Source organism: Pelecanus crispus, chromosome 4 (assembly GCF_030463565.1).
Source record: "Pelecanus crispus isolate bPelCri1 chromosome 4, bPelCri1.pri, whole genome shotgun sequence".
NCBI classification, from domain to species: domain Eukaryota; kingdom Metazoa; phylum Chordata; class Aves; order Pelecaniformes; family Pelecanidae; genus Pelecanus; species Pelecanus crispus.
Window position 1 is genome coordinate 53451092 of NC_134646.1, and position 288358 is coordinate 53739449.

Here is a 288358-nt window from a genome sequence, read left to right on the forward strand (position 1 = left end):
ACATACTCCATACATATTTGAAGCTTTTTCCCCCCTATGAATTTGGTGATGACCTATAACCTCTGACATCCAAGAACTTCCTTTAATTATGTCTGGCTGGTTACTCCAGGCTCAAGAATGGTTCATTCCCTCATGCAGGAAACCAAACGAAAGTAGCAGGAAGTCTTCATTGATGAATAAGGAACTTCTGACTAAACTTAAACATAGAAAGGAAGTGTACGAAAGGTGGAAGCAGGGACAGGTGACACTGTCTTAGGTGTGCAGGCGTTGGGTTAAGAAAGCCAAAGTCCATCTGGAGCTGAATCTGGTGAGGGACAAGAAAAGCTTCTACAGGGACATCAGGAGCAAAGAAAGATTAGAGAAAATGTGAGACCATTGCTGAATGGGGGCAGGAGACCTAGTAACAAAGGACGTGGAAAAGGCCAAGGTAGTCAATGTCGCCTTTGCTTTGGTTTTTCCTCTTGAGCTTGCCTTCAGGAATCTCAGGTCCCAAAGATGCCTAGGAAAGTCTGGAACAAGGAGGACTTATCCTTGGTGGAGGAGGATCAGGTTAGGAACACATAAACAAGTTAGACATAAAGAAGTTCAGAGGACCTGATAGGATGCACCCACAAACGCTGAGAGAGCTGACATGTCATTGCGAGGCTGTTTGCGTTGCCTTTGAAAGGTCATGGTCATAAGGGTAGTTTCCTGAGGAGTAGAAGAGAACAGATGTCACCCCTACCTTCAAGAAGGGCAAGGAGGATGTGGGGAACTGCAGGCTGGTCAGCCTCACCTTCATCCCTGGGAAGGTGATGGAGCAGATGATCTTAGAAACTATTTCCAAACCTAGAATGGATAAGAAGGTGATTGGAAGTAGTCAGCCTGGATTTATGAAGGGGAAATAATTTCTGACCAGCTTGTTGTATTTTACCCTCCTTTGAGCAGGTATATTGGACTAAATGATCACCACATGTCCCTCCAGTGCTAACTCTTCCGTGATACTAGCGCATGCTTACGTAGACTGCGCTGGATCCTTGTGTCTGAAATAGCTGAGGCATGAGCATGGGTGTTCTGCACCCACAAGGTGCTTACTGGTGACCCAGAGGACAGGCCACACAGTGATGACCGAGTGGTTACTTCATGTTGTATAGCATGGACTGGAAGACATAACTTGTGCAGATGGCCTGTTTTAAGGTCCATGCTTTGCCTCCTCATGTAGGCTTTTGCTCTTGCAATGTTGTGTTTTGCTGGAAGAAGAGAGATGCAGTTGGTTCTGCTTTCAGGTAATGGGACATGTTAAGCTCTTGAAGCATAAGGAGACAGTGTGCCTTAGAGAATCAGTTATTGTTCATCTGGTTTTCTTTAGTTTAAAATGACTGTATCAAAGATAATTCCACTAGTAGTGCTTGAAATGTGGGAGCCTAAACAATTGCAGAGAGCGAGCAGTGGGTCCAAGTAATGTCTTAAGAGGATGAGTAGTCGCAGTGGGAGACTGGTTGATAACAAGTATGTTTAGCTGTACATAAATCCAGTTGAGAATTATTTCTGCTGGGTTACAAATTGTGTTTCTGTTAATTGCACAGCACTGGTGGTATGAATTTTCATGCTGGGGGAGTAACCTTAAACACTGCCTTAAGTAACAGGGTGTGCCACAGAACCAAAGTTACAGAATCAAACCTGTCTTCTGAGGCGTCCTTTTCACAGAAACCTACATGGCAGATAGTGTAATTTTATAGTATTTTCATTTAATGGTTCCAAGGAAAAATTCCTAGTTTGTAAGTAGTAGTGCTTAAGAAATCTTGCACTTAATCGTGTGGCTGAATGTTCTTGAGTTGGTAGTACTTGTTCAGCTCTATAAAACTCTTTTGTGTAATTCTTCTTTTGCAGTCGCTTAGAAAAATAGGTGAAGGGCTCACTAAATCAGCTGGCCAAGTAAGCGTGTTAGTCCAATACTCTCTGACAAGGTTCTGCTAGATATTCCACATGAGGAGGGCTTAATGCTTTAGTGTACCGAACTTAGTTGAAGATACTTGTTATGTGGGATTTTGATTTAGAAAAGCAATACAGCAATATACTGAAATCACAACGGAAACCCACTATAGCAATTGTATACACAGTTGAATCACAGTGCAAACATCATTCCCTGTACTGGTCTCTATAGCGTGCTCACTGTCACGGTGCTGGGTGATCCCAGCTGCTGGGAGAGAACACATGGGTTGAAGCCAGCTCAAGCCCATTGCTCTCCCCAAAGCTGATTTTGCTGGATTCAATTTTTATACTCTATGTTGGGCTGAGCCACATACGCACATCCCCAGGTTGGTGTGGCTGGCTCAGGAAGACAATACTTCCTATTGATTATTTTAGGGAAGGCCATTTACATAACCAGTTGACGCACTCAACTGATACAGCTGTTTGTTCACAGCAAAGGCCATCTCCGGTCCCCTTGGTGTTGACATCAGTTCAGCTGCTTTGATGAGAACTCCGGGCACTTCCGACATTCTTTTTGGAGCTTCATGAGCACACCATCCTTGCCTAGCTTCTCTGAGCCTTCTTCCCTTGAAGGGGTTCATTGCCCAGTCACAGAATGAAAGTGTGGCTTTATAAGGCCAAATGTTGCTGGGTTTATGTATTTTAACTGCTACATGTTAATGAATATGCCATTCAAAGAAAGGAAAAACCCACAAACTTAAGCCCCTGCATTTTCACTTAGGGGTGGTATATCTGGTTTTGTTTTGCTGACACGTTTTTTGGTGTGTGTTTTTCCCCCCATTTTCTCAAGTGTCATTTTTACTTGAGAACATGCGTTTGTGTCCTCTGTTTTAAACTCCCAACTGGTTTCTCAACCTTCAATTAACTAATAACTCACCTAAACTAGTTGAGTGCACTGAAAGGAAGAAATTGCTTCTGTAGTAAATCAGTTTTTAGAACTTTCCTGGAAGTTTAATATTCACATGATGTGAATGGATTTAGGATGGTGTGGGTTCATTGCAGTTTATTAACTTGTAAAATAATTCTTCGAAGAAGTGAATTTTTAAATAAAATAAGGCTTCTCGGGGTTTTTATTTAACACCGCCAAGTCAGTGATGGCAAAGAAAGCCAAAAGCCTCCAGTAGATTGTTGGTATTTGTTTGACTACCACAAATTGCAGAGTTTGAACAAAATTCACAAAAAATAAACCACAATTTTTACATAGAGTAAAACACATAGGTTGTCTCAGTGTACTTTCCCATTCATACCATGAAGTTCTTTTTCTGCTATGTCTGAACTTTAGTGTACTTTGGTTGGTTTATAGGAGATTGTTTTGGTGTTTTCTTCCCTCTTGCCTGACTAGGTATGGTAGAGAAATTAGGAGGATTCTCCTGCATTATTTTAGCAGTCTTTGGCTGGGAATGAAATGTGCTCATTGATGCAAACTGTGAGGATCTGGTTTCTGCAGAGGCTTATCTTGTCCTTTTTCTGCCAGCACAGATGTGATTTCTTTTTTTTTTTTTTTCTGCCTCTGCTGAAGTGGGAGAATTGCCTTGCCCAGTTGTGCTCTTTTCCTGTGCTCATGAGGTGCTTGCCTCAATTAACTGCGGTGGATAATGTGAGGGAAAGAGATGGAGGGAGGGGAAGCCTCCCCTTCTCTGTACATCGGGTAGAAATTGGCAACAGCTGAACTTTTTGAGCTGCATTACACAGAACATGCTTTATCTTTTATTGGGTAGACAAACCAGCCATGGTTGCAGTTGGCAGTATCTTTTATTTACCTTTCCTCATATAATAGCTGAGCTTTGCAAGCTCCCCGTTTTCCTTCATTGTTGTCCCTCTGCATGCTCTGGAGTAGATCTGTAATAGCTGTGGTGATGTTTTATAGGAAGATTAATTTCTAGTGTGCTTATATCACTACTAAGCTGCTGATTTTCTCTGTTGTATTTTTGTTTGAACTACTGGCTGGTTTAATCTCTGCTATGATAGAGAAAATACCTGGAAATAGGTTCCTGTTGTTCAGGCTGTAACGCACATGTATAACATTGTGTATTTTGTCTTTATCACTGGGGCTCATTCTTAGGTGAACTGTGAATTATTCTGTTTTCAGAATTAAAAAAGGGAAAATGACTTCATAAAATGGTGACTGTCAGGAAGGGTTGGGTCTGTTCCAGTTATGCCAGTCAGTTGAAGTGTGAGCGTGCGGGAGGTGGGAAAGGGGACATGGCTCACAGCACGCTCTTCCAACTGCTGCAATCAAACTGTCGGGCCCATCTGCTTGAGAAGATGACAGAGATGTAGGCTAAGCGTCTAAGCGCTGCCCCAAATACTGGAAATTACACAGATTTCAGGATGACTGAGTTACTGTATTTTGGTGATGGGCACTGTTAGGAAAACCTGGGGAAATGAAGGAATTACCTATCTAGAATAAATCTTGGGAGGGAGAGGGATAAAGAGGATGTAGATCTTGACAGTACATTTCAAATGAAGGACTTCTCAATCTGGGCTTCTGTGGGAGGGGAGGAGAGAGGGAAGAATGACGATCGAAAATTTAAAAAGGGAACAACTGAAAAACTGCAAAGGGGAAGCAGGCAAGGCTTTTCTTAGGTTATGTCAGATGCCACTTGCTCAAAATTTCACCCCAGAAGGCTCCTGCTTTTCCTGACCTCTTACCAGGTCACTGATGAGCAAGTGATAGCTGCAAGTGAAGTGGCAATGAAGACACCCCACAACCCATACAGCATAGCAGCATGTTCTTTTTTTAATCTTCCTCTTTTGGATGAGAACATTTGTATATGGTTCAATACAAATATTTATGGAAGGGTTTTAAATAAAAAATGGGAAAAGCTTGGGGTATATACTGTAGGTCATGGCTGAACTGGAACAGGTGACAGCTGCTTTTATCTCTACATGACTGTTCCTGTGTTTTTAGAGGCCCCTGAGTAGAGACAGTCCCCTTCCTCTCTGTACCAGAGATGGAGCTAACACTCTCCTAGGGGAGGCTGTTGACCAAGTGCAAAGAGGGGAAAGGCAGGCAGATGGGAAGAAGGGACCGGCGAGCCCTCATGAAGCAAAGCTGCTGTGGCTGACAACCCCGGTCAGCAACAGACTTCCGCATCCTTGCACCTCCACAGTTCTATAAAGAAATGAGGGTTTAAGAACCCCCTCTTCTTAAGGGCAGAATTCCACCTTTTTGACCTTCAACAGTCTTCGAAGGAGCGCAGCTTTGTCTGCCCTGCCAGTATGAAGACACGGAGTGTTTCACCCATGAAAGACCAAAAAGGATTTGGTTCCCTCTTAACCTGTTTCAATGTAGGTGCTTTGTGAGCTGCCATGGATCTAGCAATTAAACTGGGGAGGGAAACTGTACCTGAAAAAGTCAAAGATCCCCAGTGAAGGGGGACATTTACAGCAACTCTATTGTTAATGAAGCCACATGTTAATGATGGCTGTTCTGCTGTTCAGGCACACCGTCAGTAAAACTGAAGGTAGCATGTCAATGACTACGACATAACATGACTTGCTGCACATGAAGCATTTATTTATGTGAACAATACATTAACAAGCGGCAAAGTTACACACTAACTTTATGTAGAAATATATTCCCCCTATGCTCCAGCACACCAGTCAACTGAATCAGGGCAAGAACTCTCAGTCCAAATGATGATGTACAGCACACCCTGCACTAGAACAAACTTGCTTCCTGAAACCTTTCTGAAGTCTTGCTTGAAGACCCTGATTTTAAGTACACAGTTAAAAATAATTACCAGTGCTTTGTTAATTACCTGCCCGCAGTTGTAGGCTACTAAAGAGCTTTCAGTCTGCAACTGAAACTGGAGAGTGTTTTCTCTCAAGTTAAAGAATTAAAGTGCATAGCAGCAGCTGTGCCTGATTGCTCAGTGGGAGGAGCTCACCAACATCTAGGTGGTCCATTTTCTTAACAAAAATAGGTTTTTTTGTGAAGACTTTGAGCGCTCATCACCAGGACATCAACTGACATAGAGAATGTGTGGACTGCTTCTGGTGCAGACATGTATTGGATTTGTTCTACCCTACAAATTAAGGAAGCTTCTTAAGCATGGGGGGGGGGCGGGGCTATGATTCATGTGACTGGTTACATATATACAAAATAAATTTAACTCTATTGTCATTAGGGACTCAGGCCCATCTGAGGAGTCTAGAACTCATCTAACTTCCACTGAAGCTTGAAATGCAGTCATACTGCTACACAAATATCAGGGCTATTGTTTTCTTTTTTAGCAAAAAAGTAGATTAGTAACTGTACAGTAGGTAAAAAGCAGTCTTTAAAAAAAATACAGAAATTACACAAAAGGCTGTAGTAAAGTGCCTAGCAAGAATAGAAAGAACAGGAGAATCGGTGTTAAGTGGACAAACATTGCATCCTTGCTCCCCTTACCTCTTCACAGCTTCTCCCACGTGCATTGTAGCAGCATCAATGCTCAATGATACTATGATGTCAAAAAGACCATTTTCACTTCACTATATAAAGTATTAGAGAGCTTAAAGCCAGTAACATAGTCATATCAGAAATTATACTTTGGCGCACGATTAGCTCACTTTTCTCCATACTTTACACAGTGAGAACTGCCAGGAACTCTCAAGAGCCTGCTGCCAGCGCTCTGCACAGCGGCACAGCTCCTGCCCAGCCAGAGAGCAGGTGGAGCTGGAGCCCTCTGCCTCAGAGCTGCTCAACATTTACCTCCCAGCTACTGGCATTTCTCTTCTCCCTTCATCAGCATGTGTTTCCCACGCCTCCATCAGTTTTCTGCTAGAGGGACAGCCTCTGGCTACATCAAAGCTGCAGATTATTTAGGGCTATTGTGGTTTTTAAGTGGGACTTCCAAGACATGGAGAAGCCAGGCATTTCTCGATCCCTTATCCCTGTCCTTTCTCTACATTGATCCCCAGCCTTACTGAGAGCTCTCAGAGCCCTGGACACAGTCAGGGAGGCTGGCGTCTGTATTAGAGAGATCGATTTCCATTATGAGTTTTGCTAGGGAAGAAATCTGTACTTTGTCTTTACATAAAAATATGGAGCAAGTTACACTGAAGCTGAATCTCAACTTTTTACTCAGTATTTTCAAATGCATGCTCCATGACAAATCACCCTGTGACTAACTGCATAAAAAACAAGACTATACAGATAGAGAACCTGAAGTGTTAAAAAATATATTTTCCCTCTCCCCCGTATCCCTTGACAAGTTAGCCTTTAAACAAACACTAATTTGAGGTAAGCTGACAGAACAACACTGAATAAATAGCTGCAAAAAACTTTTGGTTGCTAGATGTCTGCAGGCATCATGTAAACTGTATGCTACCTTCATGCTAGTTTAAAAAAAGGTGTTCTACATCAAGGGCTCCATACTCTGGCACTTCTGGCAAGAAACAGATGTTTTCAGGCTGGTAAAATTTTGAGATTAAAACCAAAAAAAGTAGTAAAATAAATACATTTTCCCTCACTAGAAAAAAGCCACATTTGTGCTCCAACAGCTATCACTTAAGTTGTAAACCCAGGAAAGACAAATTTTAAAGTTACCTGCCTGTAGAAGAGTTAATGATAAGATTTTTTTGCTTTCAGAAATCTGTCACGTAGTCGTGCTCCCAGTTTTCTAAACAAACTGGCATATTTACGCTGTGAACCAACCTGCTAAGTGACTCAGGTTTGGTAACAGAAGTACTTTTCTGCTTCAACTGAACTGAGCTAGACTGAGATGTTTTCACTTTTTTTTTTTTTTTTTGGACTAGTCTTTTTTATATAGCCACCTAGAAAGCATAACTAAGTTCCTCCTAAAGCTGTCTTCAGAATAACAATTTGCATTTAAATGTAAACACTGATACTGTAAATGTAGTGTATACAAAAGGCACAAGACAATTACATTTGTGTTGCTGAAACTTCCTTGACTTTGAAAGTTGATAATGCATCTTTTATTATCTGGCCGGTAACCTCTGATCCTAAGCAAGCTGCTAGCTCCTAACTTAACTGAAGGGGGTTCTTCTACATGCAGCAGCTTGGCTTTTTGGTATTGCAATCAAACATCCGTTGCCCTGTAAATGCAAATATCACAAGTTATAACAGTAAGTCTCGTTGATTGTACGTGATATTCATTAAGTGATGCAGTAAGAAAGGCAGTGTCTTAAAGAACAAGTGAAAAAAGAAATCTGAGACAACTCTTGATTAATAAAAAACTAGGATTTTGAAAGATGGTGGCCCTCAGAAACACAGGTTGGTGACAAGCCTTTTGGATCAAAGTTAAGCGCTAACATTCATTTCCTGAAGGGGATAACAGCTCCAAATAGGACAATAAAATCCCCCTTTTATAGCACTGTCCTGTGCAGCTCCCATCAAAATCCCCAGCTGGCCAGCTTCATTTAGGTATTACCCATCTGAACGCAGGCTTTTTATCGCTCCACTTACCAGTGACCCACTGTAGCATTCAATTAACAAAGGAGGTTTTTTCCCCCTCCAAAACTTTTTAAACTATTGGCAATGGACATCTGAGGGAAAACGGAGCCTTTGCCATAATGTTTTCCAAAAATGTTCGAAAAATAGTCAGACACTTCACTTGGGTTTTCTTCTCTTCAAAAATTGCTTATCAAGTGCTTGAAAGAAAATGCAGTCCACCGAGCCACTATTACTTGTACTCAACACTGGTTGTTCTCCCAATTTGTAAAGCCAGTAGTGCAAAAATTTGATTTTAAAGTCAACTACTTACAGCAATTTGAATTAACGTGTGAATTTTCAAAACCAAGGCAAGAACATGGACTACTGATATGTAAGGAGGTTACATTTTTCTTGTGCTGAATATCAAAGTAAAACCAGCCATTGAATTTTTACAATTGTAAACTCAGATTCCCTTTTTTTTTTTTTTTCATTTCCTAATACTCGGAATCATCCTTCACCATTCAAAACCAGTAATTTTAAGTTGAAACATTCTTTATATGGTTCAGAAGTAGTATGTTTAGTTTCATGTTTCAAGCAGTGACATGGAGACAGCTAATCATCTGTCAGTTTGTTTTCTGAGCACATCCACACAGGAGCAGACAGGAGCAGCTGGCCAACAGGGCTGATATTTGGAAGAATGCATCTTCCTTCCAACGACAGCTTTTTCTTGAACTGGAACACAACATTAATCACAAAATACATTATTAGAATTGAAGAATACTTAAAGTTATGGCAACAGGTCTCATCAACTCAAAGGGGAAAGTGAACAACAGCTAAATGAAAATACCACCCTGAAGAGGAACGCAGTAAGGCTGTTCACAGTTACGTTATTAATCCACTTCAGGATGACAGTGATTAAGAACTGACTACATAGCAAGCAGGCCACCAGTTTATAAAATGAAGTGAGCTATTTTTAGAGTATTTCCAGGTACCAACATCATTAAAAAACCCCTCTCTATTACACTAGTGTAAACCACATCTGGCACGCTCACTAGTTAGTCCTCTGATTAACTATAAAGGATTACAGGATATTGAACATAACCTTAGTTGGGACAGAAATTCAAATTATTAACACACCGGCAGGGGCTGTGGGCTGTATTTTTTGTGTCAAAGATGAAATTAGTTGGTTTTGTAGTTGTGACTTCAGCATCTTTAATAAGGTATTCTATTCACTCCCTAGAGCAAATATAACTCAAATACTGATGATAAAGGAATGAAATTAAACGCAAAGTGGTTCCAGAAAATAATATAAAAACCTTTCTATATAAGGGCTCTTATTCCAGCAACTGTATGTCAGCTATATACACACATATATACACACAGTAATCTGGCTTTTTTGTTACAACTCCAAAAGTCTCTTAAGTGCTACACAGCAGTATCTCAGACAGAGCTAAGGTTACAGCCACACTGGCACGCTCATGCTAGAGAAATTCTCAGTCCTTAGCTACTGCCCTTTTGAGATGTGCATACATCGCTCTGAGGCAAAACTGACTTCCAGGAGACCCTTTACATGCCTTCACGCTAACTCTTTGGAACATAACCCCCTCTGAAGGTTGTCTCTTTTTAAAAATCTGCACTTCAAAAATGGACGCTCACAAAAAGAAGAAACAAAAAATCCCAAACAAACAAACCCCCAAAAGCCCAGGGGGTGGGGTAATCAGACCGCAAACACAAATCTAATTGTTACCTTCTCAGACTGGACTAAAAGAAAAAAAAAACCAACCAAAAAAGAGCACAAGATGTTTATCAAGCTACACAGCTTGAAAAAAAACCCAAACAACCCACTGTCAGCATCTTGAGAACAACAACAGACCATGTCTGACATTCAGAATAATCTGAATGACAGAGTTCCAATAAAATGTACACACTGTTCAAAGAAAGATTAAAGTTTAAAAGTTATTACTTAAGTAAATAAAGCATTAGGACTTTTGAAAGAAGAACTCCAACCTGACAAAACTAGTTGCAATTAATGATATTTCTGTAACATAATCCAAAAATCTGTTTCTTTAAAGCCTGTCTCCAGTGTTTGACTCTTGAGTAGTGATGACATGTAAGACATTAAACTAACTGAAGTTGAATAATTTATTCTTTTCCAGAAGCTGGGTTTTTGTTGAAACAACTGATGGATTAGACAGGGCAGAAGCATGTCATTTTACATTTTGAATGAAGGGCTAGAAATGAGATTTTTAGATTCCATTAAAAAAAAAAAAAAAAACCAACACCCCTACACAGAGCAGTCAAAATTGCAGACGCTGCCTGAGTTTCATTCGCTCATCTCCAACTCTGACACCCACATTTTCAACACTTTAACACTTCACACCATCATCAAGTTTGTAGATGTACCTATATCTGGAACCATCTGCGTCTTCGTTCACCACTTAACACAAAACCAGAATGTAATGGTCAACAATTTTCTAGTTTCTCTGATGAATCCAACCAAACTTCTGGGACCTTTTTGGTACATGCTACAGGCTACCTGTTGTATCTACACACCTACCATTTTTATAATATGCCTTGACAGTGCAATACCATGCCCCATGGGTCTAGTAACAATCACTGCAGTTCTCTGACGGCTTTCCATGCCTTCCCTCTGGGAGTAACTAAGAGCAGCCTGACAGCCGTGACAGCATGTCCAGGCATCATGTCACACACAAATGAAGGACAACCACTTGAGACACTTTTTCAGGATGACTGAAAGGGTGCTTCCAATAGCAGAGATGGAAATTGACCTTGCTGGAATGACTCCTCCAATGTTGTTGGAAAATCATAAATTATTTGGTATGCTGAAATTCTTAGGGTTGGAGTAAATTTTTTTATCCAGCTTTGAATATGAAATAGTTGATTTCCATAAGCTTTGGTGGGGTTAGAAATCTTCAAATAGTAAAGTGAATATGATGATCGATTGTGTTCATTTCCCCAACACAATTATTAAGGTCTCCTCTCATGTACGTAACAGAATTTACTAGTTGCTTCTCAAACCTGCATTCTGAGAAGTCTATGTTGCAAGATATCAATGCAAGAAATAAAAAAAAAAAAAATCTCAGCTGTTTTTGACAATAGGTAACTAAATGCTCAGGAATTCCTATGGACACCTATTGTCTTCAGTAGGCAACACTTAAAATTATTGAACAGAATGCTCAGGATCTGGCATAGAAGAACAAGCTGCTAATAGTTTCACGTATTAGAATAAATGTATTTTTCTTTCATTATCTGGTAGACCTTTACCTGCTTTAGTAGACCAAGCTATGATCTTTGCATTCAGTGTTAAGAATTAACTTCATTTTCAAACTTAGCTTTACAAAGATCTGCTGGACAGCTTGAATAGTCACAATTTCATTATCTTTCTAGTGAAAGGGAATAATAATAATATTTTGGAATACTACCTAGAAGCAATGGGTATAAAGGTTAAACAATATTTTGCAAACACATCAAGAAATCAGAGGTCGAGTTTAAAACTATGAATTCATGTGCTACTACCTCATGGTAAAAAAACATAAGAGAGATAGGAATTGCTTTAGTAGTTTTCTTTTGTGCATTCTTCAAGTGGTAAGGAATCATGGAATAGCATATTAAGTACACAGAATATTAACATACCTTTCCTTATATATTCAGATGTTTCTTTAAAGGGAAACTAGGTTTCATTTTCCATGGTTAATGCAGGATTGGTCATACCTTTAAAGACAAAAAATTGTATTTCCACAGGAAAAGGTCTCATGTCTCTTTCAGCAAATAATACAGCCTTTAATTATCAATCATCTTAATGTCATTCCATTATTACCAAGTCTAATCCTGTCCTGTGTCCATTACATGGGTTTTCACTAGGTGCAACAAGGTGTCATATTGTGATAAAAGCAATTTGTTCCCAAAAGAATTATCAGGCTCAGCCTAAAAGATAAGTAGCATCTACTGGTATTGGAGTTCTCAGAATCTCTTGGTCGGGTTTAATTGGGAAGGACACGGCAGCTCGATACATGGAACTTCCATGCATGCATTTAAAATAAGCTTCATGAATTTTGGTTCATGAATACAAAAGCCAAGTGACCTTGGTCATTTTTACCCTGTCTCCTTCAAAACTAGTTTATTACAAAACAAATATTTGAAGCATAAATCAATTCTTTACCAACTTTGCCCTTTTCAGCCTTTCCACTAGTTTCTGACCAAGACGGTGTATCCGTAAGAAGGTGGCTCTGGGAATCACGCAACGGCTTTGCAGGAAACAGGTGGTTCTCACTGAAATGCCAAGAGAAAGAACATGGTAGTAAACTGCAGTAATTTTTCATTATCTTACCATACATTACAAACAGTTCGTCATGCACGGTATTTTCCCTACCTTACCTTGCTTCTTTTCTGATGAATCACTATGCCTTTATCATTACATACATTACACTGTAGTTGTCACAGATGCAAGCACAATCTAAAAGGCAACTCTCTAGCACGGAACAAGGAAACGTTCCGATTTTTTATTTGACAGATATTATATATTAATACATGTACTTCAGTTCCAAATGCACTCTATCCATATTCAGTCCCACTACAACTAACCTGACATGACAAACACTGGAGAGAACATCTCCAAAATCTCTTGCCTAATATAAGCTATGGATCACTGGGGTAAGATTTAAAAAAAATCAATAAACAGCTAGCTGAAACATCATGTATTTCCTTTATGAATAAAAGATTGTCAATACGATTCCATTATCATTTCTTAGTCACATATTCAAGTCTACTATACTTATCACACACTTCATTACATGAATATTGCTAAAGAGTTACAATATGAAATACTAAGCTATTATATTTATTTAGTTTAAGGAACATTTGCATACTTTTCATGCTTTAAGGATGCCATGGCCTTGAAGGATAAGGATTAAGAAAATGTATCCTATTATCAGCAGAAATAAAACACGTGCATTTAATATGCAGCTTCTTGTGCTTCAGCGCAAGTGCTGAGATCTGGGATTCCCGTATGCAAAGCATCTTTTCCCCAGATACAAAGAAGCAGACCTCCCCCACAAGCCTTGCAAGGTAATGCATCTGTATCCCAGGCAGACCGACTAACTGTCTCATACGTATGCAGAACAGAATGTTACGGATACTGTTTAGGCAGGCATGGAAAATTCAGGTCCTGGGATGCCACTGAACTGAGACAAATTTATTTCCATAAATTTAATTATAAGTCTGAGGATTAGCTGCATTACAATTTAGCTGTTTAAAATCTGACTTGTATTTATTTATTTGCTTACCACTTTTAAGTATCTTATACATGGTTCTATTCACATGTGCACAGGAAAAAACAGAATATCAATTATTTGAAATGAGTAACAAAAAGCAGATTACTTTTTGGATGTTGAATTAAGACCACCAGGTGTGGAAGCTTGCTCAGGATCCTGATTAACAAGGCAAGTTGGGAAGGAGCAACCATCCCCTAGACTGAAAAATTCAGAATTAGTGTCATACATAGAAAAAAGACCTTCGAAGAACTGTTTTTTCTAAAGGGAGTATTACTTCACCTTATTTCAAAAAGCTAACCACCCCCCCAAACCCTGTGGATCCTGATTATTCAAGTTTCAACAAATGAAGCATTAAAAATTGAGTATACCTTGAAAACACAGGCAGCAACCAGTATTTCTTCTCATCACCAAACACCTGCCTTAGGTTTTTGCTGAAGCCCAAGCTAAAGCCATTCTTGTCTGTTCTGTGACGAAATATGGGAGCTCTGAATACCTCTGAAAAGAAAAAAAAAAATTATTAGATTTCTTCGCAAGACGGCACGTTTAAGTTTCACACAGCAGTATTTAGGCAATTGCACTGATACCATCACCCAAGAGGACAAGCTGTACTGCCCAAGTGACTGAGAAAGCTCGTCCACTCACGAAAGCCAGAGTCAGTCCTACACAGCCACTGTGCGTGCAGAGGAAGTCCTATGGCTGAGGAAGGGTGGAAGTCTCCCCCGCCCTTCTCCCTAATCAAGGCAAGGAAGAGCGAGGAACTCCCTTTTTATGTTATATGAAGATTTCGGCATGTGACTATACCACAGAGAGTGTTGAAGAAAGAAAAACCGAAACAAAGGGTTTACTACAGAAAGAGTAACGGAAAAGAGGAAAAGCTGAACCCACTTTAGTAGTAAAACTAGCTTTTCATACCTTGGGGTATGAAAATATTGTGTGTTTTTACAGCTGCATAAAGAAAGCACTGTACTCGTAGACCCAGATTATTCCCCATGGACGTCCAACCTAAATTTCTGGAGAAGAGAGCTACATACAGTTACAAGTGTTGCAAAGTGCCTGAAGCAGAAAACTCATTCCCTTTCCACCAAGTGAGTGATAGCTATTTAATTCCCTTAATTGGCTATGTATAGTAGGCAAACTATGTCCTTGATGCCCTGACAGTACAGCTCACACAAACCAGGCTGGAACCATGCAAAGACCGTCCTTCTGCAGTAAATCCTTAGCTATGAACTGCTGAAAATGACCTTCAACGTGTAGTATGCATTAGTTACAAGGTGTTTTAAAGAAGGGGGAAAGGAAAATAGAGATACCCTTTTAGATGCCCACGTTAGGCTAGGAAAACAGCTCCCAGGATGATTTAAGTACAATCACACTTAAAGCTGTCATGGCTTCATTACCAAACTACTGCATGTTCAGGGTTTTACATATCAAGCAGTTTCCCCAAAGTAAAATGGGAAGAAGAGACAAACTGATCTTTTTGAGTAGCTTAAGTGCACAGAAAACAGTGTATTACCTGCACGGAATTAAGTTTGTTTTAAAAACATGAAATATTGAATTAGAAGTGTACTGCATTATGGTTTACCTTTGAACATTCTTTTTTCCCACTAAAATGGTAAGAACAGTTTGTAAACAGAATACTTCATTATTTCTGTTCATTTAAGCATCATTAATAAAACTTTTCTCCGCTTATAACTAGATTGACCAATTTTTTTCCGATACTAATTTCTAAGTAGATGATTTTTCAGAATACTGAAGAAACCGACAAACCCTAGAGAAATCTTGAAGTAAACAAGCTTTCTTCCAATGATATATATTCAAAAGTTTTCCATTAATCACCTACATATTAGTAAATCTGGAGAGAACTGGAAAAAACAGATCAATTCATTGGCTTACTCTAATTCAGCTCATATCAACAGAAAAGCATTTAGAGATTTAGAAACTCTAATGAATACATTGCAAATTGGTATTACTACAGTCCAGGATATAGCATAGAACTGGCACTCAAATCTTCTGCACCTCTTTTTATTTGTTTATTTTTTTAAGATTTGTAACCAGACAAACATGCATCCAGGCAGTGGGAAACCCTGGTTTAACAGTGATATTCAGTGCAGTTCTATATACACTCCCATAGTAGAGGCACAGGCCATCTTCTCTGAGGTTTTTAAAATTAACACAGAATCCTTTCTCTGCATCTATGATTATGTGGTAGACAGGACGCACAACTGTGGAACTGCCCTTCAGATCTCTGTGTTCATTTACTACTACATACAGAAGCGCTGCCTTGAAGCCTGTTCTTCTGTATCAGATCATTCTCTGACATTCGCTTTTTGCGCTCATTCACGTTGATCAAAACTAACACCACTGGGGCCACAGGCAGCCTGCCCTGCGGATTTTTTTTTTCTCTCCTTGCCTCCAGTACAGGCTAAGTTTTGGAATGAATAACTATGCCTTTCAGGGCTTTTAAACAAAATTGTAGCCGAACTGAACAGAGGAACTTTGGTTCTGCAGGGGGCACGGGTGGGCACAAAGCACTGCAGCCAGGGCCCTGACTGAGACACCACACCAGAGGACTCCGACCTGGGCGCTGGGAACGCCAAACAAGAAGCACTTGTGCGAGCACGCGCTAGTGCATCTAACATTTATTCCAATGTGATCTCATTTTTGTTTTTTCTAATTCATTTGGTTTCTGTTAACAAGTTGTGGATGGGAGGAAGAGGAAAAGTTCATCAACAGCTTGGCCCCTGGCCCCTGGGGGCAGGAGGAAAAGACTCAGAATTTCCCGGGAGCAGCAGAACTGAGGAGTCGCTGCTGGACACTGCCAGACCCAGGCACTTCTAACCAGGATCCAAGGACCCTGTATAGGATTGCCCACTTTTTCCATTACCCCCATACATATAGTATACATCTAGTATTTATTTTTCGCTGTCAATCACAGAAGCATTAAATCCACTTACCTAATGTAGACTTATTCTTGCTGACAAGCCAACAATGATACCCAAAGAGAGAAGACAGACTGACAGAAAACATAGCTGCAGCAAAGAATAAAAACATGATATGGAACTTTGCTTGAGTATCAGGAAGGCCATTCTGGAAAAAAAAGAAAAAAAAAAAGCTCTTAGAAATGAGGAAATAGCTGTTTAATTTGATTATTAATAATCCTCTACTCAGCCAAATCAAATTCAGTGGAGACACAAACGTACCATGCAACAAGAGTCTGAATAAATGAATTATACACCTTCTATGTATGGACGGCCACGTAATTAGGTTGTTGACAGCATCTAAATTAAAGAAATGGGCCCTTTCTTGAGAAAGTATAAATACTGACAACAAGAACCTGCAATTTGGATCTGAACTTTGAAGTGTCTTTTAGAGAAGAATAATTTATCTTTATAAAAATTGTCTTAATTAGCCTTTTCAGAATAGTTATATTACAGCATAAATATTGTAAATCTAAGAGGGTAATATCCTAAGCTGTGAATCCAGATAATCATAATTAAAATACTAGAAAATGTCCCTGAAGCCTTTTCATAGTATAGCATTAAAAGAAGTTAACAAAACCTATATATAATATAAATTCCCTTGTAAACTATTTTCTAAATAATTAGTAACTGCATACTTGTTCTACGCAGCTTCAAAATAATGTAGAAATAAGTGAAACTTCATAAACTATGATAAACAGAAAAAAAATAGACGACTGATTATTTGATAAACTTCTGTACCTCATATTAGGAGATACTAGATTACAATGTAAAGCCTCGAATATTAGACTTCTCGCACAGTGGTAACTTCATACGCTTAAAGACAGTATCTATATGAGAGTACTTACTGTCCAAAACTTGATAAAATACTGTAAATCTGTTGCAGCAATGAAAAGGCAATACAGTAGAGAGTAAGCCAAGAAGAGAAGAAAAAATTTGTAATTGGAGAATCCTACACAGTTGTTCACCCTGATAAAAAAAAGTAAAAAAAATTGGAATGTAAAGAAAGTTATATTCTTTGCTTTCATCCAATTTAGAATTAGACTAATTTACTCTAAAAAGTTAGTATCAGTATGTAAACCAAGTTTTCCTTCCTATCTGTGATGCCTCAGGCTACTGAAATGTATTTAGCTTCAACTCCCAAACTACTGTAGCAATTCTAATCATAACAACAACCCCAAAGAACTTTACCAGGAAATACCACTTTCAACAGTTTACCAAAATTCAGTTTTGACTTATGGTATGAAATCTGTTCCCAGCACAACCAATGTAAATGTGATTGCAGTTACAGTTACTTTTCTAGTTCGTAGGTAAGTTTAAGTATCCATGTTTTACCATTTGGCATACTGAACATAACAACTGGGACAGTTACAAGCCAAGATTTTGAATCTCGATTGAATTTTGTGAGAATAAAAGCAGTCTCGTTTAATCCACATCCTCCTTCACTAATCATACTACGTATTAGCGTAAACTTTATTAGTAAGATTCTCAAACTCAAGACTATTCACAGGACATCCTTAAAAATATTTACATTTATATAAAATAATGCGGGAAATACTACTGTTCAGTTAACAGAAAATGTTCCATATCAGTGACAACATGACAGCAAATAAAAAATATTAGGAACATTTAGGTACACATCTAAATGTTAAAATAAATCTAATTTTAAGATTTTAACTTATTGGCTTCAAGTTCACCCGTTTCCCATTTCTAACGAATTTCTACATGAGAATGAGCAACTAGTATACGCTATCATCAGAGAGACATGATGAGGGTACATTTAGTACCACAGCAGCTTCCCATTAGAGGCAATATATTAAGTATTATGAATTTTAGAGCTGTATTAAACATGGAATGATGTTACACCCACCAAATGAAAAAGCTTGGAGTGCTGCCCATGGACAGTTTGTTGGTAAGCAGCTTCCTTTTTCTTTTATGTGGTTGCATTAAAAAACTAACCAAAGTTATCATTGCACTGCTAACTTCGACACAACTCTCCATATGAGTTAAAAAAAACCCCAATTCCCTATACCTTCTTTAACTAATTGATACTGCTGTCAGAAAGAGCAGCTAATTAAGAGAAGACTACATCCATGAAAGCATTTGTATGTTGAAAAATAATTCTCAAAAAATAAGAAGTTGTGGCAAGTCTCAACTTCAGCTTCTTCCAGAAGTACAGGACAAGTTAGTGCAACTATTCTCTTCTTTAGGGAGACACTGATGCTAATGGCAGGATACACAGTAATCAGAATAGGGTAAAAATCTTAAAATACCAAACAAGCTTTCACTGTACGCTACTGTTCTCCATCCTCAGGGTGGACAGGGGGTTCTTGTTTCTTTGTTTTGTTACTGGTTTTATTTTTACAAAACATACCACCTTGGCTAAACATTAAATTTAGCATCACTATTTAAACAGGCAGCAATAGCTAAGCATCTCTATTAACTACAATTAAAAAGGACTCGCAATAGATAGTTCTAGTAAAAAAAAAAAAACCCAGAAGATATGTTTCTAAGCTTATCATGATTCTTACTGGAAAGTAAATTTACAATTCTCCATAATGAAGTGTCTTCTTCATTAAATATGTCAAAGTTAGCAATTCCATGATAAACTGCAAGCAATTCAGGCAAGTTTTCTATGATAACCCTGCTTTACTTTCATGGTATTTCCTCCTTTATGACAATTTTTACTTTATGACACTGTTCAGCGAGAAAAGAAATATCATGTGAAATGTTATTCACCAGAAATGAAATTTCTTGAATCAAAGACAGATTTATTTCTTGTTGTTCTTTTGCACTACTGCATATGGTATACACATTAAAAAAAAAAACTTTCATAAATTATCCCACTCCCCACAGTTTTGACAAAGCCCCAGACTGAGGAGTCCTTACTGGAAGAGGATAGTGCATCAAAAGATCAAAGAGAAAGTAAATACCAAGGTTTTGTAATTATGTTATTTCAACATGTAGCATCAAATCATAAGACCCAAGAATGGTGGTTAGATTTAAAGTCTAACATTTTGAGGAAGAGTAAAACTGATAAACGTACAGTCAACTCGCTAAATAATGGTGTGCTATTGCAGTGAAACATTCATACAAAAGAGCATTCCAGGTTAAAGTTTGGATTACAGATAACATTTAAAACAATTAATTCTGAAGTACAAAAAAAAAAAAAGAGAGATACCCTTTCTGTCTCAGGAGTTAGTGTACTGAAAATGCCAGGCAAAAATATAACTTAGGAGGTACTGAAGGTGATGCAGCTTGGTTAACAAAAAGCATCACAGGACTAAGGAGATGCTAAATTCTTTTCAGATGACTCAAAAGACAAAGGAGAGATGTTTCAAATGCTTCCTAAGGTGTTGCTAATGCACCTTGTTAATACTAGAGTTGTTACATACAGATTGTATTTTTGGTGCCCCAAGCCATCACATTCCTGCCTGCAGCTCCATCTATAGTATGAGTAGCAGGAGCACTAGCATAGAAATCACTAATGCTTTTATTTCTGCATCACTTAAACCTTTTAGAGTAGTTAGAGGGCAATTACCATTAAATATTTCCGTTTATCACAGCACTTCCATTAGCGCAGGAGTAATGGCCAAAATAAAGCCTCCCAAAAAGCAGAAAACAGCTGACCTGGAGCTAGGACATGACTACCATCTTACTACCTCTGCCTTCCAAATGCTTCATCTTATTTTCCCTAGGTTATTTTTACCTGTCCTCTCTCCAGAAATCCTTCTCCGAGCAGAGTATGAAAACAGTAATTCCCATTACTGTTTCCCTGCTCTCCCTAAGCATCACATAAGTTCTTTCATACGTCCTTCCCACCAAAAAATCCCAACACGAAAAGCAAAGCAGGACCTAATGATGTTTTCAGGGGGGCAAAATCCACCCATTATACTGATTTGCACCCTTACTTTTGCTGGTAGAACAGCCATGCGATACTTCCCAAAGACTGCTCGAACATGGATCTCTAAAGGAAACTGTGAAGTTTGATCAGCATCTGTGCAATACTTCAAAACTCTCTTGTCACTTCCACATAGTTAATTTTTTCAGGGTGAGCGAGGAACTGTGGACATCCACTCAACTTAGGAAAAATAAAACAAGCCAATACCTCTTTTTCTAGTGCATTTCTGTTACTTGGAGTACAAAAGGAACAATTCTCCATCAAGAAGCGTTACATATCTTTCAAATACCTTCTCCATTTCTATTTTTTCTTTTTGCACCCATTGCTTATTAGATTAAAAACAATGAGCAATGTAAATACTCTCTCAAACTGGGTATGTTTATGTTGTTTGGATACGAAGAGTCTGCAAACCCATAAAATAAGCAAACGCTACTGAGAGGAAAATAGAGTTTATTTTTTTAGAAGTCTATGCCCTAGTAAAATACCACTTCACTGCCCCTTTACGCAATGCTTAAGTGCTCAGTTTACGATTTGTTATTTGATGCAATGGATTTTTATTCTGAAATTGAAGTTCACATGAAGGACATTTTCATGTACTATCCTAAGGCAGGGCAACTCAAAAACATCCCAAACAGACCATAAAGCTTATGAGAAGTGTGTATAATACTGAATAATAATAGTAATATTGAGACTTTTCACTGATATTTTGTCAGGAATAGCCTGACAGCTATTTTTCTTATAGCTTTCTACAAGACAGCTATAAGAAGGCTGAAAAAAGTAAACAGCCTTTTTTCTTATAAGAAATTTGTTCCGCATTCAATGTTTTTATCTGTGGGTTTTTTTTTTTTTTTTAAGCAGCGCACTACTAACACTAACCATCATCAAGTTTCACATGCTGATATCCCTACAGGAAAAAAAAAAAAAAAAAAAAAAAGGTAGGAGATAACTCTGCCCTATATTGCTAAATATTTCTTTCAATTGTATCTACCATGCAGCTGCAAAATAAGGGGAGATTCTTAAATCATGCTGCATTATGTCAGAGGCTGTAGTCAGGACCAAGACAGACAGGAGTAGCCCAGCACCCCTTCCTCCCCCAGGACTTTGATTTAAGAAGGTCAAACCAGCTGCTTAAAACCATCTACCATCCAGTCTGTCCAACACAGGAGATTCTTCTTTTCTGATCAGTTTCATGTGGTGAAGAACTGCCATCTACCACTCAATCCTCTTAACTTGGACCTTACTAAACAACTATGTTTAATTATTTCTGTGAGATACCTCCCAAACTGACATGAAATTAATGACACATCCTGTCTACTCACTGGTTCCAAGGGCTGCTGAGAAAAGACAGGAAAACAAAACCACTGTGCAGGCTGACACGGCAGCAAAGGGAAGGAGGGTAGGAGGGAGAGGGGAGAAAAAATGAAAGAAAACAAAGAACCCATAAAACTACAAAAGCGTACTTGCTGTTTTCAGCAAGCCCACTCAAGCTGTCCTGAGTGCTTCAGTAATGGGAATAAGGCACAGCCCTTCTCTTTGGTTTTTAACCTAGGGTAGTATTTCATCATTCAATGCAACTAAGTCACAGTAACTGTCAAACCCAAAGTCCATGAAGAAAAGATGCAATTCTTAAAAGTCGTCTTACTGACCAGAAGTCTACCTCATCCTAAGTGTAAAAATATGCAGTTACCTAACTCAAAGGTCTAAGAAAAATGATATATGAACTTCTTTCCACATCTCACAACTAGGAAAAGAGGACATACAGTAAATAACTCCAATGGTCCTGCAAGACCAGTAACTTCACATAAGCATCTAACTCTAGGAACAGTGAAGCATCACCTTCCTAACAGGCCCTTCAAGAGTTTATTTTACCAAATTAGAAAGTAAGAAAAGAAAGCCAACAGTACACTCACCAAGGGCAATGATGATCCATTTTCAAAATGCATCTTAAAAAAACCCAACAGAATTCCAAGCATCGCAAAAGGCAAAAGAAAAACAAAAGTCAGAAGCACAGTTACGTGTCAGATAAATTATTCACATACAGATTAAGAATTACCCATATGTACTAAGGGTTACCTAATCTATTTAACAAAGATGTCTGTCTAAATTCACATAATACAGCTTACCTACAAGTAAACTGTAGGTAACCCAAACTCAAAACACTTGTTCTGTCAAGAGCTTAGTGGTTTAAGAAAATGCAATCTATAACTTCAGCTTTAGGATTTGGTTGTCATTCTGAATAGGTTCTTCAACTATCGTTTATTCTCTGACAGAGACTTAGAAACTGGGCTAATTCAGTTATTATATACTTAGTGATGCAACTACACGTATTTCCAAGTACATGATTTGCTTTTACAGAAATATATGCAGATGCACAGGAGGTTTTTAAGAACTTACCCTGTATGAAAAATCCCAAACATTTTTGCAATTGATCACTCTCCATAATAAAACATGCACAAGAAAATCAAGATACAATTGGAGGAAGTGAATTTTGACAAGGTAAGGACAAAATTAAGGTATTCTGCAAACTATATTAACTAATGGCATTCTGCAAATTTCACTCGCATTTCATATGATAACACAGGTCACCCTTTTTCTCTACCCTGCTCAGACATGAGAACGTTCTTATCTTACATTGCAACCACCATCCCATACAACACAACCAAGATCCTCTTTCTGCCTCAACTCAGTTACTCTTTTAGTGCCTCTGCTGTTTTGCTGGACAAAATGGAAAGTCTTCTCTGCCTCACAATCATGTTGGAAGGTTTGATGTATTATCAGCTGAAGAGTATTTGGAACCGCCTTAAAGCTACGAGTAAGTCAACCTTTGAGGAAGCCCCTTCTCTTAAAGTTAGAAAGTTAAATCACTGGGGCCAAGAGCGGAGAAACACACAGACATCCAAGCTAACTGGAGAAAGGTCAGAGAGAAGAACAGCCAAAAGAAAGATAAAATTAGAAAGCAATTAGACTTCGGGGGAATATGGAGATGAACTTCATTTTGTGTTAGACATACACAAACTTTATTTTATGGCTTCAGTCTAGAAATGGGGGATGCTTGGTTGTTTCTTTCTTCAAATAAAAATAACCTGCAAGTTATCCAGTGAAAAATAGGATATTAAGTTCATTACCTCGGATAAGATGTAAGTGACATCATGATTAGATTGAGATGGGTAGTGATCTTTATTCAGATTCTAACAAAAGAAGCAAATTTTTGTTTATCAGCTATTTTTGGTTAAATTCTTAAGGAAAGTTCTTTATTAATATTATTAATTTTTAACCATTCTGTAAAGAATGTGTAAGACCACGTATTCCATGTCAGCATCAAGAAAGGCATCAAATGAATTTAAGTAAGTTACAGACTTCCTTAGAAATAAATAAATAAATAAAACCTGGGGAAAAATCTAAGGAATAAAAAAGCTTCTCTGCCGAAACATTAAACCTGAAAAATCTATGCATAAAAAAATAAAAGCTTCAATGTCAAGAAAAAAGATCCGCTTATTCAGAAAACCACTTATTTAAAATATTTTCTTACTTGTCGCATACAGAACAGTGATGGCAACGATCTGGTTTTACAAGATGGCATCTGTCACAGTATCTGATTGCTAAAGAAAAAAAATTCCAAGATTAGATATCAATGCACAGTTACACATTTTGATTCCTGAAGTCTGTGCAAAAGTAAATACTAGCAGCTCAGCCCAACAGATCCTCCAGGAAAGCATTTCAGCAAGACAAGAAGCAGCTGCAAATATTGAAGCATTCTTTAAGTATTTGCAATGCTGAATCTAGCACAGTGAACCCAAAAAGCTCAGTTTTTGCAATCTCTGCTAATCATACTAATCAGGGTTTTTTCTTCCAAACCCCTCAGCTCTGCAAAACAACCAATGAATCCACAAAACCCACAAAGACCTCACTAGACTGGAAAACCTTTAAAGACTGTTCAACAATATAGCTATTCTAAGCTATTATTCTAACAGCTTTAATTTACTATATGAGATTATCTCTTGGATTTGCTTAGCTAAGCCAGCATTCACAAACTTACAACATCAGTAGGTTAAGATTAACTCTTAGTTTGGAAGAACTTCTGTTCTTGCAACTGAAAAACCAGCAAGTAAAACAGTGAAAGTTTCTTACTGTGATCTACCTAGCCATACATGACATGCAGATAGTGATTATTTTTTTCTTTTTTTACCTATGAAAAAAGAAATCCATGCAGTTGAAGACTGCTACAGCCTCTTCCGCAGTTTGTTAGTATTACAAACTATTTGTTAATGTCAGTTTGCAAACATTTAGCAAGGCATTCTCAATCCACTTTAAAATCCTAAACTGTATGCAGCAATTTACTGTCCAACAATCCTTCAACTGAATAAATGCAGCTGCAGAAAGCTACATTAAATTTAAGTTCTTGGGTCACTCTTGTTTTATGAAGTATGAAAAGCAGTTCTTCCCTACAATCCAAACCCTTGAATTTTTTTTTTTTTTTTTTTTAATTAGTTTAGGTACATCAAGTACATCAAGACACCTGCCTTTGGTGGTCTCCTGAACACCTATTTACCTCCAGACATTGTCCGTGTATAGATAGGAAGATCCTTGGCTGCCCGTCTTAAGACTTCTTGCTGGGATTCACCTCTAGGCTCCCTCTCTAGGGATTCCTTGTCTGAATATGATAGATGAAACTGCAGTAATTTTTAAAATCAAAGATACGTTAGCAAATTTCAAGTTAAATAAGTATCTGCAGAGACGTAAAGAGAAATAAATATTCATTATATAAAGATGGATTAGCAGCATGTACAAGATATTACAGCAAATAACACAGTGTTCCTAAGACCACTAATTTAGTTTATGGCAACTGAAGACAAAATTAAAATTATTTCTGATTTGGTATTGGAATGCTTCCAGAAGTAATAAGCGACATTCTTCCAGAAGAGGATCAAGAAGGTTATTCCCTTGAAAGGTCAGTTAATTTACTTCTGTAATACTAAATATTAGCTAGTGAATATACGCTAGGGATGTCAGTCTTTAACTGAAAGAAAATACGCTACTAGTAATAGCAGAAAAGATAGCTTTATTTCTCTTCTGGTGTCTGGCATTTTCTCTTTTATTCCTTGCCCCGGAGAGTTGGTGTTCTCTTCATGCAGATGTTAGGATGTGGTTTTACTTTGGAGATTGGCTGAAAGAAGGAAGAGATGGGTGTCCTGTACGACAGAATAACCATGTCTTAACATCTTCCTGCATAAAAGGACAACTTCTGTCACTGCCCAAAATGGCAATAACAACCTTTGCTCTAGTAAGAGCTGAGAGAGTAAAAATTACTGAGACACACGCAGAGTATACATTTAGTAGTCCAAATTTCTTATACTCTAAAGTCCTCTGCAACACAGCAACATAGTCAGCTTTGTCGCTGTAGCTTCTAGAAATGGGCAGATGCCAAAGTCTTCGATGTCTCTATCAGAGAAATAGGACAAAATCACCTCTGAAAAGAAGTCTGTATTTGGCAGGAAGAGTGGCTGTCTCAAACCTGTGCTAGGAACAGAAGCCTTCTGCATAGCATTTATGTCTACAGAAAGGCTAGTCATTACAACAATATTAATTTTTTTCCTAAATGAAAGCGATGCATGTAAAACTCAGAAAGCAGACAGAAACATGTAGTTAGGAGTCTATTTCTCACCTCCATAGAGAAGGCACCACTCTACCTTCCTGACAAAGCTCAATCTTCCAGCAGAAGCTGGAGGTTCGATGTTTAGCATGAGTTTCTCAGGTCACCTTTCATTTTTTCCCTAGCAAGAATACACTTGCCAACACCGGAACTCATTTGTATTGGGATACATAGGATTTCTCACTGCAGAAACTTGGTTCAGAATACTTTTTTTTTTTTTAAATGCTTCTTGTTTGATGTACACAGAGCTATTGCTCCATCATTTTGCATTGGTTCTCAGAGTAGTCCTAAGTCTACGAAACCTTCCTGCCTGGGAAACCATCTTCTCTCCCACCTTCATGCAATGCTTGTATATAGCTGGGACACACAGGTACAGAATGGCGCACACTAAAGTGAAGTCCCTCAAAGTCTCTTAAAGAGAAACTGCACCTGGACCTTCAGTGCTTTTCATACATGTAAACAGTTGCAATAAGTTTAAAAACAAATATACAGGCTGTGTGGTGTGCACCAGCTGCAGTATTGATGAAAACAAAATGCAAAAGCTTTATCTGTTTTTCAGTCTTCAAACGAGTATTTGCTTTAGCTGCTAAGTCAGTTAAGTTGAAAATACATCCTTTTACATTTACAGACTTCATACTAGAAACTGGAAGCCAAGCAACAACTTAACATTATGGAATACCCTAATTAAATTTTTAAAATAATGCTTGAGTAGATTAGGAAAAAGACATGGAACAACAAAGATGTCGCTTACTGCCTGCAACATTGTGTAAATTCAAAGAACACAGAAACACCACACATTGCTTTCTATTACACAACTTCAATACTTTTAATATCCCATTTGAAGTTCTCCAGTAGCATTGTATGATGGCTTTGGAATCCCACTGTAATTACTAAGGATTTGTCAAAATGTTTTGGAAGTCTTTTATTGGCATCAGCCCAGTGATTTGAAAACCCTTCTAATTATCACTACAGTCACCATATACATGCATATATTTTGCTATGTAATTGCCAAATGAAATAGGTTCTTAATTTATTTTGCTCCTCTCCACCCCAAGCTGTAGTAAAGACTGCAGTGTGAAATCAAGGAAGATGCCAATTACTTTAAATTATCTACTTGTTTCCACAATTATGTATCTTATTAGTGCATGAAAACTATTCAGAAAAGAACCTCCACACAACAGACAGCAGAAATCACAAGTTATTTATTTTGTGTTGGCATGGTAGTTACAGGAGCTAGAGTTATGAGTCCATGCCAAAATAAGTAATGGTTTTGTGGATATTTCAAACTCCAGAGCAGCCATAGCATGATTCCTCTTGACCTCAGAGGTTGTGTGACACGGCACCTACTGAGGATTGTGGGGTTTCTGTACACAGACAGGATGAAAGAGGCCAAAAAGTTGCACTGGTTGTACCAAGCTGCATGGGGAGGACTTTCATCAAGGCTACTGACAGTTTACTCACTCTCTCTTTTTTTTTTTTTTAAGATGTTAGAACGAATGTGAAATTAAAATAATAAAAGACCCAATACTGTACTAAAAGCAATTATCTTGAGGCTATATCATGTTGAACATGGTTTTGTATCTTAATATTCTCCAAGACAAATGGATCCTTCTTTAACACTTCTGTACTAGCTGGATTTAGACTTGGGGTATATATTTACTCCGACCTCTTTTCCATGCCACTGTTCTATACTAGCTCCCTTCCTGCTCAGCCAGTTTTGGCTTCCCAGCATCAGCTTACCTGTTGTGCACTCATGCCACAACCCCCAAGTTCCTTCATACCAAAACAGATGGGGAAGAAGCTTTAAGTCAGAGGACAACAGGCAGATGCTGACAAGCCATATAAGTCTTAAACACAGGGAAATAAATTTTTTGCCCACAGAAATATTATATTCCCATGCAAAGATTTAAGCTGCTAGTTCAAATAACTCATATTTTTCCAAGTGGAGAGGTTTTTTTCTTCTTAATATCACAAATATTATCTAATTTTTAAAAAATTATTTAAAAACCCTTTAAAACTTAGAGAAGGTGTAATTTCTTTTGTCTTGGTCATTACACTGTTTGCAATCTGACTTACTCTTGTTAAGAAGCTGTAACTACCATCTGTATTTTTCTACACAGCGTAAAACTACATGAGATCAGAGTCTAAGTTATTCAAATACTACAAAATCAGGCATTTAACTAGGCTATTTCAGAACAAAAGTTAAGTTTATCTTACTTCTTTTGAAGGATTCATTGGTAGTGTAAAGATTGTTTTCCAATATGACCAGACGAACAGCATGAAAAATATGTGGTAAGCAACCAGGCACACAACTAAAATCAAAAAGGAACAGAATTAATACAAACAGACCAGTGATATTATAGTACTTACAAACGGATGCTGTATGTATCACAGATAGTTACTCTAACAGATGTAAATACATAGGCTCTGCAAAAGCTTTGCAACAAAAATATTGCACTGTAGCTTTACATGAGACAAATACAGACTGTGTGGGGAAAGTCATGATACAGGCTACATGTCTTACAAAAGTTTGAGGGGACCTGTTAATAGCCTATTAGAGCCCCACAATTATTGAGCAAGCACTCTCCCTTTATACATTTGTTAAATCCTATTTAACTGATGCATCTCTGCTTTTTAGCTTTATAAGCCACGTAGGGAGACTGCTAGCCATGCAAAAAAAAAAAAAAAAACACCCAACAAAAAAAACAAAAACCCCCAACCCACCCAAAGGAAGTATAGCTACCTAAACAATGACTAGAGTGAGGGGAGTCTTTGAGTGGATATGCATATGATACCTGAGCAGTAACCATAACCAGTTCATTTGTTTTGCTAGATTTTTAGGAGGGAGGACAGTAGGGTGGGTTTTAAAAACCTGCAGGTTCTTCAAATTCAAACATTCATTCACTACTTTATATTCTTCACAGCCAGTGATTTATTCTTCGATTTTTTTTTTTAACAGATGCCAGGCAACATTTACCATGCTCAGTTGTTTTACTGGAATACAGATGGTAACATTAACTCTTCCAAAGAGCCTGCCGTAGATGGATAGATGTTTCCATTTAAAAGCTTTCACTGTACTAAGCAATTCACTACAGTAAGTAGTAAATCCAAAACTTGTATCCCCTGATTAACTTGCTTTAATGCACAAGAAAGAGTATTTCCTTGCATTTTCCTTCCTCAGGCAGAGAAGCAGCATATAGAGGACAGCTAGGACAGCAACAGTGAAAACTATTATTTCCCTGCTGTACAGATGAACTCAGATCATAAAGAGCTCAAGGTTATATGGAAGCTACACGGTCAAATAGTTTTTATACAACTTCTGTAAATTTGTAAGATTGTCAGAAGACATCATAAAGGGAAACGTGTACTTTCACTACACAATCTGAAATATTGCCCTTGTATGGTTAGCCCATGCTCTTATATATGTAATGCTATTCAATGCTAGAGAATTTTCCATAACACATGCATGATGGTGTGTATAAATGCAGGAACAGTATGTTCTTGTTTTTTGTAATTTTGCCTCAAAAGTAACGCTGAATAAATGTTTCTGGTGTTGAAGTATGTCTACTCAAAAAAGCATCAACACAGTAAATATTTATTCTTATTCACTGGGCAGTTAAAAAGTCATAAAGAAAAGCTAACAGAATCTGAGAAGCAATACTGTACAAAGCTTTGGGGACGACAGGGGAAAAGAGCCATATGTCATGTCTATAAACTGAAAAAAATCTCATCAGTGTAAGTAAGGGATAGAACTGGACTCCACATCAAGCACAATACACTAAATGACCATCTTGTTATTGCACAAGCATCTGGCAGGAACAGTCCACATTTTTATCAGAACATTTCTATCAACTCTAAAAAAAACCCCACACCTGATTTACTCAAACAAAATCAGTATTTTTTTTTTTCAACAACAGTGTATTCATGGTACAAAGTAAGCACAAGGTAGGGCAAGTTAGGTCAGTTCTGTAGACTATGCGTTTACTAATGTGCATCTATATTTTACTGTTGTGAGAATAATGATAATTGTAATTGATAAGAAAATTGCTTTTTCATACACTAAAAAAAAAAAAAAAAAAAAAAGATTACTGGAGGAAGACAAAATTTTAGCCTAAAGACATTATCCCATGTTTCCCTTTTAAAGTCTGCACAAGACTTAAGCTCTTCTTGTTTGCTCTTGCACCTCAGCTCTCCAAGCCGGCCCAGGTCCCAACCAGTCACCCTCCCACGTTACCTACCCACCAGTTTCCCTGCACCGCAATGGAGATGCTGCTGGGTAGCGTCCACTGAGTCTGTGGGTGTTGAGAGTCCAACATAAGAACCTCAATTCCCTTGAGACAGAAAAAGAAGAGCTGTCTGCAGCTCCCTGGGCAGAAATTCTTCTATTTTACACTTTTTCTGAAAGACGCCCAAATGGTGTATCCCTTGCTTGAAGGCAACCCATTTACGAACAGCTAGCATAGCCAGAGTTGCCTGGAAATCTGCCGGAACCTGTAACAGGGCTGAGCCCCATTTGCCCAGTTTTCACCCCTGAAATCACTTAGGGCAGAAGTACAGCCAGGGTAAATTTCTCCGGAGTGGCTGAAGTTCATCAAGGCGTTGAGCAGCTAAAAATAAGGAAATTTAGTGTTCCCTAATGCATTTTGCTAGTAATTCTAGTGTGCTTTGTGAGCAATGCCTAACACCACACTTGTCTCACACACACACGACGGAGCAGCAGGAAACTGCCATTATTTCAAAGTCTGCAGAAGTTTGCAGAGGTGCTTATGGGGGGAGAGATCACTGAACTGAAAAAAGCTTTTCAAGCAAATGTTTCTTAATTGGCAAACACTTTTTCTAAGCCAGGGAATCCCCAATGACTTAATAAAACCTGCTGGAATTACACAAACAAAAAGCATACAGTTTGCCTCCTAACCCCAAACGCCTTCCTCCAAAAGCTCCGCAGCCCCACACTTGACACTTCCATGTTGTGCTGTAGTATTAAAATAGCATCTGCAAAGCAATTTAAACATGCTACAACCTTGTGGTAGGAACTCTAATGACAGCTAATCAGGCAGTTTTATTATCTCCCGCAAAGGTTACGTATCTGAAGGGTTCTGTTTCTTCAAAGACAGTGGCCAAAAAGGAACTGCAGAAAAATTCACCTCCCATTTAAGTATGTTGCACTCTGCACAAACACCTTGCTCATCTTTAGAAGTCCTGGTTTTACAAGAGCTTTCCTTGTTATGAATATCTTTTTTTTTAAACAGAATGTAAGGATTATTTTAGTTGACAGTTCAGAAAGCCAGTAAGAAGAGCAAAAAGTTATAATTTTTCTCATTTCTATTTGGAATGGCTAAAGCAATATTCAGGAAGAGCAGGATAATAAAAGGAGCTGAGGAACACAAAAAAACATACTTATTTAAAACAGGTTAGATCTGTTAGATCTCAATTCTACTCATAAACTACTATACTACCCTGATACATGCATTCCACTTATAAACAGCTAATAAAACTTACCTTTTTCTCCAATATTTGTCATTGTCACTGAAAAATGAGAAAAAAAGGAAAGAGTAAAAATGATGTTTAAATAGCAAATTATGTAACTGACCATTTTAAATGTTAGTTTTTCAACCAATGAGGGAAGAGTAATCATCAAACAATACAAGCTTAAGGCCAGATACTATCAAGCTCTTATGCTGTGTACATTCATCACAAGAATAGGCAGACAATGCCAATTGCTTATAAGGTTTTTTGGCTCCCATTCCCAGGCTCAGTTCTTGAGAACTAGTACCTCCATCTATCTGAAGTTGCTCAAGTTTAACCCAAGAAAAGCCACCTCTGAAGAACAGTTGTTTCTTCAACTGTGGTTGTACAGGTTTTACTGTTTATATATGTTCTGTTCTTGAGGCAGAGGTGTCAGACTCCAGAACTGGTTTTGTCAGCAATACTTAGTGATACCTTAGATCTCCAAGGCATAAAAATTGAAAGTAGACAAAAGCTGCATTTCCTTTAAGAAACTGCCCACGGATTACAGTATCTGAGGATAGTAAGAGAGTGAGAAAGGCGCAGTATGTCAGGCATGGAGTGGAATACACAGGTATCATGTATCAGTCACCGCATTTCTGAAGGAGAGTACATCTTTTTCTTACACCTATATTCCACTCTCAGTCACATTATTTAAAAAAAAAATAACCACCCCACAAGAGATATCTCAGAGAGATCAGAAACACCTAAGTGATCCAAACCTCACAGTTTTGATCTTCCCTTTCCACCCAAACCACTCCACCATACATTTATCCATCCCAATTAAGCAGTCTACAAACTGCAACATAATAGCACCTACAATTGCAAGCAAGAGGACAGTAGCTATACAGACCTTTCATCCACTCTTGTTTTCCTAACAGAAATGGCTGCACAAGGCCAGTCTTCAAACAGCAGGCACAAGGCAACTCCTACTGAAAGGCCAAGCAGCCATGCCATCCTACTTTGATGATTAAACTTGGGCTTGTTGATAGAGTGAAAGTCACTATTTAAATATATGTTGCATAATACAAGGATGTACCATGGGATCAGTGCTGCTCAACACCTTAACTAATGCTCTGGAAGAGTGAACACTCATCAAGTTTACAGACGACACCACCCTGGGGACACCAGCTGGTATGCTCGTGTGCGGGACTGCCATCCCGAGGGACTCAGACAGGCCGGAGGAATGGGCCAACAGGACCCTTACCAAATTCAGCAAGGGCAAAGGCCATGTCCTGCACCTGTAAAGAAACAGCGCCTTGCAACGATACAGCCTGGGGATGCTGGGCTGGAGCAGCTCTGTGGAAGAGGCCATGGGGGTGCTGGTGGGCAGCGAGCTGAACATGAGCCAGCAGCAGCCGAGCAGCAGAGAGGGCCACCAGCTTCCTGGGCTGCATTAGCAGGGGCACGGCCAGTCGGTCAAGGGAAGGGATTCTCCCCCTCCACGCAACACTCATTAGACCACATCCAGCACACCGTGGGACTTCGGGCTCCCCCCCAGTACAACAAAGACACAAGTCCAGAGGACAGCAACCAAGCTGGTAGGGACCGGATCACTCATCTGAGCAGATGCTGCATGACCAGGGCTCGTTCAGCCTGGAGAAGACATGGCTTTGGGAGGACGTAACAGGACCTCCAGGGAGGCACTGAGGAGGTGGAGCTGGGCTCTTCATAATGGCACAGGGTGGAGGGACGAGACCTAGGAGGTGTAAGTTGAAATGAGAGGATCAGATTTGATACAAGGAAAAAGTCTTCCACTATGAGTACAGTCCACCAGTGGAAAAAGTTGCCCAGACATGCTGTACAGTCTCCATCTCTGGAGCTTTTCAAGACTCAACTGAATAAAACCCTGAAGAACCTGGCCTGACCTCAGACCTAACCCTGCTTTGATTAGGAGGATAGACTAGATGAGCTGAGGTTCTCTCAAACATGAATTATTCCATTATTCTGTAGTTATAAAACAGGTTTATCAAAATGGGAGATTTGACTACAACTCCACCAAAATGAGCAGCTGAGGGAAAACGGTAAATAAGCATGTTTATAAAGTTCTTCACAAAAATCAGAAAGACACTACAGAAGTTGCATAAGCCACTATAAAGAAAACTCTGTTCTGTCCTCAGTTTTCTAGTTTGGCTAAGAGAAATCTTTAGAGCTTCATAGGCTAAATATCCATCCAGACAAATGCGATGAAGCTGAGGGAACATGTATACACATTTGACTCTGAGGAGCAGAGATTGTGCAGTACAATAATGCACAAGAACTGTAAAATTGTAAGTAAACGGTCATCCACCAGAAAAAACCAAAATACGTGTTTAGAGCTGATGTGTAATTTAAAAGTGCTGGCGCTCTCAGATTAGGACAAAGTAGCCACTACTCAAATCCTGATTCTCTTTCTCCAGTTGGTATGGCCAGCAAGGTGTGCAGAAATTTTGCCAGTCTTCCTGGAATAACTACTCTCTGCTAACTAAAAAGCCATAGCCAAGCATACATTGCAGAATCACCAGTTTCAAACTAAAATCTACTTAACCAACCTTTCACAATGATTTGTGGTATTCTTCTCTCCTAACAAGGGAATGGCACAGAACATTGCTGTGAAAGCAGTTGTGATCTTTTTTCCACCCTTAACCTTGGATAAAATGTATTAATTAATGTGTTTGAGACCTTTAACTATTCCACATGTCTATAACTAAAGGATCCATACAATCAATAAATCCAAATTTAATAATTTCTACCTGACTGTAAGCCTACAGCTTTTCAAAATTTCTGTCCATCTCCAGGATGAAATGCACTCTTCACAACCTGCACCTCCTTGGTGGACAATCTTTTCAGCTTTTGCAGTATCTAGCTTGGAAGCCAAATGTTCCTGACAGTCAGAAGCTGCAGGCCATGAAGGCTAAAACATAAGTGCCCCAAAATGTCCAGTTAATTCCAGCAGAGTGAGAACCAGGTTTTTTTGCTACATCTTGTCTTTTTAATCTTTTTTACCACCCGAGTATAACTCAAGAGTTATTTCATACGCTCCTGAGTTGCAACCACTGTAACAGACCGAAGTAGAAGAGGCAAGGCTGAAGAGAGATGCCAGTATCTTCAATCTTGCAATCTTTTTTTCTCCACACTTAATGCAACTGATGTTTATGAGGAGACTGGCTGTGCTGCTTAACAAACATCCCCTCAGACGGTGACACAGAGAAATATGCAAAATATCCAATAACCTGCAGTTTTTCACAAAGTGAAGTACTACTCCTTCTGCTTATGCCTTTTTAAATCACCCTTGACGAAGGCTCCCTGAAGGAGGTATAACATGTGGGAAAGTAATGGACAGGCATCTGCAATACCACAGGACTAGGGAGGAAAATAGAGGCGTTTTTTTGGTTTGGTTTGGTCAGGGATTTTTTTGCACAAATGTGGCAGAATTGACCGGGGGGAACACAACAGGAGGACAACAAACCAAAAAAAGCCCTTATAAATCAAACTCTCTCTTAAATTTCTCTTAAAAATTAAACTTTCTCTATTTGTAGAATAACCAAGATACAAAGACTTCTTAGAGTAACAACAAGATGCTTATAATTCTAAAATCACACTACTTAAGGCCATAGAAAATCATTTTCCAACACAAAACACCCCTCAACTTTTGGATTTGATCAAAGAAACATTTGCTATTTTCCCCACCTTCTGAACAGGACATGTGATACATTTATTTAAACCAAGTTTTATATTTTTCAGTAGATTCAGTGATATAGCTTTGCTATATTATTCAACAGTATTTGATCATATAGTCTTCTGTGAATCATTTATACCAGTCTTTCTGGCAATTTTCTCATTTCTCTTCCAAGGGCTTATATTCACTGCTGGCAGTGCACAGAAAAGTAGGTCAGACTGTGCTGCTGTCATTAATAAATATCAGCTTAAATGCTGCAAATTCACTTAGTGGTAGTTAAACAGCATACAAATAATATGGGTAAAAACCATTTATGTCTACAATGACTAAAATAAATACCAAGGGCGCACCAATCCCAACTGTTAAGCAGTTCCTACAATCTGTGAGAAAACAGGGTAAAACCCTTTGAGAGAGGAATGGAATGATACTCCCGCCTATTGAGAGACAGAGATAATTCCAAAACCTGTCTTCAAGAAGTCATTAAAAAGTTACAGCTCTGTTTGCCTGAGATACTGCAGGGGCCAATTTCATTAAGAATCAGCCTTCCACCGCTAAAGCGTCAGGATGCCATTTACAGTTCAGTACTAGCAGACTATCACATAATTAGAGCCTCTCTGTTTCATCAGGCAGCTTGCAGACGGTGCTCATCAGAGTTAGAGATCAGGCTGGGACATACGGAGGACTTCGGCCAACGTAGATGCCAATTTCCTGAGCCGGAAACATCGTCCCCTGCCTGCCCTGAGCCACAGGCAGCCAGAAACAGGAACAGCACATTCAGTAGTCAATGCTGCTAAACAGCCTGTGCTTGCAAAAACCAACAGCAACTGAGGACAGAAAGTTGTGTTACGAAAGGTAGGAAAAAAGTCCAGGATGGAAAGGACACCCAGAGAAGCCTGGGGAATTCATCCCACCCTTGCTGGTAGTCTTCCCCACTGGGAGAAAGCCATGCGGCATGAGGAACGCTGCCTTGGCAAGCAAAGAGGCACCACAGTATCTCTAAACTGCCTGCTACAACTCCATCCCCAAGTTAGTTTGCTGAGAAGAGAAGCCACATTGCTAGGCACCTTGCACTGGGTCAGACCTTAATTCAGTGATAGAAATGGATTTCCCATTTCTTGAACTACAGCTCATTTTCTCTAGAAATCTTTATTCTCACTCACCCGTGGAAAAATTAAGTAGGTATCTGTCTTGATGTAGCTAGAGACATGGCAAGACACATTGCTACCACAAAACCCAAAAGATTTTGGAAGTTAAATTTACTGTAAAAAATTTGCACTGGTTTTCTAACATTAAATTTTGCTTGACTTCTAAACCCAAAATCAAAGTTCCTGAACTAAACGTAATGGTTAGATTTAAAGAAAAGAGACTGGAAAAAGCAATTAATTCTCTAAAGCTTTGATGGAAGTGGATATACAAAATCTTGCTTGAATATTTTATGTACATTTTTTAAACATTTAAAACCTTGGAATGGGAAAATAACATACATCTGATTCAGAGACTCTGCAGCCACATCTGCGAATAGCCATTTCTCTCAAACTTTCATACAGTGTAACATCTTGGATCTGACTCACAAAACTAAGTACATATTTTATCTTTATAGCATATCTGAAGCTGTAAACCAATGATCTATAGATGCAGTTTAACTCAGCTCTCTGTACACATAAAAGTGTTTTATAGTTGTGACAAGTGTTCTATCCTTGTCTGCAATAGTCCTTTAGAAAAAAAAATCATTGCTTTCAATAAAGACTACCTCTTTGCTAGAGAGAGCAGTGATTTGCATTGAGTCAGAGTGACAAGGCGGAGACTTTGCCACCAGTGCTTCACTTCAGGACAAAAGTAACAGAAATATTTCTGGGCGATTTAAGGTTGGCGTAAGTAGTCATCAATAACCCATACATCTGGATTTGACGGTGTCTGTGAATGTTTCGGTAAATTCCTTTTGACCCTGTGCCCATCAAACTACATCACCGCCCACCTACCCAGCAGCAAGCTGCTATTTGGTACCTTTTTAGGTAAGGTCGCAAAACCACTGCTTTTGAATTGAGTATGCGTAAGAATTGATCTAATCTTCCTTCTTTACAAACTTGCCATTTACTTTGCAAGTCACAAGGACTAACTGAAGAGTGAAGACTACTTCTGGAGAAGCTGTATGACCGGATCCTCTTTAGCAAACAAAGAGTACACCCTGACAAGAACGTCTATTCAAGCTGTTATATACCAAGCAGTGTTAAAACTTTAACTGAAAACACAATCTTATCTACTAATTATATCTTCACCATTGACCTTATGTTTTCAACTTAAAGCTATGGTTTAGATTTCAAGGCACAAAACCTATAGGTAGTACACCAGGCACTACACGGAAAGATAAGCAGTCATTCTTAAACACAAACTCCAGTTCAGTTTCAGAAGTGGAGAATGGCAGCTGTCTTTGAAAGACTGAGAAAGAAATCAAATGAAATTTGAGAAACGCCCAGGAGTTCTGCTGGCTGAAATTCAGAAGCCAATTTTACTTCAGCTGCCAGTCTGGAAACTTTTCTGAAAGTAACCAGGGATTTCAGAAGAGGAAAAAATGTGGTGTTTGCAAAACACACTGTAACAATACAAATTTGCTTTGACCAAAATCCTTTGCTACCTTAGCAGCCAATGTACAGACAGGTATTTAACTGGTATTGACAATAGCCAACTGCAACGTTACAATGGAACAGTATTTCTACAGCCAAATGTAAGCTGTAGATGATTACAAGACATGAGCAGCAAGTACCACAAATCCTTTGATTCATTTGGAGAACATACTGAGCAAAGAGCTCAAATCCAGCTCACCAAATCTTGGGCCTCCCTTTTTTTTTTTTTCTTCTTCCCCTCCCTATTGGCTTCTATCTCCGTATTTTCTGCAGCTTCTGATCCCCTGATGACACTGTGCCATGCCTACAGGGCACGTATTAATTCTGCCTCTAAACTGTGATGAATTAAGCAGCTGCTTATCCTGCTATAATTCCATTCCACTGATGTTACGGAGTCAAAAACTTCAATTCAGCACTAATCAGTCTGATCCTCCAGCAAAAATCTTTCACCATCTTTAACATCTTTAGCAACTGGATGTCATTCCACGTTTTTCCGTTCCGTACTGCAGCTAGCAGCGGACAGATCCCAGTCACATATTCTACTCAAATAACAAAGATGTGGCCTGTGAGCTCTCCTGACTGTGTTGCGAATGTTGCCTTGTCCCCGTCTGCAACTGTGCTCAAGTCACTTTTCTTTTCCAAATCAGGCAAATCACTCACCAGGTGGGAGTATTTCCTCCCTTTCCCCTCACTCAAGTAGTCAGGAAATGCTTATTGCTCATTTCTATGTTTCACAGCAAATCTACTTTCCTTTTTCAAATTACAAATTCAAGCTGCATTTTCAGACAGGATTCCCTGAGCAAGTGCATTATCCTTAGAATTAAAATCAGTGACATGTAAAAATGGATCAAAACTGAACATACACAACCAGTCTGTATTTACTGGATAATCCTTTCATCAGCACAGTTGGTATTTTCACCAAAAACGTCTCTCACAGCACTGTCAAATTTTCACATTTTCCTCCTTACATGCAACTCCAAATCATAAACTGGCAGGAAAACAAACAAAACAAAACCCAAAACTGATCTCAACATGCAAGTTTGCCAAGAACATATCCAACAAACAACTGTCAGAAACAGTGCAAATAACTACTAGTTCTGCCTTACCCAAAGCATGAAGTAGATAACTACTAAAAGTCCCTTATATTTCTGCTAACCTGGATTAGAGATACATATAAGAAGGAAGACATAAGAAAAATTATTTTCTTTCATATGCAGAGTTTACTGAATCTAATATGTATTTTCAGAGTACAAGACACAAGGATGCAGGGGCCAGGAGAAAGAATTCCTTTTGCACTTCATGCTGCTGATGTTCCATATATCCTAGGTTGAAATTTCAGTAGCTTCAGCTATCCAAGTTCCATGCACTCATTGTACATTGCCTGTATTTCCTCGCCTTTTTTAGAGGAAGAACAATCAATCTGTAACCCTCGGGTTTTCATAAACATACTCAATTTTTTTTAAGGAAAGGAATACTTAAAGGCCTGTTAATTTTAAACACAAAGGAAGTTATTCTGGGGGAAAAGGAAACTACTACTGCCAGTTGTGAGATGACAATACTGGCAAAATCAAGAGAATGGAACTGGATTAGAGAGAAGTAATTTTTAGTCAGCTGTTTTAAAACCAATTCACTTACACATTTAATTCCAGTATTCTATAACCAGCAGGAAGAAGATAACCATTTGCTAGTGTTCAATACCTTTCTCCTTTCCCTTAAAGGTTAAAGCAGCACATGCACTTAACTGAATCCATTAATAAACCAGATAGAACTCTAGATGTGGTAATACTACAGCTAAAAGTTGTGGATTCCTTGTTCTGTTTCCAAACCCCCCCCTTTTTTTTTTTTTTTTCTAAAATGCTACTCAATACTGTAACTATTCAGCTTTAGGGATGAAAGGGATCACCTTAGTAGACTTTTTCTTTCTTTTTTTAAAAAAAAAGTAACGTCCCTCCTACAACACTCAGTTGAAATTACAAAAAACATTCAAAATACTACATGTGAAACACTTTCTCATTACTAAAAGCTCAAATAAACCACTTAGAAATGTACCAAGACCTTGCTAAGTCCTACTGCACAATGGTTAACATTGTTCCCTGTACGTTGTCGTCAGCATCAATGACAGTAAGCTGCAATAAAATAAGCAGCTATATATGTCCTCTTTAGCAGTCAGTGCTGCAGGAATAGAAGATGCACTGAGCAGACAGTCTGGCTTCAAAGCGCTGAAATGCTTACAGCCTATTCCTGCCGTTGGCTTTCGTTCTGAGTTGTTAGCTATTCCTTCTGTTGTTTACACTAAATACTCATTAGTAAGACAAGACGCGAGTTTATTTTATCTTAATATGCCAAAAACTAGAGAAAACATCCAGATCTAGATAAAAGATGGAATTAGTGGAAGTCGTGGACAACTACTATGCCGAATTAAAAAACTGATGAGCCAGGCAGAATGGGGAAAGGGGAGTGGTGGTAGGGGAAACAAACGAACAACAAAAAAAAAAACCCAAAACCCCCTTTGTCCATAGAAATGAATTCAGTAAAAGATGTTTTAGCAGAGCCCCAGGATTCCCTCTTTCTCCCCTCCCATCACAGGCCTTTTGCCTTGAGTGGTTCTCAAGAAATTATGGTACCATAGTTTATAGTTCAAAGCAAGTTTCAAGCCTGCCGTTTCCTTAAGAGGTAGCCGCTTTCAGGTAAGCTAAAACCCAGTCCTCCTCTGTTATGTAGCGTTACACAGAAGAAGAAAATACAGTAGATCACTCAAACATTAGTGCCCGACTCAAGCCTGCTGTACTGTGTAAGCATCACGGGGCTGTGGACATTAGGACAGATGTTAACTACAGGGTCACTTCCCCCGAAACATCCTTGCCCTCCTCACGACAGCTTACGGCTCCCCTTTGCAGGCTCGCTCAGTCAACTTCTCTGACAACCTTCCAGACAATTCGCTTCCTTGCACTAGAGGCAGACACTTGAGTCCTCCTCTTGTGAGGGCACGGCAACTCAAGTCCCAATTTCTAGTTGAAGAGCAGCATTTAAAACTAACAGATTTGAAGGCTGTTAGTGAAAAAAAGATGTAAAAAGTCCACCTCCAATACAGGAAGCACATCCAGCCTTGACACCTCCCTCCAAAACAGAGGTGCTAGGCCTGGCAATCATTTTTTGCTCAATGTCTCAACTGCTCAGCCAAGCATCTGTAGGACACAAATTTTAGCAGTCTTCTGTTAAAAAAAAAAAAAAAAAAAAAAAAAAATCCAAAATTAGGTACCAGACTGCTGAGATTTTCAACATGAACAGCTGAAGTCTGGCAAAGTTATACAGCCATATAAATGCACTCAGCTTGAGTCGGGTATTTTCCCCTCACCACTGTTCCTTAAACAGAGGCTAAATGACCAATGGTCACTATGAACGTCACCTACAGTAGAGGGGAAAGAGGGGCCAACAGCTAATTTGTATTCCTTTGTGCCGTTATTATAATACTGTTCACAAAACATCAGTACGCCGTGCATTAGCCTCTAAAATTCAAAGATTAAGTTGTTTTCTACAAGATACACCGCAACAGAACCCAAAATTAATTCAAGGGAGCCTAGCGAGCTGGCCATTTAATAGATCCTTCTGGCTCCACCGCTCAAATTCACGCAGATACTCAGATGACAGCCAGTCGCCAGTAAGTGATTAATTCTTTGCCTGACGCTAAGGAAGAGCCAAGGTGCACAGTCAGGATGACTTCTCAATGAATTGCAAGGCTGCCGATGCCAGGGGCGGACCAAGAACTTGCGACAGCCCGGCATTTTCTAGATAACTGAAGAGTGGCACGGGGAGATGTTTCTGCTACCTGCTCCTGCTATCACGTTAGCTGACAGAAAACCCTGGTTTTATATATATATATATATATATGTACGTAGACACATATGTGTGTGGGCCACCACGCAATGGGAGGGAAACAAAGGGAGCGCTAACTTTGCTGACGCCGTCCGCGCAGGGAGCCTCCAGGTGCCACGTCCAGGCGTGGGGTGCCGCACGCTATGCCCGCCACGGAGGAAAACTCGCACCCGTGAAACGCCCCGAGCGACCGGCTCCCTCCTGGCGTGGAAGCGGGCTCGACGCGGGACCAAGCCCGCCGGGGCGGGGGGCCACAAGGCAGCGCGGAGGCCCAGCGCGACCCCGGCCGTCTGGGGGGAACGCGGCTGCGGGGGGGTCGGGTGGCTCCGCCAGTCTCCAGCCCGCCCAGCCCAGCCCGTCGCCGGCCGCATGCCCCGGCCCCGGCCCCCGCCTGAGCCCCCGCCCGGCCCGCGGGCGTGGCGGCGGCGGCCAGGGGCGGCCCCGGCGCCGGCAAACAACAGCCAAGGCCGCCGCCCCCCGCCCCGTCCCGGCTGCGCTCCCCGCCGCCGCCCACCCCCGTCCCGCGGGAGCCGGTGGGCGCCCGCCGCCCGCCGCGGCGGCACTCACGCAGGCAGAGCTGGGCGACATAGGCGTAGTAGGACCAGCAGAGGATGCTGGAGATGAAGAGCACCGGCACCCAGTAGAGCAGCCGCTGGCAGCGCCGCCGCACGCCGCCCCAAGCGCCCGCCGCCCCGGCTGGCGGCGGCGGCGCTGCCGCCATCTTCCCGCACCGCATCCCGGCCGCTCGCTCCGGGGGCCCGGGCCCCGGCCACGCACCCCGCCGGAGCCCGCCCCGGTCCCTCCCTCCCGCGCTGACAGGGCTCTCCGGCAGGGCCGCTCCTCCCACCGCCCGCCCGCCGCTCCCCCCGGGCAGGGCAGGGCAGGGCAGGGCAGGGCAGGGCAGGGGCAGGGCGGCGGCGGGGAGAGCCGCCCCCGAGGCCGCGGCCTCCCCGCGGGGCCCAGCTGGTTCCGGCCGCCCCGGGCTTGGTGGGGAAGGGGCGCTTACGGGAAGCTCGCCCTTAAAGTTTGGGGCCGGGCCCCGGGGCAGCTCAGCTCCTCACGAAATGAGTTACGTTTCTCGGGCACCCGGCACGTGCAGGAGCCTGTGGGTGTTACGTGGCTGAGGGCGCTGATGACGCCTCCCGCCGCCGGACGCCCGGTGCGCGGCCCAGCTTCCCCCGGCTTTCCCACCCCTGAAACGGGTGGCGACACTCAGCCGCCCTTGGAAAGAGTTCAAAACACTCTGTGAGGAAAAGGGCTGCCTCATTTGCGAACAATGGTTCAGAGGAACTTAGAACGCACAAGCGGCGTAGGCTGCGGCGTCGCAGCGAGCAAGAGGCTGTGGGTGGCCGCGGTGGCCGCGGTGGCCACGGTGGCCGGCGCTGCTCTTGGTGGATGCTCGGCCAAGGGAAGGTGGCGTAGGGGTGTGCTGACTCACTCCTTCCCGAAAAGGCTTTACCTTACGGCCGTCGTCATCAAACCCTTGTGAAACGTCATAGTAAGCCCAGACCGCGTTGCGGTATGTGCACCCAAATTGGTGCTGAGTTATCATTCCACAATTAGAAATGCCGAGCACGGCCCGTAGGATTTCTGCAATCTGCCGGAGTCCCTCAGAGCACCGGCGGTGCGGTAGGTAGGAAAGAGCTGTTTGATGAAAATGTGTTTGGACTTGGGGGGAAAAAAGGCTTGTGTAATGTCTCACACGGGAGACCACGCATGAAGCTAAGTGATCACAACCTGGAAGGCATACAACTGCCATTGATTAGGAAACGGGCTGCGAGAGAGGAAAAAAATAGAGAAAATACGACACAAGCAGTAGTAGGTGTGCTGCCAGGTTCCAGTGTATGAGACGGAGTTGCTAGCATGTTTATTGAAGAGGCAGAAAAAGAAGTTGACTGTATGGCTGCAGGGTTTTTATGTAATGCAAAATCATGCGCCCCTCATTATTGTAAGATTAGGCTGGGGAATTTCAGTTAGCCACGGTGAACCGGCTGAATGAGCAATACAGAATGATGTATCAAGAGGAATATTACGTATCCCATGGCGGTAAATTATCTTTGCCTGTTCAGGAAAAAGACTCGTATATCATTGTGAATAGCTCAGTGAAACCATCTCCGCAATGTTATAGTTATTATAGAAGAGAAATGAACATGATGCCATTGAAAGATTGGAATATAATAACTTAAGAAAAGATTCTGCATAATGGGGAATCATGTATTGTACATTAAAAAGGCAGAGATACAGTGAACGGTACTGAAAAATTAGAGTTGGTATTCCTACGTACTGTATTTCACAAAACGAGAGGAAAGGGACCAAAAGCAACATGACATAGACAATAAAACTGCTTTATTTTATCTGTAATTAATTATGCAAGTCATCACTGAGGCCATCATTTTAATAGAACATTTAAAGGATTTGACTTTAGTATGTTTAATGCAAAGCATCCATTGTTATTCAAAACAGATTTTAAAAGTATAAAGAACAACACTGCCGCCGCTTGAAGGCATACCCCATGCTTTACTGGCAAAAGTTAAAAGAAATGAAGGCAGTTTAATTAACTTGATGGCTTTTCGCACTTATTTGGAAATACCTGATGGTGACCTCTCTCAGGAACAAAGGATCACGCGCCTACTGCGTTGTGTGTTTCCAGGGACACATGGCTGCACCATGAGAAGTCAGCAGCTGGGACCTGTATGTGTAAGGGTGGATTTGTTTTTGCGTCGCACTTGGGGGCTATGAAAAGCTTTCTCCGGTAAACCATTTTAAAATCTTGCATGTGATACGGGGCTTGTTAACAACAACACATGCCAGGGAAACATGGTAAACAGTAGAGAAGACTTTTTAACATAGTAATTGACTCTTTGAAATAATAGTTATTATACAAAATTATGTATATAGAGAGGTGGCAGTTTGCCAGAGATGTGGGAATAAAAAGATGATGTGTTACAAAGACCTTAAATTATATCATACAGTTTCTGGTCAGAGGCTTTTTATTACCCCTTCATGGAAATGGGCTTCTGTAGTCCAGCTTTCTAACTTTTCCATGGCCACTACAACCCTCTTCTCACTGCTCAGATTTCACAATAATCACAATTTTCTTATTTAGTTTGCTAATAATTACATTAATTACAGCATACTCTTTACCGGAGCTCCAAAATCATGGTCATTCTGGTTCAAAATTAGCCCATTTCGTGAAATAAACAGGCAAACTTCACTTTAATTTAGTTGGGACAAAAAAGCTTGCCTTTACTGATACTCCCACTTACCTTGGAGCATCCTTTGGTCAGAGAGCTGTAGAGAATCCATCTCTCCTGCCCTCACGCTCGTGGCTTCTCCCCATGGATGTGGGCTCTCTAGCTCTCCTTCGTGCCCACAGTTCCTTTCTCTTCCCTCCATGACTCTCATCACTCTCCAGATGGGTTGTGAGAGACCTTTTTTCCTGTGCCTTTCCTCCTCCTCCTCCTCCTCCCCCCCTCTGCAGTACAACCTGCAAAAAATTTAGCCAGCAGCAGAACAACTCAAGAGCGAGTGTATTCAAAGGAGCATTGCGTTATGGCAAAAGTAAATCCTGGGATAATCTAAAACATTAGGTGGTATTCATGGACAGATTTCCCAAATGACTGTTCTTGGGCAGCCTCTCTCTACAATGAGAGAGGTTGTTTAGGGCACAGTTTATTGATGCTTATATGAAGTGTTCACAAGGATGAAGAGAGAGGAAACGAAGGTAATTTACTGGCTTTTCTTCCTGTCAGGAGCTGGGCTGAGGGTAGCTGGGGTTTGAGGAGGAGGCTTGAGTGTTCGGCAAATCGAAACAAAATGTTCTTGTCCTAAGTGGTACCCCTCAGCTTTTCCCCTCAGGCAAGGTATATGCAAAGTATTGCTGGTGGATTTTTTTAAAAAGTGTCTCTTCTGGAATAAATTTCTAACATTACCATGTCTGACTATTCTATGTATCAGGTTGTGCGACCTAGGTAGCGTGACGGGATGTTACGAGAAGGGGCTGCACCCGCAGCTCTGGGGCCGGGCATCCTCCCGCCTGGCCGCTGGAGCCCAGCCCAGGGACCCGGCGTCTCCAGCCCAGGCCGGTGGACGTGGCTGCTGCTTTCCTGCTCAACCAGCGGCAGCTTCAGCAGCACCTACGTACCGGACAAACACAAGTACCAACAGCAAAGTCCCCTTCTCCCCTTCGGCTGCCAGGGCTGAGGTTCGCTAGAGAAAGCACGCACACCCCCCGCGCTCCACGTTCACAAGCACACGCGCAGTTGCAGATCCCCGAGTACTGGCACAGCCTCCCTGGCTGTCTGACACCCCTGCCCGCAATCCCAGCTCCTCTGACCTGCTCCACGGTCCCTGACTTGCTGCCTGGTCCAGCTTGGTGCTCACTGCATTTTGACAAGGTCCTCATCCAGCTGATCTGGCTGAAACAAGCATCCTCCCGCTGCACATACCCTTACCAATTGGTCTGGTTCACCAAGGCTGCTCCCTGCTGTTGTCTCTGTGAGTCTCGTTCGGCTGGGTTTGTGCCTCCATATAGATGTTTGGCTTCCCCCCTTCTCCTTGTCATCCCACTTGACAAGGTCCTCGATCAGACGACATTAACAAAGCGGGCGCTCTCTCCTTCCACATGTGCTGACAGGTAGATTCCAGCTGCGTTTAGATACAGAAGCGGAGAGTGGAAATAGTGCCTCTTTCTGAAGGAAGTCACCTTGGTACCCGAGCATGCAGTCCTAATTAAACACTACTCCAGTGCAAGTCGTCCATCTAGAGCAAACAGTAGTAGAAGGTTTGTACATGGCTAGTGAAGTTACACAGACATCTTGAATGTATTTTATTAAGATGTGGTGAACAATTCCTGATAATCAATCTCATAAAGTAATGGTGGCAAAATAGAAGGAAATTTCAAGTGAGGGAAGATGTTTAATATATGGCAGAGAAAAATTATCTGTTGTTGATAATTTAGCATAGGGTGTCTTCAGAGCTCAGTTTTGTACCAGTTTGAAAGGTCATAAAATTTCAAGCCAAGAATAAAAAACTAAAATGAGCCACAAAAGAAACAAAAGCGATTATGTAAATTAAGTGTTCTCCTTAACATATACGTGATTTGAATACCACAGCACTACAGTAAGAGAGCATTTGTCAAGGAATTACTTTAGCATTCATTTAGGCTCCTGAGGATTTAATATCCAAGGCTGGCCACAGATGTTCACATTTACTGTCCATTCACAGGTTATGGTGAGTAGCTGGAAATACCATATATGTATCTAGCTCATTACATTTCAGCTATAAAATTGCACTGAACTCTTAAGACTACCATTACAACAACCGAGTGTGGAAAAATAAGACCTCGTATTATTAGATCATTTTAAGATGTCACAGATTTACTGTCCTAGAACTGTTTGAAAATTATAAAGCATGATTAATTTTATGACCCCATAATAAGTTCCTGATGATTTTAAGCACAGTATTTGGTCAATTAAAAACTACCAGACTAAGTATATGCAGAATACAGTGAATGATAAATAAACACACAAGCAAAATGCTCTCGATTTAAGAAGTATTTTTCAGAGAATCTGACGAGGAACTTACAGCTTATAGACTCTGAACATCTCCTCCTCTATGTGAGCAATCTGATACGGTGGAATACTTTCTCCCCCACCACGTGTCCCACATATTCAGTGGAGCAGCAAAAGGAGGAGGGACAATAGCACAGGAGTATAAATTTTTGCCTTCACACAAGTGCAATACAGAGACCAGCAGCTAGAAGCAGGAATACACAGACACGTGTCACTAATTAGGGGAACCCGTGGTTCTACAGGGATGCTCTCTGCCCTTCACGGCAGCGACTGTGCCGCTTCCTTCTTGCCAGAATGTTTGGGTGTTGGACCACACTTGCCACACTTAGAAAAAGAAATCTCTCTGCAACATCTCTGGCGTAAGATATCACTTAGAAAATGTATGTTGCATCCCAGCTGGAGTTAAGTACCATCTGTGTACCATACTGTGTAGTTTGTGGCTCCCAGCTACATGAAAACAAGCAGCTTAGTAGCCTCTCCAGGCTCAGTCTAGCTGTCAGGTGTATTTGAATTGAAGGGCTGGCCCAGATGTATTCATCCTCCTGCTCTCCCTTCATCCTAGCTAGGTACTTAATTGTTTGCAACTGTTTGGATACCCAAACCTTACTGTTGTCATATGATTTTTTTATTTTTTTTTTTTTACTTTTCCAGAATGTGGAAATTTGCCTGGCTCTCCACAGGGGAGGTTCATTTAGTTCCTTTTCAAGTAATGAAGTCCTTCCTGGAATTTCTTGATTGCTACCCCTGAATTGATACAATACTGTATTTGTCAGAGTCTGTCTTCAGGGAAGTTGTTTAAAGTTGTGTTTGGGCTTATTATCCACCCACTGTTCCATCACTCTCAGCAGTAATTTTTTCATTGCATTATTTTTCCCCAGATGTATTCATCTGGAGCTTTCATTCCACTCCTGCTTCCCCTTTTGCCACTTAAGGTGGGAGAAACACAAAAAATTTAAACCAGTTCTACTGTACGTGTCTCTCTACTTGGGCAAAAATCACAACCCCTACAGTAGAAAGCCCCTAAAGAGCTGTGTGTAAGAAACCTTATCCCATCTACTGACATCCCACGCTGTCTGTGTGCACTGATCCAGTGGTTTTTGGAGCACAAGTTATGTGGCTTAATGGTTGACTCCAAAAGCAGGCATCTAAACGTAAAACTATCAGTCTGACAGCCTCTTTTTTTTTTAGATCAGGCAATTTAAACCCACTTTTACACAGCTAACGCCCTGAAATGCCTTGACAGGGCTGAGCCACTCAGTATCTTAGCCACACATCTAGGTTTGATCGTTGTCCCGGGATGAGATACCTGCCCGTGTTCATGTTTTCTATTGCCGGGGATCTTCAGAATATGCCTCTGCACAAAATGCAGTGACAGCCACAATTTCTTTCTTTCCACTTCCTACGGAAGTGTTTTAATTGCCAGTCTGTAAGCCAGTTTTGGCAATTTGTCCACTGTCATTATGAAATGATATAGAAAAGGATGCAAGATTCACAGGACCAGAGAAAGTAAATGCTTTGGCAGCCTCTCAGTGCATTTGCCTAACACAGGGACTTCTGGATTCCAGTCCCTGCTCCTTGTACTGGGTTTTGTCATACGGTTTCCAAGTGCAATGGCATATTATTCTCTTTATGAGCTACGTTATCTCTGGCAAGAAGCATAATTTGATAGCAACTACCGCAGGAGCTCAAGTCTCTCTGAATCCAGACTGCCATTATCCTGCTCTTCATCTCTGCTTCAGGCAATGTATTTCCATTCCCTCTCATATGCTGTCCCCAGCACTTTTGTAACGGGGAGGTGTTTCAGTTGAACCACATATATACATACATGTGCGGTGATTTTTTTTTCCTGTGTTAATTCCTAACTGAGCCATCTCATGCCCCTGTCACACACGTGCTGCTGGCCACGAAAGACGTGCATGAGAATGCAACAGCTCCTAGGAGCAACATCTTACGACACCCCTGTACTCAGTACTGCCTGGTTAACTAGTTTAGCTAGTTTGCCGATTTAAAACAGATCTCATGCAATTCTCTGCATGGATCCATTAAGAGACCCTAAGTGACTAACTTCAGGCTCAGTATTTTAGTGCAGAGATTTGAATACTTGAAAGTTTATTTTTACAGCACCACACTCTTTTGAATCTAGGTGGTAGCTTCTGAATCAGTGTTGGAGTGAGTTAGAGTTCATTGTTTCAAACCAGAACTTACAACCTCAGGCAAATCACCTAAACCCGTTTGACAGTAGAAACAGTTATTAAAACATCATGGCTTATGGGTATGGCTGCTTAAAAAGGAGAAAGATTATAAACTTGTTGTCAGAAGAAAACTGTAAATGAAAAGTTACTTGCAATGGATAGCTATGAAACAGGAACTGGAAAAGTTCCTGTGCAATGATATTAATTTCATTTAATTCCATTTCATTTCATATTTCATTTCATTTTCAATTAAGGTGGACATATAAATAGGTAACTCAACTCTGTGTACTTTTTAAAAAAAATGAAGAGTAATAGTTTATTTGCTTACATTGAATAAACATATAAATAAACATTGAATAAACAAAAAATACTAAAACTTAAATACATTTAATACATTGCTGTTTCTATGAATGTTTATATATATATAAAATCAGATATTTTACATTAAAATTTTCAAGTGGGTACTAGTATTTTTATGGAACGCTCCTAGCTAATAATAATGTTCCTCTGTGGGAGGAATTTGTAAGTCAAACTAGTGGTAAAAATTAACATTACCCATTCAAGTTTGAAAGCACACCCCCATGTATTTAATTGTATGTGTAAAAAAAGAGTATAATATATCTAAGGGCACCATCTGCTGACAGGTTCCAGGTGCCAAATGCTTTAATGGATTTTCAGATACAGGGAAAATACTCTTAAGTTCAAAGCTCACGTATATTAGAAAATATTTGTATTACTACTGGCTTGATTTTAAGGGGATTTCAGACTTTGTGTTGCGACAAATTAGTTTTGTTTCAGATTCATTTTTGAATAGTGAGCTTTTGTTCTGATTCTTTTCCTTCTGCAAGTATTAGTCTGGAGTTCTTTTGCTAGAAACTGTCTTGAAAGTGTCCTCAGTGGGACAAGAGAGCAAGATACATCATTATGTAAAGAACATTATGCAATGTCAAATCAAAGTGAAAAATTGCTTTGTCATCTTTTTTCCCATTTTATTTCAATGCATCTTTATCCAGATACTTAGGTAGAAAAGATCAAGTAACTATAGAAACCAGGCAGTATGACCAACAATCTGCTGCACTGTTAAATAGTGTTTCTTTTTCTTCAGGCTGGTAACTTTCTGTGTCATACACCACAAGAATCTGCAGTGGAAGTAATTTATATTGACTTACTGCCAAAATGTGCAAGGAGGGAAACTGCCGGTGTGATCTTAAACGTCAGAAGAAGAATACCACGGAGCAGCTTGCAGTACAGGATAATCTGCTGGGAACTAGGAATTTGTGAGAGCTCAGATAAAAGTTAATATCACAAAGCTACCCAAAGCTGCAGGTTTAACACTTAGCATTTTATCACAATTTACAGCTGGTCTGGGCATCAGCGGGAGGTTCCTAAGCATCCACTGAATGATCTTACATTATTACAGGTTTCTTAGCTTAGAGAAGAGAACAAGAGCTGTTTTTACAAGAAGCCTTCATTTATGCAACTTTTCACATAATTTAGTTGCACCACACAACTTCTCTCTGCTGCCAGGAATTTGGCAGATTTTGAATAAGGTTTTATTGTGCACAGTGACTGCTGCCTGTCCGAGGGGTGCCTCTATAGCAGATGGCATGTCCCATTATCCTGCTTTGTTTTCACCTGTCTGTCCTTGCACTTCCAGCTCTTTTATACAGAATTCTGTGGCAGAAAAGTAAAGCTATCTATGAAATGACCAAAAGAAGAAAAAAAGTCTACATTTTGGTGATGGTGATGCTCTAATTCAAAGCACTTGTACATTGATGTTACGCAAAAAAAGAATTTTTTATGACAAGAGAATTTGAATGATATACACCACAAAGGAAATTAGTTTCAAGTGCATTTATTTTGAAATAAACAAGACTATTATATGCATATATTCATATTAAATAACTTATTATTAAACATGAGAAAAAAATACTCTTAAAAACTAATCTGACACTTTCACATTCTATTTTATATTAAGTGACTATAGTTAGGAAATATATAGAAAAGTGATAAAATTGTCTCAAGCCAGCCATAAAAGCAAAGTGCCTAGGGCAGTGGAGGAGCAAAATGATGATGGTGCTGCTGCTTCCTCCAAGGGGAGGATCACTGTGAGTGGACTTGTAGTGAATGAAGACGAAGGACGGGAACCCCTTCAATAACTCCCTATCCTTTCTTCCCATATTTTGTCCTTCATCACTGAAGTAGCAAATTGGGTTTTGCATATGCTGACAAGAAGCAGTGAGACAGTTCTCCGTACCAAGACGATACATTGAATACAATTAATTCCCTAAATGATCACACAGGGATTGCAGCTTATCCATGTTCTGTTGTGTCTTTATCCCAATTTATTTGATTTTTCTTGCTGTCGGTAGTTTAAGGACACCAAGATGGAAATTTGGTAAGTATTTATTATGAAATATTGACTAAAGCAGCATTCTTCAGAAGCTTTCTGAACTGGCTTTTTCTCAGATAAAAGCCACAGCTAGCACATTTTTTTTTCTAAGATTCCCAGAGTGGAATTTCTCAAAAAACATCTTCCTTTTCATTTTTTTTTTATTTTTAGCAGAGATAAACCTTATTATAAATTAAACATTTCTAAACTTAGGTGTACTTACACAGATGCTATACATCTTTTCCATTCATGTGTGAGGTAAGATGGTATTTGAGCAACATGTGCATTAAATACAATTTTGAGAAGTTTGCTTACAGGTATTTGGAATAATAAAAGATTTAAAACCACTCCTTTGGTTCTATTTTAATTGTCAGACTCCACCAAATATTTGCCTTTCCGATAACAATTTATTGACCTTAGTTTTAGTGTGTGTGTATTCAGCTAGAAATATTTCAAGGCACAGATTGGTCCTAAGTAGATACAGACTTATTTAATGTCCCGTGAACCTTTTCAAGAAGGATGTAAGAAATATGTTCGTGTTTGTTTGGGTTTAATTCATACCGCCTAACAATCATCTTAAAAGGGAGTAAGGAAAAATGCTGCTGCTGAATAGCAAAGAAAAAATTTAGAGAATATGAAAGCCAAATATAAGTGTCCTTACCACCGATCAGGCAACATCTAAACCTATAGGGCATGAAAGGTCATGGTGGCTACTGATTGCCTGTAGTCTCCATAAACTTTGTAAGGCCTAATTTATGTCTAATATTTGATGCGTAATATTCAAGTAACATTACTTAGTGAGTGTTGCTCTGTACTGCTGCATGCATTCATGTTTTGTTTTGCTTTTTTGTTTGACACAAACACAAGTTAGTTACCTATTTTTCAGATACTGCATTCCAGAGTAGCAAATTAAACAACTATAACTTCTACTCAGTGCCACATCTTACTTCATATAAAAGTGCACTATTCACAAGAAACACATGAAGATTTACTCTACCAGAAATGTATCAGTGAATTTATATGTATGGCAATAAAATTTCTAATAAATATTACAAACTGTGTGTTACTTAACGTGAATTTGAACATTTTGACTTTTCTTCAACATACTGCTCATAAGACATCCTAAAATCTGTACTACTTTTTTTTAAAGGATAAATTAATAAACATAATAGTAAGACTCAGAGAATCTGAACATTATAGTCCATACAGTACCCTTCTGAGGTAAATACCTACAATTCACATTATAACCCGTAACAGCTTTACTCTTTCTAAAGTAACAGCTTTGTTAGCTTCTATGAATTTAATTTGTACATTCAACTCGTATATAATTGTTATGCTACTTAATGTATTCTCATTCCCAATTTAGCACAAACTTTTCATAGTGCTCTTCTGAAAGCAAATTCACAGTCTAAGCTGATGCGGGGCAGTCTCTCTTCATTGCCAAAATGTTTGCCTACCCAGGTGTAAAACTTATTTTTGTTTTCTTTTAAATGACAAACATATCTCAAAATAATAAAAAATAATATTAAAAATGTACTCGTAAAAAAAAGACCTCCGCCAATCAGGTGATAGTTTGTTGTTTAAATAAAATACGTACTTAAAAGCGGTTGTAAGAGTTGATGATCACTACATTAAGTCAAAAGAAGTCCTGCGTTTTCTACTGCAGCTGGGCAATTCACGATTCACCTGGGTTAGTTTGTTCTTCATTAAGAATTCATAGGAATAAATAGTTCTAGCCAGTGCAGATAATCCTTCTTTCTTCCTTTATCTCAGCATATCTCGTCTCCGAAATTGCTTCCATAGATCTCTGAGATGTTCACTGGTTACAGTCATCACACAAGAGTAATATTCCTTCCAACCATGCTTTGGAGTCTCCTGTGAAAAGTGAAAAATAGACAAATGGAAAAAGGTATCGTTCACTAAATTCCTTCCTATTACATTAAAATTGACTCACACTCATACAAACTAGATATATGTTTTAATATTAAAATCATGAAAGATCAAGCACTTATATGGCTCAGAAGTATTTCTGTAAAATGATGGTTATAAATCTATACATAGGTTAAGTATTCAGAATGCATCCTCGCCTCACAGCACACAGTTAGCATTCAACAAATAGCCTATGTATATTAAAAGCTGTAAGAAAGGATTTCCTTTTTATTCAGATATGTCTTGCTTTCTCTCTAGTTTTGTTTCTTGCTTAACACTGGATTTCATTATTTCTTCTGCTATTCCTAACTTCACAAGCCTATTTTGACAGTAAGTACAGAAAGATGGAGAGGGGCTAAATATTACATCAACTGAGGAAAGAGGCCAATTAAGGAACATAAATTGTAACTGTAGATAAGTCAGAAGCATTTACAAGTAATTTTAAATTGTAATCCATCTTAGAAATTAAGTCCAGTATCTGGAGGTGAACAGTTACAGTGTCAAGGTGAGAGATTGTCTGATAGCTTGTTTTGGTTGAACTGAGTGAAGAAGTTAAAAATATTGCGGCATTGCAGTATTTTATAACCAACCATTAGAGAGTGAAGCCTATGCTTTATTTATTCTTATTACTCATCTTGTAAAATTAAAAAGCGTAGAACATTATGCAGGAGTTGTAAATATTCAGAAAACAATCTAATCCACAGCAGTATATAATCCAGACTTTAAGTGAAATATTAGAAACGATATTTACATTAATGCATAATTTAGCTGAGATGTATGGTCAGTCTTATTAAAAAAATGCATTACTTGCAAAATGCATTGCATTATTTAAGAAAAGCACATTCAGTTGATTAACCAGTGCTTTGAGATATGCATTTATTTTTTATTTTATGAAACAGGTTCAGAGAAATGTTCATGAAAATCAGTAAAAGAAACACGGAAGTACATTAACTGTTCATCTACTTATTTCTAATGTATGCATTATTGTTGTATCTACTCTCAGTGTAGCAAAACCATAGAAAGAACATTTTGTCCACACACTCTGCAATGCTTTCACATTTCACTGGCACATTTTCCTCCCACTGTATCCAGGTATGTTTTTAAGGTTCTAGCCAGTTTTAGGATCAAAAGTCTGGGTTCTGTAATTTCCAGTTACTTTTGTAAGATGAGTCAGTAAGGCGTGCCTATCACACACTTCCCACTTTATTTGCTTTAAAGAGGTAAGCAACAGTCTCTTCAACTAGTAAGTAACAGCCTCTTCAGTTTTTTTTAATAAAGCTATCTCTTATGATAGATGTATTCAACTACTGCATAGTAGGAAAGCATGGAAGTTAAAAGCTTTCAAAATATTAACTACATGACACATCTTAATGTTGCTTGACTGAATGAAGTATTTATAGAAGACAGCAATTTATTGTTGAAACATGACTAGCAGTGAGGTTCTGAATCCATGCTTGAGTCTTTCATGTCTTTCGCAAAATGAAATTTCCTTCCCCAATCAGTCCCAAGACTCTGTTTGTAGCTATTAACTATTACTTCCTAAAAACCTTTCACTGGAAATCTAGAAGCCCCACAAAATTCAGAACATCTAGAAAACAGTTCTTTTAATGCAAAATTTGTAAGATTTTCAAGAAATGACTGGACTTTACAACTTATTTTCTAGATTTACAATTGTGACATACAATATTTATTTTCAATACTTTAGAAGTGAACAAAATTGGAATTATAGGTTAAGTATCTATTACAGTTACGGAGCACACAAATAATTTAGCGAACAGTACTTTCAACAGGACTTGAATCTTTCCTGAAGTTGGCCTCTAGCATCCTTCTTCAGAAACTAACTTTGAAAGGGCTTTGTTAGAAACTTCCTAGATAACCCTTCCATAAGGCATTCGAAGTAGAGTTCTCCCCTCAGCTCTATTAGGCAGTTCTCTACTAAAGTGTTTTTTTTCTGTTCTCCCTGCAGTGTATGCAAAGGAGTACCTGCCGATGCAGAGTCAGGCTGTGTGCCCTGCAGGGCAAGCAATGCAGGAAGACAAGCGCTCCAAGAACGTTGCCAGCTGCTTGGACCACACAGAGCTTGTACAGTTATTCCCCAAGGACAGATTTTCATTATTTATTATAAGGGTATGACATTCTTTACGCTGTTAAGTAAATTGCATTAGTGCAATTTAGAGATACGTAACGTACAGCACAATGTGCTGTTTATCCCTTTTCAGGGTGCAGATTCAAAGTATGGTATAATCTATGGTACATATGCCAAGTATCTTAATCTCTTCCATCAGAGCTCTACGTTTACCACAGAAAGTATATCAAAGCACAGGCAATGATCTGTACATTTATATTTGGAACAAAGTAAAATTAAGAGTTATTGTACTGCACCTAACTTCGGGATGTAATTGCAGCACATTTTTGTATTTCCCACACATTTATGTGTTTTTTGGACATCAGACTGAAATTTAATTACCCAATTGAAACTGTTCAATTTCAAATCTCCAATGAGTCCGTTTTTACTATCTTTCCGATTTATAAACTAAATAGAAAATAATTATTTTTAGAATTATGTAAATTCACTTTCACTCCACACTGTATGACAATGACAGAATTAGTTCCGTTCTCCTCCACAGTAACTAACTCCAAATCACTTCACATGTATTTTGGCTACAGTTTCCATTTCCATTAACTGACATTTGCAACAAACTTTAATAAATATTTACAACAAATTTAAAGAAATACTGTAAGTTAAGATTTGCACAAAAAGGAACTCAGAATAGCTAACAAATTGATATGTTACTGTAATTCATCACAAGAGACAAGGAGAAGTTGCTCAAGTGAAGAGCAGTAGCTGACTAATGTGTCTGCAGGGATGAGGGAATTTTATATATTTGAGGTTTTGTCCTGGTTTCGGCTGGGATAGAGTTAATTTTCTTCCTAGCAGCGGGCATAGTGCTGTGTTTTAGATTTAGTATGAGCATAATGTTGATAACACACTGATGTTTTAGTTGTTGCTAAGTACTGCTTATGTTAGTCAAGGACTTTGCAGCTTCCCATGCTCTGCCAGGTGTGCAAGAAGCTGGGAGGGGGCACAGCCAGGACAGCTGACCCAAACTGGCCAAAGGGCTATTCCATACCATATGACGTCATGCTCAGTATAGAAACTGAGGGGGGAATTGGCTGGGAGGCAGCGATCGCTGCTCAGGGACAGGCTGGGCATCAATCGGTGGGTGGCGAGTGGTCGCATCACTTGTTTTTCCTGGGTTTTGTTCCCCGCTCTATTTTTTGTTGTTTTCCTTTTCACTACAATTTATTATTATTACTATTATTATTTTATTTTATTTCAATTATCAAACTGTTCTTACCTCAAGCTGTGAGTTTTCGTACTTTTGCCCTTCCAGTTCTCTCACCCATCCCACTGGGGGGGGGGGGGGGGCGAGGGGAGGGTGAGCGAGCAGCTGTGTTCCATATCTTGAAAAATTTACAGTTTAAACAATACTTGATATGCAACTACAATGTAGATTGTGGCAGAATTAGTGGGGACAAAAAGATAAAGTACTCCTAAAATGATTTTTAAAAAGACATGGCAAAAGAAGAAAGGAAGTTTTGAGAGTCAAAAGTTTCAAAGGGATGAAGTTACATAAAATTAATCTACAGCCATGAATTTCCTCCTACAGTACTGGTGAGCTGGATTACTAAAATGTTGGTTTAGCTATTTCATATAGTCATTTATACTTCCCAGTACACATTCCCACTTCCCAGAAACCAGATGCTTTGTTAAGATCAAATTTCCTTTTCTGTTCCTCACATATTAGTACAATGCTTCAGTATTTGGGTTATACTCATAAAGAGGAAGTATAATTTAAAAAAATGTTAATAGTTAATCAAAATAATAAAGAAATAATCCTATGGATGCTAAATGATATATGTACGAGAAGAGTGTTTGCTGATCAAATGGAACTTGTCTTGCGTAAGCCTGGACGTGCCCCAAGCCATCTTTACTGCTGAATTTCAAAGAACCAGCCTGTTTAAAAGATGTGACACTTCACTGAGGAGAAAAAAAAAAAAAAAAAAAGGCATGAAGAGTCCCAAAGAACACAGTTTGGGGTATGTGACATGCTGTGCCATGGGAATAGGTCAATAGTTTAGATATATTCCATCTCCCTTACCTATCTTGCACAGGGGTCTACAAAAAGAAAACATCAGTGGGACTGGTGAGCTGGTGGGCTACCAGTCTGGGTAAATGGACCCCACCTCTCATCCTTACAGACTTACATTTTCCACTGTGCTGGAAGCCAGCCATCACCCCAGATAACCAGAATCCAAGAAACTTCTGCTTAGTGTGCCTACATTCCTCGCTTTCCTGCCATGCTGTTTCAGAGTTAGGGAAGAAAGATTTAAACCAGATGCCCAGCATGCTCAGTGGCACACAAGTGCTCGGAGAGGCATATGATAGGAAAGGGGAGGATTCAGAAGGTCAGATGCCAGTATGCTGATGTATGGAGTCATCTGAAAATAGTTATTCAACAAGAAATCTCAGCTTAATATTGTGTCACAGAATTAAAACCAGCAGGCGAACGACAGTGAAACCCTCCTGGCTCAGGAGCACGAGGTGTGCTGGCAGCTCCACAAGGTCCACTCACACCAGAGCACTGGCCATCGGGCCTTGTTTGTCACGGCGTGCATCTCTGTTCCTGCCCTCTGCAAAATAATACATCTGGGACCTACATGAGCTGTTAACAGCCTTCATAGCCACTACGGGAAAGTCTATAAATATAAACAGGAAAAATGGGCTGGCGCCAAAATCTTAAAACTGCAAAGGAGCAAACTCTTGCTTTATGTAAGAAGAGGAATCTCTGCTAACACATTTCTGCTGTGTCCACCGTGTGACAGTTTCACAGTATGGCTACAGAATATGCACACCCTAGTTTTTACACTGGAACCCACAGTACAATCTAATTGTAAGAATGAATATTCATGTAGTGGATATGCAGAAACAGCCATGGTGATCATGTGTTGGGCACAGTGCCGATTTTTGAAAATTGCTGGTGTAACATTAATCGATCCAAAAACACATTATTGTTTTCAAAAGTGTAACTGTATAAATTGAAGTACAATCAAGTTACTAACAGTCTCTCAGGAAGAAAAATCTGCCTCTACAGTCTTCATTGGTAAATACTTATTAGCTATAGGTACCTGAGAAATTATTTGAAAAGTGGTCACAGGACAAACAGAAAACAGCAACAGAAACTATGGAAGAATACTTTTCCTTATTTCAAACATAGTACAAAATCGCAGCTGGCTTACAAAACAGTGACAGTGCAAGTCAGTCATTGCCAACTCCAGAATAAAATTCTATTACTTCAGTCAAAAACACAACGTGACGCTTTGAGCTACTACGTTGCTTACAGTCAGGTAACCTATTCCTGAATTTTGGAACGGGAAACAAAGCAGTGACAGTTTAACATTCAGCCATTCCTGCAAGCATGCCAGCACACTCAGACTGGGCGGCTAACACATACCGTCATTTATCTGCTATAGAGTTCCTTCCTCACGCAGGATTTGAAAGTAGTATACCTCTGTATAGGTTTGTAGCCCTGTGGAGCAGAAGATGGAGAAGTGCGCAGATGCAGACAACACGTGAAGGCAGCCAGAGGTAAGCGTAAGACAACAGTATCATGAAAATACAAAAAAATGGCTTTAAGTGACGAATAGCTAGAAGATACAGTATACTATGTGCTAGATACAATGTTTATAATTTAGTCATTAAGTTCCAAATCTTTCAGTTTAAAAATGGAACTTATAAAGGAAAGGGAATCTTCTTAAATATTTTTAAATTAAAATAAAAGAAAGGAAATAACTATTTTAAACCAAACAGCAAGCAAAAATAAAGCTTTTCATGTCTGCACGTTTTAGTAAGTTTATGGCAATACTCTGACTGACCACTTGATGGCAGCTTAATATACTAGTTTGTTTCAAACTACTAAAACCAAAAAAGGTTTCTGATTTTAATACTGTATTCCAGAAAGAGAGAAATTTCATTTGATGACCTCTTTAAGACATTTAATTTTCCAAAAACATATCTAAAATATATGTTAAAATGAGTATTTATTATGTTCCTATAAAGGGAGTACCTGACCTTCCTCAAGTTTATATGTTTATGGTTAATGTTAAGCTTTTAAATAGGACAAAGCTGGTAGGTACTGACTGACCTTGCAGAACTCCAGTTTCGTTGGACTTATGTAACTCTTTGCTCTTAAATACGTTTGCTTTAGTTACACTATGTAACTACAAAATGCTCTTTTCTAAAATACACGGTCCTAGTACCAAGCTCTGTATGCCCTCAAGATTCTTCTGGGCAAACATTTTAGTAAAATAACTTTTAAAAAAGTTGAATTACTAAGTAGAGGCTAAAAATTGTACTTCAAATCACAGGCCTATTTTAAACTGTTATTTTTAAATGTTTTTAGAGTGATAATCAGAGATGGCATTGATTTGGGCAGACATTAATTGTAGGATACTTAACATTAAAAACCAGCATTTACACTTCATAAATAGGCTCAAATTTCTCACGAAAAAAAATTCCATGTTGCTACAAAATACTGCATAAGCAGAAGCTATAATGTTTTTTTTATCTGTATAATGGAACTGACCAAATCTTAACATAGATTTGAAACACAGTTATTAACAAAGAAAAAGTTAGTGATTTGTTAGTTTTGATTTAGCACAAGACAACATTTCAGCCCTCCACATTGTAGGAGCAAGAGGGTAAACTTTTACTTGTTCTGGCCACACTAAATACTGTGTAACTTTTAATGTACAAACTACAGGAAGCAATTAATGACACTTTCTGCCAATTTGTTCTGAGCAAAAGGTTCTTAATGTGTTTTCTTGTTTTCATTCTAAACAAAGATTGGGGTGAGTGGGGGGTGTTTATTAAACAGATAAGGCTAATTTTTGCAGAGTTTTTACTACTACTTGCTCTTGGAAAAATCAGATTGTGTGACACTTAGGAAAACTTACTGGAAATTGTAATTCCTAAATTTGGTACTGCAATTGTCTTGGAATACTACTGGTTAGTGAAGAGGATGCATTTTTCTGAATAATCTAAGAAGTCTGCATGTAGGCATGTCTGAATATAACTGAATTGTAGGACCAAATCATGATGACCTCCTATGCAATCCAGGAGATTAGACATATTAGACAATTAAAATTAGACACATCATTTATGAAAGACCGTGCTATTCTTCTCAACACCCTTGGCTATTCTTTATAGCTCTTTTACAGTCCACTGGAGTATTTTGTAGTGGCCTAGGCAAAAGAAAGATACATGCATAAGACTGAATAGTGCTGGATGATATAGACTCTTAAGGATTATATGTGATTTCTGTCATGCATTTTGTGAAATAGAAACATGTAATACATTTACAAGAATTACTTAGTAAGCAGACTGTTTTCTGGTTAAATTAACATACACTGCACACTTACAATTAGTAAACAATTAAAACATATAGCTGAACATCTTGAAACAGTTATGAAACAATCATCATTCCCACACCATACTAAAAGGAATTGAGGACCAACAAGGAAGTAAGTTTGTTACGAATGAAGTGGTTGTTATCCACATTTTACATTTGATCATAATATTACAAAAGTAACAAGTAAACTATTAGACTCAACACCACTTCACAGAAAGTTCTAAAATTCTATTTAGGAAGCTAACGAAAAATGGCTAAAATTACATTACTGAAATAACACTAAAATGTGAATTTAGGAACCATAATACAGTTTAAGATTTATGTCTAAGGGATTAGGTTGTCAGTAAGAACACCATTTTATATTTAGTTAAAAATGTTAACACCTGAAGAAAAAAAAGTGACTTTTATTGATCATACTCTACTTAAAAATTTTTCTGCTACTATAAAATTCCCCTGTACTACACAGAACCTGAAGAGGGCAGCAAGGCCTATCTATTCACCTAAAAGGCAAAGCACGATTTACAAGCTTGTTCCCTATGAAAGTTTTCTGCCAGTAATTTCCTGCCCTCTAGCTCCTTGTAATTTAATATATTAGATACAGGGTTAAATTATCAAAAGCAACTTTGAACTAGAATACAGCACGGTTCAGCACCGCTTCACTAATTCTTTATTTGAAAATTAAAACCGTGTTCTGCTGCAACTCTTTCCAACAGTCATTGTCAACGCCTGGTATTTTAAATAATGTTTTAGAAGAGTCAATGGTTGACCTTTAACTAAACTGCCTCAGTTTGAGGGAGACAAATTCTCTTATCCCTGCAAACAACCCAGACATAATTGCCACCCTTGTTAAAATTCTTAATGCCAATCTATCAATCACACAATACAGAAGAAATTATAGCATGCAGAGGATTTCTCATCTCCACTTTGGTTTGTGTACGATAAAGATATATTATGTCCTCTATTTATTGCTTTCTAATAAAAAAATCATGAATTTAAGAAAGAATTTATCTTAGAGACTGCTTCAGAATTTCTACAGAACATATGTCTTTAAACATACGCACTGCACTGTTGGTTTGCAGCCTACTGGTGCTACAGGTGCTAAAGTAAGTACTGGTAAGTAGTAAAGTCAACTAAGATAACTATAGAAATTAGAATCCTTACCCTAAACCCTCGATTGAGCCTGTCTTTCATAATGCCAATAAATTCTTTATAACTCAACTGGTCATCTCTGTCGACATCAAAAATCTTGAACACTGTGTTCACCAAATGTGGTGAAAGCTTGACACCTGTGGCTACATACACAGCACGTTTGAATTCATCTGCAGAAAGAGAACATCAGAAGAAAAAATAGAATACATTAATCCTACTTTGTAGACAACATATTATGAAACATTAGTAAACTTTTAACTTAATGTGAAAATTAGCGTTGAATTTCAGAGTTCTAAATCAAGTAGTTCTCAACTGATATAAAATGATACTACTTAATTGGTATCAATTATTTTACACAAAAGATCACAGTCCATATACTATGCGTAAGAACAAAATTAGAAAATCATATTATAATTAAATCTATGTTACATATATACTAATGGGGTCTACTTAATTGACACAGAACCTAAGAAATAGAGCACAGAGAAAACAGTGTACTCCTTTGGTAAGGCCACATGAGGTAAGACTATGCTGGTGTTACTGTGTCAGACCCATGAAGATGCTGCTTGAGGAGAGCACACAAGTCTGACCACTTCACATATTCTTCACCTTGCACTTCCCAAGCATCTCAACTGTTATATTAAGGATTTTAGTCAGTACATACCTGCCTAGTTCTTTCAGCACCCTCTTACTGATTTGTTAAAAAAATCTGCCTAAGCCCTCTTCGGACCGTCTGACATTGTTTCTTTCTACAACCTTCATAGAAGCCCAGACGCCCACTGTGTAAAGAAATGCTTTTGTTTGCTTTAAACCGATCTATTATTGGTGTCGTCAAGTGCCTCTTAACTCTTGTATTGTAGGATTTGATGACTCCTGCATTCAGCTTATCCACCACTTCTATGACTTCATAAATCTTTATCATATCTCTTATGATATGACTGCGCCTTCTCCTCTCAAAGCTGGAGTCCTAGCCTTTTTAGCCTTTTACCTGAGACATTAAAACTACAAACTAGGAATTACAAAACATTTTTGTATTTGTGTCAACAGTTCTGTATCTTAATCAGCAGATTTTTATAAAAATATAAATACTTACCTTGACCTATGGAACGACTTGCAAAATTATACATTTGCATTGCAATTGTAAAGTCTTCTAGGTTGTTCAAGAATTGGAAAAATGATCTAAACTCATCAAATGTGATACCCTAAAAAATAAAAGAACAATATGCACCGTAAGAATTATCAGTAGTGATGACACTGAATAAATAAACCTTGCAGTTACATATACCTATTTCATTTAAGAATAGATACTACACCCATTGAAAAATAATAGATTTTAGTCAATAAAGTCAATAAAGCAAAGAATTGGAGTCTCCTGATGAATGAAAGATGTCTCTCCTCTTTGTCACTGCAACAGATAGCAATTCACACCCAAAAAGCAGTCAAAAATATTGTTCCGTTGCTGAAGGCAATCTTTAAGAATTCCAGGATTATTACAATACAGCAGTTAATATTGAGAATAAGAGTCTAGGTTTGTGTGAATATTGGAATATGTTAACTACTGAAAACCTGCAAACCACTATTATATATAAGTGAGCGTGTGTGCTCCCATGAATACATTGAATGAATTCATAAATACATGTTATGATCTAACTTAAGCTCTGTACTTTAAGGTGAAGTTTTTACATGTCCAGATTTAGACACCTAGGTCTATTCAGCTGATACTCCAAGTATCAAGTATTGCAGGGTTTGTCCAGCTTTTTAAAAGATCTTTTGCATTTTGACCAGACTTCAGAATATCTTCTGTGAAAGTTCCTCTGAAAATGCTATTGTTAAAGGAGCTTATTTTTGATTCTTTCCTTATATTTGTTCTGCTTTTCTCTCATCTTAGCTACAAATCCAAATACCGATAAACTATCCCTAAATCAATTTTGAAAGACACCTTAAACAGAGACTTTGAATTAAGCCAGGACCATTGCCTATATCTCATTCTTCATGGTCTGTCAGCAATTCTGAACACAGGATGGCATTCTTCGTCAAACCTTGATCTCCCTGGCCTTCTTTAACTATCATTCCTGGCTACTCTTCTGTCTGCTTTTATCCTTTTATCTGATTTAATGGCTTCTCTCTGAAAATAAACCTGAAGACAACAGAAAGACCTGTGCACCTTTCTGTTCAAACTAACATCTTGACCTACATCTCTCCTCAAAGATATACATAGTCATTATGGTATGGTGGAACACAGAAAACATACTCAAGTAGGTTTGTGGCAGAGGAGAAAACGGCAGATGGTGGGTGTAAACCCATATGAGACAGCAAGTACTGTGGTAAACATGGAGAGCAACACAATATTGTTAAAATAAAAGACTTTAATAGGCCTCCACCCACTTGAGATGTAAACCACTGCTTAAGTGATCCTACTTAAGCTCTAGCTAAGATTTATAAACTATTTGATTGGAGAGCTTGACCCTTATCCACCATGAATTGCTTTTCTCAACAAGCATATTTGTTCTCTGTTTCATCCTTTGCAATTGGGAGGAAACACTCATAGACACAAGCAGAACCACCTCCTTATTCTCCTTTGGATTTTTATCTTAAAAGCTTAATTTACTAATACTAACCAATACCATTTTCTTGTTTCATTGCATTTGACACCTAACAGTTTATGTCCAAGTTCTGTTTCTTGCACTCTGTTTAGACTGAAAACTCTCTGGGACTGGAATAATTTTGTCTCATATTTGTGAAATACCTACATCAGTGAAACTTCAATCCCCAACTAGGACCCACAGGTACTATGGCAAAATAGCGATAATAGAAAATGGCCATCAAAGTCTTGAGCTGAGATTTGTAGGTTCACAATGATTTTTAAAAATCCTTAATTTGCAGCAATTTGTCTGTAAAGATTCTGAATGTGGAAGATACTATAAGAGGTCAGGCTACTGCAAAAATCTTGGCTCTTTCCATGTAGCTAGAGAGAAGATGATCAGTCTAGATGGGAAGTAGCCCTTGCATAGGTAAGGCTGAGAACCACTGGTCTACAAACAAGCCTTTCTGCAGCTTCTGTGTTTCCAGCAGTGATGAAAACTGCTGCCATGAGTTGACATTGGAGATGAAGCAGGGAGATAAAGGAGCCACACCTGCAGTCCATGGCTGAACTGTACATACTCCACAACATTTTAGGAATGAGAAAAATATCTGGCTTCATTTTAGAGTTCTACAATTTCTGCTGAAATCATCTGCAATCATACATGTTTATTTCCCCTCAAGAAAAAACAGCAAAGGACACAAAAGAGGCAGAAGGGTAGGCAAAATGACACTCAGTTGGGCATAGAGCATTCTACTCTCTCTCTCTCCTTTCCTAGGACCATATTTTGTTCAACTGGTAACTGTAATAACATTTTGCATTTGCCATATGCTTTGCATTTTGACATACAAAGTTATCTACGTGTAGCTATCCCAGAAGTTTCCTACTGGAAACTATTTATTTTCTGTGTTAAAGGAAACTAACTTTTTTATTTATTTCGACAGATTATATTTTACTACAGCAAAGAAATGTGTTACATTAATGCACCAATGCTGTTAAAAATGCATAGACTTTCCTTAGAAGCTGATATTTGTAGTAATTCAAGATGTCAGCTTAAATGAATCACTGCTTGGCATCTAGTTAGTAAAAGGAGGAAAATATCCTGTGAGCAGGCAGCATGCCAGCTGAACATTTTAACATGACTACAGTATGCCAAATGATCATCGCGTTGCTTTTGAGGCTTCTACATACAGCGCCATGGAAGATTAACATTGCCAACTGTGAGAGTAGCTGCCCATTACTTTAGAGGCTAGACTGATTTTTCTTCTAAATGGAATCCTCTGGTTTGTATTAGTACTGCAGCATACCACTGTAATAAAATAGAGAGTACATTTTATACTTTTTGAAGTATAATGTTATTACAAGTGCAAAACAGTGCAAACATATGAACAACACCTCTATGGCAATAAAAGGTCAAGTCCCATTCTCAAAAGCCTGTGGCCAGCACAAGAGATGTCACAGGGATTTACTTTTTCCACAGTACTGATAGCACATTTACCAAAACAGTGATATGGAGCTATGGAAAATGGCAATGTCTTGTTTTACTTAATGGAGGTATAGCATATGACATACAGATATATGGCACTGGTCAAGTGCCAGGATATTCCCAGAATACAGCATAAGCAAACCCGTAACTGAGTGACACAGCTTTCTATGTGGAAGTTTTCCTTAGCTGATGGTCCCATCAGAGATGAGAAGAGGAAACTATTGTGCAAGACTTGCTATCAGAACAGTGGCACTTCGAAAACTTAGAGATGAACTTCAAAGAATACTTCCTTGTGTTTAAAAGAAAGAGTCAGTATTTATATTTACTTAACTTCACCTTTGCCATTCAAAGAAGTATATCTCTATACCTATCACTGTCATTATTTTTCAGTTACCCAAGTGATACTTACATCATTGTTGTTATACAAGCCCCAAAGTGATTTTTTTTTTCAGATTTCCATGTATATGGAAATCTTGATTTCATCCTAAGTAAAAAACATCTGGGAACCAAGCAAAAAATGCTTTATACCATTGCTGTTGCATTGTCTTAGTTTTCAATATTGAAAGCTGCGCAGACCTTTTAGAGTAGTTAGAACTGGGCGCCTCAGCAGCTAGACTGGGAACTCCCAAAGGGTCAGCGAGCAGGAACTCTGATCCCAATCTTCCCGCTTCATCTTACACCTTATTTGGTGCAAAAGAGACAGCCCTGCTTTCCCTTTCCACTCCACAGCTATATTTACCTCTCAGTGGACGTGACTGCTGTACAACCACAGAAAGAATCAGATAATTCAGAAATTTGAACAGAAAACTGTTGATTTTTGGAGTGTGTTTCTATCAGGTCAGCTGACTGATCTTACTTAATTACTCTGTGAACTGAAATTACAATGCAATTTCTCAAATAAAAAAACAAAAAAACCTGTCCAAAACAATTTATTACTCTTCTTCACAAGCTCTGCTGTCAATGCTATCAAAATACTAGCTATTGAAAGAATTAGATTTCTAGGACAGATTAATCTGATCTCCCTCTGTAAACACAAACAGAAGTATATCCAAAACATCCCTTATCTGAAAGGCTACTTTTAATGTTATCCTATCAATTGCCATCGATGCATAGTTGCCACTACATTTCTCTCAGATATACTTCTGACAACACAGTTGTTGTTAAACAAATGAAGGACTATCTACCTCATGACCTTTACTGTTTTTATTATCTTTTCTATCTCTTCAGTCATTAATAAGAACCACATACCCATCAATAATTATATAGAAGTAATCCATTATTAAGACTATAAAACAACTATATAAAGGGTGTCAATGTTATTTCTGAAGAGGTGCTATTCCAGTGGCAGTGCAAAAGAGAAGTAAGAAAAAAAAAGGTTTTTTAATGCCTCATTGCTAGAAAATTGTTCTTTTTCAAGTCTTATGGTTTTTGCTGTTTAAACTGAATTTTCATGTAATATAAAGCTTTGTTATCTAAACTGCAAAAATATTACTAGCTAAATCCTATGGAACATAATTCTATGCTATTTACTCTTCTATTTTGTATTCAGCAAAGAATCTGAAAAACATGAGACACACAGCTTATCATCAGAATAAATTCCTGGTGCTAATTAATTCAGTGACAGAATCTCATTCAGTCCAACAGTGCTATGTTTTCATCTTGATGACACTGGGACTGGATGCTGTGGCCCACTGCTGTCCTAGCTAAACAATTACCTTTTCTTCAGGAATCCTGCAGCGCATGTTTTCCAGGTAACTTGATGTATTTTCCACGTTTGTATACCTCAAAAGAATATGGGCAAAGTCTTCCTCACTGATGGTGTTCATCCCATTAGAGTAGGAAAGGAATTCTATCTCTAGAACCTCAGTTTGTAGGTTATCCATAAATCTAAAGCACAAACATAAAGAAATAGTAATACTTTATATTTCACTATTCATGTCCTTAGAAGACTCATAGAATATAAAGCCAAATAGCATTATACCAATTAGTTCCCTTTTCATAGCACTGATGGTAAATTTGGTAAATCCCTCACCTATGTTGACCTATTTTCTAATCAATACAACAATCTTAATTCAAAGATGAAGTGTTTTAGTAAGGATTAAAATGACTTAATACTTACATTTCTGATTTACTTCTAGTTTGTGTTTGCTTAATTTTCTTCTTCAGTGGGTCACCGATCTTTATTTTTATATGCTAGACTGAAAATTCCATCATGGTACTCAATGAATTCCTGAAATTTACTCCCCACATAGTTACTTACAGATTGCGATTAAACCTTACCTTTCTCTTTTTAACAAGCTAAGTATGATGAGCTCTTGCAGCCTTTCAATCTAAACTTTTTTTTTTTAATACTTCACTATTCTTATGATATTTCTATAAACTCTTCCCAATTTAACAATATACTTAGTATATTCTGGACACCAAAACTGGATAAAGTATAAATCCATCTATATATAAAAAGGAAATATAACTACTCTGATTCTGCTTGATGTCCTAGTTATACAGCCAAGGATGAAATTAGCTCTCTGGTGGCAGTACTGCACTGGGAGCTCATGTTCATCTGATTGTCATCCAGAACCTGTAACACTTCCCTGTTACAGGTTCCCAAGAGCTCCCATCCTATAGATGCCTGCAACACTCCTTCCTAATATGTAACTTGACTTCTAAGAACTATGAGGGGCTCAAATCAAAAGGATGTCTAGGCAAAAGTGTAAGTGCAAGGTAAACATACAGTAGTATTTCCCTCACCAATCCATAGTATAATGAATTTTTTGAGCTCGTAAAGTAGCGTTGAATAAAACTTGATGGATTTCTCTTTCATGAATATGTCTGCTAGGTTTTGACCTCTTTAGCATTCACAACATCTTACAGCAATAGACATTTTAACTAGATGCCTTTTGCAAAACTACCTTCTTTTCTGGTTCTTGTTCTGAACTCACATCATGATTTCACTTGATGACACAGTTTTTATGTTATGTGAAATACTGAACACTTTTCATGACGTACATAATTTTAAGGCAAAATATTTTGCAAGCATCTGTTTGATTAGAATGCACAGTTAAGTGGTAACTATAAAGACAACAGGTATTGGGAGTATTTACTGAGGAAACAATAACCACACACTGTATCTCTCTCAATCACACAGAAACATACAGTTTTATGGCTCTGTTTTTATGGCACTCTCCCTATATTTTTAAATTCTACTTTAACTGGTGTAATAATTAAGCCAATAGTTTCCATTGTGTTTTGACTTTTGCCCAGAAGCTTGTTCTAAGGTGCCTACATGATATCTTCATAAAAATCTTTACATTTAAATATATCCCTAAAAGCAGAGATGCACACAAAGTTTTTTTTAAAGCACTGACAAACGGGGTGGGGGAGAGGAGGAATTCAAAACCAAGAAAAAAATTCCTACATACCAGTAAGGACAGGGTTGGGGTATAACCTCCCCGCCCCAAACCAACTACGCACAAAAGTGCTAACAAAATTTGCAGGTGCAGCAGCACTAGTACAGGACTTTTTATTGTTGGTCCATTTGTTGTTTTATTTTGCTCTTTGTATATATAACGCACACAAAGCGAACATAAACTTTATATACATGTCTGCATAAACTATGTGTATAGTAATATGATACACATTAATTAGAACAAGCATGCAAGTATTTTTTTACAAGGAATTAATAAAGTTGAGACTCACCTATAAAAGTCTTCAAAGTTCAGTTCAGCTTTTCCTTTCTTGCCGAAAAAGTGTACAAGCAGTGTAGTATCTGACAGTGAACTTGAAATATCATCAGCACGCTTAAATATTAGAATAAAAAAAATTGAAGGCCATCATTGGATCAGTTACAGAAGTATAATCTGAGAATGCCTATCATCACAATAGACCTTTCTATTAAAAGAGTTTGTGTTTTATGTTCACAGTCTTAAAAAAGACTTTAGTATTAAAATCCATTAAATTAATTTAGTCATGCAATTTTCACACAAAATAGCATTAGGCTGTTAATTGCATTTAGTACAAAACACTTAAAACAACAGTATAATATAATGGAAGGTGCAATGAAGGGGGAAAAAGCATGAAAAATAAAACCAGAAACTCTTGAGAAAAAAAAACGTACTAGTCAGTTGAAATAAACCGTAAAAATAACTCCCTTTGTACACAATCTCCTTCCCTTCTACTATGCAACGACAAAGAAGTTAAAGAAAGTTACTTCATATACTCTTACTTGATATTTCAAAATTATGAGATTGTATTCCAAAACCACTCACATCAGTCAGGTGTACTTTATATGACTCTCTTCTGTAAGTAGCAGATGACTACAGTTTACATTTTATTGCCCAAATATATTTAAAACAACAGAATCGTAAGAAATTTTGAAATAATGACATAATACTTTGATTCATTCTCTTAAGAACGTTCCTCATCTACTGAGTATGTGGTCTCTGCATCAGACAGGAAACTGTGAACATGTACTAATACTTTTTCCTTAAATAAATATCAACTTTGAAGGCACAGACTTATAATAGTAAAACGAACTAACTTTGACCATTTGTAACAGCAAGAGTTGCAAATAGGAAGACATGCATATAAACAGAAGTAACTATCATCAGTGTATAAACAGAAGTAACTATCATCTGTGTATAGTGATTGTGCAACATTCCACTTTTTTACTACATATTCGTTACCCTTAATTGTTGTGTATGGGCATTGATTTTATCTCTTTTACAAAGAAACTCTTGATACACTGAAGAGCTAGAAAAATAATTCAGTAATATAAGGCTCTTAAATAAGCCATAGTATTCCACCATGGCTATGTCCTTCTGGCATTAACATACATCTGCCAACATCTGAAATTCAAGAAGTAATATATTTAGTCTCCTTGCTGCACCTGCCTAGGGAGAACCTTCTGTCTGAGCTCTCGTTTTTCTTACAAAAATCTTATGATGGCAAGCTACCACCCATCAGCAACACCATATTTTTGTGGAAGTGTGCCTGCTGACTCTACTGTTTAAAAGTACAAAACAGAGTACACAGTACAGAAACCTAGCAAGTATCTGGGAGATGTAACAGTACTAATTTATCACCATAATGATAGATTATAAACCTATGGGTTTTACTGTAAGTATAAAAAACTGTTTATACAGATCTATAAAGATCTGCATATACAAACCTTAAAGCTACACTCAAGAGTCCTTTAAGTCTGACTTTATTTCATAACTGAAGAGTCTATAAATTTATAACAGATGGAGAAACTCTAAATGAAGAAACCAGGAAGAAATTTTGAACAGTATGCAGTAGTTCAACGTCATGTACCATAGAAAACCATTTCATATCTACATTCTCTGAAACAGACTATATTAATTTCAAATTTACATACTGATTTGTAAAAAAAACATAAAATGCAATATGCATTAAGAGTATTTATGTATCAACAACAAGGAAAAACATGAGGCAGTAACAACACAAATCCTTTCCTTTCAACACCCATGAACTAAAGAAATGGGAGAGACTTTTCTGTACTTTGGTATAATCAGTTTAGGATTCTCAAGATTGTATTTCATGTACTCTAGCTTCCTCTTTATTCTCATATTCTTCTCCAGGGAGAAATAAGATGACATGGTGTATATATAGGTAGAAAGATATTTCATGTCCTTCAATTAAGACAGCTCTGCTCTTCAAGTGAGCAAACTAATTCAGAAAAGTAATCACTATTTGTCTTTTAATATTGTTATCCTCCACTACAGGACACAATATACTGAAATGCAGATACCCTGATTTCTTGTGTCTTTTAAGCAATTAAATCCCTAAGCACATTCAAACAATTTCCCTCAAGTACACTGAAAAGATATCAAATGTTAAATTACAGCCTTTCATCTTGCAAAAACATTTCAAAACCTTAGACTTAGGTTGCATTCATCCATATCTAAAGAACCATTTAAAAAAAATACAATCTGTAAGTCTTTTCACAATTCCCATTTGGTCAGCCTCACTATATGAAAAAACCCCAAACAAAAACCTCGCCCCAGAAACTCAACCCAGTGTGCTTCTCTGTAGAATTGCAGGCAACTGAAAACTATTCCTGTGCTCCTTCTGCTTTGAAAGCATTATATAAATTCTCTCTCTTAAGGGGTAAGGGTAAAAACAAAAGCCTTAATCATTTAAAACTATTACTTACTGTTCATAATAAAATGAATTTTGTACTTTACATCAGTGAAAATGCAATGACCGCACCTGTTTCCATATATACAAATATGAGACTCTATTTTGATCTAATATATTTTGAAGTCTTTTACATGAGAATAAAAACCTGCCTCGCTTCTCCTTACCTTCATACTAACTGCAATGCAAGTACAGGTAAAGAGACAAACAGGAGAGACAAGTGTTTCAGTCACATTATTGGCTTGCTGCATAATGGCAACACCTTTTCCTCTCAATTCCCTAACCTGAAGAGCAGTAAATCTACTTTGTTTACATTCTGAAAAATTCATTTCAAGCTTTTGATTAAAGAGAGTCAACTAAAGGTAAATTAAACTCATGAGTGATGGTCCACTTGTTGCAACATACTCTGAGAATGAAGTATGCACATTATGCTTGGAGTTAGGAAGAGATTTCTTACTGCAAGTCGTTGATTTTTCAATAGTGATAATAACCCTACTGATTTCCAGTCTCAGTAGTTTAAGAATAAACCCACAAACTAAACTCAGTGGTAAATGGCATATTCCAACAGGATAGTGTAGCTGCTTTAAATTAGGAATAGCAGAAACAATACTGTAAACTGCCCTAGAAAGAAACTGGGTGTGATGAATAATGTCTTTTTTCCCCCAAAGAGACCTTATAAGTTCATTCTCATAACAATGAACTGTATTTACTCTCCTTTTCAACTTACACAAGGCCTTTTCAAAAGGCTACGAAACAACATAGACTCCAGTGTCACCTAGCTTTATGCCACTTTCTTAGTACAGAGGACTATAATATCATTCAGATGTGAGAGTACCTGGGAGAGAGAAGCACATGGATGAAAGCCATCCGGCTCAAACTTAAACCAAGCAAGATAAAGATTATGGTGAGAAGTGGGAAATTCTCAGCAGAGGAAATGAAGGATATACAATTTTTTTCATAAAATGAATTAAAAATTAGCAGAGAGACTTTTTATACATTTTACAGACAATTTAAATCAATGTTTAATATAGCTGCTGTTAAGCTTCAATTACATTGTAGGTTACAGATACTAGCCTGAGGTATCAGATGCAAAAAATCTCTCTCTCCTCAAATAAAAGGCATGTAGCGATTACTAAACTTAAGTCCATCTATTTTTGGGACTGAATTCATGCCAACTAACTGTAGATTACAACAATAGTTAATTCAGAAAACTGAGGGCCCCAAGTTCCTTAAATAGTCAATGAAAAGAGCAGCCCTCTCTCCCTCCTGTGTCTCCCTTAGCTGACTAGACAGGAACACTAATGTTCTGGGCTTTAAAATTTGGTGGAATAAATAAGGACTAATAACTGGACTAACAGCTCAGGAGCTCATCAATTTAAAAGCGAGGAAAGAAAGGCTGGGTATACTGCTTTATTGCAGGATTACTATGGATGTATGAATATTGCTATAAATGTTGGTCTAAAACTCAGTTCCATAATACTACATTTTGTTTTGTTCAAAGGCAAATGAACTCAAGCTGACAGAGGTACAGAGAAAGCCTATTTGATACCTGGGAAATCTAGGTTCTACCTTAAAGAGAAAAATCAAAGACCCTGTTTTGTTTAGCCTATGATAATTAAAACTGTGGGCTATGATGGGCATTTATAAACACAACCATGAGTAAGAAGGTCAACACTAAAGAAGAAAAAGCCCTATGAAAATTAAGGGACAACAGACTGGTATAAAGGGATTATGAGTAAATTTAGCCTGGAAATTACAAAAAGTCCATCCAAGTCCTCAGGTTATTCAATAGCTTCTGCAGAGGAACAGCAGGGACAAAACACTAATTACTTTTAATATGGAGCACACATTGCTTACGAAGCAAAGAAAAAGATTGTTTTACCCTGGAGGTCCATTTCAGTTCCATGTTCTTTTCTCATTATGATCCTGCTTATGAAGCATGGGACTTGAGACCAGAAAGTCAGTGGGGAGTTAATGCCACAACGAGCAGAGCAATCACCCTCACTGTATGGGGCACAGAAAAGCCTAAATGATCTAGTTTTCTAACCTGCTTAGATGATGAGTACAAATAAATGTCTTACTCAATTGTTTGAAAGCATATCATGAAACAAGAATCTGATTAGATTTTCAAGAACTATGGAAATTAATTTGACAGCACAGTGATATTGCTAGTCTTCCATAATGATTGTGTAATATTCAAAAAGACTGTTTTGGTTACCTTAAAACATTTCTGGTTCAATTGAACAATTAAAGCAATCTTTGCGCGATACTGTTTTTGTGAAGATAAGTTTTGATAACATACAGAAAAAGCATGTTAAGGACCTAAACATTAAAAGCTTAAAGGGCTGCAACTCTCATTAAAGTTGGCACATCACTGGACCAAGTCTAAATGCCAAAGGTTTCCTGAATTATTGCTCTAACTGTGAAATGCTGTCACTATTAGTGTCAGAAAATGTTTTTTACAATTAGGACTGAAGAGGACTCAATCTTCCAACTCTTTCAAAAGGTAACTTTGCTTTTACTTGGATATGAGAACTCTGAATTATTGCACTGCATAGAACCAAATCAATTTCATCTGAGAACCTTCAGGTTTAAAAAAAATAATTAAAAGGAAGAAAAGAAACAAAGTGCATAAAATAGGAAAACAAACAGAACAGAAACAAATAAAATAGCCGTCTGTTTATGGACCAGAGACAGAGGTTGTCTTATACCTCTGCAAGGTCCGAAAAGAGTGCTTGGCTTGTGCTACGTCTCAAAGTATCCCAATAGCTTCTGGGGACAAGGTCCTCTCCTTCTGTTTTAAGAACCTGCAGAAGTTTCAAGAAGCACAATCATTTGAAAACCAAAGAACAATGAAACAACTGCTTGCAGACTTTAAAATATTTTCCAACTGATGTTCAAAAGCATGGCTTGACTCTTTTGCTTCTACAAAGAGAAATTTCTACCCAGTTACATGACACTTAGTAAATCAGAGGAACACTAGTATATTACAGCTATTTGCTGATTACTCGTAACTTGGCTGTGCCAAAAGTATCACCAGACTCCACTTTTCCAAACAAAATAATTTAGAGAAAATATTTATCAAAAGTAATATGCGAAAACATCCTCTAAACTCAGTATTTTGCAGTTGTTTTTCCCAACAATTCTATTTTGCCAAAAAATATTAATTTATATTCTTATGATATGAAATTTGTTTTCCCATTGGTCAAAATATAAATGCTACCATCTGATTAGTTATATAAAATTAATTTCATCCAGTAATCAGGGTGACATCCTTGCAACAATAAAGAAAAGCAAAAAGCAAAAAGCAAGCCTAGTTAGTCCAACTTCAACTGTAACATACTTAGCAAGAGAACACTAATGATCAAACTTACCTTGTTTAAATAGAAAGTAAGTGTTTAATCTCTCCAAGGAAAATACGCTTACCTTTTTGCTCTGAAATGTTTCGTATTTGGAAACCTGAAAAATCCTCCCTTATCAAAACAGGCCTTCCTCTACCTTGCAATTAGTCTTCGAAGATCTACCTAATACACTTTTCTTTGTTTCCCCAAAGAGTCTAGGGGAGGTGATCCTAAAGACAGCAGAAGGCTATCTGAACTTGATTAGGGTTATTGCAACTGAATGCATTTTCCCCTTTCTCTCCAGAAGTCAATGTAAACTAGGTCTTCTACTTTCAGGGCTTCCCACTCCTGTCCATCTGGGCACGCAAGACAAAGACAGAATGAATTTAGTCTTCTAACTGCAAACAAAAACTTTTTTTTTTTTTTGAGTCAGCACATACTATTCTCTTAGAAGATTTACACTGATGCGAGTGCTGTATGATGTGTAAAACCACATCGTTATCAAGGCTACGTTACAGAGCTGAAGGTTTATTGACTCTATGTATTCCACATTATGTCAATCATGGAAATATAAATTTAATTCTTTAAACAGTTGAAATATAGTATGATTTCTATTTTTCTACTCTCCCTTAACGTTCTTTAGCACAGTATCTCCTCAGGTAACAGGTCTTCAATATGCTTGCAGTACATCCCGCAGTGATACAGAGTTACATGAGTGAAGACATTATTTAAGGGCTCTTACCACACTAATGGGGCTCAGTGCTTATGGGACCACCTTGTATTAATTTGCTTCAGCTATATTTTACATGTTTATAAAAATGCATCTGTATATGAATCATTATGTAAATTTACACTGCATACAAGTAACACTCTTAGTCCTAAAGAAACATTTCAGCAGTAAGTCAGTATGCAATTTAAAAAAAAAAGATTAAAAGGTATTAAGATATTTAATATGAAGTGTGTCTGGCTGCAGAACACCGCAACATGTTTGCTAGAAGGAAATACGCTAAATAATCCAATTTTTTTTTCAATTTGTGTAACTCTTCTGCAAGTTCTATTCTTTCTCCACTAACAATTCAACTCAGCTCCTTCTGTCATCAAAGAAACATGACAAACTACCAGGAATTATATCCATGCTTAACGTATATTATACTTTTTTTTCCTTTTTGAAAAATTCTGGTTTTATCTTTCTCTTATTTTGGAGTACCAGTTCCTACATTGTGGCCACAGTATTCTCATAACTCTGTTCAGTCCTGAACTGCTAAACTCAAAGAAATTGGTTTATTTCAGTGCATACAGGATTAGATCCTTAGGGCCTCAGTTTCTCTCTTACACTTATTTATCCCTTTGGTATTTACTGGGTTATGTGTATGAACAACACCCCAGTCCTTTAACCATAAAATAATGTAATATAGCTCTTTTAAGTATTCACTGAATTTCTTCTCTTACTGGAGACTTACTTTAGCCAATGGAATTAGTATTTCCGGGCATGCACATTTGATTCTCCTTACATGCATCTCATCATAACTATCATATTCCGCTTGGCATTAGGCTAGTAAGAGCACTCATGCAATACATGCTGAAGTAGTCTTAAAACACAACTGCGGTATGCGACAGAACATGACTTGAAGGAATTAACCTATGCAAATAAAAAGACAAAAATATTTAACCTATTTAAAACTTCACTGTATGCACCCTATGGCTTATAGACCTTGACATTTCTCAAAAAATCAGAGCTGTTTTGAAGGATGAAGTGAGGAAAAGGGCCCAACACAGCACTTTGGACTATCCTGGACTTTTCAGGGCTGCATCTCCTAGGTCATGAGTATCTTCAATTCCCCAGGACATCAAAGGAAACTGAAAAGGCTGCTACAATTTTTGTTTCAGTAGGAGAAATAGAAATAAAAAATATCAATATTCTGGGATGGGGGATTTGTTGGCTGCTGTGAATTCCTACACGTCTGAGTTTCCTTTGCGTGGAGATCTCCATTCAGGTCGTAGGAGGGCAGGAAAAGATGGCGCACACCCAGGCAACATCTTGATACAGAGTTAGGATGTGGCTGGAGTGGACCACATCTAGAAGGAGATTTTTTTTACTAAAGCTGAAAACTATTATATGAGTAGGAAAGCCTAACTAGTTTGGTTTCAGTTTAAAATAGGAGGCAGCACAGGAATATGGCAACCACTGTACAGCGCCCTTCACTGCAGTAAAGCCTGATCTAAAAATCTGTTGAATCATAAGCCCTCACATTTCCTACTACGTTATTCTCGCAACACTGCAGCATCAACATCATGTCACTGCACCTTTTTATTCAACAGACTTCCTTCCTGCATCCTGCTCAAATTGTACGTGCTAACTTCACAGGAAATAAAGCTGTGCATCCCTGTGAATGATTTTATAAAGAAACAGACTTTAAAACTGTAATTTCACTAGTTATCTAATTCTCGTAGGGTCCCTCCCCTCACTTTGGATATCATAATAATCATATCAAACCAAGCTTAATTCTGTTTTAACATCACAACAAACTTCTTTTACAACAGTTTTACTTCTGCTGTGATCCAAAAATTAATCAGGTCGGGGTGAAGCCATTCAAAACCCAGAAGATCTCTCTCCTGCCGATTCTCTCTCCCACTCCTCAAAAATGACTGAAAATAAGTTTATCGTCACCTACATAATACAGCGATTGTTTTCTGTAAAATCCTATTCTAGTTCAGCACTGAAAATTCTTATTTATTTGTTCTGTAAGTGAAGCACAAAAATATAAAAGCTCTCTTCTGGTTTCTTTTTATTTGACTATTAATTCACATTATACACAAGGAGACAAGACAGACCTGGATCAAAGGACTCATGCAGGATGACTTAACTTACATATGTTAATTAAAACCAAGTCTATAATTTCTTAAGATATACTTTGTCCTTTCCCTTAAAAATATTGTTTCCTTCATTTTATATAAATAGAGAGAGCAACCTTTCCTCCTGGTAGGCTTGCCTGTTCAGAATGCATGCAACAAGCATGCACAACCTTTTATGCAAGTGAAGATCCATCACATTTTTACTGATTAGCAGAATTAAGTTACTTAATGAAAAAGATAACTATAGTAAATTTTCTTATAGCATATTATTTCACCTCACTGGTGAAGACTGCGTAAATGGAAAATAATTAGAGTACATACACTGTTAGTAGAAGTATGATATCCATAAAGTTGAAGACGCTGACAAAAACGGGCCAAGCCAAGTATCACATGTCAGAATGAAGCCAAAAGAAGGAAAAAAAAATAAACACAACAGAATAGGTTAAGACAAGTAAATCTTTATTTTATATATTATTAACTTTTTTTTTTTGTTTTTAAAATGATAGTGAAGAAAAAATGGTTTATTTTCAATCTCATTCTTTAAATTTTCAAAAGAGAAGTACAGAGTTGCAGAGATTACTATCAGGAGGAATGTTCCATTTCGTAATCTTTACTTTTTCCAAAAGCTCTTCTTTTGGGTGTAAGTTTCCTTTGTTCAGAATAAACAGTGTGCGAGAGATTCAACAATTGACCTACAGTTTTGAAAAGCTGAGAAGGATAGGCCTCTCTGGGTTGGAAGAAAAGATCCCTTTTTATGCTCAGGGAAGGTTTAAAAAGTATTAATTCTTGAAATTCAAACTTCCTATGGTTTCAGGGACAAAGATGTGAGATCAAGCATCTATGGTCCCAAAAGGATAATGGGCACTATGAGAAGCTTTGCATACATGTCAAAACGTTTCTTATAATAAGGAATTTTTGCCATAGATATGCAAATCACAAATTAACATGTTGTTTTCTGCTGCGGGCTTGACAGAGACTTGTCCCTAACTGTTGCTTGTCCAACAGTAAAATAAGTTCCTGCTACCTCTGCCATCCTCCACACAGACCACCACAGACTTGTCTACTTCTGACTTAACCTTTCTTATGCACATAAGAAATGCAAATTTGACATTAAATGAGTATTCAATATTCCACAAAAATCTATTCATATAATATAAACAACTAAAACCATCTTGCATTGGTCAAAAGCAGGATTTAATAAAAAATTAAATTTGAATATAAAATCTAAGTTCACTTACAACATCAGCTATTTTAAAACTGTTTTTTAAAAATTTTTTATTTTATTTATTTTTTTATTTTATTTTTAGTTTTTATTTTTATTTATTTATATTTTTATTTTTATACATTTATTTATTTATTTATTAAAAATAAATATTTTTTATTTAAAACAAAATAACTATTATGCTAATAACAAGCATCAGGATCTATATGTCTACATGAACAGTTTCTGTTAGTTATGAGAGCAGGAGTATAGTTTGGTCTTGCCACTGAGATCTCTCACTCTTACAGACAATAACACCAGGTCATTGCTATTCACTTTTCCTACATTTATATATTCCAAATGGAATCAATGCTACTGTCATAATATGTAATACAATATTTGAACACTAATTTTCCCTTTCTATAGACCAATTAAATATTTTTTCAATAACTACCATTTAGGCTAAATATGGCTTTTTTCTTTATATAGTTATACATATTCTTTTAATTATATGAATTTATTATTTAAATAAAATTCAAAAGTGATTACTGAAATATATACACACGCACAATTTTGTCCTACATAGAAGAAAACCAACCAACTACCAGCTGCAACTATTCCAATTTTACTTACCAGCATTGCACGTTTTTCTTCATCTCCTTTTCTTTCTCTCTTCTCATTTTTTTTCCTGAAAATCTCTTGTAGCTAAAAAACAAACCATTTTGTTCTTATTTAGTTTTTGGGCTATTTCACATGCATAACAATCATTCATCACGAGGAACGCTGCAAACAGTATTAAAATGTAGTTCTTTACTAAAATATCAGTGTTTCAATGATGCTTTACTGTTCATATTCAGGTCTTCATGTTCCTTCTGTCACCCTAACCATCACACAGAAAGGAAAACGGAAGTATTTTTTCCACAAAGTAACGCTAATAATTCTATTTGGGACCACAATACTAAGAACATCTTATTTAGCCTTATATTTTAGCCAACCCAGCCTATACAAAAAGGGGGAGTTCCAGCCTTTTTCACCACCTCCTTTCTTGTTGGGTACTAATTAGTATCTGTGTAGCTATGTAAGCAGCTGGATCAATCTTTTTTTTTTCATATTTTAGTTTCCAACCAGATCAGTTCTTACTCCTGCTGGCACAAGGGAAGGGTGAAAACACCTGGTGGGGGTGAAACATTCCTCTTCAGCAGCAACAAACTATTACTCAAGAGCAATTTATCAAGGACTGTTTTTTTTCAAGTCTGTTCAAAGAATACCTTCAGGTCTTGTAAAATACCCCTTTCACAACTTTCTCTACATTAAGAGCTTTAAACACGACTTCTGAGAAAACCTCAAATACAAGATTTAAAAACATACAGAGATTATTAAACATATTTATTTTTGGGAACCGCAGTCTTCAGACTAAGAAATGGTCTGTACTTATCTTTCTTTGTAAGAATCTGTAGTCTTTAAATGATTATATATATTGTAATACTTACTAATATTCCCAAACTATTAGAAAAAAGTGACACCTTGTTTCCTCTTCACAGGTGACAGAGCAGTATTAACAATGATGCCATCTATATCTCTACCAGTGAACTTCAGCTTTTCAAAAATGGCACCTGAAAATATTGTACTGCCACTCAGAGCATTTGCTAATCTCAAAATGGCTGAAAAAAGAAAAAACACTGTGGCTGACAAATTTGTCCTATGTAGAATATGGTATTTTCAGAACCAAACATCATTGCACATGGTGGTACCATAAATACACAATTGTAGCAGTTGTTTCAAAGACCCAATTTTACCTACCAGAAGCCTAATAAAAACCTCATACTGTAATGACACACACACAGAGCTCCCCAGGGATGGGAATGTGAAACAAAGTGTGATAAATTTTGCAAGCAAATTTTCCAAATTTAATTTCAGAATACCGTATTTCAGAGAAGGCAGATGACTAAGACAAAGGATCAACAAATTCTACTGTAGGGGTATAACACCACTGAAATAAATGAATATAGTTTAGCAATTAAATAGCAAACACATTTATAAATAACGTTTTACGAATTTCCAAAACTGTCGACTGTTTTCTGGAATTGCCTGTAAGGCAAATACAAACCAGAATATTGTGTGTATCACTATATGTATTTTTGAGTATGGGATCAATTACAGACCTTGGTATGTTTTTTCTGATTTTTTGAAAACCTACAGGCACAAATTACTGTAACCTATGCTGACAAGGAAGGAGTCATGATAGGACATTTAGCTGGATGGCCTAGAGTATTACATAGTTTGCAACCCAAAACTGTGGAAAGAAGAAAGGCAAACGAAGAAAGAGAAGTAGAAAGAAAATACCTTGTCAAAAGTAAAGTGACAAGCCATCAAGTAGGAGAGAATAGTGGCAGTAATTGAAAAATCAAAAAAGATTGGTAAAAAGCAATGCATCCTTGGATGCATTTCCTCTGCCACAGAGGCAAAGGGAGTGGGATTCTGTTGCATTCATCATTAAAGCACTTGCTAAACTTCTGGAAATGGATCTTTTGTTCAGAAGGAGTGCTATAGGACACCAGCGAGTAGAAAAGTGAATGCAAAAAAGATCTAGGACTACTTTCATAGGAACATTGTTTGAAATGGGATAATGAGATTGACTGCTGAAAGCAGCAAAAACAAGGTCTCCTGTAACAAGGGAACACAATCCTTCTGTTCCCTGACCTCACCCCTATGACATAAGCAAAGAGGAAAGCACAAACATCATGGAATTAGTTTACAAAAACACTAAAGCTGTTATTGGAAAAATTAAGTATTTTTCAACTCTTCACTACATGTACTCTTCCCTTCAAGAATCACATAACGTGATCCCTACACCAGTCTCTTCAAAGTCTCTTCATTTGCAAAACTGAATAGTATTAACTATACTTCCAATTTTATGTTAGCTGACTGTAGTCAGTGGAGAAGTATTTTACAAATGCTAGATAATAGTTCAAATGGCAACACTTACAGTCTCCTGCTTCCAGGCACACAGGAGATGATACATACCCAAGCAAGGTGAGTACAGATACCAAATGTATGTTCTGGGGCCAGGTCTATCACAGCTGCAGCATCACTGAATCAACTTTTATTCTCCTATTTACTTTTATTTACACAGACATTGTCTATCTACCTACCTAGCTATCGATTTTAGTCTTTCTCATTTCAGATCTAACATTCTGACTTATGGGTTTTGATCTAACTTTTGAAGGGTCACTGACATAGAAAACAAGCAGAGTTCGGGTCAGGTTTAATCTATACAAATTCATTAAATACAGGAATAGGTGGAGAACAGTATATTTACTGTCTGAAAATTTTCCATTCTTTCTTCTATCTACCAAGTCTGGTAACACGAAAAGAATAAGAAAGAGACATTTTTATCAGGGACCACGACAGAGAACAAATAAAAAGTAGGATGTGAAGAGAACTATAAAAGTATAATTAGAAAGATGCAATATCCATAGTTAAATGTTGTCCTTGCTTCCTGCCTTATATACTTATTTGATTTCATTTTCAGCATCAGTTTCTGAAAGACAAAGCCTCCTGCTTCAGTTGCCTCCTACTTAAGCATTGCAATGGAAGCCTTTTTTTTTTGAAGTTGTCAGTCTATTCCACCACATTCTGTTTTATGGAATCATGAAACACTTTTTTTCTTTTTTTTTTCTTCTTCTTCTATTTTTCCTTTAGCCAATTAATCCAATGTTTGCTAGCTCTTTTCCCCAACCAGAGGAGATGGTTATTAGGAACTGGCAAATATAAGGATGTGTACATTTAATATTAGAGTACAAAAAATGATCAGCATGCCACATTGTGAGTGGTGACAGCTTCCAAAATAAATGAGACCTGTTCTGCTTAAGCTATGCCACCAGAAAATAAGTCCCCGAGATCTCAGATCTCACTCACTTGGTTGTGTATCACTTCCTTGAAAAGAACTGAGGGAAGTTCAGTGTGTTGAGGACAGTTTCTTTCATGTTTCCATTTTCTTTAGGTTAGCATAGCTTATCTGAATTGACCCTATAACTTGACTTGAAAACAATTAAGAAATAGCACACAGAAAATTAGGGTGTCTTTGTTTTAAATAAATACCAGTCTGACACGTAAATCCATTCCATGTGTCTGTTTCATTCTTTGTATTTTATTCCTTCTTCTTCTTCAGTAAGGCAGTGGGCTTTTTCTCAGATGTACTTACTGTACTTATTTATGAACTCAACTACATAAAAATGTATGAAGATAAGAACTGAGGTCTTCTGCAAATATCTTTTTTACAAATACCTGATTCAATTCTTATATTTTTTATTCTGTTAATCACCTGTACCTGTTCAGTAGAAAATAAAGGCCTTGTGCAGTCTTCAGGAAGCTTGTCTAAACCACTAACCACAAACCTTTAAATGCTAATTTCTAAAGAAATGTCAAAACCTGTTTGCCATAGCTGAGTGTTTCAGTGTAATCCCAGACATCTGCTGCGTATGGACATTACCAATTTACAAAACTCTGATTTCTACTGTATTATGCAGTTTGTTAATTTAAAGCCACGTAGTCATTGTAAAATCAGAAGCCCTGATGATGAGCAGGCAATCTTCGGCATTTCATGGTTTTTTTTAAATGATAAGTTTTTCACTTCATCGCTGACATTCATTTAGAATAGCATTAATTATTCGTCCCATTTCTTTTAAAATCAGAAAATAAATGAAATGAACATAAATCCGAAATAGCCCTCTTGTTCCAAGGCTTCTTAATGTTATATTTGTGTCCTGGTTCTGGCTGGGACAGAGTTAATTTTCCTCCTAGTAGCTAGTACAGTGCTGTGTTTTGGATTTAGCATGAGAATAATGTGATAACACACTGATGTTTTAGTTGTTGCTAAGTAGTGTTTATACTAGTCAAGGACTTTTCAGCTTCCCATGCTCTGCCAGGTGCACAGGAAGCTGGGAGGGGGCACAGCCAGGACAGCTGACCCAAACTGGCCAAAAGGATATTCCATACCATACGACGTGATGCTCAGTTTATAAACTGGGGAGCGTTGGCTGGGGGGCAGCGATTGTTGCTCAGGGACTGGCTGGATGTTGGTCTGCAGGCGGTGAGTGGTTGATCACTTGTTTTTCCTGGGTTTTGTTGTTCTCTCTCTCTGTCTTTTTTTTTTAAATTACAATTTTTTATTATTATGATTATTTTTTAAATTCAATTATTAAACTGTTCTTATCTCAACCCAAGAGTTTTCTCACTTTTACTTCTGATTCTCTCCCCCATCCCACTGAGGGGGAGGGTGAGCAAGCGGCTGTGTGATGGTTGGTTGCCAGCTGGGGTTAAACCATGACAGTCTTTTTTGGTGCCCAACTTGGGGCTCGGAGGGTTGAGATAACGACAGATCTGACCAGAGTGTGTTAAAATAAATTTGTTCTAAGCATTCATTATATTAGTTTAATAGTCACCTGTCACAATGTTGTTTTATTTGTTTGCGTGGTTGTATTATGTAAATCCTCACTTGCAGTATGTGTTCTGTTTATCACTTCTGGAAGACGGGTCAGGATTATCATTTTGCTGTACCATGTAACATCGGCTTATGACATGATAATATTACTGGTCAAAAGACTAATTTGGTATTTGTACTCGGCATTACCGTCATCTCCATACCTCGTGTGCCATGTCTTGGAAATTATTAAAAATGACACTTCACCTTTTCTCCTCAGAGAACCAATCTACGGGGAAGACAAGGGGGGATGCTTTCCCCCGTTCTTTCACCTTCCCTTTCTCCCTCAGGCTAGTTACACCAGCTCTTGAGAATTTTGAATATCCTCGGGGCGTTCAAGCCAGTATGCTCCTATTGCTATGTCTCCTGAATGTGTTTCAGATCTTGTTCAGGGTTAAACAACTATTTAAAAAAATCACCCAGAGATGTGCCCCGAGGCTGGATGGTCATGGGTGGCATGGCATGGGGGAGAATAGGGGCAGGTACTTGGAGAACTTCTCACCTCCAATGGTCTGGAACTTCACTCCCAAACAACTACAGGATCCTGATGAAGTGATAGAATGTTTGGAAAAAAAAAAAAAAAAAAAAAAAGCCATGGTTATTCCGAAGAGGCACAACTTCCTGCACTGTGCTGGGCCCTGGCTAGCATCTACCAAACACTGCTCAGTATTATGCAGCACCCTCAGGAAGAAAAGAGGGAAAACAAGCCAACAAGCACTGCAGCTACTCCAGTCCCCGTGACAGGCACCGCAGCTAAACCAAAGAACCAACCCATGCTGTTATCAGTCGCCCCCATACACAAGAAGAAATATTGGAAGCGGAAGTCAGCTTGTTTAGAAAGGGATGAAGAAGCTCCTTCTAAGAGGGAGCAGGAGGAAGAAGCACACTCTCCCAACAGCGAGGAGGCAGACTACTCTAAAGCAGGGCCATCACGAGAACAGGAAGAATTCCTCATTTTCCCTCAAGGAAGAACTTGGTGGGAGAGTTCCTCCTCTTCATTGGAGAGGAAGAACTCATAAATGAGACAGTAACCACCTGATCTCTATCCCTGAGTGAGCTGTGAGATATGTGAAAGGATTTCAAGCTGTCGTCCACACAAGCACATTGTCATCTGGCTGCTCCAATGCTGTGATAATGGGGCCAGTAGCCTGGAATTAGAGGGTAGGGAAGCCAAGCAGCTGGGATCCCTTTCTAGGGAAGGGGGCACTGACAAAGCAATTGGAATAGGGGCACAAACCCTCAGCCTCTGGAGGCTGTCAGGTGTGAAGGAAAGGTATCCCTTCAAGGAAGATGCTACATGTCACCCAGGCAAGTCAATCCACCATGGAGATAAGTGTCCAGTACCTGAGGGAATTAGATGTGCTGGAGATGATTTATGATGTCCTGGACAACAATCAGTTATCCAAAGATCTTGATGAAGTCAAGTGCACGCGAGCCATGTGGTGGCAGTTTGTACGGAGTGCACCATCATTGCATGCCAACTCACTGGCAGTAATGACACGGGAAGACAGAGAGGGACAAACAGTGGATGAATTGGCTGGCCAGCTCTGGCAATACGAAGAAAATCTCTCTTCCTCTCTCGTCTCGGCTGTGGAGAAACTGGTCCAGCAACACAAAGAGGACAGATTCCACTCCCCACCTGTACGGACCCATACCTCAGCTATTAGAAGTGTGTGCGCCTCTGCTCAAGAGGGAGGATATAGGGGGTACACACCATGGGCCACACTGTTGTTTTACCTGCATGACCACAGAGAGGACATGAGGAACTGGGATGGAAAATCTGCCTTGATCCTAGAGGCACAGGTACGTAAGTTGCAAGGAAAAACAATCACAGAAGGCAGTTCTTCCAGGAAAATTGCGGCTCGAGTTTCCAGTGAGCAGTTCCCTAGACAGAGTAGGAGGGCTGATCTTACTCCTGATCTTAATGAAGAGACTTCTGATTCATACTTACAAGAAGTGAGTAGCGAATACTACAACCAGAACTAGAGGGGCCCTGCCTCCAGCCAAGTGGAGGAAAGCAACAACTGGGTTTACTGCATTGTGTGGATTCGATGGCCTGGAACATCAGACCCACAGGAGTATAAGGCTCTAGTGGACACCGGTGCACAGTGTACCCTAATGCCATCAAGCTATACAGGGGCAGAACCCATCTGTATTTCTGGAGTGACAGGGGGATCCCAACAGCTAACTGTACTGGAAGCTGAAGTGAGCCTAACTGGGAATGAGTGGCAAAAGCACCCCATTGTGACTGGCCCAGGGGCTCCGTGCATCCTTGGCATAGACTACCTCAGGAGAGGGTATTTCAAGGACCCAAAAGGGTACTGGTGGGCTTTTGGTATAGCTGCCTTGGAGACAGAGGAAATTAAACAATTGCCTACCCTGCCCAGTCTCTCAGAGGACCCTCCTATTGTGGGGTTCCTGAGGGTCAAAGAACAATGGGTGCCAACTGCTACCACAGTGGTGCACCGGTGGCAATATTGCACCAGCCAAGACACCCTGATTCCCATCCATAAGCTGATTCGTCAACTGGAGAGCCAAGAAGTGATCAGCAAGACTTGCTCACCCTTTAACAGTCCCATATGGTCAGTGCAAAAGTCTAATGGAGAGTGGAGATTAACAGTAGACTATCGTGGCTTGAATGAAGTTATCCCACCGCTGAGTGCTGCTGCGCCAGATACTCTAGAACTTCAATGTGAACTGGAGTCAAAGGCAGCCAAGTGTGGTAGGCCACAATTGCTAATTGCTAATGCTTTTTTCTTAATCCCTTTGGCAGCAGAGTGCAGGCCACAGTTTGCTTTCACTTGGAGGGGCGTCCAGTACACCTGGAATTGACTGCCCCAGGGGTGGAAACACAGTCCTACCATTTGCTGTGGACTGATCCAGATTACACTGGAACAGGGTGAAGCTCTGGAACACCTGCAATGCATTGATGACATCATCGTGTGGGGCAACACAGCAGAGAAAGTTTTTGAGAAAGGGAAGAAAATGGTCCCAATCCTTCTGAAGGCTGTTTTTGCCATAAAACAAAGTAAGGTCAAGGGACCTGCACAAGGAGATCCAGTTCTTCAGAATAAAATGTCATCAGATCCCAATGGATGTGATCAACAAAATAACAGCTAGGTCTCCACCAACTAGCAAAAAGGAAGCACAAAGCTTTTTCAGGTGTTGTGGGTTTCTGGGGAATGCACATTCCAAATTAGTCTGATTGTATGCCCTCTCTGTCAAGTAACCAAAGAAGAACAATTTCAACTGGGGCCCTGAGCAACGACAAGCCTTTGAACAAATTAAAAGGGAGACAGTTCATGCAGTAGCCCTTGGGCCAGTCTGGGAAGGACGAGATATAAAAAAATGTGCTCTACACCGCAGCTGGGGAGAATGGCCCTACCTGGAGCCTCTGGCAGAAAGCACCAGGGGAGACTCGAGGTCGACCCCTAGGGTTTTGGAGTCAGGGATACAGAAGATCCGAGGCCCGCTATACTCCAACTGAGAAAGAGATATTGGCAGCATATGAAGGGGTTCAAGCTGCTTTGGAAGTGGTTGGTGCTGAAGCACAGCTCCTGCTGGCACCCCGACTGCCAGTGCTGGGCTGGATGTTGAAAGGGAGGATCCCCTGTACACATCATGCAACTGGTGCTACGTGGAGTAAGTGGGTTGCACGAATCACACAACGGGCTCGAATAGGAAACCCCAGTTGCCCAGGAATCTTGGAAGTAATCATGGACTGGCCAGAAAGCAAAGATTTTGGAATGTCACCAGAGGAGGAGGTGACACATGCTGAAGAGGCCCCACTGTGTAATCCACTATCAGAAAATGAGAAATAATATTCCCTGTTCACTGATGGATCCTGTCGTATTGTGGGAAAGCATAGGAGATGGGAAGCTGCTGTATAGAGTCCTACAAGACAAGCTGTAGAAAATGCTGAAGGAGAAGGTGAATTGAGGCAATTTGCAGAAGTGAAGGTCATCCAGCTAGCTTTAGACATTGCTGAATGAGAAAAATGGCCAGTACTTTATACTGACTCATGAATGGTGGCAAATGCCCTGTGGGGGTGGTTACAGCAATGCAAGCAGAGCAACTGGCAGCACAGAGGCAAAACCATTTGGGCTGCCGCATTGTGGCAAGATATTGCTGCCCAGATAGAGAACCTGGTTATAAAAGTACGTCACATAGATGCTCACGTACCCAGAGTCGGGCTACTGAAGAACATCAAAACAACCAACAGGTGGATCAGGCTGCTAAAATTGAAGTGGCTCAGGTGGGTCTGGACTGACAACATAAGGGTGAATTATTTATAGCTTGGTGGGCCCATGACACTTGAGGCCATCAAGGAACAGATGCAACATACAATGGGCTCATCATCGAGGGGTGGACTGGACCATGGACAGTATCGTGCAGGTTATCCATGAATGTTAAGTATGTGCTGCAATCAAGCAAGCCAAGCAGTTAAAGCCTCTCTGGTATGGAGGACTGTCCTGGTTTCAGCTGGGATAGAGTTAATTTTCTTCCTAGTAGCAGGCACAGTGCTGTGTTTTGGATTTAGTAGGAGAAGGATGTTGATAACACACTGGTGTGTTAGTTGTTGCTAAGTACTGCTTATGCTAGTCAAGGACTTTTCAGCTTCCCATGCTCTGCCAGGTACACAAGAAACTGGGAAGGGGGCACAGCCAGAATAGTTGATCCAAACTGACCAAAGGGCTATTCCATACCATATGATGTCATGCTCAGTATAGAAACTGGGGGGAGTTGGCCGGGGGCAGCGATCACTGCTTGGGAACTGTCTGGGTATCGGTCGGCAGGTGGTGAGCAATTGCATTGTGCATCACTTGCTTTGAATATTATTATCAATATTGTTATTATTATCATTACCATTTTACTTTATTTCAATTATTAAACTGTTCTTATCTCAACCCAGGAGTGTTTCTCACTCTTACTCCTCCGATTCTCTCCCCCATCCCATCGGGGTAGGGGGAGTGAGCAAGCGGCTGAGTGGTGCTTAGTTGCTGGCTGGAGCTAAACCATGACAAGGACGATGACTGAAATACAAATATGGGGAGGCCTGGCAGATTGATTATATCACACTCCCACAAACCTGCCAAGGTAAGCGCTATGTGCCTACAATGTTGGAAGCAACCACCGGATGGCTGGAAACATATCCTCTGCCCCATGCCACCACATGGAACACTATCCTGGGCCTTGAAAAGCAAGTTCTATGGCGACATGGCACCCCAGAAAGAACTGAGTCAGACAATGGGACTCATTTCCGAAACAACTTCAACGACACCTGGGCCAAAGAGCATGGCATTGAGTGGGTCTATCATATCCCGTATCATGCACCAGCCTTCAGGAAAATCGAATGATACAATGAACTGTTAAAGACTACCCTGAGAGCAATGGGTGCTGGGACGTTCAATCATTGGGATACACATTTAGCAAAGACCACCTGGTTAGTCAACACTAGGGGATCTGCCAATCAAACTGGCCCTGCCCAATCACAACTTTTTTGTACTGCAGAGGGGACAAAGTCCCTGTAGTGCACATAAAAAGCAGTTAAAAAGATCCAGAATAAAAACTGGGATTAAGCTTCAAAAATCATTATATACAACACACCCATGCACTGTAATAAGGAGATACTATTTACATTACATTTACTATTGACATTAAATAAGACAAATAAACAACTACGTTCAGTGAAGAGTAGTTCATGTTCTCATGATTATTGACATCATCATGAGTCTTAATCCAGACAAAAAAATGAATTTCAGATTCATTCAAGATTACATCAAAATATTCAAAGACTGAAAACAGACGTACCACTAAGAATTCCTTTTTGTCCACCATCTCATTGCCATCGGTATCGAACATGTTGAAAGCGATTCTAAAACCTGCATGCGGCTCTGCCAAAAAAAACCCCATTCAATTATTTATTTCCTTGGAAAGAAAGCAACTATAAAATTCTAAGAAATTATTTGGTGCCTGTTTATAAAAGACATATCCTTCGCTAATTTAAATTAGTACATTTGTGTACATAGTAAATGTAAATCATAACATCTGTAAAATAACATTATCCATATTATGAAAACAGAAGGCATGCTCACAAATTCATAGATTAGGGGAAATACACAGTAGAAATAGAACATGAAACATCCAAGAAAAGTATCTCACAGTAATGGCTGGTTGGGTAGTTAAGAGTATTAGTTCATAAATAGAGTCCATTTTACAAAACACAAATTTGTAGAAAATAAATTTTGTATGAAAACACAGTGTTCCAAAACACACTTTAAAAAGTTTTGCAAAAAAGGTACAGGATACCACTTCTGGTCAAAACAAATGGTGTGTTGAAAGAGACCCAGAATTTTCTTGCTTACATGCTCAGAGCCATTAAAATTTGAAATCAGGTTAGAATTTTAAATTATTTCTGAAATGTGGGGACTGTAAGTGAAGCCTTTAGGCAACATTGTGATGATACTCAATAATTTGCAATATGGATGAATTATGGCCAGAACTTAGTCCAGATAACAAAGAAATGATGGAAGAATATCCATTGATCCAGCAGTTAGGGACCGTAAGGTTTTAGGGTCAAGTTGCTGCTCTGATTCACAACAAGAATCCAAATCATGTCTGAAGAAAAACCTAATGAATCCAACAGAAATTTTTTATTACATATTATTTTTTATTACATACAAAGGAAAGACAAGTAAAACACTTCACCCCTTCCCAAAAAACACCTCTTAAAATATCAAAACAAAGTCTGTATCAGGCTTAGTTTAACTATAAGTTCTTCTACTTTGTTGTTATGGGTGGTAGAAGAATAAGTATTCAATTTTGTTAGTGTTTCCTAACATAAATAAAACATTTACTTTAGTTTGACAGATGTTATATTTCATACTCTATCATTGTCTCATTGATGTCACCCATTATGCACTAACAGGTGAAACAAACCATTAATAACATATATCTTTCTCTTCTTCAGTGTCCTTTATGAACTTCAGTAAACTCAGCTAGAAATTTTGTAGGAATTTCAAAGAAGAAAATAAATTTAAGCTTTTAACTGGGGTTTAGCTGAAGTGTATGACTCAACTTTCTCAACAGTCAGTAAAAGGTGTTCTAGATAATAAAGCACTTAAATAAAATATAACACAAGATTCCAGTATGAAAGGAAAGGCTCAAATGGACGTAGAGATGCACGATACATTTTTTTCCATATTGGGATGCGTGGGGGGAAAAAAAGGAGTATTGTAACATACAGCAATATTTTCAGAGCTTAGAAATTTGTAAGGAAGTTTTGGGGTTTTTTTTCTCCAAAAATACTTACTTGTTAAAATACATAAGAGGAATAAATATTCTGTGTAAGATATCACACCTGAAGACAAAAAAAAAAAAAGTTATGCCATATTAGTTTCACCTTGTCCTCACATCCTAAACTTGAAAATATTAAATTTATATATAAGAAGGAGCATTTTTGTACATGTGCATATGCATATTCATACTTCTGTGCATGTGACTGTATTCAACCTGGTCAATGAGCTATTTGTCTAAAATATTGATCTATGGGGTGGGGGGTTTTTTGTTTGGGTTTTGGCTTTTTTGGGGGGCGGGGTGAGTATTTTAGGGGAGGTATACATTAAATATGGCAAATAAACAACTACAGTCAGTGGAGAATGTCTCATTGAACAGAAGCTGGATAGATTCTTAGAAGCTAATAGAAATGATTTTTTCAATTTTCTTTCCAAAAACCCCACCAATAATTCATGACAACACTCTCTAACATTATGAGAACATTTGCTCTGAGAACATTAATTGTGCTCCCTCCTGATACACACCATTTGAATACAGTTGTTCAATATGTGCTTTCTAAGTGCAAGTCCTACATTAATTGAAAACTTAGCCTCATGTTACTTACGAAAGCATAAATGTGGGCTTTTGAGTTGTCTTTATGGGCACATTTTCATAATCATCACCTGAAATTTATATTAAAACTCTTACTAAATGAATGTGTAAATTTCATTAAATATTTTTAAAGCCTGTTACAGATGTTTGTACTATCTCTTCTTCTACATTCAGAAGATCTGTAAGGAATACATTCTAAGCTTTTCATCTTTTGTTAGATGTCAAAAGGCAATCACAGTGTGGAATGGCACTTCCTTTTCTCTTCAGAAGTGATTAAGGCAAAATTTAAATTTGAGCTGAAGTCAATATCCAAATGGTATGTCTGGTACCATAAGCTGTACTTCTGCTTTTCTAGCTCTTGGGTAAAGAGATAACCCTGCAGAGTGCCCATAGTACCAATAAAGAGAAGCATCTTACAGTTCAGTATGAACTGAAAACAATGACTTGCAGCTCTTCCAAAAGCCCTTAGCTCTAATGATCATCGAGGCTGAACTAGCAAAACTGGTTCTTGATTTCTAATCAATTGATTTTGTCTGTTCTCCCAAACCAAAAGTGTTAAGTCAGTCCACAATATTAGACTCTTCAAAAGAGTAAAAAAAAAAAAGTATTTAGATGCCTGAGAGTAAAGATGTCTATCAGCTGGGATTTTCAAAAGTTGCTGGCTGTCTCCTTGATTTCAATCCAAGTCAGGTGCAAAAGTTTTTAGAAAAACAACCACATCCTTGGATGTTTAACTATCTTTTAAAATCTGACTTAACTGAGTATGTGACAAACTATGTAAACAGTCATCTGAATTTTTTTCACGGAAAAACCTGTAAAATTAAAACTCAAAATATTGTATTATTCATGTGGATTTTACAATTATTTGAACACATTTAACATCAACACTTCCAACACTGCCAAAGTAAGAAACTTCGGCATTTTCTACTAATATTTACAGCACAAAAAGTTCGAAATTAATTCTGCCCTGAAATAATACTCAGGAGGGACTGATACTCAGGGTATGAAAATCTCAGCTATATTTCTCTTGGATCTGTCCAAACGCCTCTGCAAACCTTTGATCATACAATACTCCTCCCTAAAAGCCAACTGTCCTGAAAGAGGAGTGCCTTCAAGAGAATCATGTCTACTATCCTCAATCATAAAAGAAAAATAACCAACCACAGAGATCTCCACAGATACCAGAGAGACTGGAATATAAAGACAATACAAAAGAAAGACCGTTAACTAAATTCTATTTGGAACCAAATCACATACTAGACAGAATCACTAAAACCTTCAACCTTCACCAGCTGAAACACTGCCCTCCCAAGTTCCATTCCATTCATGGAAAAAAAAGATATTTTCCCACCTTTTGATCCAAGAGCAAATTTAAATCTTCAGAACCAAGATTTGACTGGTGCTAGTAGATCTAGTTAGGAAGGCTACTAAGTATTTTTAATACCTACTCTTTTCCTCCATTTACACATAGCTCCACACTGAAGACTAGCAAAGACTGAATGCAAGCATTTAAGTAACACATGCTCTATGCTTTATCTTCTTGATTTTACACAGCAGCTTGCAGAAATTAGTTTCCAAAGGCCTGCTTGAATGTGTTTGGACAAGCAGCTATCAAGAAATCAGATACCTCAAAGGTTCTCATTCAGTGATGTAAAACATTCTTTAATAGCCAGTCAATAAATGTAAATATGTATTTTTGTTTGTTTGATGACACCTTCTTTGTTGTAAAACAGAGGAAGAAAGTGCAATTGTCAAGTAGTCCATCAGAGGTATGAAGAGAGCAATACAAAAGGCCTTGAAAGCATTCCCTCCTTTTGTTGTACTGCTATATTGTAGCTGTAGACAGACAGTTCTGGTTGACTGCTCTGAGTGTTAATGGGAGAGAGGCTCTGAAATGACTACTGAACAGAAAGAAAAGCTTACACTAAGATCAGAAAGAAGAGAGGGAGGTCACTCAACGGTAAAACATAAAAATAAAACTTAAGGACAAGTGGCATAAATCTATGTGGCTCATCTGATTTACATGAATCTATGGCAAAATAAATGGACATAGGCTTTTGCTACTTGCTTCATATTAAAATGTGCATGTCTTAAAAGAAAATTAGTAAATTCATCTTGGAGTTTTGATGTCATGTACCAAATAAACACTAAGTTAGAATTAAGGAGACCTGAATTCCATTCCCATTCTGGTCACTGGCTTACTGAATGACCTTATCAGTCATAAGACCCATCATCTTTTCTTAAATTATCTATAAAATGGGATAACAGAACCTGCTTTTTCATAAAGCATGCTGAAAAGCTATGTAAGTGCTAAAGTTTATTACTAACTTTACCAGCTTATTACACCAGTTTTGAGTTCTACAGAAGTTGATGGAATTAAGAGAATTTCACTGGCAGAAAACTGGAGTAAGATATTGTTGAATCAAGACTGCACACGCTGCAGACATTTTATTACAGATTTAATAAGCAACATCCAGATACATCTTTTTAAAACTGATAAGGTATTGATTTAACAGATGCTAAAGCCGAATTTTTATGTAATTAATATTTCAAAAGTCAGCTGTTCTGACTATATAGAAAGCAGCCCAATGCAAAGCAATACAAAGAAATACAGTGCAAAGCTGTGCCAGTTTCTGCCTCTCTGGAGCTCTGGCTGCAGACTCAGGGAAAAAAGTGAGTGCCTACATGCACTAGATATTCGAGCCCAAGACCCTCGTCTGAGACTAGGTGCATACTTACTCCTTTAATAAATTTGAGCGGCATTTGAATTAGATTCATCAATTACATGCACACATTTGATTGGAATTTTGTCGTTGGCATGCATATTTCAAACATTCATTAAGTGTCCTTATTTTATAGCAAGTACTTATGGCTGCTTTTAAAAATATTTAAAATGCTCCACCAGAACTTTGCCATTCTGAATATAAGCAAAGGAATATGTGGATTATTTATCATAAATAGCTTTTAAATGTATGTGTACAAGCCATCATAGGCTTTTTTCTGTTTTTTGTTTTTGAAGTGATAGAGCTTATTAAGGAAAAAAAAAAAAAAAAAAAGGAGACCAGGAGTGTGGCTCATGGCTCTTCCTTTACCAATAGTGTGAGTTTTAAAAGCTATCAAAGCCCTCATCTGCAGTATTTAAAGGGATATATAGCATTTCTGAAACTGTCTCGTGTTGTGAAGAAAATGATTATTCAGCGATAACAGATACCATTACTGTCTTAGTAATCACATCGTTGAACCTACTAAAAAATGTAAAGAGATACTGTGTCTTTATTAGAATACTGTATCTATGGTCTACAGATCACTCTTCATTACAACAAATTGAACTTGAAACATTCAAACTCTAAGATACCAATTCACTTAAAAAGGCTAGCTGTAAGATGGCATGATTAAAACACTGTAGAGACTAAGGGGAATTTTTCCATGCTGTAAAATTCGGAAAGCAACGAACCCTTTTTACCTCTTTGAAGATGTGACTCAGATTAAAGTACAACATCACTTCAGCCACAATAACTTAATACAAGTCATAATTTGGTTTGGGAAAATAAATTCTTATCCCCCACCTTTCTCATTAAGATTACGGAAAAGTTTGGATGATCCTTTCCAAACTGGTGGTGTCTCCATAAGGATCTGACTCAGTTCCTAAAAAACAACATTTAAAAAAGATAAAGTATAATTTAAATATTTAATGAAGTAGTGAACAGATTATGAGTAAATGCTAGGAAATCAGTATAAAAGACAAGGAACTGCATACAAATCTACCAGTTAATTTAACTTCAGTTCAGCCCAATGACTTTGGAAGTACTCAAGCACATATATAAATTTTGCACACGGTTATTCCAAGAATTGCTCATCTGCATGAATACTAAGTGTTTGCAGAGTTGGAGAGAGACATATAAAGTATTTGTTGCTGAAGTTACTCACCACTGCCCATATTCACTGAAGCCAAGGATAAGTCCCCCTGGATTTCAGTAAGGTTTTTATACAAGCTCCAAGCAACTGTTCTTTTAAAACACTCAACCTGAACTAAAGCAAACTTCACCCATCAATATGAATGTACTTTACTTAAAATACAGGGATACAGACAGAGCCTTTTTGCAGTTGTACAAATGTTAAAAAAAAAAGTAAGAGGCACTTAGACATCACAAAAGGTACGGAGTGGCCGGAGTATTTCAGGCAGCTTTGGATACACCTGTTAGACACTAAAGAAACTCAGTCAGATATGGGCTGAGGAAGGAACTGACAGAGGCTTGAGAAAGTCAGTAAATCCAACATAGCAAGCACAGCTGCTCAAGTATCTTTGAGATTCTAGATTCAGCTGAATCTGAAGTGACAAAAATGAAGCAATCAAAGTCTCTCTCCTTTTCTTTTACTGAAGATTTAAAAACTCCCTTCTTTCTCCTGTGACTCTAAGTTTACATCACGAAAGAAAGTAACTGTATCAAAATCTGTGGTTATAAGACAGCACAGGAATTATTGCCCACCTGCTTTGAAAGGGATCGCCACTTTTTAGCACCTGCAACAAAAGACAAAGTAATGAATGCACAGAATTTAGTTATGCCAATGTGGTGTCATAAAAATTAGACTGCATCTATACTCTGTGTTTTCTAGCCAAAGAGGAGGTATTTTCCCTATTTCATGAGGCTAATCTTCAACCTGGTTCCAAAAAATTCTCTTTGTTATTAAAAAAAAAAAAAAAAAAAAGCTTAATACATACCTAAACTCCTAACTTTAAAGAACCAATTCAGATGTATAGTTTTTCATCCAACTCTGCTTCAGTGAGAGGTGACTTTCTACCTCCAAAATACACCACTAAAACATTAAACAGGAAATAGAGGGCATTCATGTTAACTGGTGGTATCGATATTCTGAAATGATTATTTAGTAGCAGCAGTATTACAGTGCAGACTGTAGGGAGACCTGGATTCTGGCCCTTTCTTCTGGGACTACTCATACCTTTTAAAGCAAATACAGAAAAAAAAAAAATCTTTGAAACTACACCAGGTGCTAAGACTCCCTTCAGCCATTCCTAGTAACTCAGATTCATGCTCCCTTTTACAGTCTCTGTCAGGCTCAATTTTTTGCAAGTAGTTTTAACAGAGAAGTTGAAGAGGGCCTCTGGATCAGAACTGGAACTGCTCATCAGCACTGAAAACTGACAATGAGTAAGACTGAGCAGATGCTTTCTTCCTAATGCCTGATATGAAAGACTCCAGGAGCACAAAAAGATACTCGCGTTTGACAACAGTTGTCCACAACCATCCAAGAATTCAAAACTTGAGGTTCATTGCCACCCTCTCAAAACAAACATTTGCACAGATTCAATATTAAGATAAAGCACTGTGAATATCAGAATTCACAAAGGTACAAAAAGTAGCATAGAATCTGGTCAAATCCGTTAACTTTTTGGTTGGTAAAGGCTCATTTTTATAGAGAAAAACACAGTGGTATTAGAAATCCCTTCCTCATGATGAACTCCATGCTCTATTAAATAATTATCACAATATAGAAGTTACTCACTATGGTCTTTCACCAGTTCATGGTTAGAAACTCACTGAAATTTTAGTTCTACATGCTGGTAAAGGTTAGCACAAAGATTGTCTGCAAATCCCACTCCAACCACGGTGGAGTTATATCAAGTAACATCATAACATGAGCTAACAGATTTTCATATACTTTTCAGTTTAGTTTTTTAATGTCAATTAAAGTCTTGTCTCAAAATGCTAAATAAAACCCAACAAAACATCCTCATTTGCCATACAAATTGATACATGTTTATGCCTACCAAAAGAAACTTGGGAAATAAATATATCTAACTTTCCAATCAGATAATTTCCCAGTCTCATACATTATATATAGATTTCTTTCTAGAAAAGCAAGTGAAAATTTATGTGTTTATATATACTTCCTACAGCTCAGTATTAGGCTAAAATTACTATAGTTAGAGCTAAAGGGAAGCTAAACTTCTCTTAATTGGCTTTCTAAATACAGAAACATATATTCAGATGATAAAAATGTATGAAGCGTGACTGTTAAAAATATATTTTCCCAAAGAAACCCTGCACCATACAGGCAGCAGCAGCAAGTTAATTATAGCATTTATTTTACATTTTTTATAACAACTGCCTGGAGTAAAAAGTTATGTTTTATAAAAGAAAATATGCTCTTACCATATTAGTTAGTGTTTAATCAAAAAAGGAAGTGAACACCCTCTTGACTTTTGTAGGGTTTACAAGATTTCCAAAGTAAATCAATCACAATAGACGCATTCACTCCATCACAAATCTCATTCAGGTCTAGTATTATTAGCTTTTCTATAAAGCAGACATAAAGAGCTACTATTATTACTCTTCAAAGGGCATTTTTGCTTTTTGACAAAACTCAAGACCTTTCTAGTCTTCATCCATTAAAAAAACAGGTGTATTTTTTTTTTTCCTGCAAAATAAAGATGATCTACTCTATCAGCCTGGATGGACTCAATTATATACAACTTGTAACTTATTTACAAAATGATCCAAAATTACAAACTATGATGTTTAGAATGTATTATTTTATAGAAAAACACCTTCCTTAAACTTACTACCTTCCATAGAGCAAGAGAGAAAATTAAGACTTGCCCAAAGAGACAAACCAGTACTTTGACAAAGCTGCAGTACAAAGGTTAAAATTAACACAGATCAGAAGCTGGAAGTGGTAATACCTGCAGGTCATCTACTTCATCTATTACTTCCTACTTGTCAGCCTTCTGTCCAAATGTCCTTGACAATATGACTTACACTATAATGAAGTCATCCACTTCTACTTAGTTACAGCCTCTTACACTATCCTTTAAAATCATTATCTCAGTCATGTAATCTCTGATACTAGTCTATAAAACTAAAGGATATCCAGGTTAGTTTTGCTTTCAGTCTCAGAGATGAACTGGATGGACAGGAAGGATTTTGATACAAACAAGGTTTGCTACAAATTGAGAACTCAGAAGGGTGCCTGACTGTTCAACTCCAGATCTCTTCTTCTTTGGCATGAGATGAACAGAATGTTCTTGTGAGCTTAACAATTTTTGGTTTGATTCGGTTATTAAAAACTGAATACTTGCTGTGAGAGAGGAGGAAGCATAAATTTCATTAGCATAGAAAAATCTTAATAGCAAACCATACATAAAGTGTAGTCAAACCAGTCAAACTGTCATTAAATGGAGTTAAACTGAAATGTGTAACCGATGTCCAGCACATGGCACAAATGCTTCATGACCATACATGGTAAAACCCAATTCCACAGTAAGAAAAAAAGGAAGACTTGGAAATCTGGGCAGAGGAAGTAAAGTGCCGATGTATATTTGTATTAACTTCTGTGATAAGGAATCTGTTTCCCCTCTTTTAACTGCAGAGCAAAAAAAGAGAACGAAGATTTGCTTTCTGGTAAGAGTTTCAAAGTTTTGAAAGTTTTCACCATCTAAGCTCTATCTTCTGTCTTCACTGTTACAATGAGATTATATCTGTATTCAAAAGTTATAGAAGTTTTGATCACTGATGTGCCATGGCTGAATTCTTTCCTCTTGTTTCATTACGGTTAAGAGAACAAAGGGGAAAAACCTAACATCTGCACAGAGCTTTGAGCTCTCCTCTCACTGTTTTACCTGCTTTTGACTGTTCTCTATACTAGCTTTGTGGTGTAGACTTTAGGAAGAAAGACCTAAGGTGAGTTATTATACATGTCACACCTGAGCAAAGATATTCACTTTCCCCAGAAGTTGTGTGCTGCTACCAATGCACTGCAAGCCTGAGGGCCAGGAAATCAAACTAGATCAGAAATGGATCACCTTACTATTTAGTCACTCTTTGATATTTAAAGCAAAAATTTTACAATAAGTGAACTAAAGTTGATAGTTTATTTTTCATTAATTTAATTAACACTTAGTGCTAACTCCGGCAACCTTTAAGTGTAGAAAGTGGATCCCCTGGGGGACTGAAACTCTTACTCAAAGCATGTTGTTTAGAAAGCCGTGATACAGTTATAAAATCTCTGTAGGGCAAAAAAACCCCAACACGATAGCAGATGACAATTTAAGATGGCAAAAATTGCAAAACAACGTTATCCTAAGTTATTTAGAGAACTCATACCTTGCCTGCCTATTTACACAGAAACTATACAGATGAGGAGGCAAGAGTTTTACAGCAATACTGGCCTGCTCAGAAAGAAACCTTAACTGTAACTATGTCAATGCAAATGCTACAAATGAACTTCTTGTCTTTCATGCCCATTGAGCTGCCTGTGACCTCTAAGACAAGATCGTTTAACTAATGACTAGTATACAGATGTTTACAATCTAATAACAATCAGGATACTGATTGTATGCACTTGGTCACCATTAAAAATAAAATTCTGGAAGATGCAGTACCTTTTTACCACAATCAGAAACAGAAGTAGACATCAAAAGCAAATGGAAAAACAACATACACCACTGGCATTTTCCCTAGCAATTTTATCAATACAAAACTCCTGCTTACGTTTGGGTTCATCATTTGTGACAGCCTGAATGAAGTCATATGGAGTCATATAGAGCTGTCCTTCAAATTCTAAACTGGCAAACCTACGAAACCGTTGCTCCCGAGGAGTTGCATAAAGGTGTAAATCTTCAAGGTCTGATCTGTTTTCTGTAACCTTCAAAGACAGAAGGAAACAACTTTAATGTATGAAAAAAATTTTGGTTTACAATTGCCACTGCCATTCACCATAAAGAAACTGTAAATGTAAAGGTGATAATTGGTAAAGTCAAATGCATCCAAATATTTTTATATGGTAAGAGCTGAAACTACAATCAGGATTTCACCGCTATCATTTTCAGTATTCTACAATTTTAGCAATAAATCTTTATGCATTGAAATTGTTGACACTACCCAAGCTCAGGGAAAAAAAAAAAAAGAAGATAACTTAGGCTCTTGAAGCATAGAAAAAGGGACAGCATTAACTCAAGGAAGTCCATGTAACTTCAGCAGTCAGACTTTAAACAACTCTGCTAAAATTATTTCAGTTGCCTGACATTTCCAGAAGAGAATGGAATAACATTTTTTTATATTGCCTCTTAGTGTAGAGTGCAGCTGTTGACAGTAATAGGCAAGACACCTCCATAATATACTCCAGTGCAAATCTTCTACAAACACTGCTATTTCAAGTATCCAATGCAATTAAACCTACCATACTTGGGGGAACAGAAGAAGAGCATAATTATTCCTCCAGAGTTACAGAGTACTATATTTCATTAAGTTCACACCTCATCTGAGTTTATAGATATCAGGGGTTTCTGGTATATTTACCATCCAGCTGATTTATGTGTAAACTTAGTAATACAAAACTGTAAGTGTCCTAAATGATTACATCTTTGTGTTATACTGTCAAACCTTTTAACAGAAAATACACTACTGCTATCTGAAAACATTTTTTAGCCCTAATGAGGCAACCTCCTCTGTGGAATCAGTATCTTGAAGAAAATGTCAGTATCTTGAACTTTTTTTCAGAAATTAAACAAACAAACCCAAACCGTTTCATAAAAGGCAGAGCAGTGATATAGCTAACTCCTCCCAGTATGTTAAAATAGGAATGCAGCATCTTATCAATGAAGTATCCCAAGCTGCCACTGTCCTCACTATTCTTGTCATTTCATACAGTATCCCTAAAATACTTCAGGTGTCAAACTAAGGAAAGGCAACAAGTAGCACACAGTTTAACTAATGTCTACGTTTTCTTTTAACAACTAAGAAAACAGCCAAATACATTTGGGTTTTCAGAGAGGCATCTAAACACAAAGAGGAGTTGGGAGATGTCTGCGGTTGCTGTCTGCTAAGAGACAACGGTCCTCAACTACAAATGGAAATTGGTTTTCCAAAACCTTTCTAAGAATAGGTTTCAGATTTCAGCAATTAGAAGTAAAGGCACATTTATACTGGGCAGTCAAAAATCTGGGCTCACTTTCCTTCTGCTTTCCAAACCACATCCGTAAAACATAAAACGTTAGTAAGACTACCGCAGTGAAACAAAATTTTATGGCCTCAGTTGTAATTAAGAGATTAAGTTATGTTTGTAAAATAGACACACCAAAAATGAATGTGCCTAGAAGAGGTCAAACACTTTTTATTTGGAAAAAACAAAACAAAAAATAACTTGTATATATTCGCAGTGTAACAGAAGACTTGCAATTTCTTGATTTTATATATGGCAGTCTTAGTACTTCAATACTTTATCTAGGACATTTTAACCAGCCTTCTAAAAGGAAAAAAGACTATTGACTGTGTAGTTCTCTTTCTGGGTTGTCTCTAGTCTTTTTTAAATTATTACTTCGTGTGTTAGAGAAAGAGAAAAAATGTTTTGTTTCAATGGAAAAGACTTTCATAGAAAGTAAGAGTAATAGAAATGCTTATACAATCATTTACTTTTCAGTAGACTGCTCTACATACCAACATTCTGCACTTCTGCCCAAGAAGCAGCTTTAAACCTGGTCTTTGTGTTTTTTATCATTTTCAAATGATTACCAAATTAAATATGGGGAGAAAAAAAAAAAAAAGAAATGGCACAGCCAGACCTACAAACTCACCTCAGAATGGCAGAAAAAAAGCTGAATTCTCTTCTGACATACCCACATGCAAACCACAATATTTCTGTCCTATATCACTGTTTGAATATTATGGTCTTACTGATCCTTCAGGAGTCCAGTGGCATTCAAGCTATGCCTTCATGTGGGATTTACAGGACTCAATTGTTTTGGTAGAGCTTGTAGTGACATAACTGATTATCCCTGTATTTGAAGTTTAATAATCTATCTTATTTTTGATACATGTTATTTTATCACTATTACAAACATGCTTTTGAATACATGCAGGTTGTAAGCAAGAGTAATAAAGTAATATTTCTGCAAAGTCTATTTTCAGAAAAGAAACTGCTTCAAGGCCGCATTATACATGCGGTATGTATAATCGATTGTAATCAGTCAGAATTAATCATACATACTGAGGAGAATCTGTAGATAATGTATCACTCAAGAAATATCATCTTAGTTTTGATCACTGTTAGTATTTGGAGAGCATGTTGAGATTCTTTGCTCTCAAGAAATTCACACTATCTCAGGTACTACTGCTTAATATTTTGCTTGAGACACTTAGAAAAGCATTTGCTAAATTCTCAGACACATATTTCAACATTATCTTAAGTACTCTATGCTACTGTAAGTATAAAATAACATACTGCAAACATGGAATTTGTGAGACATGCTTAAACTTAACTCATGCCAGTACTCAGGTCTGCAAAACCTTAATTTCTGCTTCATTTTAGCCAATGTACAGTTTCCCTCTGACTCTACAGCAATGCCAGTATTTCCCGCTCTGGCTCAAAGTCATTGTAACCTGATATGAATATAGCCTGCCACCAAAAAGAGCAGTACCCCCTAAAGGCTCAATACCCTGCATGCCCTTGCTCTGGCACTTTATGTTCATTTTTCCAAGTGTCAAACTGGATAAGGGAACTGGTCTGACTGAGAACTTTTTTTTTGGTGGTGTTATTTTTTAGCCAGATAAATGCCTGGATCTACCCCACAAGAACCGTCATTTTTTTCAAAACCTAGGCCACAGGAACTTGCAGCTTATGGAAAAGAAAATATCACCCCTTCCAGCAGCAAGCTCCACCTATTTCAAGTTAAAGTGATGGGAAAACTGCAGGCTTAAGCGTAATTTTATTCCAAGGAATAAAAATACCACTTTATTTTGAACTTTGTGGTTTTTATCTGAAAGAATCAAAACAAGTTGTTTCTGCTATTGATCCAACATGACTCCAAACAAACGTATACAGGGTTTAACATGTATTAGATCACTGGTCCCTACACTAAATACCCAAATAAAAGCAAGGTTTGGCTGCAGAAGACTCCAGGCACACACCTTAGCAAACTGACAAATAAAGCCATCTTTGGGAGGAATACTATTTTTTGTCCAAATCTCTTGTTCAGAGCTTTCCTTCTATTACTGCTTATCAATTTATGGAACATGCACAACTTTAAGTCTCTTGCACAAAAGCCGTAATTATTAGGAATTAATCAACATGCTAATCAAAAGCCAAGCCATTCTAAAGCATGACCCCAATTTGTACCTCTTCAGGCATTCATTTAAGAAATTCATCTCAACACATAACTATGAAACGTCTCTGGTTTTCCCCAACATTAGCAGATCATAATCCAGTGAGGCAAGTATGAGACTCCAGTGACACCAATTGCTCTCAATTGATTTATTTCATATTTATGCCCAGGTTAGGCAATCTTATTGTAGCAGCATTAGCATCAAATCCAATGGACACATGAACAAGACACAGAAAGTACATGTTGAATACCTCAGGGAAGGTACTGTTGGTGAAGGAGTGAACAAGATTCACTAAGATTCCAATTTCTATTTGAAGTTTCAAGAGCTTATCCAGACTAAATCTCTCTGTAATTATCAGCAATCTTCAAAAACTTTCATGAAAGTACATCTCTTTGACAAATAAAAGAGGGGAGATTTTTTTTATGCTTCTGTTTACTAATCCTCTTGGCAATCCTGCCTACTAATTACTATGATCTTGTATCATGTTATGGTTCTCTGCCTTTTAAAAACTGGACACGGCCACCTCCTTCAAACAGAATGTCACGACTCTCCCAATAGCAGTATTATCTTAATTTCAGGCATAGCAGGTTAGCTCTGGTTTACCTGCACATGTACACCAACCTACTTTGTTATTACAACTTCTAGGGGAAAAAAGAGCATCACAGCTGAAACCAAGAATCTAGCTGGTAGCCAGAGTTTCCATCCTTCCAACTTCACAACTCATGAAGTAAGTAAAAAGAAGCAAGACTGAAGCCCATCAGCACTCACGAACAATACATTATCTTTTCCCTGTTCTCAAAAAAAAAATATCTAAGCGTGAGTAGTTGTATTCAAACAGCTCATGGTTGCCATCCTTCTGCCCTTCCTCTCTCAAACTCTGGTACCTTGTTGCTCCGTATTTCACCTCCCACCCCCTGTCCTCCTGTGCCATACCCTTACAGAAGGACCGCAGAGGGAACACAGCACCTTTCTGGGGTGCTGCTATGCATGGCCTTGGCTTCCATCCGCCCTCTGCAAAACCAAGAATAGAGACTGTGTGGCTCTTCTAAGCTTAGTTTAAATCAGCGGAGGAGAAAAAAATGAAATTACCTTGGCCTGTTTTCTTGCTGTTCCCTAACGCAGAAATGGATATACACATACCTAATTCTCACACAGAGGAGACATTTCAAAGCACTTTCTAAAATGGATTAAATGGATTCAGCATTTATATGCAAACCACTACCAGGCAAAGTAAACAGAGGGAAACATTTCTGATAAGAAAGTCCATTTTAACATCAGCTTATCAAAACAAGGTAAGTAAAAATTAACTTGAGACCAAATAGTAATTTGGCAGGGTTCTTCTCTGAATGGAGAGCATCACTCTGCAATTATGTGTGCTTCCACTGTAAATCTATGCCACAAACATATCACAAACAGCCTAAAAAAATCTCGAAAAGGCCTCAAAAGTTTCAAACTTCTTATGCAAATGAAAATATGATGATAATGCTCTCTCATTAACATATTTCAGGGATTTAATATAATTCCTAAAAACTATTTTGTAGAAATACTGCATTTAGAGAGGGCCATCTAAAGCTACAATAACACCACCACATGCCTCACAGAGTAGTAGCCCTTTAGATGAAGGTCTTTGTTATGGACACTCAACATTTTTTAAGTCAATCAACCTTGAAAGCATTCCTTGCAGAACCTCTTTTAGAGTGATACCCCTCTGTATTTTCTCCCTCTATTCACAGCAAAAACTTGAGTGAGGAAAATCTAGGCTTTCTATCAAGCAAAGTTAGTGTCCAAAACCCACCCCCATTCTGGGTTCATCTTTCATCGATGGATGTGTCCATCAATGGAGGTGAGTAACAATGCCCTGAAAAGTCTGGTGCTCTCACCAAAGGTTTCCACATATTACTTGAACTTCCTTGAAGCATGGGCTAATCTCCATTTCTGGTCCTATGTTTGTCTTACTGGCTCTCTTACCTCAGAGATATGGTCTGTCTGAATTTGGTATAACATGAATTCACCTGTATGGCCTTCCAGTGAAATCCATGCAATAACTCTACATTGTTGTAAGGTGGCCTAACACAGGACATGAGCTCACAGAGTGACATTAAAATAACTAAAATTTTGCAGTAGTTATGACCCCAAACTATCTGAAAATATCAATAAATGGTAATGATATAGCTCAGGTTCAGTGGAAGTACAGTGCAGAACATAAAACACGACATCATTACCCTTTCTGTTAAAAAACACAAAAGAAATGTTCTTTGCCAAGTGTTAAGTCTTGTATTGCATTGTCAGTAATTCAGAAGTTTTATTCTGTGGCAAAAGATCTAGTTTTCCCATAGAGACAAGCTTAAATGCCAGATACAGGATTTTTCACTTGAAAATTACAAAAACTGATGTCTACAAGCTCATAAAGCTCTGCAGAAGTAATCCACAAGAATCCATTACCAAAACCCACAACAACACTCCAACTCCCAGATTCTGAGAATATCTACAAATAATGCAAAATATTTTACAAAACAAATAGGTAAAAATATACATGCTCTGTGTGCATGCATATGAGGTAAAAAGCTCCAACAGTATCACATAAAAACCCCACAACTCTGCTGTGTTCCAAGTCAAATCAGTGTTCTCCTGCTTTTTCCAACTGAGATAAAGGTAAGACTATTTTAGCTAAAGCCAACATTTACTACTGAAAGTACCTTTTGCTTGCAGTCAAAAATATGTTCTGTTACAGCAGTTTAATCTTTAACTAATTTATTTCAAGTGAGTGAGTTTCTTTGAATTTTTGCTTGCAAAGTAATCTGTCTTCCATCAATGAGAATCTGTGCAAATTATTAAAATAAAAAGGTTTTCAAAGCAATGCTGTTCCTTACTTCCTTCGTTTATATTTGACTTCAGGCTTATTTAATATGCTCCCATGTAGATAAAAGTAGCACAATTTTGTTTTCATGCTGGGTGGCCAAAAGGTTAAACGTCAAGTTCCCAGTGTGGGAAAATCCCAAAGTAGTCAAAACTGTTTTGATGCTTACTGAAGTTATATTTCTAGCAGACTATTTAGAGGTAGTACAGCCAACAATTCTGTTAGTTGATCCTGCTTCACTGAGATAAGGACATTATTATATTAAAATATTTACAAGCATAGGAAGCTGGAATGTGTTTAAAATGCTGTAAAAAGGGCCCTGTTCAAATACAATTCTGTTCCAGGAAATCGTTGGGGTAACAATGTTTACCCATAAGCACAGCTATTCCAGAAATCCTCCAAAATAAGCATGATGCTAAAATATTCTCCAAAAGTCCTTCTTACATTTAGTTCTTCTTACATTAGTTTCACATGGAAGTTACTTAACCTCTAGTTCTTCAAGATGCTTCAGTTGGTGTGTACATCCTGCTATACATGTCCATATGCTTTACTGAATGAAAGACTAAAACATACTAGTAGCTGGATCTGTCTGTCCCAGACATGTATCATCGTTAATTTTTAACGTTTTGAGGAGCACAGAATTAACACAGGGAGGTAACTTCCTTTTCCTTCAGCATGGCTCTCACTACAGCCGACTGGCAAGCAGTACCCTTTGCAGCATGGTAACAGTGAGGAGCTTCAGATGTCATCAGCCAAAGAGCAAACCATCTTCCTACACTTGTCAATTGACCTATGGCATGAAATTGCACAATGCATATGAAAAGTGGTTAGCTACAAATGCTTCTTGTAAAAATGATGCTTTATGCATCTCTTGGAATGGCATCCTCTTTGAGCAGGCAGAAGACACTCCTCTCGAGGGGGGTTTGCCTTACTTTTTGGAGTTAAAGTCTTGTTCTTCATTTCAGAGAGATGGAAATACATGATGTAATCCACTTAGAAATGTGCTGCTACAAATAAACTTGACCTTTTGAGTATTTTCACAAAGAGAGACTTTGACAGTACTGCTGAGGTACTAGGAAAAAAACCTCTGGATATATCCGAAGTATGCAGCTTCCTTCTCCTGGAAATGAGCGAGCCTTCAAGAAGAAACGTGATAAAGTACATACATATTCTGTGTCTGCCTCTCCCTGCCCCTCTTTTAATTTCTAAATCACCTCTGAAGGAAGTGATTCTCAGAGGATATTGTGTAAAAACAGAGACCTGGAGTTCGCTACCTTTACACAATGACATCACGATTATAGAAGAGATCTCTTTGGAGTGTAAAGAGGCATCATTGGTATTTCCAAGACCATTTTAATAAGCTTTACAAATGACACTGGAATTTTGGAAGTAAGGAACATGGAAGCAAGGAACTAGAGGACAAATATTAATTCCTCTGAGGAATTCTGACACTGGATTATGTTTTTCTAAAATTGTTGTATTTCCCTGAAAAAACATGATATACAATTGCTCCGACAAGGTAAATACTTCGTAAGCAGTATGTTGGATGAGGGCTCTTCTTGGGTCAATACTGTTCTCAGCTGTCAGTACAGAGAATCTGTATAAATGTAACAGTTCTTTCAAAGAGCTTCCTGCTCTGCATAAGCATCTCCTAGACTTTAAAGAAGCTGTCTGTTAGTAGAGCTCTCCCAGCCTTCACCAAAACCTTCAGACACAAAACTAGCCGTTCTGAGTACAGACTTCTACTTTGGTTCTGCGGCAGCAACCCTGGAGTTAAAATTGTGGCTTTATTATAGCATCCAAGATTTTGCTCCAGGTAATCACATATAAACTCCTCGTCCTCAGGACTGGAATTTTCTCAGAAAGCCTCTGGGAAAAGGAATCCTGTAGGAAGCATAGCTTCATGTTGCTTCTATAACAAATCTTACTCTCTACCAGAACACCTCCAATGATATGCTTGGTCAAGCAAGTATTTTTGTACTGACCACATGAGATTTGTCTGTTCAAAAAGTTTGCCACACCGCTGACCCCATGTTGGTGACACATATCATAGCCTACCTGACTTCTAGCAAACAGCATCTTCTTATTCACCTGTACATAAATTGACAAATCTATTGCTCACCAGGTTTCCTACTGTCAGAGTTTCATAGAACAGGGAGAAAAATCCGCAGACCATTCTGACACTGTTTCTCTGAGAGACTCAAACACAGTTTTTTCCAGTTGCTCTCAAACGATGCACCTCATTTCTAAACTGGCCAAGAATGGGAAAGTGTCCCATCAACATCTGTGTAATCATCAGTGTTAGTCCTGGAATCTAAAAGCCCTTTTAAAATTCATTCATTCCATAAATACTAGAGCATCAGTACATACTAGATGACAGCAGCAGGACAAAGCAACTAATTGTCAAGGTATATATGATAACCCTATATTCTTAAATATTTCATCACTACTGCCAAGCATTATTTGGGCTAGGTGATAGAATCTGAAGTAGCCTGTAGGGATACTAAATGGGCTCAGCACAACTCTCAAGATACTTTCACAGGCCATATGAACATTATCTGGAAGCAGGTGACCTGCAAGAAGAAAGTTGTTCTTCGAAAGTCAAGACATAAACTAGGTTAACCCCCACCTTTTTATTATTTAGGGGGATCAGAAACCTGTTCTGCTGTCTGCTGGAGCTGCCTAGATAAAACAAGAAGGCCATTCCACTTACTACACTTTTACAAAAATTCATCTCAAGAAATAAGACACACACGTGCGAATTCAAGACTAGATATGCGTACCAGTTTTGGCTGGGATAGTTAACTTTCTTCACAGTAGTAAGGTGCTAAGTTTTAGATTTGTGACCAAAACAGTGTTGATAACACAGCGTCAAGGCCTTTTCTGCTTCTCACCCCACCCCACCAGCGAGTAGGCTGGGGGTGCACAAGAAGTTGGGAGGGAACACAGCTGGGACAGCTGACCCCAACTCACCAAAGGCATATTCCATCATACCATATGATGTCATGCTCAGCATATAAAGCTGGGGGAAGAAGAAGGAAGAGGGGGATGTTCGGAGTGACGGCGTTTGTCTTGCCAAGTAACCATTACGCGTGATGGAGCCCTGCTTTCCTGGAGATGGCTGAACACCTGCCTGCCGATGGGAAGTAGTGAATGAATTCCTTGTTTTGCTTTGCTTGCATGTGTGGCTTTTGCTTTACCTATTAAACTGTCTTTATCTCAGCCCACAAGTTTTCTTACTTTTACCCTTCTGATTCTCTCCCCCATCCCACTGCAGAGGGGTGAGCAAGCAGCTGTGTGGGGCTGTGTGGTGGCTGCCAGCCAGGGCTAAACCCCAACAAGACAGATGAGACAGCCTTGTCTATCTTGAATATTCTTGAACACTTTGAATATCTGAATACTTCACATTGTGATACTGTTTTCATTTATAAACTTACTATGTGTTTATCATTAAAATGAAATTATCCATCATCAGTTAATCTTTCAGAATGGATTTTTTTTAATGGAACCAAAAACTATGGGAGGAGACAGATTTTGTTTTGTCCACATTAGAACATTTTTTAAGAATCTCCAATAATCCCACATTTTAAAGGAAAGGATTTCAGGTTTTGCAAGGGGTGGTCACTTTAGTGTCGGGGATGGGTTTTTTTAGTGGTTGTTCTGTTAAGAAGTAAATAAGTTATGAGACTATGCAAACCCTCACCCAAAAATATGCATTTTGTTAGCTAAGCCCCCCAAACTTTCAACCTGCTATATGGTCATTCCAGGTCAGAGCCCCAGGGGCAACACAAGAAACATTCAGTGTAACTGCCGCTACCAGCTGCTGTAGATCTCTATAGAAAGACATTGAGAACAGAGATGCCACCTGCTTCTTGCTTCCAATGATCCAAGTAAAAAGCACCTGGGAAAAGAATCCTGCTGGAGGGAAGATTAGGAAGAAGCATGCAAATGGAAATATTAGGATGAAGTAGAAAAGTCTGGGTTGCATGGAAGGAAAATAAAAAGATGACGTTGGATAATTTGCCTTGGTGGAATGAAAAGCGAACTGAGACTGGAAATTAAATGGGGAGCTAGGGAAATACGAAAAGGGTGGGGGAAGGACAAACCTAGAAAGCCCCAGAAAATGGTGTCAGACCTTGTGCATCAGAAGTAAAGGAGAAACATCTTTGACTCCTCCCTGACCTTCCAACAGCAGCTGGAAAGGATCCCAAAATACTTGAGCTTCATTATTCTCTGCTGGTTAGTACATGATATAATCATAAAAACCTCCTAGCAAAATGTGCATCACATTTCCATCAAACTCATCTGTACAGAAACTGCAGGTTATCATTCTCCAGCCATTAGTCCGAACACACTCTGCAGTAGATCCAAGACTCCAACCTTGATCCTAATAACACTGACACTAGTATGACTTTTGATGACAGAATTTTCTACTTCAAACGTTATTATGGTTTATTTAAACTGTCAGACACTATTAAGGTTGTTAAGATCAGCACTTAAAATTAGGAAGTAAAAAAGTTATGGTCACTTGGGCAACATGAATTCAGCCTTCTAATAAAAGACGTTACAATACAACACCATTGCACAATACCACAAATACCATTCAATGCAATTTGAACACAGTATTTGCATCCTTTTTTATCCCTGGAAGACACCTCTGGAGGTGTTTTAGAAAACTGTAATGAAAAAGTTGGTGCTCATCACAGGTCTAGAGAGCAATCATAAATGGATTAGAGATAGCAGATGGAGCTCGTGGTCAAACTACTCTTGGTAGTTCACCAGCTTGATCTGGTCTCAAACTGTGGTCTTTCCCCAAAGACCACAAAAGCCCTTCTGCAGCACAACAGTCAATAACAAAAAAACGCACAGCAACCCACTACCTCATAGCAAAAATTCCACAGCTATTTGATCCTCATTTTGGGGGGCTTGCATTAAAAGGATGTTTTTTCAGGAATGCTGAGCGCTCAGATCTGCAATATGAAATCAATGAGACCACTCATTCAAAACCAAAACATTGCAACATAAAGGTAAGTATTCTGAGATGTCAGTCTGTGCATTTAGTCTGGCCACACAAACTGAGTGGACATATTTCAACTTATTCTTTCAAACTTTCTGCCATCCAAACAGAAAACAGAATTAATTAGAGCCTCTTTCCACACAGCAGCATGAAATCAAACGTGTTGATTTTTTTCTTTCCCTTTTTTTCCTCCTGCTGTTTGTCTTTGAAAAACAGTCTATGTGTATGCACATAGAAGATACATTTTATACTTTTTTTTTTATTTTGCATTGATTCAAATATAACCTTAAGTCTGACTTTGCAACCTCAATCCTTTTATAGTGATGTGTGTGAAAATTCATAATTACACACCACACTAAATTTATTGACTTTTCAAGGGTGCAGCGGCTGCGTTTCCTTCGAAAGAAGACTGAGAATTAAGACCAGATAAGTAAAACAATGTAAGGTTCTGTCACATCAAAACACTATGAAAGGTTGAAAGTTTGTCTTTGGCCCTCTGTGCCACAGCAACACACTCAAGACAACAAGTACATGAATAATCAAAACTACCTGGCTCAACTTCCCTTCCTAAAGGATGCTGGCAACAGAATCTGCCTTTTGGCTAACAACTCAGGGCAAAAGGACTAACAACATTCCTACTTAAGCACAAGACCTCCACTGCAAAAATGTGAATCCTCTTCCCAAACATACTATAAGATAAACTTGACCTACAGAAAGCAGGCCATTTGCACTGCTGATTTCCAGTCTTAGCAGATACCACACTGACAAACCACGTAATCACAGCTCTTGACATTTTTAGAAATACCTGATTTTTTAATGAAAAAACCCCTATCATTACCATGCGTTACACATGGCACTGCGCAGGAGTTTCTCCCTGTCACAGGAAACTTCATTTTCCAGGTTCACGTCAACTAGACTTTGCTACCCATGGTTAGCCAACCGATGTTTTTGCTGAGTTAGCCCAAGTGAAGCGTTACCTATTTGCACCAAGCGCTACGCTATCACTTCTTATGAAGCTCTGCACAAACCTTTCTTATGAAGCTCTGCACAAACCTCTCGCTCCACAGAAAGTTTGGCATTAGAAAGATAATTGTCCTAGGTATAAAAAAGACGGACACAGGTTTTGCACTGTCAGTAGTAGTTCCATTTGCAAAACAGTATTTTCTATTGACGAAAAAGAAAGCTTTCATTAGGACAGCTCCCGAGACGGAACGCAGAGCGGGACGCACACGGTTTACATTCCGAGGCGCAGCGAAGGCGTGCCGAGACCCGCTGCCTGCCACGGCGCTTCAGTGACAGCTCCCCTCTGCCGATGGCGGGCGGGAGAGAAGCTCTGGCCCCTGCCCGCGTCTCCCGGGGGCCCTGCCGGCGCAGGCCGCCTCGCCTGCCAGGCCAGGGGCCGGCTCCACGCAGGGTCACCTCTGCGCCACGGCCCCGGGGAGCGGCTCCGCCGCCGCCTCGCACAGAGGTTTCCACAGCGGCAAGGCGGGGAGCGCCGTTCCTCCATCCCCGGCGGCTCCGGCCGGCTCCCCCGGCAGCCGGCGGCGCCCGGCTGGCCCCCGGCTGGCCCCCGGCAGGCCGAGCCGAGCCGCCCCGCCGAGCGCGGCAGGGAGCGAGGCCGCGGGGAGGCGGCGAGGCCGCCGGGCCGTTAGGCGGGAGGGGCGCGGCGCGCGCACACCTACCGTCTCCTTGGCAGCGGCCGCCACGGGGATGGGGAGCAGCGCCCGGGCCCCGCCCGGCTCGGCGGCTGCCGGCTCCCGGGGGGGCTCCCGCCGCCGCTCGCACAGCCGGTACCCCACGTACCCGGCGAGAGCTACCCCCGCCGCCCAGCCCAGCTCCCGCCGCCACCGCCTCAGCCCCGCCGCCCCGGCCCCGCCGCCGGCCCACAGCCGCCGCGCCGGCTGCGCGCCGGGCGCGGGGCCCAAGCGGCGGCGCCACCGCAGGAGGGTGCGCAGGGCGGCCATCGCCGCCGCTCCGCCCCAGCGACAGGCGGACGGAGCCCCCGGGGGTGCCGGCAGAAGCCTCGCGAGAAGCGGGGAAGGGGTGGGGAAGCGAGAGGCCCCCTCCAGTCCCCGCCCCGCGCCACCGGCCCCGCCGCGCCGCTACCGGCGGCCTGCCCGCGGCCGGGGCCGGGCAGCTTGGCCGGCGGCCTCCGCCGCCTCCCCGCACGGCCCAGCGGCGAGGCTGGAGGCACCGGCTCCCGCCGTGCTTGCGGCAGGCGGCGGCCCCGCGGCGCTGCCCGAGGGGCAGGCAGCAGCCGGCTCAGCAGGCAGCGGGAGGTTCTCTGCCTGCGGCGGGCTGCAGCCAAGTTGGTGGAGATGCCGGGTGGCTCGACCGCATAGGGAGAACGGGCGTGGACCCGAACCCGGGCGGTTTCAGCCAAAGAGCCTGGGAAGGGTGATGCGTGGAAACTGCCACGGCTGGGGAGCGAGCCAGGGCCTCCCTGCAGTTTGGCGCGCGGAGCGCGTGCCGTGGGGGCTCAGCAGCGTGCCCCAGAGCCTAACCCCGTGTTTTCGTAGCCTTACTCCCAAGGGCGTGTGTCCGCACGACCCAGCAATATGTCTTTGCGGAAACCTGGAAGCGCTACCTTAGGGGAAGGAAGAGCTCCCAGCCATACCTCGTTTGCCTGGTAACCCTGAAGGCTGGAGATGGCTACAGCATCAAGATTGCTCCCTGTTTTACTGCCAAGGCTTTATTAAAAGCATCCGGTGATCATAGAATGGAATAATAGAATCGTTTAAGTTGGAAAAGACCTTTAAGATCATCCAGTCCAACCATTAACCTACACTACCAAGTCCACACTAAGCCAATCAAGGGCAGACTAGACTAAACCGTGTCCCAAAGTGCCACATCTACCTGTTTTTTGAACACCTCCAGGGATGGTGACTCCACCACCTCTCTGGGCAGCCTGTTCCAATGCTTGACTACCCCTTCCGCGAAGAAATTTTTCCTAATATCCAACCTAAACCTCCCCCTAGTTATCCTTATTAGAATGATTATTGCTGTGACTCCATCAGTCCTGTAAAACCTGGTTATGTCCCAGCCCATTTCCAAAGCCTTGGAAACTCAGTGGATACCCGATACACAGCTGAAACTAAAAGCATGAGGATTGTTTCAGATAAGCTGAAATTAAAGTGTTGCCTGTGATGTTAACATTTGGCATATTAAATATTTGATTTTAAAATTTATTGAAAGCTGACACATAGTCTGGCAGACTTCCATAACTGTTGGAACTGTGCTGTAAAGCGTCCATAGGTGGCACTTAGTCCCACAAGGAACAGTTTTTAGAAATTAAATCTGAAACAGGGAGCTAAACAACTTACCAACAGAGAGTAATACTGTCCTTTACCATTCTTAGATTGATCTAGGTAATGTTGCTTACTGCATTGTTGCATTGGGATCCAATTTAAATACTTGATTCCCTAAATACCAGTAGGCTGGAAACTTCTGTCTTCCCCAGGTCCATCTGACCTCTCCCTCCAATACCTCTCTCTGCACCTCAGGTGCTCAGAAAGAGGGGTTCTCCTGGCCCCTATTTCGAGCATTTTTACTGTTCCTTTCATAGAATCATTTAGGTTGGAAAAGACCTTTAAGATCATCCAGTCCAACCATTAACCTAACATTACCAAGTCCACCACTAAACCTATTAAGGGTAGAGTAGCAATTTCATGTTTCCTGGCTTGGTGGCTGGATTATTTTTTAATGAAAGTAAAAACTAGGAATCATTAAGGTTGGAAAGGATGTCTTAAGATCATCAGTCCAACCATCAACCCAACACCACCCTGCCTACTTCATTTCAAAGTGACCGCAGACTACAGTATCTTCTACCCTTTTATACTCTTGTGTTATGAGACCTTCTCACCAGGAAACCACAGATGCTTGCCATGTCAGCAGCCTCTCCTCTGATAAATATTCTTGGCTGCAGGCAGGCTCCTCAGTGTAACCAAGCACTCGTTAAAGACCAGTTGTTAAAGATGGGCATGTTCTTTTGTCCCTACCTGGTGCTGACGGGCGATAGGCCTTGTCAGGAATTTCATGTTATGGCATTCTCCATGGTACAACCTGTGTTGCCACCTACGTTACCTTGAAACTTCATAAGCTGCACACAAATATTTCAAGAGACAGCACACCTTATGGCATTTTTTGCAACGGTCAGGTGCAGCCTCAGTCTTTTTCTTCTTTATATAAATATGTTCTTCCCAAGTTTCAGCCAGTTCTACTTTTTCCCCCCCCTAAATCTTTGATGGCTTTGTATATTATTATGAACAAGATTTCAGAAAATACATAAACTATAACTCATTTTAATAGGTTTAAGACACTCTCATGCATTTTCAATTTCTAAGAAACATTTCAGTGGTCATGATACTGTGTCAAGGGAGAACTGCGGCCACGTTTGTCAAACGCCAGTCTGACAGATCATACAACTGTAAGCACGGCCAAGGCTGAATTACCTCAGAGTTATGTCTGGAAAGGCAGGTGTCTGGGGTGGATGATAGAGTTACTGCATTTCTTTCAATATTTTAGACTACTATAAGCCAATTCATCCCTCAAGTAATTCCCTTCATTATTCCCATCTGTTAAAAACTAACATTTTTTTTGTTAATTTTTTTATGTCTACTGCTTTATGTTATATGTGTGTTTCCCAAGCAAAAGTCTTGGCTCCAAATCTGAGCTTCATCTGTGTGCTAAATGATAAAAGGCCAATATAAAGGCCAATATTTAGGTGTCAAGACAATAATAATTTCAGATGCTTAGCGTGACTGAAACTCACGTATTTCTCCTGCAGTTACATGACTAAGCATCCAATCTGGAAAATTTTGTAGAATGTGGCTTTTGGATCTTTTCAGTTCTAGCTGACTCATTAGGAGACATCATTCACCAATACAATTACCTTTTTTTAAATAGTCTATTTTTTCCATTTGATTGGAAAAGAAACCACTTCTGGTCAATGTAGTGTCCCAAAGTAAACCTGTTTGCTGGATGACTCATCAGTCACCTAAACTATAGACATGAACCATGAGTTATCTCCCTGTTCACGTTGTTTCCCTGAAATTGGTTAGCCACATTTTAATGACTTTTCAATAACACCTTTAGGCTAATCTTTTTTTCACTTCAAAAAATCCAATACACATCTGTAACTACTTAAAATCTGGCTATGTTAGTCAGAACTTCCCTGGTGAGGTGTTTGCTTAGGAATAAGAGGGCAATTTATTTGTGCAGCAGGTCAAAAACTGTAAGCTGTCTGCACATCTTATGTTGGCAGGTTCGGAAACCATGTAATTTAAATAAATCAAGGTGTTTTTTATGCAATGATCCACTTACAGAACTAATATAAAAGCTGCTAAATGAGGCATTTGAATGTTGATATATGTGGAAAAAGTCAGTTTTTACTGGATGTAACTGGATGTAAATGTGTGCTCACTACGTAGCTTCTCTGTCCCATTCTGCTTATACAGTTGTTCATGTGTATCCACAAAAACATGGACAATAAAATAATAAATCTTAAAAAGCCCTATGAATTTGTCTTCATTTAAAGAAACAAAAGAAAAAATGAAGGTGCAACAAGTGTAGAACTTAATTTCCATAGGAAAATATTTTTTTTCAGCATTACTTTTCCCTTGTCTGAGTTTTTGTCAACAGGTAGATATATTTATATATGCATGTGAGTATACATGCACACATACCTGTAACTGTATCAGTTCAGAAGTTCTGAATGCTTTTAAAGTCTGTACGTATTGCATTTAAAAGGCTTTAGATCATGAGATTATGACCTGAATTGTACATGGAGCCTTGAAAATGATTCTGTTCTTTTCTTTCTAGTAAATCCTGCACAACAATACACCTTATTTTACTCAGACTTGCAGTGGTCTGAAAGGCTCTCACTGTAACTTCTGCATGTTCTGCTCGTCTTGCTGAAAGTAGCCAACCATGTTTTCTTGTCCAAATCTAGGAAGAATCTGGAAATGACCATGATACACAGGTATCTCCAGCTGAACATATTCCTTTATGTTCTACTCAGTGGTTTTTGTTCCACCCCCTGTTTGCTTTCTCATGTATTCATGACCCCCTGCTTCATTCTCCTAGCCAATATTTTATTGTATCATTAAAATTTTATGGCCGGCACAGCGCTGTTGTAAGGGAGTTCTAAAATTAATGAAGGTGCAATAAATTGCAGGACATAAAGTTTTACAGCTAACAACTTTTTTCTAACCAACCTGATAGATACATAGATCGATCTGTCTCTATACACACACACACACACACATATATATAGACTATCTACCAAAGATTTCAGTCCATTGCTTTCTCCACTCCCTTGGTAGCCACCAGGTTTTGCCTATGACAATATGCTATTCTTAGGAAATATACAGTAATTATATTGTCTATAGAAGCCCTAACTGCATGCCATGGAAATAAAAACTCGACCACGTATGTAATTGTTCAACAACACTGAAAGTGCAGTCTCTAGGAAGTATATGTAGAGTTGATTAGATTGTACTGTATACTTTAAGTTGAATTACGTACTCTTGTAAAAACACTCTTCAAAATTATTTAACTTCCCATGGTATAGTCTCAGAAGGTGCAAAAAAAAAACCCAAACCTTCAGTGTTATCTTTTCCTGTCACATGACTAGTGCAAACACCAAAAAAATTCTTATCTTTTTGTTTCTTTTCTGGTACTTTATAAAACAGCATAACCGGTTTAGTGCCCAGACATTAAAGACTCCACTCGGAAAAGGTCGATGTTATATATTCCACTCTACTTTAAACGCTTCCATTATATAACAGGAAAGATTTAGCCATAAGGGTCTTCCAGTGTGTGATGGCTGAGGATTTTTTTTTTAAAAAAACCTTCTCTCCTGGGGGCAGCGGTGCCATCTAGCCAGAAGAGCCCTCCACTGTGTGTAGGACTCAGAGAGTACTGCTTAGACCTGGCAACATTATCCATACTGGAGCATCTTTGGGCTTTGAAGAATATACCTCCTCCATTTAGCTGTACCCTCCTAGCGCATGTCCTGCAACTTAGCAGCTGTGACAAACAGTTTGATCTTGACCTGCCAGTCATGTCAGTGAAAATACTTGATGCGTGTTTCAAACGTTTCAGGTATATTTGAGTAATCAGTGTACAGGCTACTTGAGAAATAGGTGCCATATAGATTATTCAACTTTGATCTATTTCTTTGATTTAGCACTGCAATTAAGTGGATTTGGTTCAAAGAGAAAGCTCATTGGTTGATGTTTTACACTGATGTGATAATGTTTACACAGATGTGCTTTGAAATCTCGATTATGGTGGATTTCTGGGTCCCGCCACATGACAGGCTCCTGTTATCTGAAAGGTAAAATAATATAACATCTATCTGTAACTGCCTTCAGAGCAGGTCCGCCTGTGCTCTCTTCTGAGGTGATTTATCTGATCATTGTATTTAGCGTTAGTTTTTTCAGTTCTAAATCCCTCCACAGTAAATCACTTGCTTTAAAGCAGCCTTTTTATAATTCAGGTGCACACAGGGGCAGTACTTAGGACTGCAATGATGAAAAGGTGTAGCATTACCTGCTTTAAAGCACCTGCCAATTAATTAGCCCTATACTCTCCATAGCAAATAAAGCTAAGCAGTCAAATCCATTTGATCTCTCAGATTTAGACTGTGACTGAAAAGACCACGGAGCAAGACGGGAGAACTAATCTTTCATGATTCTCTGCAACGTTTTTGTTTAAATGAAACCTTAAACCGCCAAGTGATTCTCTCGAACTTTTGAAAGAATTAACTATGAAAGATCTTTACGTTTTACACTCTAATACCATGCTTTAACATTGGCAAGGAACTGCATTGCATGTCTTGAACGCTAACATGGGTCATGTAGTTTGAGCCCTAAAATTCATTAGACATTACAGAAAAAGCAGGAAAGAAGGCAAAGTCAAGCTCTTAGTTTTAATATACCATTGTTTTACCATTGCCAACAATCAACACGTGTTCCACCAATACGTATGCATGCGTGAACCATTCTACCCTGGGGATCAAAAAAATGCATATGCTCATCTGGAACAGGACAGCAAAGTCCTAAACTGGTTCAAAATGTTGTAGAAAGACAACAGAGATCTTTCAGTAGATGATATTATTCCTAATTTGTGGTGCTCACAGACTTTGGTTACGGGCCCAATGCAAAACCCTAAAGAAGAGAGATTAGATGAGCCATCTCTCAATCTTTCTTACTTCATCTCTGCAGCTTTTGAAACTATTTATCGCAAACCACAGGCCTGCCCATTTATGTTTTTAAGATGTTGTGTCGATACCCAAACGCTCTAGATCAGTTCCATGTCACGTTAATGATAAATTAAACGCGAGGCAGAATTTGCAGAGGGGAAAACACCTCCCTGACTATGCCAATTTCTTTAGAAATTCCCCTCCTTGTAGCTGAAGCGATAAAAGGAAAGGGTAATGCCTGTACATTTTATTAGCGTTTTAGAAACAGGGAGGAAAACTGTCAGATCTTTGTTTTTTTTCTTTCATGTGTGTCTGGGCAGGTCTAACCCTCAGGTAACGCCCTTTCTCCTTCTTCCCTCCTGCCTCTCCTTGCACCTGTCCACGTAATGCTCCGGTGGCTCCCGCCGGGGCCCCGCTGCCCGCTGCCCGCTCCGCTCCGCGCCACGCAGGGGCTGCCCCCGCCCCCGCCCCCGCCACGCGTGTGCGCGCCCGTGGGTGACCGCCGGCGCGCGGCGGGGCGCAGGAGGCGCGCCAGGAGCTCCCTCCCCGCCGTCGTCTCAGATCAGAGGAAGGTGCGAGGAGAGGGGGAGCCGGTTTACAATTTCAAACGCAGCCTCCCCGCAGAGGGCTTCATTAGCATATGTCAGGGGGACCGCCGTATATATATATATACACGCGGGGCGTATAAACACCACCCCGCCGCCTGGCTCACACCGGCACGGCTCGGCTCGGCTCTGCCGGCTCCCCATGCTTGGGGCCCCGCCGCGCACCCCCACATGCCCGCCGGGAGAGGCCGGCAGCCGCTCTCCGCCGCCGCGCCCTAGCCCGCTCGCCCCGCGCCCCCATGGCTCCGCTGGCCGAGGTGGGGGGCTTCCTGGGCGGCCTGGACGGCCTGGGGCAGCCGGTGGGCGCCCACTTCCTGCTGCCGCCCGCCGGGGAGCGCCCGGCGCTGCTCGGGGACCGCCGAGCTCCGGCGGAGCGGGCGGCCCGCGGCGGCGGCGGCGGCGCGGCGGCGGCGGCGGCGGCGGCGGCGGCGGACCTGGCGCACTTGCAGGGCATCCTGCGGCGGCGGCAGCTGTACTGCCGCACCGGCTTCCACCTGCAGATCCTGCCCGACGGCAGCGTGCGCGGCACCCGCCAGGACCACAGCCTCTTCGGTAGGCGGCTGCGGCACGGCCCCCGGCCGCGCTCTGCCCGTGTGCGTGTGCGTGTGCAGCCGGTGCGTGTGCGTGTGCAGCCGGTGTGTGCATAGCCGGTGCGTGTGCAGCCGGTGCGTGCGTGTGCTACCGGTGCGTGTGCGCATGCAGCCGGTGCGTGTGCAGCCGGTGCGTGTGCGTGTGCTACCGGTGCGTGTGTGCATGTGCAGCTGGTGTGTGCGTGTGCAGCCAGTGTGTGCATAGCTGGCGTGTGTGCAGCCAGTGTGTGCAGCGCCGGTGCGTGTGCAGCCGGTGCGTGTGCCGCCGGTGCGCGTGTGCCCTCGCGCGTGTGCCCTCGCGCGTCCCGTCTTGGGTGTCCGGCCGCGTGCAGGTAGGCGCGTGCGCAGGTGTGTACGGAAGCGCGTGCGTGCGTGCGTACCCGCGGGCGAGTGGCCGTGCTCTCAGGAGGGAGGTGCGATGCCAGCGGTGCTGGGGCAGGTTGGATGAGCTTCCCCCCCGCCTTCGGCATTAAAGCGCGGGGGCCGCGCTAGGGTGTTGGGGCAAGGTAGCGAAGGGGGGCTGCGCATCCCACACCAGCCAAGAGACGCGCGCACGTGGCTCGCTCGGCCTGCGCTGCATGGCTGTAAGCGCGTGCGCGCGCCTGCGGGTTCGGTGGGAAGGGTCAAAAGTCAGGCCGATGCTTTTTGTACTCGCTACCTGTATCGCAGCTTCCTGAGTCTTCGTAGGATAGTATAGATCACGGACTCGGGCATGCTGACCCTTAGGCTGCCTTCTTTTGCAGGAGAGAGAGTTGAAGCAGAGGGGCCTAAAATGCCCCGTTGCTCAAATACTGAAAATGCTTCCCAGTACTTTCTCTCTCAGTAAACCAAAAGGAGGTGAAGACAACCCAAAAATGTAAATGTTTCCTGTGATATAAGAGTAAATCCTCGATAGTAGTTGTAGGAACTGGACATCTGAACAAACCTGCCATTGTCAGCTGCGTGTGAGCTTTTGCATGTACTGATTTAGCAATCGTAAAAAGGTGATTAAAGAGTTTCCTATCATCCTCCCCATAGTCAAAACAATCTGCTGGAATGGCTCTTAATTGCTTTTATAACACATGGATGTTTTCAGAAGTGAAAGAGCAGTAGTCAAACAGACAGTTCTTCTCAGAAGGAAGATTTCCTACAGCGTGTAAACATGAAATAAATCTTTGCTTTAAGAGCAAAAAAAAGTTAGCCCCAGATCAAACATTTACTGGGCTTTTGAGAAATGTTCTTCCTTTATTCTACCACCGTTCTCGGCACGTTTGTGTGATGTGGTTGCTTTGTGGGTTGAATCACCTGCTTATTATAGTTTTGAAAAAGGGTGACTTTGAAAATGATACCAGAAAGACAAAATACCTCCACCTTTTTTTATGGGACTTTGTGCTTTAGGAACTGGAAAACTAGGATGATTTACATGCTATAGAGTTTTTAATGCTTACTCTTTGTAAAGGATTTATTTTCTTTGCTGCTTGGTAATATAAATAAGAAACCTGCCAAAGCTCAATTAAAATTCAAAACATTTTAAATTATTGTATAGTCCAGACAGTCCATCTGTCTGAGAGTGAAAAATGGTCCTGAATGAAAAACAGTAATCATAAATACAGCAAATAGGAAAAAAAAAAAGTCATAGTCAAAATAAAATGCACTATTTAAAACCAGTTACCTTAGACTCGGATTTTTTTAACATTTTGTGGTTTTGCTGCTGCACAGCAAAATCTTACGTTATGATTCTAGAACAACTTCTTTTTGAGGCTTTGTTTACATTGTTAACAACTTCCAAAAAGCCAGTTCACACATTCCCTTTCTTTCATGTTTTATATGTACTGTAATCTGTGCATATCAATTGGTTAAATACGTTGGTGTACCCTTGCCAAACTGCAGGCTTCAAATAGTGCCTCATCTCCTGAATACTTCATATTATTAATACATATTACATTTTTGGGCAAATGTAGTATAAATAATGCTATAATCCAAACCTTAGCAAATAAGCAGCATATTTCATGCACATAAAAAGCCTGCACTGAAGACAGCAAGTTGTGTCAAGAGGTGTGGGCCCATATGCTAGATAAGATGTCTGGCAAATACTTTTTTTTTTCTGTGGGTAGATTCTGTTATATAAAATTCCCATCTGTACTTTGATTTCCATTCAAATGATCTAATAATGGACGTGTTTTTTTAAGATAATGCTATAGAGAAAGTAAAGTATATTTTCAGGTAATTCAAACCTATCTTCCAGTGTTTGAGTAGGCAGTTTAGCAAATAGTGTATAATCATTATAGATTGCAACTGCATAGTACTGAAGGCTTTAGCCTCAGCACTGAATAAAATCTTTTCATATTCAACATAAAAAAAAAAAAAGAGGTTTCTTAGATGGTGTAGGATACTTGTTCCTAGATGAGGCTTCTCAGACTGTTTTCCTGTGAATCTTTTTATACATTTCCATGCAATATTTGAAATTTCAGGAAAAAAGTAGACCACATTTATTATAATATGTACATTTTCCACTTGCTTTCAACTACATTTGGATGTTTTTATTGATTTTTTGGAACAAGTTGAGTTAAAGCAATCTCTCTTTTTTTTTCTTCTTTCTTTGGATCTATGTTCAGGTATCCTTGAATTCATCAGTGTGGCAGTGGGACTGGTCAGTATTAGAGGCGTGGACAGTGGCCTTTACCTTGGAATGAATGAGAAGGGAGAACTCTATGGCTCTGTAAGTACCACTTTCATGTTAGCTCATACATGTGGAGGTTTTGATTCACTTAGCACTATGCAAACCCCTCAAGTAGCTAGCTGAGGTAGTCTTAGCTTTCAAAACACTAACATCTTTTCCTGTTGAAATGTATAATATATTCTTAAAGTATATGGTATAGCCTCAGATACTAGAGGTGTGATGGGAAAAGTTTCCCTGTCCTAGATGAAGAGAACTGGAAAGAAATATTCCTCTTAAATTATGACAAAGCCAGCTAAATTAAACTGTCTATTAAAAAAGCATTTAAGTTGCCTAGTGTCTAACTTTATTTTTCTCAATACTGCAAATGTATTATAGTATAAAATCTATTATCAAAAGCACTGAATGCATTTGGAAAAAAAAGTTAAAAGGATAGTTATGGAACAAATAAACAACAATTAATATAGTACCCTGACTTACTTTATGTATAGCCTAATGCTCCTTTACAAATCAGCAGGTGGTACTTCCAGGTACCAGTGTTTTAACATAAAAGCGTTCTTTCAAATGCTGGGAGAAAGAGGATAATACCATATGTAACAGTTAGGTACAACTGTAATTTGAAAAATCTGAGTGGTGCAGGAGTACTGGCAATACCTGTAGATCCTGACACTTGAGTATTTGCATTTAAGAATGAAAATAAACTTGTAGTCATTATAGTTAATTTGTATTTGTTGAATAACTACAACACGACTGTAAAGTATAATCTTTGATAAAATGTGAGAAGTGATGCATACCGCAAAGAACACATGGAAATACTTTCCTGATCTGTTATATTGCACCTGTGTCCCCCCACCCAATCTCATTTCTAGAATGGTGGATACCCTAAGACAGAACTCTACATAATGTAGTTCCTGTAGGTCAGGTGAATTTCAGTTAAATCATAAATGAGTAATGCTGCCTTAGAGAGAGAGTTATCTAACTCATGTTTAAATCCAAAATTGTGTATGTACAGCTCCAGTTGTCAAAAGAGTAAAGGATGGATTAGGCTTCCAAACTCGGTGTCAGGTCTATATACTCTTCTTGGGTTTGATCTGTTAACAGTTAAATGAACAGTAAGGCAGCACAAAGCCTAAAACATTTTGTTACTTTTTATCACATTTTTGTTTCCTGTGTGTTCAGATATCTAGCGACAGCTTGACTTATTTTTCTTCACTGTTTCTTTCTGCAGGAGAAACTAACTTCTGAATGCATCTTCAGGGAACAGTTTGAGGAAAACTGGTACAACACTTACTCGTCCAATGTGTACAAACATGGAGACTCGGGGCGGCGATACTTTGTAGCACTTAACAAAGACGGTACTCCCAGAGATGGGGCAAGGTCCAAAAGACACCAGAAGTTCACACATTTCTTGCCCCGGCCCGTGGATCCTGAAAGAGTTCCAGAACTGTACAAAGATGTGTTAGGATACAGCTGAGGAAGGAGGCAATGTTGGAAAAAACCCATACTGGAGCTGTTTGATCTTGCCCCTGCTTCCATGGCAATACCAGCATGAGGAACCTGCAGAGGTCTAGGATGCTGGATTGGAAGAAGCTACTTTGTGATAGGCAAGCCTCTGTTTTCTAACATTTGGATTTAGGAGACAAAGCCTTAAAGCTGGGAGTCGACCAGCCTCCTTCAAACTTGCTGTACTGTTTGGTAGCCAGTAACCAGAGGGAAGTTGGAGTGTGACTTTTTTAAAACAAATTCTTGGCTATTTTGTCTGGATTACCTATGGTCCGTAAATTAGCAAAGAACTACCTACATCATGTGGATGAGACACCAGCTGGAAGAAATAGAAAGAAATAGACTGTAAAATAGTAATAAATCCTGAGAACTTTATATGAAGTTTTAGTGGCTCCACTTTAGTGACGGACTTTAGATGTTGATGCATCATAGCCAGAGATGGAACTTTTCTTCAGGATGGACCTATTTATACATCTCCAGATAGCATATATTTATTTTATATATTTATTTATTAAAGAGTTTATTTTTTACTGGGATATGAAGAGAATACAAGCCCCTAACCCCAATGAGAAATCATTTACTGTGCCAATATCTACTTTGAGTAGTGTCATGATACAGAAATGACATTACATTACAATGCTTCTGAAACCTGAACATTCATATTTCATTGTTTATCAGTTACAGATGAGGTTATATTTTATGCACATACCATTGCCTTGTTACTGTCCTTGTTCTGGAAAGAATGTTTAGTTTTTTTGTTTTTTTTTTTTTTACCTATGAGAGTGCCTTACAGATCTGTATTGAATTCAAATGCACATTTAAAAAAGGAATTAAAAATTATTTCACTTTATTGGGTTTACTGTCATTTTTAAATTGAGAGTCTCTTAGCGTACCATGTGTAACACTGCAAACCTGCAACAGTTGTGAAGAGTGTATTGCAGTTACCTTGAAAGAAAAAGTAGTATTAGCTCTTGAAATCTTGAAATCACCACATGCTTGACGTTTTTTGCCAAATGGCTCCTACTGTCTTTACTAACACATAAATAACTATTCTCTGCGTTACTTAAAATTTTCATGTAGGATTCTCATCACTCTATAAGATATTCTAATTATATTACCTATAAATATGTTTAAGGGGAAACAGTATCAGAGCAAGAAGCTTCTGATACTGCTGAATGAAAAGCTTCTGTGAGTGAAGGTTGCTTCTCCCCTGAGTACAGAGGAGCCTAAGGAGACTACTTTCTTATTTTAATTCCTCCTTTAGGGAATAATCTCAGCATCAGTTTTTTGTGTCAAGACTGTCAAGACAAAAATGTGCTCTGTGCTATTTACAGCTATACAACAGGTAGATCACACTAATTTAATTAAATTCAGGACTGTCAGTTACAAAGCACAAACTCCTCTGCGTATTGACCTAACTGGAAAGTCTCCACTTTCTGTAAGAATACTAAGGGTTAATGACAGACCCTATATGATTTAGACCTAAACATGCTGAAGCTTGCTGTCAGATGATTGCCACCTCCACAGGAAAGGTCGGTCCAGAAAAAGGACTGCAGGAAAGGCACTCCAGGAGAGGGCAGCAATATGTATACCGTACCAGAGGTGGTCTTATGTTTCAGGTGCCAATGCTCCCAGTGGGCTCCAGCTCAAGATAACTCATTTGAGTTCAGTTTCAGTTTTGTGGAAGCATATACGGTTCAGGTACTGCATGTGCATCATTTGTATCAAATCAAGGTATTAACGAAAAGCATTATCCAGCATATAACACACTGGCTAGAACCATCACTGTACCAGAACTTCTTCCAATCCGTAACGAGAAGAGGATGAGCATAGATTAGTGCTGGACTGTGGAGAAAATACTTTCTGCCAAATAGAAATTGAATGCAGATACACGAAAAGATGTTTCAGCACTTTGTGGCTAGCAATATGCAACTTACTAAGGTTAAAGGCTACATTAAAATTTCCTGAAAAACAGGCAGTGGAAGATCTACAGTGCCCAGTTTAGTAAACTAATGTAATGCACTTCAATTTACCATAAAATAATGATTTTATGGGTGATGCTGAGTCCCATTAGTAATAGATCAATAACTGCAGACAAAAGTATATGCTTTACTATTTTTCCTCTGTATGTTCAAAAGTAATTTATTCCCTGTAAGTTGTGTAAAAACCACAGTGGTTGCTGCTCAGGATATAATTCCCATGTGTTTCTGGCAAACATGCTCAGTGTTTAAATTATACCAATAAAAGAGTTATCTCTCTTTGGATTAGCAGTTTACTGTTAATCCAGCTACCTCAGAAGTGCTTTGAAGATGAAAGGGCTGTACTCATCCTTGTTATTATTATTGTGCATCTTTTTCACAGATACAATACAGTTCAGAACAGTAACTGAGGATAGCTTTAAGTAGTGAATAGTCAACTGAAACTTCTGGATCAAAACACCTAGCCAACATATAGATGAAGAAGAAGAGTGATATATGCTTGTCATTTTCTTGCCCTGTTCCCATTTTAGATATATGCCAATAATCCTTGAACAAAATGTAATCAAGCAGGTATGGTGGTGATGAATGACTGTACAAAACCTCCAGCGCATTTGAAAGCTGTCACAGCGTCCTTTTGTAGTTCTGGGATATTGCCATTGAAGAAAGATACTGCATTTTCCCATTTCATTTTGCCTGTAGCATGTATTTGCTCTCTGTTACATTCTGTCCATCATGATCCTCAGATGCAGTTAACGTTTTTCTAGTTTGAAAATGGCATATACAAAAGCAGCACCTCAAAATAGCTGTTTTCATATGTCGTTAGACTAATAGGTTTAGTTGTCAGTGGTTGGGTTTTTTTGTGTGGTTTTCACTCCCACTTCAGAAAGCCCAACTGGATAGAGAGGGAGAGGTTGGTTCTGTTTAACCAGTAGAATTAATGATCTGGTTTACCATGCATTACATTTTGCATAAAGCTATCAATCTGAAAGCTGTGGGCTGCTCTAATGTCATGAAGAGGGTAATCTGAAGGAGGTGACATTGTTCAAGGTTCAGAGGAAATCTCTGAAGGCAGAGAAAATGTCACATCTTGAAATAAATCCTTGCATGATTGGCTGCCCTAATTCTGCCTTTCCTTTTTTCCAGGGAAGGAGAACCATTCAAGGTAGTTACGCAGTTTGCATAGCAGGTGCAGCTCCACTTTCTGCTTCCCACTGATTCTCCTAGTAGCTGTAAAACTTGGCCCTTTCATCTCAGAGCTGGCTGGAAATTGAGTGCTCCATGCCAGTTCTGTATTCCTTCACATATTTTGTTTTCTACTGCTCTCTTTTCCAAGTTATGTCACAAATAATATACTAGCTATACAGAAGATTTTCTGAAATCCAGGAATAACCTTGACTTCTGAGCATATTTGAAGTGAAACTGTTACTTTTAGTAATCTTTGTACTCTTGGTCAGAATGCAGAAGGTAGAATTTTTAACAGTCTTCTGTGGTAGTCTTTCTAGCTGTGATAGTTGCAGGATATAGGAGAACCCAAGTGCCTCTGGAAATGGGTACTTTTTATTAGATGAGCTGATATAATCAGAAAAAGTGGACAGCTTGTCTAAAAGGCACACAGTCCTTTCATTGGTCTGAACCATTTGTGTTTGCATGGAGTAGTTTGGTCCTGTCTGTGTCTTCACGTTTTCTGTCATGAGCTTATTGATGTTATCTTTCATGCTCAGGTGTGACAGCCAGCTTCACTGATTCTATCTGAAAGTTCAAATCACTGGTCTGGCCATGCACTCTGGTAGCACTCCAGGATTGTGCAGAATTTACTTTCTGACACGTGAGAATCATTTAACAAGTACATTTTCATAATAGCTTTCATTTCCAGCTATTTTCATTTCTTGATGTGCTTTGTTAACTCTTTTTTTCATAGCTATCCAATCTTGCTTCAGTAACTTTGTGAAGTTCTGCTTAAAGATAGGTCTTTACCAGCAGCTACATGATCTACGGGTGTGATTTTTTTTTTTTTTTTTTCAGTTTATGAAATCACACTAGTACCACCGTGTGCTGGTTTTAGCTGGGATAGAGTTAATTTTCTTCATAGTAGCTAGTATTGGGCTACGGTTTGGATTAGTGCTGAAAACAGTGTTGATAACACAGGGATGTTTCAGCTATTGCTGAGCAGTTCTTACACAGCGTCAAGGCTTGTTCTGCTTCTTACCCCACCAGCAGGTAGGCTGTGGGTGCACAAGAAGTTGGGAGGGGACACAGCTGGGACAGCTGACCCCAACTCACCAAAGGCATATTCCATCATACCATATGATGTCATGCTCAGCATATAAAGCTGGGGGAAGAAGAAGGAAGAGGGGGATGTTCGGAGTGACGGCGTTTGTCTTGCCAAGTAGCCATTACGCGTGATGGAGCCCTGCTTTCCTGGAGATGGCTGAACACCTGCCTGCCGATGGGAAGTAGGGAATGAATTCCTTGTTTTGCTTTGCTTGTGTGTGTGGCTTTTTCTTTACTTGTTAAACTCTCTTTATCTCAGCCCATGAGTTTTCTTACTTTTACCCTTCTGATTGTCTCCCTCATCCTGCCAGGGGGGAATGAGTGAATGGCTGCATGGGGCTTGGTTGCCAGCTGGGGTTAAACACTGCAGCATGGCTGTAGTTGTACCATTGCAAACCATTAGGTTTGCCTTACTCCTTTTTCTGTACAGCAGAGAACTGAACAGACGTACGGCAGTTTTATACACCATAAATGCATCTTCATTATTGCCTTAATGTACTGGACCAAGCCTGTGTCATAAATACTGTGAGAACATTGTGGTAAGATGCTTAAGTTTTGCTCATCTTGCTCCATACTGCATGGAGATGCTATCAGTAAGGAGGCCTTTTGGAAATGTCTGAATTTGCTCCTTTTGCTTTTCGTGTGAGAAAAGCTATTGACTTCACTGCTGTTAAATTCTCTGCAATTATTTGGTGGGTTTTTTTAGTAATGCAACCATTTGAAGACTCAAGTTATAGACCATAACAATGGCTGCATGAGATCAGACAGTACCGCATCTCCACTGCATGAGGAAGAGAGTAAGACAGGCATATATTCTGGGCATTCATCGTAGAACCCTGACTAGAATTAGGACCTGAAGTCAGTTCTCCTCTGGGTCATTTCCTTTTATGAGGCAGAAAAGTGAAGTAAACATTTCACAATGTTGAAGAACATGGTGGTGGAATTCTAAGCTTTCTTGATGTCTGCATCAACCTGCACTTTATCAGACATTTCTCCTAAAACAGTGTCCTTTGCAGTAGTATATTTAGCTGTTGTGGTGAAATTGTTGCTATTAGTGTAATTGGTGTCAGTGTACATATGCTGATGTATATGTGCTCGTCTCAGTACAAGGCAATATATATATTGCTAGAGAGAGAAAGAGATCATTCTGAAGTTGTTATATACCATCAAAATATTAATGAGAAAAGTTTGGTTTATGGCATTAGTTTTAACTAAGTTTTTCATACAAAGTTTTGCAGCACTTTTGACAATGCTGTATGGGTTCTTAACAGTTGGAGATTCATGGGCAGAAAACCAGAAAGGTGTAAAAACTTCTCAGGTGGAACATACTTAACCATGACATCTTTATGAATAAGTTGTGCGCAAATAGGAAGGGGAAAAAAAAAACAAAAAACCAAAACAGGGAGGAGGTCAAACAGTTACTTCTGTTGCCAGTTGGAGAGAGATTAAGTTTCAAACAGAAATTGGTTGGCAGCTTGCCAAAATAACTATTTCATCTGCAACATGATCAGACACTAGAACCATCCTGGAAGTTCAGGAAAAAGAGAAAACATTGAATTAAAGCAGTGGTGACAGTAGCTGTCTGTATTTCAAACATATCCAAAATGCTATTGGTATTGTTCTCTTATTATAGCAAATCTCTAGTAAATGCAATTTATAGGAAAAGGAGTAGGAGTGTTAGAAAATCAGTCTTTTGAAAGTGAGCTTAATAAAAATCTCTCTGTGGTAAAGTTCTGGTTTATATATTTTGTCTAATTACAGGAAAATTGAATCATGCTTTATTCACACTTAAAATATCACAAACCACATAATATTACTGTCATGGATATCTTCATGTTATGAGCGTTACTTGATTTATGAATAGAGCCCAAGTTAAGTCACATTTGTCTCCCAAATGTCATCTTTTATATATAAATATCTAGACTAGCATATATTTATGAAATATGTTTTTTCAAATTAATTACAGGTGTTTGCTTTGTTCCTGGCAATAACAGGCTCATTGGTTGACTGTTTCAGGGAACATGTTTGTCTCTTTATTATTCATGCAAGATCTTCCATCCATCTCTAATTCCAGTGGCCATAAGGTGCCATAGACATGAACATGGGTCTTAAGGTGGGTAGATTTGCCTTAGGGTTGTTTCACCTGTACATGGCTGAAATATCAGAAGGTGGTGATAGGCAACTATGCTTCCACCTAAGAGTTTTTAGCAGTTGACCTCTGTGTTGTGCTGAAGCTTCTGGGTAGGAGCTTGAAGTAATGTTAGCCACCAAGTCATCAATATCCTGATAATGGTAATTTTATGTCTCCTATTTTGCTGGAGCCAGAAAATATAATTTCCTTTTCTAGTAGAGGCATGGATGGAAGCCAGTTGGCTAGAGCTTGGCATGAACATGATGGAGGTGAAATGATAGGAAGGGGAATATTGTCAGGACTTTTTGCAAACTCCAGGATGATTTTCACAATTAGTAAGTCTTCCTTAGTAGATAGCCTACTGATCAGGTGGGTTATCAGGTTTTGAACTCCAGCCAGCTTTTTTCTTTTCAGCTGGACAAAGACTGTCTTCATCTCTTAGATTTAGCACCACCTTGGCCATCTACTCTTTCTGAAAAGTAGCATCATCCAGTGACAGCACGAAAAGTCAGAACTGCATTCTGCTTTTTGTTCTGCCTTTTTCTCTAGCTATTCAACCTTGGGACTATCTATTAAAGTCTTTATATCTCAATTTCACCACCTATAAGGAGACATTATGTCTAACTAATCATTAAGCTAAACAAATGCAGAAAAGTCTTATGACACATATAGCTGTGTAAATGTGTCAAGAAATTTAACCTGCTGCAGAATGGTCCTACTAAAATTGTCTATGCCTTTGGTAACTTTTAACATGAAGATATGGATGCATGCTTGTGGCCTACTGTATTCCAGATATGATTTAGAGCAGGTTTTGATTTTTAAAATGTCAGATGGTAGCTTTTCCTGTTCAGGAAACTCCTTGTCATGGTTCTACAAAGCTATGCTGTGTTGCTGGCCCTCCAGTCAAACTTTCAGAACTGTAGTTCTTAACAGATAGATCAGAGGCTTCTCTTTTTTTTTTTTTTTTTTTTTTTTTTTTTTTTTTTGTGCAAAAAACACTTTAGCTACCCTCTGTGATTTAGTGTAGGAATCTGGATACCTGTTTTTTTCTTATTGCACTCTTCCCAGCTAATCCAAAAGAATCCCTACTCTTGCTACAGTCTTATTGCTCTTTGAATAAACAGACAGTAGATTTTTGCTGTGAGAAGATTGCTTTGTCCAAACTTTCCTTAGTGAGCTAGAATCCAGTACTTAACCATCACCAAATGGTCAGGAAGTGCTCTTAATTCTATGCCATTATCTTTATGTATAAAGTAGAAACTGCTCAACACTAAACCCTAAATGCTGTGTGGCATAGTACCTACTCACTTTCTCTTTTAGGTCACGGTGCCATGGGTATCTATTCCAAAATCATAAAGTCTCCTAGACGAGTTTTGTGCTTTGTGATTGCTGAACACTGTAAGGTGCAGTATGAAATTGTCTCATGCAGTATAAAATTGTCTCATGCGATTAGAAATGTCTCATGGCTGTATTCAAGTACCATTGCAAGCACCACACTGCATTTGATTTATTACTAAAAATAGGGTCCAAGATACGTGCATTTGTGTAGTGGTTGTGGTTTTGTGGCTTATAACCTCAGTTAACTCCTAAGGTTTACCGTAATGAGGAGGTAAATTCTTTTATCTAGGAATGTGTCTGCTAATCTTAACTATGTAAAGTGTTCTCCATTCCGATGATGGTGCTAGGCAAACAACTGCAATAAGGAATATGTAGATGTTTCTGTAGATTTTCTTTGTGGCATATACACCTTGAAAAGCTCAATTAATCTAATTCTAAGTTATTAGCAGTGTTTGCCTTAAGCCATTCTATCTGCTCTGTTGACAATTTTTCATATGATGAGTCTGTATTTTCTTAATGCTCTTAACCTCCTCTCACCTTCTTTAGGTCACTCTTTAGGATGCATTTCCTATCCCTGAGCATCTCTGAGAACAGATCACTTGCAGCTCATCAATGCTCCTTCAAAGACTGTCACAAGAGAGCAAAAATAAGGTACATCTCATAACCAGGTATTGCGTATGTTTTTTTGATATTTTGTTCTTGTTGCTTTGGGGAATTAGGCAGTGTGTTCAGGGTCGAAACCCAAACCTATCTTGGCGGTGCAGTGTACTAGCCCTTGCTGCCTTTACATATTCAGTCAGCCCCTTGACAGTGTTTTAAATGAAAAGGTGACAGATGATGAATGACACATAGCACTCTCATATGTTTTCATATTAAAAAAAGAGGTACTATTGTTTCAAAACAGCAAAACTCTTTTATCTCATGAAGAAACTTCAATAGTCCTATGAAAGATTTGGTTTCTTAAAAAGTTGGTGAGTGTACCCATATGTTTTCATATGATTCTTTTATGATGCTGGCCAGCAATGATGAAATTAGCATGTTTTGATCTATATACAAGTTGTTCATAAAGAACTTGAAAGGAGTAGTTAGGAAAATCCAACTGCTGAAACATTTAAGATATACTTTCTGGTCTCACTTTTGTGTGATTGTCAGCCAGGGACTATCATGATCATGGTAGTTTGCCAATTGCCTGCCATAGATCTAATATTTATTGCTGCAGTGGGGATTTCCTATCAGAGATCTGAAGACAGACTTTTATACATTGTTTCTCCTAGGTAACCTATTCAAATCAGCAGAAGAGATCTGATAGTAAAGGAAAAAATAATCAAAAGATATATATTTTTGATCTTTGTGTTTATTTGAACTTCATTATTTTGTTCAGGTTTTCCTTCACGTAGCTGAAAAAAAGAGAAGGAAATTGGCTGGTGTTCTGCTTTTCTATGTAAAATTCATAACTGTATAATGAGATTAAAATTAATGTATTTTTCTACCAACTTATGAGGTATAACATTTATTTTTCATGCTATCAGAAAGTAGATATATACAGTTTAGCAGGAAATTAGTCTTTTTTAAGTCTGTTGGAAATATATAGAAATACTCGAATCAAATCATAATTGGCTAACATTTCTGCTTCTCTTTTCCTAAGACAGAAGTAGACAATGGACCAAAGCACTGAGAATGGCAGGATGGGGTTAACATATTCTGAACAATTCCCAGTCCCAGGTCCCGGACTATTTGCACAAACTATGCTCTCCATACAGTTGATTCCCTCCAAAAGTTGATCTGTCAGTCATCAAATCTTATATATATATATATATATATATATATATATATATATATATATATATAGCCTCCTATCTTCCCTTCACAAGCCACATTCAGCTTAATGAGGAAATAAGTCTTCCCGATTACCCTCACATTTTTAGAAACTATAGCCTGAGCTCCTTTATCAATCAGTATCTCTTGTTTCATTGGAGAGAGCGGGACTTTTTGGATGAAGGCTATGCCACAGATGCTTGTATTGTTTAGTGTTTACTGTCAGAGGCAACTCTGGATTTTGAACAGATGCCCCTGCTTTTACAAAGAGGCATCTCTTACTGCTCCCAAGGAAACCATTGCCTTGCTTCCTGAGACATGCCAAATCCCTCACCCAGCATGGCTAGCGTAGCCTGCAGCGCTGACACCCGTGTGTTTCTGTGCGAAGAGATGCAGCTGAGACCAACGAAGGAGCACGGTTAGGAAGCGCAGATGAGTGCCTGAGAACAAGCAGTGCACTGGAGGCTATGTGTAGCGGCAAAGGTGTGTGTGCAGGGAGGGGAGGCAACGGCAGTCTGAGATCAAACTGCTTTGCTAGCATTTAGCCCTTGGTTATATAGCTGGGAAGCAGGACCAGAAACTGTCTGGGCTGATGCAAATCTCATTGGCTGTCTATCCTTAAAAGGCAGATGAACTTTTTTTCTTTTAAAAGCATTCAGTAGAATTACACACCGCTTTCCATTTTCTCTGAACTATGGCACCCGAGGCCTCCTGTGGTACAGGTTTTCATATCCCTGAGTGTTCTGTATTTTATTTGCCAGCTAAATAGTCAAGCAAGGGTGATAACTGGCAAACAGAGCGGTGTTTTTCTCACGGTCTACAAACTGTATGGGGAGCACAAACTGTATGGGAAGCATGAATTTATTTGATAGGGAATGCTGATCAAACTATAGTTTGATAGTAACATTTTTTTTGTCATAAATGACTGGTGATACAAAAATCTAAAGACTTCGCACTCTCTATTCTGTCCCGGTCTGACACATTCACTCATAGATAAAACATAATTTTAGAATTACGTGCTCATATTCAATCTGTAGTTTTTCATGTCTACAGTTTACACTTAAAACTTCCTAAATCCCTTTGATGTCTCTGTAGCACATTAATGTTTTTTTAGTATTTAAAAAAAGGACTATGTTCCAAGAAATTATTTTTAAAATTTGCAACATTAATATATTAGTAAAGGTGACTATGAGAATGTTATGTTTCCAGTCTGAGTTAATATCTGATTGCGTCCAATGAGAAGACAAAATTTTGGCAGAGGTTATTTCAACATGAAGGCATGATAGGATACATACTGCAGAGCCATTAGCGAGTGCTTCAGCTTCACTGGGAACTCTAGCCACCCATGATGCATCTTAACAAACTCATAAAACATGATCTGCAATATCTTTTTGCAATACTACTACTACTACTACTACTACTACTACTACTACTACTACTACTACTGGATTTCATTTTTAAAGACCTCAGTTCAAAAATTACATTTCTGCTTGCTAGATTAAAGCTATCATGGAAAAAAACCCCAGTTTCTAGCCATGTAGATGGGAAAACACAGGAAAAGATTGGAAACCAATATTTTTTTCATATATTATCATTGCTGAGATAAGTATTTTCTTCTTTTGCCTGTGTTCTTTCCTTCTATTTTTAGTAGACTTATGTAATTTCATCACATTATGTGTAGTCTTCCTGCTCCCAAGGGCCCAATGATAACATCAGTTTGCTGCTTTCCAGTTTCCTGGAACTTGCTGATAAAGTGAAGCAGAAAATTAAATTAAGAGAATCCTATATTCTTAATGAAGTTTGAAAAGAAAAGTAGGGGGCAAATAATCACGCTATTTGAAATATAGCAAAACCCAAGACAGGGCACCAAAGAGACATTTCTATCAGAGACACAAACTTGTGGCCAAATCTCTGATATGCTTATACTGGTGTACAACACTGTGAATCAAAATAAAAAAAAAAAGGAAAACGTGCTAACTCCAGACAGGTGGGAAAATTCAGTCAGCTCTGATAGGCTGCAAAAATAACAACTAGCCTAAAGTGGGGCTTTGCAAAACGTCTGCTGTAATTCTGTACCCTCAGAACTCCGCCTTTCACAGAAATGCTTTCCTAGCCTTCAGGGTAAATGCCAGTAAAGGACATGGCATTTAGATAGCATGCCTTTCCAGAACAATAGATGGAATTTTAAAGAACCAGAGATTCTTAAAATGCTTGTCACATCAGACATTATTTGAAAAATAGAAATCCCTCAAGGAATATTGGGAGACAAAAGCAGACCACTTTAGCACACTGCCTGAGACTTCTGTACATTGAAGGACAGTACAACATTAAGGAGTGCTGTCTCTTATCAGGCACCTGCAGTACTAGTTCTGTAACCTTGAAAAGTACAATCAAAAGAAACAGTACATCAGTAACCTTGTTGGCGGCATGCATATTGTAAAGGGGAAGAGATGTAAACCCCATTTTTTAACTAGCAATTATTTTTTCCCAAAACAAGTTCTGCTGTTATCAGAACAGCTGGCAATAAAGAGATGCTGGAGAAGAATTAGTGTAGTTCTAACACTAAGATCTTTTTTTCTGAGTCCTAATAGCTAGTTCAGAGTCGACTATTATGTAAGATAGGTTTTTCCATATGCTTTTTTTTTAGTCTGAATTTCATATGCCATTTCAGTTACCTGGTCACTAGATAAAAACAGCACCTTTCTGCACCTCTTTGCAAATGGCTCTTATATTCAATAACTTTTTTCCACGCAAACCAATGTTACTCAGTTGACTATAATGGAAGGCTGGCTTTCATCATATCAGGATAATACTTTTTTTCTCCTATTTAACATAAACCAATGTGTTCAAGGGAAACTGTCTCAGTCTTCTTCAGTACTATGAATTGTCATGCATGAAGCTTTCAAGGCCAAGGAATGTATCTTAGCATGCTGGAAGTAAGTTGTAAATAATAAGTTGTAGTCTAGGGCAGAGGTCTTGTACTTTTTATTAGTGTGAGAACTATTAAGTGTTTGAGTTTCAAGACAAGATTCTTCTTCAAACCAGCAAGTTACCATTGTCCAGTCCTGTAAACCCATTCCAGGACTGGCTGCATTGATAAAGTTAAAATTGTAAATAAGAAGAATATGAAGCCTAACTAGGTATTTTAAATGTGTTTGATTTACTTCACTACTGGTCATACCAACTACCTTAATGTCATGTTTCTTAGATTTAATGTCCCTTAATGCAGAAGTTCTTTTTTCTATTTTAATGCTGCTTCTTCCTCCTTGATAGATATATAGGTGTGGGAGAAAAGGAGTATAAAGGAATTAGGAAAGAAAAAAAGTCCTCAGATATGCTTTCAGTTCTAGAAAAATAAGATTTTCTGAAAACTAAGATAGCAAATCTGTGCACTATGGAGCAGAACAAATCAGATTTTAGTGTAGGAAATAGGCAGCATAGGTATCTATGATACAAGAGGCATACTTCTCTAATGATCCCTGGCATTTTAAAGGCTCTTTCTACTGGGGACACCATATTAAAGTTGTTCCAAACTTTTGTCTGGAGCTGAGATGATTCTTCGCTGACCTAAGGATCAAAAAGGTATAAAGATTGTTTAAAACCATCACAGTTCTCTCAACACATTGATTTTTGCAACACAAATTTCTTGACTAGAACCTAGGAGTTTAAGATGACAGTAAATAATATTTGTTAAAAGTTTTTGGCAAGAAGAAGAATATCTTGATTCTGTTATCAACACTTGGCATTTAATTTTAAGATACACTTCCACATGATTTGAACATTCCAAAATGTAAAAGTAAATTTGTCTTTAGAAAAAGATTAGATTTATCACCTACCATAAAATCAACTGCTTTTCTTGGTGAATATGAAATACACACATATAAAAGAATAAAACTTTTGTTTTGAATGTTACACTGCCATCTAATGAGACAACTGTAAATTACATAAAAACATTTCATGGTTTTGTCATCTGTTTTTTGAGAGTAGATGGTATAATACAGGATACTACTTCAGTATTAATGGCATTTATAGTAATAGGAAAATAGGACATTTATTCATCAATAGAATCGTGCTAATAAAATAATTAACTGATGATATGGCAGGCAGCTGGAAAAAAGCTCATCTTCAGATGACACTTAAATAAAACTGCAAACTAAATGAATATAGTGAATAAGGTTTCCTCTGAAGACATAAAGAAAAAAATAAAATTAAATGAAATTGCATTTCATAATAGTTTTTTTCTGGATGTCAGACAATCTTACACAGTGTTTACAGTGCCAGAGGTTGTTTTCACCAACTAGCGCACATAAGGACCTAAATGAGTTTGGGGGATGAAGGTATATGGAGTAGAGGCACCTGGGCTCTGTTTGCAGATATGCAGTGTAGTTCTTGAATGAACTTGATAAGTCACTAAGGGAAAATCCTGCCCTACATCTGTCTGCATGAAAGTACTCAGACACTGCAGTGCTGCTATGTGGATGCTGAGGCAGGATGAGGGAGTCCCCTAAGGGCTCATAATACTTCATTTTCTGGGACTCTTGGAGGCCAGCTGGGATTAAGCCCTGTTTGGATTTCCCCTGTACTGGTGATTCTGGGGGTCTCACAGAGCTCCTGAGTAGCTTGGTGGCAATGCCAGGTGTAGGGCTGAGTGTCTCAGCAAGGACAGATGGTGCCCAAGTCTGCTCCGCACTGTGCTGGGGACTTACTGTGGATGTGTGCTCGGTGTGGAGAGAACCTGCACCTCTGGGCTACTTTTCAGATGTATCAGGAGTAGCTGAAGGTCTGAGCACAGGTATTTTGTGTGGAAAGTGGGCTTTCAGTCTTGTTAGCAAAACCTAAAAATCTGCTGGTTTATTTCTAAATATGTACTCTGGTAAAAAAAGCACCCTACTCTCAGCCCACTTCCTACTACATGCTAATCTGAAGTAACCGTATTAGTCCTCATGTTTATGTAACAAACTCCATCATGAAGAACACCTATAGATGTTAAAACCTATAGATGTTAAACCACTACACTAAAGACCACCAATGAACATTCACTGCAGTATATTTTACTGCAGCGTATAACCATTAATATTTATTTTACACTCAGCTGATATTATACTAACATGGCCAAATGCTAGTTGGCTATGTTGTAATAATAATGACTTTGATTTTCACCAGCGTTGTTGGGGTCATCCTGCCACTGAAACTTGACATAAACAAAAGGGGAAAAGGCACATACACTAACAAGTAGTATAGTCTCGCCAATCACCAAGTCCAAGATCTGGCTTTTCAGTGAATGAGAGCATCTTGTTGTTTTTATGGAACGTGAAGATCTTCACACAGGGAAGATCAAAGGGCTGCGTTAGGTTTCAATACATAACTTTATGGGACAGATGGAATCCACTCAGAGAGACCCATGACACTCAGGGCCAGATTATCAAAAGTTTCAGACACTAAAACCTATTAGTGTGTTCAAACCTTTATTCCAACACTGTCAGCACTTTTTAGCTCTGTTTAAAGCATCAATCTACATTTTAACTACTGCAAAAGTTCAAATGGAGGTTAAATGGATGGGCTAAAGGAGGTGGCAAGGCAAAAGAAATTTTGCTTGCCATTTCTTTGTTTCCACACAGGTATTGTCAAACGTTTGGAGATATAATTTTGTTTTGCAAGGGAGAAATGAATATTCTTGGGAAGCATAGCAAAACTTGAAACATCTTCGGTCAGGTAATAAACATTAAAATTGTGCATGTCCTTGCCTCTGAGACCTTGGAGCATGAAAATCACTTTTTGCTTTATACTGTTGAAAACATTGCAGGAGTTTCTATCAAATAATTCACTCAGGAAGGAAGATGTGAACTGACCATCTCAATAGCAGTCTTCCCAGATTTCTTCAACTCCTGCATTTCCCAAGTTTTGCTTGATAATAGTTTGACTTCTAATGTGCTGGTAAACTCACCCTTTTGGGATTCTAGGACTGGGAAAACTAGGATTCCTGCATCGAGTCCCTGTGTGCCAGACTCTTTGCTCTGGAGTTACTCTTGAAGGGGCTTTAACTCTGAACATTTAGTTCCTTGACCACACTGGCAGGTTTTTTAAGTAGATGGTTTTGCTCTGCTATACTTTCAAAGGAGTAAGATCTTGTATTGTAGCTCCTTTAGCTAATGTAACCTAATGGGACCCTTTTACGGATCTCCAACATTGTGCACATTCTGATTTTATGGAGAAGCAACGCAAAGCTGAAGTTGGCTAACGATGATTTTGCAAAGTGTCTAAAAATCCTCCCCGTTTTACTGTAACTAGCACAAGAATATACAAATCTAGATCATGTAATAACAACCACATGGGTATCCAGTCTGCTTCCTTATCACTTTTGAACACTCTTAAAGCCCTATTCAGAGATCCTAATGAAACCTGTCATCCTCTGTTCTTCATTCATATGGCTTCTTTTCTGGAACAGTTAGCCTTTCTCAGATTGCTATTAAGAAACCCTCTGTATTTAGGACTTTCTGTGAGATGCTTCCTGAGCCATATCAAGTGATGACAATTGATTGTCAGGCTGTTCATTGCTTAATTTATTCCTGTCTGGGGTCCAGGCTTGAAAAATAGATTACTTTAAATGATAGCCAGCTCTTCATCTAACTGAAGTGTCATAAATGAATAAAAGTTTTAAGAGGTCTTGCTGAGTAGTTTTGTAGATTTTTTTTTTTTTCTCGTATGGAGACAAAGATGAAAAAAACACAAATAAGCCTCACATTCAAACCAAGTGGAACTCCTGGTATTAGATGGGATTACCCATTTTTAAACATGAACAATTTCTGCTAATTCTTCCAACAAAATCACAGCTCCTGCTGCTGCTTCATTGGTGTGATTATACCCTAGTATAGCTGAGATGTGGGGAAAATGCATAGTTTACACAGCTATAGCCATACTGAATCGAGTCCACCATTTCCACCTCAACTCTGCTTTCTGCTGCATGAAGGAGAAATAGCTCATGTATGAAATATCTCATGTTATTCCAGTACATGATTATGGGTTTTGAATTTATTTAGAACTTTCCAAGCAATAATGGAAGACGCTAGAAGATTGTTTCTACATGGAACAGTGAGGGAAGCAGAAGGCAACATCAACTTAAAATTATGTATTAACTCACAGTTGCACAAGTTTTCACAGTTAGGCAAACTGCTTTTACCTACCAGGTAAAAGGTAGCCTGGGTGGATTATGTTAAAAGTGACTGAGGACCTGATAATGTGACCGTCATTTTTAGTATTATTTAGTAATTTAGTAATTAATAGAAAACCTGTCAAATATTCTTCTTTTTGAAGGACTGAAAAATGATGGAGTGTAAGAATTGCTGTAACATGTGCCCCTGTTCATGTGTTTGTGACATTACACATAAGCCTCCTGCACTTCAGCATGAATACTCGGTGCTTATGGACTGCAAAAGCAGACCCAGTAGATACCTGGGCTCAGCTTTGGCTGGATGACCTTTAATCATATCACTGCAGCTTCTGAAAACCAGAGAGGAAGATTAGACCACTCATGCTTTTTTAGCAGCATACGTCTGCTCAGATGGTCACATACAATAACGTGATGGCACAAACATTGGTGGACACAGAAAACAGTTCCACACAGCCTGTATAATTTTTTCTATAATTTTGTAGCCATGAATAATCCTTTCCAGAGTTATTAAAAATCTGTCAAGCCAAATAGCCTTTTAATACAAGTAAAATAGTCACTTTATTCATTTTTACAAGAAGGCAGAATGTAGTCTCCATTTTAAAACTGTGCTTTAATATCTCTTTTGATTGCATCATTCTACTAGAATCCTCTCTATGTTAAGTAAGGACTTTGAGAAGAAAGAGGAAAGGGTTAAAAACTGCACTGTCAAGCAGGTGTGTTGGTTAGCAAAGGCTTTAGCTTACTTCTTGGCCCTCACACAGTGCAGGTGTTGAACATCAGCATTTTCATCCTGTTTGATATCTAGGCTTTTGTGTTTGTCATCTGGGGACTTTTACACTAAATCTGTAGGAAAACCCCCCTTCCTTTGTTGTTTTGGCTGAATAGGATAAAACAGAATTTATTTCTTATTGGTCTTAAGTTTAAAAAGACTAGCACAACTATGTCTGTCAATCTAAGAGGTGGAAGGTTTTTTTTAACTTGATAGTTTATACTATTATATTATATTGTATTATATATTCAATGTCAACAGAGTCTGTACAGTAGTTTCTTTTTCCCAGCTATGTAACTCTTAAGACATACAAAAGCCTACTATTGCCTCTTTCTGCTCTATCTTCTGTAAAGTGAAGAACAAAGTATAATGAAGGCCTTTTGAATAATTATAGAACTTATGCAGCCACTGGTTTAGTCCTTTCCTAGTAAGAGTGTGAAACTAATGCTGAACAGCTGGTCTCTAATACGGTTGTTGTTCATGATTACTTTGTCTTGCATGGAGACCATGCAGGGTAGAGCAAATTTAAGACATGTTTACTTCCCCTCAGGGACTCGCCTGAAATTGCTTGAACTAGTGTGATAATTAGAATTGTTAAAAAAAATACAGTCCTCCTCCATTTGTTCCCAAACCCATTTCTATGAAAATTTTCTTATTTGCATTGCAATTATTGACTTGGTGCTGGAAAGGGTTTTCAGGAGAGCATCCTGGTATTCCTGGGTGACATAGCAGTATGAAAAGCAAGCAACTGGTTGGCTTTCTGTCTCAGACACTTGGAGTAAGGATGTCATTCTGTCTCTGTGATAACTAGGGAATCCTCTTTTTCTGAGGGATTTCCAGATAGCTGATTAGCTTTGACCTTAGAAATACACCAACAGTTTTTCAAAGTGTTAAGCAGTAATTACACTCTTCTATATTTTATCAGCAAGAAGAGAATAGTGATATTTTGCTGCCAGGTATTCTGTTCTTAAGCACCCAGCTACATTCCCCTTCTTGAATACTCAAGTAATGCTTGTAATAATATAGCAAAAGGTTTTGGAACTATTCCACACAACTGGTTTTGACTTCCTTTTAACTCTTCAAATGCTGTTTCAAATGCATTCAAAGATAACACTCCAAAAGTACTGCTGTGTTTGACAATAATAGACCAGAAATTTGTGGCGTCAGTGTGTTTTTAAGCTGTTACTGCAGAACACAGGTAGATATTCTTATACAAGGTCATGTTCTATAATTTCCTTTCTGTGTCACTGAGCTGACTTGAAAACTATGTCATATATCTTACTGGAAATCTATAAAGCAATTAATTTGCTACTTGAAAACAATTCTATGGTCTTGACAAATCATCACACCGAAAGTTACCATGCATATGGAAGATTTTATCAACTGTGTCATAAGTTCAAAGCACTTAGAGGGGTTAAACTTGACTTTCTGTCATTTTATTGTGACATTTGTTGCATTATTTCATCATGCCAATACTTGGCTTGGACGTCAAAAAAGAGGAAATTTTATTTATGATTCATTTCCCTATTTAAATCTTTTTAGCAGTTACTGTAATTCTGTGTTTTCATAACACACTTCACAGCTTAAGTGAAGATGCATTTCATCATCAGGTCAATGACACTGAAAGGATCACTCTTTGAAACAGAGAAATTATCTTGATACATCAGAGCCTGCCTAGAACCCATCCAGATGTCACTGGTACTTCATTATTCATTTTGGTAATGCTAACCAGCTGCTAGTTTAATGTCTGCCATTGGAGTCCATTTGGGAATCCTCTGTCTCCTCAGATAATCAGGCAAGTTTAACAATTGTTCTGTATTAGCAAACTGTTTTATTGCCCTGTGAAACCTAAACTGAAAGTTGCAAATGTTGTGCTTTGAATCACTTTCATGTCTGAACATGATTGACATAGAATGACTTCATTAACTTTCAGTAAAGTGCATTAGAAAAAATTTAAGACTGAGCTCAGGTGCCAAAGGGAGAGTGCTGTTTTACCTTATTGTTAAAGTAGGCCTTGATTCTGTGTTGACAGACATCAATATTTCTATTTCTATTAGACTATTAATTAACTATTTTCAAGATTATTTTGGTCAAAAATGTTCTAAAAATATTCTGTTAGATACTTTTGATCATGAACATTTAGGAATATTTTCTGAATCGCTGAAGTTGAGAAACTACTAAGAAGAAAGACATTCCAGATTTAAAGACTGGAGAAAATTCAGTATTTGAAAATAATAGGAGATTCAGGATTGGAAAATAGCAGAAAGTAAAACTTGTGTAGTTTCTAAAGTGCTCTAAGGGCTACCAATACAACCCGCAGCTTATCCATGTAGGAAAACAATAAAGAAATGTATTAAAGTACAACAATAATAATTTTTAAACATTATTTCTTCAAACAGAAATATTACAAAATGTGTAGTTTTAATAAAAAGAATGGGAAATGTTCCACTTAGGAAGGCTCTCAGGTGTATTCAAATAAATGGCTATCATGCCCTAATCCTCAGAATCTTCTTCTTTCCCACTTCCCCCAGCAACATCCTAAATTCAGTCATAAGCTCTAAAGCAACTTTATTCACAATCCATACAAATCCATCTCACTAGTGATGAGAAAAAAAAAAAAAAAGCAGATTAATGCTTTTAGTTACTGTGCCTAAAAATGAAGGTGACTGTTGCAGTTTGTTCTCAGGATGTCAGTAAAACATGTATCTTTTCAAAAACAGGGTATATAATACTGTTTGTACAAGTACTTAAGATGATGCATAAACCAGCTGTGAATATCTGCAGATGAGACCCTCTTACCCTCTACCCATCCCTCCTGCCCTAAAAACCTTTCCATGTACATTTTGTACATCCCTGCATCTTCAATTGTTTATGTGATCCAGTAGATGGTAACCTAGCATGAGGTTTTTGATATGAAATCTGGGGTGGATTAATCTGTTTTTGATAAGGATTGTATTGAAGCTAAGCTAATAAAGGGACACTTGATGTGGCCAAGTGTTTTTCCATATTATAAATTGCCCAGAAGTAAGATCAACCAAGAACAAGAAATTCAAGCAAAAGTTTCTGTTTAATAGGGCTAATAGTCAGAATATACTGTGAAAAGTGTTTGCCTTTATATGTGTGTAGCTTTGCTTCAGACTACATTTCTCTAAATGGGAAACCTCAGTTTTCTGGCTTTGCAAAAGACAGTCACTATTCTTTTTTTGACAGCTGCCATGATGCTGTACAAATCAGTGAGAGATTATTATTCATGGCTACAGGTCATACAAGAAGAGTTAATTAAAAGAAAGAGAGAAATGAAGCAGGGGAAAGCTACACAGTAACTAAAGGATTAATGAAGATAACAAATAGAATTTGTTTAAAAAATCCTCCAAACAAATTATTTTGATCCAGCTTGCTAGGGGAAGAATGTAACTGGTTTTCCCAAAGACAAGGATGAGCTACTAGGACAGAGAATGAATTTTCTGCCTTCCTGACAAAGTACTGTTTTTGTGGTCATTGATATAAAACCTACTAGATTGTCTGACTAAACCAAGTTTTTCTTGGTTCGGGTGTAGAAATATCATTCCATTTTGTCAAATTGGCCAGAGCATACAATACAGTCGACTTTATGTACTTAAGATTGCTGCAACATAGCAAATATCCAATTTGGCTTACAGTTAGAAGCACACAGGCATGTGATACCTGATCCATCATAAAGTCTCTCAGGAGAAGTATACCCATTCACACTTTCAAAGGAATCAGACTGAGAGAATGAACTTAAATGCTTCAGCCTTCTGTGTCACAAGGTAGCAACATTTCTGATTTGGTTGATGGAGTCCTAAAACTGGACTAACATTTGCATTGAACTCCAGAGTTAAAACAGCTGCTGGGTTGTCTGAATCAATAGGTGCCTCAGCAAGAAAGGAAGCTAACTGGCTTATTTTTAGGATGGAAAGTTCATACAGAGTGTGTACAGAAGTAGTAGTGTATCAGTCATGCTACTGAAACAAGAAAATTAGTGAAGGTGATGAGAATGATAGCTATTTTTAGACTTAATTAGATAATACATATTCTCTTTTTTCTTATTTTCAACATGAATAAAGCTTAACTTTATATTCAGTTTTGGTTAACTTTGAAGAATGTAGTGAAATAATGTTTTACTTAAGTTTTTGCACAGCGAGGTGCAAAATGTACGTTTTCTTGTCATCAGTCAAATAACTATGGTTGGATTTTCAGCATGTGTTTATATTAGAATCATAGAAACATAGAATTCTTTAGGTTGGACAAGACCTTTAAGATCATCCACTCCAACCACTAACCTAACATTACCAAGTCCACCACTAAACCTATTAAGGGTAGAGTAGCAATTTCATGTTTCCTGGCTTGGTGGCTGGGTTATTTTTTAATGAAAGTAAAAACTAGGAATCATTAAGATTGGAAAGGACCTCTAAGATCATCAGTCCAATCATCAACCCAACACCACTATGCCCACTAAACCATGTCCCAGAGTGCCACGTCTACCCATTTTTTGAACACCTCCAGGGATGGTGACTCCACCACCTCTCTGGGCAGCCTGTTCCAATGCTTGACTACCCTTTCCATGAAGAAATTTTTCCTAATATCCAATCAAATCTCCCCTGGCGCAGCGTGAGCCCATTTCCTCCTGTTCTATCGCTAACTACTTGGGAGAAGAGACCAACTCCCACCTCACTACAACCTCCTTTCAGGTAGTTGTAGAGAGCGAGAAGGTTTCCCCTCAGCCGCCTCTTCTCCAGACTAAAGAACCCCAGTTCCCTCAGCCGCTCCTCATAAGACCTGTGCTCCAGACCCTTCACCACCTTTGCTGCCCTTCTCTGAACGCACTCCAGCACCTCAATGTCCTTCTTGTATTGAGGGGCCCAAAACTGGACACAGTATTCCAGGTGCAGCCTCACCAGCGCCGAGTACAGGGGCACAATCACCTCCCTGCTCCTGCTGGCCACACTATTCCTGATACAAGCCAGGATGCTGTTGGCCTTCTTGGCCACCTGGGCACACTGCTGGCTCATGTTCAGCCGGCTGTCAAACAACACCCCCAGGTCCTTTTTGGCCAGGCAGCTTTCCAGCCACTCTTCCCCAAGCCTGTAGCGTTGCATGGGGTTGTTGTGACCCAAGTGCAGGACCTGGCACTTGGCCTTGTTAAACTTCATACAGTTGGCCTCAGACCATTGATCCAGCCTGTCCAGATCCCTCTGCAGGGCCTTCCTACCCTCGAGCAGATCCACACTCCCACTCAGTTTGGCATCATCTGCAAACTTACTGAGGGAACACTCAATCCCCTCATCCAGATGGTTGATAAAGATACTAAACAAGACTGGCCCCAAAACAGAGCCCTGGGGAACACCGCTTGTGACTGGCCACCAACTGGACTTAACTCCATTCACCACTACTCTCTGGGCTTGGCCACCCAGCCAGTTTTTTACCCAACAAAGAGTGTGCCCATCTGAGCCATGAGCTGCCAGCTTCCCTAGAGAATGCTATGGGAGATAGTGTCAAAGGCTTTGCTGAAGTCCAGGTAGATGACATCCACAGCCTTTCCTTCATCCACCAGGTGGGTCACCAGGTCATAGAAGGAGATCAGGTTGGTCAAGCAGGACCTGCCTTTCATGAACCCATGCTGGCTGGGCCCGATCCCCTGGTTGACCTGCACATGCCTGTTGAGTGCACTCAATATGAACCTCTCCATAATCTTTCCCGGTACCGAGGTCAGACTGACAGGCCTGTAGGTCCCTGGGTCCTCCTTCCGGCCCTTCTTGTAGATGGGCGTCACATTGGCAAGCCTATTGTATCTGTCTTGGCCCAAGAGCTAGTTCAGTGCCAGTAATCAAGTGATGCAGATGGATTGGAAAAAAAAGTTTACTCCAGACTTCCCTGTGTATATTCTGATATTCATGAGAAAGATGACACTGCCAAAGTATTTCAAAGCCAAGAAAAACCTCAGAAAGTTTCTCTGGATTCCATTGGACTGAGAAGATCAAAGAGAAAATGGTAAGAAAACACAGAGGATAATCAGGATCTGATGGAATTTCAGCTATCTAAGAATGCTAGTGAGCAGCAGGTTTTCCAGTGACTTAGTGTCTGCTGTGTTTTGCAATTCCTTCATCAAATGTCATGGAGAAGAGAAACACATGCAATATGTGATTACAATACGAATGAAGCAGTGACAGGTGACTTCAGCTATACATGAGTGTTCTGAACTGATTTTCTTTGTGGAATAATATTCTTTTGTCTTTTTAACTGCAGAACTAAACGGGTTTTGCTTACAATGCTAATATTAATTTTAATAATAAAAAACCCCTTATTTCCATTTGCTATCCCTATGCAAAAATCATAAATGATTCTGTATTCTAACATGACATTGAAACAGTAGGACTGAAAGTTTAGAAGTCAGAAAAGAAAGACAGACAAGAATGAACATTTCCCGCTCAAATTTATTTCATCCTCTTGTGCATATGTGTTATGATATAATATTTAATTACACAATCACATACATTTTTTCTCCCAGGAGACCTCTGGCTTATAGAGTGAATAATAGTTATCCAACACTTCTTTTTATCCTGTGTGCTATGTGGTTTAGCCTCAGGCCATATTTATGTTACATCATCCAAAATCTTGACTGACTGCAGAATTATTCATTTCTTTTCCTGGGAATTTCTCTGGTTCTCTTATCACACCAGCTAATTGCTTCATGGCTGCTCCTAAACCTATCTTTATTATCCCTTTGAAAGTGTATTATCAGTGTCCTGTTTTTGCAGCTATGGAACTCAGCTGCAAAGAGATTAAGGCCAAATTTACTGTGTCCAAAGCTGAGACATGAAGAATGATTTTTTAGGAGTACCTCATTTTTTGAAAGCAATTTGTACACAATTGCAGTGCTCACTAACTTCATTTGCAATTTCTCACAAATATTAGATGTCTCACTGAGATGACTCATTGGGTATTGTCCTGGTTTCAGCTGGAATAGAGTTAATTTTCTTCCTAGTAGCAGGCATAGTGCTATGTTTTGGATTTAGTAGGAGAAGGATGCTGATAACACACTGATGTTTTAGTTGTTGCTAAGTACTGCTTATGCTAGTCAGGGAGTTTTCAGCTTCCCATGCTCTGCCAGGTGCACAAGAAACTGGGAGGGGACACAGCCAGAATAGTTGATCCAAACTGACCAAAGGGCTATTCCATACCATATGGCATCATGCTCAGTATATAAACTGGGGGGGTGGGGTGGGGGGTGGCCAGGGAGCAGCGATTGCTGCTCGGGAACTGTCTGGGTATTGGTTGGTGGGTGGTGAGCAACTGCATTGTGCATCACTTGCTTTGTATATTATCATTATTATTATAATATTGTTATTATTATAATTACCATTTTACTTTATTTCAATTATTAAACTGTTCTTATCTCAACCCAGGAGTGTTTCTCACTCTTACTCCTCCGATTCTCTCCCCATCCCACCGGGGCAGGGGGAGTGAGCGAGAAGCTGCATGGTGCTTAATTGCTGGCTGGGGCTAAACCACAACAGGTATGTAACTGCATCATATAAAAACCGAGTGGATTCAACTTCATCAATGCTCTTTCTTTTCCTGAAATCCCACCTCTTTTAGTTTACACTTTCTAACCATTTCTAGAACAAATTAGTTTTTTCCCATGTTTCTCCTCTGTATGTGTCTTTCACAGCCTACTGGCTGCTCTGCATCTTTCTGAACTCCAGATATTTGTGTTTTCTCTAGTCCCTTCATAGCCTCTGCATTTCGCTAACTCTGCAACTCCTTTGTCGTTTTTCTCTTTCTGCAAATACTCTCAAACTTGCACCCTGCCTCTCCACACTCATCACTCTTCTGCATTCAAGACAGGTAGTTTCCTCTTCTTGCGTGGGAGCCAGCTGGAAGGTACTTGAGGATTCAAGAAACCAATATTTTGCTTTCAGCTCCAGGGTCCTGTGTCACAAAATTTAGCAATTAGCTGGAGCAATCATAAAGAAGTCCTATTTCATCCTTGCATCTTTGGGCAACAGTATGATCAGTACAGGTGAAATCATGGAAACCTTGACTGACCACGTGCACACAGAAGTCTTTGAAAGACTTATAATTCAACTGCTGTAAGGAGAATTTTTCAGAGACAGAGAACAATGCATCTCACATCAGGGCCACTGCCTAAACAATTTTGATTTCTGCTCTTGAAGATACAAGCATAGAACTTCTCAGTGCAAGAATTTTTAAGACTGGTAAGTGCCAAAATCTCATTCGCAGGAAGGGCTGTGCTGTTGTAGCTGAAATCTTCCTCAGACAGTTCATCCTGAGAATGACAAATGAAAGTCTGACAAAAGATATAAAGTAGTTTCAAATCCAAACCTAACAGTGAGCAATACCTCAGATGACACTTTTATGACACTAGTAGACTATAAAAAGAATTAATTTTTTTCTATTACATATGCTCAGTCCTGATCATAGCAACCAGTACATTTTAACCTGTTACAGAGCTTTGCAGAGCTCCAAGAATTAAAGAATAAAGAATGCATAAAGAATTAAAGAAACTTTTTAGTATAAAGTAAAAAATGTTTCCAAGGCTAAATTTCACTGAAATAATTTCTTAGATCCATAGCACAGAAACAAGCAATAATTTCATTATTATTATCATTACAATGAACTTCTGATTTTCTCATCCTCTTGTTCTGATCATTATAAATTCTTCTCTTCTGTCTGGCTTTGGCATTAAAAATCAAATTTGGCATCAAAATGGCCTTTCCCCCTCCTTGGTATTGCTGTCGACTCCGGTATTCTTGTCTTTTTCTTTCCCTTCCCTCCTGACTCTTTCTAGATCTTGGAAAGATGCTTAGTATTTTCTACCACTAAGTTATTTATATTTTAATCAATATCCAGGATTAGGTGAGGTGATAAGTAGTAGAAGGAGTCAGAAACTGAACTTCCAGAAATCTGTCAGTTAATAGACATATAGATGTTCTGATGAGCAGATGCTAATCAAAATCAAAGGATTTGCATAATTATTTTACTAGTAGTATCAAGTAGATTTAAAAATCTGAATTTCTGGTGTTTGGCCACTTTTCACCTTCCCTCAATATGGGAGGGACAGTCCCTCAATACATTTGGACTTGATGATCTTAAAGGTCATTTCCAACCTAAAATATTCTATGATTCTATAATTCTGTATACAGTAGTGTTACTATATGCTTATCATATGGTTATAAGAAATAGCTGAATCATAGTTCCCAAACCAGACTTTTCCTGAAAGTATTTATTCACACTGATTTAAAACTGCTAACAGTATAATGCATTATACTTTGGAGTAATAGGTGCACATTTGCAAGGTACAAATCTTCCCAATTTTGGTTGCACAAAAAGAGTTCACATTCAACATAAATCAGAAGTAATATTTAGTTGAAGATAACTTTTCAGCAGAAATGAACTAGCTGAAAATGCAGCAAAATATAAATATTTGGAAAGAAACTGAGAACAACATAATAACAAATCCATTGTTTTGAGATAGATGATAAGAATTTTTTGTATTACAGGGGAATGATAAAACCAAGTTGTATTAGATGCAAAACGTAAACAATGTTTATTAACAGACATTGTTTGAAACATTTTGATACCATCAGTTAACTTTTGACACAGGTGGAGAAGTATGCATAGATGAGGGTGGAAGTAACACTTCCAAACAAGTAGAGGCACAAAGGAATTTGAGATGATATCCTTAATGAAACCCAGAGCTTCAGCACTGTGAGAAAATTAAAGCTTGGGCCAAGAATCAAAGAGAAGCTCAAAATGCTTCAGAAGGCTTTTTATAGTCTAGGATCAAGAAGGTTTCAGCTTTTAGTGTGCAAAGGGCTAATAATGATCTGCTAATCTATGTGCAGCATTTATATTGTTTTCCTTGTCATTTCTAACAGTCTATCAAAGCCTCCAAGTAAGGGTTTGCATGCTGGAAATCAGATGTGGCTATGGGTCCAGTGCACATAACACCACATTGGCTTATGTGATGTTCAGGAGGATGTGGAATGCTTTTAGGACTGTCTAAAGGTTAAAGACTTTAAATGCTGCTACTCACTTATGTCACATTCTGGGAACAGAGAGTAGACAGAGAGCAGAACAGAAGCACCTGGAGCGTATTTGCCCTACAATGAAACTCCAGCAAGCAGCTAAATAGACCCCAGATCTATAGAATTTGCTTTTCACTTTGTCCTAAACTTTTAAATAAACTTCCAAAATGGCCAAGATGGCACAATACAGAGAACTTTGAAATGTATTTTGAAATACTAGGTTTTTATTTGTGCACATCTGAATGATATGTCCTAATAAGTTTCTTGTTCTTATATCTTTTAAATCTTTTCATATATTTCAGTCCAATAGATACCCTTTATGTCCTTAAATATCAAAATTTCTCTAAAGCAGGGTGAAGTTTTGACCCAACTGAAAATGGTATTTTCTCATTTATTTCTGTGGTACAGGAGTCTGCCTCTAGTTTTAAATTATTATAGTAATCCTCAGAGCTAACTTTCAATCAATAATCGGTTTCTGCTTATGAATTTCCTACAGCTAGATACTAAATATATTCAGTGTAGTTGCAATTATAAAACACATGTTGGTTTCTTTACCAAATACTTGAGAATTACATAGCATTTAATCTCCCCAGACAATCAGATAGTTAACTTACACTGTAATACACACATAGTCACACACACACACACTTTATCTGTGAGATATCTGATATGTATACATGAGAAGTAATTTGTGTAGATATAAATTTATGCTACTATCATCAGCCCCAGTTCTGCAACTCCGTAACATACCTTTGTTTCCTCACAGAGATATGACAGTTTTCAAGAGTGGAAACCATCCATCTGCAGTCCTTGTAAAAAACTGAAATCATGTATTTAACTTTTAATTACAATATTGGCTGTGTATGCACAGCTAAAAGCATCTGGTGAATGAGCACAGAAAACTCTCACATTACTATAAACACAGAATCGGTTGTGAATTTCAAAGGTCATAATCATACTTTCAAACTTGTTTTCCAAGAATGAACTGTGCAGTTGTTCTGAGTTCAAATGATGCTAAGTGCCTAAATATCACCTTAAGTTATTGTTATCACCTTAATTTACATTGTCAGTGTTATTACGAAGCTCAGTGGTGAATTTTCTGAAGAATCTCTGCTGGTAGAGTGTAAGCGCTCAAACATCTCAAGGAAAATCTAGAGGAAAAAGCTAAGAGAAGGGGGAAACAGTAATTTTGATTATAAGTCTGTGGGGTGCATGTAGGACACAATACAGTAAGTTTCCAGTATTAGTTTTTCAGCCTGCATAAAGATCCATGTTCTTGAATTGTCAATTCTGAAGGCAGAGGCCTAAGTTATTTAACTTCATGCTGTTAATTTCTAACTAGTGGTTTTTGTGGTTGATCATTTCAGATTAGTCTTGGCAGCCATTTTGTTATATGTGCAAAAAAAAAAAAAAGCTTGGGAATTCTTTGTGGCACTTCAATGAGATTTACATATCCACATAAAAAGATAACATCAAAAAATTAAAATATCGTCCAATTTGTTCTTCAGCCTGCTTTGCTACATAAATGACTGCAAACATAATATAGGTATGCATTTGTGGGTAAATATGATTGAGTGTAGTGGAAGACCCTAATACCTTTCAAACAGAAAAATAAATTCACAGAGCAAATTTGACACTGGGAGAGAGGTGTAAAAGATCTGTGCATTTTCATGAAAATAAGTTACCAGGCAGAAGAGAGCAAGCCTACATTAATTGCCCTCCTACCAAAAAAAAAAAAAAAAAAAAAAGCGTTGTCTATACTGCTCATAGACATTAAAGAACTCATGTTAGAAGGGGGAAGGAGGGGCAGAGTTGAGGAGGGAGGGAGAAGGGTAGGAAGACAATGAACTATGTCTATGAACATCTAGGGTTTTTTAGAGTTTATGATATATTCATTTATTAAACACCAGCAAATCTGCATGGGAGGGAGAAACCTTGACTGGGGACTGGATTCTCTACTGCTTAAAAGGGTGAGAATATTCTTCTGCAGACCATGACATTATATATGCTCTCTCCACAAGAGAGAAAAGAGAAAAACAGTCTCAGGCTTGATTTATGAGTAAAAGCTAAACCTGCTCTATTCATGTACGAAACATCTCCTGCATAAATCAATTATCCTAATGTCCTGGTTTCGGCTGGAATAGAGTTAATTTTCTTCCTAGTAGCAGGCATAGTGCTGTGTTTCGGATTTAGTAGGAGAAGGATGCTGATAACACACTGATGTTTTAGTTGTTGCTGAGTACTGCTTATGCTAGTCAAGGACTTTGCAGCTTCCCATGCTCTGCCAGGTGCACAAGAAACTGGGAGGGGGCACAGCCAGAACAGTTGATCCAAACTGACCAAAGGGCTATTCCATACCATATGGCGTCATGCTCAGTATATAAACGGGGGGAGTTTGGCCAGGGAGCAGCGATTGCTGCTCGAGAACTGTCTAGGTATCAGTTGGCGGGTGGTGAGCAATTGCATTGTGCATCACTTGCTTTGTATATTATTATTATTGTTAATTATTATTATTATTATCATTATTATGTTATTATTATAATTACCATTTTACTTTATTTCAATTATTAAACTGTTCTTATCTCAACCCAGGAGTGTTTCTCACTCTTACTCCTCCGATTCTCTCCCCCATCCCACCGGGGCAGGGGGAGTGAGCAAGCGGCTGCGTGGTGCTTAATTGCTGGCTGGGGCTAAACCATTGCACCTAATAACCATATTGCTGCAGAAATCAAGAGAAGAAAGTGCTACCATGTCATGTTCTATTAATAAAAGCAAGAATATTTGCTCAGTTTGCTACAGAAAAGACAAGCCGTTCATTTGGCACTGGTCAATGAATGTGCTAGTTCTTTATTTTTGGGGTAAGGATAAAGTCAACTAATTGTCCTACTTTTTTGTCACCCAGTGCGTTTTTGGTGCAAAAGGAATTAACTTCTTTTAAAAGCATATATGTTACATAGTAGTGTTGCATAGTGTTGAGTGGTCCCAACTAGGAATATAAAGGAATGCGAAGTCTTCATCACATGCTAAAAGTGTATGCGACACGTGAGTAGGAAATGCCACTTTTTAATTAATAGCAAGTGAAGTATTTAGGTTGAAGTGTGACTGGTATACAGGACCTTGAAGCAAAGAAGCACATGCAGCTTGGGCTTGGTACTGAAATTCAGGAGGGTCCAAGGGTACTCTAAAATGCAGCTGTTGTGGTAGAGGCACAGAACTGCTGCAAGAAACAAGCAGTTTTATAGCCTCTGCCTCACTTTCCACCTGGTGCAGCACCCTTATTTCTGCCTCCTGCCACCTCCTCTACGTATACTAAAGGGAGCAGGTAACATAGGCACCACACATGGCCTACTGGTCGAGGTTTTGGTTTCATCAGTTATAGTACGAGAATAATTCCTTGGATATCAGAGATAATCTCTGACATTACTCTTACTGTGAGTAGGTAGACACTCAAAGCTGTTAAACAGTAGGGTGTATTCCAATATCATAAGTATTATATGATGATGATTAAACACGTAAAAAATGCCTTAACCTTGATATGTAGAATATGCCCCTCAGTATAAAATAAATTAAATACCATAAACCACAGTATTGTATATAGCTATTTAATATTTAGGAAAAAAAAAGCCAACCAGAAAAAATTGCAGTTTACTTTCTGATTGAGTTTGATAAGTACAAATATCCCAATTAAGTACAAAATCCCCAGTTATTTCTTCTTATACCTATGTAATAATTTCCAGTTTGCATCTGGTACTTACTTCCCATCTCTCCACACACCAATATTATTGACAGTCAGTGTTCATTCAGGAGAAAGAGATTCTGACCTGAAAATAATGCATTTTTTTAATCCTCTGGGCTATGTTCCCTGTTTAATGTCTTATTCTTTAAACACATTCAGTAGCCAAGTAATCAAAACTATATATATATTCCTTCCATAGTAACAGACTTAATTTAGAACTGCTAATAGAACTAGGTTCTGATGTTTTTAGTAGGTAAAAATGAAAGAAATTTAAAGTGAAATTGTAGCTTCAGGAACTGAGAAGTAGAAAATACTAGCTAAATACAGAGAGGTGCTTGTGCACTAACTGCTGACATGCCTAATATTCAACTGCTTCTTCCTTCCTATTGCTGAAACGGATAATGCCAAGAAAGAAAAACCACAGAGAAATCGTATTTTACCAAGTTACTATCATAACATTTATTAAGTAACTGTTGATAAGCTTTGATTTATTTCTTAAAAATGCACCTTTTTAAAGGGCACCTAATTCCTTTTTAATAATCCCAAGAGCAGGCATATTTACCCCCAAAATAGGGGATTAATATACTCATCTTGCTTGCAAAACACTTTTTCCAAAACGATTGCATTGTTAGATGTCAAGAGATGTAATGCAAGATATACCGGTGTTGTTTCATATGATGACTGATTTTTTAATATGTATTTTACAAGATTTTAGTTAAATGAGTAAGAAGTGAATCACGAAAGGTATATTTTGTATTGACAAAACATGATAGTTTTATGCATATGTTATACAAGTCTATATATAGAACTCAGCCTCAGCTAGGTTTATACTGTGCTCTGGTCTCCAAAGTATTCCAACATAAAAACTGATAACTGTAATGATGGGTGAAATTCTTTTCTTATCTCAATTTCACAGACCATCTACAATTTTTCATATAGACTATTCAGGCATATAGAAACAGCATGTTCTACTGTATGCTCTGAAAGAGTACTACTGTCTTAAACATGTTTAATAAATATATTGCCCCTTTGAGCCTCAGAGGTCAAATTCTTAGGGGCTAGATGCACTGTGCTCCAAATTTGTCTTTGAAAAAAGTCTCCTCCCCATTCTTGCCCCACTATGGTCTATCCAGTATTAGCAAGTGGGCTTTAAAATCAGTTTTAGAGCAGACTTTGTCATTGTCCTGAAAAAGGAAGGGTGCCAGATCCATAAATGTACTTAGGAATACAACTGCTTTTGGAGACAGTAGGAACTAAATGCTGTAATAACTTTTTGGTAGCTTTGGTACCGTTACCTGTTAAGGTATATTTATATGTTATATTTATCTTAATAACATTGTTCATCTTGGTTGGCTGTAGATTTGTCTTGATTAAAAAGGCACTGCAGCAAATGGGAATGTTCTTGACACAGCAAGGAATCTGCTGCCTTTTGTAAAAAGATGTTTATATGGTCTTTAATAATATAGTGACAATGAATACTGCAAATAGTGGTGCAAATGGCAGGATACAGTATTTCCTGAGCTGGTCAACTAGTAGGGCTCTGTGGGCAAATATGACAAACATTGCAGTTGTATTCCCCCCTACTTCTGACAATTGAAAAAATCAATTTTCAAGTTAGATGGCTTGAACTATTACATGAATTTTGCCATCTTTTTTCTGAGGAAAGGGTAATCAAGATTGTTTCTAGTGTCATAATGAGAAACTCGGCTTGTAAAAACCCAGTCAAGACTTGGAAATGTTTTCTACCCGAAACTTTTCCATTGAATGGCTGAATCGGTAAGCCCCATAATTGAAATAACTTCTTGCCCTCTAGAGAGAGAGGGTGATTCCTACAGGTCAAAACAGGGGTTACTGGTAGGTCAGCTGAGATAGCCATTACTGCAGCTATCTGCACAGTGTTTAGGCTTTAAGTAAACCAGAGATGTTATAATGTGGAACTGCTGGTTCTTTGGAGAGTTTCCTAAGGTCATTAAGAAAAAGACAGCTTATTAAGCCTGAAATCATTGAAGAAAGACACTAGACCCTGTCTCAAAACAGAAGATGTATCAGTTTAAGTAAAACTGATTTTGCTACTTTTCTAGTTATAGTATAACAAACCTTTTTAGCAACCAGTACCACTCAGAAACAGTGTTTAACTGCTTTCTTGACCCAGTCACTGAAATATGATGGATAATATATCCATCATATTTCACTTGATATTTTCATTAGCATACTATATTCAAGCCAGTGATACTTTCTGTGTATGAAATTAATTTATTAAAAGCATGAATATTTACATTATGATGAGAATAAATGGTCACTAAAATCAAAGTATGATTGGTTGAATAGAACTTCTATGTATGTTGTATAGTCTAGTGCGAATGCTCTTGAAAACCAAAGCTAATGCTTTCTTTCTATGTGTGTTAAAAACAAATGAAAACGTGTTCATTTGATGAATATTTTTGGCAAGCCCTCCTTCAGTAAAACTTTTTGCATATAGTGATATAAAGGGAATTGAAAATTGGAGAAAATAGTGGATTTTTTGTTTTGTTTTCAGGTTTAGCTGTGAACAACAGGCAATCAAATTATTTATTATATGCAAGAGCTACAGCTGTGAATTCTGAACTGTTGTAAGTTCTGAGGATTTAATATGTTTTTTTAATGTGAAAAGCAGTCACATCTTAACTTCAGATTAATACACTAACTGCTTTCTGAATTTAATGAAAGAAAACACAAGTATGCTCCCAGACAGGAGCTGCAGTGTACTCTAAACAGTGCCTGACCTGGACATTTGAGGAATCATAGCTCCAGGATGAATGCCAGCATGCCCCAGCATGTAAGTAATGATTCAGCCTGGAAGAAGAATGTGGACCTGTATGTTTATTCTGAAGTTTAGCTTACTTCAGTGCTCAATACAGATGGAACAGATCTATGCTCTAGTTATCATGTGTTTTGGCTAACAAAGACTCTTTGCTGCTTTCCAAAGCTGGCTTTTCTGTTTTGATGGGTTATCAGAACTCTATTTTATACAGCGACTGTTAGCTCCAGTTGGCTTGTTTAGTACATATCACAGGAACTGCTGTCAAGTAAATGCAAAATAACAACCATCAAGAATCATTAATACTAACAGGGCCCTTGAAACTCCTCCTTTGGTTCCCAACTATTTTAAGGTTAAGCTGCAGAGCTGCCTGTATCTTGTTTAGGGAACCTGTTGTTCCTTGATGGGGAATGGCTTTCTGACTATTAGCTGCCTTCTCTTTCCTTAATCAGATAAACTAGTCTGAAACACAGCCCTTTTCTTTTCACAGATGGCTCTACTTTCTACTCTCAAGAGTTTCTGCACAGCACAGGGCCATTTTTCTTGTTAAAAGAATAGAAACTTTGCCTGACTTCTTTTCCTTTACAACCATTCACAGAACAGACCCAAGGGGAAAGGAGGTAAACTATCTACAAAATTAAAGTAAAAATCACACACACAAAAAAATCCTAATTCAAAACTGTGTGAATAAAAGGATGAAAGGTCTCTTAGTTAATTTCTATTATTCCTACCTTTATCTCAGAAGTCACAGGAAATGATTCAGGAAAGTCACAGTTTTATGTTTAGGAAAAGCTACTGTACACTTGCTCATTAAAATGTCATGTCTCTCTCCCCCCTTCCCTCCCCTCTTCCCATTCCTCATCCTGCTGATTACATGCTTGGAACTGAAGTAAACCTTCCTCACTGTGAAGAACTAACATCTCTGATGAAAGAGGTAAAACCAAATCTCTTAGTCCCAAGGTTAATAAAAATGTGATTCTCGGGGAAACTACTGAGATGAATTATTCTCAGTAATACCACCCTTATGAATCAGATGATGATACATTTACTGTTCTAGAGAAAAACCTCACTTCTGGCTGTATGAGTTAAATAATATTATTGCAGTTAGGAATTGTGATTGTGATTCTCCTTCATTAACACTACCATGACTTCACTGATATACACACATCACATTTCATTTCTATATAATGAGGTCACTTTTCCAGTAAGTTGTCTCTTGTAGTCAAATCAATATTTTCGGTGAACATAGAAAGAATGCAAAGGAGACATACTGAGGAGTGTGTATATTAGGTAGTAAAAATTAAGAACTCTGATTTTAAAGGGTCTCTCAAAAGATGTAATACCTTGACCAAAGTAACTTTGTCAAGCTTCTTGGATTTCACCCCACATAAAAAAAAAAAAAGAAAAAAACCCAGACTTATCCAAAGCATAAAACTTTCTCTGCCATATGTTTATACAGACTAATTCACGAGCTCTAACTGGACTTTCCCAGAACAGTATCTGGTTTTGTGCTACAATGTTACAACTATAACACAACTATAATATTACAATGGAAAAGTCATAAAATTACTCCATTATAATTTTGTAAATCAATGTTTCTTTCTCATGGATTAAATTATGATTGTTCTTTGGTGTGATCAGTCCAGTATGTGTGGGAGAGTGAATATATATGCTTCTGTAGCACTCTCCAGAGCCACACAGGAAACTCCATAGGCAAGCTCAGCTTAGTCTCTGTTATATGAATCTGAATGTCACCTAAAGAGAATTTTGCCAAGGATATTTCATTAATTCAGTTATGATCCAGCTTTGGTCCCTCTGTATCAGTGATTATATTAGGATTATTAGTCCTTTGTTATGTTCATGGACAAGTATAAAGATTACACATGACATTTCCTGGGGTAAAAGGATTATTCTGACTGTACAAACAGTGAATGTTGGTTTGATTTGAAAAAGGATTCCAACTCAACAGGGAAACTGAAAAATCCGAATGCTGGTATGTGGGCAAGAAGTCACTTCACCTTTTAGCATAAAACGTCACAGAAACATTCTCTCAAGGTCCGGTACATAGTATGCATGGGCTAGGAGTAATGCATTCCTGAGTATCTTTCAATGGAAGTCCAGTATATCGGGGGATTTTTAAAAATTGTTCTTGTTAATTTCACTGATCAATATAAAAAAACCCACAAACCCCTGTTCTCAATGGTTGCCATCACTAATAACTGACAAAAAAAAAAAAAAAAGAAGCCATTATTAGCCATTATCACATCTGTCAGAGGGCATATATTTTCAATGGAAAATATAGAGGGTTACCCATCTGTGCCCCCCCCCAAGAAGAAACAATGCATGTTAAGAAGTGTGTGTTAGTACTGTTAGGTCTGATTTAATGAAGTGCTCTGTGTATACTACCAAATTACTGGAACTGAAGAGTATGCAGGAGTCTTGTTTGGGTATCCAAACACTCAGTCACATGGAATTAGAAGACACCTGACAAATAACCTATAAGATTCACTTCCTCTCACTGTAAAAGTAGGTTATTCTGTTCCTCAGGCTCCAAAAATACTGTATAATGAAGATCTGAAAAATCGGGAAGAATTTTGAGGTTCTTAGATAAGATAAGCTGCACATTTGCAAACCAGAACTAAATAAATTATTAAAAAGCCACTATAGTATTACTTTTAAGAATTAAGAACCAGGAGTATATTCACCAGAGTAGTAAAAATTCTATGAAGGTACTTTGATGGGGTTGCTTTGATAGACATTTTTCTGAAGTTAAGAAACACACCAAACAAACAGGCTTTGGTTAAATTTGTCTCTAGCATAATTGGGCTGAAATTAGTGGTTTTCTTAGAGATGTAGGGCCAGATTCCATGTTGATACAAACCCCGTACAAATCTTTTGAAGTCACTGGAACTGTTTGGATGCAAGTTAGCACGGAGCTTGAACTGTATGTAGTTTTGTGCATAGGGTGACAGTCAGATACTGCTTATCACCTGTGAAAATGCTACACCTGGAGGACATATAGAGAATTGCAGCACTTTTTTATAGAGGGTAACTGACAGCTTCTGAAAAATTTCTAAGCAGCTTCTAGAACTTCTGTTGTGTTAATGATATCTTTGTAATAATTGAGCTCTTTACTAAGATAATGCTTAATCGATTTCTTTAATACAAAATATTAACTGCTGCCACACAACTAGTTTTTGCTACCTGGGATTAAGTTTTATTTACATGTATGATCTCCAAAAGAAAATGAACCTTTGAGGAAACTTCTCAGTCTCTGGTAAAAGGAAACTGTGTTGAATATACACTATGGGATAGAGAAAGTGCAAATGATGCTTCTTTGAAGAGAAACAAAGTATAGTTCTATTTTATTATTTTGTTAAACACAGTGTTTACTGAGTTTACACAGTCTCCATACTCCTTTTAAAACTGAATGTCATGCCACTGATTTAATGTCACTTGCTGTCCTTCAGAAACTACTGAATAAAATGCAGTATCTTTGACATCCCTTCATTATAAATTTCCCCAATCTAACTAATGGAAAGATGTAATGAGATCATATCACACTGACAAATTAGAAAAAATAATTCACGTCTGTATAAATATTTGTATCGGTACAAATGAAGCACTAAGTTGGTTCTCTCACCAGAATGAAAATTTCTCGAAGGCTGCCTTCGTGTCAGGTCTGGGCAGATGGATCACTAAGATAAATGAATAGAAATACATGTGATTAACAGCATTAAAAGTCCATATTAAGCGAAAATGTTCTTTTATCATACCGTAACAACTGACTTCAATATGCAGGAAAAGCTGCTAGCTGGATGAGGCACTGGGAAGGTTCAGTACTGACTCCCCTGTGGTTCAGCTGTAGAGGCAGTCTCCACACTGAGGACCAAGTGGCAATCACAGAATCATAGAATCGTTTAGCTTGGAAAAGACCTTTAAGATCATCCAGTCCAACCATTAACCTACAGTACCAAGTCTACTCTAAGCCAATCAAGGGTAGACTAGACTAAACCATGTCCCGAAGTGCCACATCTACCCATTTTTTGAACACTTCCAGGGATGGACACTCCACCACCTCTCTGGGCAGCCTGTTCCAATGCTTGACTACCCTTTCCGTAAAGAAATTTTTCCTAATTTCCAACCTAAACCTCCCCTGGCACAGCTTGAGCCCATTTCCTCTCATCCTATCGCTATCTACATGGGAGAAGAGACCAACACCCACCTCACTACAACCTCCTTTCAGGTAGTTGTAGAGCGCGAGAAGGTCTCCCCTCAGCCGCCTCTTCTCCAGACTAAAGAACCCCAGTTCCCTCAGCCGCTCCTCATAAGACCTGTGCTCCAGACCCTTCCCCAGCTTCGCTGCCCTTCTCTGAACGCACTCCAGCACCTCAATGTCTTTCTTGTGTTAAGGGGCCCAAAACTGGACACAGTATTCCAGGTGCGGCCTCACCAGCGCCGAGTACAGGGGGACAATCACCTCCCTGCTCCTGCTGGCCACACTATTCCTGATACAAGCCAGGATGCTGTTGGCCTTCTTGGCCACCTGGGCACACTGCTGGCTCATTTTCAGCTGGCTGTCAACCAGCACCCCCAGGTCCTTTTCAGCCAGGCAGCTTTCCAGCCACTCTTCCCCAAGCCTGTAGCGTTGCATGGGGTTGTTGTGCCTGAAGTGCAGGACCCGACACTTGGCCTTGTTAAACCTCAATGTGCGTATACCCACTGGCCTGGGCTGTCCTGCTTCTCTTCTAAGGATTTCATCCTATGATTTGCAGTTTTGTACCACGAAAATTCCCTTTGCCATTTCGATTTGGTGAAGAAACACCTCTCCAGCATCTCCGTTTTGCCAGGGCCCTGCCTCCAGCTCCCCACAGCCCTGCCCGGCTCAGCCATGGGCCCTGCCGAGTCGGGCCCGCCTGCGGGCCAACATCCCGGCCTGGCCTTGGCCCGGCCCCGCCTGAGGTGCCCGATGCTCAGGGCTGGGGCTACCCCCAGCCGCCCTGCTCCTGTCCGGGGCAGCAGGATGGGCCTGCTCTGTGGGGCCCTGCCCAGCCAGCCGGGTACCGTGGTGGGCCCCAGCTCCCTGTTCCCGAGGCAGCAGCTGGCCGCCGCTGTGCCCTGGCAGCGCTTGTGGTGACGCAGTTACCAGCTCCGCGGTGACCTGAAGAAGGAGAGCTGTGCGCAGGTATGAAGCTCGCTCGCCTTTCTTCTGCCTTACTGGCACCGCTGTGGCCTCCAGCTCCCCGCCTGGCTGCCCCTGCAGCTGGGCAAGGGCAGGGAGCCGTTAAAGCCTTCGCTTGCAAAACAGTTTCTAATTTGCAATTATTAGAGAGACTGTGGTCATTTAAGTGTGTGAAAATTATATAGAAATACCAGTAGAATAAGAGAGGAGCATGAATCATTTTACTAGCAAAGGAAATAAATGTAAGCCTTGTGACTTGCTTCATGACATACAAGTGGCATTCCTTTTGAGTGGGAATAAAAGTTATTACCTGTCTTTTGTTAGGTTGTATAAGCCCTAGTCATTTCCTGGTGAAACGAAAGATCAGCTCAGGAAATGGAATTGTCAAGATTCACCTTCACCCTTTCCTGTGAAAACTCCCATGGATTTTGGTAAGTGAAATATGGAGGCAGTTTTTTTTTTAAATTATATGCACAAATTTGCAAACCAAAGGAAATTACGGGGGAATTAAACATTGCACATAAAAATCAGTACTTTGAACAGAACTAGGCAGGGAACATCAACAAAAATGCCCATGAGGTTTAGGAACAGGGGAAATGCAGAAAAAGTTTGTTTGAATGAGAGTTAGATTTCTGCTCTGAATGTAGACAATTAGCTTTGGAGCCTCTTCTTGTATGTTTATGTTAATGAGTGTTTATTTGGGATAGGAAAACAAAGCTGTAATGTGAAATCTGCAGAAATACCATTAGCTGATAAAGGAAAAGGCAGCTTTTCTTTTTATTGCAGCATTAACATTACCTTTTTTTTTTTTTTTGGTACTTTTGACCATATGCCAATATCCATTGCCAATGCATGAAAGCTCAGGCTCACAAGGATAGCAGCATTATCTTCCACTGCCTTTTATGCAGCATCTTTATCAAAGGTCTGAATAAGTTAACTGAACTGTCCTCAGTCATGAACAGTGCTTGTGAAGTAGTATTTTTGTAGCTACTCCCATGATGATGTCTTCATTGTAAATACTACTTTATAAATCTCAACCTGCAAACTGAAACTCATGGAGATCAGAATGATCAGAATATATCCTGTGTGGTAGGCAATAATCAATACAAACATAGCACTACATGGGCTACTATGAAGAAAATTAACTTCATCCTAGCGAGACCCAGTACACTCCTCAGCCAAGTCTCATGAGAAAATTCAGTCATAGAAGGACTCAAGTTTCTACATAAATATTGCTTGCATAATTTAAAATATGCTAAAGAACCACGAAATACTTCTCACGGGCATGTTCTTTGGAAAGAGAGGAAAAATAATTGGATTGTTCATAGACCTCTGGAGAATTATTTCAAATTCATGGCTGCTTTGGTATTTGTAATATGGGAAGTGAAAATGAAAGGTGGAATTTGAAGTAACAGGTGATCTTCACTTAATTAGATACTCCTGTATCTAGAGCGATTACAAACTATGTGTCAGTCAATTTTATTTTATATTTGAGTTTAGTGACGGAACCATTGGTTGAAATAAAGGCTAATCTCCGAGATGCTGGAAAAAGGATTGTTTGTTATTCTAAATCTGAAGTATTCGGTAATTTGTAAATCAGAGACTTCTCCAGGTAGATTTCAATACATATTCGTCGGCATGGTGAGGAAATTTTCTCTGCACAAGTTATTCTATAGGTATCCACTCTTTTATATTGTCATTAAGAAGCTGTTATTGGTCACTTTTAGAGAAGAAAGTGGATTAGATAGTTCCTCTGGTTTGATCTAGTGTGGCCATATCTTTTGAAAGCAGAAATGTGTAGAAGCATCTTCAAATGAATTGGAGGTGACACTGCTATGTCTTTTCTGTCCTGTATGAATCTGGTACTGTTTATTGTTGTTCATTGAATGGTGCAAACTTGGAGAAGGTTAATGGAAAAGTGAGAAAACATTAAAGCACATTGACACTACACAATGAAACATGATGCAGAGATCTCAGGGTAAGCAGAAATATACTGCAGAAACCTGGCTAAAAATACTTATCTGTGCGGCAATAGTATGTATAAAAATATCACCAAAGCCCAGAGAGAATGAGAAAGCCTCCTATAGCTTGGGGGGAAAGTTAGTTTCCAATGGCAATAATATAGTAGATTGTAAACTGTAATCTTAAAGTTAATAAATAAACTCTTTAATGCTGTCTTGCAACTGCAAACATATTGCACAAAAAATGGAGTAAGAGATCTTAAGCTGGAAAATCCCCAAATCAGTATAATGGGTTACTCTGGTTGCTTCCTCTGGTAGACTTTCTTGAGCTTGGGAAAACAAAGCAAAGCTTCTTTCTTTACATTATTACTACAGTAATAAAAGTGATGCTGGTTTTTTGAGTGTTTCTGAGTGAAGGCTATTTTTACATCTTTGTATTTTGCAAGAAGGCTTAACATTTTCTTTATGACGAGTGTTAAATTACATAGTAGAGGTATGGTATCTGTTTGGCTGCCTTTTTCCTACACCCATTTGACCTTTAACTCTCCAGGTATTTCTCTGAAAAGAAAACCTGTAGGAGATGGGTGTGCAGAGTTATTGGGGATGTTATTGTGAAGCCAAACAGAGCCCAAAGAAACTCAGGGATTTAAGAGAACTTCCACCTGACAGGGCCTCACAGAGATCAAAGAAGGATGGTTAGCCAGTTAGAAAATACAGCAGCTTAAGCTAAAGCCCTGGCGGTGCAAAACTGTTGAGATGCACAAAATTTACCTGCCAACATTTGAAATGGAAGCAAGTAACAAGTTGATAGGGTTACAAAAAAACTCGTTAACCTCAAAACGCTTCCACTGACAATTGTAAATCTTCAACAGATTTACATATATTTCTCTTCAAAGGAAGGCAGCCTGCAAGGTGGTCTGAAATGCTAAAGCTTAACCAAATGATAAACATTTCAGTAGTATTTCCCTTTCTTGTAAGCTGCTTCTCATAGAAAAGTGATTGCTCATGCAAGTTGAAAAAGCAAATAAGGTGAATGGTTAGTCCAGAAGATTGTACATGATTTAAAAGCCCATTTTGTTAGTAAAATGAATAAAAGAAACTAAGTGGTCAGCATATGTTGCGTCCTCTCTGTATTGGGTATGCGAATGTAGCTTTGCCTATGAAGACTTTCTCCTATAGTTCAAGGTACAGAGATTGATGCACACAGCTCTGAATGCTCCTGAGCCTTTTAGCCTGGAAGGCCAAAGTGTATCACCTGAAGACTGCAAAATACAGAATGATGTTCATGTGGCTGTGCCAGAGATGAGTCGAACATGCTTTTGCCCAGGGGTCTAACCAGAAATATGATTGAGTTACAGATTTAGCACAAATGATCAGAGATAAAGCTAGAAAATGTCAGGATACAAATAGCCAGAAGCCAACCTTTCTCTCCTTTTTACTTCTTTCTTGGGCTGAAATGTGGTATTTTTGTTCTGTAAACTCAAGTCATGCTAATATTCATCTTTCCTGATCTTTTTATAACTGAAAGCTTGTAAGGATGTAAGAATAATCTAATGGAAGTCGCATTCCTGCAGAGCATACATAATCAAGTTCTAATGTCCCTGTGACAGCCAAAATTACAACAAAAAAGATTGCTTCTCTCGTACCTCACATCACAGACTTGATTTGTTCAGCAGCCTTTTGAGCATAGATGTAAGTTTGCTGCTTCTAATCAGCAGAAGACGAATTTATCTTCCTACATCTTACACACTAGACTTGTAGTGAAAATAGTGTACTCCAGAGGTGACAGTCTAACCAGTCTGTGTTTCACCTTGCAGATATATAACAGTCAAGTACAATGAGGAAAGACACTTCTTCCATTAGGAGCTGTTTCATCCATTCAGATGGCAGGTTACAAAAGAAAGACTATCAGGTAAGATTACAGAAAATCCTGTGCTTACTGGAAGTTTCCTCCTAAATTCTATTAGCAGATGATTGGCTTTTTGCAAAGCTGGAAGGGATTTTTTCTTCTACCTACTGTTCCCATGTGTGATTGTGGCTGATCTTGCTAGCTCTATATTTCCAATATTTTAATAAACCTTACTAAATTCATGATCTGAAATAAGTAATATGGGAATTAATTAGAAGGGTTAGTTAATGTTAGTATTATATGAGTTAAAAATTAAAGCCACTAATTGATATATCAAACCTTCTGAGCACCTGTATGTCAGACATCAAAAGTGAGGAAATCCAACAATAAGCAGTTTGCAATCTGGGGCAAAACAACAGCAGCCAAGGAGTAAAAATATGCTGTAGTTTGCATGCATAATCAGTTTTTTTGTGAAAAGGACAGGAAGAGAATGGAAAAGAGGTATCCTGCAGGCAAAAACTTTGTACCTGTAACTATGTGATAATGGTAGGGTAACACAGGAAAGTTCTTCACTGAGACTGTATGTTATTGGAATGTACCACTGAGGACTCCTTAGCAGGGTTTGAGTAACTACTGCCTTTCTAAGCATTTTTATCAATATAGCAGATGCAAGAACCATTTCTCACTTCACAAAACTGTGGAAGTTTTGTAAGTTGTATCTATATTTGCTGGTAAATAAAGTTAATTATCATAAATTCAGAAAGCATCTTTCAAAGGTGCATTCATGGTAACCACATTTTATAGCCTCTCTACCTTGTCAGGATGAACATATATCAAATATTAAATGCTGCTAGCAGTAAGCTCTGGGCTTAATTACCTAATGACCTGTACCTACTCTTCTGTTTTTCATGTGATTGAGGTCAGGATGAGTACACTGCTGTTCTGAACTGATAGCTTTACACACCATGCATTGTACCAATCTTCTGGTACAAAATAGGCAAAGCAGTGATGAGCAGGACCGTATGATCAGCCTGCAGCTAAGAAATGCATGTAATAATGTTTAAGAACACCTCACAATATTCTTCTGATAAAGAAAGAGCTTAACATTATATTCAGAATATATTAATTAAACATGATTTATTTCACCATATTTAGGAGCCTAACCGATAACTTATATTTAACCAGAACTTGTATCACAAGTGGTTTTGCGTGCTGTGCCCTTTAATTCAGAGCATACACACCTGCATGGGTGGAGCTCAGTAGGGTGTAAATGAGATAAAGAGCTTTAAGCCACTTTCATACCATAAGCCACTTCTAGCTCACATGGCTTTTGGCAAGAGATTGGCCTGGATACTTCCAGAACATCTGCAGTGGTTTATACTGGGTGTACTTCCCATTTGTATTCCTTCAGCCTTTGTTCCTGCAGTATGGAGGCTGTCCCCAGACTTTTGAGAGATGTGTTTCAGGATGGCACAGCAACCCCAGAGCAATGCTTGTGCAATGAGACCTGTGGTCAGGCAGGACTTTGAGGTGGGTGTGCATAGATCTTTGCTTTATAGTGAGTTCCTGATTTTAAAAGCCTCTGAGTTTTCTTTATAGGAGCCAGTTTTTATTAAAATGAGAACAAGAACAGCTGATTCTTTCAGTAGAAAGTGACAGCCAGATAGAATAGAAATAAAGGTGGCTTATCCTTAACTCTCCTTCTGATAACTGTGTTTTTGACAGGTGATGGGTTTTTGCTTCAGCCAATTTATTGGCCTTTTCAGTTTTATTAACACCCTCTGCTGCCCAGCAAGTACCCTTGATCTAGTAAGGCCTATTTATTGTCTGCTTCTCTCAGGCTGTGTCTGTATTGACAAGCAGCAAAACAGAATAGAAACAGATCTGGAAAGAAAACCAATTGATTCTGACGACCCAGAACCTATGCTGTCCATGTTTCGAAGGTTCAGACTAGCTCTAGTCTGGTGCCTGGTCTGCATGCCAATTCGTGGCTGGAGCATGCTGACCCAGGTTTATGTTGGCATTAAAAAGATGCACGTTTCCTGGTTTAGTTTCATATAAAGGGATCCATTTTGTGTGGTCTGAGACAACTCTGTGGTGCAAATCAAAGCATGTTAACTGAGGAATATTAAGAGGCATGTACTGAAAGTGCATTCCCAGTCCAAACAAAAATGTTAATGCAGGCTCACTATCAGTTTTTGCATGAGTTACAGGTTCTTGCCTCCTTGATCTCATTTATTCACCTACTACACCTGTGCTTTGACATATTATCTCCCTTGAGAAGGAAGAAAGTTGCTCCTTCGAGTAATCTCTTTCTCTTTCTAGAGGGTTCTGCCTAACTTGTGAAATCTTCTTGTAGGGAGCTCAACATACATCTGAGAATATAAAAAAATCAATTGGACGATGTGTTTCACAGGGAATTTCTTCCCCAGCCAATCGATTGGCCTTTGTAATTCTTCTTGTTTTTATGAACTTAATGTGAGTTAGAGGTGATGAGGCAGCCCCTTTCTGTAAGAGGATAGATTAAAAAAATATATGAAATAGGCAAAAATAATTCTGAAGAGCTTTCCTCTAGCAATTCAGAGGGATCAAACTAAGGGAAACTCACAGGGTGGGGATTTCTGATTAGCAACCAGGATAAATAAAAGCAGCTGAATAGTGTTTTGGAAATGTCTGGAAATAATGTGCATATTGTTGTTGAAATAAACGAAGTGTGGGGGTAGCTCAAGCAAAATAAAACCACTCTGTTTACTGTTATAACTGTGTTTGTAAAGAGACTAGATTTGGCTTAGGCACTTAATGCCATTTAAAAATATTTTGAAATCTTTATCATGTATCTCAAGATCTTAAATACAAAGTTGTAAGTTTTCTTAGCCTGCTCAAGGAAAGTTTCGTTCAGTGAAAAATCTTCCATAAAGAAAGAAACCCCTTAAGCCAGTCTGGAGAGAAGCTCATTGTATTGCCTTATATGTTTTGTTCTGGGCACCTGAACAGGAAACAATGCACCACTTTTCAGCAGAACAAAAGATTCCTTCATTGCCCAAATGCTGGGAAAGATGACAGCTGCAAAATCAGAGCCTCAGAGGACAGGTAGCTTGCATGAGTCCTAATAGGAAATGGACTATTCATGCAGACTTTAATGTCTGACCCTATCTACTTCAAACTGAAGTAAGATTAGCCTCCTTTAAAAACATGTACATGTTTAATGGTAATCCTAGATGATGTGAGAGATCAGATGCAAAAGTAGAGAAAACAATGTGTCATACATTGGGGTATATTAGGAAACTTTTCAAGTTTTAATATACTAAAAATAGAAATGGTAATTCTCTTTGTATGTGAATTTGTGCTTTTTCACCTCAAACTCTCTCAAGGAAATTCTATTAAACAGATTAATATTAATTCTATTAATATTAACAGCATGTTAGCACGTTTTAATTCCTTAGTTCTAGAGCTTATATAGCTTAAAAATAAGACAGGATAAATGCTAATTGACTGAAGTTTACATTTAAGCTCTCATGTTAAATGGAAGCCAGTTTTTGGGGTTTTTTTTGGGTTTTTTTTTTTTTTTTTGGTCAGAAATATATTATTAGGTCGTAACGGTATTTCAGGCTTCCTGACAGTTGTAGTGGAAGAAGGCGACATAAAGGCATGGTGAATGACAACTGGGCACTAAATTGCAATACTAGGAGAGTTCAAAGGCAGGGGTCTGACTTTTGCACCTGCCATTCAGCACAGATGTAGGCAGGTTTGCCATTGTTTTGCTTGCTGTATGTCTGCAAGTCATGCAAACTTTATGGTAATTATAATGATTGCATAAAAAGAACTGAAGATATTCCTGCTCAGTTATAGTATTTTTTCTAGGAGTTTTCAATTGTAATTTGAAGATGAAGTTTGAACCTGTAGGAAGGTTTTTCAGGAAAATGCATAAAAACTGATTATGACAGATTCTGTAAATTCTTAACAATTTATCATAGAAAGCTTTGGGTTGGAGGGGACCTTTAGAGGTCATCTAGCCAACCCCCCTGCTGTGAGCAGGGACAGCTTTAACCAGATCAGGGTGCTCAGAGCCCCAGCCAACCTGACCTTGAATGTTGCCAGGGATGGGGCCTCCACTACCTCTCCGGGCAACCTGTTCCAGTGCTTCACCACCCTCATGGTAAAAAATTTCTTTCTTATGTCTAGTCTAAATCTATACTTCTTTAGTTTAAATCCATTACTCCTTGTCCTGTCACAACAGGCCTTGCTAAAAAGATTGCCTCCATCCTTCCTATAGGCCCCCTTTAAGTATTGGAAGGCTGCAATAAGGTCTCCTCGCAGCCTTCTCTTCTCCAGGCTGAACAACCCCAACTCTCTCAGCCTGGCCTCATAGGAAAGGTGCTCCAGCCCTCGGATCATTTTGGTGGTCCTCTTCTGGACCCGCTCCAGCAGGTCCATGGCCTTCTTGCGCTGAGGGCCCCAGAGCTGGACGCAGTACTCCAGGTGAGAGTATCACCAGAGCAGAGTAGAGGGGCAGAATCACCTCCCTCGACCTGCTGGCCACGCTTCTTTTGATGCAGCCCAGGATTCAGTTGGCTTTCTGGGCTGCAAGCGCACATTGTTGGCTCATGTCCAGCTTTTCATCTACCAGTACCCCCAAGTCCTTCTCCGCAGGGCTGCTCTCAATCCCTTCACCCCACAGCCTGTATTGATATTGGGGGTTGCCCCGACCCAGGTGCAGGACCTTGCACTTGGCCTTGTTGAACCTCATGAGGTTCACACAGGCCCACCTCTCCAGCTTGTCCAGGTCCCTTTGGATGACATCTCGGCCTCCTGGTGTGTCAACCGCATCACTCAGCTTGTTTCTGTTAAGGCAGTGGTTTTATGCTAGATTTACACAGATTTAACTGTGAATAGGATGTGCCTCTTCATTAAAAGCTTTTTCTTTCACATTTCTAAACCCAAAGAGATTTAGAAATAGGATTCAGAAGTTTGCATTCCTTCTTTTTCATGTTTTCTAAGGTGTACGTAGAGAGATTCTGTCATAGGTGATGACTACAATTTTCACAATATCCTCACAAAGCAATTTGACAAAAGACGTTGAGATGAACTGTCACACTCACCTCAGTTCCTGCCTGTTGTTGTGGGCACGTGTTTATACACACTGTTTCACTTTACGCGGTAATTGTTGCAAAGGGAGTTCTTTTCATGTGTATAAAACAGGGGGAACACAGAAGAGCTATCAGCATTGCAGGTGTCATCATGGAGCTGGGCTTTCTGTGTAGGAGCAGTGTTGCAACACCTTATGAAAGGGAATTAAACTGAAGGAGGGAATGGACAGAGGAAAACAAGTAAACTATGTCAATGGCCCCACAGGCAGGCAAAAGTAAATCTGTACAATTTACATGAATTGCAGCAGTGTTCTTCAAATTCAAAACATCTAAACCTGTGTTGTTCCCACCTATTCCCACTGTGCTGTAATTGCTGATGGAACAATGATGATGATATTTACTGCAAAACTATGTGATTCTTTCATAGTTTCCTTCAACAATCCTTTGTGCTTCGTCATTTCTTCTAAGTTACAACAGTCCTGTGTTGTCTATTCCTTAGATTAGTGACTGTCACTCATTATTCCCCCTCCCCCCCTCCCCAGTGAGAGGTCTAGTACATATCTGAAAACAAAAAATAATTGTAATAATCATAAAATGTCTCGTTGCATGCTATGCAAAAGACTCTAGGTACTGAAGACCTTGTATTGAATCATGAATTTTTAAATTTAGCGATGATTTTTAACATACAGTAACTTTGAATACTTATATTTTATATGTATTTGTTTACATTTGCTTATGAATCCTGTCTGCCTCTGCCCATGGGAAATAGCCTTGAATTACAATATATATAATATCACCATCCATCTGAATGATCTATGTACAGAAGTCAAAACGTTATTACCCAGAAATGGCCAAAAGAGCCAGAGCAACAACAGCAGACAGTCAGGAACAGGTCACCTATGCTTGCAGATGCCTCCTGTGAATCATAGCATGCACACTATGTGCTACCAGGCCTTTATATTACCTGTGAAACTGAAATGTCTCAAAATACTTCAATCCATATAATAACGAATTTTTGAGGCCTATGTTTAGAGATTGTTTACTCACTGTTTTGTCGCATATAGGCTAAACTGTAAATTTGTAATTCTTAAGGATAATGTGTGTTACTAATTGTAAGTCCATAATACCCTGTTCTTACTTATGACTTTTCTAGTATTGTTTTTATACCTTTTCCGGCAGGCACCTGACAAATATAAAATAGTAAAGGCAATCTCAATTTCAAGGAAATTATAAAGTAGATTGTTAAGACTTATGCAGTTTAAGACTGAGATAGAAAGAGTGAAAATGGATGAATGGAAGGAACAATATGATGGTAGGAAACATCAGCTTGGAGTCATGTTTTTTGGGCGGGGGAGTAAGTAGACTTCTAATGAAGTAAAATAAATGTGAAGAAATGCATGTGGAATGGAAGGAAACAGAGTAGGTCAAAAGCAGATGAAAAGGTGTGGAATGAAGTTGAAAAGAAGAGACTGTTAAAGAGGGAGAGACCAAATAGTGAGTAAAAGTCCAGTCCAAACTGCAGATAGTCCTCTGATTATCATGTAGTCCTAGTTAGTCGTAGTTAAGCTGTTCCTGTTCATGCTGTTACTCTCTTAAACAGCCTGAGCCTCAAAGGTCTGATGTGATTTTTTTTTTTTTTTTTTTAAATTTTTACTGTGAGCTGTTTCCTCAGTTATGAGTGATGGAGGAGTTTTATCTGCAGATACTTCAGCTTAAAAGGGGTGAGGTGTTGACAGGCTGCTCTTTGTGTGTGGTCCTCTTGCTCTCGTGTTCAGTTGGCTATTTGATCTGGCAGGCCAAGATGCAAGAGTTGTCTGTTTTCTAGGCTGTGAAGGAGGATGGGGTGTTCCTGGTGCTGGTAGACCTGGACCTTAAGGGAGGTTACTACTCAAGTCTGTATTTTATTGGTAGGCCTGTAGAAAGGATGTGGGAATGGCCAGGAGGCTTTGCATGGCCAGTGAGTTAATGCATTTACAAAGTACTTGAAAGATGTGTCTATATTTTTGTTCCATACATTTATCAAAATGCATTCTATAAAAATGGGGAAAGGAGTGAAAGCTGACAGAAAGACCACAAGACTTTCTTCTTCTACATGTCTTTCTGTAGCAGCTTTGCTCTGCAGTACAGTGGTTCTTCAGACCTTAACCTTTTTTGTTAGTTCACAAACCGTCTCATTAGAAGCTGTAAATCTTGTCCTGAGCATAAAATTATCAGTGTCTTCTGCCTGTAGACCCAGACAAGAAATACAATTGTGGTCTAGTGAGAGAGAGAATGTACTTCCATAAAATGTAATGTTTTGTAGAACTGGTCTGTAACTGGTAACTTTTTTCTTTTGTATGCGTAAAAATGGTAACTTTTTTATGAAAAAGAATATCATAAAATACCTATGAGAAAACTGCAATATTTTATGGAAGTAAGAAGGAGTCTGAAGAAAGTAAGGCCTTTTTAGCTAGTTTCAGCAATTTCCTAATTCCGCTATTAATAGAGCTTTAAATCTTGTATCATTGCTTACCAGTGATGTTTCATGTGCAGGGACAAAACCAACAAGAAACTCATTAATACTTCTCTTGTGATCTATGTTTGTAACCCAAACATATCTTCTGGGAGGTTGTAAAAAATGTCTGCTGCTACATCTTCTATTAATAGTAAGTGAATAACATGAGAAGGCATCTTCTTGACAACCACCTATTTGGTAAATGTGTAGGTGGTGGACCTTTTAATGAAGAAAGGCAAAGACCATTCTTGGTCTCTGATGACATATAATAGTATGTAAGCTTTTGACATAAGGATGGTTAATATGGAAGGCCAAGGCATCTATCTTGAATAAAAATACTTATTTTATTCACTCTCCTTTGCCTTTAAGATCTTAGGTCAGTTTGAACATAAATCCAATGATTCCAAATTTTTTTTAGAATCATAGAATTGTTTAGGTTGGAAAAGACCTTTAAGATCATCCAGTCCAACCATTAACCCACACTACCAAGTCTACTCTAAGCCAATCAAGGGTAGACTAGACTAAACCATGTCCCGAAGTGCCACAGCTACCCGTTTTTTAAACACTTCCAGGGATGGACACTCCACCACCTCTCTGGGCAGCCTGTTCCAATTCTTGACCGCCCTTTCCGTAAAGAGATTTTTCCTAATTTCCAACCTAAACCTCCCCTGGCACAGCTTAAGCCCATTTCCTCTCGTCCTATCGCTAACTACGTGGGAGAAGATATCAGATGGTATTATATACTCTACAATTTTAAAAAACCCTCAGAATTAGTTTTGTTCTGATATTTAGCATTGATATAGCCTATCTTACCAAGGACCCCAAAAGTCTTTCCAAAACTGAACCTTTGAAATGGTCCTATTCAAGATCAGAATGGTTCTCTGAAACCTCCATCAGACTGCACTCTTAAATCAGTAGCGTTGTTTGCATATGAATTTGGACAAATTCGTCCTCTAAATTGCTGGAAGTTAATGAGCTAGGTTTCATGGCTCACAGAGAGAATCCCAAAGAGATCTCCCAGGGACTTGACTGCCATGAAGTCAATATGTTTCTTTTCCATGGAGTTCAGTGCTGTCAAAATGTAATATTATAGGACCATAAATCTGATAAGGAGACTAGGCTTTAAGTGGGGTACTTCCTTTTCACTTGTTTTCAACTTGGTAAAATGTATTATGCATATTATGGAAAATCTAGTATCCTGGGGAATTTATTGTCTAATAGACTAGGGAGATCACTGCTTGCCTTGAGAATAGAAATGGTAGCAGGTGAAAGCTGCTGCCAAGTCCTGTGAGTCAGTGGCTTTATCACCATGGTTAGTACCACTTCACCGGGGCAAGGAGGAGCCTTACTATCTCAGGAGAAGGTATTCTTATCCCTCTGGGTACCCTGGGGGATGGAAGCTGGAGTGCCCATCAGGGCAGGGTTGGAGCCAGTTGCTTAAGGAATTGTGATCATCCTGTATTTTCAGATCTGTAGAGTTCTGTGGTTGACATGTGGTTTCTGTCATGATAAATGTATTTCACATAAACCAATGCAGTTTGTAGCAAAAGTCCATCAGTTATTTCTATATTACAAGCTGCTTAAAAAATTCTTTACATTAGCCCTTTCAAAACAGGAATAAATGGTCTACTGAGAAAGCATGACATTCTTGTAACCTTTCTAAGAGGGAGAATGAACCTTTCTCTTTCAGTCATAGATTCTTCTACATTTCCATAACATGCAATTACATTATGGAGGAAAGAAAAGAGGAACACTGGTCCTGTATTATGTCCAATTTCACACTTAAGTACGTGGTCATCATCACATATAGCTTTTCTGTTGAGGTTTATACAATCAGGAATGTAAGGATTACACAGAGTATATCATGTACATTGTATTACTTCCTGACAGTCTAAAATATCACAGAGCACAATAGTAGTGCCTCTCTCAGAATGACTGCTGACTTTCTTTTGTCAAACCCATGAAGATAAATCACATAAGCTTCTTAAAGTTGGAATAATAATCTTTGGTGATTAAAACAGCTGATGAAAGCTTAGAAATTGGCTTGTTGCCATGTACTGATTTCCTGTCATGCCAGGTAATGTTTGGCCAGTTACTGGCAAAGTTTCCTTCTCAGGACCTTGCTTTTGTTGATTCTTTGAAATAACAATTCTCAACACTTCAAATTTAATGAGCCTGTTAGATATGTTCAATCCCTCCTTAGCTGTTAATATTTCCCTGCAATGTTAATTAGTTTTTAAGTGAAGAAAATGCCAGTTTGTTGCAACATTCTTAAGGACAAAGTAATTGTCTCCAAGATTTAAAGCCAGAACTTTACAGTAAACCTGCATTTTTGCAATACTGTTTGTTCATTGTCTATGACGAAGCCCAAAAACATTACTAGTCTCATTCTTATTTCTACAGCGTTCTTTTTGGAGTCATACCTTGTAAGGCAAAGAACAGAAATTAGTATTGATGTTAATGTTGCAGAGTTTATATTGGTGAGTGGTAAGAAAAGGCATGCATATTCCTTGTGAATGGATTTAGTTCTATGACTAGACCTATGGATTTAACCATAACTATATACTATAACAAATCTGGACATTTTGCATCAATTTCGAGAAAAATAGGGGAAAACAGAGATTTTAAAGTGAAACATGAAAAAGAACATCTTTGGAGTAGTGTTAGTACTACTTAGTTTGGTTTCTGTTTATTTGAATTTGTGCCTCTCATTCTAAATTGTCAAGTATTAAAATAATTTTATTTGACAAAACATTAGTTTTAAAAATTATAAGGCTTTGAAATCTTGGGAGAAAAACCATGGGTGATTTCTGACTAGCATTTAGGATTTTGAAGTAAATTAATTAAACCTAGAACTCTGTTAAAATAATACTCAGTTAGTAGTTTTTGTATTCAGGCTGCCTCTCTTGCAAGGAGAGTTAATGATATTGAGCTTTATATAAGGTATCAGTTTCAGGATGGTATCTTTAGATTACTACAGATAGGTTTCAGAGTTATCATATTAGATGAATGGAGCAATTCACACCTTTCCAAATTTTTTTTTCATACTCTTTGCAGACTCCAGTGAATGTGCATCTGTCCTCACCATGCTCATGTTTATTATTTTTTTTACTAGTTGAGGCAGATTTTGTAGGTGCAGAACTGCAAAAAGGTTTGTGAGCATTAGTTTCCAGCTTTCCTAATGTGACTAGATTTATGATGCTAGACTAATTTCTTGAATTTTTTTCTACTATTTTATGTCCAGATTTAGCTCTTCTAAAGTCACCTTCCTACTTTTAGAATGTTCTTGTGCCAGAATGTCCCTATTATACCGTATTGTATTATATTATAAAGGTATTTATCTGCTTGCATTTGTATTTTTCATGCCTTTTTTGAACCTTTAAATTCTCATATTCTTTTGGAATTGATCAAAATTGAATACATTCTCTGTCCAGTGGATTTTCTGTGTTCTAATTTATCTCTCTGTCTACATATAGACATTCATTGAAAGCTTCAAGTCTGTAAATTAGACTTCTGCAAGAGCATTTCCTGTACTTGTACAAATTATTTTATAATTAGTCTATCATATATAATATTTGCAAGTCAAAATTTGTACCTTATCAGAGACGCTTGTATGCATGTGAACATAAGAATGAAAAAAAAAAATTATCAACAGGGAAATGAATGATAAACAGATTTTACAGGAAATGTCTTTCCTGAAGACTTTATTTTATTTGCAGGGATTCCTTGGGGTAGTACTCAGTAAATCAGGACCAAAGGGTTTTACCACACACATAGAGGAATTATTAGGAAGCTATAAATAAAAGCTCATTCCTTCAGTGTGATATATACTCATCCATTTTCAGATTTCCCCATCATGTCAGTAGAATTAATAGATTACAGATGGATATGTTTCTGTTTTTAAGAACTACTGCAAAACACATGAGGGAGAAAGAGGTAATATTTTTCTGTTGGCAACTCCTGAAATGAAAAGTAATGTAGGTATGGCAATACAAGCCACTGAAAGGAACTCTGTTCTTCAATATTTTGACTTTAGCTGTAATATGTATGAGGCTCCTTTTGTGGATTTGAAGCTAGAGTTAAATTAATTTCATTTTAGAGAGAGGGAATTCAGTAGTCAATATAACACCCTGTAATATAATGCAGTACTCATTATAGTATGACTCAATTTTAGCATAATTCCAACCCTTTTGCTTCTTATTTTTCTTCAGAAATGCAGCTAGAATTTTTAAAACAGTCAGACCTTCCAGGTTATATTCTGAATTCTTCTGAGATGAGAATATTTATTCAGTCAATGGGTAAATGTGTATTATTCCTCAACTGAGCAACAATTACTCAAATATGGTGGCAAAATTATACTGCCCTGCAGTGAAATTTTACTGGTGCTCTTGTTTCACATTGTAGAGTGATACAGGGATAAACTGTTCTCCTAAGATATAATAAATACACTATCTATCTTCCTTAATATATTTTTAATGATATTTACATACTTTTACAGAGCGTGACATCAGAGAAAGAGGTTTGACTCAGATGATCTTGAGTTTTGGATGGTTTTGTTCTGTTTGCACAGGTAGCAGCTGCTTTCTGGTCCAGATTCTTTCTTGTCCTGGGCTTTGTTATCATTTGTACTGAAGCAAAGGGAATGATAATGCTAAAAAATCCTGAATAATGCTGACACTCATAAATTTAACTAGAATTTATTTAACTAGAATCTTCCGTTGAAATTTTGAACCCTCAGGCTTGTGCCTGTTATGTTGTGTTGTTTACTAACCAGGTAATCCAAGCTGCTGTTGTAGCAACATAGACAACTGCTATACCCTACATAGTAAGACAAAGGCAACAGAGAATTGGAGACTTTAGCTTTTCCACCTGCAAAACCTAACTAACAAGAATTCCCCTTCCTTAGAGGGGAATCCAAGAGCTAGAGTAGTCTAAAAGTTGAGTTGGGGTGTTGCATGGAGGACAAGACCTGGTACCTCACCTTCCTATTAAGTGTGGAAAAAAAAAGGAAGATGTTAGTAGATGTTCTATGTGTTCCATATGTGTGTAAAGCCAACAGCAATGACAGTGTGCATTAAGGACAGGAAAATGAGGTCAGTCATCATGAAATAAGATAGTGGAAGAAGAAATATAATTAATTTATCTGGTTGTATAGCTGAAATCCTGACAAAACTAGGATGATGTATGCTAATGAAGTCAACTGGATTTTTTCTTTAGGAATCTTTAGATGCCTGATACTTTCTTGATTTATTTCTATATATTTAAAATGTAAGCATAAATTTTTTTGAATCTTTTCTGAAATAATTCATATTGCACTTTTAAGGAAATCCCTTTTTAATTTTTAATAGCTATGATCCAAGTAAAACTTCAATTATTGTTACTAAACGTGTTTCAATAAGCAATAGGACATGGGTGTAAAAAGATAGGACATAATTTTTTAGAGGTCAGCACTTAAGATTGACATAATCTCAGTGTTAAAATCCTACCTGTACTTCTGTATCTTGAGGTATGGCTTCAGCTGGCACATTTCAGGCTGCCATTGAAGTGAATTGTCCTGTTGTTCTCCCTACTTTAAGCTGCACATGCTTGTCACCTCCCACTTGCAGTTAGAGGATGTCTGAAACCTATTTTTTTTGTTATTGCTGTTGCAAGGTTAATTTTCAGATGAATTAGTGAGGTGACCTGACACACATTGCCCGATTGCTATGTACTGTCACAAGGACAGCCACAGGAATATGCATTGCAGATGGCACTCTACACCTTCTGGTCACAGACTGAAAGGAGACTGCCTAAGCTGAACAGAAAGTAATAGCAAAAGTATTTACAAGATTTTGCTTGATAAATACTCTAATCTATTTTAAGTAAATTCTTATTCAGTAAACATCAGGTTTCAAATAGGAGATATCCATTAAAATAAAGGTGATTGCCCATCCTGTGTTTTAATTGTCAGACACAGAGTCAGTTTAAGAGGAACTTGTAGGTTGGAGCTCACTTGGTTCAAGACAGAGCTTGGAGGCCAGGTACTTATTTTTAAGTTAGAGCTACTAATTGAGCAAATCCTTGAATGTTTAAATTCACATTCAGAGCTTTGGCCATTGATGCAGTTTTACTTTCAAGGGCATGAAAAAGTAATAGCAGATCTGACATTTAGCTACAAATGCTAATGACAATGCCAGCAATACTAATTTGAGTCTGAAAAGGTTTCACAGGGGTTTGGTTAATTGAACTGACTATTCTGAGTTGCTTCTGTTTGAGTGATTTACCATACACTTCACTGCCACTTATTGTAACTCTGTGCCAGCCAGACCCACCTGTTCCATGGCACACTCTTTAAAATATATCATTTACCAGAAGTAAATCTATTTTACAAATGTCATCTTTCAAGTAACTTAGAAAAAGACTATAGGCTGCAATTCTTCAACTTCATTATGCCACCAGCTTCAGTGCACTGATAATTTTTTGGGACAACCCCCCCCCAACCTGCTCCCCCTGGACACAACAAATAGTCTGCTTAATTTTTTTTGTCTGTACTAGCAGTTATGATTAGCCGTTTTGGCCATCTTCAGCACTTGCTGAACACTTGACAATATGTGGCATGGAAAGTATTGGACAGATGAGCCTTAGCTGATAAAATACAAATCTATGATTTCTGTAGTACAGCTTCCATAAGAGATGCTAAGAGTTGTTCATGAGTGAATAAAGACCTACCTGTATATTCTGTGGTCCTCTACTGCAAGCCATTAGTAAAAACTTTGATATACACGTAATTAAACGATTTAATTAGGTCAGGAATATAGCATTATCTATTTCTCAATCTGTTTTAGTTAAATATTTTGTTACTAGACATTGTATCACAATAAGCAACACTGAATGATAGGAATAATCTGATATGGCAGAAAACAAAGTTGTGAAATAAATCAGCAAAAGCAGGCAGCAAAGATGACAATGCTTGAGAGCATGAGGAATGGGGAGTGGACTTGTACACAATAATGAAGCAAGGAAAAAGAAGCTAAGAGGTTGAGTTTATTGCCAGATAAGTTTGAACTGGAAGTGAAAGAGAGGACAGGGTTGTCAGCGATTTAATCTCCGCTAAAATGTTAGCTGAAAAAAAATGGATGCAAAAACTGGGAAAAATGTAAATCTTCCCAAGATGACTGCTAACATAGCTATTTTCAGTGTGTATGTGGCATTAAAAAATGGCTTGAAAATTATCTGGGTTTCATAGAGTGCTGTCTATTGATACAAACCTTTAAGAATAGATAATTTCTAACTTAAATCTTTCATTCTATACAATGTCTGTGGACTAAGAGCAGTTACAGCTGTCTGGAATAGTTCCACAAGTCATAAGATCAATTATAAGCTCCTTCATTAATTCTTTTCTATTCCATATATGATCTCTCCAAAGGCGCATTTGAACTTAAAACTTACTATTTTTATACATAAAAATTTAAGACCACTCAATACGGAGAAGTGTTTTGGAGCTGGCTTTGTTACATTTTTGTATAAAGCTGCATGATATTCCTATACTTTTCTGTATCCTGTTCTCTAAGTAGATTAAATAAGTGTCTTGCCAGGCATTAGTGAACCTACTGTGCTGCCAATTCAATAAATCAAAACTCAGCCAGAATTCACAGCATAAGTAAACTGCTTTATTTCATAGATCAGCTGGAAAGGAATGCCTATGACAATGTTTATCTTCTATTTTAGGCTTCTTATTAAAGTCTTAAGTGTGTGCCCTAAGATGCCATATCATGCAGATATAGCATTTTGTTTCTCCTCCTTCTGCCTTTGGGCCTGAGTTATGGTCTTCATGTGACTTTCTTCTGGGTCTAGGCAGTGACACAGAGGAGACATGGCAAAGCCATGACGGTTCAGTTGTTACTGGTGTTTTCTGCTCCCTGGTCGGTGTGTTTGCATTTGCAGGAAGGCATAGAGCCATTGGAGGAGGTGAAAGAAAGGGAGAGGCACCTGTGTTTATACACTTCTAAGTTATTTATTTGCCCTCCAACCTGAACAGTGACAAAAAGAACTTGTTTGGGAATCACTGCCCATTCTGTTCTGTATGCCTCTCTAAAACAAGCCATTGTGTACCAGGCATCTAATGATGAAACAAAGTTCTTGAGTTAAAAATGCAAATTTAGCCAAATCTTCATCCGAACATCTGGCTGCCTACCTCTCTGAAATCAACAAAGCATTTCTGCTTCCCACAACACAGTACCAGTGAGTCTGTGTCCTTTCTTTTCCTTTGCTTTCTTTTTCCTCTGTCCGGTATAGCTTCTTGTAAACAGATTCTACTTACCTGCTTTTGAGGGGGAATTTATTGATAAAAATTAGCACCCAGTAGCTGAGACTCCTACGTGTCTGGAAAGGGATTTTTGTGATTATTTTTCCATGCAATTTTTGAAAGTCCATTTTACTCTAGTCAGTTTGATCCAATATGATTCTGTTGCCTTTCTCTTATGCTGAGACTTTAACATAAACAGGGGATGCAATGTCTGGGAAATGGAGGCATCCGTAGTTACCTTGAAGATATGACAGAACATTTTCCTGTTTGCTACAAGAAATACGAAAAATTATAATCTGAAGGCCTTTTTTTTTTTTTTGCATGTAACTAAATAAAGTGTGGTATCTGGCCGTGGTTCTTCATGACCACTATGCAGAAAATAGCATCTAATATTGTGTCCTGAACAACGTCTTCAGTCCAAACTCCAAGAGACCTGACATTATTTGTCTTATTAATTTTTCCAAATCCTGCCTATTCAGAGTTGCCTTTTTTTGTGCTGAAAGCCCAGGATCAAAAATTAGGAAGTCTGGTTTCTAATGTCCACTCTATAACACTCAGGGAATTATTTAACCTGTGTATGCTTCAGATGTTACAGGTAAGCTATGCTTAATTCAGGAAGGATCTCTGACATTTTATATAGCTACAAATGCAAATGTTATAAAAAATAATAATAGAGCAGTCTGCTTTGATATTTTGCAATGAAAACATCAGTTAAAAATGACACACTAAGGAGACATTATCAAGTAACTAAAGTTATGATTTACACTAGTAAAATAAAATTCAGGTGAGATCCCATGATACAAGTCAGATGTTATAGGTGATCTGGTACTGGCAGTATGTAAGCTCTCCTGCCTTGATATCTCCCCTAGTCTGATTCTTCAAGTGATAAAGATCTCTCACTTCCTGGGGCAATGAAGTCCTCTAATCTGGCACCTTACCCATCTGCTGTCAGCCATTGTCCCTACTCTCCTAAAGAGACAGCACATTTCTTGGAACAAGGCTTATCTTTTTTTTAAAATCTTCTATTTTTGTATTGTTGCTAGTATAAAGGTTTCTAGGAACTCACAGATGTGATGATATTTGAAAATAAATAAGAACACATTGCACATACATTCTTCCCACATGAAATTACTGATACTTTGTCAATAGAGTGTAAGTATTCAATTGTCCACATATATTTTAAAAAAAAAGTCACACCTTTTTTTTGAAGTATGATTAATACTCTGCTAGAGTAAAACAGAGCTGATCAGAATCTCAGAAAGCCTGCCATGTCAGGTGTTGGCGTCACAGAGCAATGAAAGAATTCAGGTTGCATTCTTCACTCTGTCAAAGTGTATGACTCTGGCTTTTAGATGCCGACTGTGCAAGAGGCTTCTGTGAGTAGTAATGATTTTTATCCTGTTGCCTTTTAAGTTTCTGTCCGTCAGTGCTGACTTACAGTATCTGTTCACGTGCTCTGGATCTTGTTTGCTAACACACTATGAGGCTGAATACAATGCACCTGCCCTTTCGGCTTCAGAAGCCACATTAAAAAAGGGAGACAGATGAAAAAGATGTCACAATGACTTACTAACATTTCTAACATTTCTACCTGAATCGTAATAAATCATAGTTGATGTAATTTTTTTTGAAAGTTCTTATTATCCAGGATTATTTGAGTGAGAAAAAGAGGAGAAGACTGCACTGGACAGTATGTATACGGTTTCTCCTGTGTGGTGGTTTGACAGTCCTGCAGTCCTTTTTTTTCCTTTGTCAGTCTCATTAAGTTTTGCTGTTTTGTTTTAAAGTAAACTTAACATGTCTGTCACTTATCAGTGTTTGATTCCCACCTGTGAAATTTTTTGGCCTTCTATGAAGCATTAAGTATTAGTGCAGACAGTGCTGTAATTGGTATCATTGATAGTTTTGGGGGACAGCCTTTAACTGCAGTGCCCAGCCCCAACCTGGACCTGTGGACCCATGGGCCTGGGGCTCCAGGTGAGCTTGTGCCTCAGCCCTTGCCTGAGCAGAGCTGTGGGCAGACATGTGTCTTGTCCTGTCCCTGCTGGTCCTGACTGGATTTTCTGGGCTGACCTCAGACCTGACTTCTCCCCTTGACTGTATTTGACAATTACCACCCCTGCTCTGCTCAGGTCCTGGGACTGTGCCCTGCCAGTGAGGGCACTGCCCTGCTTTCTTTTGGGGTCACCCCTGGTGACTTTACCTTGTGGAACAGCCCCATTCTTTCTATGTCTACCATGGCATGCAATAATGTATCTAATAATTATATCTTATTAATCCAGAAGGATATATAATGAAAAAAGAGCATTATAGAATCAGTCCCCTATCCTTCAAATGTTGCACATTTGCTAACATTTTATAGATTATATAAAAGCCCTTAAATCTGTGATGATTTAAGTATATGTCAAGTCTTTATGAAAAAATTATGAAAAATTTTCAGCATACAAGCCCTCCATTAGAAGCCTGCATGCTTTAAAACTTGTGTATTTCCCCTATTTTGCCTCTGCCAGCAAAAGTGCGTATAGACTCACTCACTTCAAGCTGTAAGTGGCACAGAGGAAGCCAGAATTGCCTACAGTTACCTGCCTGAGAACTGACCTGTTGGTAGTGGGGTATATAAATTGTCATCTTAGACCAGTTACATTTCCCTACGTATTTTAAAGGTACCGAGGCAGAAAATATGAGAGTCCATTCTTAGTTCTATCCCTTCACATTGTGATGGAACCCTTACCCTTACCCCTTCGGACATGGAAGGGATGCTAATTGAAGCAAAACACAGACTGGTAAAGTAGTTTAATAGGGGCACATATCATTTGGGTAAAGAGGGACAGAAGTAGTTAAAAACTGTCTTCTAGAGGATGATACTTGGAATAAGTAATTGCTTTGACTTCTAAGTCAGATTTCATACTGATTTCTTTGCCCTAGACTTGGTTATATTTAAAAATGTTTGAAGAACTCCTATGTTTTCTTCCCATGTTTGGTGGATGGATCAAGGCAGGAATTGCTCAGCAGCTTCTTACTGAGCCTTATGGCAGCAAGGAGATTTGAGAATTTTTCATGCTGGCACAGCAAATTCAGCACATTAGTTGCAAATGGGTTTGAAATTACAGCCTTTCCACTTAGGAAATCTTTTAGCATACAGGACCTGCTGAAGTAGTGGATGTGAAATGGATCCTTCCTGCTGCACAGCTCCTTCAGCAAGAAATAGTTAAATGTTTCTGCTGCACAGGCTCTGAGGCTCCTGAAAGAGGGCATCTCACAGTGTTTCTATCTGTATCCAACATGGGGAACTGAGGCCAGCTGTCCAATCTTTCCATCATCACTACCGTCACTCACATTCTGAGATGAAACAAAACTAGAACAACGAAGAAGTATAAAAGACTTGAACTGCGTTTGAGACTTATGTCAAAAATGTTTCAGTCCTCAGGTAATTTTCTCAGTTCTGGCTCCTTTCGTATTTACTTCAAAGCTTATGTGAAAATGAAAGGATAGAAAATGGTATTTAGGTTTGCAGATAGCTGTAGTCACATTCTTGTGACTCGATCTTGCCTTGTTGAAGGGTGTCTTCCCCTTAAAAGTCAGGAGCTGTCTACACATCTTGAAGAAATGTCTTACATCAGGGCTAGTCAAGGATACAACAGACCTAGTAAGTCATGGGATTTATATCTATTTTCCTATGATATACTACACTGCAAATGAATATAAATCAATCAAAGTGGTTTACCTAAAAGTAGCACCTGCTCTTATTAGAAACTAATCTATTTGATCAAATAAAAAGTTCATGCGCAAACTTAAAATCAGCAGAAAATGTATATAATTTGCAGGATGCGCCAAATAAAGTTTCATGTTTCCTATGTGTGTCAGTAATGTTAGTTTGCACAGGCAATCTTTATCTAACATACTGCAGCCCTGTTCTTTCACTGTCATCTGCCATGGATTTGTGAAGGGACTTTCCCATTTCACCTTCAGTCCTGGCAATACCAGTTTCAGGGATGAATGGTCTCACAACCTATGAACTGTATCCAAGACAGTATTGCTTCTTGACTCTTCTTGTAGTGTTAAACTAAAATACTTTTCAGAAAATCAGAGTTTTTGTTGTATGCTTACATCAGGTGGCAGATGGTGTATGTGCTTTGTGAGTAATATAATTTCCATGCTTCACTACAGCACAGAAGTCAATTACTCCATGCCGTCTCTGAGTTCCAGCATTTAGTTAGTTGAAGAAATATTCTGATAGAATAGAAAGAGTAGGGTTCCATTTTTGGACAGAGTCCTCAGAAACTAGGAGGCTGCATGGCATGGGACATCACACCTTCATTGAACCAAATTAAAGTTTGGGGCAGAATGTGTGCTGATCGTGGGGAAAGTCATTATATTGGTGATGGTGTTGGCTCCAAAGTTTCACACCCTAGACAGGACAGATCCCTAGTGTCAGTGACTCCTTGTGTTAGAAGTGGTTAAACTGTTTCTTTTTGCTGTTGCAATGGGCAAAACCTGAGTATTGATTTTACTCTGTCTACAATTGTAGCTAATGAAGCCTTTTGCTGTAATTTACTTTCTATATTCCATGGCTCTTGACCTGTATTTATTCTACATTAGTTTAGGCACTGAACCGAGTCCTAGAAACCTGTCTGTCCCGGGGTCCCTTTTGCTGCTCCAGCATTAGAGAAAGGTGCTGAACTCCCCCACCGTCTCTCCCCCCCTGCAAAAGTCTGTGTAAATCCCATTTTAATCAACTGGACATCTATTATGGGCTTCAGTGAAAACAGCATCAGGACCCCTATATACCTAGATTACCAGTTTTAGGAAAGCAGGAATTGCCAGCATGTTTTATATTTCATGGTGAAAAATCAAGTACAGAGATTTAATTTGTGCAAACATCTAGTCTCTCCTTAATACGTGCAAATAAATGGAGATTTTTCTCTGTTAGGATTTAACAGTTCTTGCTAAATTTGCCACAGTAACATTTTATTTAAGAAACAATCTAAATGCCCCGTCTCATCAAGATAAATAGTTGAGTGATGTGAGCTGCAGGCGCTGCTTTTCCAGGGAATCACTCAGTTAACGTTTATACGACAACCTGCATCCTTTGTATCCATCACTTTGAACTGAACGCAAAATGAAACTGTCTCACCCTTGGACCAAGGTAGACATTTTTTTTCTCTTTTGCCATCCCTAAGACAAATTAGGAATGTAGGAAACCTTTCACTTGGAACAAAACTATGATTATAGCAGGTAACAGGACCTCACATTAATCAGTGCTTTCAAAGAAAAGGCCTTGACCTGTGCCCTTTGTCTAGCCTACTGGTAGGTACGTTTTTTTCCCCTCCAGTTTCTTTCAGTGTCAGAGCATTCTTTTTCTGTGTAATACATTCTCTTGGAAAATGTTTCTCTTTTCAGGCAGTCCTGCATTGATCAAAACCCCTCCAGAAAGCCACTGTAGAAATCTGAACTTATAATGATGTTCTTTTATATTTTCTTACAATGAACAATGGCGCTCTCAATACTAATGGCAACAGTACATAGATAGAGGCATCAGTGCAAAGAGTTGGGGGGAAATAGCCATTATTTGTAAGACTTGCTGTTTCATGTCCTGAAAAAAAATCCTGTCTTCTGCAGCCAAATCTTTACTACCTCTTGTTGAAAACATTCAAGGCCTTTGCAAACCAATGCTGAGATGAGGAAAGATAAGAGTGGATTAACATTTTTCTTCTTTTTGGAAGAAAACATTACTGACAATTAGATGGCAAAAGATCTTAGTTCTCCATCCCCCCTGAATAAAAAGAAAGAGAAAACATTCTGCTTGATAGCCTTTTTTAGTTTGCTGGCCTTGACCTTTACATCAATTATCCCTGCAACATCAAGCTTGAGAGTAAATGAATGGAACTGAATGTGGCTTCACTCAATAGAAGACTCCCTCTACTGACCGAAATACAGATTGCCAGATGAAACGAAATGCTTGTTTACAAAGGGGGCACAAAACATAAAGACAGAATGTCATGCTTTGTCAGTCTGGTCAGATTTCCTCATCTTTAAAGTATCTTTTTTTTTAATTAATGTATTTAAAATTTGAGCAATGCAGAGAGCAAATGAAGAAGCGTTAGACAAATGGGGTAATGACACCTTTTATCAAACATTTAGAAACAAGACTGCCAACAAGCTTACCTGTTTTACTTAGTGTTCGTGAATGCAAGACTGGCTGATGCTTAGCTCCAGTTGATTTCAGCTGATACTCACTCAGCAAGGAACAAAGTTCAGTTTCGTAGTGAAAAGAACATTTTCCTAGGAAGACAAAGAAGCATTACAAGTGATGTCACTGGGGAGTAAAAAGGGTGCAGTGACTTAGAAAGTACAACCAGAAAATAGGCTGCTGCAAGAAGGTGTGGAAAACTTTGAGTTCCAGAAAGGAACTTTAAATCTAGCCCTGGAGTGAGACACCCAAACCTCCTTCATTGGCTTTACATTTAAAGTCTGTCATTTGATTCTATGATTCTATTCTATGATTCCATGGCTTAAGTATTTTTACTGCATTGGAAGGTATGATATTCTCAGAACTAGGAGTCAGTGTATATACCATCGTTGCAATTTAAATTGTAAGCTTGCTTGTGGAATAACAAACATGACAAATCAATTCTGCCTTTATACCAAGATGAATATTAAATTGTCTATTTGTCTCTAATATTTTTTGTTGCCTCTGTACTTTGCCTTTCTAGAGCTACAAAAAAGCAGTTCTTGGAATGCATAAAAAATTTTAGGCAATTTTAATAAAGATGTAGAGAATAGATAAAGGAGATAAGTAATAATTAATTGTTAATTAGCTAAGTAAAACATAATGGGCTGGTTGCTGATGTTGATATATTAATAATGTACTCCAGAGTGTAAGTAAAGGCAATGGTGGAGCTTTAAGTGACTGATAATATTAGCAGTTTAAACCTTCCAAAGCTGTTCACTAGGTTCACATGCCACAGTCAAATGTGAGGCCAAAGTGAGCAGGAGGGGAAACATATGGCAGGCTTGTACAGATGGAAAAACACAGATGGAATCATTCAAGAAAATCAGCTGATGCAGCTATTCCAGCAGGGAGGTCTACTTCAGGAAGGGGGAGCCAGCTAAGTGATCAGAATTTCTCAGTATCTCTGACACCGTGCCTTTCCTCAGCAGATCAAGTGTTCTCCACAAAAAGTCCTTGACTCCTTGTTGCAGGCAAAGCCAGTCTTGACTTGATGAATTTAATTTAATTTAGTTATTGCTAACTAATGTAAACTTTTAATTACTGAGTCACGTATTGAAGGAAAAAAAGCAGATGTAAACAACTGAATGAACACTTAAGGAATCACCTTTCCTCCTCCTTTCCCAGACTCGACTTCAGTCAAACACCTCTCCTTCACATTCATAGTCTCTCAGCTCTCCTTGGTTTTGCAGCACATAACACTTAGCCTGCCCCAATCTGTTTGGTGAGGTGATGAGCAGTGCTGGAGGCTGAGGTCAGTGTATAATGATTTCTTTCTGCTGCTCGTTGCTTCTTGTTTTCCTCCACTGCTCCTTGCTTCTTAAGCATTTTCATCTGCTCTGGCATGGATTGCCTGTGGGCAGCAGTCCCTGAGGGGATGGATGTCTCTGCCCCAGCATGTGTTGCCCATGGGCTGCTGTTCCCCAGAGACGTCCTTGCTCTGGCATGGAGCAGCTCCTTCCAACAGCATGTCTATGGGTGTGTCCCCCACAATGTCTCCTTCCATGTGTCTCCTTTGTTTCTGCTTCTCTGTTTTTTTCCCCACAATTCTCTAAACGTTTCTCTTCATATATTTTCTTAATGTGTTCTCTCGTTCTCCTCTCATGTCTCCTGCTCCTCGTGGCTGCCACTTTCTTAAAGACATTTGAGCAGAGGCACCATGTGCTCCCCAACTGGTGGAAGTTTTGGTGCACAATGGGTTGTTTCCATCTGTTCCAGAGCTGTCTGGAGAAGGTGAGACCAGCACTGGGCAGGTCATGGCCTCCTTCCACACAGGGCGCCCTGCAGCCCCCGCTGTCTAAGCACTGTCAGATATGCCCAACACACTCCTTGGTCAGTATTTCCTGGGCAGACACATTATTTTCAGAGTGGCAAACAAGGAATAAGTTTTTTTGTACTACTAATAAAACACACCATCATGGCATGTTTTGTATATTTAGATCTATATACAAGTAACTGTCTTCAGATCTGGTAGCTTGTAGTACTGTCTGATGTATTAAAACATCTTAAGAAATTGCCTTGCGTAACAACTCAGTTATTATTAATTATAGTAAGCAAGAAAGTATATTTTGACTATTTTGAACTTTCACAACTTTGCATTCCATTTTCCTGCAAGCAAAAGAAATACAGAATTACCAGAAAGCTAAGATTCTGATGTGACTCTGGGAACACTATAAAATAATCCTAATTATGGAAACGGTATTTTGAAACGTGGTGATGGCCAACATAATTTAAAACATTTCTTGCCTTCTGACTCACTCATGTCCTCTTTCATTCTTTTAAAGAATCTTCCAGACAAAACCGTTCTGTACTATCCTGAGTTTAAGACTCTTGTTTTTTTTTCCTTCAAATGTGCTATAGAAAATGACTTTCTGGTTATTTACAGGCTAAGCCTTGAATTGACACATTGTCCTCAAAATTCCTCAGACACACTCCTAAGTGACCTTTTAGGAAAGAAAATTTTTATCTCTGCATACCCACCCTGCCCTTCTCCCAGAAGTCACAATCCCTTCTCATCTCATTTTCTCCTCCTGTTCTGTTACTTTTTGTTGCTGTTGTTTCTCCTGCAGATCTTGCTGCCAGTGCTCCTGCTCTTTCTGCCAGCTGCCCATTTCTTTTGTGTTCGTATTCAGAAGAATTAATATGACTGCATGTACATGTAGCATGTGATCTTGTATATAATCATGGATGTGAGAGTTATAAATATTTCACCGTCTTCAATGGAAAGTTGACAGGAGTTTATTTTGGCTTCTATGTTTGTATTTTTATGAAATATGATTTAGGAAAAAAACCCCAAAAGTAAGAAGGCACTTCAAACTGGGGCCATGCTCAGATAGCCTCCTGTTCAGGTTCTCAATATCTGCAAAGTTCTGCATTTGCGTGGGGAAATCTGAAGGCAGCAGGGGGTCAGGGATCAATGCTAAGGGAAAGGGACTCTTGAGCTGAGATGGACTGCCTGCATTGCCAACCTTGCACAGATGTATTTAGCATTTCTAGTGGCAAGGCAGAGACTAGCTGAATTGCTAAATCAGCAGTTTGATTACTGCCTTATGGTTATATGGATTTAGCATAAGCATATTTAGCAAACTGCTGATTTAACATTTAGCAGGCCATAAGGTAAATAATGTGACAACATTGCAGTTAAGACAGCTGCAGAGCAAGCACAAAGTGAGCAGTTATCTCTGGGTCAGTTTTGGAACTGACTTACCAGGAGCACTGAACAGTCAGCCTGGGCAGAGTGAGAATGTACAAAAGGCCACAGATCATGGTGATTTGAAAAGATAAAAAGGCACCTCAAAGACGAAGAGGTGACACCAGCAGAAGAGGACCAACATTGAAGACCTTGGAGCTCGAGCATCAACTGCTACAGAGGCAAACACCATTTTCCTGGCCACCTCACCACATCAGGTGGGATGTCTCTGCAACCTCGTGCTCTGAGTATGGATTCCAAAGGTGAACAGAAGGGTCTTGTCTCTTTTGTTTTCCTCAAATTAAATGAGTCAATTTCAGGTAAATTAGTTTTCCAGGCTGAAGTTATGTAGGATGTAATAATGAAAACTGATGTCAACTTCAGCCTTGAATCATGCCATTGAATAATAATCCATAAGCATAATACTGGATGATGAATTCATGTTTACAGAGAAAGCTGATTTTTCAATATTCTAATCTTTCAACCTTTTTTATCTGCAAAATAACAAGGCTAAACGAGAATACAAATGTGAATGTTATGAACTTCTCCACTTTGGTGAAACATTACATTTATTAAGCATATTTTTTAATGTCAGAGCAAAACAACATAGCATAATAATTGCTCTGATTTTCCTCTAATTTTTCCTGTATGTCTTTAATGCTGTTTTGTCTTTTCTTAGACATTTAGTATGATTTCTTCTTTATGCTTTTGATAAATTAATATTCTTTCAGAAAAATCTTTGACTATGAACTACTGCAAGAATCATAGGCTGGCAAAGATAGTTTATTTTCATCTTCCTCCACCTGCCCTGCTATTGAGAAATTGCATGGACTACAGAAATTTATTGCTGACGATTTTACAGATTCCCTACTTAACATACAGTTTCTCAGATTCTTACTTTCTGCAGTGGGAAAAAAACAGCAGAGGATGATGTTCATTCCATAAAAATCTGTGAAGAAAATAGTATCAAGACTGGGCCCATGCCATGAATCAGAATCCAAATGTACATATTCTTCAGATTACAGGTGTGCTTGAGTTAAAGATTTTAAAATCAGCCTATCTCATTTTAAATTATCTTTTCTTTGAAGCTGTATTTATACACTTCCACATACCTGCCTGCAGGCATTGTCTGAGTTTCACATATGAAATGTAAATCTGTGGAGTCCATCAGACTATCCTGCTAGCTGTGATTTGTCTGATTGGCCATTACTGCTTCTGCATCTGTTTGCCTTTGCAGTTTACATCAATCCCTGTAACTGATCTAGGAAGAAGCAAAGTCAAAGTATAATTTTCCTCAGGAGAAGTTAATAAGGAACTGTTAGGGGATTCAATAGCTGCTGTTGCCTGACAGCCTTGGCATCAAGGACAAGTGCTTGGGGAATAAGGCAAATAAATCTGTGTCTCCTAAGACTCCTAGCATCTCTAACTAAACAGGTGCTTCTGTAGCTATGCAGACTTAAGAGTTTCCCAGGTTTATATGCAATCCTTTGAAATGCATTTAACATTCTGGGAAAGGACACACCTTGAGTAGCATGATCCTGCGAAGTATGAGAACCTTGGAAAATTTTGCTTACATTTATTTTATATTTTAAAATAAAAAGAATGGCTGGGGAGAAAATGGTACATCTGTAAGTCAAGTTGTCAGATTTTAAGGAGTAACTTGTTATTTGCAGTGTTAAAGCTATAGATTTTAAATTTAGGTCAGTAAAGCTTAGCTTTTATTTATTGCTTTTGCATGCTTTTGAACGAAGTGTGACTCCAACAGGGTCTCATGTGGCCATTATATTAGCTAGCTTCCCATTGCCCTTACTCTTTTACTCAAAGGAATCAAGTTTCTCATTCATGGGAAGAAAAAAAATCCCTTCAAGTAAGTGTTTTTAACTAAAACACCCTTTTTTTTTTCCTATACAGACACAAATAGAGAAAAATGTAGCTGTGGTTAGTAAATGCCATTTCCACAAAACCTAAAGGATGCCTTACTGACTGAAGTAATAAGAGTGTTTTTTGTATCTCGGACTACATCTTTCTTCATAAAAATGTTTGTGCTATCTTAATGGACTGTGATTGTTTTAGGTGAAAGACCAAGAATGAACAGGGTCTAAAATCTGAGTTTCATTTAGGGAAATAAGTCTGAAAACTTTTATTCTGGTCATACTTTTAAAACTCTGATGGATGTGGTTCTTCTAACATTCTCATCTGACTTGACCTTACACAGGGACACAGGATAACCTGATACTACTAATTGGAATTATCCTGTAGGTATAATTGTTTCCAAGAAAGTTTGTGTAGTGAAACACCTTCACATAAAATCCACACGATATTTTATAGAAGTACCTTAGCAAATGGCTTGTCAACATGAAGTGTAAAATGTTCTTTACTCTAAAGCAATCAGTAGTTTGACTATGAATTTTCAATAATGTCATTAAGAAGTGAGTTTAAAAAAACAGCAATATGTAAACAGAATATGAAATTAAGCCCAAAAGTGTGGAGTTTTTGTGTTTGGTAATATATACAATTTAAACTCTGGAGAACTTATCTGGATTCTAGTTTTCTAATTAGAACTGTCCTATTGGATAATAGCATGATGGTAGCAAACTGACCGACCTGCAAGGCAGAACATGCTGCCGGATATGAGCTAGTCCTCACCTTGCTCAGTGCAGACTTATGAAATCCAAAGTAATCTCCAGTGAGTCTTTACCAAATTCTCCACCGACTGTAATAATAATATGAGGCCAATAGAGCAGGTCTAATGCTTTGCCATAGTCAATTCTTAATTTAAACATCATATCTTTTAATTTTTCTTTGTGACAACTAAAACATTCTAGTATTTTTCTGCTTTATATCTTTTCTGTAGTCACTTCCCTTCGAGTTTAGTGATTCCTATTTCCATCAGCCCTTAACAATACTAGTAAGACCACAACTACTCATCATACATTAAAAATATCACTAACATTCCCTATCATCATACTGACTTGCATTTAAAGCCAAAACAGGACTCTGTGGGAAGTCTACATTTTCTCCATTAGGGGGAATCCTTGCTCTATTTTCTTCTGAAGATTTTCATTTCTCCTGAAGAACTTTTAAGTTATTTTTCTTCTTAAGAAATACTGAAGTCTGTAGTTCTGTTTCTGAAGTCTCTGTTTAAAGTAGTGGTCAGATCACTGATGCTCTGAGTTTAACAATTCAGTGTGTGCAAGAAGACGACTGACTTCTGTTGATCTGTGCAGAGCATATAGTTCTTGTTCTCTTCTGTACATAATTAGCTGTTGCATGAAAAGCATAGTCAAACAGAAATGTCAAACAGTTTAAAGACTAAATCAATAGACTCCTTTCAGAATCTTTCACTTTTTGAGAGGTTGACACAGCAAAGAGTTCAGTGGCAGCTACCATAAAAGTACTTTCTTCCACATGCTTTCATTTTTAGCCGAATCTGGTCCCACCACTTAAGCTGTTCAAAGTATTCTGCAGGCAAAGCAGTATTCATATGGAGTATTCATTTTTGCTTAGCCAAAAATATCATCATTTCTGAAAAGTCCATTCCAAATCAGTGTGATGGTGGTGAATCTTAAGAGGGATACCAAAACTTAGCCTTGACTAAAAATTCTCACCTTCTAAAAATCTGAAATAATAGAAAAGAACTGGGGCAAGTTCACTACTTTTGGATAACTGTAAGGTTTTCTTTTTTGTTCCATACAGCAAAAGATCATTCACTGTTTCATGCTGCATTCTTCTGAGAGCGTTGTGTTACGGGAACTGGAAAACTTTTGCAGTGCACATTGTGTTGTTTTTTGAGAGTTTTGGGAGATATTTGAGAGTTAAATAAGTCTGTGGGGACCAACATTGATTTTATGAGGAGAGAGTGTGCAAAAAAAGAAAGATAACACCAGTGGGGGAGATGTTGATTACATCTTTGAAAGGTAAGTGCTGTTTTTTTGGGAGAGAGTCTTTCATCTTCCTCAAATACCAAGCAATGCACAGCTACTACCTTGCTTCTATTTAAAAAAAAAAAAAAAAAAAAAAAAAAAAAGTAGCATAAGGAGAGAAAAAGGAAGGAGAATAGAAATAGAGTATAGTTATTTCTCAGGTGAAAGGAAATGAAATAGTAGTTTTTCTGGTGGCAGAACATGTGGTCAGAACAAATTCATGGTGACCATAATGGTTGCTATAGCACTGTCAGACAAATAACAAAGTAATAGTAATACCTCTTTGTAATGGCTATAGTCAGTGTCTCCACACAGCTGCAGAGTCTGTGCATGAGGCTCAAAGGGCCAGAAAGAATGCAAAAAAAAAAGCTAAGATCCCAAACACACGTGTTTCTTTAATCAAAACACTGAACAATTTTGGTTTAATGATGGATTTGGCAGTACCCTGAAAAAAATGCCAAAAGAAGCTGGTACTGCCCTTTAACATCCCCTTCACATTTGATCTAAACTATGCAATTTTCATTTTGGGAGCATCCACCTGCAATAAGTGATATTCATCACAGGCTTATGCAAGGGCAAAATGTTATTATTTGTAGTATTTAATTTCAGCTGAAACTACAATAGTTGTAGGAGCTGTTGAGGAAATCTGTTCTTGGAATCTGAAAGGCTAAAGTGAGAGTTACCCAGTGATGCCAAGGAAGATTTCAGAACCTTCTGAATAGACAAAAAAGTGATGCAAAGATTCAGTGGTGTGATATAACAAATAATCTTCAGCTAAGTTCTGAATTTTAAAAGGTGCATTAAGACCAAACTTGCAACAATTCAGATGGAGCAGTAGAATTCAGCAACAGCAACAACAAAGCCTTAAGAATGAGCAGCTCTATCAAGCTGGTAGTCATCTAAAGATAGCAACAGTAGCACTCAGGGCCTCATAGCTTTTTTTTTTTTTTTCCTCAGGCAGCATCAGTTTTCAAAACTACAAAAGGCAAACAAAATCAAAGTCTTGTGTTCAGCCTGCCTGCTGAGTACAAGTAGTTTCAGACAAAATAGGAACTGACCCTACCTATGCCTTTACACAAGTCAAGTTTGTCCTTAAAGAACAATAGGTAATAGCAATACAGTAGTATTGAATCAGACAATGATTTAATTGGCTGACTCCATCTTATATGAAAATCTGGGGTATGTGTGGCTGAAACAACACATAGGTCAAAGTTTGAAGTAAATTCTTTAGTGGCTTCTCTTTTGTAGCTCTTTAGCTGCTGTGTGCTTGCGTAGTTTGCATGACTTCTGTGCTCTAAGTACAAAAGAATATCTATGTTTTGGGCTGTTATTTTATTTCCATGTTCCAATAACTGCATTTACTTTTGTTTATACATCATATGGTGATGGCTTAATATAGCAGGCTAAAGAAAACACATTGCAAAACAAATGATAGCAGTGGATTTCACATTCTGTATTGTTCAGGGTAAAAAATCAGAAGAATAAATATTCCCTTTATGTGAAAGATGCATGGGATAATTCCCAACCAGAATATTTTTTGGAATTATACAATCATTTAAATGACAAAGGTAATTTTTATACTCAAACCAACCTAACATATAGCTTATTATGTGATTATAGAAGAATGCATAGTTGTATAATGTGCTTGAAAGAAGTGACATGAAATGTGTATGGAAATCATCAGCAGAGGATGACATTCAAAGCTCACACTGAAGACTTGCAGGGTACATAGAGTGTCTGTGTTAGATCAGATTTTACCTTTACAAGAAATTATAGGAATTTATGAATCTATACTTCTTTACAGCTTATTCAAGTGTTTGTACTTGTATGCTATGTCTTGGAATAGCTTTTAAAAAACAGTACATAGGACACAATTATAACTAAGGAAAAGTGGGGAAAAAAATTACTTCATCCAAAAATGGACTTGACAGCTAACTCTGGTGCTAGTGTTTTCAATATATGGTGTTTTACTGTAAGAGATATAGGGTGTAGATTGAGGAGCTAGAAATGTAATTCATAGAGATAAAATATTTCCCAGATAAATACAAGAAAACCTTTTCATAGAGTTCTGTTGTTTGTTGTGTTAATAAGGACTGAGGACTTCTGTCTGCTGTGGGAGGACCCAACTAAAACATTAGAAAAGCAATTCTTGCTGACCTTGCTTCCAGCTATAAGATACTTCTTTTTCATCTTCATTTTCAGCATGACTTCTGCCATTGTTTGAGTGATTTTTTTTAATAAGGAAATCTTAAAAGGGGCAGGAGGAGTCTAATCAGACCAGAAGTTGTGGCCAGAGGCAGGAAGGAAATGTGAAGGAAGAGGGTCTGGCAGCAGATAAGAGGCAATCATAATGAGTGGAGTTCAGTGCAGAGGTGAACAGACATGAGTTTATTGGAAATCTAGGAGTACCTAACAGAGTGACTGAGCTCTTGTTTGGTCCAGAGGAATTCATTAGAGGTGATGGCAGAAAGTAAAGGTGAGCAACAAGTGAGGGCCAAGTACACTGCACAAGAAAAAAGCCACAGACTATTCATTTTTTTCAGATAGTCAGGCATCTTTTCTTTCAAAACAGAAACAGGAAGCTACATGTAAAGAAAATAGTACTATTGTGAACTCTAAAATCTGTAAGAGAAAGAGCATTAACAACTGCTTCAGCTGGAGGACTTGTGATACTTATGTCTTCAAATAAGAGATCCTGGCCACTGAGAAAACAGTGATACCATTAGAAATAATGTAACAAAAAATTATGTGAACAGAGCTATGATTTAAAAAAAAATAAAAAGCTATAATGACTACATGGCGGCATAGTGATGCTTCAAGAATTATAAGCTAAACCTTGGCTGCGTTATAAGCTATGTGACCTCAGAGTTTTTATACTTATATAATGGAGTCTGTATTAATTTTGTAAATTGGTATAGAGAAATATAAATTAAGGACTGACACTTTCTAGAGTACAAAAATGAGAGTTGTGGCAATATATTTGTCTCTTTCTGTACAAATCATCGTAATGGCACTGCCATGATGTATATGAAATGGATATGGTAGTAAGGGTAGTAAGACACTTTTGGTGGAAGAAAAAAAAATCACATTATTTTCCAATTTCAATCAAAACAAATTTTAGTCACATTAATTTTACTTTTATTTTTTATTTTCTGGTTTGTTTTTTCTTATATTTCTTTTATTTTTCCTACAGCATTTCCATAGGAATGAATGACCGACAATCTTCTCTTTTTACTAGCAGTTCTCTCCATCAGTCATTAGTCTTTTCCAAGCAAATGGATCTATGGTGATTCAGTATATGGAAATGTGTCCGAGTCAATATTGAATCAGTCTCCCTGTGTGCTGAAATGGTGCCTGAATCTGGTTAATGACATGGCACGTGTGTCAGTACTTAATTAATAATAAATAATGGTGTAGAGGCAATGTACTGATACAGGCACTGTGTGTGGCTCAGATGATAGGTGTAAAATTGAGATCTTGCATTCCATTTAGCAAATCCTTGTGATTCCAAACTGAAATATAGGCAGTAGCCTATTGTCCCACTGATTTCAGGAACACCTGTCATTTTTCTTTGCTGTTAGAGTTCCCAAATGCTCAAAACTCTGAACCTAAACACCTTTGAACAATTTAATCCCCTTTTCATTTTGTACTTCTCTGGTTACTTTTAAATGGAGATGAAGAATGTTTAGCCAGTGCTAAGATTAAACTTCAAAATTTTCTTACCATGTATTTAATGGAGACTTAAAAAGACATATATTGAAGTGATTGCTGAAGTCTTACGGGAATTTATTTTAATAGTCATTTTAATGGACTCTAGTTTCAGCTACATTCCCCATTATCTTCTTTTCAAGTTTCTGAATATCCTTTTTGAAAATGGAGTTTACCCTTATGTTTAATGTTATGCTGTAAGAGTATGTATGTATGTATGTACTTTGACTTTTTCCACAGTCAGGAAGCTTCTCTGGGTATTTCTTTATCCACTCACTTGACTTGCCACTCTGAGCCCCCTCCCTGTTGGTGGCAGTCTTCTAGAGAGAGCATTCAGAAATGAACACTCATTAGCTCTGCTGTAAGTATGCAAGGCTCTGCAGAAAAAGTAACGTTGCCTAGAGATTTTAACTAGGGTTTGGTTTGTTGGTTTTTTTTTTTTTTTTTAGAACTGCTTAAGCTCAAGAGCAACAACAAATTTTCTTTATTTCATATCCAGTGACAAACTGGATATTGCACATACTGGTTCTGGCATTATGAAAACAAGCAGCTAGCTGCCAGGCAGGTTACTCAACTGTTGCCGTAACCGATGCCTAGCAATTCTACTGAATAACATTTGAAATGTAGGGGCTTGGTTAGTGGTGCTCCCAAGGGAGGTTTCTGGAGTTAAATATGGCTGAGCATTGACCATCTCCTTAGCAGTCAAACAAAATAACATCAATGACAATGCAGTGACTCAAAATCAAAAGTTCATATAAAAAGATCATATTTAGAATCAGGAGTATATGTATGAAGAGAAGGAACAGACACTTCCTTTGAAGCTTTGTTTGCACTTACTTTTTGATGGCCTTAGTATAAAACCCAGGGAAGGCCTTCCTCACATTTTTAATGGATCAATTTACTTGTAATATGGAAAGAAACTTAGTCTGCTGCTTGCATTTAAATAGGAGGCCTTTCATTGTGTTGCTGTGGGTAATTGATTGGTAGCGCTGAAATGGAAAACTCCCAAACATGTAGTACTACAGAAAACAGCTTGCTTAGTGTGCATGTGTGACCCTCTACATACACGCAGTAGATGTTTTCAAGAATAGTATACAGGCATAACCAATATACGCTTTTGGAATTTGATGATGTTTTTGAAGCATGTATGTACTGTTTTTATGAAATACAAGCCCAAGAATGGGAAGATTAATGATCAGGAGAACTATACTTGTCTATGTTTTCATATCACTGGCAGAGTACTGATTTCCTGCCTTATTTTCTAAGTTATTGTTTTCTTGCTCTATTCTACAGCTTTTAATTAAGTGTATAGTTGCTTAGAAATGAATTGCTAACTGCAATGTATGTATGGTACTATTGATCAGAGGGACAAATCCCTCTGACCTGGTGACATATTTGCTCTTGACTTCCATAGAGCTATAGTCACAATTTTATTATGCACATGGTCATTACATGCCCCTGTGAATGTGTTGTGTCCATATCTGGCACTAGATACATATATTTGAATGCAAAATGTCTGGTGCATAAACAACGTGGATAAACATTTACATTCCCTTCATTAATCTTCCTTTACAACTGTTATTTATGATATTTCAGTCAACAGGAATGGTTAATTGTTTATCGATTTATATTTATTACTTACAGGTCTGATTAAATATACTTACATACAGACAACAGATATTACAGTTAAAGAATCTCCATCTCTTAGAACTGACTTTTTTGGATAATGCTTTATATAAGTTCAAGTTGCAAAGTAGTAACAATATTTCTTGTAAATAGTGACAGATGTTGATGTAGCATTCTACTTTTCATACTTTTTCCCTAGCCATGATTAAACAACTGACTATAATGCAAAATTTAGATTGACTCACATTTCTTATTTGCCAAATGTCCTGAAATACTTAGATGTGCCTCACATGCTGTGAGCAAACTAATAATGAAGTTTTTTCAACAGAGGAAAGTAAATAGTGAAGTTTATTTTTTTGCTTTTTAACTTTAAACTCTACCAACTAAACAGCTAAAAGGACTTAATCATAGTATCAGACATGCTTTCAGATTTCATTAGACTTTTATGTCTTCATTCTACACTGTTATCTATTAAGGTGTTGTAGTCACATACAGAAGTAGCTACTGATATTGAAAAGCATTTGGTCACAACAAATGCCTACATATATAGCTATGCAGACTACAAAGTAGCTACTCATAATACCTGCACAATAATTAAATGATAATTGTGAAGAGGCATTTTTTCTTTTAAGCCAATTCATAACTTTTTGTTACTTGCTCGTGTGGTCAGTATGGATGTACGGAAATTGAGTGGCTGTAAAAGATGCAGTCCCAATGCTTTTAAGAGACTGTGAGCATTGATGGTTCCTGCCAGTGTGGTCTTCTGCATTGTCTTCCTGGTAATATCTTGTTTTGCTTTGCTCTGGCTTTGCTTTTTTCATTATGGTGAAGAAAAGACTATTGTCCCTTTTATCAGGACAGTTTTTCAGCACAGCACTTGAATTCCCCTGAAAACCTCTTCTGCTACAGACCTGATCTAATTCACACAGAAGTTTAGAATATTTGGATTAATAATAGACATTATATAGGAAGATATAAATTTCTACTTTTCAACTCTTGATGAAAAAGAAATATGAAAATATAAATGCAAAATTTTGAGTGAGATCATCCCAATAAATCCCTGTAATTATGCACATGTACATGTTAATAACATTTGGTTATTTGGCAGTAATTAAGACTTTATTCAATGAAGCATAAATGTGACTGATTCAAAGAGCTGGGATATCATGTTAATAAGCAAAAGTATGGGTAGTGTAAATATAGTCCCTATGCAATATTGATAACCTTAACAGAGATGCTTTGGTTAAATTTTATCTGATACCTGAACCAGTAGCTTGCATTCGGAGGAAAAAAAAAGAGAAAAGAGGGTAAGAGTGTGTTCTTGGCACACAATACCTCAATTATTTTGTCTATTAAAAAAAAAAAAAAAATATGTTGCTTGGGGTTCAAACTACTTTCCTGTGATGGTTTATTTTGTGTTTTATTTCATTTTGCTTTTACGTCTGTGGAGTTGCTTTGGTTTTTTTGGTTTGGGGTTTGGGTTGTTGTTTTGGGGATTTTTTTTTTTTTTGTCACTGTGTATCTGCAGATATTTCTTTGGTTCCTCTCTGAATTAACCATTTTGGTCTATATTTCTGATTGTGTCTAACAACTGTCCTATTGCTGGATTCAGTGATACTTGCATAGGGAGGATAAATGGTGATGTACTTTTTACATGTTCTCTGTAGTTCTCTAAAGCCTAAAATAAATTAATCGTGATTTTCTCTGATAGTTTTTTATAGTGAGTTGATTACCAAAGAGAAATCTTTCAAAGAAATAATAATTTGACACTTTATTTGAAACCCTGGAGAGAAACACTTCTTTAATCTTAGCTACAAAAAGAGGAGCCATTCTCTCTAGTTAATAACCCTTTTGCCTCAAAGTATATAGCATCATTTTTTAAGAGCTTATTCCTAACTCCAGTGAATTCAAGAGATATCTGTGGTCTTTTAGTATTGGCCTTTGACTTCTACCTCAGAAAGAGCACAGGAATCATACCATGCAACTATTTGTTTTATGAAACTTCCAAGGAAAGTTTCTGGCTTTTGCAGGCCATGATCTTGGTGTTGGGGCTCATTGAACAGGTTATTCTGGATGGGTCTGGTATATGAGAATTTTAATTTTCATTAACTTGACTTTTCTGGCAAGGTAATCAATAATTATACTCTCAATCTAGACAGTGATAAAATGTACTAGATACTCAGATTAAATCAGATTGCACACATGGTGAAAAATAATTCAGCCTAAACTCAAAGTTGGAATGATCACAGGATTGCTTTCTAAATTGAGAATCTAGTTCCTCAATTTTTACTTAATTTTTTCAGTTTGGATTGTCTAGTTTTTAAAGATGTAAATCCAAAGCTTGTTGAAATCAATGAAAGTCTGCCTCAGTCTTTTTTAATGTGTCTTTTCAGTTTAGGTTTACTCTGAATTAAAGTCCTACAGGATTGTTGGTTCCTACTGTTTTGATTTTTACTTGAAGCAGAATTGTTTGTAGTATATCTTCAATTCCTTTGAAGCTGGGATGCTTTTTAAAACCTATGGAGTTGGATGCCTGTTCTGTTCAAAATCCTACTGAAGGAGAACAAGAGAGAGAGAAAATTAATGGATTACTGTTCTGTTGTGTGCAAATCTTCACCTGAAACATATTTGCTGCTGACAAGGTTAAAAACTGCTGAAACAGAATTGCTGCCTATTCCTCTTTCCTTTGTTCCTTATCCTGTCCCATAAAGCAATCAAATCCTGCTTTCTGAGTCTATCTTGACATGCCAAATGTGGCACCTTGCGCTTTGCCATATCTTCCATTGCTACCTCTGTGACATAATCTTCACACTCTATCACTTGAATGTAATGTAAAGTAAAGACTGAGAGGCTGAAAAACTTTGTTCTGTTCTGTCTAAGAATTGATAAAAATGCATTGTACAGAATGTTCTCTCAAGCCTGCTTCTTTCTAAAATAGAATGGTGTGTTGTATTTCCTCCAAAGAGGGTGATGAATATGAACTGTAATTCTGTGCAAAAGGTAAGTTAAAAAGTGTGAAGTGGGTGGATGATTTTGACTTTCCTAGCCTCAGTTTCCAATCTGTAAAATAGCACTATATCCACCTAGTTAGCTATCATGGATATTTTAAAGATTAATATTTGTGAGAAGCTCAGGTACAATAATGATAATAATTCCAGAAAAAAAAAAAAGACAAATTAATTACTCTGATTTCAGAGCTGGGGTTGTATGGAACAATATGTTGAGCCCACAGGCGTGAAGTAGTAACTAGCTGTTGATTTTACTCATGTATTCAGTGAGGTAGGACAATATGTGATCATGTAAGTGACATACCATAATTCTTGTGGTCTTTCCATGAGTGTGGGAAGGAAGAGAAAATTGAGGTGGTGTACTCCAATTTTTGCAGCAAAGTGTCCATTTAATATCTTGGTTCTGTATAATCTACTAAACACTGAATTACTACTGGACTACTGCCATGCTAGGATAGGTCCTCAGAACTAGGTTGTCATTTGCTACAAAAATGCACACTGGATGGGCTGAGTAATGTACTGAGAATGACCTCTGGAGAGGATGGACTTTTCATTTGTCTCCATTCAGGAGGGGCAGATTTGTTTAGTCCTCCTCTTCCAGTCTAAGTCTTATTTCTCTTGTGCTCCAGGCTTTCCGAGTACAAGACTGCTTAGCAAGTTTAATTTAAAGCTAATCCTGTCTTTCCCACATCCTTGATTTAATCTCTTGTCCTGCCAGCAGCCCCAGATTCTGTTCACACCTAATCTTGTTTTGCTGACCCAATGCTTTGCCCACAGCCTTGCTTTTCTCTCCGTTTTCAGCAGCTGTCTGACTGCAGTTACCCCTCTAGGGGATCCTCAGCCTGCTTTTCCCATGTCCTTTCCCCAGCTTTCCCTAAGTTTGCCTTCTTTGTCTCAGTCTCTTTGGTCAGTCACACTTACCCTGGTGCCATAGCTGTGCCAGGGATGATCTTTGCACTCCCAAGCCTATTGGTTTGCAGGTAATAGAAGAACGTCCCAAACCTCCCTCTGTTTCTTTGCTTCACTAAAACCTGGGGAAGATTCACACCAAGTCAAATGCCAGAGCTCTGTTTAATAATATTAGTTCCTGGGACCGAAGGGAATCATGAGTGAGGAAGCACTGGTAGACAGGAATGGGCTTACTTGGGTGACCTGTTTGACTGTCCTGTTTTTTAAGAGCTGCAGATGCAAAACTTATATTAGCAGTGATTTACCCTGTCACATTTCCTTGTCCATGTTTTTATTACTTTCCCTGCTTTCTTATAAGCTTAAAGCCAGCTCATTTCCTATGTTTTCAGGTATGTTGGTATGCTTATGAGCAGTTGTTTCCACAGTGCGTAGTGTATTTCTCTAGGTTTTCCTCCCCATCCATACAGCTGAAGCCTATGTGAGTTCTTTGAAATGTGTGACACTATGCAGGCCTTCTTTGTAAAATGTTTATTGTATGTTTTCTTACATTTGCAAGGGTCATTATGCCAGTGTTATCTTCAAATTTGAATTAAATTTTAAAATTTAAAAACACAGAGAGCATAGTTTGACACTTTTGTCTTTTCTGTCATGGTTGACAGTAATAAACATTTAAAAAAATGCAGTTTCTTCTGAGTCAGAGTCTCTGTTGGGTTGTTAGCCAATCTTGAATTTTCCATATTTTTCCAAAGTTAGTAAATATCTGCCTGGCACTCTGATGACAAATTAAATGGAACATAATGCTATTTGCAGGTTTTCAGACTTCACATAACAGTAAGGAGCTCTCTTAAGAATGCTAAAGGGTTTAGTGATAAACTATGATTAATTTCCACTCTATTCTTATTGACTCATTTTTTTAGAACCAGCGCAGAATTCAGTATCATAGACTACAAATTTTCACAGGATTGATTCATGAGCTGGAGTTGCATCTCTTATATTAAAATAGCTGAGCTCTGATGAAAGAACTCATTTTCTTCAAGTCAATTTTTTAATATAATCCATGAACATTTCTGCTTTTAAAACCACTGCTATTGGTTGATCTAGTTTTTCAGGAAGATGAAGAATTTTACATCATACTAAATAATTAGCACTTCTACTGTATGTCCTATCATCAATATACCTTCTAAGCATTAATCAGTTAGTACCCTAATAATGCACAGCTTTATATTTTAATAGCCACTGATTTCCTTGACTGCCTTTTGGGGAGTGGGTCAACAAACGCAAAGAAGCTCAGATGCTGTTCATTTGCATGTCTTTCCTTCATAAGTTTTTATTTTTCCTGAAAAGTATTCAGTTTTCTCCCTTTCATCCATTAAATTTCTCCAACACCTGTCCCCATATGTGTGGGCATGTTCCAATATGCTTTCCAAACCAATCAGGTATTGTACAAGTGCAAATATGACTTTCTTCTATGTCTTTGTGAAAAAAGTACTTACCATGATTTTGCCCTTTCTTTTCTTTTGTATTAAGCAAAGGGTAGATAGAATGCTTACATATTACTATTAAGTATAACTAGACAAGGTCTACAATATTAAGCCCAAGTGATTAAGGGCTTAAGGAAATGAGGAATAGCTGGAAATCTGGGAATGCAGAATGAGCCCTGAAGATATGCGATTTTTGAAATTTATAAAAGAAGTGGTTCTACTATATTTTAGTATTAAGCTTGGTTCTTAAGGTATATAATTGCAGTAAAGATAATGTAAAATTTTAGCTTACTGCCTCACTGGGGATTGACTGAGTTTTTTTAATTACCTTTTTAAAAAAACTCACGTGCTTAAGACTCTGTTTATTTTGGGATCCTAAGAATGGATCCTAAAAATGGCTGGACTATGTGAGATATCAATCTTCTTTATAACAAAACATCCACCAAATGCTATTGCACTTTTTAATGATCCATGAAGACCATGAAGAGACCACTATAAATCATACAGGAAGGGAAAAAATGTTGTTCTTATGGATGGAGAAAACAAAGGTTTAAACCCAGCTATGCAGTGCCCTCAGATAACTCTTCATCTTCTCGAGAAGGTATTCTGCATTTTCTGATTCCTTCTGGTAAAACTCTGTGCATGTTGGTTTGAAAACTCCAGCTTGATTAAAGTTCTAAAAGATAAATAAATAGAGTTGTGTTTTGCTGACTTACTGTTACGCAGAAAGCTCATTAAAATACGTGAGGTATAAACGTGTCCTTACAGAAGGAAAGGAAAATGAACAATTCTCATTGAAACCCCCTGAAGATTTTGTGTTAGCCTTTGCATTCCCTTTGAGCATTGAACCAAGCCTCAGAAATGGGCTAAGTTTTGAACCACTGTAACTGTTGTGGGCTCCAGCCCAGGGAGTCATTTGCTTATAACCTTTCACATATGGTGTGTCTTCCCTCTGTCTGTATCCAGGTAAGCCTGCTTCCTGCAGTTTTACAGCTCCTGTGCTACTTGAGCTTACTGTGAGCTACCTGATAGAACAGTTCCGTGTGCCTCGTTTATGGTTTTGACTCTAACATATGAGTAAAGAGGAAAAATATTACACAGCCAATTTCCTGGCATTACTAGGCCCTTATATTTATTGCATGTGAGCTATGAATGACTGAAGAATGGATTTTGGCTGATAAAAAAATAAAATTCTTCATCTCAATGTTGTAAAAGGGTTTTACAACATTTATAAAAGTTATTTTCACTGTGTTTTGGACACAGGACCAAGACATCATATACATGTATTTCTGTCGGAAGTTTCCTCTTTTAATTTCACTGTGAGACTTCCTTATAAGAACATGAGTCAGCCTGATCAGGGTGCAGCAAGTAATTTAAAATGTTCCATCCTTCTAATGCATGCCAATACACTCGCTATTTTTCTTTTGCACTAACTACAAAAAATGTTTACTTAGGTGTTGTCAAACAGTGCTTTCATATACTTCTGGGGGCAGGCACGAGACTTTTTAAGACCTTATCGGCTCTATGGATGTACCTTTAGATTCTGGAACAGGATTCTGGGATCAGGTTTTACTAATTTGTGCTAAAATTTTATATCTTATTATTTGTTAGCATGTCCCGATGGGAAGTCATAGGCTTATATTAATAATCTGTTTTCTTTCCTTCTGTTGTCTCTACCATAAGTTGCTGACAAATCTGCCCAACAATATTTTAAAATGTATCAGTTACATAAGTATTTAAAAGTTACAAGCCCCTTTAAAAGTACTTTGAAACTGGTGTGAAGTTGTGCTATTTGCAATTCTGTGAATTTACTTAACTACCTGCGTCTGGAGAACTGACTGGGAAGAATGATCTGGAGAATAGTATGTGTAAGAATTGTAAATCAATGCTTGTGGTGGTCCATGCAGCAGAAGGTTAGGGAAGGTGGGACTGTTGGAGCAGGGGGACTGTCATCTGCAAACAGGTTAATGTCTGTCTGTGAGAAACAGAATGCCAGCAGCTATTTTCCTGAGTGATTTTTACATGAGCAAAGCATGATTAGCGCTTGAGACCTTGCTGGTTTTTACATCTGCAATGTGAAGTGTTAAGGCTTTGTTTTTAGGAGTTGGCCTGGTATTTCTAGAAAGCAAGAACTTAAATATTGGTCTCAGGTTTTGAATGAGCCAGAGTGCACCTTGTGTGGACACAGCATCATTTCAAGCACTTTTTTGAATCAGGAAGCAAGTTACACTATCATAGAGACATAGCCTTAGTTACTCAGTGAAAAAAAATTGTTATCATAGGTGATAGAGCTTAAGCAGCAGATACTCACTTTGTGACAACTCATCATGCAGATGACATACTGACCTATGTCACTAATGACAAAAGCAATTTCTAACTCAAACACACCATTAGCATGGAATATTCCTTGAAAGGAAAGATAGTTACATGGAGGTGAAAATGCATGTATTGTGCACAGGCTGTGATAAAAGATACAAAATATTTATTAATGTTCACCAAGATACTGGTGCATGGAATTGAATAACATGCAGTTCATTTTTCCAGCTGGAAAGCTGGTTTAAGCTGGAAGCCAGTGCTGGCCTGCTATGTTCCTGAAGCACTGGGAACTGTGCTGCTACTTGCCTTACAGGTCCTGATAATAAATTACGGGGAAGAAAGAGCTATTGCTAACTATAGCAGCCTCTGGCACTTACTGATATTGTCACACTCACTTTTCATCTCCATTTTCTCTGCCTCCTATAAGCATAGAGCTTTCAAGTTTTCATGAAGAGAGCGACTTGCTACCCTGGTATTTCACCAAGATGAGTAAATAACGTAAATAAGATAAAGCCACTGAAAGTGAATAGAAACATATCTATAAGAATTTATTGAATAAGACAAGGGCCAGAGATAACATGAGAACAGGTCTAGCAAGAAAATGGGATGGAAAGACAGAACCTAGGTGGAAAGGCAGAGCCCAGAACATGCAGATGGAGGACAGGAGGCGCTGGTGGCTGAATCTCAGAGGACTGGGCAAAAGACAGGCCTCATATGAAAGAACCATAAGTAGATAGGAAGGTAACCAAGGCTTTTCCATTAAGGGCTTGGCCTGAAGGTGGCTGCTTTTTGCTTGCTGACCTCACACTGCAAATGAGCAAACCCATCTAATGATACCACATAAAATGGGATTATTCAGGTATATCATAATAATTTTCCTATCTCTTGCTTCATCTACTACTCAAGGTTGCCCATTTATTTTAAAGTCTAAATATCTTAGCTAGGGCTATTACAAACTTTCAAGCTTAACTGAGAGCCTAATTTGCCCTGCAACACCTTTATGAGAGATGATGATGCGTGAGACTGAAAGAACCCAGCAAGAAACAGATTGCATTTCATATGAACATCCAATACTAGTCAATAAACTTGGGTCTTACCTATTCCATTTTATTAAGCCATCCTAAACCTAACTGCATCTTGGTAGAACTACTGAAGTTAACTTAAACTTTTCTGTGATTTTTTTAACTTTAGTTTTATAAGAAAAGGCGTACTGGACTTTAAAATTCAACATGTACATTCATTTTGAGGGTCAATGGAACTAAAGAGATCAGCAGATATGTTCCTTCTAAATGTGCACTTTGAAATCCAAACAATGTTTTTTTGGTCAGATTGAAAAAATGGCATTTTAATTAATTTTAAAATGGATATTAGGTATACTGTTGTGGCCTTTAAAGTTATTTGACCTTTCACCAACTGGCAATGTTGGTCAGCAGGACTTTGATTCTGCAAAACCAACTCATACTGTAAATAAGAACTGAATGGTTTGTGCTAATTAGGAGAAAATTAACAAATGATCAGATGAGACTTGGCTGTGTAAGCAAAGTTTGAAAAGAACCTTTTCTGTGAGAGAAGAACTGGGAATCAGTGTTGATATTTCAGCGATATTTTCATGGTAGCAAAGTTAAATAAAAGTTCATTACAAAAAAAATCAAATTAGATTCACAGTAGGTGACCCCAAGTGTATTTTTACCCTTAACGCAGACCTGGTAGAACTTTACTGATATTTGATAATGTGGAATTCTTTGGCTTTATAAATGCTGAGTTCACTAAATGAGAATCAGAGTGATGATACATTAAAGAAACATTCTTCACTTTCCAGCACTGTGCATACACAAATAGCATTGTAATAGCTCATTCTGCAGCTATAATTTAATATATTTTAATGAGTCTTTGATCTTTGACATCTGGGGACTCCATGTATTGGAAATAGCTTATAAGCAATTTTTTTTATGTGAATGAAAGCCAAAAGTTTCTGCAGCATATTTGCAAGGCCAGATGTGCTAATCACTTCTGCATCAGCATCTGCAAGTTGCATTTAGCAGAAAAACTGATAAACACATGGTTCATATTGAAGTAAACAGAAAAACTCAGGTTTGGGAAAAGAAGTGATAAGTTAGTTACAGTCTATTTTTCTGAGTGGATCCAGGTCATTACTGTACTGAACATGACACAGATAACAGTGCCATTTGTGGAGTTACAAAGATGAGAGGCCTCTCAGATCACCTAAGTTTTTGCCTGAGGTGGATGTTCTTATTTTATTATTAATAAGGAGTACTTAATATCTTGAAGTCCTAAAAATGTACAAATAATAACCTGTAATTGTTTCAGGGTCCTGCCCTGTTGAATATTAAATGCTTTCCTTCTTCATTTCTTGGCTGTAGTCACCAGAAATCCCTGGGTGCCCATATAGCATATCCCCTCTTTTCCATTGAAGGTGTATTTTGCATTTGTTTATAATTTGCATTCAAAACTTCTAGACATTTTTGAGTATTGAACCTTCATTTTTCCCCTTCATTGGCCACAAACCTGGACAGCATGAGATGGAACTTGCAAGAGACATTAAGCATGTAGCACAGTCACTGCAGATACCAGGATTACACTGCATTTCCTGGAGTAGATCTCACATGATTCCTCTTCCCTTACACTCATCCTTAATAGCTTCAAAATTCATTTCAGTACTTATTTACAGAGTTTATTTGTTCTTAGTAGGTATTTGGGCATTGCATTTGCATAAAATAGCACACTTTTTAATGACCTTGTGTAACTGCAGGGTTTTTTAAACATTATTTAGAGCTGCAAACGATCTCTAGGGAAAAGTATCAAGCATTTCTACATCCTGACCTACCTTGATTTTCTTCCATGTCATATACTGTAGTAACCATGAATCCTCCCAGATATCTCAACTGAGTGACATATTCATATGCTGGATATCTTGGTCCTGATTTTTTTTATGGTTTATTGTCTCCTATTTGGTTTTAGCATTGTTAATTTTAAGCCCTATTTTATTCCAATTTCCTTCAGAATTCCAACCACCCTTTTTGCTATTCTCCCACAAGGATCAAATCATCCACATACTGAATTGTGACTCAACTAATTTTAATGCCTTCTATACTGTAATGTGATTATAATGGTTCCTTTGTATTTTCATAGCTTCTTTAAACAATAAAAGTTTTAATCTTATGCTGACGTGAAATGGGGCTGGGCTTTCACTCCCTAAATATAACTGTAGCTAATGAATGTGCCATACTATTAATGTAAATTGAGGATGTTAATTTAAATTGATAATGCTGGATTATGGTATAGCCACCCAAAAGATAGCTATTGGTAAACTATTCCATGCTTTCTTAAAACCTATACAATCTGTATGAATGTCATGATTATATTCTGATAATGAAGTTCTTCAGTAGACTGCTGAGAGTCTCTCATGTCATAGTGAGCTCTAGTATTCTTCTTTGCATGTATACAGTTTGATTGCAGGTTTCACTTCATATTCCTAGCCTGGAAGACCTTCTAGATAACAAAGTCATCATATTCTTTGGAATCAAGCAAGCCCATTACCCTTCTTTCACATCAGAATCTAAATGTTGTCTTGTATTCTGCAAACTTCTAGGTCCTGATCCTCACTAATGCAAAGTTGCAGTTTATAAATATACTTGTCCACCTTTGGTTTAGAGATATGTGCGTTTCTGTGTGATGGATATGAATAAAAGCAAGTATCCTGCTCTTAATGACTGTTCTGCTCTATGTACCTTGGAAGGAACAAACATTATTGTAGGGAAGGGGTGCTTGCACCAGTTTTTCAAGAGTTTGTCCTTCATCTCAGTGGGTCACAAAAACCTTGTGTTTCAGCTGGTGAGTGAAGCTGGGATGGGAGCTATCAGGCCAGTAATAACAAAAGCAACTTTTTTTTTAAGGTTTTTTTTGTTTTTTATTTTGTTTATTTATTTTATTTTGTTTAACAGTCTCATCTTCCAGGTTTGTTGCCAAAGGCCAGAGTTGTGCTACATTCTTCAGTGACAGTCTCAGTCACTTTTGAAGATCCTTGTGAGAAAGAATACCAAAAGATGTTCTTACTACTTTTAGCCACTAATGAAGTTACATTTCCAGTGAATTAAGTAGTGAAGGTGTCTCTGGTAGCTGTCTAGCAGGGAAATGAATCATAAAAAAATGTCATGCAATTGAGACAAAGGTGTGTCTGCTGTCTTTTAAAAAGATCACTTACAAATATACCCTCTTTTACTTTAGTCGAGGCAGAATGTTTTTACACTGCTCCATAAAATGAGAGACTTTAAAAATGGTATATCATGCTAAATAAATATTGTTAATTAAATATCCCTTTGACTACAATAAATATTTAACATGTGTTGGGATGAGAAATACGAGTTACTGACTATACATCCGAGTCCTTGCATTAAGTCAGGTTTGAGTATTGCTCATACAACAGGCAAGCTATTCCACTACATAGTTAATAATTCCATATTTCACAGAAAATTTCAAAATACTTGTGCTCATCTTCATGGATCTGCATATCTTTGACTTTTGATTAAATTTAAAATCTTGTTCCCATTTCCTCCTTCACCAAAGTCTGTGCTTTACAATATTCCATACTTAATGCTCCCTCTTCCCCCTGCCCCTTGATATTGTAGCATTGATTGTAAGCTTCTTTCATACCGTTGCTGTGCTTAAAAGCAGTAGCTTCTCCTTCTCTGAAATCAAGTAGCCACCTTACAACAGACTTTAAATAAAACCATCTCCACTGGTTACTATTTATACCTGAGGTTCAATCTTTATTTAAAAAAAAAAAAAAACAAACCACAATTAAAAAGTGACCCAGTTAAATAAAACGCTGTTTTTTGTTCATTTTTTTTTTTTTAAATTTTCTTTTCAATTTAATTTGTAAGCTTCTTGGCTGCAAAGAAATTATCTCATTTTGACCTATGTGTCAAACTCTGTGTTTCTTTCTATGTCTCTGTGCATGCCTGGTTAAGGAAGTTCAATCCACTTCATTTAAGAGAGATATTTCAAAATGTCTGATTAGCATCTGAAAGTACTTTCATAGGAACCAGATTTCTGATACCAGAGATCTATATATCAGATAGGGACATACCATTATCTAATGACTTGTAATGAAACCCATGAAAATTCAGGCTAATGTGTCTTTTTCTCTAGGAAGAACAATGAACTGTTGGAGTAATTTGTACAAGATATGGTGGACTCTTTATCTCTTTCTTTGGACATCTTTCTGAAAGATGTCTTGAGCTATTTTAGACTTGTAGTTACTTGCTTGAAGAATGATGGTCTGGATCAACCAGCAGGTGAACCTCTATATTTATTAATCTGCCAAACAGTCCTGTAAAAAAAAAAAAAAAAAAAAAAGCAGATGATAATGCTAGGAAGGCTTATAAAATACTGAATCTTGAAGTGGGTTTTTAATCTGTGCTGGGACACAGTAGGGCTGAGTAGGTGTAAGGTACCCATGTTCTCTCCAGTTGTCAGGAAGTATTTGATATTTTGGAAGGGGTATGAAATCAGTGTTCTCTAATTTTCTGTTACTGCTATAGCAATGTTTTTGGCACACAAAGCAAAAGGGTACAAGTGTGGTTGGTTTTATGGAGAAGTCATGATTTAAGACTCATCCTATGCTTTTCCCAGAACTATTGTATTCCAGTAAAAATATACTATTGCTATAGGGCACTCCAAATGCTGAACTAAAATCTTGAAAAAAGAAGTCCTGTGCTCCAGAAGCCAACACAATGTTTCTATACCAAATAAATATCATTAAAGCTCTAAAACCAGGTTGGAAGCCATGCTTAAGGCTATGCTTAAAGGAGAGAAATATGTCGTAAGAATAAAATCTCTGTTAAAACAAAATCAAAGGTGCACTGGTTAGGCTGCAGCTTTTCTCAGAAGCTTTTCACCTGGCTGCACTAAAAATGCTGAGTTCTCTGGAACGGGCTTAGCAACTGCATCTGTGGGAGGTAAGGATGGGCACTGAAGCTGCCTGAAAAAATGAGCTCATCATGGTTAAGTGAAAATATTTCTACCATTACTCAATTGTGGAAATTATATGTAAGGGATACCTTTACAAGTGTTTAATTCAGATGAAAAACTGAATAAAAAGTCATAGGACTAGATTTTAAGTTAGCAACACAGTAGTCTTTTTGTTAAAATCCCAGTTCCCTTTTGAACCATCACATCAACATGCATTTCCTTCTTGCAAGATCCTCTTAAAATTGGTTATGAGAAGTGCCTGTATTTTGGGTGACATAAGTTGTGGGATGGCCTCCATTAGGTGTGTCATTACTTCTCAGCACAGCTGTGTTTGATTAATCACGAGTTTTGCTAGTGACCATCTCCTTCATATAGCCTTTCCTGAGCATCTCATTTAAGCCAGTGCCATATACAGTGTCACCATAGGGACACAGTAAGTGTCTCCTGTCTTCAGCCTGGAAATGTTGATTGATCTAGCCCCATGTTTTCCTTTGTCCTCTTTCCTCACCCAAAAAGTGCCACCTGGTTTGACTTTAAGGCAAATAATTCAGACAGCAGTAACCAGAAGTGACAGTGACAGCTTTTCTATCCCAGGCTAATGTTTATTATACAGCATACAGAGTTCTCGGCATACCATGTACAAACTAAGCTGAAGTCAAAGTCCATGCTGAAAAGCTTTGTTCAGCAGTCAAATTCATGTCAGTGTAGGAAGTAAAACAAGTTATTCTGAGTTGTAGCAACAGTTTTAGCAGACTAGAAATGAGAACATTTTTCATAGTGCAAAATTTTATTTAGCTACCCAATTTTCTTAACATTTTAATTTAAACTTTAAAATAGCCCTTTGGGCTGAGACAAAATAGAAGAAATTTCAGCCTGACAGGGATCTTTTCAAAGTTAAAGGTAGTGAAAATAGTGCTAAGGATGGAATTACTTCTCCTGTAGAGCATTAACTGTGACTCCGTACAATAAATACCTTTCTTAGATGAGACTGCAGCATTTCTGTTTTGGAAATATCTTTATACTTTGAAGTTATCTCTCAACATGAATTCTCTTGTTCTTCACTGTTTGTCCCTGGCTGAGCAGCAAATAGGGGATGGAGTGCCTTGATTTTTAGAATGAAGGCTATCCAAATCTATGAGATAGGTTATATTTTTGGAGGAAAAACTTTATGGCCTTAACCATAAGTGTCTATTTTTAATTCCCAACTATATGAAGTGGTGAAATATATGCTCTGCTGATTTTACATGTTTCACTGCATTCTGCTAACCAAGTAATCCAGATGACTCTGTAAAAATTTAATGTTATTCTTGTTAATTACCATGCTTGTAATTTTGATCAATTTTGTAGTAAATATAAGGAAAAGCTAAGAAACTTTTGAAGTATGAGTATAAAGGTGCATATAGCAACATATTTTAATGAAAATATGTCATAGTTATTAGCCAATTTCCTAAAACTAAATATGAAGTAGTTAATGTAATAACACTTCTATTTGAATATATTGTGGTTCTTAAAATAGGGAGAGGAAAATGAAGCAGAATCTTCATGAATAGTTGAATATTTTCTAACAGGACAAATAAATAATACGGGCGCACAGTGTAACAATGAGAATAGAACACTGAAGTTTTAGTATCAGAATAATGCATGTTGACTTTATTAATTGTTTTGCTAAAGTGTTTAATCAGATTCAGATTAAAAAAATAGTTAGGAACATCTGTTCTTACCACGCCAAAACCAAAAAGCAGCATCAATTACATCTTAAATATTTATATAAACTTCCTGTGAGAACCAAGAACTGCATCAATACATTTAATGAAGCTTTAACTCACTTTTCACCTTTTAAAGAGAAAAAGGACAACAAAAAAATGAGTAATCTTGTTGGAAAATGTCTTCTTCAGTCCTGCCATTGTAACATGCTATGCTCCCTGCAAGAGAAGTGGTTGAGTCTCTTATCATGTGCATACATTTTGTACAATCTATACACCTGGCAGCTCATGGATTCTGAACAAGCATATACAAAATCTCTAAACAGTATTGTTTCTTGTCTCAAAGAGATTTATATCACATGATGAGACAACTCCGTGAGTACAAATGTCTCATCTAAGGAAACAAGTTATTTTATAACAAAGGATCATAAATGTTTTTTTTGCAAGTTCCCAGTCACTGTCTCAATAGCACTTATGCAGCATCAGAAATAGGTATTTGCTTGAATATTTATTTCTCTGTCATTGACTTCATGGTCATACATAGCTTTAAAAAAACTGCAATTGTATACAGGAAAAATAATTTTCAAATTTTCTTGGTTGAGAGCTGCCCTGAACACTGATATAGAGAAAAATACTTGGAGAATGTTTGCACAGATTTCTTGAGCTTTCTGTAGGCTACAGTTATCTCTGTAGGTGGAGAAGCAGGCTGTATTTGTTCATGCTCAATACACTTTTTATTACACTAGGTATGTTTTACTAATTTAACATTCTAAGTATTTAATTGTCTTTATAATGGTTCAATCAGCCAGATGCCTCAGAGGTTATACTGAGAACTTGTTTGATCCCCAGCCAATGTTTACTTTCAGATTATAATGAGCAGTTAGTGAAGTACTTGCCATCTGTTCAGGAGAAAAGAGAAATCTTCTTTGTCTGAGTGGACAAGTGGGAAAATAATACGGAAAGCTGATTATTAGTTCATGTAAGTAGATAATGGGCTGAATTTTGTTAAGAAAGAACTGAGAGAAAGCAAAATTCCTAATGTTGGTACAGACCAGCCCTGTATATCAGTACAGGTAGAGGACCAGCTGACTAGAAAATAGGTCAGCAGAAAAGGTCCTGGGGCTTCTACTGGATAGCAAGATGGAATAAACACTGGATAACAAATTCTCATTAGATATATGGAAATTTTGATTGTCCTCATGATGAAAAAACATTGGAATATGTAGGCCAGGAAGGGTCTACTATCCAACCTTGGTAGTCAAAACTTGGTTTGGCAAGGTCCTGAACAGCCTGATCTAACTTGGTCCTGTTCTGAATGGAAGTGGGACCAGCTGATGACCAAAGGTCCTGTTCAACCTAAATTATTCTCTGATTCTATGATTTAGTTAGGTGATATCATCCCTCCAAATTATGTCTATGTATACAACTGAAACACCAGAATGGCTGTTCTGAGGTGGAGTGAACCCCATGCATTATTTTATTGCTGCTCTGGCCTTCATTATTCCTTGAAAGTGAAATGTATTGAAAAAAGTAATGTAAGATTCTGTGGTAAAATCTATATTCTTATTTCATTTTGGAAGCAGGAGAATGAGATATTTGTCCTATCTGATGTTAAATTTGAAAGTTTAGAGCTTAAGTTAGAAGTCCAGTCTCCACAGGGTTCTTCTATTGTCAGTGAAAGAATGAATTGGAGAACCTAAGAGAACTGCTCAGAATCATCTGTTAGAAGAGCACGTTCTGCTTTGACAATATACTGAGCTTAAGGGAACTAGCTGCTCATATGCCTACATTTATATGATGCAAATAGCTCCCCTTTTTGATCTCTATGATCTTTAATATGCTTTTTGTAGTGAGGAAAGAAATATAGTAGTGGTTTTTGGATAGTACTGAAGTAATTACAATTGGTTTTATATTATAATATATGCCATTTTGTAGTAAAAAACACCATATATGTATCATCAGGTGCCTTATTTACCCATCTAAAAAGTCTGGATATTTATATCTCTAAAAATAAATTCAGTCCAAACTCAGATGCTATGTTATTGGCTTTCATGTATATTGTAGGCTTGGAAACAATATAACATATATGTGTTTTCTGTATACTTATTCAAATGCTAATTCTGTGATTTCATTAATATACAATATTATAATTTTTATAAAAGTTTGTTAAAAAGAAAAGATTTTAAAGCTCATGTTTTGACTCCTTAGTAAAACATCATTAAAGCACTTATATGCTTATGTTTTGGTATTGGTAAAATCTAATTTATAAAGTATATGCAAGAACTGCAGAAATGTCTGTGTGTCATTAGAGATTTTCTAATTGCCTAGGGCTACAAGAGTTGTTTGACAAAATAAGACAATGAGATAATAAAACACCTTCATGAAAAGTTTGAGTGCTGCTTGCTTTGGAGTTAAGAGCTGCCAAGAATGTGTTCTAGCATGTAGGTATCATCGTGTATCTGTGTATCACACAGATGATCGAGGAACAGCCATAAGAACACAGGCTAGGGGAAGAAGTTTTTTTACCGGAAGAATATGACTTTTTTTCCTGCTGCTCAGAAAGGCAGTGGGTTAGCGTCCAGTATCATGGATTGATTTATTGTGTTTCAGTGTTTTGGTTTCTAGAAATGTAACCTGACCTATGGAAAGGGATGTTTTATGAAATGTAATGAAGACATCTTATCTTTCTTTTCCTGAATGGTGAATCTATTTGCTGGCTTACATTGTGTTTAGGAAAATAGTTAATGATGTGAGTATTTGCTCCAAAGTGCTCCATTTGAGGGGTCATGGAATGGGAGTAGCACTGCATATGATCCTCTTGTACTTTAGGGATATTCACAAGCATACAGACAACTTACGTATGTGCTTGCAGACCCTAAAGGAATGCAGCGAGAAGTGTTTCAAAATAAATTATGTGTTTGCATTATATACATGATACACAAGTGACCTAGCTGTGAAAGATAAATGTCTTTTTTACCTGTCAGAGAGCTGATGGGTCAGACTTGGCTTTTGAGTGTTAAAGTTGATTTGTCTGCTGCCAGCATGGTAGCAGATAGTAGTAACATAGGCAATAGATGTTTCTGAAATCTCTCTTTCCCTAAGACTTCATTTCTTTCTTTATGAGTAGAAGTTGTTTGTGGCTTCTGAAAATTTGAAGAGGTGTAACTCTCATGTTCTCATGCATTTCAGCCACTAGAATATAGAAAATACTGTTTTTTGTAATCTCTCCTCTGTAGCACTGGTTGCACAGTCTCTTCTTTTCAGATTTGTACTGGACTTCCATTTTTCATTTCTACTTTTAATTTACTCTGTATTTGACCTGTCACTATTTCTGTTTTCTGAATTATATTTATCTGCAGTATATGATTCTGAAAGTAAAATGGTGCCGCAGTCATTGGGACCACAGTCCTTACAGTCGTAGCAAGTTTCTAGTTTGTAAGACACAGTAAAGAACTTCCTTTGACCAGAAGTGATTTAGAGCATCGAGGGGAATAGTCTTACTCAGCTCCCACATCCTGACCTTTTTTGTCATATTGGGAAGGTTATCCTACCAATTTGTGGGCATCTTGAACCAAGCATTGATATGTAGAAAGGAAACTACTTCAGCTGCACATCAGAATTTCTGTGAATACGTACTGCCTCGTCTTGGATTAGGTATTATTACCATAAATCCAGGTAAATCTTTTTTTAAATGGGGAAATTATTGCTGAACAGAAGACTTAAAAGTCAAGTGGTTCATTGAGATATATATTTCTTCATAGGCTTTAAACATTTTACAAAATTGTAAATGGCAAGACACTTGCAGACTTTTCTGTCAAACTTTCACCTAGATTGATATTTGTTCGCCATAAGTAGAAATTATGTTAAGGGCAGGTAAATTGAACCTGGAATATCAGGGAGAGAACAAAGCAGGAGGGTTCACCTGCAGCTTGTATGCTAAAAAGGACGAGAGGAAGGAATTGCTCAGCTGGTTTTTTGATCTTGAACTGCTAAAACAGAATAATCTATAACCAGCTGAGGTTCATCTCCAATAACTCCTCACACACTGCATTTGCTCATTAAGTAGAATTCTTGCTGAGCTTAGGCATTGTGGTTTTATTCTGCTAGAGCTACAAGAGCTAAAGCTTTTATGAGTTCTGGAGAAAGAGAGTGACATTCGCTGCTTGCAGTCAGTGGCTCCTCTGGTTTCTGCAGCTTCTCCTCTGACCTGCGTATTCCCACTGGCCCCTCTGTCCAACAGCCCCACCCACCCTGCCCTCGGGGCTAGCGTTGCCCTCCAAGATGCCTGTATTACCAATTCCTGAGTCAGTTCATGCAGTTGTCAGGAGCCTGCCAGTCTCTGGATACCTGGGGAAATAATACTAGGGTGATGAGTTCTGTGAAGATGAAAGACTTCGCTGGCTGTCAGGTCACTCAAAAAACTAGCTTTATAATGAAATAAAGAGTTAAGGACTATGCTGCTGTTTTAAACTTTTAAAAATACCTGGATTTGCATAATCAAACAAAACGTTATACAAAGAGATAATATAGTGAAAAGCAGGATGCACATACTGAAACAATGACTTTTGTCTGTTCTACCACCTCAGGTAGTTATTATAGCTAATTAATTAGCATCTACAAGAGCTCTTCTGGCACCACATGGCCAGAACTGGGAAAACTACTTTCTTGCTTGCTCATGTACTCTTAACCTGTCTTGTCTTTTCTGTGAATGCACACTGGGACCCTATGTGGCAATGCAGGGACTAGGTCCTTTCTTTCCTTCCTCATTAAAGTCTCTTGATTAACATTTCTATTTCATACCTTAATTAATACTCTTTGCCCTTCTGGGTACTTTCTGCTGTAACGGCCTTCTAAATATGCATTAGCAAAATTACACGTACTAAGAGAAACATTATATACATTGCCACAGTATTAGATTTATAATGATTCTTTCTATGTGTTGTACAAATACACTGATAAAACTGGATAATGTTAGCAACGGATGCTAGGATTGTTTCCCTTACGCATGGCTAGTTTCAGATCCCTTTCTGGGATAATGTCTGTGTGCATATATACTGAAAAGCAGTGTTTCTGGTTCACTAAACAAGTCTACCAAACACTGCCATTTTATTTTATGATAATATAACCATTTCTATGACTAAGATTCTGAATAAAATTGGAGCCATCTTTGAAAATAATTGCCAGAGACATATCACATGACTCAATACCTGTATTATGCTGCATATAACCACCACTCATAAATACACTGCCCGTGAAGGTAGTTCAGGCCATTCTTAGCATATTTGTGGACAATCTGCTGGGAGCAATAGGGGAATAATCCTGTAGCTCAAAGACCCAGGAGGCATTTGAGAAAACCGATACTCATTGGAGGTAATTGTGAATTTTAAGACACTGTTTAGCTTTCAAAAATATTTATCGATTGTCACCTAGACTTTTAATAAGCAGTAATAATTTTTGACAAAAATTTTAATAAAGAAAAATATCTTAAAATGAGAAAAGATTCTGTCTCAGAAATAAACTAAGGGAAAACAAAGATGCACCCTGAAATAATAAAATTTTACAATGTTCATCTTTTTGAAGGAAGAAATAAATTCAAATCCCTGATCTGTATTGTTCAGTGAGGGGACCTGAAGTTTAGGATTCTGGAATATGGTCCAACCATCAGTTATTGGCTGCTTCTGGTGAGTGTTTATTGATGATTTTTGACAGGAGAGGTCATGTCAGACATGCTATGCTTTCTATATTAAAAAAAAATCTATCCATTGGAAAAAAATTACAGAATATCTTGGACAGGTGAAAGTATGAAAAGGTTTTTCTTGAGGGTGTTCAAGTATAAAATGGAATATTTTTGAAATTTCAGAGATTTTCATGAAGCTTAACTTTGGAGGGAAAAGAATAAAAGACTGGCTGGGAGAAAGAACGAGCTGGGATCATCTGCTTTTTAAATATTTGCTTGTGGAGGTTATTGGGGAAGGGATTTGATATTGAGCATATTGTGCTGACTTCTATTCAGCTGTTGAACTAGGCAGAGGATTTACTCCTAAACCAGGTAAGATAACTACCTCTTGAAGCATCCTCTGTCTTTTCACAGCACAATGAACAGCTGCGCAGTTCCATTTCTAAGTGTACATTTTTTAGCTGCTTTAAGTACTTTAATAATTTTTCTGAGAACATTTATTTAGAACACTAATTTCAGATGCAGTATTACACACATAGGTCTACTTACTGTATATTGAAAATATGATTTGGTAGGAAGATGATACCTTGCATGGAAACAGAGGAGTCTTTATGAATAAAGTGTTTGTAGGAAGACTCAAACAGCTACAGACAAACTGCAGGTCTTCTTTATAAAGTTGAATGCTTATTTTTTGAAAAAATGAATGATAATGACTTAGTATAGTATTATGAATTTCAATTTCAGATTTGTACTGATAACAAGTCTGCAAAGGACAAAGATGAGTCTCATAAACTCCCTTCTATATAACTGATAACAGACATTTGAAATGACTCAGCTAAGGCAAGACAGTGAGTCAAGAACAGAGCCTGTATTTTAACCTGGGATGACTTTATAACCAATTTGCCTGCAGGTACCAATTACACCCAGCAAGCAGTAGTAAAAACATTATCTTTCACGACTCATGGTAGGAGGATGGCATAAACAAACTGTGAATCCTACAGTGCCAGGACCATTTAGATGAAGTCACTAAATGCGTAATTGACTAAGAAATACCTGGGCACCAGCATATTCCTTAGGTTTTTATTTTCTGCTCTTTGCCAATTATCACTTTGTCTTTAATAGTTTGATTTCATGATATTCATTACTGGCATTTCCTGTCATTTTCTTCAGTGATCTCTTGGATCCTTCTAAGATTCTATAAACCGACAAAGAACCTTTTTTTTTAAAAAAAAAAAAAAAAATTAATGGCTTACTCTTTGTGTCTTGGTATCTTTACTTTTCTACTGACTTTATTAAAGCACACTCTAGGTTCATGAATTACAGTTTATATTGGGCTATTTTAATCTTTTTGACTTAGAACACAGGAAAAATGCCATGAACTATATGTTTGTCTGTTATAAATCTTAAAATATTGTTTAGTTTGTAGTACTGTCAGCTTAAAATGCAGTAATGGTTAAATGTGTAACACTATCCAATTAGTTTACACTTTAAGTGACAGCACAATACAATAACCATACGTCTAATGTTTCCTCTTTAAAGAAATAATGTTTCAGCTTTATGCATCTGAGAAGAAAATGATCCAGCTTAAACCAATTACATTTTGTCATTTTAGATTTCCTTAGAATCCAATTTTATACATCCAATTTAAACAAAATCCAATTTAGAACATTGGTTGACTTACAAACTCCTGGCAAAAGAATGTGGACCAGTTAAGCAAATAGACTTTCTAATTTTCATATTGATTCTTAGCCATTGAAAATTTAATTTGAAAGCTCAGGGTCTTTTTCATACTGCATACAGCACTTGTAGTGGGAGATACAGACTGAGAATTAACTTTGAGAGAACATGGTGCTATACTGGACAATTTCCTAACAAGACGATGATTTATACTCACATTTTGTAAAGTGCAAAACAAGGAATGATATTTCTCCTTATGAGGATTGCTGTAAGAGCTTTCCAATAATTACTGTTTAGGATGTATTCTCTCTGTATATCTCATGCACAACATTCTGACTTTCAGCTGAATTTTTTGTCAAGAAATTTACTCATTTCTAGCACAGAAAATTGTGGTTCAGTGGGATCGTCTTTATTTTACTGTGAGCTACTTTCCTTAAAGCTTTGGTTTCTTCTATGTGTTGGTGGAAATGATGTGTTAAAACTTACAGTGATACATTGCTGTTAACTCAAAGGGTAAAAAGAAGCCTAAGAAACAGCACACATTTCCCAAAGGAAAGAAATTCTGTCACTGGGAGAGAGGCAGCTCTGATGGCCATGGGGAAGAAAGCATCCTCTCCCTCCTTTTGGGCCATACCCATATACCGAACGTGTAGCAACGTTGGGTCTCTAATGGAGAGATGGCTGGAAAGGTGACACGCTAGCGCTCATAGCTGCTGCATGTTGAGGCATCTCCCTGGCTTTGAAGGAATTGGGCACTGGGGAGCAGGAAGGCAATCGGGAGACTTGCCACAGGGTAGGGAGGACAGAAGTCCTCACAAGCCCCTGTGATACATCTAAGCACGTAACTGTCTTTACTCCTCTGCAGTTTCTTCCGTAACAATCACATTCCTCTGTGTTCTCTTATTACCATGTGAGACTACTTTTCTGATTTTGATGTAGTAGGAAAGACCAAACTAACTTCAAACTAATGTATAAATATATACACCAAAGAGATGACTGAGTACCAATATGCCTGCAATCACTGTTTACATTGTTTTCCTCTGGTTTTTTTTTCTCCCCTTCTCTGTTGTGATCAAAATGGTAGAAATGTAGAATATTGTTGATGCTAGCTTGTGTGGATAGTGAGCTCTGCTCTGTCATCAACACAAGAGAAGGCTGCACATTCCATTTCTTTGGCTACAAGATATCTTAGTTGCTAGCAACCTGATCTTTGCTAATTGGAGTTACTGAGTACATACTTGTGTTTGAAGCTGTGACTTATACACACAGCTATTTGTCTAATCAATATATCTTTGATGCAGTAGAAAGTTTCATGTAACCTGTGATGCCACATTTAAAGTGAATAATCAAATTATGAAAATGTTACGTTGTTGATGGCATTCTTATTAGCATAATTCTTATGGAACAGTAGTTTAAATTGTTTCTTACTCTCCTAAGTTATTTACAGGGAATATTTCAGGGTCTTTGAGGGAAAAATATTTCTCATATTGTTGAATAGGTGAATCCTGTCATCCCAGTTACTGCTGAAAAGTGATCAGGCTGCTACAACAGAGAGATATAAAGAAGATACAGAGTTCTTAAAAAAGAATGAAAATAGTTTTTCTATTCCATCTGTAATATTTAGCGTGGTTTGCTTTTAAAAATGTGGATATAGCCTCAAAGAGGTGCTATAATTGAGGAAAAAGTTGAAACATTTACTGGAAGATGTAATGATTATCTGATGCTGTTGTCTCTGGTGTTATTTTAATAGCCCTACAAGTTATTGTGCATGGAGATTACATGATCAATTCCTAACCATATATATTTGTTTTAAGACATGGCTTTGTGTTTTCTATAAAAGATCTCAGCATTGTCATATTAGTGAAGAGTCAGTGTGGTTTATATTACTTCAAATTTGTATCATCTTTAATTGGGGAGAGAAATTTGTACCACCTCTGGCAAAGTATACTGTTTTATAAAAGTGTTTTCTTCATAGAACATAGCCATCTGAGAGCTGCATGGTAATGCAAACATATTTAAACAAAAACATCAAATCCTAAAAAGAGATTTCTTCCTACAGAACAAAAGAAGACAATTCTTCTGGCATTTATTTGAATGTTCCATTTTATGTGGAGCCACTGGGACAGACACTGGGGATACAGGGTCATATTTTAATTCTAATGCAAAATTCTGGTGTGACTTTGTGTTTGTTTCCCTTCCATAAAACTATGGTAATATTTATTTTCTGTCACCTGTGATTTAGTTATCTCTATGACTTATAAGATTTTCAAGGCTGCCCCTTATTTTATGTTTATAAAATGAGGAGCACAACTGAACCCTGATCATGTTTGGGACCTTTTGCTGCAACTCCTCTTTCCTCTATTACTCCTTACTGTGTCCCTTCTCTAATGCCTTTGTATGTGTTTTCTTTTCCTCATCAAAATTCTGATCAAAAGGATAAGGAAAAATGAATATGAGAAAAATTGAGCAACAAATTCTATATAAAGGAACATGGAAGAATAATTTGTTCTATTTTATATTCACAGGTTGAGCCGGAATAAAATTAGAGACTGTGGCTCAATGAAAGATTTTTAAAGCATTTTTTTTCCATTTTGCCTGAAGTAACTGCATGCTTATAGTGGATGAAGATATTTTCCTTTGACATATTTTAATTCAAGCGTGTTCTCACTATATAATTCTATGCCTGTTGGCATCAGCCCAATAGCAGGTATATAGAAATATTAATTCTTTTTTACAGTGAAAGTCCCTGTTGCAAAGGAGCAGCATATCCACTCCACTTTGGAGATAATGGCATGGTTTGACACTGAGTGAGTTATTGCCAGCAGTTACTGTGTTTTTATGAGCCTTGTTAGCAGGTGGATACAGCAATTTGTTTTGCCTACTACAAAGTTTATATTACTCTGCCTTTCTGGCCTGAGAACCACTTTTTATTTTGTTCTTTTTCCTGCTTGGCATAATTAGCGAACATAAAGGGAAGAGGTAAGGATGGGAAGCAGAGTGTCCCTTTGTGACCTGGGAATACTATGGTGTTCCCTGTTCTGGGAAAGCTGCTGCTAAAGTTGCCCATACAGGGACGGAAGCAGAACTGCACTTAGCTGTGTACTGGGGAAAGGACAGGGCATTCTTATGCCTTCCTATATGTATAGCTGAACTGATCTTGGCATTTATATTTGTGTGCATTTTTCTAATGAAATTACATGATGCAAGTGGACTTCCAGAAATGGTAATTCAGCATATCATTCGAACCTACTTTTATCTAGAAGACAATGTATAAAACCAGAGAGATTTGACTCCTTAACTTGCCCTGATAGCTTATGATTTGTAGCAGACCACAGGCAGAATACTTCTTTTTGAACTTGCTATACCTAGAGCTTCTTGCTTTTTTTTTTTTTTTTTTTTCCTGGTAGAAAGACCTTATAACTGAATCAAAGTGTGTAAGAAACTTTGTCAGTGATATTAATATTCTCAGAAGACCTTTAGTGTAAATATTCTACAAGTCATCATTTATTACCAGTTAGCTTTAAATAATAAAAGCAATTGTTCCTTAAATAAGTAAGAATCTGTATTTTGGGAATTTATCTTTGTGGTAAAACTGAATGCCCTTTCATAAAAACTTGAATGAAATTATTTTGAGAAGACCAAAATGTACCATTACTTTTACAGAATATAATATTCTGTTATTATGAAAGATATTTCAATATTCTTATATGAACAAATATCAGATAAGCAAGTATTATAAAATAACAGGTTTTAATCTTGTCATATAATTTGTTTTTCTTTCATGTAGGGTTTTCTGTCCACCTCACAATGAAAGAAATTTAAAATTTTCTACTTTTTGCAGCCAATTCTAGATAGACTTACAATTCATAAAATATCTACATATTTAGTTATTTGGCTTGCAGAAAAAACAACTAGTTCATTTATAAATACCTATAGCTTAAAACTTCAGAAAATTTGAGGTCACTTGAAACACTTGCAAGGTCTGCCATTTAAAGATGAGTTTAATCTGGATTGATAACACTGGTATGTAATTTGACAATTCCTGACTCTCATGCAGTTAATGTTCTCACTTAGTAATGGATAAAAGTAAGTTTTTCTATGTGCACATGTATATGCATAGATAGCAATGTAGATAATACATAACTAGGAGAAAGTCCTCCTATATATGAGACTTGCCAATATTCTACATAGTTGCAGCTGCTATTTTTCTTTATGAAATCAGATTTGAGGCATGCTGCTTTCACAGTTTTATGCATCAGAGGAAATTATGACCCTCCAGACACTCATTGTGATTTTTGCATAAAGGTGAAACATATTAAGGTTAATCTACTTGATGTAAAGATGCATTCATTAGATATGTTTAACATAATGATTTTTTACAGTGGCATCTAATTATTGCCCTTGTGCAGCAGAAATACCTCTGTGGAAAAGTGTGTCAGCTGTTTAAGAACTGTATCTGCTTAGTCTTCTTTAAAAACATACTAATTGTTCTTTGGGGCTTTAATATAGAATTACTTATAACTTTTTACTTCATTTTTAAAGGCAAACTTTTCTTAAAAAGAAAAGAAATTGTTCTGACTGCTGTGCTAGTGGTCATTTAAAAATGCCTCTGCTTATGAAAAATGCATGACATTAGGGAGCACGTGGCATCTCACGGAGGTTGTGCTCAGAACACACATTTCGTTTGCCTCTTCACATGTGCTTAAAGAGATCCCAACACATGCCAGCATGTTAAAATCTAGAGCGGGCTATGGGTATTTTCCAGTTATTTCTGAAATATAAAAATAAAAAATGTACAGAAAGATTTTGGCATTGTTGCAGGGCTAGTCTATGCAGTCTATTTTCTTCAGTGTCTCTTCAGTATACCAATGCACATAACCGAAGAAAGCACAGGGGAGCAATATCTAAATGTTGGGTCATAAGGTCAGGGTCAACATGTATCTCCCAGGTTTTATATCATCCGTTGTTTTTTCTCAGTTCAGTTCATTGCTGCTTGGTCCCCCCTCTTTTTTTGCATCTTTTCCTTCCTGTTCTACGGGAAAGTGGACAGTAGAACGTATTTCTCCTCTTATTTTTGACTTTTGTTCAGTAATAACTTCATAGAATTGAGCAGAGTTACCCTAAAAGCAATGTTTTTTGTGCTCACATAAATGTAAATGATGCCTTGTAGCTACACAGCTTTTAACTCCTGATTATTTATTTTAGTACATTTTCTATTTTCTCTCTCTGGTGTTTGTATGAATCCACAATATCCTTGTTTCTTCTAACATCTGTGCTTATGTTATTATAGTCATCTTCAAAACTTTTTTGCTAAGTGATAATTCATTGAGTGGCAACTCCAGTTTCCAAGGTGCTACCCTATAATTTACTGATGTTCTTCATGTTTCCTAAGCATCTTTTAATTGTTGATACTGTTTGCCACAAGACCATTAAATAGTGGATACCCTTCACTTATTGAGGTGTGCTTGAAGGCCTGCTCTCATGAAAAATGTTTAAGTAAATAACTGTCAGCTGTGATCTGTAATCTAGCACATTTTTTTTGGTCTGCTTCATTGTCATATTAATTTTATGAAGGAAATAACATATCTCTAATAATGTTAGTTAATGAATACTGGTGCTAACAATTTAGAAGTGATTTGTTTTCCAGTTCGTTGAAGAGACAAATTTGTCTCAATTTTGGGTAAGATCTAAACTTCTATAAATATTTACATATGTAACAGGTTCTGCTGCTAATATTTTTTGCTAAAAAAAAAAATCTTTTTGAAGGGATGTATCTCCTTTTGGTTTGTCGCATGAAACCCACAAGTTCTTTTTTCTAGAAGGGCAGTATTCTATAAATCTAATGGCTGACAGTCTTATGAAACTGTAAGGTTAGATAAAGCCAGAAGTATTTAAAAAATAGCTAACTCTTCTTTCTCCTCCTTTCCTGTAGCTCAGATTTTTCAATAAGAAGATAGATTTTTTTTTTTTTTTCTGAATTCATTTTATTTGTCTGATAGATATCTGGAAACTTTAGTCTGTGCTGGCATCTTCAGATTGGGAAAATTTTGTAGTTCACTTCCTTTCCTTACACTCACCTGTTTTCTTCTGTACTCTTGGAACCATGTAGATGCCAAGATGATTAAAGAGGTCTGATTCAGAGCTTTTAAATAAGATATGTCTTTAATATAACAAAAGGTAAATTAATACATGAAATAGGATGGCATTAAACTGCTAGCTCCAGTGACAGGAACAGCAACTTTTTCAACTTAGATGTGCTGTTTGTTCAGCTCCAGTTATCTTCGTGCTTCTCCCTGCTTGGTTTTCTAGATACAGCCTCAGATGTTTCCAAATCATTCCACCTTATAAGTTTTATTTCTCATCCCCTGTAAGGTTATGACTCCATCCCCTTTTCCCCTTGCTAGTGCTCTGCAGTTTTCTCTCAGTAATCCTGTGTAAACTTATCTAATACTATTGTATATAGCATTTATTTTTCCTTGGAAGCCATAAACAAAACTACTGGGTTTAAAGTGACTGAAAAAACAAAAGCAGAAACTGCATACAATTTTCAAATTTATCTTTGATTTTTTATCTTTTCTGTATTTTTTTTTCACATTCATAGACAACATGAATGTGACTTGTTGGTCATTTGGGTTGCATACAAGGTTGAGGGTACAAGCCTTCATTCAGTCCTTATAAGCCAGAAATATTTACCTATATTTGGCTTAAAGTAAACATACTGTTAACCATTAGGATTTCTAGAATCCATGTCTCTATACTGAATTTAACTGCTGCAAAGCAGATATGATTCTTGTTAAACAATGTGGGACTGAATCAGAGACCATTGATATCATTGGGAAACGGCAGATCTTCTGTCTATTTGCTCTTCCCGTGCTTGTGCTAAATTCAACATCCTGTGCTGTTTTGTGAAGAAGTAAACAAGTGATAATTGACTTGGACAGTTTACAGTGTCTTCTGAATTTTCCAGAGAAGTTCTCAACTTCTTTTATTTACAGATTCTTTTTCCCTTGCACAGCTTATGAACATGAAGACTGTTCAGGCAAAAAGATCTGCTTACACAGAAATTAAGTTTTAATAAGATGTTTTGCAGGAAAGCCCACTGCACAGATCCCATTACAAGATAGGAGCAATAGCTGGTTTTGCAAGTGCAAATTCTGTGAGCCAGCAAATGTGCAGATAAACCAGCTTAAAGTGATTTCAGCATGTGTACAAAGCTAATAAACTGCTTACTATCAAATTTCACAAACTACTGCATATGTTCCTTACCTCTTTTTCACGTCAAGCAAAAGAGCAGCTAATTTTTGACTCTGACCATAGAGAAAGAAAAAAAGAGTGAAGGATGAACTTAATTAGAGCACACTTTTATTCATTTAATTCACCAGTGACCTGCCTGGCTTGATCAACACTGCCCTGCACAATGCAGAGCCTTGTTCCCTCTTCAGTTATTTCACCTGGTGAAAGTTACCCTTGCCCTTACCCATCCTGGTTTTAGCCTGCTGCTGCATCTCTACCTATTTCTTCCTAGAAGATTAAGCAGCTTGTGATAAGGAGATGGTTTTTATATTTTTCTGGGAGTTCTAAGTGTCTCAGCTACTTTGATAATGCTTTCCTTTAGATTCACTTCTTGTTCCATGCAGCAGGAAAGTAAGATCCTTTAATTGCAACAACTTGAACCTTACTTTCCTTTTCTTTCTGTCAGGTCCTGAGTTGAAGATTTAAGGGGAATCCATTGGAAGATCTGTGTTAGCTGAGAGCTTAAACAGTCTGTCTTTATTCAGTGCTAGCTAGACTATTTAGGAATGGATGACTTTTTCATCAGCATTGTCATCATGACAGAAACAGCTGGACAGGAGCTGCCTTCATGCCAGCATGGACAGTCTATTGCTACATAAAATATAATTAATAGAGGAGTGCTAAATTTTTGATTAGCAAGGTTAGGGTTTCTTTGAGCACTGGGGCTTCAAAACCTGGACTATAGATACTTAATTCCTTGTGAAGAGGAAAAGCTTGTGTGTGGATGACTCATGCTTAGTGTATCACATTGAAGCATTTTCTTTTAGGAAGAAGATGACTCCCCACCCTACTTGAAGGGATTTAAAAATGTTTTTTCCATGTGCTTGAAGAGTACCCTAACTACTAGGCTTTGTGATATGGCATGAAGGTGCGAAGGAAGGGATACCAACTCCTATGAAGAAGCTTAGCTCTTTTGGGGAAAAAAGTATGAGTGGAAGTGTAACTACAGCTTGGTGCATAGGGGGAAATGTGATTTAGACACTGCTCTCATGACTCTTTCTGTGTTTTTGTCCAATAACTATTAATGAGTATAAATCCTTAGAGAAGTCATCTGTACAGTAATGTGAAAAGCTTGTTCTTAGACTTGTTCCCACATTTTACAAGGTTCCCTTCTAGGGTTTGATAACTGATGATGTATAAGACAGTACATTTCAAATGGTTTTAACCTTGCTTGTGGTAATTTCTTTGATGCTAGTTCTCCAGAGAAAGATCCTGAACTGAAGGCAGCTCTTTTGTACCCACTTAGACAGTTTTCTTAACAGAGTCTGTCTCTTCAAGTCTCTGCTGGCCATGCTATGTATCAGTCTTTTTGCCTTGGGGAAATAAATGTAGATGCCTCCCCCCACCACCTCTTTTTTTTTTTTTTTTTTCTTTTCCAGTTTGAGTGCAATGAGTATTGCCGGTAAAAACTTTGAAGTATAACCTGGAGAGCTAATGTGTGTTGCATGTTTTGTTATTGTATTTGAATATTTTTTTGAAGTAAACTGTAAGCTTGAACTCTTTGAATGATGTAATTGTATTGATATATGACTTTTATTATTAGAAATAAAAGATTAAAGCCCTTTTAATGACATGAGTTGAAACAAAGCTTTAGTGAAAAAGACCAAACTGGACTCAACAGAGTGCTGTATAGGACCTTTCATGAGACTCTTCCCATGTAGATTACTAGGAATTAACATAACAAATTATCAGTAATGACATAATAAAATTAAAAAAAAAAAAAGATGTATTTTTACTCTGCTATCTCATGTTTTCCTGTGAGAACAAGGAAATATGACAGATATGCTGAAGACAGAATAAAGATGCTTCCTTGTATAGGTTCAGGAAATTGTGCAGTATTAGCTGACTATGATTGAAATTGAGAGCTGACAGTAAGGACTGAACAAGTATTAGCTAAAAAAGCACAAAGAACTTTTTTTTTTCCTGTGCAAGCTAAGTTTGTTTGGTTTTCAATAATTGTTAATGCTGAGTACTGTAATATTTTTAAATATTCTGTTTTCATGTTGCGTATCTTAATCTTTTTTTGTAAAGTAGAGTAAACACACACCAGTGGCAAAATACGCCAGTAAGCATGAATTCTTACACTCATATGAACGGGTGCAAAAATCAATAATGAAATCAACTTCTCTCTTGTTTCTTAGAAGGCTGCTACAGTGTCACTTAGAATCAAAGATTTCGATACATATGAAAGTTTCCTATGGAGTCAGTTAATTCCATGCCCCTCCTTTATTTTTAAATAGTCACCTAGACAAGCTGGAGAGGTGGGCCTGTGTGAACCTCATGAGGTTCAACAAGGCCAAGTGCAAGGTCCTGCACCTGGGACAGCACAACCCACGATATCAATACAGGCTGGGGGATGAAGGGATTGAGAGCAGCCCTGCAGAGAAGGACTTGGGGGTACTGGTGGATGAAAAGCTGGACATGAGCTGGCAATGTGCGCTTGCAGCCCAGAAAGCCAACTGTATCCTGGGCTGCATCAAACTAAGCGTGGCCAGCAGGTCGAGGGAGGTGATTCTGCCCCTCTACTCTGCTCCAGTGAGACCCCACCTGCAGTACTGCGTCCAGCTCTGGGGCCCTCAGCACAAGGAGGACATGGACCTGTTGAAGCGGGTCCAGAGGAAGGCCACAAAAATGATCCGAGGGCTGGAGCACCTCTCCTATGAGGCCAGGCTGAGAGAGTTGGGGTTGTTCAGCCTGGAGAAGAGAAGGCTGTGAGGAGACCTTATTGCAGCCTTTCAGTACTTAAAGGGGGCCTATAGGAAGGATAGGGAGAATTTTTTTACCAAGGCCTGTTGTGACAGGACAAGGAATAATGGATTTAAAGTAAAGAAGAATAGATTTAGACTAGACATAAGAAAGCAATTTTTTCCAATGAGGGTGGTGAAGCACTGGAACAGGTTGCCCAGAGAGGTGGTGGGGGCCCCATCCCTGGAAACATTCAAGGTCAGGTTGGCTGGGGCTCTGAGCAACCTGATCTGGTTAAAGCTGCCCCTGCTCACTGCAGGGGGGTTGGGCTAGATGACCTCTAAAGGTCCTTTCCAACCCAAAGCATTCTATGATTCATTCTAACAATATACCTAAATAATGGTGCTATACTTATGTTCTTGCCTGCAGTCTCTTTTTCTAAAAATGGGGAAACTGAGATGCACAGAAGTGAAGAGCTGGATCTCTATCATTCCTGCATGCAGTCAGGCCCTGGGAAGTTTGTTAGAAGTGAACCAGTGTTTAGTGATTTGGGCTTTGACTTCTGGACCAAACTAACTGTTTTCTCATTAGTTTGGGCCTCTTGAATTACGTTGTTGTTATGAAGTCAGCTGTGGTGACTAGCACCTGAGATGGAGCATCTTGGTTAACCTAATCTAGAGATAAGCTACCATACAGCAAAACTGCCTACACTTGCATCAATCAGCATCACAAGTATTTCCTGGTGGCAGTGGTGGAAATGTGTCACAGATCCTTATGCTAGGGTAGGTAAAATAGTACTAAGGTATTTTTTCCTGTGTGTTGTACAGGTTAATTCTCAGCAGCCAGCTTCACTGGCATAACGCACAGACAGTAACTGCATCCTGCACTTCCATTTTCACTGAATATGTGAATTGCCTGCACTGGTGCTTCTTTTTGTAGCTTTAGATGGGAAAATTAAAATTACAAAAAATGCAATCCATAAATAATTTGTTAGCACTAGTCTTAAAAATTGCAATTCCTCTGGATAGTCAAACCAAGCTTCTATCCCACTTAATTAAATTTAATAAAGGATCGAGGCTAGATTTGGGCAGTCTGTGTTGCTACATTTCTGAAAACATGAAACGTTAGCTGAAGCAGCTTTGACCAGATGCGTGGCTTAACAGTCAAGAAAAATTATTTTATCACACAACTCTAAATTGTCCTTTTGATTTAATTTTGTAATATGTGTTATGCTTTCTTGCCAAAGTCTGGAAAGGTCTTGCGTACTTGCTTCTGTCTTTGGGCAGTTGCACAGTGGATAAAATTATTGCAGGACCACTTTCATGATTGATGTATAACTACATGAACTGAAGTGATAACTTTGAGAACCCAATAGACAAGTTTTTGGGATCCCAATACGATTTGTCTATACATGTGCATGTGAATACATGTGCGTGCATACGTTCTTTTTAATGTAAGATAGAATTTGGAGGAAGTCTGGAAATGTGCATTAACTTCTTTTTCTTTTGTTTCTGTAATGGAAGTTTGTGACATTTGCATACATGGATTATTTGTTGGGCAACCTAAAATAATGGTCTTATGCAACTATTAAGACTGGGCATCAAAAGAAAGATAGTAACTGTGCTCAAAAGATTAGCTAAACCACCCATCTGCACAAAATAATTGTGAGCTCTGCAGCTACTCTGCAGAGTGGATATTACTTAGTAATGTTAGAGGAAACATTCTTCTTGCTCACTTTTTGGAATAAGTTAGAGATGTGCAATGGTATTAAGACTTTGACAAATTTAGGGTTGTCTTTGAGTTATGTAAAAGCTGCTTGTGATGCAGCTGGATAGGTTTATGAGGATCTTGGAGAATGTTGTACAATCTTTTTTTTTTTTTTTTTAATTTGTATTGTTCTCTTGGCCCTAAGTAATGGATTATGCATAGAAAATGTACCGGTGCTGCAACAACAAATAGATCAACTGAGAGAACACCCTTTGCCTGAAGTATCTTCAAAACTGCGAATGTGAAGCTGGATGATAAATGGAATAGTCTACTTCAAAAGACAGATATATAGTGTCTGAATATGAAAAAGCATAAGTGCATGAGAGCATGTCACAACCATACGTAGTGCTTGCTGCTCTCAGTGATAGAACAGTTTACTATTGTCTTTGCCACCAACAAAGTATGTCAATTTAGGGTCTGATGCACCTTTTGCCTTATTTATTTGCATCTGTATACAGTATAACATTTTGCAATGCCTATTGCTTAAGAGTAAAACCCAAAAATTCATCTTTGGCTTTATTAAAAAGTAAATCCATTTCCTTCAGTTCATTCCCTGCCTATTGCCACCCCCCCACTCCCCCCGAGCAGTTATAGTCTTTATTTGATGCTTGCCTCTTTTAGTTGTTTCTGAAATGTATAAAACTTATGATTTATTCTAACTTTAGTTTACTTGCAGTTGGAGGACTGAATAGCTTCATTATTTACTGGTGACAGAATTTAATATTCCTCAGAAAACAATAGAACTATGCTTGGGTAAGGTTCAAATAAAAGCAAAGGCTTAAGTTTCTGGCTTCTGTTTTTTGGATAAAGACTAAGTTGACTTTTGTACATCTGCTTTCTGATCTGGATCAGGAAAAATAAATAAAAGCAAGCTTATACTAGATAATAAATGGTGTTCTAAAATACCAGTTTATAATACCCCAGAACCAGATTCATTACATGAGTAGGACAAAGCCTGATTTTAAGAACACAGTGGACCTTGCTTGACCTTGTATAAACCATGATTCTGCCAGTAAAGTTCAGCCTTTCCTCACAGTACCTGGGTGTAACTTTCCACTTTCCTGTTTGTTTGGTTTTTTTTAAATATTCGTTATGTAATCTTTGTTTCTCTCTTTTTTTTTCCCTTTCTTTGTCTCTGGGGATTAAAATGTGCAGATATTGAAACACACTCTATTTTCTTCAGTTTGTATGCTTCTCTGCTGTGTCCTGCCCCTCTGCCACACTCTGCTCTTGATGTTTCATGGTTTTATCAGATATAGTTCAGACTCTGAATTGTCCAAGAGCAGGCAGGTGGAATAAATAGGCTTGTTCTTGCCTCCTGTGTGATAATTCCATTTAAATAAGCCTAAACTAACACCAGATGATGACTCTGGCAAATCAGTTGAGAAATCATCTTTAAATTTTGGCTGAAAGACCAAAGGGAAAGAAAAGGAATTTTTTTCTGATCTTAGAAATATTTGGTACTTTACTTTTTCAGGCCTGATTCTCTAGAAGATTTGAATGCTCTTAATGTCCTTTAAAAGACAAACTTGGAGAAGATAGCAATGATCTTTTTCATTCCCATTTCTAACAGTTCAGTGGTCAGGATATTTGCTTGGGGTAAAGGCAGACATTCAAATCCCTTCTGTGAGTTAGACAATATTTTTAGGAAACTCTGCTAAAAGACTATGCATTCATAGCCACTATAACCCTTGTGACTCTTGCAATTACTATGGGAAAGTTTAGCTTCCAATGTCCTTAGTCAAAGGAAGTCTAAGATATTTTGTCTGCTGTTTCGTATAACAAATGTCTGTGTGTTTACTGCAGCATAGAGAGCACTCTACCTTGTGATGCCGCTGTAGTTGTGAAGACAGAAAGGTATTGCAGGGTGTTGTTCCCTTTCAGACGTGCCCCAAATCACTACCAAGGTTCCACAATCATGTTGATTGATCTGAACTTGGTGCCTGACCATGGGCATTTTTTCATCTTAAATATAGAGATCCCTAGAAATATACAGATACATGTAAGAAGCATTGTAATTGTCCCTTATGTCAAATATGCCTTTCATGAGAATGTAAAGATCTGCAAGACATTGGTTGGATGAATCACCACGAAATTTGAAGATTTATTGATTGGTTTTGATCAAAGTAAATGTATTTATGTTACACCTAGCTATTACTTTGACGGTTTTGGATGGTGTTTATAGTATGGAGATGATTCACCATTTGAAATATGTCTTTAAGAGAACTAGCAATACCATTGATGAGTTTTAGGTTTTTTGAGACCTCTGAGCTTTACCAAAGCAAAAGAAAATTAAGCAAGATATGTGCATTCAAAAGTATCAAATAGGTAAGCAGAATATTCTGTTCTAAATGTTCAATATGTTTTCAGGAAGCAAATAGTAAGCTGTGTACATGAAGAAAACCATTTGAAAATTTGGAGTAATAGAATGTTGCTTAATGAATTGCTTGTTAGTTCACTAAAAGCATTTGTATATTTAACTTTGAATATGTCAGGAATGAATGGTAGGAAAGAGAAAGGCAAAACTTGCTTAAATATTTGTAGGAGGGAAAAGCTCTAAATTCAACTATCTAGATGATGTAAACTGAGAAAGACCTAGAAATCTTGCCTTGAAATCCCTGCAAAAAAGACAGTGTTTTGAAATATTACTGTCTCCAGTAGTAATAATATAAGATTTATGCAAGAATTCTGAAATGCAAGATGACAGCATTAGTTGTGAAAGGTGAAAGACCAGTCAAGTACACTCTTGTAGCCATTGGCAGCAGTCAAGCAATTAAAGACCTTTCAGACAGCAATTCATTGTATTAATGAGCATAGCCTTAAAAGACAGCTTTTGTATTTGTAGATAGCTGAATTTATGATGATGATAATTATGAATATTATGCTTAGCAAATGCCTCTAAATGTACTAGCTGAATAGCTTGGGTGAAGAGTGTTCTCTCTGTGGATCACTTGTCTCTTGGTCTGAAACATTGGTAAATAAACTGATGCACCACCTTTGATAAACAAAGGGAGGGAAAAATTCAGATAAGTCTTTTTTACTCCCCTGGGATGGGTATATAAGTCTTTTTTACTCCCCTGGGATGGGTATAAACAGGGTCTTTGGCTAGTTATGGGTCAAGAACAGAAGTGAAGAATAACCCGAAGAATTCCAATACCTTAGAGGAACAGGTCTCTCACAGGTTTCTCTACTCAAAGTCCTCCTTCAAGCCTTAAACCTTCTTCCTTCAATGGATACCTGCTGTCTTCCTTCAGTATGATCAACATTTTTCTTAATACTTAAAGGACCCATGTGCTCTTGCAGATAAGTCAAAATAAAGAATTAAAGATCACTATTTTTTGGAGCAGTGACTGGAAATACCATTCTTTGCTAATGCCTCATTCATGCTTGCAGCAAGCAAATATCCTTTAAATAAAAGTAAATGACAGTGAGTTGGAAAACTCTAGCATACATTACTGACTCATCTACTTGTAAGACATTTATTTAGGAATATTTTCACAAATTGGTGTTGTTTTGTAATTAGATAAATCACAGTGCCATAGTTCTGTGGTGACACCAATACAGTAACTAAAGAAGTTCCGGTATTTATTTATTTATTTATGATTTTTAGTACCTTTGACATTATTTATATTATCATTGCTGGAAAGGGCTTTATAATGCTTACCACATTTCTCTGAAAAGAGAAATAACAATGTCATTTTTTTTCCTATGCGACAGGAAGGTCAGATAGTAACTACCCAAATAACACCTTCCATGATTACAGCAAAGCTCTCTTTCAAACAGAAAATGTGCTATTTCTGCAGAAAGAAGATGCAGAAAAAAAAAATCTTACTGTTGGAAGCATTGAAATACATCTCTAATTTACAAGAGCATTTGAAAACCTTGAATTTAATAGAGGAACTTGCTTGATTCAGTAGGCATCAAAACCCATCAAGATAGACAGCTTGGCATACTTTCCTAATGTATAAAGATAATTCATTTGAACCAAAGATGCCTATCGTGAGACATGTTTCTGTCAGCATCTTAAAAAATAAAAGAAAAGATCTTGCAGAGAGACCTGCAGGTTTTGATTGGATTGTTACCACACTTTTTTTTTAATAGCCTAGTCTGATTTTCTTGGGGATATTTTTCTTTTTTCTCTTTCTTCTTCTCTTCATTTCTTCAAATGGTCTACTGCTGTTTTCTTATTTATTAATATTTCAGTGTTTGTATTTGGAAGAAAATAGAAACAATTGTAAAACAACATACTAGAGGCAACATTCAAAGTGAATACAAATATTTTTTTTTTTGTTTCCTAGATTTTATAATTCCTTCAGTTGGTGCCAGAAAATCTTTTTCTTCCCAAATATTACAAACTCAGTAACATTTTGACCTTCTTAATTTCTTTTCACTGGCCAGTGGTCCATGATAAGGGTTGGAAGCTTTTCTTTACCATCTTTGAGTAGGATTCTGTTCTGTGTTTTGTGGATGGCTGCAGGCTCCATCTGTTCTCAATAGCAGAATTCAGACACTTTCACTGTTTCTTGCCACTCATAGTTCCCACTATCTCTTTCTGGTCTGCTGTTATACCCTGGTCCACAAATTTTGAGGATTTCTTCATTCTTGTTCCTTACCTTCAAGGTTTCCCAATAACAGATATTTAGGAAAAGCTTGGTAGTATACATAATACAAGCTTTCTAGTGTGGGAACTGATTTCAGTTTGGTGGATTGTAAGCTTTGAGCTGTCCTAAGACATCAACCTAATCTTATTTTGGTAGTAGTGAAAAGTTCTGAATATACTTTATTTGCTGTTTGTTCTGACTTGATACCACTGGAACAAAAAGAACTGAATACTACTACATCATGCTGGAAATATTCCTCCTTATTGCCATCTGTCTAGTTGTGTTTATCTTTCTAATTTACCTTTTTTTAAGATAAAAACTGTAGTTGTGTATTCCTGAAACATTAGAATTGCTGCTAGAATAACAGAATGTGTTTTGTGTGTGTTTTCTGAAAGATGATGGCTAGTTCCAACTGTTAAAATTTTTGAAATTATAGTGCTAGTGGGTGTTGCAAATACTGGCTTTCTTTAGTGTATGAATGGTTGACACTATTAATATTTTTTCTTACTTTTAAACATAAGATATAATGTTTTTAGAATTTATCAATGCTAATTTATTCTTTATACTCAATATACAGAAATATTATCTATGTATTTTTAGTTTGTGCTGCAAAACAGGTATTGGGAAACATTTCAGAGTAAAGCAAAAGCATAGCAGTCTGTTTTTGATTACAAATGGTCTACAGACAAAAATAAATGGGCAAGCAATGTTATTTTTTATAGTTCCTAATGCTATAGAATATTTTTTTGTATACTCAAAGTATAAAATATACCAAGAAGAATAAAATAGGGTTTCATCTTGCAGAAATTATGCAGTGACATATAGAAGGAAAACCCAGATTTAATTGTGTTGATCAGATCAGGCCAAGTTATAGAGTAGTGGAAGCAGATATTGCTTCATTTTCAGTGAGCAGATCTGAATATGGTCTGCAACCATCTTGCTGCTGATCAATCACTTTTTATTTACCCAAACGTAAAATTTAATTTCTCTGTTTTGTGGGGTTGAAATTGTTTTGGTAAACCCTCAGGCTATGTATCTTGATAAAATAATCTTTGGCCTAATCAACGTCATAGGAAGAATAGTGTAGTGAGAAAAGCCAAACTCAAGTATTTTTTATTCAGTCCCAGTGCTATTAAAGATTAAACCTAGTTGATTTTTGAGTCTTGCTTTTTTTTTTCTCCCCACCTAAACAAAGACCTTTTTATACTAGTATTATTTAAGCAATATTTACTGACAAACACTTTATGTAATTTTGTAATTGGATCATGTTCTTCCAAGGATAATGGTCACAATCTGAGGCCTGCTAAACATGAACAAAGAACAGTATTAAATGTCATGCACATATGTACAATGAAAATGTTTGTATTAATTGAGGAAAGCAAATGTCTGTGCGTGGTTTTACTAGTGATACTATGCTTTTTGCTTATTAGCGCCACTTTCTGCAAACAAATACAAAGATTAAATAAGCAATAAATGTAGAATTCTAGAGTGCTTTCCTTGAAAGCTCAGCACTTTACTAGTTAGTCTTTACAGCACTGTGCAGATCATACACTTGCTTCATGAGTGGACATCAGTGGCTTAGCACCACATAGCTATGCTGGGAGACAGTTCTGGACACTAAGTGAAGAGAATAAGGGAACTAAAACTAGCTTAGTAAGTGAAGGTAGGAAGAATGCAATTAACTTGATTGACTCAGACTTCAGAAGTTTCTGTTATGTTGGGCCAACATGTCTGTTGTATGATGGTGAAAGGAGCAACCCCAGCACAACTGTTTATATCAAAGCAGCCAGATTTTCACGTGCCTCTGATCCATTGCTTCCCAGCATGCCAGACTTTTGTGTCCTCTAGATAAGTATGAAGTAGTCTTAGTCTTTTCTTCCATTTTACCAGTTAGAGGAAAGGGTGCAACCAGAAGTAGACGTATAATACAAATCAACTTCTGGCTTCATGGCTGATGCCATCACAAAGGTTTTGGCTTTTATAACAACAGGACACTCTTTGATGACTATAGCCTGTTAGGGAGGGATGGAATCCACCTGTCTAGAAGAGGCAAGGGAATCTTTGCCAGCAGGCTGGCCAGCTTGGTGAGGCAGGCTTTAAACTGAAGGACTCGGGGGGTGGGGTCCAAAGTGGCAAAGCTCATGCCATTGCAACCAACTGGGGAATAAGCCAGGCCAACCAGAGCAGCGACAAATGTTCCTTTGCTGCCTCCCAAGATGAGAGCCAGAAGACCAACTGTCTCAAGTGTATGTATACCAATTCACGTAGCCTGGGGAACAAACAGGAGGAACTGGAGCTCCATGCCCAGTCAGAAAGTTATGATATCATAGGAATAACTGAAAGATGGTAGGACAACTCATGTGACTGGAAGATTGTGATGGATGGCTATAGGCTGTTTCGTAAAGACAGCCAGGGAAGAAGAGGTGGAGGAGTTGCGCTCTGTGTTAAGGAGAATCTTGAATTTACAGAAGTCAACTACGGTGATTGTGAAAGCCCTATCGAATGCCTCTGGGTCAAGATCAGAGGGGTTGTCTCCAAGGGGGATCTTACAGTAACCATCTGCTACTGACCTCCAAACCAAGATGATAAGGCCAACGAAGCAATATTTGGGTCACTTAAGCAAGCCTTAGGTCAACAGAACCTGGTTCTTATGGATGACTTCAACTACCCAGACATTTGTTAGAAGAACAATACAGCAGCTCACATGTCATCCATCAAGTTCCTGGAATGTGTAGAGGACTGCTTCCTCATACAAATGTTAGATGTGCCAGCCAGGAATGAGGCACTACTGGACTTGCTACTCACAAGCCAAGAAAACCTGCTTTGTAATATCTTGGTTAGTGATAGCCTTGGCTGCAGTGATCACAATACTGTGGAGTCTGGGATCCTGCTGAGCACGGTGAAGGTTAGTACTAAGACAAAGGTTTTAGATTTTAAAAGAGCAAACTTTTTGCAAGCAAAGCTTGCCCAGAGCTCAGCTGGGAGGGATTCTGAGGGAAACATCCATGGAGGACAAAGGAGCTAACAAGTGTTGGGAGTTTTTAAGAATGCTTTCCTGGGAGCACAAAAAAAGTTCATCCCCTTTAAAGGTAAGGGAAGTAGGTGGAGCAAGAGACCCCCTTGGCTTAACTGTGAGCTTCTGAGTCTGCTCAAAACCAAAAGAGAAGTGTACCAGAGATGGAAAAGCAGATGAATACCTGTTGAGAACTACAAGGACTTTGCCATGGTGTGCAGAGATGCAGTTAGAAAAGCAAAAGCTCAGCTTGAATTGAAATTGGCCAGAGATGTAAAAAACTACAAGAAAGGATTCTTCAGGTACATAAAAAACAAGCAGAAATAGAAGGAAAATATTGGCCCACTCTTAAACAGGAGAGGTGAATTAGTCACCAACAACGCTGGTTGGAAAGCATTAGAGGAAATGTTAGAGGTTCTCAGCACTTTCTTTACCTCTGTCTTTACCAGCACTGTTGCGCCCCAGGCCTTGGGAAGAAAAATCCAGGTTGATGCAAACACAGACCCACCATCAGTGAAGGAAGAGTTCGTATGTGAACTAATACAGGAGCCTGACCCCTACAAATCGATGGGCCCCGACATTATCCACCTGAGGTTGTTGAGACCGGTCTGACATCATTGCGAGGCCTCTCTCCATAATCTTTGAGAAGTTGTGGAGATTGGGCGATGTCCCAGAAGACTGGAAGAAGGCTAATGTCACCCCCATCCACAAGAAAGGCTTAAAGGAGGATCCAGGAAATTATAGGCCCATCAGTCTTACTTCAGTCCCTTGGAAAGTTATAGAATAAATCCTTCTGGGGGCTATCACAAGTCAAATGAAGCATGTGACTGGGAAAAACCAGCATGGATTCACCAAGGGCAAATTGTGCTTGACAAACCTGATCACCTTCTATGACAAAGTAACCTGCTCAGTTGATGTGGGGCGAGCGACAGACATTGTCTACCTGGATTTCTTCAAGGCTTTCCATATGGTTTCCCACAGCCTCCTCCTAGAGGAATGATGTGGTAATGGTCTAGACAATTGGTCTGTGAGGTGGGTGGGGAACTGGCTGACAGGCCGCACCCAGAGGGTGCTCCTTTTCAAACTGGTAACCTATCACAGGTGGGGTCCACCAGGGATTGATGTTGGGCCCAACGCTGTTTAATGTCTTCACAAGTGATCTGGATGATGGGATCAAGTGTACTCTGATGAAGCTTGCCAATGATACCAAACTGAGTGGGGAAGTGGACACTTCGGAAGGGAGAACCACCCTGCAGGAAGACCTGGATAGGCTGGAAGAGTGGGCTAACAAGAACCTTACAAAGTTCAACAAGGGCAGGAGTAAGGTCTTGCACCTGGGAAAATATAATCTAGGAGTGCAGCACAGATGGGATCTACCTGGCTGGGGAGCAGCTCTGTGGAAAGGGACCTGGGGGTCCTGTTGGAAAACAAGCTCAATATGAGTGAACAGTGTGCTGCTGTGGCAACAGCAGTGTGCTGCTGTGGAACAGTGTGATGCTGGGTTGCATCAACAAGGGCATCACCAGCAGAGATAAAGAAGTCATTATCCCACTTCACTCAGCGCTTGTCAGGCCACACCTGGGATACTGTGTTCAGTTTTGGTCCCCACTGTACAAAAAAGATGTAGACAGGCTGGAGAAGGTCCAGAGAAGGGCCACAAAGATGATCAAAGGACTGGGAAGCCTGCTGTATGAGGAAAGGCTGAGAGAACTGGGTTTGTTCAGCCTTGAGAAAAGAAGGCTTAGGGGAGACCTTATCACCATGTTCCAGTATTTAAAGGGTGGCTACAAAGAAGATGGAGACTCCCTTTTTAACAAGAAGTCACATGGAAAAGATGAGGGGTAATGGGTACAAGTTACTCCTGGGGAGATTCCAATGGGATACAGGAGGAAAATTTTTCACCATGAGAACAATCAGCCACTGGAATAATCTCCCCAGGGAAGTGGTGTATTCCCCAACACTGGGCAATTTTAAGGTTCATCTGGACAGGGTGCTGGGCCATCTTGTCTAGATGACAACTGAGAAAGGTTGGACCAGGTGATCCTTGAGGTCCCTTCAAACCTGGTATTCTATTGTTCTATGATTAGTTATACAACTAGCATTTCATAGTAGTGCTTAACTGAACAGGTAATTTTACCTTTTTGAAGGTGAATGTTCTATTCACGTCTTTGAATGGCACTTTCGAACATAAGCAATGCTTGCCATAAGTTGATGTTTGTGCTCAGATATTTGTAAGTTTTTTTAAATCACTTTTTGCTACCAAAAAGGATTGTATTTGTCTTCAGTTGGGCTCTTCTTCCTGTATAACATTCGTCAGTGGAGTGTCATAGCAACAAGTGTCATGTTGTTCAAATTTCATTTCTGAACCATGTAGAAATACATATTAATACAAAGATTAATATTTTAAAAAATCCCACTTCTTTCTCTCCAGGAGGACTTTTACTCTGCAAAGCAAATGAATTCTCTGTTGCAGATCTCTCTTTAAATAACATCACATTTTAAAAAGAAAAATAAAACCTGGAAATACTTGTTAGTGAAAATTTTGCCCATAAAATAATCACCTATTTTTTCCTAATTTGTAGGCTAATCTTTTCTCAGGACAAATAGGTCTTTCTTACTTTTATTGAGAGGCCACCATAACATTTCTGCTTATGAAAATAACATTTTATGTTGAACATGCATGATTAGTTTAATAAAGGGAAAACTTGCTTTTCAAAGAAAAGGCTACTTTATTAAAATGGCAAAATGTCTTGAAGACAGAAGTAGACAAAAAGCATATTATTAGAAAATGTTTTGATCCTAATAAATTTGTCATCTTCTAACAGAAAAGCTTAATCCCTCAATGTCATTAACAGGAAAAAGAGGCTGTGCTAGAGACAAATCATTGTTTTTCTGAAAGTCGTTATATTTTTAAAGGAAACATCTTTCTTCTCTTTCACTTTAGGGGTGAAAAATACAACCCAAAGTATTTTCACATGTCAAATAATCCTGAGTGTCTTAAAAAAAATGAGCATATAGGGAAAATACGCTTTATTTAAATTCACTTATTTTTTGACCTTGCCAGCACTTTTAGCAAGGATTTAATCTGGAAGTTCAAGTAAATAATGAATTGGTAACCAGTGACATCCCCTTTCTTTTTTTTTTATTTTTTACCTTATTACTGTCTTCTAATCTCTGCTGTGCAGCCAAGGTTTTATCTTCTCCTCTGCTTCATACAACTACTTTCTACTGCCTGTATTCAGTTGGAAAGTTCAGAGCTGGCCTTCATGGTCTATCCCTTTGCTTTCTTCCTCTTACACAAAATACAGGCTGTGACAGTGACAAATGTTTTGTGGCTCTGTTCACTGGCCAAATAATATACTGACATCAGGCTCTTCAATGAGTCACATAGCTGTGCTTCTCACAGTTCTGCTGCAGGGAGCCCAGATTTCAAGGGGTTCATAGGAATGGGACCATATGCTCTTGTAGTGCAAATGTTGGCTCTGGCAGCCTTGCATACTGTCATGAAGATGCTTATTTCTTATACTGTCTCCTGTGTTGTTACTACTGCTGAGATGAGAAATAACAGAACAGGCCATTGCAAGACAGAAATGTTTACATTTAAGAAAAACACTTTCTTTTAGCTTTGTACAGTGCTGACACTTGCAGAGCTTTCGTGTAATTTTTATTACAGTTATGTAGTATTACATGGTTATAAGATTTGTCTGGCACTGATTTCCCTCATTGCCATGTAGTCATTATCCTCCTCTTGACTGTGAAACTGGTAACCATACAGTACAAATAATCTTTCATGTATGTCTGTGTAGGACTGTAGGACAGTGACCCATAGTAGATGCTTAGGGAAGTTGTGAAGAAAAATGGTATTTTTTGAATGATCCTACTGTTAGCATATCCTTGCTCTTTCTGGCAGGTAGTGAATTAGGGATTTCCTGAGTTAACAGTGGAAGGCCAACTGTGGTGCATAATACCCTCCTACAGACTTGTATCCATGAATCTGTCGATCTTTCAGATCTCTCATGTTTTTCACATCCCATGTCCTGTGGATATGTGTTTTGTAAATTAGTTAGGTATTGTGTGGGGAAGAGTACTGCTTCCTTATGGTCTAAACCAAAGACAGGCTGAGTCCTATTACCAGCTCTACGTACTCTCTGTGTGACCTTGGGAAATCACTGTGGATATTAGATACAAAATAGAACTTGAATGGCTTAGTTGTAGACACCATAGTGTTTGACTTTCTGGCTTCTGTGCGTCAGTGTAATCTAGAGCCATGTGTAAAGTCCTTGCACTTCCAGGACATGACCATTCTTCAAACTAGTGAAACAAAACAAAAAATATCATATAAGAGATGATGAGGTGTCTCCAGCTGTCTAGGGAGGAATTTTTCATTTAGAAATGCAAATGTTCTTGTAACAGAATATTTCCTGTTTCCTGACTGGAGTGTTGTACAAATCCAGCTTTATTAAAATGTTCCACATTCTTGGATTTTCTTCCTGATTTGGAATTCCAAATTCTAAAAACTTGAATGAACCTTAGACGCCTGGTTTCTGATCACCAGCATGCTACAAAATGTTTGAAGCATACAGTATCCCTTTCTGTGCAGGTATAATATTTATACAGAACACCAAAGTCAGCTGTAGTTTTAGTTGGGGCCCTCTGAAGACTTCAATAGTCCACCAAAACATTTCTTTCCACTTGTCCTCTACACTTGGAAGTAGTCTTACAAGCTTAGTATAGGTTTAGTGTAAAATGAACAGTCTGTGGAATGAACCTGGTATGTTTGAATGAATTTTGCTTTTATTATTGAAAAAGTATGGAGGTCCTGTTCCTCAGAATTGTTGGTTACTTTGCTCAGAAATCCTCCAGGCTCTCCAGCCCAGCAAATCCTGTGTGCGAGGAAGCTCCAGCTGCCCTTTCTACGGCTGCACTCAAATTGTCTTCACCTGTTTTTTTTTTGGTTTTGGTGGTTTTTTTCACCAATCTTTGTGCTCCAGTTTTTGCAGCTAATGAAGCCTTTTTATTGACATGGTTCTGCTCAGACCATGCAGTGTATACCTTGGGGCGCTCGCTCTGTTTTCTGTAGCTGTATTGATTACTAAAAATAGTTCAGTCACTCCCTCTCCTGGGTCTGCAAGATCATTCTCATTAGGTCTTGAGATGTTGCTTGCATCCAGTTCTGGCTTGCTGGCAGCCATTTGTACTTTGCAACATAGCAATAAATCGTATGAGGAAACTAAAGAGGTTGTGAGGCCTGGACAGCAATATTCTTGGGTCTGGACAGCTTTCATAGAACAGGGCGGGTCTGTCTGCAAATGTCAGGCTTTAGCTGCTGCTAGAAGTTTCTTTCCTAATAATTTTTTCCTAACCATGTCTAACAGGGAGTAAAACAATTCAGAATGAGTCTTTGATGGACAAGTATCACTCCACAGATAGTAGATTGCTGTTGCTTATGAAAGAGATGACTTTTTTTTTTTTTTTTTTCTCCTCAGTGACTGGAGCTGATGGGAATGTCCACCACCAAAACTATGAGTAAAGGAGAGTGAGAAGAAAGGAAATATTTGTTTGATGAAGATGGACGGTGACACTTTCAGCCCTCTTGTCAGTAGAGATGTTGAAATTATTTCCTTTTTATTTTCAGTAAAGTGTTCTGAGCTCCTCCCCAGACTCAAGGTTGTTACCTTCTGTGGTTTTTTTTCCCCTCCACCCCCCCAGCTATTATGATATAATAGTTAGCTTTGATTCAGAGTCTTCTACTTTCTAAATGAGTACAATGCATTTGATCAAAATGTAAGGCAGGCAGGTGGCACTCAGAAACATTTCTGTAGCAGGAAGGGTTTCCAGGAGTTGCACAATTCTAGGATTCTGGTAGGAAAACCTGGAAAGTAAAAATAGACCAGAAATTTATAAAGCTATTTTGATGTAATTAATTTTGTAATAGTTAACTCCACATCCTCAATTCTTGCTTTTTAATTCCAGTTGTTTCAGAAAGAAAAGAAACAACAAACAAAAAAAAAATCCAAACCAAAAAACTTGTGCAAAAATAACTTTCCATCTGATAGTATACCCAGATGAAGCTTTTCTGGAATAAATATCAGTAGTTAGCTTGGTAGACTGACAGTAAGGTAAAAGCGTCCTGCCTTAAGGTGGTGTGAGCACTCTGTCCAGATAGGGAGTTGATGTGCTGTTTTAGGGAAGCTGTGGAGCTAGAGGTTAGTATACACTTGTGCATGAATTAAACCCATATGGACAGCATGTTAATGGGACATATTTATTAGAATACATATGATTTTTTTGAAGAATATTGTAGCCTGATAGCTGGCTGAATTTCTATATGAATAATGTAACTTTTCCTTATTTGCTGTCATATGTTTCTGTTACTTATTTAAATTTGTGTGCCATTTCCTCTCTTCCTCTTTGATTTGAATTTTACAGTGGCAGATGACAGAAAAGTCTCAAAACACTTGGAGAATTTCCTGTTAGACATAATCTCCTGTTAGACATCATCCATATCTGCGAGGCTGTACCTTATTATTACACAGCAGTGTATACATGTTTAAACTTATATACATTTTCTGAACAATTAATAACCTTAATGACTTTTGAGCTACAGGAATGTCATATCTGTTCATGTATGGCTTTGCTGGTGACAAAAGGGGTAATGTGCTATCAGTTCCTGAGGGTAGATATCATTATCATAGAGCTCCTTTTTTACATTGCTTGTTTGTGACACACTTCTCCTTGAAACAAGACTGCAAGCTGACAGAATAGGTCACTTTTCTAAAGTGGGCCACTTCTGTTTTATTTCAAGTTTAGAAAGGTTGCCTGCTGCAGTTTGGAATTATCCATATTTGTGTATAAGAAAAGTCAAGAAACTCGTCAACAATGAGTTGCACTGGATAATATTTTTTATTAAAATGACTTCACTTGGAAAAAAAAAAAAACCTTCCAAACATTGTTCTAGTTTTCTCTTTTCTTAATAAAGCTATGTCCTGCTTCATGAACTTGGTCTCATGTTGAACAAGTTAATTGCAATTTCTGTCTTCCAACTGAAATAACTTACAAGAATTTAATAAATCATGAACTGCCACAATAGCAACCAGGCTAGTCCTGCCTGAAACCTCTCCCTATTGAGCCCATTTTAGACACAGGCCTTCTTCATAAGGTAACAATTATAATTTATTCAGGGAATACTCCTGGGAGCCTCTAATGCATAAAGGTTTTGAGGGGAAACAGTGGAAGACAGAGAATAGGAGGCTCAAACTTTTTTTTTTTTTAAGAAATTGAATTGGAAGGGATATGCTGATTAAAAAGCAATGTAGTTAATTTCAAATCTATTTGTAAGCGATATGACCTTGGAGAAGGAAAGAAGATTTTATTCTCAGTGATTACTGAGATTTTTCAAAAGTATGGAAGAGTTACTCAGTTGCTGTTAAAAGTGTAGTAGAGTTAGTGTCCATTGCTATAGTGTTTCTGAAAATCAGACCTGCTGTTCATCTGAGGTCATAAGCTTTGAATCCTATGCAGCACACTATCACTTCAGAAAGCAGCTTTGTATTCTGTGTAAAAGCTTGTTAGAAATGGATATATGTCCACAGACACAGAGAGGACTTCAGTCACATGATGAAAGGTCTTATTGGGTCTTATTTAACTAGTTCTGCTTGTGAAAAAATTGTTGATTTAGTAGTATTTGAACATACTTACCCAAAGGTACAACACAGTGTTCTGTTTTTCTGCCATCCTCATCTCATTCACTTCCACTGAGCATATAGGGAACACTGTGAATTGTAAAAGTTTTGTTTTAGTGAAAGTGCAGTGTTTTTTACAAAACTCTTATGAATAATAGTGTAAGTGGAGTTTAGTTGTTTTAAATTCATAGATTGTTAGCAGTAATTAGGTCTAGCAAAAAAGCTAGACATACTCCCTTTCTCTGCATGTATATGTGTGTATATAAATACACACACATGCTCTCTTATTTTTCCCCAGGAAATTTTTAAAATGTTTTGTTCTTATCTGCAGGAAACCAGGATGAGAAGCAGTGAAGAATTCTAAACAGTGAAGGTGAGAAATCTCAATACTGTATCATTTTTCTCTCCTCCCTTGGCAGTTCTCTCCCTTCTTTTTTTTCTGTCTTCTCTTTTTCCTCTCCCCCCCACCCCCAACATAAATCAATATCTGAATAATCAAAGAACTTCTAATAACAATGTAAACCTGTGGTGTTGTATGTTTTCAGTTCTCTGAAGTGTTGCAGGTACTGTTCAGGATGCAATTCCTTTTTGACCTTTTTGCTATATGTATTCGTCAGACACCCTGAAAATGTTAAAACCATGTTGACAAGCCATGTGTATAGACCAAGGCAGTGAAATGATTTCCCTAATGTGATTATATCCACACAGTCACAATCTTCAAGACTGCAGTACAAAATTTTTTTTTTTTTTAGGCTATTTATTACTGATTTACTTTAAAACACCAACTCCCATTGCTAAACAATTATTTTGTGTTTGTGTATAAGAAACCATGATGAGAAGCTATGAAGAAGTGGAGAGTAAGGTCTCAAAATTTACTTCTTGCTCTACTTTCTTTTTTCTCCCCTTCCTAAAGAGTGTAATAATAATGCCAGTATGTGTCAGTGGATGGGCCAAAATAACTTTCAAATTTCTTGAGTTAATTTTTATATTTATTTGGTAACCAGATGCAATTTCTCAGTAGTGTATTTGCAAATATCACTACTCAAGTCTGGGTTGGCTAACTGGGCATCTTCATTGTCTTGCACATGCTGGTAATGAGTGGGTCATTTGTCATAATGATTTTCAAACTTTGTATTTTGTTTAAAAAAATCCTTCTGCTTCACAGCATTGTGTTCTCTGTTTCTCTGCTGGATAGAATACCAGTATTTTCTCTGACTGATATATTGGTTAAATTATGTATTTATTTTAAACCAGCTGCTTCTTTTCTTCTTTAGTTATGAAATGAAACTCAATAAAGCAAATCAGGAGACAAAACTTGCAAGACACCATGGTATACTTGGGAAGAAAGTGTTTTCTAAAGTCTGTTGTGTTCAGCTGCTGTGGTGTGTGATTTCCTTGTTTAACTATTAGAGGCTTGATGGAAACAAATTCCCCATTATTGAAAGTTAAAGCTTTCTTGACACTTATTCCAAAGCTAAAACCTCTACAGTTTCAAGTAATTTCTAAGGACGGGACTCTTTTATCCTTGGTATCTCTCTATCTGTGTTAATCATCCTGCATTTTTGAAGTACACCTAAACAAGTGGACCTGGATTTAAGTGTAGAGCTGAAGTTGACTAAGCATCATAGGACTCCTCTTTTAAGATTTTTATCTCCTGAGATCATAATTTGGATTGTAATTTGAGATTTCCATTGTCTGTTTGTCCCTAAGCAGTTTCATTATCAGCAATTATTTAAATTAGCAACATACAGTAACTGAAGGTTATAGATAACATGCTGTCTTTTCAGTGGTTTAGGGATAAAGATTTCACCTAGAGAAAATGTCCTCAAAGAAGCTGCAGTCAGATTGGATTTGTGTTGGAAAACACACACTCGCAAGGGAAAATGGTTATTTCATTCCTGAGAGAAGGAGAAGAAAAGACTATGATCTAGGTTGCTGATGAGGATGAGTTTACAATGTAAGGTAATGGAAGTTTTCTTGTTGTTCTTGTTTTGACTTTTTGGAAGTCTTTCAGTGTACAGAAATATATATTTTAAATTGTCAGTTATGTAACGGTCCTCTGATTTTGTTCCTTAAGAACTGGTGACTTGCATCTTCTACTAAATTTTTCAGTTTTCTTCTCTGATACAGCTTATCTAGCAGATGCAAGGGGCAAAATATGCATAAGTTTGATAGGGAGAATAATACAAACAGCAGTGCGTGACTTGTGTTACCTATTTGTCAAACAGTTCATAAGAAAATTTCACTGTAAGCTTTGAATAGTTGCACAAAATCTGTTTTTGTTGTTTGACTTTCCTTCAGTCTCAGGAGTTCTTTCAGAAAGAAGGTTTCCAGGAGTTACACTACCATTTAAAATTTTTTTCAGACTTTCTTTTAGGGAAAAGAAAAACAATTCATTAAAAGAAATTGCCCAATCTGTCCAAGAATCTGGTGAAGGAAAATGCTTTACGATTACAATGTTATTAATATAGTGTATCTAGTCCAGTAGAGGGAGTTAGAATGCTATTCCACTTTCTTTCTCCTTTGGTACCAGAGATAGTTGTTTATTTAATCTAACTATATTTAATTTCAGTGTGATTTTTATCTTTAGAACTCCAAATTGTTTTAATAATAATTGTGTTTTAGAACAGCTAGACAGCCAGAGTTGGTTTTCTTTTGCTTTTTCTGTCTTTTCTATGTCCTTTAGTGTTAATTTTCCTGTGTAAGTAATTCCTTGTATCCCTTCACAAGGGTTATGAAACAAAAACTGTAAGGATTAGTAGCCTAGAAAATTGATCCCTAGTCTCTGTACCTAGTTCATGGGTACATGTACACAGCATACCTGTAGAAGGAAATATACTAAGTAGGACAGCTCTGAAGCAAGTATAAAGCCAGTGATAGAAATGACATACTGGTAGGTCTGTTGTACCACAAATTTGAGACTAATACATGCTTCTTATTATTTTCAAGTGTTAAAGTAGTAACCACCTTAAAGTCATAACAGACTTGTGCTCTATTTTTTTTTTTCTTCATACTTCTTCCTTTGTTGCCTCAGTTGACAGTTTTCTAAAAGATAATCCCTCATAATTGGGATTAAGCACACTTTAAAAGTAGAGTTCTTTCCCTCTTCAAGGAGCTTGTGCACTGGCAGAGGGGACAGCTTGCTTTTACAGGTGTAAACCTCCCTGTCATTTAAGGGTTGTTCTTCTGCAGCAATTCATATTAGGATGCTTTAAAACTGTAGCAAATTAATATGACACTGTGATAATCTGCCAAGTTCAGTTCTTAAGATGCAAGAACTGTTCAGACTCTTGGTGTTTCACTGTGATATTATTATGGTGGTAGGTATTTTATAATGGAAAGTTTGATGTTGAGGGTCTTGCGAGGACTACAGGTGGGCATGAAAGTAGTCTTTGATTTGCTGTTTTTCAAAGCACACTTGCTATCTGGGAAATTGGCAGCAATGCTGAGGTAAAACCTTAAAAGTCAGCGTTATCTTTCTTTTATTTCACGACTTCCATTTCAGAGCTATTGAGTAAGTGCCGATAAAATGAGCTTAACTTAAAGGGTACTCAGACATCATTCTACTGGCTCATTTCTACAGAGAATCTAAGCTGCAAGGCATGTTGTACCTACTGTCCCTTTGCAGAATTGTGATGTTGGACCTGAAAGTAGGCCATATTTGTGATTCGTTGTTCTGGTACGTACAGAGAAATTGACTTGAGCTGAAGCTACAGAATAAAAGGCAACAAGTATAGAATCCATTCTGTAACTTTGTGGAACACCTCTCAAGTTTTAATTTGGGGGCAGGGGGAAGGTGAGGGATCAATCTTTTCTTAGCCTGCTCTCCTTTTTTTTAGAAGAACACACACTTCCATCTACAGAGCCATTTGGGGATTTTATGCAGATTAAGATCTGCTCTGTTTCAGAATAAAGTTACACAGAACTGGGGGCTCTGCACTCTGCTCTAAGTTCATTTATAACCTCTCCCTACCACCTCATAACAAGCAATGAAAATAAAGGGAGGTTATATAGTACATAAAAGATGCAATGAAATAAAGCAATGCAACCTTGTTTTGTGGAACTGTGGACTGAGTACAAAAGACCAATATTGGATAATGTATTCATTGAAACTCTGTGGACTATTGACAAATGAATCCTAAACCACTAGAAACATGGCCATCAATTCTTCATACCATTATCACTTATGTCAAAAAGCTGTTAACAATTACAGAATATGTCAAAAAGCAACATTTCCCAGATCAAAAGCAATGAGTCATTGTCTGACCTTTGTTTAGCCTGAATTCAATAACTTATTAGATTTCAAATGATGGAAAACTGGTGATGAAACCAAGCTTTCCAACTACTTATGGAAGAAAGGTGGTATGAATTAATTTACAAAAGCACTTGAATATAGAAAGGTTTCATTTAACAAAAGTTCTTAAAATACTGCTTATTGAAGAGGCTGAAACTTTGGATAAATGATGGTATAGTGACGGAAACAGGAAAGAAGGAGCTGAAGTTTCAGAACAGTTAGGGGACATCAGACAAAGTATATGTGTTGTTAGAGTTCTATAACAAAATATATTGGCACAAAATCTTATTATGCTTTTCCAAGCAGTTGAGTGACAGGCTATAACCAAGGAATTTATTGCATTTATACTACAAGAGATAAAGAATTGACTTTTCTTTCTGCAATAGTCTGTTTTAGACTGAAGCATAAGCATTTACGTGTCCCTGTATCCACAATATCACAGAAACACAAATTTCAGTATTTCTTTATGTACAAAGTTAGCCTGAACAGAAAAATTACTTTAAAATGTGCTTCTGTTCATATTCTCAAATCTTTATTCCATAGTCTTATTGTTCTTTGAGGAAACATTGTAGCCAAGGAAATGCAATTCACCTCCAGCATTTTGAGGCAGGCTACAAGTAAGTGAGCATAGTCCTTGCACAAATGTTGCATCACCCTAGACCTGGTTAAAAAAGTTTGGGGGTGGTGGTGTCTGAGAATAATAAAAACCAAAACCAAATGCTCAGATTGGGATTTTTGCTAATAGATGGTGCTGCTCAGCTCATCTCCTGTAGCTGAAACTCTTGGATGTGTACAGCTGTATATAGCTTCTTTCCTGCATGTATTCTCATGGTTCCTGCACTTCATGTCTGATGTTCGTGGGAGAAAGGAGGAAACATTCAATAATCATAGCACTGTACTCAGCAGTGGAGAAAGGCTAATATGATACAGGTGAAATTGCTTCAGTTCTTCTGGATAGATTTTGTGCCCATATAGTTCAGAACAGAGATGCTTTCACTGTTGGGAGATACAGATATGTGACGTAGTATTAAAGAATTTGTCTGAAAGTCTCAAACTTGGAAAAGAGCCGGTGCTTCATTAGTTCTCAGTAACATCTTAAAGCTTTCCCTTGTGGTATGGCTAGGTTGCATTTATTTCAGTATACCACTGGTTAGAAAAAATATTCACCTTTCCTTTTTACGGGGAATATTTTGTATTGACAAACTGACTTTTATAAGAGCTAACATTGTTTATATTTCAGGTGGGTTTGCGCTGGATAAACTTTTCTGACTATCATGACTTTAAATTTTAGGAGATAAATTAGCTAATAATATTCAGTTTCCAAAGTGGGAAGGTTACTGTAATCACTCTGCCTGCAAGAATAAAGGTATTATTTGCCTTATGAGGAAAAACAGAAGGCAAAGAAAAGATGTTTGCACTTTTTATCTGACTGGTTTTGTGGTGCTAAGATTTTTTCTTGGGCTATTTTGTTATAGGCATTATTATTATTGCTGTTTTTAATAACTCTGTACCTTCTCCTTTCTTTTACCCATGCCTAAACTGGGGTAGTTTTTGTCTTGGAAACACTGTGTAAATATAAGACCTTGTCAACCTAAACCTTCTCATTCAGATTCATCAATAATAGATACTTCCTGTGAATATTTGGGTATAAAACATCACAGGATTGTGTTCTAATTGCAGACAAAGCAGGGTATGAACTTTGTTGGATGCAATATAGGGGGAAAGGACATGTCTACATTCACAGCAAAGTTTGTCTGAGAAGAATGGCTGAGCAGACATACAGAAATTTTTTGGACTGAGGTGTTACATACATAAAATGTAATGTTAACACATAACTTCCAACAGCTTCTGCCATAGATTCTAACATTCTTCCTTTTTTTTTTAAAAAGAGTGGCAGTTCTGTGCTTGCATTTTAATTCATCCTTTCTGTTTTTTATGTGCTTTCCCATTCCATGGAGAGGTAGTGCAGATATACTGCATAAACAAAGACAAGAAAAACAATTGATAGAAATCTTTCTCTTTCATTCTGCATATATTTATTCCTTGCACATGGAAAGACAATAGAAAAGAGTTTTGAAACTGTCATGGTTTAACCCCGGCTGGCAACTAATCATCACACAGCCGTTTGCTCCTCCCCCCCCGCCCCATCCCCTCTTCCCCGGTGGGATGAGGGAGAGAATCAGAAGAGCAAAAGTAAGAAAACTCATGGGTTGAGATAAGAACAGTTTAATAATAATAATAATAATTAAAAAATGTAATTAAAGAGAAAACAATGAGAGAGAGGAACGAAACCCAGGAAAAACAAGTGACGCAACTGCTCACCACTTGCTGACCTACGCTCAGCCAGTCCCTGAGCAGTGATCACTGCTCCCTGGCCAGCTCCCCCCTGTTTATATACCGAGCATGACATCGTATAGTGTGGAATATCTCTTTGGTCAGTTTGGGTTTGGGTCAGCTGTCCTGGCTGTGTTCCCTCCCAGCTTCTTGTACACCTCCTTGCTGGTAGAGCACGGGAAGCTGGAAAAGTCCTTGACTTAGCATAAGCGCTGCTTAGCAACAACTAGAACGTCAGTGTGTTACACATTATGCTCATGCTAAATCCAAAACACAGCACTACACCAGCTACTAGGAAGAAAATTAACTCTATCCCAGCTGAAACCAGGACAGTATCAAACATTTTTACTTGGAGCTGTCACATATTGTAGGAAAGGCTTCATAAATTGTTTCCCAGTACTCTGTGAAACCCCTGCTGCTACTTGCTTGGAGATGTGTTGCCATGTATAAAGACCCAGTCTTACAGGCATCCCAAACTGTGCAACGTGGTGGCCTGGTGCTCTGTAAAGCTGTGGCCATTAGAGCCTGTTTTTTCACCTTTTCCTTCAGAAGTTTCTGTTGTCTATAAGACTCTTCTGTTGCATGTGGCATGACTGTGATGTTGTGTGATAGACGCCAAGTGCGAAAGACACTTATCTCTCCTCACTGAACACTTCTGTTCTATTTATATAGGCTTCAGCATTTTCCTTTTAGTTTTTTCTTATTTTAATCTGAGAGGAGTATCAAAGAGGGCTGCCACATAAAAATTAATTGAATTGCCTTAACAATAACAAATCAGAAACTGTACTTCAATTTAATTCTCAGAGTCAAGGTGATATCTATGAGAAAAATAGTCTGGGACCAGGATAAAGCAGCAATTTGGCATGTTGGATAGGCAGTTTACATTTTGGAAGATATAAACAGGTGGAGTGGGCTGTGGGCTGATAACCCTGACCAGAGTTTCAAACATAGCAATATTGACAATGAATTTTTGCACGAATTTCTAATCCCTAAATTTCAAAGCATGCACAAAGCAAGTTTTTCAGTGGCAATTCTAAGATTATGGGTTTGTTATGCCTTTCTTAAGCTAGGGAATAAGGAACGATAAATACAACGTACTTTAGATGATTTGGAATTTAAACTGGGCTCCAGAGACTTTGTGCCTGTTGGCTTATTGCAGTAAAGTATTTGTTGGTTTATGCGAAGAAAGCCTGGACCCTGTATCAGTGGAATGTTAGTTCCTGCTATGTGCAGCACTAGAACTGTATGTTAACTTGCATCCAGATGAAACTTTTGGTTTTTTATACAGGCACAAGAGTTTTCCCTCTTTCAGGTCTGTCCTGGAAGCTCAAGGATTAAGAATGTCCTCCATCTCAGTTTATTAGAAACAAAATACTGTATGTAAGCCAGTAAACCTGAATACTCACTACAAGCCATTTGGTAAGAAATAATTTAACTTCACAGTTTCTTTGCAGAAGTTTTTGGCCTTCAAATTATAATGGAAATTATATGAGTAAATATATTTATTATAGTTTAGCAGGTATTATTTTTAAGTTTTTATGTAAAGTTTATCTACCCACATAGTAAATTAGTTTTTAATCTCTAAACTGATTTTAAGGTCCTCTTAGTTTGCATTTGTTGGTGCTTTTCAGTCACAACTCAAACAAACAGTTACTTTTTTAAAAGACCATGATGGTCAAGAGTTTCAAACTCTCGAATACTGCCAGATCACCAAGGGAGCATAAAATTCCTTTTACAACCTTATGAGGAAGGAATAAAGCTTTTGAGGACTCTGAATTCTGACAGTACAAAGCAATTATACAAATTCTTCTCCCTTGTACACTAGATTCATGAAGAATAAAGACATTAGGGACCAGTACATCATCAGCTGGATCTTGGTATATCATAAGTTGTTAAATTCCACAGCACTGGGAGTGCCTGTAGTGAGCTCTGCATTTTATTTTTCAGAAAGCCTCTGGTCTTGATGTGGGGATGACAACCTTTGAAGAAGATGTCATTACATTTTGTAAGTAGGGTAAGTTGGTATCGGTACACATATTTGTTCTTTTATACTTCAATTGTTTGCAACTGAAATCCAGTTAATTCCATTTTAGCTATTTTTTTTTTTTTAACCCTTTAAAAAATGCTGCATGCTTTCCCATTTTGGTAGCAGTCTTTGAGTTAATATTTTCTTGTCCTGGATGTGTGCTGCTGTTTTCTTCCCGCTTTGCAGCCTGTCTTACTTAAGGGCATATAAAAATTGGTCTTCATCAATGCTACTTACTAGTTTAGCTTCAAACTGGAAGCTGTACAAACTGTGAAATATATATGAGAATGCTATGTATGAAGTATTCAGGCCATCCAGGAGGCTGGAGTCAGATAAATGACAATCAGAGTAGAAAGATATATATATTGCAAGATCTGTTGGACCTTGTAGCCAAATCTTTGCTGAACTTATTAGGGTTCCTTGGATTTCAGATCAGGCTCTTCTTTTTCAGCTGCCGTTGTTTTAAAAACTTATGTTGGGTTGTTCTTATGTTGCTTGGGGTACTGAATAGGACAAGAAATAAGGCATGGGAACTGTGATCTGCAGTATTCATTAGGCCTCTCACTCTGGAGCAAACATATAACACTTTTGTAAGAAACTGAGTTTTCTTTCAGAAAGAAAATGTCTGACCTTTCATTTTATCTCTTATTATTAAGATTTGCTGCTCTGACTTTAAAAATAAGATTATCAAGCTGTTCTGTAACTCTCTTCATCTCTAAAAAAGCAAAGTGCTTTGTGACATATGTCAGCACAGATGTGAAGTTGAGGAAAAGACGTTGTTGGTCCAAAGTAATTCATCAGAGCAATAAAAGAATCTGGAACTGAGGTCAGGTCTGTGCCTGGTGTATACTATTTCCTTAGGTATTAACCATTGTGGCTCCTTCTTTCTTTTGACACTTTGTTTCACACTTAATGTTTTTTTTGCATTTCAGTAACATGGCTCTTTATCATGGACTTGGGCTAACTTTTGAAGTGATGGAAGGGCATCTGTGGCTTTGCTACTGCTTATTAGGTGGGGCAGTTGAAAATTTTGTAGTGAAACCATCTGTGAGCAAGAACATGGGTTTCTGAAAAACATTCTTATTAAAAAAAATTCTATTTCTGTGAATGTTTTTGTACTTTGTTTCTAGGCAATTCTACTACTTTTGTTTTTGATCTTAGAACAATGATTTTTGTCAAAGTAAATTTTTAAAAGAAAACATCAAAAATCTCTTTTCAACTTGTAAAACTTCCTGATTGAATCTTGCTGCCCTGCAGCCTGTTTAGAGAGGAAAATTTCAGTTTCATGCAATTTCAGTGCTATGCTTCTCCTCAAATCAATTTTTTCACTTGCACAGGTTTCTGAAAGCTACTCTAGATTTTTTTTTTTTTAAAGGCAATATCTAATGTTAGTATCCAGGAAGTCTTCTGCATATTAAATGTTTAATTTAAATTGCTTTGGAGTTCGCAGTTGTAACGATCCTGATCCTTATATGTGAGGGCTGGTTGGGTGTGTGTTGACTCCAATGGAAGAACTGATTGATTTTTTTATTTTTTAATTTTTTACATTTTTTTAAATGTTATTTTTTTAAGAAAGGACACTAGTATCAGGCTGGCATGTTGGTTTCATGTCACTGAAGCTTTTTTTATTTCAAGGAAAACTCTCTTGTTGCTTCACACTACTCAGCCTAAATTGTGTCTTTCTGATCTGTGGAAGCCCATGTGTATAGGATATATAATCTCCTAATATAACTCTTTTCTGTTTTGTTATCTTTCCACAGTGAAATAAGAGTGTGCATACTGCCCTTCTTGCAATTTGATCATTGCTTCTTCTTTCTTCCTGGTAAAAAAGGGACTTATGCTTTTTGTTTGTTCTGAAACAATGGATGTACTTTAATGTCCCAATGCTGACAAGTCTGGTCAGGCAGACACGTACACGTTCTCTTGCTTTGGTTGCACAGAATATCAATCAAACTGAGTCCTGAATTTCTTCCCACTGTCCTCTGGTCCTGCACCCCTACTTTGATTGCTTTTTTTGACAGAGAACCGCAATGTTCCCCTCCTTAAGACACTGAAATAACTGAAAAATTTCTCTTTACTCTGAACTCCTTATAATACTGATGTGGCAGTGCCTGAGCAGCTGTTTTTCCATTGCAAACTGGTTTTGTGATAGTTTTGCTGCATAAATATTCAGAGAACATAAGATGTTTAAATCTGTAAAATGTAGCCATGTTTTCCTTTGGCAACATTTCTTTTAGGAAGTGTTTTCATTTGCCTTACTAATTACCTACTAATCCTTCAGAGAGTAGAAAATGCTACAGTCTATTGTGATTTATATGTCCTTTGCTGTAGTTTGTTAGTTATTTTTGCTATCAGAATGATGGGATAGAATAGTATAATCATCTAGACTCAGGATTTCCAAGCTTCTGCAAGATTTTTTGTTTTTCTAAATGAAACATAAGTACCCATAATTACTCTGCTTTTAATCTAGTGCAGTTTGACTTTTCTTATTCCTTTGAGTTCTTCAGGATGTAGCAATTGTAGCTATCATTCAGTGCTTTAATAAAAAAAAAAAGGGAAGGTGGGGAATGGAAAGAATGCAGTTTAGCCAGATATCATTTTATATCCCTGAATATCTTCCCTCAGTCCTGATGTGTTTTGTTTTTGGTTCTGCCTGCCCGCTCCCGCCCTTAACATCAGTGTGGCTGTGCTCATGATGCTTCACAACACACTTGCATTTCAATATTCTGGTGCTGCATGTTTAATATTACATTAATTAATATAGTTAATCAAACTCAGCTGTGTTTTTGGTGTATGTGGGTGGCAGAAAAATGTACAACAGAAAAAAGGAGTCAGGTTCTTCAAAGGAAAAATAAGTGCTCTAAGTATAAAGGTTGTTATCTTCTGTCAGTTCCTGTAATGGTCCTGACTCCCTCATTCACATGTCCTTGACCAGCCAGTAGTGTAATTTGAAAAGATGCTCTCTTTTTCCCCTGCCAGAAATCCACCATTTTTTTTCCTAAAGATATTTTGCTCATCAGACAAATTGATTCATGTTCACTTACTCAGGCAAAATTACTCCTAAATGACTATGAAATAGTGAACCTCTAGGAAGTAGCCATATCTTATGATAGCCTTCATCAGTTGCTCAGACCTTCTAACCTGAAGATTTGTTTTACTTTATCTTGTCTTTTCCAAGCAATTGATAAAAGATACTCTGTCCAAGTTGTCAAGGTGAGAGGGATTCCAGGCTTAAGCAACATGAATGAGACAGTTGTTTGGTTTATATATAATATCTCCTGTATTTATGAGTTGCTATTTTAAGTTAGATTGGATGGGATGTGTCTAAGTTCAGAGTGTATTCAGAGTTTATTGGAGTTGTCACAACTAATATAGGATTGGATCTTGTGGGAATTTATTTTCAAACAAGTGTATAAAATTTTGCAGACATTAAGAGGAAACATCAAAACTGAACAGAAATAATTTTCTTCTCAAAGAAGAACAATAGGCCTGGGAACCATTGGCTTCTGATTATTTACTGCAGACACTCTCTTCTACAACTGTGGAGCTCAATTTTAATAGTGATTTCCACATATAGCCACCAGAATAGCTGAAAGATTGGGTTTTATTTTTATTGTTTTAGTCCATCTGACATTTTCAGTAGAGCTTCACAAACCTGGTTTATACGTCTAATTTCCAGCTTGTATCAGCATCAACATCATGTGAACCCTTTCCCCATTGTCAAAAGGAATACTAATCTCTGAAACATGAAGTCCGTCCACAAAACAGAAGCAGGCTCAAGGGTGATAGGCTCAAGGGTGATAACCAAATACATTGTCTAAGATCAAAATGTCAGTGTAGAAAGCAACATGAAAGGCTTGGGAAGATACTCTTAGACAACTCCTGGTCATGTTTAATACATGGTGTTTTAAAAATTGCTCTTCCTTGGATTTCAGTATTGATTTCCATATGTTGCCATATAATCTCACTGTTACTACCTATGCTAAGGACTGTATCAGAAAGGAGAGGTGGGATTCTTCTGTTTAGGTATAGCTCTCCATCCAGCAAGGAGGATACTTTGTGTACAAAATTGTTCCATATTTCCATATCTTGCATTTATGCAATTGATTATTATTTCCTATGACAAGTGCAAAGGAGAGTGTTCTACTGAATTATTTTCCAGAGCACTTCTTCTGGCTTATCAACATCATTTTTCATTTCTAATTTTGCATTCCAAAAGTACTTTCAGCACTTTCAGTGTGGGATAATTTTTCAAATTAACAGATTACAAAATCTGAATATATAATTTATTATCCAAGTGTTAATAAAAACATTTAATGATGTTTGGACAAAAACGGATCAAATAAACTCTGTATGTCCTTTCAGATAACTGAATACATGACTGAATAACTTTTTTACAAGCTGAATGCCTGTTTAAAAGTAGATTCATGCAGTTTTTATCCTCACTGCCTATGGAATATCATGTACTAATGCATCAAAAACCTTGTAGATATAAAGATATCCCCCATCTGTTGCCTCTGGTCCATTGGGTCAGGAAATCAGGCTAGTTTTTCCTTAGTGATGTTATTCATTAAGACTAGTTTTCAACAGCTAGTTTGTGTGTCTGAGTAAGGATCTCTCTTTAAGAAGCCATGGCCCTTCCAGGGAACCAGCTATTGCTTTGGAGTGTCAGGGGAAACTGTCAGGATCCTGGGATCCTTATTAACACTTTCAGTTAGGTGTACCCTGATCTATCCCTCACCCACCACCTTTCCATGCTGATTCCCCACAAAAAAATGGTGGTGGCTATTACCTGTAACTTCTCTTCAAACTGCTTACACAATTGGCAATTTTTCCCCCTAAAAAGAGACTTGTCTGTAAATCAATCTCTGTCCTTTTGTGGACTAATGAAACCTCTCAAATCCTCTTTAGACTCTTCTTTGTGAGTTTGTTAAAGGCAATAACCTCGGGATTCAGAAGTGAATTTCATTAAGCTCTAGGAACCTGAAGCTATCTTGACTTTATCTAGGTATTTTATTTTCTGTTCTTTTTCTATCTGTTGTCACAGCCAGGCCAAAGCTGGTGGCTAGGTTTTGTTGCTCTCAAAGGACATATCCCCCCCCCCCCCCCCCCCCCGCCCCGTACTTCCCTCCAGCCTCCCGCATATGCACAGTTTCAATAAGAAAGCAAAATTAGTGGCTAAAAAGATGATCTAGTTTATCTTTCTATAGATCACAGGCATGTCATCCAGCTAACCGTGTCTGGAGTCTTGTGTTTCATTAAAAGGTAAGGTGCCAGTGAGGACCAGTTTTTGGGTACTGATACTCCTAGAGATGTGGGTTATCTGCAGAGGTATTGGATTGGCCCATTGAAACTGGGCCACTGACTCAACCTTCCCTTTGTACTGGTCAGAAGAAGTTGCTAGCTACCAAGGTGTGGGAAGAGAATAAAGTTTTCCATGGAACAAACTAAGTGCACTTCGGGTACTTAAAATCCATATGAATGACTACTTTGATATCTCTGTTGTCTGGTGTAACTCTGCATCCTCTCTGGCATAGGAAAAAAGTATTATTTGCTTAGTGGATTACTGTTTCCTGTATGTTTTTCCCCTATTTGCTCAACGGAAAAAACATGGGAACATAATCCAAAACTAGAATTTGATACCAGAAAGTGTTTAAGGCTGAGATTAATCATTTAAATTAAAGGTTTAACATTATCAAATATCTGGATAATTCTTACCTGTAAAATTGGCAGAGACATGCACTGAGTGCATTTTTTAGGTCTTTTTGTGCAAAGTTTACCTCATAGGATATTGAATTCATAAGGTGGTTATCCTCCCAAATGTTCAGCGCGTAGTTTATTTATAGTCATTTTAAAGCAGGAAGTCATAAATAACATAATGACTATCAAGAATATGAAATGTAAATTCAGCTAAAATTTCAGTTATTGTAACTCCAAGAGTGGTATTAAGGCCTGTTGCAATATAGCAAACAGCCAGAAAACTGAGATTAAAATTCTAGGAGGACTAGGAAGAGAAATGTGCTGAAACTAGAGCTGGAAGTTTAGTGTGAAGTCTTGAGATTTATCAATTATTAATACAGAGTATGAGCAATGAAAAGTTCATAAGGAAACAATAAGCTTTTTTTTCAGATGGAGACTCCTTGGGGTGAATGGCTGGTGAGTCTCTAAATATTATTGATGCTTGGAATGATTAACGTGGTCTAATACTGAGAGGTACCTTTGGGACCAGGAAAAATGGCTTGGAAAGGCTTTTGCTGTAAGTGCTGTTTCTGATCCAGTGTGTGCTCCTGCTGGTCATGGAGCACTGGAGATCACAGAAGCTTAAACAAACCACATGTTATTATCTCTAGCACTCTGCTTACCTGATTTTCCTTTTTTTCCGCATCTCTCTGTCCTAATACTCCATGAAATTCCAAACAGACAGAATTAAAAATGAATGCTAAAACTGTGAAAACAGATACAGACAGTAGATATACAGCTTATGTATAGTAATAACTTTTCAAGACTACTTTTTCCCTCATTCATAGAATAAATGTTTTCCAAAAATACAGGGTTCAGAAGAGAAACTTAATGGGGTGAACAATACTTCAATTAAGACCAGGAGTGAAAATGACTAATATAAGTATATGAAATCAACATTAAGGTGGGCTACAGAAAAGGCACAGAACGTTATTACCTGAATTGATTTTTATTAAAAAATGTGCCTGGAGGAGTTAGTCAAGGAGCTGTTTTTTGACTGTCCACTGTCTTTCCAGACAATGACAGAAAATAGTATAAATTCTTCCAGTAAAATTACTATTACATTCTTCCTTTCTTTTGGGCTCTCAAGGACTAACTTCTATATATCTGTCTTGTATAATTTAAAAAAAATTTCTCATTCTTATTACCTTTATAAATCTATGAATTCACAGCGTCCCTGCCCTCCTACTCCCCAAAGCAACAGATCTGTGTTATACTTACTATTTTCTAGTGATTTTCAATGGAATTCCAACATTAGAATAAACTTAGTACTCTGTAGATAAGCCTTTCTTGAGAACAGATTTCTACATTGTCAGTGTGTGTTGGAAGACCTTGCTTTACTGAGTCTAGTCTTTCTGAAAGTAATTTCACAAAACAAATACCACTTCTATTTATCAATTCTCAGGGCATGCACCATCAAAATGCATAGAAAGGCCTCCTGACTTATGCCAGGCTATACAAAACCTACTGCAGACTGGAAGATGAAAGCAGCAGTATTAATCAAATTGTGAAACAAAGGATCATTAAGGAAATCATTTACAGGAATGGGCATCTCTAGTCTATTACCCACAAATTTCTGCCAGGCACTCAGAGCTTTCTGTGAAAAGAAGGCAAATCACTCACAAGGATTTTTAGGAACAATTCATTTTTACTTCTTTACACAAAATTAGGCAAACCAAGAAGGCTGTGCTGCTTAAGATGAAAGACATCAAAAATACCCAATCTTTCTTTCTGTTTTGTCCCGCACTAGATTTTTTCCCATGTGCAAATAGTTTTGCAAAATGCCCAGTTTTATGGTATAATCTGTCTATATTTTCACCCAATACTATTTCCATCGCCAGCAAAAATGAATCTTGCGTAGTTTTGGTATACTTAGCTATGTTATAACTTTTGTTGTAGGGGAAAAAATATTTAAATAGATACAAGGTACATTTAATATTTGAACATAGTTAGTCTTTCAGATTTGGCCTGTTTCTGAAACTGTATTAATTCCTTCTCTTAAGATGCGGACAAAAAGTTTAGATACGTGTCCTGGTTTCGGCTGGGATAGAGTTAATTTTCTTCCTAGCAGCAGGCATAGTGCTGTGTTTTGGATTTAGTAGGAGAAGAATGTTGATAACACACTGATGTTTTTAGTTGTTGCTGAGTACTGCTTATGCTAGTCAAGGACTTTGCAGCTTCCCATGCTCTGCCAGGGGCACAAGAAACTGGGAGGGGGCACAGCCAGAATAGTTGATCCAAACTGCCCAAAGGGCTATTCCATACCATATGACGTCATGCTCAGTATAGAAACTGGGGCGGGGCGGGGGGGTGGCCAGGGAGCAGCGATCGCTGCTTGGGAACTGTCTGGGTATCGGTCGGTGGGCGGTGAGCAATTGCATTGTGTATCACTTGCTTCATATATCATTATTATTATTATCATTATTATACTGTTACTATTAGCATTACTATTTTACTTTATTTCAATTATTAAACTGTTCTTATCTCAACCCAGGAGTGTTTCTCACTCTTACTCCTCCAATTCTCTCCCCCATCCCACCAGGGCAGGGGGAGTGAGCGAGCGGCTGCATGGTGCTTAGTTGCTGGCTGGGGCTAAACCACAACAATATGGCTTATGCCTTGCAGAAATGGCATAAAGAAAACTGTGACTATGGTTCAACATAATGAAACTAAAGTAGGTATAATATATTGGATGCTGGTAAAAACCTACTTGAGCCTGGCATCTGATTTCGAATATGTAGTTGCAAAATGTTTTTTTCCCAAATTTTTATACTTGTTTTCTCTCTTTTTTTTTTTTTTCTTACACAACAATACAATGGAAACTCTAATTTGATTATCTTTTAAATAAACTCACAAATCAGTAAAATTCACAGGAATAGCTTTACTAACCTGGGAAAAAGAAATTGAGGAAACCACTCAATTTTGTATGCAGTTTTGTGTGTAAACAAAAAAATGCCTGTTAATGTATGTGGGAGACTTGATTCATGCTGCAAGTGTCTAGCAATGGTGGTTTTCAGCTAGGGTTGATAATGTATACTCAGGTAACATTTACCAGATGATATTCATGGAGTTTATAGGAAGTTTTTCCTGGATCCATAGATTTTAAGACTTTTGCACTGCACCAAAAATATATGTGAAGATAGCTCATAGATTATGACAGCGGAGGACAGAAGGATTTCTGAGGGTTCATAGTCTGTGGGAGTTTTTTAAAGAATCAGGTGTGTCATAGATCATCGAACCTTTCTCAAGGTTTTCTCAGAAAAATGCATGTGTGAGCATCATGCAGTGTGTACTCAGTGAATTCAGTCTTTCTGGGGTATGCATGTGTTCTGTGCCCAAAGCTTACTAATCTTTAATGAATTTGATGTCACAGCCTTGTTTGACTTGCTTCGAATAAACATATTGGCTGGACTGTATATACTACTACATATATATATATATATATGAGTGCTTGAATCAGCACATTAGCTTTACAGTTGATGTGCTTAGAAAGAGGTATGTATAGAAAAAATGAAAAGTTTTATTAAATTCAACATTTAAGCACTGAGTGGCACAATAGGAGTAGTTTCATAGTCTGCCAGCTATCCTTCAATATTTCCTCAAATAACCAACAATATAATATCCCAACAGCTTGAGGGTAGCTGGACATGCTGAAATAATGCTCTGTTTATTTTACTATTTTTTTTCTGCTTATTGTCTCATTCTCATGTCTCCCTTACCCTCTGTTATATTTTATTTTTTAATTTTGTTTTATTGTCATTCACTATTTCATTTGCTATTTCCCAACAGCATTTAGGTACTAATTCCATGGTCTTAGAGAAGACTTCACTTAAATCCATTTGACTCCGAAGTGACTATACCAATCCCTCCTCAAATTTATCTCGAAGTCCTTGACCAAATTATTTTTCTATTTCTTCAAGATTTTCTTATCAAATTTCTAAATCTATTTCAGCATAGTTCCTGACCTTTCCACTCTACTGGTAACAATATTACTAAATCCTGTTGTTCTGATAATGCTTTTCATCAGGATTAACATAACTTTTCAAAAAAAATTTTTGAGTAGATCTCTGCAACGTAGCATCTGGATTAGAGTCACCACAGAGAAACATGATTAGAAACACCAGTGTATCATTTAATACTGCTGCAATATCATGGTGGACAGCATATGGCACATGCACTTTGTTTTGAAATGGTTGGAAAAATACAAAAGATATCACTTCCCAAATCAAGGGTATATAGACTAGTTAATAACGATCTTTCTTCATCAACCTAAGTCAACCAAATTCCATCAGATCTTTTGAAAAAACTGGAAACAATTTATTTACCCGTTGTGTCTTCAGGTACAGGCATCTAATAGCTGTTTGGCCTGAATATTGTCAAAGAAATGTATGAAAGTAGACAATGTCTCTTGACCTCTCCCCGCCCCCCCCGCCCCCCAGGGAATACTCTAACTTCCTGGAGTCTTATTTGGTCTTGGTCTGTCCAGACTAAAGCCTTAGGTGAATTACCTTTGCAATCTAGTTGGGTCTCCAAAAGTTAGGAAGAGTAGGATGAATGCAGTCTATTTTTCCTGGAAAACCAAGTATTATTGTTGTACCCCATGAAATAGATCTCTGTACTTATAAAAGCTATTACAGCTTAGCATGTGCTTAATGGCCCTGGACACATCTGTGACTCACTATCCGTTTAAATCTGTTCAGGATCAGGCATGAGGTTTTAGATGGAGTCTCTTGATATTTCTGTCCAGTGATAATTTTATGAATAGTTTTGTTGGTCTGGTTTTCTGCAGCTTATATTATGTCAGTATTACCTACTTTCTTGTGCTTGTGATGTAGTGGGTTTTTCCTCAGATACTTTCCTGTTTTAGTGTTTTGGTTTTTTTTTTTTTATTTTCTCAGATCACCTCATGCTTTCCCTTCCATATGATAGTCTGTGTTTGTGTTTTGCTCCTCTCCAGATCCCAGATGAAGGATTATATGTATCAATATATTTATCAAGAACATTGAAGTCATCTTAATTTTGAAAAAATGGTTTTCTATTGATGTCAGTAAATCTTTACTTCATTGTAAGGTAGAGTAGAATTTTTTTTTTTTTTTTTGGTGGCACTGAGGTAGAATATTCTGTTTTTTCATTGTTTCCATCTATGTAACAGTTCTAATAATTGCAAAATAAAGCATTCGGAGGGAGTACCTGATCTTAGTTGCTTCTGTTGATGATTTCTAACTACGCATTGAACACTTAAATATGTAGTAGGCTAGCAATATGACTGTTTACTTCAAGAACTTGGAGAATACATTTCCAAATGTCTACTTCTGAACATCAGCCACTGCTCCAATGGATATTCAAGGATTTCATATTTTTGTCATTAATTACTTTGTCACCCCTGTCATGAGTGGATGTGGGAAACTGTTTGCAATTAGGTTGCTCTTACAGCATTCAAATAGGTAATATAACATGTAGTGTTGTATTTGTGAAGATTGAGGACACAGGCAAAACAAAGTCTGCATGGAAAGGTACCTCTGACTACACATCTCATCTATCACATTGTACGCTTCTTTATTCTAGATATCATGGACTCTCAGAATACACTACTGGACAGAAAATTTTCTAAGAATTTTTTTTTGCTAGCACACTAATGAGCTCTCAAGAGAGACTTTTATTTTTAAAGCCTTGAAAATTATTTGCTAATGAACTTACCAGCTGTAAATTTAAATGAACAAATTGCTTTGCACCAATAAATTCATGCTTTTTTTTTTTTTTTTGTTTCGTTTAATAAAGCATAACTATTAACTTGTTAAAAGTAATCACAATCCGTGAAGGCTCAGTGAGCCCTCACATGAAGGGACAAATGTATTTGATTTCTCCTTGACTATATTTGAAACAGTCCAGTAAAAATCCCTACCTATTTAAAATAGAAGAATAACTTTTCTTCCAGTCTGCATTTGCTTGGTTATATTTTCTGGACCTTTGATATTATAACAGGGTTGTTAGGAAATATTCTCTGATATTTGAACTTAGAGTATGACTGTCATCAGAGTAAAATGTGATAAAAAATGTATTGAGCTGTTCCCATGTGCCGCATCTTGGTGTTAATTAAAATGAGATACTCATGCAGTTAGCAGTCAGTGGTTAACTTCTGTTTCCTGCTAAATTTGTGTTTCCTACTAAGCCATGAATACTCTGTGGGCTGAATGTGTTTTCAGTGCTTCCTGATATTGTACTTCTCTGGGACTAGTTCTTTAAAATAACCATTGAAAGATGGAGGAATTCCACAAGATACATTTTTCCCATTTTTTTTGCTGCCTAGCAGTGAAAAGGAAATCTGAAGTAATAGTACAAATATTGCCAGTGCTGAATGTTTATAAATGATGAGTTTTTATTTTGGTGAGGCTTATGTACATTCCATCAATGGTAGGTCTGCATGGAGTTTTTGAGAAATGTGTGTTAAAAATAGAAAAGTATGTTTAGTAGTTCATTGATTGCTTAAAATAGGGAAACATATTACAGCTTCTGTTGATGAATGTGGGTAGTCTATAAAATGTCAGTTATCCAGACCATTTCACAGTTCAGCTGAACTTACCTTCCTTGAACTAATTTATTGAGAGGGGCATATTTATTTTACAGTTTTGTATTTTGTTGGTTGGTCAGTTAAAAAAAAAAAAAAAATCAACAATTGTTGCAGCTCTTTGGCATATAATGCAGATAATAGAAGCCAAATGACAAAAGTGTCTACATCAAGTCTTAGCCACCAAGTAATTTTTCTCAATTATTTTCTTGGCAAGATAAATATGTTTTTGTATGCAAAACTTGGTGTTGTATTTAATTATCTCTGTATACAGTACCTCAATAAGATTTTAATTAACAAGTTCTCTGGTTATCTCTTCAGCAATCTGTTTTGGAATAGGATTGTAACTGCTAGGTAATGAAGACTCTGTGATATTTCAACTCTAATTTAAAGTCAATTTTCATGTCTCAATCTTTGGCCTTCTCCTCTCCCAGAAGTTACCATCAGAAAGCTTATGACAAGTCTTTTAGATGAAGTTATTTTGACGTGTCAGTTCTGATAACGATAAACATAACCTCTTGGAGATTAGATTATAGTAACAGCAAAAGTTGGGGGAACTAATGTTTCTCATGGGGGAAAAAAACCCCACCGATTTATTAAATAGTAAAAACATTATCAAAATACTCTCAGATTTTTTTTATTTGTGTGAAAATAAATAAGTGCAAGGTATATTTTACTATATTTAATATATAATTACATATAAATGGTAATTTAAATTACCTTTTAAAAATTTTATTAAATCACAAAACAAGTATATGGGTAGAATATCAAGTTAAAATTTCAGTGACTTCTATGAAATTTTTTTTAATCAGTAGTGTCATATACCAAGAATATTATGAGGACTTCACAGTAAAAATAAATGCTTTTTTTTTTTTGGTAATCAGTACTTATGTGCTCTGTACCATACTAAATAGCAGTGAAAAAAAATGAAGGCCATCTTTTTCTCAGGACACTTTGAAAAGTGATCCAAGAACCCCAAACCAGCAACGTAGCTCTGAGGCAGTCAATAGTGTTAAAACTACCAAGCACATGAATTGCATATCCATTTTGAATCTCTATTTATACCACAGAGGTGATCTGCAGTGCTCTTATAAATCCTGTTATCAGCACTACTAACAATACATCACATTGATGGGGTTGCAGCTTAAATGCTTGAATTTGTACTTCAAGTTGTGACTTCATTCAGGATAAGTTATAACCCAACTAATCGCCTCTTCTCTTTGACATCATTTTTCAAACTCTGAATGAAAAAGCTTATCTTCTTGTAACAGAACTAATGCTTGGATGGGTCAAAAAAAAAAAAAAAAAGAAAAAAGCTCATAGTATATATCAGTTCAGATCATGACTTTTTATGCTGCTGAAAGATGGTGAATCCAGGCAGAAGTTTTTAAAAATCAGTTTCAGTATTGTTCCTTCCATCATCTGCCTCTCAATTTAATTTGCTTTTTGTTGCCAACAGCAGTGCTTCTATGTTTGTTTAGACAATGTTCCCAGAAGAACCCTACCCTCCGAAACCTTTTTTAAGATATAAACTTCACAAGCCAAGACAGATTATTAGAAGGGAGATCATCAACTACTGTAATTTTTCTGTAGTTCCTTGGTATCCGATCAATGTAGCAATTATTCAAAGTCAGCACAGCGCAGAGTTGTGGCTCTATGTACATACCTGTGTTGACTTAGGAGTTCGTGAGCCCCAGGACAATAAAGTAAAATTATATACAACTAATGAAGTATATAAAATGGATATCAAAAGAGATGGTCCTCCATTCTAATGTTGCTCCTCATCCACAAGGTCACCTTGTGTAAATTCTCACAACTGTATGCAAACTGTTTTTCTTCTCATTTTTTCTATTTTACTCCAAACCTTTGCAGAGGATTAGCAACTTTCCTGGTCTATCATGTGTAGTTTGAATTTTGATCACTGCTGAGGACTTTCTGTAATATAGTATTGTAGTGGATTTTATGTCAATAAACTGATATTAAATTGCTCATGATGTTAAATTGCACTTAAGATTTTTTTTTTTACTTATTTATTTTTTTTAGATCTTTTGGCCTTTAACTGTGTTTTACCAGTTACTTCTACTTGTGTGCCTTGTTTCCTAAGAAAAAGACTTTTTAAGGGCAATTTCCTATCCAAAAGGATTTTTGATGTTAAAAAATTTTTCAGAGTATTTTCTTATTAAGCATGTCTTGAGATAATGCTACTCTACAAAAATCCCTTTTTATCTCTCAGTGAAAAAATCTTTAAAGTAACTGTAGTACTGCAGTGATGTCTCATTATTTGTTGTATGAGAAGAAAAACTATTTCTTTGCAATGAATAGATTCTTATAGGAATCACCAATGGTAGGAGAACAACTACTCGGCTTCTTATGGCAGCATGTTACAAGATGGAAATGTTTCTTAATTTCTTCTTGCGCATTTTAGTTACTGCCTGATGTTGCTGTGCCTCAGAATAAATGTTTCTGTTACTAATGGAAGCAAAAGTGGACTCAATTCCCCTGAGTCAAGTTATCTATACCAGTCTCTTGAAATTATGCATTGAATTCCTTATCACATGTCTTATGCTTTGGAAGAAGTTTATCTATCTTGCTCTAATTAACATTGATCTTGTTCCTGATGTACTGAGCTCTCTGTGGAGTTCATAGTCTCTTGAGCTCTGTCCAGGGAATTAGAGGTGCTCATAGTCAGATTAAATATTTAATCAGACCCTTACAAATATATTTTCTCCTAATTCCCTTGCTACAAATTGGAGTTTAGTCTTGACCTAAACAAGATAATATGGAAAAGATGTATTGTGAAAGAGAATAACTGTATCTTCTCTGATTTTTATTCTCTGAGATCCTGTGAACTCAGGACAGAATCAAGACAGAAGTCTAAGTCTTCCATTATAGGTTTCCATTCTGGATAAATGTAGTCAGCATAAATTGTGGAAGAACCAAATGTGAGTCAGTGTCACTATATGCAATAATACATATATATGTAAAAAACCCTCTCGTGCTTTGAAGTGTGTGCTGACTTATGCTCATACTGCACAGAAACACACATGCAGAGAGGAAAGTGCAGGGAAATCAACGAGCTGCCCTCAATCAGCTTGATGGGTGCTGGTACTAGGATTTGAAATGATGAGAGGTAACACATTAGGACAAGTAGGGTGTAAATATTTTTGTCAAGTGGGTTTCTGTTATTTACATTAAATGCCAAAGAGAATGCTCGGAATTAGTACATGGAACTTTTTCTCTAAATATTTTCTGATTAATTGCACAAAGCCAACATTTATTTTCAATTACATAAATACAAGTATACTGCAGGTTATACAGGGTGGTGGGTGGACCCTGCCTGGATGCCAGGTGCCCACCAAAGCCACTCTAGCACTGCCCACCTCAGCTGGACAGGGGAGAGAAAATATAATGAAAGGCTCATGGGTCAAGATGAGGACAGGGAGATCACTCAGCAATTACTGTCACAGGAAAAACAGACTCAGCTTGGGGAAATTAATTTATTGTCAATTAAATCAGAGAAGGATCATGAGAAAGAAAACAAATCTTAAAACACCTTCCCCCCACCCCTCGCTTCTTCCCTCAACTTCACTCCCGATTCCTCTATCTCCTCTGCTCCCCAAGCGGCACAGGGGACAAGGGATGGGGGTCGTGGTCAGTTCATCACATGTTGTCTCTGCCGTTCCTTCCTCCTCAGCAGGAGGACTCCTCATGCTCTTCCCCTGCTCTAGCGTGGGGACCCTCCCATGGGAGACGGTCCTCCACAAACTTCCCCAACATGAGTCCTTCCCATGGGCTGCAGTTCTTCATGAACTGCTCCAGTGTGGATCCTTTCCACAGGGTGCAGTCCTTCAGGAGCAGACTGCTCCAGCATGGGTCACCCACGGGGTCACAAGTTCTGCCAGCAAACCTGCTCCAGTGTGGGCTCCTCTCTCCACGGGTCCACAGGTCCTGCCAGGAGCCTGCTCCGGCATGGGCTTCCCATATGGTCACAGCCTCCTTCGGGCACATCCACCTGCTCCGGCGTGGGCTTCCCACATGGTCACAGCCTCCTTCGGGCACATCCACCTGCTCTGGCATGGTGTCCTCCCTGGGCTGCAGGTGGATATCTGCTCCACCATTAACCTCCATGGGCTGCAGGGACACAGCCTGCCTCACCATGGTCTGCACCACAGGCTGCAGGGGAATCTCTGCTCCAGCGCCTGGAGCACCTCTTCCCCCTCCTTCTTCACTGACCTTGGTGTCTGCAGGGTTGTTCCTCTCACATATTCTCACTCCTCTCTCCAGCTGCAATTGCTGTTGCACAGCAGGTTTTTTTTTACCCCTTAAATATGTTATCATAGAGGCACTACCACTGTCACTGATGGCCTCAGCCTTGGCCAACGGCGGCTCTGTCTTGGAGCCATCTGATGCTGGCTGTATTGGACATAGGGGAAGCTTCTGGCATCTTTTCCAGAAGCCACCCCTGTAGCCCCACCACTAGGAAATCCTTGCCAAGTGAACCCAATACATGCAGGAATAGAAGGAATATTACAGTGATCTAGGCATACCTCTAAGTGAAGCTGTATCACTTCACTAATGAGGACTGTGTCCATGTTACCACTACAAATTCTCATTTCTGTGGGGAAAGTAAAGTCATCCTGATGGAAAACTGGTTAAGACAAGACTCAAAAATGCTGAATATTGCCAGCGAGCTTTAAATTGTGCGTTGCTTGTAAAATGGACTCTGCAGCTCTGCGGTAGGTGACCAGGCTTCTTAGGCAGTGAGTGATTATGGGGGTCAGTTAGATGCCATAGGTTGTGAATCATAACAGTCAGTATGTTGAACAGGATGATGTCGAACGTGCTAAATAATAGGGGGGAAAAATGGATTCAAGATGCATTGTATACCTTTTTTTGGCATCCAGATTGAGGATGAAGGGATTTTTCAGGGCAGATTTCAGAAAACCTTCTCCAGCATTTGTGCACCAAGACCCTTTAAGACCTTGAGTATCCAGGTGGTGTGTGTGCATCTTTTCATTTATACATTGTTGTGGAGTTTGCATTCTTTCCTATCTTAGTCTCCACATATTGTTTTGTCTGTCAATGTTCAAGCCAGCCTTTCCTAACCACCATGGTTTAGTTTGTTCTAGAAGGGGAGAACTTTTTGTCTTTTAGTTACTTCCACTGAAGTACAGACCATACTTTGTACAGACTGATGTACCACTAAGTGCAGCTCTACAGATCTCCTGCACTGTAACCACAGCCACCTCACACTAGCACTTGAAGTGGTTCAGCCTCCATCTCAAATCTGATTAAGGTTTTTTGATCTAAGAACTTTTATACAAGTTCCAGCACCTCACTTGTCTAATGCTTGCAGAATATTAAACATCTAGCCAAAGTATGTTTTGGTGAACTGGACAAAGCAGAGGTGAAGAGTGGCTCTTTAGCTGCGCTGTGTTTAAGGCTTGGACTTCTATAGGAGTGCAATAATATACTCCGAGTAGGCCAGGCCTTTGGGCCATAGAGTAGATCTGGTTTTGAGATCCCAGAGGCATTTGGTGTGAGACTGATATGAAGCTGCTCAGTGCTAACTGTCCTAAGATGCTGCTGGATGTTATGCAAAGAAACATGCAGATGAGACATATTGAACTCAAGTGGTCCTGGGTAACCTGCACTTGCTGACCCTGCTTGAGCTGGGAGGATGGACTGAAAAGTCTCTTCAAACCTAAATGATTTTGTGATTCTTCTTCTAAACAAATCCAGGAAGGCATTTTGTCAACATCTATTTTAGCATGGGCTGAATCTTCCTCTAGAGAGACCTGCCTCAGAATTCCTGCAAATAATAGAATAGATGTCTAACTCTGAGACAAATACCATGTCAGAGAAGTATGCTGATTAAACATAAGTGTTTGAGGGACTGTGGTCCTTTAGGTGTTAGCACTTAAATTTCATTTTGTGAAGGAAGGGGTTTTCTGCTTTCAGTGTGTTGTTCTAAAGGCAGAATAAATTGGAGCTGCTATTATTTCTGCAGAGTAAAAAACTGTTTTGGCTCTTCTACTGTACTTTTAACTCTGTGTTTTTTATTTTAAAATATTTTACTACTTCTTTGTCATATATACTGAAGCCCTTAGGTAGCTGAAGGATAACAGAGAAAATGATTTATTAGACTGAGAAATAGTACTGCTATACAAAGGCAACCAGCTGGTTTAAATAAGCGTATGATGTTACTTAGTAGGCAAACTTTCATTATATGTATAATGATAGCAAAAGATCCATTATAGACTTGTGGGTTAATGAAGTATATGCGAATAATTCTATTACTAGGCTGCAACCCAGTAGACCGCTCAGTCCTCACTAAAGGTAACATTATGGTGGTAATGGCAGAGATGAGTGAATTAAATGAAAGAGAGATTGACTCATATCTTCAGTCCGTTTTTTAATCAAACTTTGAATAATGCCCTACTTTACTGTTAAAAATGACCAAATGTCTGTGTCTCTGTTGGAAATATTAAAATCTATGCCTCCTTTAGTTTCAGTATCCTTTTCACATTTGATGATCTTAGGTTGTAGTGATGACATAGAGGACTGCATTAACTAATGATAAAACAGGTACCCATTATCTCCATGGAACGTTAACTGAAATCAGAAACAGGGTCTCCTCATAGACTGGTGGGTTTGTTTTTTTTTTTTAAATAGTTTTCCAGGGCTGCAATAAAAGGTGGTAAGTTCAGGATTTCCCTTCCAAAGTTGTTACAATATACCAGTCTCTCTCTCCAAAATTTTATGTCCTCATTTATTTGGCTCTTGGATAATTAACAGTACCTTAATGTATGCTTTAAAGTGATAGCAAAGGAATGTAAGAACAGAGAAACTGGCACTATGAGCCTTACTTCTTGTATAAGCCTTTCCTCTTCTCTCATCTTTCCAAACTTTCTCACCCTGGCAGATATACAAATGATGCTAAACCCTGTCATGAAGATTAATCCAACTGAATGATTTCTGAACCCTGTAACAGAGGGCAGCTTCTGAAAGATACTGATAACATTAGGAAGGTGATGCCAAGATGGATGCGTGTGACTGATTCAAATACAGAAGCTTATTATGAGAAACTGCACCAAAACCTCTATGAACTATAGTCTATTTTTATGCGATAAAGCTCAAAGTAATTGTAAAGTTGTACAACACTCCCCAAAGTTGTAAGTGAATACACAGTGCTTTTAGTGATTTTGCTCTCTAGTTCTTCATAGCTGTTGATATCAGGTTTCACTATGGCCCAGTTAAAGATAACAGAGGAATCATTTTCTTTAGTGATTTTTTAAAAATTATTTTTTAATTTAAATATTAGCATTTATCCTCTGCTTTACCCAATATGACAAACTTAAAAGGTGTTGAAAAAAGATGAAACACAATAGAAGAGCAATCCCACATGTGAATACATTCAGATATTAAAATACAGCTTGAAAGAGACAGAAGATAATATCAAAGGTTAAGAAATCAGGACAATAAAATATATTGCACTCCAAGACTGAATGGAAACCATCAAGTGTTAATTGCTCATGTCTAGGAAAAGAAGTGAACAGGAGAGTAGAAGCACACAAAAGAAACTGATAAGACTAGAAATAGCAATGGACTGTCATAAAGGGTCTAAGTATTTAGAGCTTCATCATCAGGTCCTTAAAAAGGAATAAGCCTCATATTCCAGAGGTGACTTTGAACTAAAGTCAAGTAGAAACATTTTCTAGCAAAGCAATATGCAGTATACCTTTGTACTTGCATTTACTACTGTAATTTTTATTTTGCTGTTTTGGGGGTCTTGTTTTTAAGTTAGATGACTGCACATTTTGAAGGCAATTTGTTAGAACTGAAAGGAGCAGGAAGTATTACTAAAATGCCTTTAGCAAATAATACACAGCAGGTGAGGATAATCCATCCATCCATTCATCATTTCAATACCATGCCTAATGGTATTGTCTAGCTCTTCAAGCCGTTTGACAAGCAAACAATATATCAGCTTCTCAGCCTAGGCGCTTTCAAAGAAAATTTTCTAACCCCATAAGCAATATTCATAGTGGAAAATCTTCAGATTCAGTAACACCTCTATCATGATTTTAAAGCAACAAGGATTGCAGAAAAGAACTAGAAACATGTTTTAGTTGATATTTTGCAAGCAGTCATTTTAAGAAGGCCTCTTCATATGTCTTTTTTTCTTCACAGTTTTCTGAAGAAAATAGCACCTGAAAAGCAGATTGTCTCCAACTTGAAATGAGAGGTTTTGCTTATAGTTGAGAAAGTGACTTATTTTTGGTTTTGTTTTCCAAAGCATCGAGAGAGAGCAAATGTCTACTTCATCTGAAGAACAAACAATGACATAGTATTACTAGAAGAATCAATGAACCACCATGAAGGCTATTGCATTGAGTCTAAACTGTCTGCTGGTATTGATTTTTGAGAGGAGATGAGCCTTACAAGTACTAGGTAATGGTGCCAACTGTATTGATAAGGAGAGCAGTACAGTATCTTGGTCACATGACCCAGAGAATTCACCAGCTACCAGAAATGTGAACTATAATCACAGTAAAGCTCTATCTTTATCAAACTTTTAATCATTGTCTTAGTAACAGGTTTGTAGATTAATTTTTAAACCTTTGTAACGTTTGTTTGTAGCTTCTTATAACTAGAAGCTGCTTACTTAGTGTCTAGTATATAGAGAATTTGTGTGCGTGTAACCTGTTTCTGCAGCTTCCATCTTCTCTCAGGGAGAGGGAATAGGACCCTTTGGCAATCCTATTGACAGGGAAAAGTCCATAGGCTCATGTGCCACTGGAAATGAACTGATTTTGCATGCTGAAATTTTTGCCCAGCTAGAGATGAGGTTCATCCTCAATTCTGTCGATCAGTTTCCTGCCCTTGTGAAAGAAATCAGTGAAATCACATCAGCCTGTTACAGAAAAAAGGACTTGAAACAGAGACTTTGCTCAAAGGCAGGATGAGCTGTATTTGTGATTTGTCCAGCTTCCTCCCGAAAATATCCAGTGATGCAGATTCCAGAGTCTCTACCAATATGTAATTTCCCTTACTACTGAAAAGCTTTTTCTTAATATTGAAAAGCTTTAAATATCCAACTAAACCTTCCTCCCTACAGTTTAATGAAAGAGTTTCTCTACTCTGATTTCTCATGTTTGCATATCTGAAAACCACTATTAAGGTTTTATCTTCAAAAAGAGATTAGTCTTCTGTAACTAAAATTTCCAAATTCTTTCAGTCTGTTGTCATAGGTTATGTATTTTGCATGACTGATCATTCTCACTACTCATCTGTCTTACCACCACTTGATTCATATCCTTCAGTTGCTGTGGCCAGACTGGAAATTGTGCTAGTCTGTGCTTGTAAGCCTTCAGCTGGATAGTAGGAGAGTTATTTCACACTTTAAAATGATGTTTCTATTTGTGTGTACGTATTTTAGCAGCCTGACATTCTCGATTCTTGATCACGTTGTGATTCACTGTATCTCCCTTGCTTCCAAAGGGTGTGGTGTGGAATTTTGCCTCTGTCCTTAGGAAACTGCATCTTTTTCAAGGTACCTTCTCCCAGTGTATTGTCTGGCTTGAATCCTAATTGATCTTGTTGTCTGATGTGCTTGCTGCTGCTTTCAGCTTACAAATTTAATGCATGTACTCTTCTATCCAAATCATTAAAGAACATGTTGAATAGTACCAGAAGCAGGACAGACTCCTGCAAAATGTTGCTTTGTGTGTTCCCCTATTTGACTGTGAACTAGTGATGACTCTTCCTGGGCAATGCTTTCATTCCAACTATTTTACCTGATCTTGTTGTATGAGCATGTTACATTAAACAAAAGTAAAAAACCTGGATAAAGGCAAAATACCTTCCTTCTACTGCACCTGCCCCTCTACCAAATCCTCTAACTCTCCTGCAGAAAGAAATGAGATTAGTTGAGCAGATTTTATCTTTGATAATGCCTATCAGTCTTTTCCTCCTATGTGCTTACAAATTATTTTTAGAATGTTTTTTTTTGACAATATTTTTCCAACTGGTCTATAATTTTCTTGCTCTTACCCACTTTTGCTGCATTTTAAGGGTAGCCCAAGTCATTTTCTGATCTTCTGGACCCCTCTTGCTCTTTACTAGTTCTCAAAAGTAAAAGTGAGATTGACTCCCCTAATTCTTAGTGTTGTAGGCTAAATTTCATCAGAACTTTGTAATCAGCTGAGAATCACTAGCCAATTCTATCCAGTTTATAACCTGGTTCTTGCCCACTGCTGATGTTAGTTGTCAGCAAATTTGATCTTTAACAGATATTCAGTGGAAGCTGAAGTTGATACTGATTAATAAATAAAGGTTTCACAGTCTTAGTGTTGTCTATCAATTACATTCGCTTCTCATTTCATGTCCTGCTTGCTACTGATGTGTTTGTGGAATATTTTTCCTGCTACCCTTTATGTCTCTTGCCTTTTGCAGCTGATTTTGTGTAATAGCTTGTGACGCTTCTTCTCTTACAATAGAGAGCAAGCTTTATTCAGAGATTTGTACTTCTCCTCTAGCCTGCATTCAGACTACAGAATCCTCCAGTTGTGTGGTGCAGGATTTCTGATGAGGCATCACTCCAGCAGCTGGAGAAGCTGGTAGCCTCACTAGAGGGCACGGTATCTTGGCATTCACCCCTTCAGTACAGTGGAGTCCCAGTGGGGCTTACCTGGCTGCAATGGAAAAGAAAAACAAATATCTGGCAGAAAAGAGAACCTTTTGTTTATGCACATAGAAAAAATGGAGAAAAAATGAAATAAGAAAATAAACTCACCGAGAAAGATGAATTCTTGCATTTAATTGATCCCACTGAATCCATTTGCCTAGTTATTTAGAAATCTTCACCTATTGATGCTCCCCAGGTAATCCTTCAGAAACAAGCATTAACTCTTCCGTGTATGCCAATACTAGTAGGGTACTTTCTATTTTCCAAGCCTATACTGCTCCAGATAATTCTGAGCAGCCCCATTAATACCTGTGAAACTGTATGAGAAATCCATTTTAAAAAAGGGATGCAAAAATGATATCTTTTATGACCTCCTTCAAAGATATTTTTCAATTGTATTGATTCCATTCAGTGACTTTGAATGAGCTGACAATATGTAGCTTTATTCACACTAATTTATGATTTGAAAATCTTAGTATGAAATTATTAATACAGTTTGCTTCTTCAATATGAGTAAATGCTTATGCTTTCAGCAATGAGATACATTTATGTTAAATGAAATATGTTTAATAAGAAAAACAGCCACTTTATCACTAAATAAATACAGAAATATTTTCAACACCCATCTGATCATAAAAATGTAGCCAGAAAAAGAAGCACATAGTGAAAGAAAAGCTTGGTGCTTTAGAATTCAGCAGTACGAAATCCTCAAGATACAATCTTTACTTGTTATATCATTCCTGTAAATTTATGAACCCTGAAGTCAGATAGTTTTAGTCTTTATGTATTCCCAGAATGCAAAATTGGTCAAAGATGACCTGTTTATTGTAGAAGCCAAGGTAATGGGAAAAGAAAAAAGATAAAATCTGATGTGTGTATGAGTACTGCTGTTTTTTTGTACTGTTGAAAGCTGTATTGTTTGTAAGACTACCTAGTACTGAAGTATTTTTCACGTTTCATCTGTCATCAAAGCAAATATATGCTTGAGTTTTTCCAGTGCTTCAACCAATATAACACTCTCCCAAGAGAGACAGATTTGCTTTGAGGGCCGTCAGGAAATTCAGTGTTTATTTGACAAGACTTTCTAAATGCATACAGTCCTGGAACTGAGTATTCTTTCATATTAAAGAATATCAACTTAAAACATTAAGGAGAGACATAAGAGGAAAAGAGTTCATGGAAGTGATGTTTGCTTGCGGCAGAAATGGCCAGAGCATTGACAGCTTTGCATAGCAACTGTTTAAACCACCCCCGCCTATGTCACTAGTAGTTCTGCCATGGAGACCTCACTGAATTTGTTGGTAGTGAAATCATTGCAGTGTACCTTTACTTTTGCCACAAGCTCTGTGGAGACTCTAGTGCAAATTCAACTTACCGCCTGTCTTTGGGGGCAAACAGGGAATATTTTTCTCTCTGTCACTGCCAAGCACTAATCTTCAAACTGCCTCCTGGTGTTGCTTTCAGCAGAACATGGTACTTGGGAGTGCACTGGGGATGGATGGGTGGCTACTCCCCCTTCACCCCAGTGGAATTAGGATGTTGGAACTGGGATAGAAATTACATGAATGTTTTCAGCTTTAATCTTGCTAGCTTTGCCCTTGCTGCTCTGCCAAAAGCACTAATACTCATTTCTTCTCAGAGGTGTACAGATAAAGTGATAAGTATGTCTGTTTAGGATTTGCAATAAGAAATGTTTACTGTGTAGTTTGAATCATGTGGATAAAACAGAGAGGATTTGGTCCTTAATAAAGAGTTACACTGCAAAGAGATGAGATTCTACACTGATTTTTATCAAACCATTACAAAATTGCTTTGTAAAATAAATATGTTTCTGTCTCATTACTTCTCTGGCATCCATCGTCAGAATATCTCCCAAGCATCTACACAAAGTATGGCTACTAAGGTAGATTTAACGTGTGTGGCTTCAGAACTTGCAGCAGAACCAATGCGTCACAACTGTGATTTCAGTCACTGCAATGCAAAATTTATAGTTGTTGTTTCCTGGTCTCCTTTCTCTGGGGCTCTTGGGCGGTATAAAAAGTGGATGTGTCAGCCTGCCACCTGGGGCATACTAGTGTGTGTGTGAAAAAGCTATTATAAGAGAAGTAGTGAAGACATGAGGTGTTCTGTTGTGGTTGTGGAGATTTTAACACTTGTTTTATTCTTTTGTCTGGATCAAGTTTATCGTTGTATTTCACTGCTGGGTTGTGGTGGGGTTTTTTGTTT

At 38.0% G+C, this 288358-nt stretch overlaps 3 protein-coding genes across 3 annotated transcripts; 1 reads left to right on the top strand and 2 right to left on the bottom strand.

Moving 5' to 3' along the window:
- Window positions 1-12044: 12044 nt before the first annotated feature.
- ZDHHC2 (zDHHC palmitoyltransferase 2) lies at window positions 12045-42563 on the bottom strand. The gene is made up of 12 exons (XM_075709111.1): window positions 42395-42563; window positions 31670-31696; window positions 28388-28482; window positions 25070-25190; window positions 24050-24119; window positions 22431-22463; window positions 17468-17588; window positions 16596-16728; window positions 14013-14139; window positions 13751-13843; window positions 12534-12643; window positions 12045-12085 (listed from the first exon to the last, which is right to left on the bottom strand). Exons 1-12 carry the CDS (start codon window positions 42561-42563, stop codon window positions 12045-12047), a joined length of 1140 nt encoding a protein of 379 aa, XP_075565226.1.
- Window positions 42564-53728: 11165 nt separating this feature from the next.
- Window positions 53729-115478, bottom strand: MICU3 (mitochondrial calcium uptake family member 3). The gene is made up of 14 exons (XM_075709167.1): window positions 115197-115478; window positions 102032-102185; window positions 98009-98040; window positions 97088-97166; window positions 92947-92994; window positions 91446-91528; window positions 80786-80857; window positions 79273-79311; window positions 75469-75564; window positions 70298-70398; window positions 68317-68488; window positions 63628-63736; window positions 62547-62704; window positions 53729-53859 (listed from the first exon to the last, which is right to left on the bottom strand). Exons 1-14 carry the CDS (start codon window positions 115476-115478, stop codon window positions 53749-53751), a joined length of 1536 nt encoding a protein of 511 aa, XP_075565282.1. The 3' UTR covers window positions 53729-53748.
- Window positions 115479-122360: 6882 nt separating this feature from the next.
- On the top strand, window positions 122361-127045 carry FGF20 (fibroblast growth factor 20). Its single transcript, XM_075709568.1, is given in 5 exon segments — window positions 122361-122395; window positions 122397-122437; window positions 122440-122877; window positions 125510-125613; window positions 126800-127045. Coding segments are annotated over 5 exon segments (864 nt in total).
- Window positions 127046-288358: the final 161313 nt, after the last annotated feature.

Bases quoted from the DNA above. Each gene is read 5' to 3' on its own strand.
- ZDHHC2 (XM_075709111.1), bottom strand. From the start codon at position 42,563: ATGCGGTGCGGGAAGATGGCGGCAGCGCCGCCGCCGCCAGCCGGGGCG. The intron at 17,589-22,430 runs GTGAGTGTACTG...TTTTTTTATCAG, and splicing joins ATGGATCATCATTGCCCTTG to GGTGAACAACTGTGTAGGAT. The intron at 14,140-16,595 runs GTAAGTGGATTT...TTTTCTTTTCAG, and splicing joins CAAGAATAAGTCTACATTAG to AGGTATTCAGAGCTCCCATA.
- MICU3 (XM_075709167.1), bottom strand. From the start codon at position 115,478: ATGGCCGCCCTGCGCACCCTCCTGCGGTGGCGCCGCCGCTTGGGCCCC. The intron at 75,565-79,272 runs GTATGTACTCTA...AAACTTCTGCAG, and splicing joins ATCATACTTCTACTAACAGT to GTTCTTAAAACAGAAGGAGA. The intron at 70,399-75,468 runs GTATAAGACAAC...CTAATATTTAAG, and splicing joins TCTTTTCGGACCTTGCAGAG to CGTGCTGATGATATTTCAAG.